The sequence below is a fragment of the Canis lupus genome, chromosome 12 (assembly GCF_003254725.2).
Source record: "Canis lupus dingo isolate Sandy chromosome 12, ASM325472v2, whole genome shotgun sequence".
In the NCBI taxonomy this organism is placed as follows: domain Eukaryota; kingdom Metazoa; phylum Chordata; class Mammalia; order Carnivora; family Canidae; genus Canis; species Canis lupus.
The window spans coordinates 61,309,838-61,598,195 of NC_064254.1; the positions used below are offsets into that span (position 1 = coordinate 61,309,838).

The 288,358-nt window shown below is 33.9% G+C and overlaps 2 long non-coding RNA genes across 3 annotated transcripts; one reads left to right on the plus strand and one right to left on the minus strand.

The window, feature by feature from the left end:
- Nucleotides 1-1,912: 1,912 nt before the first annotated feature.
- On the minus strand, nucleotides 1,913-181,713 carry LOC112658342 (uncharacterized). 2 transcript variants are annotated; one of them, XR_007401336.1, is made up of 5 exons: nucleotides 181,587-181,713; nucleotides 178,302-178,358; nucleotides 68,393-68,513; nucleotides 5,461-5,524; nucleotides 1,913-1,984 (listed from the first exon to the last, which is right to left on the minus strand). It is a non-coding gene; the product is annotated as an uncharacterized LOC112658342 (long non-coding RNA). The 2 variants fall into 2 exon arrangements; XR_007401335.1 differs by lacking the exons at nucleotides 178,302-178,358; nucleotides 181,587-181,713 and adding an exon at nucleotides 103,836-104,075.
- LOC112658555 (uncharacterized) lies at nucleotides 111,274-161,270 on the plus strand. The gene is made up of 3 exons (XR_003135786.3): nucleotides 111,274-111,347; nucleotides 115,545-115,612; nucleotides 161,200-161,270. It is a non-coding gene; the product is annotated as an uncharacterized LOC112658555 (long non-coding RNA).
- Nucleotides 181,714-288,358: the final 106,645 nt, after the last annotated feature.

Here is a 288,358-nt window from a genome sequence, read left to right on the forward strand (position 1 = left end):
TTGAGAAATTAGTAGATGCTTATTAGCACTTTCCTAAGCATACTGAATGTATTATTTTATTTAGTTCTCACAAAAACATTAAGAGGCAGATACTATGATTGTTCCTGTTTTTCAGAGGACAAAAGTGAAGCAAAAGATGTGACATACATAATTTTCCCAGAGCACACCATTTAGCTTAGTGTTCTCACTTTCCTCAGTCAGTAGCGATATACCAGAAGAGCTAGTATTGTATCCATGGTCATGCTGGCAAAAAAGCTCTTCTGACTTCACAGTAGGCTTTACACAGCATCACCAAACCCTAAGACCCTACAATATAGTCGATGTCAAAATAAACCCCAGTTTCCCCATCCTTCTTCCTTTGTTGTGCTGAATCTCAACCTTGGCTTTCTCCATGAAACAAATAACACTGTATGTAGATAATGGTGGTATATTCACCATCTTTTCACAAATAGGAATTCTTTATGTATCATATCAATTTAAAGCATGAATAGCACATGCAGTAAGTAATATCACTGCCTAGCATTCTTTCTTTCCCACGAAATGAAGCAGACAGTTGGATTGTGACAAAGGGTTTCAAGTATTACAAAATAGAATCTTTTTGTTTTGAATTTCTTTGATAAGGGGAGTTTCACCTAGGATTTTCTGAGGTTTAGCTTTTGTTTCTCCTACTTAAGGTAAGCCTTCCTGTTACCTGCATGTGATCCCTCTGACACCCAGCAATAACTTCTCATTATCACCACCGTCACAAAACTGAATTATATCCATTTTTTATGCTTCCCTTTCCCAGTGAATTTATATTTTGAAAAAATATATTAAAACTCTGTTGAGGCACCTGGCTAGCTCAGTGGTTGAGCACCTGACTTTGGCTCAGGTGGTGATCCCAAAGTCCCTGGATCCAGTCCTGCATTAGCCTCCCTGCAGAAGCCTGCTTCTCCCTCTATGTCTCTGCCTCTCTCTCTCTCATGAATAAATAAATAAAATAAATAAATGAAATGAAATGAAAAACATTTTTAAAAACTCTGTAGCCTAGGACAACATTTAATATTTGGTAAATGTACAACTTTGTTGATAAATTAAGTGTACAAATTTATCTATTTTGGTAGATTCTTCATTTATTCAGTTGCTTATTTAACATTTACTAAGTAGGGGATCCCTGGGTGGCACAGCGGTTTAGCGCCTCCCTTTGGCCCAGGGCGCGATCCTGGAGACCCGGGATCGAATCCCACGTCAGGCTCCCGGTGCATGAAGCCTGCTTCTCCCTCTGCCTGTGTCTCTGCCTCTCTCTCTCTCTCTCTCTATGTCTATAATAAATAAATAAATCTTAAAAAAAAATAAAAAAAAAAAAAACATTTACTAAGTAGCTAGTACCTTAGAAAGCAAACTGTGTGCTTGGAAATAAAGATGAATAGCTGGTTTAGGAAAGATGAATAAAACAGAAGAACTGTCCTCAACAAACAAACTATGGAAACTAACCAAATGCAGAGCACATAGTTATAAAAGTAATCGTTTAAATACATTTTTACATAAAACCTTCCATTTTTAAGGTGGCATTACATTTGTAGATATTTTAGGAAGTGGATGAATGTTTAAATACACTTGCCTTTACATAAAAAATTAAGTTCTCTGCATTCTTAGTTTTTCATAACAAATAAACTGTGTTTATATTTATATGAGCAAAGCATAAATAGCTTGGGGAATTGATTTTATACTTAAATTGTACTATATATTGATTTATAAGGGTAAGTGGTCTTCACTGGTCCATTAAGATTGATGACACTCATCAGTGTGTTGCTGGAATGAATATAAATTTATATTTTTCTTAATAATGAAAAATTACTTAATTTCCAATAGACATAACAAAATATTATGAATTAGGACATGCATACATATACAGACACATAATTTTTATAACCTTCGTTGTTTATTCTTTTTCATGTCTCAGTGTATAAGTACTAACTTCATTCTTTCAGTAACACGATGGAATCTGGAATGTATAAAATTAAGGAAATCATATGTAAAGCCCAAATATTTTATAAAATAGACTTAATAAACCCAATATTATATTGTTAATTTAACTTAAGGTAATATCTATTTAATTCCTCCAATTTACTTATCTCAGTGATAGATCTGAGAAATATTTTTTTCTGTCAGAGGAAATGTTTTCTACTCTCTTCTCTCTAGTTGAATGACCTTGACAAATCACTCAAATTCTGAATTTTTTAGTTCCCTAAAATCAAAAGGAAATTGCAATTACTTTTTTATTTCCTCACCAATATACTTAAGATAAAGCAAGTACATTCAAATGTATTATGGACATTTCCCAATATATTAATTTTTATGTTAACTGTATTACTGTTGTGGATTATCATGCAATGCAAAGATTGAGGCCTATTGAAAAGAGAGTTTAGAAGAGAGTTTGACTTAAATTTGTTTTTTTTTTTTTTTTTTTTACTGAAGTTTGATCAAGGAAAGTGTCGTTGGTGTCAGAGGGTGTTCTACTTTGGGGAAAGAAACATTTTTTACAGAGGCTTAGCAGTAGAAGTCCAGCTGGTGTCATGAATTGTTGGACAAAAACAGTTCTCAGAAAAAGAGGGAATCTTTCTTGGTGTTTAGGAGCCATTGGTTGGGCTATCTGTGTTTAGCAAGAGGGCTGGAAAGGAACAGTTGGAGGTGCTAAGTTCATAGAAGGATCATAGTGGAAAATGTAGTTCAGAGCGTATCACGTAGAACTTCCGTTAATACAATAAATAATCAGATATTTTTCGTAAACTCTATTTATCAATTAAAATGATGATTAGTAAAAGATTAATTAATACATATGATAAATTCAAGAGGTTGATTCTTGAATATGGATGGAGGAATGAGTTCTATGGGGACAGTGTTAAGTAAGAGAGAAACCATGAACAGCATTATGTATAGGGAAGATATGTACACACACACACAAGGGAATTCAGGATGAGTTATCCTTGTGGATGGACAAGTAGAAAAGTTGGGTAAAGTTGGATATTTGAAGAAAGAAAGGAGAGTCTGAGCATTCAAAATAAATATCATTTCATTTTTATAAATGTTAGTTTCAAAGTACATAATGCTATGCATTTACATTGCTCATGAAAGAGTTTTAAATATTTTAAAGTTTTAAATAGTTTTTCTTATTATTTCAATTTGCCTATATTTATATACACTAACTTTTAAACTGTGCAACATTGTACAATTAGATATATATTAAAAATGAACCTGGTTTTAAAAATATTCAGTCTTCCCTCTGTGTGTCATAGGGGTACTTAGGTATACAGTACAGCAATTTTTGACAGATAGGAAAAAATCATCAAATTATATTTTTTCACTCATAAAGGTAAATGATTTAGATATCTGCCATTTAAAATCAATGTTCAGTACTCTAAAAAACAAAGGCTAAACTACTTTGCATTTAAATGGCAAGCCATAACTCTCTTACAGGACAATGATGCAGTGGTAAAGGTCATTTTAAATAGATCTGATATTAAAAGTAAATAAACTCAAATATAGTACTTGACTAGAAAATAGATCTTTAAAATTAAAAGTGCCATAAAAATAGTCCAGCATGTATTATCCAACTAGAGTTTATAAAGCATCCAAAATTGTGCTCGCTTCGGCAGTACATGTACTATAAAGTGTCCAAAATTCAGGATACCAAACTTTTCAGGGGGAGAGGCAAGAGTTATATTTTGATAGTGTTTTATTTCAAAATTATCTAATATTTACAATCAACAATGGCTCAGAGAAGTGATTCCAAAAAATTATTTAAATATATTCTAAGTAGGAGATTCGGCTCCTCAATCAGAGCTCAGGGCAATCTGACTGCACGTAAAGTTTTCTATCAACTATAACAATTTACTATGTCCTTTAATTTTGATTTTAGTCTTTTAAATATTTATATGTGAGCCTCCTATTGAGAAATGGTTAAATTAATTAAAGCCAATGAGAAATGATTGCAAGCATACAATTTGAATACACCATTATTTACCTTTTTGAAAGCTGTTTCATTTAAATAATAATGAACAAAGAAAAATATATTTATATGGCTAACTAAAGTACAAACTTAGTAGTTAACACAAGTGAATGTAAAAAGCATACTTGTTTGTTTCTCATGATTTAAGATTTTGAAATAAGGAACAAAAGGCAAATAGGTGTTACAGAAAATCACAGAGACAAGATGAAAAGACAGAAGTTGGATATGTTCCAGCACGACTGCCAATCCATGTCCACATATCCCTTTAGTTGGGTATCAACTGAATGAACTAGTGTATTTATGGTTCTTAACACTGCTCTTCTCATATTAGACTCTCAATAAATCTCCCTATAGACATGTTTTTCCCTTTGGCAGGATATAAAACAAAAGGTTATGCACACTTAAATAAATTAAATGTAATATGCGGTGGCAAATAAATGGGCTTGAAAAATAGCTTAAATAATTTATATTAATATACATACCCGCTATTTTCTAAGATGCATTTTTATACAGTAACTTTAGGTACTGCAGATAGAAGAGTAGAACATAGTTACAAGCACCTATTTAATAATTTCTGTTCCATCCCAGGCTACTCTAAAATAAATAGGGTTGAGGAAATAGGGAAATTCTGATAAAAAGTCCGTTAAAAAGGAAGCATACATTTTCAGTGCTTGAAAATCAAATTCCTTAAAATTCAAGGCTAGCATAGTTTTTAAATGATATCATGCATATATCCTTGTCAAAAGTTCTTCCAAAATATAAGATGTGTTCTATTACCTTCTTCACTTGCAAAATTTATCTCGTAAATGAGTCTTCTTAGATCCATAGGCAAAGGATATTCATTTAAATGTGGCATTATATTGTATATTTTTCCAAAGATTTTATTATCTATCTGAGAGAGAGAGAGAAAGAGAGAGAGAGCAGGGGAAGGAGCAGAAGAAGAAAATATCCAGACTCCCGCTGAGAGCAGAACCCAGACGTGTATTTCAGTCCCTGGGCCCTGAGATCCCGCCCTGAATGGAAACCAATAATCAGACGCTTAACGTACTGAGCTACCCAGGTGCATCTATTGTATATTTAACTTTAATATTAATTTTCTATATCTAAAAAAAACACTTGGATGGTTTATTTTCAGATTAAACAAAAATATATAACAATAGTACTAAAATGTATAATTAATTAAATGCTTAGTGAATGTATGCCAGCCACCCCAAGTTATTTATTTTTTTATTACTTAATTTCATGCATACCATACCAATCAGAAATATCATCATTAACATTTCACTAATGGGAAAACTAACATATATGCAAGTGCTCTAGGCCACACAGTGAGAGCTATCCAAATTAAAATTCAAGCAGGACTTTTTGAACTCATTGTTCTTACACTATCCACAGATGTTTTTCAGCTAACATGTCAGATATTAAATCACATATGCCAGGCATAAATTTTATATTTAGGCAAATTCACTAACCTGGGCTTCCAGGCATCATCTGGGACTCAGAGTTGTAATCCTCTTGATACATCATGCCAGTTCTCTATTGGGGAATGTCAGATGATAAAATGACAGGACACCTTTTACACTCTGGCCAGCCTGTCATTTATTCTTTTCACACATACCACACTAGGTTTTGTTTACTTTAAAGATTTCTTTATTGAAAACTTGGGATAATTTCAGAGGGGAAAGATAATTTTTTCACTGACTTGTACTTTTCCATGTGTCCCAGGGGGAGTAGGTACTTAAACACCTGACACTCAAGATATTTGTTTTGTTTCATTTTTTTATATGATTTCTATATTCTCAAAGTTTAAAAAACAAGGTTCTGAATGACTATATGTAACTATTTAATAATCCATTTCAGGCATGGTTATGAGAACTGGGCTTTCTACACCTAGAATTGTGAGTAAAAACAGGTATACTCTAAAATCTCCCATCAAGTGTCCTAGGGTAAGTACAAATAAGAGAATGATGGGAACTTCTCAAAACTAGATGGTTTTTGTGACCCATTTCTGGAGAAATTTGAATACTGTACTTCAGCAGTAGAGAGTGGATTTGCTTTTTTGAAAGTTTTTCAGCAGCAGAGCACCCAGGACTCGAGTCATATAAGACTTTGAATAATGTAAACGGTTTTAATTAAAATGTGTTTAAATATATAAAACCACAGAATATGAATATATATCTTTATATGTTTATATAATGAAACATATTTATTAATGTAAAACAAGGAAAACCATAAAGTCAATGACATTGAAATTTGCAATATTGTCTTAAGGTAACAATTACCTTACTCATTTCCTTCCAAATGTCTGTTGGTACCCTCTATCACGTGTGATTAAATTCTTCCAACTTTTCTCTTTTTTGAATTACTATGAACTATTATGTTCCTCAGTGGCCATCAGTTAGCAAAGGTTTTCTTTTTGAGTCTACTTCTGTACTTTCTCATCAGTCTACACCCATTTACATATTTACATTGTGTTACTATAATGCTCTAAAAAATATGTAAATTTGGGCACTGAGGTAGCATGTATACACGTACAAGGTTTTCTTTTAGATAATCCCGAATGTATTTATGTATGTTTAAGTTAGAAAAATGAAAGCCTAAAATGGAATTATTATCATAGAAAACTTGTAAAATCCCAGTTTGGAGAAATGATAGAGAACACAGTCCCCCTGTTGTAATTCTTCAGCACAATACAGAATATAGCTTCTTAACTTTTTTAAACTTTGAACTGTAGAAAACAATATATATTTTCTGTAAATTTGATAATGCAAATAGTACTGTGGCAAACAAAACATTTTCAAACATCAGCTATTAATTAATCTTTCAGTAGAAAATAATTATTAATTTCAAAAACAATTCTCATATATATATCCTCCAAATATTTAGTGTTGACTCTATCATAATGCCTTTTACGCTTTGTTACTATCATATCTTGGCTTAGTCATATCTCTAACACCAAAATGTGTATTCTTCAAGGGCAAACACCATCAATGTGAAATAGTACCTAGCTTAATATCTGACACAGAGTTGACCTTAATTAAATATTTGTTGAAGAGTTAGTAGATAAACTTTTTGAAACAATACACATCAAAGCCTTGTAGAAGGGCTTACTATAAATTTTCTCTTTTTATTTTTATTTTTTTAAGATTTTATTTATTTATTCATGATAGATCCAGAGAGAGAGAGGCAGAGACAAAGGCAGAGGGAGAAGCAGGCTCCAAGCAGGGAGCGGGACATGGGACTTGAGCCCAGGAACCCAGGGTCAGGCCCTGGGCTGAAGGTGGCCCTAAACTGCTGAGCCACTTGGGCTGCCCTATTTTCTCTGCTTTTTAAATAAACATCTGATTTTTAATCTGTCTGTATTATAATCTCCTTTGCTCTGTAGTTGGTAAATTCCAACATAATAAATCCTTAGTTACCTATTTCATCTCTTAGTAGGTTAAAGAAATTAATACATAATGGTAGAAGGTTACTATTGCCATATATTTCCTTTTGAGCATTCTAGGCACTTCTTATTTTCTCCATTAGCACCATACTGGGAAAGGCACCAATATGTATTGAGCACAACTATTTAAACCTATTTGAACAGAGCACAAGTAGGACCCTTCCAAATGCTGGCTTTTTGAAATATATATTATTTATTTATTTATTTAAAGGGCAAGCAGGGGGAGGGACAGAGAGAGAGAGAGAGAGAGAGAATCTTAAGAAGACTTCACGCTAAGCACAAGATGGACACAGGGCTTGATTTCATGACCCTGAGAACATGACCTGAGCCAAAATCAAGAATTCGACACTTAACTGACTGAGCCACCCAGGCACCACCACCCCCCATGTTATTTTTAATGTCAATGTATTTTCTGCCTTCAGACATTTTACCCTTTGAGTATTCCCTATAATGCTTATGAGGTATAAAATATTAACCTAATTATTTTTCTTAAATATTAAACTTGAGAAAGCATTGAAAACATCTAAATCTTGTTAGGTCCCTATACTGTCTTCTTAAGTACTCTTTAGATGAGCTATGTTATGTTAACTAACTTTTAAAAATGTCTCTGGGGTTTCCAGAGTTCTCAAATAGTTAACCCATTCTTCTTAATATAATTTAAAGGAGAGATTAGACAAGGGAGAGATGCTCTACATTAACATGGACTGCTTTAATATTACTTAATAAAGGCTTGCAGCTATCTTTATGTAGTTAAATATATATGCACATACACATATGTACACACACAAACCTTGCTATGAAACATAGCTTTAAAAAAAAAAACATAGCTTTAAATTATGTTTAAATTATGTTCAGGCCCATATTGGGTTCCATGCTGGGTATGGAGCCTACTTAAAAAAAAAAAAAATAGATATGTATCCAGAATATATAAAATGCTCTCAAAACTCAATGAAAAAAACAACCCAACAACACCATGAAAATTGGCAAAAGATTTACATAGACATTTTACCAAAGAAATACAAAATGATTTTCCAATAATGTTCATGGTATAATAGTTGAAAATTAGAAAAAAATAAAATGTCCATAAACAAATAGCTTATCTACACAGTGAATACTATGCATCAATAAACATGAATGAACTATGGATACCCACAACAACATGGAATAATATCAAAAATGTTTAGAGAAAGAAATCATGTAAAAATGATTATAAATTGTATGATTCCACCTACATAAAGCTCTAGAAAATGCAGACTTATCTAAAGTGACGTGAAGTATATAAACACTACTTTGAACTAGGCAGAGATAGCAGTGAGAAATTACAAAGAGGTGTAAGGAAACTGTTGGGGGATGAATATTCTCATTTTGATTCCAGTAATGATTTTACAAATTATAAATATATCAAAATTTACGAAAATTTACACTCTCAATATGTGGGACATTTTATATGCTATTCATGCTTCAATAAGTTGTATAAAAAAGAACAATATACCACAATAAATCTGTTTTAAAAAATTAAAGTGAAGTAGTAAGGTAAAGGTGGAGAAGCTCTTTACAAAAAATTAATAACAGAAAATGTCTCTGTGGATACAGAACACTTAGAACATTTATACATTTATAATTGTAAATGGTAGGATTATGGATAAGTATTTGACATTTCTTTGAAAATTATTCATTCTCCTACTGTATGATACAATATTTAAACTTTCAGGTATTTACTGAATAGAAGGAAAATTTGTATCCCTACAAATGGGTTGAAAAATAGTTTACAACAGCCTTATTCATAGTAGCCAACACTAAAATAATTCCAATAACTAACTGCATAGAATGGAAATTGTGGTATAATATATAAATAATAGAATACTACTCAACAATTAAAAAAAAGAAAATGCAGATAAATACAAAGACATAATAAATTTCAAAAACCATTATATACAGTAAAAGAGGCCAGGACATTATATAAAATTCAGTAAAAGCAAAACTAATCCATGGGTTGGAATAGGGTATGCATTTTACCAGGATTTATGCAATTTTGAAAATTCAATGAATGAACCATTTAAGGTCAAGATATTTTACTTTATGTAAATTATACCTCTATATAAAATAAATATAACCATATATACTATGTAAGTTAACCATATAAATATAACTATATATATATAACTATATGTTAATTTCTCTTAATTTGTATATGATCAGTTAGAAGATTTTTATCAGGAAATTGGGCATATATTTTTTTCTGGCCACAAATCAACAAATATATTTACCTATACCCACCTCTCTGGAACATGGATCATGAAGCTATTTCCTGTTTCCTCTTCGTATGAGTCAACTCTTCCCCCCAAAACATACAGACACAAATATATCTATGTTCTCTTTCATGATGGCTATCTTAGTCCATTTTGGTTTCTGTAAAAAATGCCATGGACTAGATGGATTACACACAGTGGATTTTTTTTTTTTTTCCCTTTCTCACAGTTCTAGAGGTTAGGTCCAAGTCAAAGTAGACCTGGCAAATTCAGTGTCTGGTGAGAGCTCAATCCATGGTCCAAAATGGTTCAGAGCTTTCAGTCCTTTTGCCCTGTCCTCACAAGACGGAAAGGGCAAGGGATCTTTCTGGAGTGTCTTTCTTAAGAGCACTAATCCCATCCATGAGGGGTTCACCCTCATGACCTAATGACCTTCCAAAAGTGTCACCTCCAAATATTACCATATTAGGGGTAAGGTTTTTAATATATGAATTTTGAAGGAACACAAACCTTCAGTCTATAGTCATGGCTTTCTCTCATCCATAAAGGTATTACAATTTCTTATTGCTGTGACAGGAAGTTGGAGATTACTTCTTACTCATTATATTTTGCCTGAGACTTTTCAGTCTAAGCACTTTGCATTCTAAGATTCTAAGATTACAGATTGAATATCAAAATGTCAGCAAGGGACTCTGATTTAACTGTCTAATCCCTCCACAGAACTGAGCACTGAGGGACATCTAGGTGGTTCAGTGGTTGAGGATCTGCCTTCAGCTCAGGATGTGATCCCAGGATCTGGGATGGAGTCCCAAACCAGGCTCTCTGCTTCTCCCTCTGCCTGTCTCTCTCTCTCGCTCTCTTTGTGTCTCTCATGAATAAATAAATAAATCTTTAAAAAAAAAAACTGAGCACTGAGTTCAAATGAGAAAAATGTTACAGGAAGAAATGCAAAATCTTATTTTTCTCCCATAGTCATATGTTATTGTTTAGCCCAATCATTCCTGCATTCCAGAACTCATTCCTAAGACCCTACTCACTGCTAACCACATCTTCACATGAATTTCAATGTATTTTTGACTGATTATGATTTATTTCAAATTACTATGTCCAAAACTACCTTCATTCAAGCTCATAGAAAATCAGTAACCAATCATGCTTGGCATCTATCCATTTCTTCTTATCCTCACTGTCACCATTTGGGTTATATTTTTATTGATTTCACACCTACCAGACCTCTCTTGTTACCATCATCAAAGCATCATTCTCATATCACCACGGCTTGTAATCTGCCCTCTTCATATCCACAACTTTGTGATTCTGTAAAGATACCAATATTCTTCATCTCTTTTGGAATTTTACGCATTGTATTCTCTCTACCTAGAATGCTCTTTCCTTTTCTCATCGGTTAACTCCTACTTATTCAGTCTCATCTTAGATGTGAATTTCACTGTGCAGTTTTTCTGACACTCAAGAAGAAATGTACCTTTTCTGTGGTCTGTCTTATCCTTTTGAACTAATAACCATTATAACTCTTATCATATTGCACTTTAATTGAATATTTATTTACCTGTCTTTCCTACTAGGAACTTGAGGGTAGGTACTCCCATTTATTGTAGTATTTCTAATATATAAAAATAAACATAGTGTTTTATGAGTTTCAAGTGTTTCCTTTTTAGCAGGAATTAATGAATGAGAAAAAACTATTATAGAAATGAGGATAGAAATCAGAATTCTAAAAAAAAAAGAAAGAAAGAAATCAGAATTCTAGATTATTTATATCATATAGACTTCAATAAATATAATACCAAATATTAAGGTAAAGCATAACAGTATACTTTTCCTGATTATATTGCAAGGTAAATTAAGTATTTGCTTAATATATGTGTACTTTTAACTTTAATCATGTAGTTGTTATTGTAGAGATTTTTGATAATTTAAGAAACAAAATTCCATATTTCAAGTTATAGATTATTCTCTACTAAGGACTGATTGTTATAAAAACAATTTTTGAGGTGTTCTCTGTGATAACAAGAGACCAGATGGACCACTTGTGATGGACCGATTTACGTTACCATTGTCCAGGATATAGCGTGCAGCCCCTACCATAACTAAAAGAAGCATACAATCTAGGAACTCCATCATTATAAATTATCCATAAAGCTGACCATTTTTATTTATAGATTTATTGGCTGAATTTTTTAATGTCAACTAAATTACTATCAAATGTAAAACAGGATTTGATATAGTTGTTTATGATTCATCATTCAGGTTTTAGTCAGATTACTTTATAAAGATAACAAGGTAATTTCAGTACAAATTTAGCCAAAAGGCTAAAGCATGGTTTGCTTGTTTGTTTGTTTCTTAACTGTTATGACAAAATTCTGCCTTTGGTTTTGTCACCTAAGGCAAACCTTTCATTTCACATACTCACCATAAGGTTGATGGATGAACAGATGGATTGAGTACACTACTGGGTGTCCTATCAGCTGTTTGTGATTCTCTGAATGGTGATGGATGATAAAGTAATAGGAGCAAACATGCTTCATAAAAACAGAGATGTTGGAGCTGTGTGCATCATTGTCAAACAATGCCTTATTCTATATCTTTAGGAGTTTACTTTATGAAGTCCTATTGCAAATTCTTAGACTTTAGTATATTTGTAACTATATCATTTGCTCTCTTTTTTTTTTCTAATCAGGTATAGAGCAAAGCATCTCAGAATAACCTAAATGTCATATGGATGTATGCCAGCTATTTATTTAAATAGTTTTAAATGTCTGCATAGAACGTTGACATTGAATGACTTAATTATCTTAATTATTGATTTCAATCTTTAAAATATCACAGCAATCAGCAATAAGAAACTGAGACTACTTATTGCTCTTAATCTATTCACCTGTTATTAAGATGTTGATTAGGCAAAATGAATCATCAAAGAACTTTTAACTTTTGTTATACCCAAAATTAATAGTCCCATATCTCCCTCCATCATTATTTATATATAATTAATGCCAAGGAATGTCTTTGCTTTTAGACATAAAATGGCTGATAAGCAAACTTACAAAACCATTTCCAGGGACAATAAATACTTTCATAGTGTAGAATACACAAAATAATACTATTATGTGTTATATAATTAGAGGTCTTAGTTCCAATATTAGGTATTTCTATACTTTCTTCCAATGTATATCAGTTTTTCTTATATATCATTCCGTCATTCATGTTGAATGCATAATACTTAGGACAAGTATACTGTAAATACAACATTAGGAAAAGAAGATTGGTTTTTGAGTATCAAACTATAAAATCAGTATATGTTCTGTCAATAAACAGAAAAATTATCAAAAAGGAACAGAATTTGACTCTATTTAATTGAAGGGGTTAGCTCAATCAAAAAAAGAATGATATGGGGCACCTGAGTGCCACAGTGCATTGCATATCAGACTCTTGATTTTGGCTCAGGTCATGATTTCAAGGTCCTGGGAATGAACCCCTCAGCTGGGCTCCCCATTCAATGGGAAGTCTGTTGAGGATTCTCTTCCTCTGCCCCTCCCCCTGGTCACATTCTTTCTTTCTCTCTCTCTCTCTTCCTCTGTCTCTCTTTCTAAAACAAGTAAATAAATCTTTAAAAAAAGAAGAATGAGGCAAAGAGGGGATAGACAAATGAATCTCAGAAGGCAGGAACAACAGGGTCTATTACAGGAGTTTTCATGCAGAGGCTAAAATCTTCCTGGCCATGATTTTTGGATCTATTGACTAAAAATATCAGGAGTCTAGGTAGATATGAAAAATTCCCTTAAATATTTGGTCTGCCTCCAAGTTCATGCTTACCCAGAATTTGCTTCATGGTTGTAATCTGGCTTCCTTCCCACTCCATTGTCTTCATAGAATAAATTAACATGTTTTCCACACAGATACTGAGAAATATTGTTACTATTTTTATGAGTTTTATTTTTTTACTGTTAACTCAATATATTGGTGAAAACATACTTGCATTGTAGGAAATGGTAATTTTGACTGACTATATGCATATGGATATGATATAGATATAAATAGAGATAGAGAGATGCCAATATAATTTCTGTGGACTTGTATTCTACTACTCACTTGCTTTAATTTGGGATCAATGTGTTGGTAGCTCTGATTTTCCCAGGTACATTATATAAATTTGCCTGGAACTCATAGGAGACCTACCTGTCCTAACAATACTCCCCATTCATATGTTGGACCAGAAGATTTAAGCACTCTCAATGTCAGACTGTTAAAAAAATAATAAAATAATTGCTCAAACAAGTAAATAACTCTTGTTCTCTTCTATATATTTCCCATCACCAGCACCAAAGGTAGATACATTCATTTCTTGATCTTCCTAATTGGTTAATTTTGCAACGGTGATATGGTTAGTCTATTGCATACTAAGAAATAGCCTTGCTGTGTTCTGTCTCAATAGTCCTCTGAGGAAAGTTTCATCAACAAAGTTCTTTCCTCCAAAACAAAGGGACTTGATTATTTGCATGATCCATGGAGCAGTCTTACATACATATAGTTCTCTGCTTTTGTAATCTAGAAACAATTTTGTTGACGTGAAAAGAAGTTTACTTCCCTTATCATCATGGAAGGATACTGCCTTTGCTCTCTCCATTTTCTAATTTATTCTGGGAAGATCTCTTTGGTTAATCTCTGTTTTTGAAAGGCAGGACAACAGGTGATTGGGAGATGGGTAGGGTGGCAGCACCAGAAACACATATGAGCATCCAGAGGTCTCAACTCTGTGTGTGTGTGTGTGTGTGTGTGTGTGTGTGTGAGAGAGAGAGAGAGAGAGAGAGAGAGAGAGAGATAGAGAGAGAGAAAGAAAGATTCTGAAAAAATCTGAACAAATCAATTAGAAAGTATCTCTGGGAAACATGAAGGTGAGCTTGTACCAGTAAGCAGGCTAAGAATGATAGACTAAAGAGTTTGATTTTTATCATAAAATCAGAGAAAAGTCAGAGAAGCACTATAAGCAGTATAGCCCTGATAAGATTCACATCTTATGTTAACTGATATCAGCAAGGACAATTGATTGGAAAGGAGGATGGGGGGTGTGCAGGCTATGAGGTGATATTAAATAAAAAGTTTTTTGAGTAATACTTAGGTGACAGTAAGAACAATGAAAAAATGAAACTAAGCTATTTTTTCTCATTTCAAAATTTGATCTCATTCATTTTCAAATGAGAGGAAGGAGCGATATATATTGAACCCACTGAATATTCCCCAAGATGCAGCTTTCCTGTGTCCCAGTGTTTGTATCTCTGGGATATGCACTATTTGATAATTCCTTATGCTGCCTCTACACTGAATTAAACTATGCTTGCCCTTACTCTATACTTTATACTATACTTTGCAAAAAAAAAAAAAATCCTTTATGGAATAGTTAGAATCTGTTTTTGGTTTTCAATTTTAGATGGATAAAGCTAACCTCTTGGTCATGTATTCTGACTGTGTCCCAAAAGGCTTACCCTAGCATCTTCATTTTGAGGCCATCTGTAATTAATTGTAGTTGGTGCCGGACTATAGTGACTTTTGCACACTCAGATTAACAATACTTAATTGTTACTCAGCAACAGCCCACACATTTCCTAATGATTCCTACTTCTTACAGACCCCTCCCAACACCATTTATTCTAAATTCCATCTCTTTCTCCATCTGATCATACCTTCCTCAGCTGAGCAGTTTGCTATACTCCATGACTCTATTGAGTGTATGTGTGCGTGTGTGTTTGTGTGTGAACCGCTAGACACTAATGTGTAGATAACTGCACACAAAGTTCAGAAGCTAAAAAATATTTTTATAATAATAGAAGATATTATTTTCTATATTCATTATTTCACAAGTATACAGTGGAGTCTTCCATAGATAATATGGCAATTACTTGTGTGAGGCCAGATTTTCTCTTCGAATTTCAAACAAAACATATAGCAGCAAAGACAAAAATGAAAATTCATCTTTCTTCTCTCAAGCCAGACACTAAAGACAGTTCCCAAACTGTAAAGCAATGTAATTTTTCTCTTAAACTTTTTGAAAATATTGTTATTTCTCATAAAATATTTATGATAACTAATAGTGGGTTTTTGCAGTAATTTTAAATCACTTAGTATTTAAACTATTAACAAGCTTTACTATGTCAATAATTTCACAATATATACAAATATCTAATCATTATGCTATACACCTGAAACTAGCATTATATTAAATGTCAATTATGCCTAAATAAAAAATAAAGTCAACTAATTAGAAAAATATGTAATTTATAATATAGTAAACATTAATAGATATAATATTATGTAGATATAATATGCATAATCAAACTCTGTCTAGGTTCCTCAATAATTTTAAGAGGATCAAAGGGCTCTGCATCCAAAAAATTTGAGAACATTGGTCTGAAGATTAGTTAGAACCCTAAGAAAAAATTAATATCCTTGTCACAGACACTGGTATCTACATAATGGGATGTCCTAGGAATGAACTATTGTAAAATAAGACAAAGTTCAAACTTTCTCCATCAAATGTTATTGTATTAACCATGAAACATATCTTCTCTGCAGGATCTCAATACATTAATTATCTCAGAAAGCATCATAAGAATTGTTAGACAGAAAAGTGGGCCAATATGTGATTCTCATCATTCACATGGCATCTTCTAGATAAAAATTTTAACTGAGAAATCCTTAAATGCTGCCTTGTAACACCAGTCAATGGCTACTAGGAATTTTATATTGAGTTGGTATAAACCCCAATTTTAACAGATATATTTGTTAAGAACATATAGCAAAGAAGCTCTCAAGATAAAGATATCAAGAAAATATAAAGGTCATAAATCAGAAGTAAATGTTCTTTGCATGAGAACAAATATCCAAACCAGGTACATTAAAAAAATCTCTATCATGTACACTTACCACAATGAGCACTGGGAAATGTGTAAAATTGCTGAATCACTTCATTATGTGTCTAAAACTAATACAGCACTGTATGTTAATTATATTGGAATTTTTTAAAAATAATAAAAGTATGAAGCCTAACAGCAGACATAGTTTATCTAATATAGTCAAATTCATATAACTAAAAAAGTCCCTAACCACAGGACCCCCTTTTTTTATACCTTGACTCCCATAATTACCTTTGATTCAAAATCTAATTTCAAAATCTGCATTAAAATATCAGTACAACACTCAGTGTTCCCTCAGTTCCTTGACCATCCCAGCATCAGACATCTTGTCATAGCACTTAAGAAAGTATCCTCATTGGCATGCCCTAGGTTCATGTTATTATCTTTTCCACATTACTTCCAAAACATAATTTCAACTGTCCTAATAAGTGAATGAATTTTACATTAGGAGACTAATTACAAGAGTAGCTGACTGATTATCCTAAGTCCCCTTGATATTTTCCACACCCTCTCAAACATATCAACATAATGTCTCCTAATGACATGTTCAGTCTATCAGCCTTGTTTCTGTAGCAAATAATTTTTTCAAAAAGTTTTATCATCTGTTCATATTTTTGGTCCCTGAATCTTGTCTTGGGCTACTACTCAGCTAAATGTCACCCATTCTCAGTATTACTTTCTCTAAGAAATGTATCAATGATAGAGAACAAACTGATGGTTACCAGACAGGAGGTCAATGACGAGATGGTTAAAATAAGTGATGGGGATTAAACAGTAGTACACTTATCATGATGAGCGCTGTTGCTCAAGAATTGTTGAATCCCTATTTTATACACCCATCTCAACTTCTGAGCTCATCAACAGGTGCTGGAAGGTTTTTTACTCATCTTGGCGTATTTTTAAGCTCCCTTATTCACCATTTCCTTTTAGATTTCATTGGGCCATTTATCTCCTATTTCAGAGAGAAAGGGGGGTAAGTAACAGTAATTGCAACTTTGTTTTACTGCATTTTAAAACATTTCCTACAACCGCTTTCCTTCCTCTCTTTTCTTTCTTTCCCAGAGTATGAGGAGTCCTTTCTCGTTTATCCTCGTGATTTATTATATGTATATTTTTTCTTTAAACCATCAAAACATGTTTATTTTTACAAGTTTGTAAAAACTAAGACACACGCCAATAAAATGAATAGGCATGGCTACCAACCTAGAAACAACTGTATTTACATTTTTATCTATTTCTTTTCAGGGCTTACTAAAATACATGTTTTAACATTAAATTTAATTATGTTGGGATCCCTGGGTGGCGCAGCGGTTTGGCGCCTGCCTTTGGCCCAGGGCGCGATCCTGGAGACCCGGGATCGAATCCCACATCAGGCTCCCGGTGCATGGAGCCTGCTTCTCCCTCTGCCTATGTCTCTGCCTCTCTCTCTTTCTCTCTCTGTGACTATCATAAATAAATAAAAATTAAAAAAATTTTAATTATGTTATATATTTATAATGTTTTTAAAATTTAATTTTAAGTTTATTAAGTTTTTGCATCCTGTTATTATCATTTAAGATAACAATTTTAGATAACATTGCTCATTTATTATCATTTAAGATAACAATGCTCTAGAGACCATTCATTCTGGCTAGACTTGCTCCAATCATATATTCATTTATTTATTATGTTATTTAATCTTCACAAGAATGTTGTAGGGTAACTATTACAGTTGAGTGTCTTGTGGTTGAGAGAGGAAAGAGACTCAGAATTACTAAGTAGCTGAGCTAGTATTCAGATTTTTGTTCTCACTAATAATTTAGGGCTCTTCCACTGTACCATATATAACAAAAAACAAGGAGGGAAGTGAAAAACAAAACAAAACAAAATTAATGAGAGGACCATAAGCCAGGAGATCATGTGGAAGTAAAGATTAGAGCTGAGCTCAAGAAGCAATGTAGGACATCCATGATATGGAGTATGATATTGGAAAGAAAATGGAATATCAACAATTTAATATACCAAAGCTAATCCAGTGAAATAAATGTTATTTTTGTAGTACCTTATAGAATTGTGTGGTGTGTGTGTGTGTGTGTGTGTGTGTGTGTGTGTGTTCTATCATGTGGCAACAGCCAACTGCCATTCTGAGTCAATAACCAGACATACTTGATGCTATATCAAGTGACAATATATGAACAAGTAGCTAATAATTCTGACATAGAAACAACTTCATTCATCAATCTCTTTATACAAATGTTCCTAGTAATCTCTCTCTCCTTCTCTCCTTCCGAATCCTTGTCCTGGAATGTAACACTTTCTTTGCTCTCTTTTTTTGTGGGTTTGCATGTTTTTGATATATTTATAACATTAACTGTATATGCATATACATACATATTCCCATTTATCATAAAACTTCATAAGTTAAACATAAGCTTCAAGGTTTTAAAACTAGCTTTTGCAAAATTTAGTTTTGCTAAATACAAAGCATTCAGGCGGAAATTACAGCTTTTATTTTCTAAATCAAGAGTCCATGGTTTCAGGTACAAGATATCCACAGAACTTGAGCAGATGGTAGTTTGTAATTAATATGAATTTTAAAAGCTGAATGTTGATGTATAATAGCATTTGCTTTGCCTATTATTAGATATTGAATTTTACTCATGTACTGCTTTAAAAAAATTACTCTACACTCTGCCACTTTGACCTTACAGGAGATTAGGAAATGAGAAGTTATTGAGTGAGGAGATCCAACAAAATTACAATTACAGAAATCTCTGAATGCTGTATGTAATTGAATTTATCCACAAGCCAAAAATCAATGCAGTCATCCAGAAACACACCAAATGTGACATTTGCCTTTTTCTGCCTTATCAAGCCTAATTGATGTTGGAGGAAATAAATGAGAGAAATAGTTAGTCTTATAGTAGTAGTCTCTATGGATATATCAAATAACCATTCATAAGAGCTAAGGGTAATTCATATTTCTGAATGTCCATTCATGGCAGCAGTTGAGACCAACTCCTTTTGTATCTTAGCCTCCAGCTCCTACAATTTCTCCCTGCCTTTTAAAAAGGAGACATCTATTTAGTGGTTAGATATTGACATATAATGGTTTTTGAGATGTCTGCTTTGGGATTAAAAGCCAAAATGTGATAGTTAATGAAATAAAATAAGAGTTTTTATATAATTTTAAACATTGACATCTGTGTTATAGTAAAATAATATTATTTTTTGGAAGTCTGAGAATATCAGAGCTCACAACATCTCATTTCTTTGTTTTCTTGAAATAATATTTTTGCTCTTTTTGTCCACCCAAATAAAGTATCACTATTTACACATATATCCACACATGTATACATATTCATGCATTTCCACATTGGTCAATACTAAAAGGTCCAGTTCCTTCACTGTACCAGATGGATGGGGATGTCTCCTATCCACTACTTTAGCAATTATTTATTCACAGGACTTAGTTTTTAACCGCATAACCAGGAATGGTGCTACTCAAGGTGTGTTCTGTAGCCTGGTGGTGGTCTGCAACCTGTTATCAGAGGGCAAAAAATTAAGTGAGAAATTGAAAGTAAATATTTAGAAAATTATGTGACACTTTGACCGATATTTTATGTCTGTGAACTACATAAAAAATTGGGACAGGCATTTTTCATGCACTTTTTAATCTTTAATTTTCTATTAATTTTTAAATGTATTAAAATTGTTCTACATAAAAATTATTCTATATAGATTTTTTTCAAAAAGGACCATCATAATGATGTCTTAAAACACTTGTGTAGAAGGTTAGAGGTCAATAATCTTACTTGTTTTTATTGTCTGATAGTCAAAAATTTTAGAGAGATCTCCTATTTTCAATAATAATTTTCTAAAAATCTTAGAATCAAGTTAGGGTAGTCTTCCTGCTTTCATTACATTCTGTAAGTATCCATTATTACAATATGTTATAGTATATGTGTAAAATGTATGTATTAAATTTTATGTTTTAAAAAATTTAGAGGATAAAAATACCGAGAATCCTATCAAGAAAGGCAGATTCTTGGGCAGCCTGGGTGGCTCAGTGGGGGCAGCCCGGGTGGCTCAGCAGTGTAACGCTGCCTTCCGCCCAGGGCCTGATCTTCGAGACCCTGGATAGAGTATCACATTCGGCTCCCTAGGGAGCCTGCTTCTCCCTCTGCCTGTGTCTCTGCCTCTCTCTCTGTGTATCTCTCATGAATAAATAAATAACATCTTTTTTAAAAAAGGCAGATTCTCAATGCCTAAACTTGAAAATTTTGTTTTCCTCTTAAAAAAAAAAAACAACTCTAAATGATTCTAATTCAGAGTATAATCTGACCTATATTGCTTCTTTATACTTATATGCTTGCCACCTTAGATTCCTCACATGGATATAAATTACTGAAACAAAATCAATTGTATCTCTTTTATTGTTGTATTATTATATCCTGAATAAAAATTTACTTAAATAGTTACTCATCAACCAAAAAAATATGGAAAAATTTCATTTTCATCACTGATTATTTAGGTCCAGAAGTAATGGCTCAACACCTGAAAGGTGAACTATTTTCTATTTCTATTATATAAAATTTGATGTATCTGTGATTTGAACTATAATAGAGTGAATGAAATTATCTTTATTGAGACTCTGTAATGGTATATTTAATAGTTTGCAATGTAAATAATTAAGAATGATGGGATCCCTGGGTGGCGCAGCGGTTTGGCGCCTGCCTTTGGCCCAGGGCGCGATCCTGGAGACCCCGGATCGAATCCCACGTCAGGCTCCCGGTGCATGGAGCCTGCTTCTCCCTCTGCCTATGTCTCTGACTCTCTCTCTCTCTGTCTGTGTGACTATCATAAATAAATAAAAGTTAAAAAAATTAAGAAATAATTAAGAATGCAAAATAATAAATATATAATTACAAGCTTGATATGTTTCCTTATTATTATAGGTACACGTTTTTGTAAACTGAACCTAGAAACTATACAAAACTTTAAAGTTGGCAGGCTACTTTTTAACATGGAAACTGAGTTTATTATCGATGTAGATAATTTCTTTTGGTTACAAAGTAATTTGAGTGAATAATTTATTCACACAAATTTAAAGCAAGTACCAACATATTATTCTTTTTTTTTTTTTAGATTTTTTAAAATTTTTTATTTATTTATGATAGTCACAGAGAGAGAGAGAGAGAGAGAGGCAGAGACACAGGCAGAGGGAGAAGCAGGCTCCATGCACCAGGAGCCCGATGTGGGATTCGATCCCGGGTCTCCAGGATCACGCCCTGGGCCAAAGGCAGGCGCCAAACCGCTGCGCCACCCAGGGATCCCCCAACATATTATTCTTGAAGAAAACTGTGAAGTCACTTAAGTCTGAAGAAAGATATTCAAAAAGATTATGCTTTTTGGTTTGGTAGGATAAATGGTGTGGCCATTTGAGTTGTAGACATCCCTCTAAAAGCTCTGGTGTTTCTCTGGTAGAAAAGTTCCACAAAAAAATCTCTGTGTTGCTATAATAAGTCATCTATATATGATGACTTCCACATCATTATCTCTAGCTCAGACAAATACTATCAATTCCAAACTCTTCTATCCTGCTTCCTAGTTGGTACCACCTATTGATTGTTTAATTTTAGGGCAAACCTAAAAATGGATGAAGTGGAACTAACTGGTTTTATTACAAACCTGTTCTATTCTGTCTTCCACATCTCTGTAAATAGAACTATAAGTCACCTAGATATAAGGACCAAAAACCTAAGGCAGATCTTTGATTTTCTTTTTTCTTTTTCTTTACTAACCTATATTAAATACTTTGCAAGACAATTCAATCTCCAAAACATAGCTATCTGAAATCCACCCAATTCATATCCATTACCACCACTCCAGACCAAAGCAGAATTACTTCTAACCTGAATTACAGCCATTGCCTTCCGGATTTCCTTCTTTCACTTTTGCTTCCTGGCAACCCATCCTCTACTAAACACAAAAACATTTTTTTCCCAAAATACAAACAGATATTCTAGGAGATTTAATTAAAATATATCAGTGGATACCACTTAAAAACAGCATTCATGTCTGAACTATTTTCCATAATCTATAAGTCATTGCACCTCTGAGTCTTGAATGTTCGCTGACTACTTTCTTTCATGTTTCCTACTTATTTACTATAGTTCAGCTGTATCGTCTCAGTATCATCCCTGCAAATCACTTTATCTCAATTGATGAAAACCAATTCTTGGATTATTAACATTAACATCATGGGTACCCTCATCATGACTCCCAGATATCTCCATTTCCTGGTATTCCAACCCTTGTTTAATCCAATCCTTGAATGTGGGCTAGACCTAATGGCTCATTTCCATGAACAGAATATAGCAAAAGTGACATGATAGCCCTTTCACTCAGATTACAAAGATACTATGGCTTCTAATTTACACACTCTCCCCTACTCTTTCAATTGCTCCTCTGAAGGAAACCGGCTGTCATGTTGCACACTTCTATGGACATACCCACAACTATCTTTTCCAGGAAATAACCAGCAATGAACTGGTGTCTCTCCATATAGCTACATCTCATGATTACAGAAATCCCTCTTTACTCGTGCCTTAAGGGCTAGTAGTAGTGATGATTCTTGTTACTGGTGGGTCCCAGGGACCCTTCTCTATTTCTTTTTAGGTCTTCTACCCGGTCATACCTTCACAAGGTCTTTTTTTTTTTTTTTTTTTTTTTTTTTTTTTTTACTTATGCATGAGAGACACAGAGAGAGAGAGAGAGAGGCAGAGACAAAGCAGAGGGAGAAGCAGGCTCCATGCAGGGAGCCCGATGTGGGACTCGATCCCGGGCCTCCAGGATCAGGCCCTGGGCTGAAGGCGGCGCTAAACCGCTGAGCCACCAGGCTGCCCCCCTTCACAAGTTCTATGTTGAATGTTCTCAAATCATCCAGCATGAGTGTACTATGTGTTTTCTCTTGGGACTCAGATGCTCATAGGGAGGGATAAAAGCAGACCCCAACAATAAGTGATTGGCAATTTTGGTATATGGCCAATGCACACAGAGAAATATGACCAAAATAGAAAGACATGACACATCACAACTGATAATATAAAATTCAGTGATCAGTGTTCTTGATCACATATTTTAATTTCCACCTGAGGTGTATGCACAAACACACACACACACACACAGGCACAGAGTATCATGTAAGTTGGGAATGATTCCAGCTGCAATTAAAATATCTGTCAAATGGTAGCTTAAACCAAGAACATTTATCAATTTTACAAGTAAAGTGCAGAGGTAGGTAACCTTTGTTCATTTGTGTTTGTTTTTTAGCAACTCAATGATTTCAGTAAAACCCCAGGATGTTTCCAGCTTTATGAGCCACTATTCTTCAAATAGGGGTTTGTGTGTGTGTGTGTGTGTGTGTGTGTGTGTGTGTGTGTGTATTGATTGATTGATTGATTTATAATTTATTTTTGTTTTTTTATTATACCTGTTACTTAATAGTTATAAGTTATTTGCAGAAGTTCTGGGCATTACAAATATATTCAAAAACAAGAAGCAAGATAGGGCATTGAGGAATCAATGACAACAGGGGCCCTTAGAATTTGTATACTTCGCTCATATTTTATAAATACATATTTTTCAGGAAAATTAAGTCAAATGTTTCTCTTTCCCTTGCTAGAATCTTTCATAAGATCACCTTGAGTCACAAGGGAGAATATGAAGGCAAATAACCTGACAAAAGAGAGTGAAGTTAACATACTTATGATTCATCACTAGAACTAGGGAAAAGGTCCATCTGGGGTTCTCTGATCAAAGAACTTTCCCTACAATAACAACAAGTTCTAGAGGTTTTAAACAGGTAATAAAAAGAAAGAAGGCTATTGTTGGCCAACTAACATTTTCTGCAACAAGCGCTTGTCATAACATAGTATGATTACTTATTCATATTTCCTTAATTTTATTTGATAAATTATGTATTTCTAGTTCCAATGCTAGCAGTTTGCACATGGTTACTAAACAAACATTTATTGAGTTAAAGAACAAATAAACCCTGGCAGGCATGGTGACAAATGGAATTTATCTGAAATTTCTTGCTAATATCTAATTAGTAGGCCCGTTAATTGACTTTTAGGTGCTTAGAATCAAGAAGGACTGTAAGAAATCTAGTTCAACGTTCCATGCATTTAATCCAGAGAAGTGGTAATTCAGCTTCTATTTAAAAATTCATAATGGGAAGGATAATGCCCAATTCCATTTTGAAATAGTATTAATTATTAGAAAATTCCTATTGAACATTTGCTGGAACCAGCATTTGCTGGAACCGCAATGAATTCATATTTCTTCTTCCATCCCTGTTCAAAACTCAGTCTTGTCTTCAAATCATCTACATTTTTTCATTATATTGTTATTTCAGTTGCATTTCATCATCTAAAAGACTTCTTAAATTCTGGTGTTAAAAATTTTGAACAATATTTTAGATACAGGTGTTTCACCATTGACTATCATATTTTTCTTTTTGTCTGATAAAAAAGACTATCCTTATGCTATTTTTTGCAATTGAACTTTTACTTCATATCTATGCTATAATGCCTAAGGTATAACCATTTATTTATGGTGTTACAAGTACATGTTTGTTTTCCAATTGATATTACAAGATGTTTAAAGCCAGGAACCACTTCCTAATTTGTTTTATCTCCATGGCATCTCAAAGTTCTCTATGAAATAAAGAAGTGAAACATCTTAGTAGAAGGACAAGATTTGTTACCCCCAAATCAGTACATTCTTTGGCAAAATTTTCTCAATTTGTTTTAATTTTCCTTATCTTTAAAATGGAACTATTGAGGTGCCTAGGTGGCTCAGTTGGTTAAGTGTCCATCTCTTGATTTTGGCTCAGGTCATGATCCCAAGGTCATGAGATCCAGTCCCATGCTGGGCTCCATGCTCAGTGGAGTCTGCTGAAGATTGTCTCTTTCTGTCTCTGCCCTTCCCCCAACCCCTCACTCATTCTCTCTCTCTAAAAAATGGAACAATTAAGAATCTGATCTCAAAAGTTGTGTCAAAATAAGTTTTGATACCTTTTATACTTTTAAATTGATAATTATGCTTATCATAAAAATTAATAATATTGTATGCTATGGATGTTTGTAAAATATTTAATGATTTCACGTTAAGTTTCACATTATACATTAATATAGATATTTTTAACCTACACTACATATAGCTAAGTATTTGGGTTTAATTTTCAAAACTCCATGAACGTATTAAATTTACTGATACTAACCAAATTGGGAGGCAACTTGATCTTGTTGAAATTCATTCTTTCAATATCTTTTTTACTTTAGCTCTAACTCAACCAGCAGTTATTTTATTCTCATTTTGGTAATGCCTGATACAGCACAGGTACCAACAACATAACATGTTAATTCTTTTCAAAATTTTGAAATATATAATTTTGTGTCATAAAAGGTAAAGATCAAAATAAACATGCTGTAATCAGATTCTACATGTATCAAATAATTATATTGAAAAAAATATATAGGGATCCCTGGGTGGCGCAGCGGTTTGGCGCCTGCCTTTGGCCCAGGGCGCGATCCTGGAGACCCGGGATCGAATCCCACATCGGGCTCCCGGTGCATGGAGCCTGCTTCTCCCTCTGCCTGTGTCTCTGCCTCTCTCTCTCTGTGACTATCATAAAATATATATATATATATATATATATAAAGGCAACAGTAAGTTTGCTGAGGCAAAAATTATAGTGGGAAACAATGTCTCATATACCTGTTTTTCATAAATACAGTTTGCTCCAAAGTAATTTTGTTTCTTACTTATTATATAAAATAATTTTTACTTGCTTTTATAATTTTATGAGTTAGAATATGCTAGAAGCTACAAGTTTCAAGCTCTCCTTGTATTTTATGTCAGAGAAATGGTTATTCAGATCCAGTTTTAAGCGAGAGTAGGGCACAGAACCTCCAGTTAATATTTAAAAATTAATTTATTGTACGTAACCTGACTTTTAAATATTACTGGTTCTAATTCTGCCCTATAGAAATACTCTAAAATTATGCTCCTCTTTCTTCATAGAGTGTACACAAACACGTGTGTACATAAGCATACACATAAATATACTCATTTTTGTAATCCATCTCTGATACTGACTTGTACATAAAAAGTGGGTTTCTTTTTCTCTCCTTATCTTCCACCTAGTAAGCATGAAGAATAACTTGCTCTGTGAGAAGTTCTACAGATGTCTAGCTTCTTTTCCTGAAACTAATTTATCACGGATACAAAGCAGTAGGAAGTCTATCTAGTCTCCGACGTAAGCTATATTTCATACCTTTAATTTTCCAGGAAATAAAGCAATTCAACCAGAAATATACATTAAAGATATAAGCTTATATTGTTTTCTTGTATTTACTTCTTATATCTTTATTCACTTTGTTCTTCATTAGCACATACTATTATTTCAAATCAATATGAACAGAAAATCTGCCAAATAAAATATCAGTGCCTAGCTTGAAAGAAAAACACAGTATTATGCATCATATGCATGCACGTGTGCACGTGAGTGCACAAACACACACACACAGTTTATTCTAAACTCATATTTTCTGTGCTTTTATTCCCCTGCTTTTAATTTTATCTTTTTTTGGAAGGGGTCAAGAACATTCTAAGAGAAAGCAGTATATCCTATAAAAAAATAAGAAAACTAGAGAAATAAAAGGAGAATGAAAAATCCCATTGAGGATCATTATTTCAAGAAATAATGAAAACTAATTACCAAGAAATTCTCTAACCTAAGGGGGGAAAAAAAAGGCATCCAAAAGGCAACTGAGGGAAACACAATAAAAGTGGAAATTTCGAAGAGAAAAGATTTTCATGTGAAAGATTTTTAAATAGACAAAAAGGCTTTATAAAAGGAAACAACAAAACATGATGCTTGAAATAAGTGCTAGCAACTAGTAAATGATAATGACATTTCAAAATCCATCAGTGTGCAATTCATTTGAAGTGTGACACAATATAATAATATGTGAAGGGATTTTAGGGATTACTTTTATAGTCCATATTAAAGGAACAATTCCACTTAAAAAAGATATCAGTTTAATTTTCATATGAGGTGTTCTGGAGAACATTTTTCTTAGTCTCTAAGATCATATGTAAAAGATATAATCAGGTCTCCTTGCAAATGCTGCATTTTATATCAATTTTATCTGTTATTTCAAAAACTCCCAGAAATTTTAATAAAATGTAAGATCAGCCTTCTAGAAAGCATTCAACGGAAGTAGACTGAAAGACTTCTTGAGGCAAAAATCTGCCATATTACTATTTATAAATTTCATAATGCATTTGAACGAAATAACTGGAAAATTACTAACTTTAGAGATAAAATCCTATTCATACTGATTATATCTATTGCTGTCAAAACCCCAAATATTCTTACTTGAGAGAAATAATATGCTCATAAGTTCCTTATCTAAAATTTTGGAATATAAAGTTGTAATGTTGAGAAGTATAGTTTTAAGGAATCTGTAGCCGAAACTAGACAGGAAGATGGTGAACAAACTCAAATGATAACTTTCTAGAACCTGTGGGATTTCAAGTGGTTCCTAAAATCCACTCTTTCAGCTTTCTAAGATTAATAAGGCTGCAGGAGTATGAATCATCCTACACAGTTTTAGAATTTAGATACACCATTTTGGAAGATACAATTCAATCTACTACAACATGTAAATGGCATTTTGTAATGGTAAATTCTCATTACAAAGTAATGGATAACACTGGGCATGCCATTTACATGAACTCCATGTTTATTTAAAATGAAAAGTTACATTGAACATTCAAATTACATTGAATAAGGTAAAGATTATCTTTATAAATATATGCGCTAAATTTGTGCTTATTTGTGAGTAAATGGTTTCATTGTTAAGATATGCTGGTTAAAAAAAATAAAGTACCCAGGGAATAATTCCATATTTGTTTATACCTTGAATTGTTTTTAAATAGACTTCACTTTTTAGAGCAGTTTTAGATTCACAGCAAATTGAGCAGAAAGTACAAAGAATTCCTGTATACCTACTTGCCCCTTGGTTCTCCATTTTGCTTCCCTAATTAATTTGTCTATTCTTTTACCAATATCAGAATATCTTACTTCAGTTTTAAAGCAAGTCTTAAAGTCAAGTAGTCTCAGTCCTCCAATTTGCATCTCCATCAATATTGTATTAGCTATCCTGGGTCTTTTGTCTCTCCATATACCTAGTATCAGTTTCTCATTTTTGCAAAATAACTGTTGGAATTTTTACTGAGATTGCATTGATTCTATAGATCATGTTGAAACAAATTAATATCTTGAGAATGTAGAGTCTTTCTTTGTACCACCATGGAATATTTGCTTATTTAGTTCTTTGATTTCATTCATCACAGTGTTATAGCTTTCTGCATATTGATCTTGTGCATTTATTTTATTAGGTTTATATCTAAGTATTTCATTTATTTGGGTGCTAATCTAAATAACACTGTGGCTTTCATTTCAAATTCCATTTATTCATTGTGGCACATAGGAAATTTGTAAGTGAATTTTATGTATTAACCTTGTATCCAACAGGTATATTCAAAACATCTGTCCAAAATGGGCAAAATAACAATTGCACTACTAGGTATTTACTCAAAGGATACAAAAATACAGATTTTGAGGGGTAAATGCACTCCAATGTTTATAGCAGCATTATTAACAATACCCAAACTATGGAAAGGGCCCACTACTGAAATCAATATTACACTATATGTTAACTAACTAGAATCTAAATTAAAAAAAAAAATTAAAAACCCGGTAGAATACATGTTCTTTTCAAGTGCACATGGAACATTTTCCAAAATATATCTCATGTTAGACCACAAAACAAGCCTTAATAAATTCAAAAAAGCAGAAGGTATACTATGCATCTTTTCCAATCTAAGCTTTGAAACTAGAAATCAATCATAAGAAAAGATGTGGAAAGAATACAAATACATGGAAGTTAAATAACAGACTACAAAACAATGACTGTGTCAACTAATTAAAGAGGAAATATAACACATAGACACAAATGAAAAGGAAGACACAATAATTGAACATCTTTGGGATGTAGTAACAATTGTTCTAAGAGGAAAGTGTATAGCAATACAGACCTACCTCAAGAAGAATAATCACAAATAAACAAATATACTATATACCGAAAGGAGCTAGAAAAGAAAAGAAAAAAAAAAACACAAAACCCTAAACTGGTAAAATGAAGGAAATAATAAAGATTAGAGCAAACATAAGTGAAATAGATATTAAAATAAGCAGTAACAACAAAAACAACAAAACAATAGAACATATCAATGAAATCAGGAAATGGTTCTTTGAAAACGTCAACAAAATTGATAAACCTTTAGCCAGACTCATCACAACAACAACAAAAGAGATAGGACTCAAATAAACAACATCATAAATGATTCAGAAATAACAACTGACACCACACTAATGCAAAGAATGATAAAAGAATATTATAAAACATTATATGCCAATATATTGGACAACCTAGAAGAAATGGTTAAATCCCTAAAGCATATAACCTCTTAGAACTGTATCAGGAGGAAATGGAAAATTTAAACACACTGATTACCAGCAATGAAATTGAAGCAGAAAACAAAACAAAACAAAACAAAAAAACACAAACCTCTCTACGAACAAAAGCCCAGGACTAGATGACTTCACAGATGAATTCTAGCAAATAATTAAAGAGTTATACCTATTCTCAAACTATTCAAAAAATAGAAGAGGGGAAACTTCCAATGCATTCCTATGAGGCCTGAATCGCCCTAATATCAAACACAGAAAAAGACACAACAACAGAGAACTCTCTGATGAACATAGATGCAAAAAACCTAATAACAAAATATTAGCAAACTGAATCTAACAAAGTATTTAAAAAAATCATTCACCATGATCAAGTGGGATTTACTCCTAGGATACAAGGGTGGTTCAATATTTGCAAATCAATCAATGTGATGCATCATATCAACAAGAAGAAAAAAATATGATCATTTCAATAGATGCAGAAGAAGCATTCAGCAAAGTACAACAACCATTCATGATATAAAGCCCTCTGCAAAGTAGGTCTAGAGGGAACATACCTCAACATAATAAAGATCTTATATGAAAAACCCATAGCCAGCATCATACTCAGTGGTAAAAAAATTGAGAGCTTTCCCCTAAGGTCAGGAACAAGATAAGGATGTTCAGTCTCACCACTTATATCAACAGAGTACTGTAAGTCCTAGTCAAAGCAATCAGACAATCAAAAGAAATAAAAGCATCCAAATTGTTAAAGAAGAAGTTATACTTTCATTATTTGCAGATGACATCATAACATACTGGGAAAATCCTAAAGTTTCCACCAAAACACACTCAACCGCTAAATGAAATCAGTAAGGTCACAGAAAACAAAATCATTGTACAGCAATATGTTGCATTTACATTCAATAGTTATGAAGTAGCAGAAAGAGAAATTAATAAAACAGTCCCATTTATAACTGCACCAAAAATAGGGACAACTGGGTGGCTCAGCAGTTGAGTGCCTGCCTTCAGCTCAGGGAGTGATCCAGGGCTCCCAGGATCTCATCCTACACTGGGCTCCCCATGGAGGCCTGCTTCTACTTCTGCTTATCTCTCTCACTCTCCCTCATGATAAATAAATTCTTAAAAAAAAATTTGCACCAAAAATAATAAACCAAGGAATAAATTTAATCAGGAAGATAGATGAAAGACCTACACTCTGAAATTATAAAACAATGATAAAAGAAATTAAAGATGACAAAACCAATTGAAAAGATATTCCAGGGGATCCCTGGGTGGTGCAGCGGTTTGGCACCTGCCTTTGGCCCAGGGCGCGATCCTGGAGACCCGGGATCAAATCCCACGTCGGGCACCCGGTGCATGGAGTCTGCTTCTCCCTCTGCCTGTGTCTCTGCCTCTCTCTCTCTCTGTGTGACTATCATAAAAAAAAAAAAATTCCATGTTCATACATTAGGAAAATGTTCATAGATGAGGAAAACAAATATTGTTAAAATGTCCATACTACCCAAAGCAATCTACAGATGTAATGCAGTACCTATCAAAATACCATAAGCATTTCTCACACAACTATAAATATAATCCTAAAATCTGTATGGAATCACAAAACACTGTGAATAGTCAAAACAATCTTGAAGAAGAAAAACAAAACAAGAGCTATCACAATCCCAGACTTCAAGATATATGACAAAGCTATAGTAGTAATCAAAAGAGTATGGCACAGGCACAAAAAAAGACACATAGATCAACGAACAGAACAGAAAGTCCAGAAATAAACCCACAATTATATAGTCAGTTAATCTTCCACAAAGCAGGCAAGGATATCTAATGGAAAAAAGACACTCTCTTCAATAAATGGGGTTAGGAAAACTGGACAGCTCCATGGAAAGAAGAAAGAAAGAAAAAAAGAAGAAAAAGAAAGAAAGAAAGAAAGAAAGAAAGAAAGAAAGAAAGAAAGAAAGAGAAAGAAAGAAAAAGAAAGAAAGAAAGAAAGAAAGAAAAAGAAAGAAAGAGAGAAAGAAAGAAAGAAAGAAAGAAAGAAAGAAAGAAAGAAAGAGAAAGGAAGGAAGAAAGGAAGGAAGGAAGGAAGGAAGGAAGGAAGGAAGGAAGGAAGGAAGGAAGGAAGGAAGAAAGAAAGAAAGAAGAAAGAAAGAAAGAAAGAAAGAAAGAAAGAAAGAAAGAAAGAAAGAAAAAGGAAGGAAGGAAGGAAGGAAGGAAGAAGAAGAAGAAGAAGAAGAAGAAGAAGAAGAAGAAGAAAGGGAGGGAGAAGGAAGGAAGGAAGGAAGGAAGGAAGAGAAAGAAAGAGAGAGAAAGAAAGAAAGAAAGAAAGAAAGAAAGAAAGAAGAAAGAAGAAAAGAAAAGAAAGAAAGAAAGAAAGAAAGAGAGAGAGAGAGAGAGAAACTGTACTACTTTCTTAAACTATACCCAAAAATAAACTCAAAATGGATTAAGGACCTAAATGTGAAACCTAAAACCCAAAAATCCTAGAAGAGAGTACAGGCTATAACTTCTCTGACCTCGGCTATAGCAACATGTTTCTAGATATGTCTTCTGAGGTGAGGGAAACAAAAAGAAAAAATAACTATTGGAACTTCATCAAAATAAAAATCTTCTGCACAACAAAGGAAACAATCAATAAAATTAAAAGATTACACACTGAATGGGAGAAGATAAATGCAAATGACATATCCAATAAAGGGTTGTCAAAATATATTGTACAAAATATATAGACCTTAAGCCACTCAAAACCAAAAAACCCAAACAATACAATTAAAAAATGAGCAGAAGACATGAACAGACATTTTTACAGAGAAGATATACAGATGGCCAAAACACATATGATAAGATGCTCAACATCACTCATTATAAGGAAATGCAAATTAAATCCACAGTGAGATATCATCTTACACATGCCAGAATGGCTAAAATCAAAAACACAAGAAACGAGTGTTGGCAAAGATGTGGGGAAAAGAAACCTCTTGCACTGTTGGTGGGAAAGCAAACTGATACAGCCACTTTGGAAAACTGTATGGAGATTCCTCAAAAAAAAATAAAAAATAGAATTAACATATGATCCAATAATTCCACTACTGGGTATTTAGTCAAAGAATACAAAAACACTAATTCAAAAAGATACATGCACCCCTAGGCTTATTGCACCATCATTTATAATAGCCAAATCATGATGGCTTCCTTCCTTATCTGACTCAGGATCCTCCTGGGTCCGCAGCTCACTCACTCACTCCACACATTTGGTAGTGACCTGGTACATGTATGTTCCCAAACTCTGCCAGACCAAAGAAAGCTGTCTCCTCATCAAGGAATATTTGGTGCCATGCTAAGCCCTGTGGAGTGTATTAGAGGTATAAGGGCTCACAATCATTTGCATCTTCCTTGTCCTCCTCTCCAACTTCAGACAATGAGTCCTAACCTGTACAAAGTAGACTCCCAGGGAGTATACAGCAATAAGCAAGCCCCCTCCTGGGCTATCCTCAAAGATCTTGCAGTCCATTGAGGGACAAAGAGCAAGGTGATGCAACCATTTAGCAAAAGCAACTTATATGGGGTGGCCTTAACTGGGTTGATTAACCTCTGACTGGTCTTCACGGACAGAAGGACAATGAATAGTGCATACAGAACACTGGTAATCAGTCTAGATGGAGGGATAACTCATGTGTGGGCTAAGAGGCAAAGAGAGAGACCGGGAGAGCGAGAGAAAGAGATAGAGAATGAACGTACAAAGTAATGTAGGGTGAGCAGGGCAACTAGGACCTTTCCAAAAATGTCTAACTTGTCCAGAACACCAGTTCTCTGAAGGTCAAGTATGATTATTAACATGAAATATTTTTTTTATTTATAAAGATAAGTTGCACATCCCAAAAGAAATAAAGAGTATAAGACATTCAAGTACTGGCAATGTCAGGAAGTAGGCGAGGAGCATGGAAATCATTCTAGTGGGGCCATGTGAAAGCAGAGAAGTGTCCGTCAGCCTGCATCTGAGGTATGAGGAACCCAGCTCCTGCAAGGAAAGCAGGAAGAAATACACTGATTTCTTTGTCTCCCTATTCTTTAATCTCTGTGTGCTGCCTCCCATGGCTAAACTCAACCAGCATCCTCTTCCCAACAAGTTGGCTCAGGTGATTCATTCCAAAGCGGCAAAAAGCAGGGGAGGGAAAGGCTCGTGATGGATCTAGGGTGGGGGTAGGGGATAATTGGCACAATTATTCTACTGCTGGAGATTTTCAATTTACAAAAGTGGATGAGTGTCTGAAAAGTGATCCATGAACTGAAAATGCACTTAGGTATTAAATAGGAACACAAAACATAATTCAGAAAGATGTCATAGCATTTCAAAATGAAAAGGAAAAAAAAAGAAAAAAGAAAAAGAAAACATCCAATCCTAGGCAGTGCTGACACACACAGTAGCATTAGCCATAAAAGCTTTCATTTTATTTTCCAAAAATAATACTGATTTCTCAGGTAACCAGTAAAGTTCTTAATACAACCACCTCAAGGTAATGTTTTAAACTATGAAACAGAGAAATTTTGTAAATCAAGATATAGAAGGGAACAAAAATATAAATGCTTTTTTCCAACGTTAATGGAGTCCTCACAATAAAAACAGGAAGAAATCACAATATTGTATAAAATTATAAAATCACTATGAATTTAGTGGCAATCATTATGCTCTAAGATAAGAGATGTATATTATCCACACTTCTATCTGGAAAGACCATTCCACATTGTATATCAATGGTCCATAAAATATTAGAGCCATTATGATCACATAGATTGACATCCCTTGCTGTTCATTTCAAGAAAAGTGTTTAATGTACCACACTGAGTCAATGCTCATTGCATATACTATACACATTTATGTGGGAGAACAGCAAGGTAATTTCTTATCTTGAAATAATAATTCATATAACAGAAAAATCGATGTTTTGTTTAGTTAATGATTATGCTGTGGGTCATAAATTAACTAGGAAATATACTATCAGTCCCAATGATATTTCAACTTGTGTGTGCAACAAGGGAAGTCATTTGAATATGATAAAATAAAATTTTATGTGAATTCCAATAATACCTAGTCTTATTCTGAGAGGAAAAAAAATGGCCATCACTAATATGCATCCTCTTTTCTCATCAGTCTTGGGAAAAAAAAAAAAGTAAACAATGAATGCTTAAAATGAATTCTTGGATACTGAAGATACACATTTTTCAGCATTCTGAGCAAAAATGTGGTCTGCCTGTATACTGTTCTGCTGCTAACTACTTTTTTCCACCAGATTTTCTTAGAAGCTTAATGAGATTTGAAATGAGGAACGAGATAGAAAGATCTCTTCACGACATGAGTAATGTTACTAAAACCTATTTCTATGAGTTTCAGAGTTGCTTCAGTGGCATATCTCAATGATATTTTCATATATCCTTATTTGCCTAAGCCCTCACTGAAATATCAAATTTTCTTAATGTTGATAAGACAGCAAGGTAATCTTTTCAAAAGATTGAACTGAGTTCTGAATAGGTTGATAGCCAACCATTTTATTCTTTTTCAACATACCTTCTCTTATTGGTGAAAGAAACTGATAAATTACTAAGTATATTTTAAAATCATTCCAAATGCTGCAGCAGATTATGAAGAAATACTTTGTACAAGTTTGGGTCAAAGGAGTGGATTGGAAACAATAATTCTGTCAAGTAAAAATTCAAAATACCACCTTTTAGATAAAATTGATCACTTTTGTGTCTGTTGGAGACAAATAATAGTCTTCAAAAAGAAAACACAATATAATTTTTGGTCTTAAGTGTTACTTAAAGTGGTATTAAATATTGGACACATTCATTCCAATTCTGGATGCCATTTTCAATGACCTATAGTCATGGTGACATTTAGCAGAGAGACATTTTGGAGAAGAAACTGACAGTGGAATCTGACCACACTTCATGGTGTTTAGAAATCAACCTGAATTCATAACTTTGTTAAAATTTCTAAAATATGTATTTACTTATAAATTTATTATACATTAAAATATTAACAGAATTAGAAAAGATTGGTGATAACATATTTTTAAAAAACTTGGTGATGTGTAAAAGTGGTTAAAAGATAGACATATTTGAGAAATGCTGCTATAAAAAACATAACCTAGAATTTTAAATGCCATCACAAAGTATAGGTAGAAATTGGAGGAATCTTCTATCACATGGATTATTAGTTTGATTACTTGACCTATAAAGCATGTAAGTGTATAGAATCTAGATTAGCATATTTTAAAATGTGTTCCAAAAAAAAAAAAAAAAAAATTAAAAAAAAAAAAATAAAAAAATAAAATGTGTTCCAGAGAACTTTATATTGCTTATCCCATAGGTTTGGGAAATTTTGCATCACTTAAGTCTCAGGTGAAGAGTTAAGGTGCAAAGAACAAGACATGATAAATCTTTCAGTAAATAAACACCATAATTTCACTCGATCAAGAATTTTCCAAATACATACGATTTTTGCATTATATGCAATATTTCCTTTTATCAGAATTAGTGTTCATTGAAATTACCTTAGGAAAAAATGGTCTAGATTACCGATCTTCTTCTAATGCAATATAAAAGTGTATGATTTAGGGACATCTGGGTAGCTCAGTTGGTCAGGCATCTGACTCTTGGATTCAGCTCAGGTCATGATTTCATGGGTCGTGATATCAGGCCCCTTGTCGAGCTCCATGCTCAGGGAGGAGTCTGCTCAAGAATTATCTCCCTTTGTCCCTTCCCCGCCCCTCAAATAAATAAATAAATATTTTTAAAAGTGTATGATTTGAAACAAAATAGACTACATAAGTCATTCTTGTAGACAATATGGCAATAGCTGTTCGTTCATTAAATACTACCATTTGTTTGTCAATCTATTCATCTTCTTAATTCAACTCAGTAAAGAAGTTGGCATAATAAAACTAAACTATTAATTAGTGCATAACTATTCAGCATGTTTATTTTATAAAAAAAAATTGAAATATAATCTTTACCTTCCTTGTCATTGCTTCCTAAAGTACAATCACATTCCATCCTCTAGACTGTTAGAAATGCTTTCATAAGGGCAGAAAACATATTATTAAAAATATTATGCAAGTTGAAAAGAAAAATTTATTTCACCTTAATTATTTCCCCTCCCTATAATTAGCAGCTAATCTTATCCACACATAGCTAGAGGCTCAGAACCAGTAAATGCGTGACTGTTGGAATGATTGGGGAACTTTACTTTCCGATAATTACAAGATATAATTACTTTGAAGCTTTCAAAGACCTTTCAGTGATTAGGGAAGCTTTTCTAATTCAGTCATAACATTTGTATTACTAATAAACTAAGAAGTCCTACACTTTAATAGCTGACAAATTTGAAAGAAACACCAATTCTAAAAATGGTATTGCAGGCTTCAGGGGAAATCATTTAGGTATTGAAAAGCATTACATTTTTCAGAACTCAACTTCATAATTTTTCTTTTAAAACATATAATCAATTCAGATGTTGTAAGTCAATGTTACGAGCATCTTCTGGGGACACTAGAGCTAGGAACTAAAGAATAAGTATTAGGAAAACGTAAAATTTTAGAATAAAATGTTTTCTTTCTCAGCAGCGCTCAGGATCCCAAACAAACCAAAAGAGAGGAGTGTTAGGGAACTGACTGCTAGGGTAATTCACACAAGAGGCTGTCACTAAAGATTTGAATGCCTGAAGACGGTAGGAGCAATTTTAATTTTCTGTGTGACAGTGAATATGACAGGGAAATTGTTGCTGAATTGTAATCTAAATATAGGAAAAACTAGAAGTGAGACTCTTATGCTTGAAAGTTGAGGAAAAGTTAAGTAATTTGCTGAAATTTTAATTCTAGTCTGCTTTTCCCTATGACAAAGGGAAGTTTTGTTTGTTTCTTTAACTTTTCACTCTACTGGAATGCCTGGGCGGCTCCCCAGTTTAGTGCCTGCCTTCAGCCCAGGGCGAGATCCTGGAGTCCGGGGATAGAGTCCCACGTTGGGCTCCCTGCATGAAGCCTGCTTCTCTCTCTGCCTGTGTCTCTGTCTCTCTGTGTCTCTGTCTCTCTCTCTCTCTCATGAATAAATAAATAAAATCCTAAAAAAAAAAGTTTTCACTGTACTATGACTAACATGTAGCATATCAGTAACTGTGAGATGGGATATGCCATAGGAAAGGGAGACCTGTGGAAGAACAATTCAATTTAAGAAGCCAAAATACATGTTACTGTTCTTTCCCATTGAAGCATGAGATAAAAATTGTCATGTGTGTTTACATGTATAGTATGCTCACTTGTACAAGAACCTCAGCTAAATTGTATTGAAGAATTCTCCCGGAGAGATACTGGGACACTTAAAAGAAGGACTTATACAAAGATGTTAAAGGACTTCTCATGATAGCCTCAGATAAGAAGTTCTTTTATTATATTACTGAATATTGTATGCTCCATAATATCTCTGATTAGTACTATATTTTGATTAATTCAAACATATTTGTCTAAATCTGCATCAATGGCTATTGTAAGAGGAGAAATTAGTTTGAGGATTAGATATCTTCAAAAATCCTTAATAGAAAGATCTCTGGCCTTGAATTCTAAATCCTTGAGTTTCTGACCTCCTTTAACTCACTTAGGAGTCATAAAACTTATTATCAAAACATACCACCTGTACATCAAGCACTTTTCTAAGAAAGACATATGTTATCTCTATCCTTCATAAGAATTACCATTCTAGATACTATTCTCATTTCCTAGACAGTGACGTTGAGGTTCAAGAAGCTTAAGTAACTTTCCCAGGATCACAAAGTTAGTAAATGGCAGAAATAGGACTCAACCATATATTTAATTCTAAATGTTGCTTCTTTAAAATGAATCAATCCTTGACCTTCAGGTGCCTTAATTAAATTGTTTAAATTAGGTTGATTAATTTCTTAGCTAATTGTTTTAATACCTCTGATTTATAAGATTAAATTTCTTAATCCCTCTGAATTTTAATATCTTCATACAAAATTAAAAAGGAGGTAAGCCATGCCCTATATTCCTTATCCAGTTGTTGAATTAATTAAAAAAATAAAAGGTGAATATATTTTATAAGTCAAGTTGTTGAGCAAATATATAATTTGTTTCCTTCTAATCTCACCTAGTTTAAATAGAAATAATACTTGAATTTCATCAGTTCCCCCCAAAAATAAAACTGGGAATATGTAATAGTTTTATTGCCTAAAAGAAATCATAAGAATTATTGTATCATAAATTTGAAATGAAATAAGTGTTATTTACTATTCAATTAAAAAATACAAGATGATGTTCTTAAAGATAACTAATTTAGAATTTAATTATATTCAAAAATACTCCTAAAATTTAGAATAAAATGTTTTCTTTTTTAGCAGTGCTCAGTATCCCAAACAAACAAAAAGAGAGGAGTTTTAGGGAACTGACTGCTAGTATAATTCGTGCAAGAGGCTGACTTATTCATGAAGTAAACCATTACTTGACTTAAACCAATACTATCCTGAAATGTTGATTTTTAATAAAAGTCATTTCAATGAAAATCCATTACTGTATTCATAGGTAATGGTAAAATTCCATATTCTCACATCACTAGACATAGTCAAGCCTGTGCCCTCAGTACAAATAAGTGAAGCAATAACATAAAATAGCATCCAATTCTTTCTTCCACTTCATTATTGTAAAATTGACATTTATATTCTTGTTTTAATAATTCTATAAACTTTAAACTATAAAAACTTCTAAAATTTTACCCAATGGAAATATAGAAGCTATGGAGACTATTACCAAAATTTCTGTTTGAAGCAAAAATTAAAATAAGAGCAGTGGTTAGCAGAAGTTCAGTACAATGAGCCACTCTTTACACTTCTGAAATATGAGCTGTAATGTCCAATTACTTACATACAGAGCAAGGGCATGAGGTTGGCAATCACAGATATGATTTTAATCCTGTCTTTGTCATTTATTAGCTGGAAAATCTGGATTCTGAATAAATTTGGTACTTAACTCCTAGGTTTGCTGTGAGGAAAATGAGTATTCATAAGGAGCCTTGAGCACAGTTTCAGAAAGATATTAAGTACTAATAATGTATAAAATTTTTCAGGTCACTTAGAAAATATCCTAAATACAACTTATATTAATGGGAATTTTTTCTAAATTGCAAATTGTGATGTATAATCACAATTGTTTTATATTTTTATGAGATACTGGAAAATACATACATTGTATCTTATTGATATGTTAATAAGTATTGATAGAACATGTCCTCTTAATTTTTACATCAAATGAACAAATATAGCATTAAAAGTGTTAAGTTTCTGGACTTTTTTTAAAGATTTATTTATTTATTCATGAGAGACACAGATATAGAGAGAAAGGCAGAGACATAGGCAGCAGGAGAAGCAGGCTTCCCACAGGGAGCCCAATGTGGGACTCGATTCTGGGTCCTGGGAGCCAAAGGCAGATGCTCAACTGCAGAGCCACCCAGGCATCCTTGGACTTTGTTTTAATATAGCTTTGACATGTTACCCCACAGGCTAACCCTAAAAAGAATTGGGGATGATGGACTCACCTACCCAAGATTATTTTTCTCATCAAACACCAACTGTCTCATTCACTTTCAAGAAATTTCCTGAATCTCCTGTTCAATGTACATAGGTCTTTCAGAAAATATGTAAATCGGGTCAATATAATCAAATAAGGAATAATACTTTGATTTTGGATTTCATTCTAAGTAGACTGGGAAGCTATTGAAAGGCTTTAGGGAAAAGCACTGCACTATGTCATTTATGGTATAACAGTTTTAATCTGGCTGCCAAGTGGCTGGATTTTAGAGAGGCAACAGTAGAAGCAAGAGGAATAGTTCAAGGGCAAGTGTGGTAACAGGCAATAAATTAAAATGGTGGTACAGACTATTTGTAATACTATAGGTATTTACCTATACCTACCTCACCTACCTACCTATAGGTATAGGTATAGGTATAGGTATAGGTATAGGTATAGGTATAGGTAGTTTACTTTATGAGTATAGGTAGTCATGGGTAGGTAGATTTATATATAGTGAAGAATGAATAACCAGAAAGTGTAGCCTGAACATTCCTTGCAGGAAGCAAATATTGCCCTCACACATTAACTCAGAACACAAGAGGAAGAAAATGCAAGATTCAAATGCTGTCACTGCACTGATTAAAAACTTTCAGTGACTGACAATAACTCCCTAGGATAGCTGCAGAGACCCCGTGGCACTCCACCTAGATCTTCCTCCAGGAATGAAGGATTTATTTAGTCAGCTGCTCAGAGGGCTGCCAGAGACAGCTCTTAGCTGTCAGTTCTCTGCTAATGACAATGATCACATTCAAGGTCACGTCTTCCAGGGTAGCCTGAAGCTAAAGGCTGACCAATATGGGGGCTACAAAGGCATTGTCCCTCTCTCTAACTCATAATCATTTTGAAGGGCTATCTGACCTCTGCAATTGTCCCTGTGAGGTTGGTGGAGGCATTTATTGAGAGTACACTACAGCTCAACCACCAAATCTTGCTTCTTTCTCTTCCCTTCCATAAATCCTAATCCCAAGAGCACTTGTTAAGAAATGTTCTGCTCATTCAATGGCTTCAGTTTAGCTTCACAGCCTTACCTCCCACTTGCTTCATCCTCATCCTGCCAGGCTCACCTTGCTCCTTTCAGTGCTTCTATGGCTTTCTCTCCTGTTGAGGACTTTAAGGACTCTGATGCTTCCATTTAGATCACCTCTATCCAGTGCTTGTTTCTTCACATTTTAGCTCTCTTAGCTCAATTCTGGGTCACTTCTAGATTTTCCCCAAACCCTTCATGCTGAATTAAAGGCTTTGCTCTGATCTCTCCTAGTACTATTTAGAGATTAACTCTGTTACTACATATCTCCCTGAAAGAATATTCTTTTTCTTATTTATCATTCAACGGAGAATAAAACCTTTGAGGGAAGGGAATATCAATTTTCTTTTGGTTTCTCCAATGTGTTGCACACTGCTGCTCAAAATTGGTTTTTAATAAATACCTGCCAATTGAATAAGGTAAGGAAGAAGCTTATGACAGCATGAAATAATAAAGTTGAGAAAAGTGATTCAAAGACACTGGAGCTATCTTTCAGGTATTTTTCTGTCATTTTTGTGAAGTTTGTCAAACATTAATTCTAATAACAATAATAATGACAATAATAATAAATTGAGCCAAAAGGAATATTATTACTATCTAACACTAATAAAGCCCTGTCAGGATTTAAATGGGTTATAAGTCATTTAAATGGATTATAGCATTTTCTTCCAATACTGTTGCTGTGTTATCACTATCATCCTCAACCTTATTTTATAGATAAGAAAGACAAAGAAGTTAAGCAGTTTGTCCTGGGTTTCAAAGGAAAAGAAAGAGAAGTTAAATGTATCCACCTTTAAATTATGAACAGCTAAAGGAAGACATTTCCAAAATGCTGTTCATCTAATTTACTATATTTATAAAAGTAAGAAAATAAATTAGGGAAAAAAAATCAGGGACTAAGAAGCAGATTTTGTAGTAACTAGCTATTTTTTTTAAAAGACTCTCAGATTCTCATTTCCATATCTACAAAAATTCAAAACCACTAATAGAAATTGGCACAATTAAATGAGATTGACACTCATTTCTCTCTTTTACTCTCCTCTTTCTTTCCATGACATTTATCCTTTTCCTAAGGTTAATCTGGAAAAATATTTTGGTTTTGACACTAAAACAATAGGCAAATAACTAGTTGTATCCTTCAGTATAAATCATGTTCTTATTCTGATAATTGTCCATTAAAATTAAAAATAAGTTTAAATTCCATCTAAATTCATCTTGCAAAATACATGATTTTAAAATCTTTTTGTAAGCAATTAAAAAGCCATTATATCATTACAAAAACTCAAGTCTAAATAGAAGAATTAATATTTTTAAAAAAGAGAGAAAGAGTGAGAGAGTAAAAGAAATTAGAGTTGAGACAGCACAAATTCTTCTGTGTAATGAGCCTAAAAGATCAAAGAATCCTCTTTTTTCTTTTTTTTTCCCCTTACTGTCCAAAATAAAGAAAATTCACAGGAAAAGTTCAGTTGAAATGGCTCAGGTCATGGGGTACAATTAACTTGTGAGAAAAGTTTCATATTGACCTATTAGGGAAGAAACATCAAGGAGGCCATAAAAAACATCTAAAAATTGCTCTGGGACATATCTTCAAGCGGTTCATTATCACATTACCTAAAAATGTCACCACTGATAAATAACTTTTGAGATAGCTAGAACTTCTTAGCTAATATCCTCACCAGAACTGGTTCCAAAATTCACTTTTAAAGGAATGTTAGGCAGATGGTTATTCTCTTAGCCAACAATATTTTAGGAACACTGCTCTAGGATCTTTACCACTCTTGGTATCACAATTCTGATACTCAGTAAACCTCGTCTTACAAGGAGTGAGCAGTGATTGTTAGGATACATTCTAATTTAAAATTCTGTGTTATATCACTGGTCTATTAGGAAAGTAAGAAAAAAAACACTAAGATCACTTCAGTAAAAATAAGAATATATAGATTTAGAAAATAAAGGAAAATAATATAACTCCACAACCGTAATCTTGGACTAAGTACAGTTATGATTATTATAACTAAGCTTTTTGAAGAAAGATCTTATTTCTAAAGACTGTGATAATATGGTGAACAGGACATTCAGTTAAGACAAGTGCAAAACATTGACTCTATATTAGGAAATAACATTTTGCAAAAGCTTTCATAATTTTGCTTTTTAATTTCATTATTGATAGTATTGAATTTTCAGTTTTCAATGTTTGAGAAAATAGTTTTTTAAGACTTTAAAATTGTTATTTCATTCAGGTATGTAGGTAACAATTTTGTTTCTATTTAACTTCAAATTTTAAATAACCAGAAGGTTATATTGACAGGCATTAATATAAGATGATAACTAATTGTAATTTCAGTTTTAATTCCCTTGATGACTGGTTGAACATTTTTTCCTATATCTGTTGGTCACTTGTTTAGATTACTTCTCTCAAGAAATGTTTATTCATGTCCTTTGTCCATTTTTAACTTGGATTGCTTTTTTTTTGTTATTGTTGCTGTTAAGCTGTATGGATCCCTTATATATTTTGGATATTAACCCCCTACCTGATATATGGCTTACAAATATTTCATCTAGTCTATTAGTCTGGACAAAAATAGTCCTATTTGTCTATTTTTGTTTATATCAAATTCACTTTTGAATTCATATCCAAGAAATCACTGCCACGATCAATGTAATGAGCTTTTATTCTGTTTTCTTTCAGAAGTTTTACAGTTTTAGCCTATGTTTAAATCATTGCTCCATTTTGAGTTGTTTTTTTCTGTATGGTATAAGATGAGGTTGCAATTTTGTTCTTTTGCTATCAGATATCTAGTTTTCCCAACACTATTTGCTGAAGAAAAGACTATCCTTTCGCTGTGTTATGTTCTTGGCATTTTGTCAGAGATCAGTTGATCATACATGTATACGTTTACTTTTAGGCTTTCTATTCTGTTTCATTAGCCTATATGTGCATTTTTATGCTGGTATTATACTGTTTTAATTACTATCACTTTGTAAGATATTTTGAAGTCAGGACAAGGGATGCCTTCGACTTTGTTCTTGCTTAAGATTTCTTTGGTTATTTGGGACATTGTTGGATTCCTTATAAATATTAGGATTATTTTTCTACATTTGTAAAGAATATCTTGGGATTTTGATAGAGATTACATTGAATATGTAGAACACTGTGGGTAGAATGAACAGTTTAATAGTATTGAGTCTTCAAATCAATGAATAGATATCTTTTCCATTTGTGTCTTTATTTCTTTCATCAATGTTCTGAGATTTCAGTGTACAAGTCTTTCATTATCCTTGGTTATGTTAGTTCCTAATTATTTTATTCTTTTTTGATGGTATTGTATATGCAGTTGTTCTCTTCCTTTTCCTTTTCATTTCCTTTATGCTAGTGTATAGAAACACAATTGATTTTTGTATGTTGATTTTGTATTCCATAACTTTATTGAATTTACCAGTTCTACTAGTTTTCTTTGAGATGTCTTTAGAATCTCCTACATATTAAACCATGCTGTCTGCAAACAGATATAGCTTTACTTCTTCTTTTCTGATTTGGATGCTTGTTTGTTTATTTGTTTTGTTTTGTTTTGTTTTTTGTTGTTGTTGTTTTGCCTAATCTCTAGGTCTCTATGGCCAGGACTTCCAATAGTATTGGCAGGAGGAGACATCCTTGTCTTAGACTGATCTCAGAGGAAAAACTTTTAGTTTTTCTCTCTTAGGTATAATGTCATGAATGGCCTTTATTATGATGAGGTTTGTTCCTTCTATACTCATTATGTTGAGAGGTTTTATCATGAAAAGATGTTGTATTTTGTCAAATACTTTTTCAGTGTCTATTGAGATGATCATGTGATTCTTATCTTGTGTTCTGCTAACATGATGTATTAATTTGTGTATGTTGAAACTTTCTTGCATCCCTGGGATAAGTCCCACTTGGCCATGATGCATAATCCCTTTAATGTGCTGTTGAATTCATTTTGCTGAGAATTTTTGTATCTCTGTTTAACAGCAATATTGGCCTGCAATTTCCTTATATGTAGGGTCTTTATCTTTGGTATCAGGGTAATGATGGCTTCATAAAATAACTTTGGAATTATTCCCTCTTCTTCAATATTTTGGAAAAATTCAAGGATTGTGTTTAATTCCTCTTTAAATATTTGGTAGAACTGACCAGTGAAGATATTTGCTTCTTGTCTTTTCTTTGATGAGAGGTTTTTTATTATTGATTCAATCTCCTTATACATTATTGGTCTGTTCAGACTATTTATTCATGTCATTCTTGGTAGGTTTTATGCTTCTAGGAACTTATCCATTTCATCCAGGTTATCCAGTTTATTTGTATATAAGTGTTTATATTGTCTCCTATGATCCTTTTAATTTCCATAATATTGGTTGTAATGAATCCTCTATCATTCCTCATTATTTTTTGCATTCTTTTTTTTTTCTTAGTCTAGCTAAGAATTTGTCAGTTTTATCTTTTCAAGAAACCAACTCTTAATTTCAATGATGTTTTCTAATATCTATCATTAATATCTTTTTTCTCTATTATTTCCTCATTACACTTTGTACTTAGTTCTTCTTTTTCTAGTTCTTTGGGATACAAAGTCATTTATAAAAGAAAGGTAATATACTACAGATAAGAAAAATAAAAATGCAGAAGACCAAAGAGGGACTACCTTCAAAAAATATATAACCACCATGTTGAATATGATGATGCTAATTGTGAATATTTGCATAAGACATTTGTTGTGAAATGAGTATAGATAAATAAAATAAGTATTTATTATCTTGTCTCTGATTCTTTGCTTCATCTCAGTAACAAGAAACAGATCAGTTACAGTATTCTTTATCCATTTTTCCTCCTTTTTAGAATTGCTCTTCTTGGCAAACATTTCAGTAAGTTTTATGTATGAGAAAACCAAGTGAGTTTGAAATTTATAAAGGTTGTGAAGAGCTATATATCAACTAAACAGAATTTCTGTAAATATATTTTAAGGCAAATCTTATCAACCAAATGTCAGAATTATTCCACTGATATTCATACTACTGCCACATGCTCACTCTAGAAATGAGCAAGCTGTTCACCAGAGATTCAAACTATAAGCAGAAGTAGAAGAAATTTATTTGTTCTGTGTATTTTCTGATAAACAAAGCAATTGTCAGGTATTCTCTTGTTTCAACAAAGTGGATGGTACACATTTGATAATAGTACTGTTAGAGAAAGACAAATACCATATGATTTCACTCATATGTACAATTTAAGAAACAAAACCGATGAATATAGGGGAAAGAAAAAAAAAGAGAGGCAAACCAAGTAAACATTAATGCACAGAGAACAAATTGAGAGGTTGCTGGAGGGGAAGTGGGCTGGGGGGATGGGTTACATAGATAATGAGGACTAAGGAGGGCAATTGTGATGAGCACTAGGTGCTGTATGTAAGCGATGCATCACTAAATTCTATGCTTGAAACTAATATTACGCTATATGTTAACTAACTGAAATTTAAATAAAAAAAAACTTGAAAAAACAGTATTGTTAGAATAGCAAGAAGAAATTCCTGCAATAGAGTCACTTTTAAAGAAAGAAACATATTCACTGGAAATTTTCTTCTCTAACTCCTTTAGAATGCTGCTTTTCATCTTTTGCAAAACAGATTTGTACTGTAATATCACAAAGACATTCACAAGAGTAAGAGAGGGTAAAGTATTTAGAAGTCTAAAGACATCAAAAATCAAAATAATAGGACCCTAAAACAGACCTACTGAGGAATAGAACAAAACAGTTGCTTGATATTTCCAGGGTGAGTTTTGTTTTAGTATACATCTTAATATATGTTGATGAATTGGAGCTAAGTAACTGGATATGAAAGAATTTCATATCAAAGAAGGAAATGGCAAAATTTATTATTATTTTATTTTAAGTTGTATAAGTAATCATACAAGAAGCATCTAATGAGTAATTAGGATTTTAGGCTTTGCCATTTTTATGTCTGGTAATTAAAGGGGTTTTGATGAAATTCTGAAATGTAATCCAAACCAGAACATTAATGTTCTGAAGAAAATTTATTCCTAGGAATAAACTTTAAACTACTCTAAGTGAATATAATAATTTTGAATATTTTTTAAGTCTAATGGAATAAGAGTATTTGTGCTAATTTAGAGTAACCCATCCAGGTAGATGGATAATTATAAAATAAATTGTTTTTAATTTTATTAGGTGCATTAGGCTATTCACATTTATTGATATGATGGTATATTTGGTCACAATTCTATCATAATGTGTTTTTAAATTTTTATTTATTTATTTGACAGCGAGAGAGAGAGAAAGAGAGAAAGGAAGAGAGCATGGGCAGGGGGAGGGACAGAGGGAGAAGAAAAAAGAGAATCTCAAGTAGTCTTCCTGCTGAGCTCAGAGCCCTATGAGGGCTTGATCCCATGGCCCTGAGATCATGACCCAAGCCAAAATCAAGACTCAGACTCTGAACCAACTGAGCCTCTCAGGTGTACTTCTTTCATAATATTTTGTGGTTTTTTGTTATACATGCTATATTTCTTTCTCTACAGCTTAGGTTTGTAGTTATATACTAGATAAGCTTTCCCTAATGAATTATTATCTGTGATACAGCAGGTAAAACTCTAATATCATCTTATTTAACATAAAATTTCTATATTTATCTTCAAAACACTGACATAACCACTCATTAATGCAAAAATAGTTCTTACAACAACTGAAATTATGTATACACAATCTTTAACATCATCTATGTATACAACAAGGTACCTAGACATTGAGACTAAAATATTACTTTTTTAAAGATTTTATTTATTTATTCATGAGAGATATAGAGAGAGAGAGAAAGAGAGAAAGAGAGAGAGACAGGTAGAGGAAGAAGCCTTCCCTGCAAGAAGCCCCATGTGGCACTCGATCACACCCTGAGCTGAAGACAGATGCTCAACCGCTGAGCCACCCAGGCATCCCTATATTTTTATTAGAAATTTATTCATATTCTATTTTTACTATTTACTTTCTGGTGACAGATCTTAAGGTGTGCATTTTACATATTTATTCTCAGTTATTTTAATTTTCTAAACTCAAGTAAACATTAATGCAAAGAGCTGTTTGTTTTATTTATTTACTTTTTAAGATTTATGTATTTATTCATAGAGACAGAGAGAGAGAGAGAGAGAGGGAGAGAAAGAGAGGCAGAGACACAGGCCGAGGAAGAAGCCGACTCCATGCAGGGAGCCTGACGTGGGACTCGATACAGAGTCTCCAGAATCCGGGTCTCCAGGATCACACCCCGGGCTGCAGGCAGAGCTAAACCGCTGCGCCACCAGGGCTGCCCGAGCTGTTTGTTTTAAATTAAAATTGAGGATACCATGATTTCTTCTAAAAGATTGTTTGGGTGCCTGAGTGGCTCAGTTGGTTAGGTGACCAACTCTTAGTTTTGGCTTAGGTCATAGTCTCAGGGTTGTGCTCATTGTGGAGCCTATTAGAAATTGTCTCCTTCTCCCTCTCTTCTGTCCCTCCCACTTGTGTTCTCTCTCTAATAAATAAATAAAATATTTTAAAAATAAATAAGTAAAAAATAAAAGATAGTTCCTTTAGTTTATATTAGCTATATTTTAAACTTCTGATTTAAAAAATATACATACACGCCAAGGGATATTATCAGTCTATAAGTAATATTGGAATAGAGTAGGTAAATATTTTATCCTAATATATGATTATGAGCAACTTGGATCAGGTCTAAAAAAACTGCATGACGTCACTAGTAGTTCTTTATTGATATCCTCATATTTTGAACTCTTTAAAAGGCAACTGAAATTGCTCTAAATTACTAAACTTGTTTATTAGACTGGAAAAAAATATCTATTTTACCCCCAACTTTTATCCCAAAGCAAATGACAAAGTAATTTAATACTTTCATATGATCTTCCATAAAATTAAAGAACATTGGCAGCTAAGCCAAATCTTTCATATTAAGTTTAATTAGTTATTAAAATGAAATGATCAGCTTTGCCATAACTTCTTTAAATATAATATAGATCACAAAACTTATTAGCTAACTGAAATATAAAATAACTCTAAATTGCATACGGCATATGTTCCATGTATTAAATCCTAAATTTACCAACTACTTTAATGATATATGTGAGAAATCCTAAAATAATAAGTTTTTATCCAATTCATATTATAGAAAAAATTATGAACACAATTTACCATAAATTATTTATATTTTTCAATGTAACATTGTATTTGTTATTTCATGAGAAGCATTAATGAATTAGAACCAGACAGTATCATATTATCATTTAGTTAATTACTATCCAGCATCACCCCCCCAAATAGGGTTATCATTTTGAAATTAACTTCTAGAATTTTATTTTGAATTTTTATCAGTGTACAAGGCTATATTTTATAGACTCCTAAATATGCTCACTTATTAAGAGTTTCTACTTCTATCCTTGCTGAAACTAGTTATATATTCCCCATTATGTAGACAGAACACTTTATTCATCATATTATGAAATTCTGAATTGTAAAATAAATAAATAAAAGTATGTATCTTAAGTACTTATTTGAAAAATCACTCAAAACAAGAAAACAAGCCTAGAACCAAAAACCAATTTAGAATTATGCACACTTTTATGTTAACTTGGCTCTGAATGCTCTTTTCCAACTTCTATTCTAATTCAAATGCAGTAAGAAAAAAAAATGTCACTAATTCAAGGAAAGAAGTAGAAAACAGGATTATAAGAAATATTTCTGAGAGTATCTAAAGTAAATGATATAACTAAAGTTTTTTTTAAGAGCCTCCTTGAAAACCAATGAATCCAACACTCTAATCTTACTAATGAGGCAGCTGAGGTCCCAAAAGACTAAGTCAAAAATCAGAACCAGAACTAAAACTTGGATACTTACTCAAGTAATCTTTCAAATACTATGAACCATGTTTAATAATTGATTCAAACTTTTACTTCAACAGTAGCTACATAAGCCCCTTTTGTATATAAAGTACTCTACCAGCTGCTAGTCCTGTACAAGTAAAAAACTGAAATATTCCTATAAACATGAAACTTACTTTTATAAAATAATTAATACATTGTTCTCGTTTAAACAGTGAGTTTTAGTAAAAAGAAATAATGATTTGCATATTTAAGCTTACTATAAAAAATATCCCAGTATTAACTCCTCAACAGTACTCTCAGCTTTTCATAGATTTTAAGTGCTGAAGTTGATAAAGGTTTGGGGGGGTATAACTATCATAAAGATAAAACAAGGACATGAATTCATTATGAAGCCTGATAAATGATACTTCACACTTATATTGTTTAGGTGCTAATTGTGATGACCCAACAGAAGACCCAGATGCACTTAATTTACCAAAATTCTGAGTTTGTGAAAAATGATAAATGCCTATAATGACATTCTATTTCTGCCCAAACGAATATGGAAGCAATGAATCCCACTTCTTCTCTGACAGTACTTCATAGCATTGGGTAAAATATTTCAAAGACTAATAGCTTGTCAGGGAAAGCTCAAACTGATAAGAATTATCTGTAAAATTATATATCCCTATGTTTGAAATTATTTCATGCAAAAGTGTGAAGAACTGCAGAGGATGCATATAATATTTTAAATGAATATAGAAAGTGTCAATATTTCATTTAAAGCTTTCATGAAGAATGACGGTGGAAAGTTAAAATAGAACTCAAACTGAAGTAATGTTTTAAAGATTGCAAGCCCAGTGTAGCAGTTTGGAATCACCAACTGACAAACTGGCATGAAGAATCAAAGGAGATCTTACAGAAAGTATGACAACCTCGCAGATAGGTTAAATTAAAATCTATCAACATGTAAAAATGAAGGAAAGAGAAAGATTTTTCTTGACTCTAATGGACAGAGCCTGCTGGTGAATTTAGGAAAAATTAAAAATGTTGATATAAGCAGAAAAGTCTCAGAAACTGCTAGAGAACATTGACCCAGATTGCTTGGAATTTGAGAAATTTACTCAGACACTAGAATATTTCATAAGAATATAAAACATAATAATGTTAACTTTATCCACTCAACTTTACAGAAGCAGAAACAGACTTTCTGATTATTGTTCTTGTTTCATTCTTATACTCTCTTATTAGAAGTAAGAAATCCATGCATCTGGAGATTATGGAAATATAAGCATAAATGCTGGGTTAAGAAATGAGCTCAACAATCCCTAAATTCACAAGTTGTAAATGAAGTCTCTGAGATAATCCAAAGCAAAAGAGAACAATCATCCTACTTAATTATCCTCCAAAATGGCCTTATCAATGTTTTCTCCCCATTCACTTTTTCAACACTATGATTACTGCAAGCCCAAAGTTGATAGAGCAAATTATAATCCAAAATGCAATATCATTTGTCTTAGTTTGGTCTGTTGTAACAAAAGTAATATAAGCTATGTGACTTATACAATAGAAATTTGTTTTTAATAGTTTTGGAGACCAGGAAGTCCAAGGTCAAGGTGTCAACAGATCCAGCATCTGGTGAGGTCACTTTCCATGGTTTCCAAAGGATCATCTTCCTGTTATATTCTCACATGATGGAGACAGGGATAGACAAAGAGAGAGAGACAGGCAAAGACAGAGAGAAAGGGAGAGGAAGCTCTTTCCTATCTCTTCTTATAAGGGCATTAATCCTATGATAAAGGTTCCACCTGCATGACCTAATTATCTCCCAAAGGCCCCATCTCCAAACAGCATCACATTGGAGATTAAAATCTCAATATACGAATTTAGGGGCAGAGGAATGACACAGGCAATCAGTCCATAGCACTGATAAATGTACACAAGGTGCACGCTCAGTTTTGTGCTTTCTATGAAACTATCTTCTAAGAAAACATGCTTACCTGACTCACAGAACAAAAGCTTAAGAATTATTGAAGTTGGATTCATAACTAAAGCCATATTATAATATTCACACATTGAACCATTTGTTGCATGAATAATAAAGCCAGCATTTGGGAGCAGCAATTAGAGCTTATTTCCAAAACAAAATAAGGATAGATGATACATAGATAGATAGACAGATAGATAGATAGATAGATAGATGATAGATAGATACAGAGAAACAGAATCAGAAATAACATATATGAAGAGGCAAATACCTTCATGTTGCCTTAAATCTTTTATTAGGAATCACAGAATAAACCTGCAAATGAGACAATAGTGAAGAAATGTTTTATAATTAATGAAATCATCTGAAAACTGAAGAAACAAATTAGTGTGAATGTTGGAAGAATCTACAACAAATCAAATAAGTGAGGGGAAGAAATGGCTTGATTTCCTGTTCTGGCTATTAAGGAGCAATTTATAATAACCCACTTGCCAAAAGTATGTCTTAAAAGGCAGATGGATTTTTAAAAGGATGATTGGATTTCACTTAGAGATAAAAAGATCAGAAAGATTCTCACAATTTTACAAAAACAAAAAGCCAGGAAAACAGTAAGTTCACAACTTTATTCAAAACTATCCAGAAGTTGAGGTGGCAACACTACCAATCAATCATTGATCTATGGAAAGGCAGGCACCTGATGAGATACAGGATGTGAACATTCCTTACTTGTAACAGACAGACCTAGGCTCAGCTATGAAGACTTCAGATAGATAACTGGTGGAGGCTTGGAGTAGATCTTCCTTTTGTGTTGTCCTTTGATTAAGGATGCCTACAGAGACAACGGAGCACTCCTAGAGGTACCCATAATTCGTTTTTACCCAATATTGCTACCTGATGGTGGGGACAAGGGACATCTGTCTAATTAAACTGGTCTTATGCAGGCAGGCATTGTGTCTCTTAGTCTCAGAAGATTGGCTGATCCGGCCCTGTTCCTTCCAGTCCCCATATCTAGTTCTAGGCTCAGCACTTAACTCCTACTCTTTGTGGTAGTAGATGACTTTTTGTTCTTAATTCATCAGCTTTAATGGCTTTTCACCAGTGTCCTCGGCATTTTTGTTAGAAAATGTGGGGCCTTAAGATGTTAAACATAGATGGAGAGTTTGCAAACAAAAAGCCCCACAAAACAAAAGCCTTTATCTTTGAGAAAAGGGCAACAAAAACTTGGATTCTGATATCTCAGGTGTAAGTTCAGTGCTGCTGTAGAAAGAGAACAAAGAAATATCCTCTACTAAATGGGAAGCAGTAGGACTAAGTGCTAGGTCTAGTACTAAAGATGAGGAAGGAAAAAAATGCCATGGAAGTCTAAAACTCTGAAAATCAGGGACACAGTGCCTGCATAAGACTGTGGCTTAATCAGATTCATTTTAAACATTCAGGTAGCAAGTATAAGGTAAAAAGTTAACAGTATTTACTTCTGAGAGTGCTCCTTTTTCTTTATAGATAATCTCCAAAGAATATAATGTCAAAGAAAACCCTAAAGCTTATAGTGGAATAGATATTGAGAAAAAGCCTATGCCAAGCCAGGCCCACCTTAATCATAAATTATGCCTTGAGGACTATGCAGGCTGAGATATACTGAGGTTAATCATAGTGCACACCACCACCACTACCACCACACACAACCCAGAAATACTTCTGTGGAGATTAATTGAAAGTACGACACTAAAGATTGAGAAAAAGAAAAGATAGATACATTTTCAGGTATAAAAAATGTATTTATCTGAGCAGCCCAGGTGGCTCAGCAGTTTAGTGCCACCTTCAGCCCAGGGCCTGATCCTGGAGACCAAGGATCGGGTCCCATGTCAGGCTCCCTGCATGGAACCTGCTTCACCTTTGCCTGTGTCTCTGTCTCTTTCTCACTCTTTCTGTGTCTCTCATGAACAAATAAATAAAATATTAAAAAAAAATTATCTGTCTCTGTTTTTCCAAAAAGATACCCACTTTCATAAAAATACTATAAAACATATGGAAAAATGAAATAACAAAACTTAGCCAAGAGACATAATAAATAAATAAATAAATAAATAAATAAATAAATAAATAAATAAAAACAGATTTTTATTTAGATATGACACTTTCAGTTCAGCTCAGACATGTGAAGAATTTGGAAGTTGTCTCTTCCACTCTTATTGCAGGAGTATTGTGACAACTCTGAATTAAAAATTCCAGAGGACTGAGTCTAGAGGGGCCCTAACAATATTTTGAGATTTACCTTGAGAAGCTCAACCAGGTTCCCATACTAAATATCAGAGAAAAAATCCCCTTGGGTTTCCTACAGGAGGATGAAGAAGGAACCATTTAAAATATGCCAGAGAACTCTGTTCTTAACAAGACCTGCTTACAGATGAAACCAGGTAACCAGAGCCTAATGTACTGGAGAATTATCAAAGTCAGATTTACATGGGGAAGATGAAAACCCAACTTCAACTGGCTTTAGCCTTCCACATAGGGAAGGAAAATACCCACCCACTCTAGCCAAAATGTCCCATGCCTAAGAAGGGAAGAAAAAAAAATGAGAAACACTTATGAAATTCACTCCAAAGGTATAGGTTTATTAAAAGACTGAGACCTGATCAAAGGACTATTTCAGATCTCTTACCCTGTCCCCACACCTCAACACATTACTAAAGCTGTTCCTTTTACCTGATACATTATCTGGCTATCATGAAAACATTGCAAGGCATAAAAAAGCAAAAATCACTATTTTCAAATACAAAACAAGTATCATAACCAGATATGGCAGGCACATTGAAATTATCAAACAAGGAATTTAAAACAACTATGATTAATATCCTAAGGAGGACTGTAATGGGCTGTCATGGATAAAGTGATAGCATGTAAGAATAGATAGGCACGATAAACAGAAATCCTAAGGAAGATTTCCCCCCTAAAAAAAATGTTATAGATAAAGAAACACTATAATGGAAATGTAGAATGCTTTTGATGGACTTAATAGTAGATTGGACATGGATAAGGAAAGAATCTCTGAGCTATAGGACATATCAACAGAATCCTCAAAACTGAAAGTCAAAGAAAACAAAGACAGAAATAACTCAAACCCACCAGAATATTCAAGGACTGTGGGACAACATACATGTAATAGGAATACCAAAAGAAGAAAGAAAAGTACAGAAGAAATATTTGAAATGATCATGACTGAGAATTTTCCAAAGTTAATGTTGGACACAAAAACATAGATCCAGAAATCTCAGAGGATATCAAACAGAATAAAAGCTAAAACAAACCAACAACTATAGGTTGGCATATAATTTGCTAATTATAGAAAATAAAAGGCAAAAAAAAAAATTCCTGAAAGAAACAGGAGAAAAAATTTAACATATAGAAGAACAAAGGTAAGCATCACAACTAACTTCTCAATTATGCAAGCAAGAAGCAAGCAGAATGAAATATTTAAAGTTTTGAGAAAAAAATCCACCAACCTAGATTCTGTGCCCTGCAAAATTATCCATCAAAAGTAAAAGAGAAATAAAGACGTTCTCAAACAAAAATTGAGGCATTTGTTCACAGCAGATTTGCTACAAGAAATTTAAAATTCTCTAGAAAGAAGGAAAATTATATAGGAGAAACTTGGATCTACATAAACAAAAAGCATCAGTGAAGAGCATTTAAGAGAAGGTAAAATAGAAACTATACTTTTTTATTATTAACTGAACAATTGTTCAAATAAAAATATCAACAATGTCCTCTATTTATGTATGCTTCTGTACATATCTTATTTATAAGTAAGACAATAAATTAAAAGTATTAAGGTAGAAGCAATTCTGTTTGATGAATTATAATGAAATTGTAAATTATCCAAAGCCTTAAAAAGTTTCTAATAAAAGTTCATAAATTACATCTACATAAATATTTTCACAACATAAAAAATTATAATAAAGTACCCTCACAATAAATGCACTCTACTTTGAAAATAAATAGAATCATATTTATATACAAAAAAATCCATTTTAAGGTGATAGGATCTATTCTATTTATATTATATCTAAACAGTGATTTTGAGTGTTCACTGACTCTACAAATATTCATATTACCTTTTTAAAACATCTCCCTAAATTTTTCTTCATACCCACAGACTGCTGAAAAAATAATGTAATTCAACTCAACTTAAAAATATTCTTTCCAGAATATCTTAGATTTTATTATTGTATCAAAAAAATGAAATAATTTCCTAATTAGAAGTTAATAGTCATTTCATTCAGTGGGTGGGAAGAGTAACAGCAAATCTCATCTACTTCTACAGATAGGATAACATAAATATTTATTAAAAATATATTTGGAATCAATTTCTAGACTCATATATCTAATTGTAGATATCAGATGTAAGAGTGATATTTTCTTCATGTGGCTATGTTTACCTATGATGTACTGTCCTTTTTTTTTTTTTTTTTTTGGTCATAGAGAACTTACATAGTATTCTTTCCTGTTAAAAGCACGTTATCTAAAAGAGCCACAGAATGGAAGACAAGGTATGCAATGTTGCTGCAGATTGGGGAATCAGCTTATATTTCCCAGTAGAAAGAATTTAATGCCTATCAAAATATCTCTTTCTCTAGAAATCCTATCCTAAAAATATTAGCAAATAAACTCCATGTACTGTCTTGTTTTTTGTTTTGTTTTATATTCCCATATACACTTTTAAAAATTATCTTATCTAGGATCGCCTGTCTCCTAAAGCATTATGTTTTGTGCTTTGCAAATGTCTTTTACTTAAGAATAGAACTTTGTAGAGCAGTGGCCAACAGATGGGTAGAAACTAGGGAGCATCTGCCTTTGGCTCAGGGTGTGATCCAGGAATCCCAGGATCGAGTCCCACATGGGGCTCCCTGCATAGAGCCTGCTTCTCCCTCTGCCTATGTCTCTGCCTCTCTCTGTATCTCTCATGAATAAATAAATAACATCTTAAAAAAAAAAGAAATGTAAATGAATGAGAAGTGACATGATCCCTGTCCACAAAAACTTCAGTGCAGTGAAGATATTAATACAACTTAAAAGAGCCAAATATGATATAATATAATCACTGTTGTAAAGGACCAGTATACAAGGTACTGCACTGGAGGGGAGCTTCCAAACCTGTTAGTAATCAGGGTGGGCTTCACAGGGGAGGTGATATCCTGTTAGGACCTAAAGGAGAAAGAAGACATTACCAAGACAGTCTAGAGTGGGTGGTAAGGGCATCACTGTGAGGAAAAGAGTGTACTAAGACACTCTTCATCACGTACTAAGACATGAAACACCCTACAATGTTGAAGAATTGCAAGAGAATTTAACATGTGCAGAGTTTAAGGTTAGAATAGGTGTGGCCACTGCTGGTGGGAGGGTGAACTGGTGCAGCCATTCTGGAAAACTGTGTGGAGGTTCCTCAAAGAGTTAAAAATAGACCTGCCCTACGACCCAGCAATTGCACTTTTGGGGATTTACCCCAAAGATTCAGATGCAATGAAATGCCGGGACACCTGCACCCCGATGTTTATAGCAGCAATGTCCACAATAGCCAAACTGTGGAAGGAGCCTCGGTGTCCATCGAAAGATGAATGGATAAAGAAGATGTGGTTTATGTATACAATGGAATATTACTCAGCCATTAGAAACGACAAATACCCACCACTTGCTTCGACGTGGATGGAACTGGAGGGTATTATGCTGAGTGAAGTAAGTCAATCGGAGAAGGACAAACAGTGTATGTTCTCATTCATTTGGGGAATATAAATAATAGTGAAAGGGAATATAAGAGAAGGGAGAAGAAATATGTGGGAAATATCAGAAAGGGAGACAGAACATAAAGACTCCTAACTCTGAGAAACGAACTAGGGGTGGTGGAAGGGGAGGAGGGCGGGGGGTGGGGGTGAGTGGGTGATGGGCACTGAGGGGGACACTTGACGGGATGAGCACTGGGTGTTATTCTGTATCTTGGTAAATTGAACACCAGTAAAAAATTATTTAAAAAAAAAAAGAAAAAAAAAGAAACTCCACCTCTGTCGTAGACAGTGTTGGAAGGGATATCCAGAAAAATTCACTTTTCTTTATTATGTTTTTAAGATTATTGAATTAAGACACTAATTAGAGAATATTTGGAAATTAAAGAAAATCTTAAAATTCTAGCATAATCTTACTGCACAGCAATTGTCATGGTGAATTTTTAATTGTATATATATTTTTTAGATAATTTTGTCTACATTTATATATAACATGAAATTAAAAAGTCATTTTTTTCCAAAAAAAAAAAAAAGAAAGAAAGAATAGGTGTGGCCAGAGAAGAGAGTGGAGGAGGGGGCAGTCACCAGGCCATGGAGGACCTCATGAGTCACCCAAAGGAGTTTGCTTTTCATCTTGTAGATGTCAGAGTCATGGAACATTTCCAAGCAGGAAAAAGAACAAAACAAAACAAAACAAAAAAACAAAAATAAATCCCTTTCACAATTACTATTACTTTGGATTCTAATATTTACCATATGAAAGGATTTGTTACAGTTTGGGTCAATTACTTGATCTCTTCAAAAGGATACAACACCAAAATGGGACTTGAAAGAGAGAGAGAGAGAGAGAGAGAGAGAGAGAGAGAATAACTCTATGAAGTAAATACATACATTGTTTTAGGGTATTAGGGTTTTCAAGATAATCAATGGGAATAAACCCTTCAAATGTCTCACCTACCAAGAAAAAGAGACAGAAAAATATAGGATAAAACTTTTCCAATACTCTAGGGTAAAGACTAGAAGATTCCATTACTGTTCAGGTGGTACTTCTACTAACTGCACTGCTGATGGAAAATAGATAAAGGAGCACATCCTTTTAATGTTCTAGTATCTGAGGATGTATAGAATTGAATGATTCCAATCTGGTACATTGCTGAAAAGAACTGCTATCCTGATTATTTTTTCTGTACTAAACCCATAAATTATGTCAGCTGGTCCTAAATTAATATATCATCAACCCCAAATCAAACCTAACTCTAATGATAAAAAGCAGAAAATACCAAAACAATGAGAAAGGAGATTAATTACTATACATGTTGCCCACTTCTCTTTCTGAAGCCTGGCATTCCCAAGGATAAACGAACAGAAGAGATTCTGCATAACCTAACTCAAAGCTGGAAAGACACAGACATCAATTAAGATGCAATCAGGGATCCCTGGGTGGCACAGCGGTTTGGCGCCTGCCTTTGGCCCAGGGTGCGATCCTGGAGACCCGGGATCGAATCCCACGTCGGGCTCCCGGTGCATGGAGCCTGCTTCTCCCTTTGCCTGTGTCTCTGCCTCTCTCTTTCTCTCTCTGTGACTATCCTAAATAAAAAAAAAAAAAAAAGATGCAATAATATAATAGCTGAAGTTTCTCTCACATCCAGATAGCAAGATTAGTCTTTATAAAATCTTAAGAAAGCACTGAAAAATAAATCCTGAAACACAGGAAACCTCAGTTTTCTCCTTATTTTTGGTGACTGGCCCTAGCCAGATATAGGGGAGTTAATATAAAACAAAACTAAAAAATATTTTTTTAATTTTCTTTATTTATTCATGAGGGACACAGAGAGAGAGAGAGAGAGAGAGAGAGAGAGGCAGAAAGAGAAGCAGGCTCCATGCAGGGAGCCCGATGTGGGACTCAATCCTGAGATTCCAGGATCATGCCCTGAGCCAAAGGCAGATGCTCAACCGCTGAGTCACCCAGGAGTCCCCCAAAATAAAAATCTTAATAGTAGGGAACCCAGGTGGCTCAGCGGTTTAGCACTTCCTTCAGTTCAGGGCATGATCCTGGGGACCCGGAATCAGGTCCCACATCAGTTTCCCTGAATGGAGCCTGCTTCTCCCTCTGCCTGTGTCTCTGTCTCTCATGAATAAATAAATAAAATCTTTAAAAAAAATCTTAATAGTAAATATCTCCATTTCCATGTTGCCAACTCCTAACTGAACAAATAACAATAGCAGAAAATATCTAGAAAAAGCTTCACAGATAAAACAGGTAGAGGCTCCTACACACCAGAGAGAATCTCTTGAAAATGACATTTGTAGACACAGTGTGTTAAAAAAATGTGTGTGTATATGTATAGATGTGTGTATATATATATATATATATATATATATGTATATATCTGTTCTGTAAGACCTGTAGCTAATGAAAACAAATCAAGTAGATGGTCAATAAAAGAGCTGTCGGTAGAAAACAAGCACCAACACTCAAACTCTGAAGGGGAAATTTCCCCTATATAAAAAGGTTTGAACTTTTGGATAAATACGTTCTACAATATCCACTTTAAACTCTCACTTTTAAACTGATCTCATGGAGTCAAGGTACCTCTCAGGTGGAATTAATAATCCATTCTCTAGTTTGAACTTACAAGGACCAGAGAAAGGATTGAAAATTGAGATCAGCTAAGTATGCTTTAAATGTTAAGGACTAAGACCATTTACATCAACTTGACAATTAATTATTTCAGGATTTCAGTTTAGTTTAGTTTTGGCAGGAAGTGAAGCCTTTGGAGCAAAATGGACTACCACCACAACAAAAACTTCATTGTATCCTTAGAAATGTTTTCAAACCAATGCAAACAGTTTTTGTCTCAAAATACGAGATTGCTTACTTAAGCAAGAGCTCATTTTTCCAAGTTAAATTCTGTTTTTCAACATTCACTTTTAATTATTTTGCCAAACAATGTCCACAAAACCTAAATTATTTCACAAACTGGAGCCTGCTCCATGTCTGCATTTGCTCTTTTTTTGAATAATATATTTTAGTTGGAGATTTTCAAAATCATCTTAAGGGCCTGTTAAAACAAAAATTGTTGTTCTCAATCCTCAAATATCTGAGTTACTGTGTCTATGGTGGGACTAGAAAATTTGCATCCCTACAAGTTCCTTAGTGATGCTGCTATTCTGTGCTGGGGGCCACATTTTGGGAACTACTGCTTTATTATAAAGCCAATTTGGCTCAATGTTTTTCTATTCTTGCAGCCAAAAATCTCCTAAATGATCAGATTTAGAATTTCCGTTGTTGTAGAAGAAAGATTTTATTGAAGCAGAATTATAGTTTCTGAGGCAGTATAAATCCTAGTTGAGATTGATGTTTCCATAATGGTTATAGATAATATGTAATGCAATAAATAGAAAGTTTCATTTCAATTCACTCTCCCAAACCGATATATCCTACAAATTTAAACAGGTACTTGTGATTTGCAGCTTCCTCAGAGACAGAAATGGCTGTATCAAAGGCACAGATAAAATGAATAGTTTAAATATATACTAAAATAACTAAAAAAGAATGCAATTAACCATTTAGTCTAAAGCCATAGCATTAAGAAGCTAGTTACCCAAATATTCCAAAGTTCCATTTGGAAAACAGATCACTCTAAAATGTTTCCAAGAGTAATAAAAAAGAGTTAAGGTAGAGAAAATATAATGGTTATCAGAAAAATATTTACATGACAAGAATATGTTTTATTGAACATGTGATCATTTGATAACCTAAAGCAATGAAGAACGAGATGCATGCTGTGTCCATTCCATTACTGACAGAGAACTATGAATTTATGTTTCTTAAATCCATGCCATCAATATCTGCCCCAAGGCATACAAATATTTGACTCTTCTGACTACTCATTCTTCTTTGATAAAATAAGCAATGGGAAACAATGCCGCTCATATTCTGCTATGGTTTAGTTTTTGAATATGAAAATCAGAGGAGAGTGAATAGTGAATTGTCCAACTTCCTCACAGTAGGAATTTAAGCTAATAAGGGTTCCACAATTCTGAATAAAGTTTGAAGGGAATTATTGACCTCTTTAGAACAAATCTATGGGAGAATTTTAAATACACTTAATAGTTTTATAACTGCTGCTCTTCATATTTTATCTTTGATTTCCTCTTAAAATTAACCACTGAACTGCTTTCTTAACTATAGTTTCGTGTTTTCTAGAATTGCCTACAAAGGAACTCATACCAGGTAGCTTTTAGTATCTGTTTTTTTTCATTTAACATATTGCTTATGAGATTCAGGTTACATTGTTGGGATTTATTATTCCTGTGTATTGCTGAATAGTATTCTCTCTAACGTATATACCACAGATTCGTTATACAATAATATTTGCAAATTTGCAGCTATTTGAGTAAAACTGTACAGGTCTCTATGCAAATATACGTTCTCTTAGATAAAAAAAAACTATGAGTTGGACTGCTGGCTCATATGGTTAATTGTCTTATTGACTTCACCGAAAATGAAAAATTGATCTCTAAAACTACTATACTATCTTTAACTTCTGCCAGCAATAGGTAAAATTCTCATATCATCATCAATGCTTAATATAGTCAATCTTAATTTTAGCCATACTAATGAGTGTATGCTAGATTCTGAGATTTGGTTTTAATGAGCATTTTTAAAAAATATTTTATTTATTTATTCATGAGAAACAGAGAGAGAAAGAGGCAGAGACACAGGCAGAGGGAGAAGCAGGCTCCATGCAGGAGCCCGATGTGGGACTCGATTCTGGACTCCGGGATCACACCCGCAGTCAAAGGCAGTCACTCAAACGCCGAGCCACCCAGGCATCCCTTTTATGAGCATTTTTATGATAACTCATGATTTTGAACATCTTTTCATTAGCCTGTTTGCTATGTGTATTAATTCTTTGTTAAAATGTCCAAATTTTCTTCCCATTGGTTTTACAAATTGCTTTTCTTCTTTTTTTTTTTTTTAATTTCAATTCTAGTTGGTTAACATACAGTGCAATATCAGTTTCAGGAAGAGAATTCAGTGACTCATCACTTATGTACAACACCCAGTGCTCATCATTAGTGACCTCCCTAATACCCACCAACTCATCTATCTAGTCCATCTCCCACCCACCTCTCTCCATCAATACTCAGTTTTTCCGAATTGCTTATTTTCTTAATATTGTTTGAATAAGTCTATAAATATATTATGAATATAAGTCCTACATACTACCAGTCTAAGATATGCTTTTCCATTTTCAAAGAAATATCTAAGTAAATAATCACGTAAGTTCCATTAAAAAAATAAGTATCTACTGAATGCCAGTGATAAAGGTTGACAATGTAAGGACAAATGAGATAAGTATTAGCTACTGTCAGTATTTATAGTCTGGAGAGTGGGCACAGTATAATCTACGGGGATATTTTAATGTATAGCAAACAAGTGTTCTTTTAGAGATATGCTCCTTCAGTACTGAGGAGGGGAGTATAATCCAAGGTGTGCTGACTCAAAACAAGCAAAAAGGTTCCAGAAAGCTTAGTACAAGCAAGAACAGAAAGGGCATGCTACGGAAAACTGAGAGTATGAATAAGGCATATAGAATTTCAGAGGTAAGAGAGGCTTTAGTTAGATCTACGTAATCATGGGACTTGAATGTCATCCACTTGAACAGGACCATGTACAGAGCACTGTACATAGACATTGACTGGATTTAAACATGTGAGTTCTGTGGCCAGAGTTTTCTTGAGATAGCTCATATTGCAAGCATGAGCAAAATATAAATTAGGAACAAGATTGAAATCAGAGAAAACTCATGAAATTAGAGAAAGTATAGAGATGTTCACTGGCTGATAAGTACATAGGTCAGTATGGTTAGAAAGAAATACCTGAATCAAAACATATATGGGGATTCACATCGATATGACTTTCTGATTGACCAAGTGATAATACTGATACAGAGAAAGAGGCAAATAAAGAGGGAATTCTAGGAATTTTTGGGCTCTAATTTATGTTTTGGATGATTGTGATATTTCTCTTACTATATAGTAAGAGCAGCTTATGAGATCCAATCTCAATCTTTATTTGTGTTTCAGGAGGTATCTCTTACTTTTTTCTCCTTTCTGGGTACTTTTTTAAAAAAAATTTAAAAACCCTAGTTGGAATCTATACCCTGGACAATGATATATTCTCTCTGCTCATAACCTCATGTTTTTAACCATTCATTTGATTGCCAATCATATTTTCACTACCTTCAATATTGTTTTCTTTTATACTACTACTCTACAGTTCTCTGTGGGTCAGCTCACATTATTCTCCTTTCTAGCCGAATGACCCAAACTCCAAAACTCCAAAGCCTGAATTAGTTGAGAAGACATATACAAGAAATAAAAATGATTTGGTTTCTATCAATAGATATATGGATAGAGAAGTTGTGATGTGTGTATATTATACATACACACACACACACACACATATATATAGGAATATTACTTGGACATAAAAAAGAGTAAGAACTTGTCATTCATGACAACATGAATGGACCTAGAGAGAATTATATTAAGTAAAGTAACTCAGACAAAGACAAATACCATATCAAATACCATATTATGAATCTTAAAATCTTAAAAAAAATCTTAAAAAGAATCTTAAAAAAAAACCACACACACAAAATAAACAAAACAAAAAGAGAAATTTATAATACAGAGAACAAAACGGTAGTTGTCAGAAGGGAGGTTGATGGGGGATAGGCAAAGGAAGTCAAGAGGATTAAGAGGTAAAGTTCCAGTCATAAGAATGTTATAAGCATCCTTATATTCACAAAGATGAAAAGTACAGCAGAGGGAATATGGTCGGATGTAACTATACTTACTTTGGTGAACATACCGTAATTTATGCAGTTGTTGAATTGCTGTTGTACACTTGAAACTAATATAATATTGTATGTCAACTATACTTCAATTAAAAAAAAAAAAAAGAATGGGAATGCCTAGGTGGCTCAGTGGTTGAGTGCCTGCCTTCAGCCCAGGGCATGATCCTGGAGTCCTGGGATCGAGTCCCATATCGGGTTCCTTGCATGGAGCATGCTTCTCCCTCTGCCTGTGTCTCTGCCTCTCTCTCTCTGTGACTCTCATGAACAAATAAATGAAATCATTAAAAAAAAATGTATCAGTAAGAGTATTATCATCTTACCCCAATCCTTTACTACTTTTAACTTATGCTATACAATTTTACCAAATAATCCTATCAAAATAAAAATTAATATGGTCACACCATTTTCATTTTAGACATGTTTATTGACTTTTCTATGATAGTCTAAAAATCTGAGCTCCACTGACAAGGCTTGAAAAACCCCCCTATGGTCATTCTATTGTCACTCCTTTTACTCTACTGCAATTGGATCATTATGAGTCAATTCCTTGCACTATTCTTTCTACTTAGAATTTTGTCACTCTTACTTATCTTGAAAAACCTTTTTTCAACAACAACATACTCCTTAAAACTTTGCCGTATATGCCTACTGAATCAAGGCTAATTATAATCTTCTCTCATCTATTTGTTAAACAAGATTAAAAATACATAATAATTATATATACATATGTATGTATTCAAACTTTGCAATATTATATTGTTGTTTTCTACTTTGTTTAATTTACTGGGCTCCAAATAGCTGCAAAGCTTTTATTTTCTTGTCTACCACTACACTCGGCTCATAGAGTGCAAAATAACTATATGCCCACTTAACAAAACTGAAACATCAATTTTTATATGAGTAAGGATAAATATAACAATTAAAGACAAAAAGTATTTTTATTTGATCAAGAAATATTCTAGGTTTTCTAAATATTTTATTTATTTATTTATTTACTTATAAGAGACACAGAAAGAGAGAGAGAGAGAGAGGCAGAGACACAGGCAGAGAGAGAAACAGGCTCCATGCAGGGAGCCCGATGTGAGACTCGGTCCCAGGACTCCAGGATCACAACCTGAGTCAAAGGCAGACTCTCAACTGCTGAGCCATCCAGGCATCCCAAGAAATATTCTGTTAAAATAAAACTCATCATTATAGGAATTGACTGTAACCCAGAAATATACTCAGTATTAAAACATGCTACATTACTAATATGATTTTAAATATATATCATATTCAGTTAATCAGTCTTATTAGAATCTGCTTTCAAAAATTCTGTTTTGCTACTAATAAAAATATATATCAATTATACTATCACAAAATTAGCCGTTAAGTGGGATGAATGATGGCCCAAAAGCTATGTCCATATCCTAATCTCCAAAATGTATAAACATTACCTTATTTAATAAAAGAGGATTGACAGATTTAATTCATTTAAGGATCTTGAGAGGGGAGATCATCCTGGATTATCTGGAGGGCCCTAAATTCAATAGTAAGTGTCTTTTAAGAAATGTCACATGTCCTATAAAGGACACAAAGAGAAGAGAAGGAAGCAATGTGACCAGAGTCAGAGATCGGAGTGATGCAGCTACAAGCCCAGGAATGCTGATAGTCCCCAGAAGCTGGAAAAGGCAATGAATAAAATCAATATCTCCCAGTGGGATTGCAGACTGTTAACATCTTCAGATTTTTGGCCTCCAGAACTGAGAGGATGAATGTGTGTGTGCGCATGTGTGTCTGTGCTTTTTTCTCCAGCCATACAATTTGAAGTAATATGTTACAGCAGCCATCATAAAAAACTAATATAATAGTAATTAGATTTATAAAACTGATTTACAGACAATATGAATGATAAAACTCTATAAGAACTTAAGAGTTCTCCTTTTAAATACACAGATTATAATAGTTTTCTTTAACAAATCAGAAATAATTGCATGTGTTCTATGCTGCTAAAAAGTTGAAGTAAGGTAGTCGAATCAATGTTATTTTGTAATGAGTAAATACTAGATAAATCATTAAAATAAAATAAAATAAGCCTCCTTTAATATTGAAGATTTTACTTTTCATGAAAAATGCTGTTTCTCAAAGAAATATTTAAGCAAGTAATAGTGAGAATTGCATTTGGAATTTATAGAATAAGAGAAATCAATATGAGCAGTCATATAATGAGATCCTTATTTGATATTGATGTGTTTTCATTTCCTCTTACATGTTGCAAGTGTTAATCCAGGCATCCTTTCCTGCTTTCAATGCCACTACTACATCAACTTGTCACCTAAATAACTGTAATTAAGCATTCTCTCTAGTTGCTGATTACAGTATGCTGATGAACATTCCCACTGGATTTAACAGCCTCTTTCCCAACATCTACAGTAATCATCACATATTATAATGTCTTTTTTTGCTGAAGACTTCTTAAATAATCTAAAATTTAAATTGAACAAGTCTTTGATTATTGCAATCTAAAGTTCAACAGGCGCTTAATCAGAAAGGTGTAAGTATCATATCATTGACATCTACTAAGCAATAGGATAATATATATCCAGGGAAATAAGCACTTAAACTCTTTGGTCATTGATCCATGTAGTTTTAAAAATTAACATCAGCATATAACCCGGAAAAATTTTTTCCTAAAAAGCAGCAGGCTAACAAGAGGTGATATTTTTGAACTTAGCATTTATAACATCCAAATGATTCATTTCTAGGGACTTTAACATGCATATAGTTAATGTGCAGAACACTAAAATTTGAATCAAGTAAAAATTCAATCATCACATATTAAAGTTATTATTCGTTAAGTCATTATTTATAGGTATGAAAATGACATAATTATTCAAACCCAAATCTCTAAGATATGTGTAGATTTTATCATGACTGTCCTCAGACCTAGGCAAGAGGACCTACCCCATGAGCCCTATCCATGATTGATAAGGTTAGTATAATCACACACTCACACACACTCACACATGCACACGTTCTCTATAAGACGGATATGTACCTCTGTCACTTGGGATCCAGAGTAGAGACAGCTAGCATGACTCCAGCTTCAAACATCAGTTCTTATGACTCACACACCCATCTTCATAGAAATGCCCTTCCACATCTCTTGCCCTGTGGACCTGAAACAAAAGGGAGCTGAGTCCTAATGCTATAATGATTTGGGATTTTCTTCTGCCAAAAGAAAGCATGAACATTTATCTATCAGGTGAAAGCAAGAATTTAAGTTAAATAAATGTACAGTAATACGTGAATTATGCATGTCATCGTCATCATTTTATTTACTTAATCCATATTTCTGGCTCATTATTTCTTTGAGCTGCTCCACAAGAACATGGTTCAATACACATAACAAACTATATCAAGCAAACTTTAGAGTAACTGATTGGATCAATTTAAAATTACTGCAAATATAAAATCTCTATATATTTTTTGAATATTAAGTGAAATTCACTACTGTTTATTACAAAATAATTGTATTTTAGCATATATATAATGGGCCACTATTTGAGAACCATACGGATTAGATAACCGCCTTTACTTAATTAACAAAATACAATATGCCCTGCTTTCATATTCCTGGCAACTTATTTTTTGAAATATTCATATGTATATTGGTAGGTGTTTGGGAAAGGTAGAGGAGAATAAAAGAAATAAATAAAACAAATAAATGTTTAAATATTCAGCAAGAAAGAACAATTAGTCAATCTATGACACAATTCTAATGTGAATAGCATTTATTTATTACCTTGAGCAAATCCATATACCTTGACCTTAATAGGAGTTAGCAAGATGCATTAGCATTTTGGTCCATGAAGCAAAATAATACCTCATTGTAAATAATCCAGCACATTTCCATTTTCACTTGTATTCTTTGAATCTAATTATTACATTTAAAGCCACCATTCTAAAAATGATCATCTAAAAATATTTTTTGCTGTAGGTTTATATCTAATTCAAAAACTATGCATACTTTTTATTATTCATTATTCTGATTATTATCTTACAAAAATATGAACTATGACCTGAGCCTAAGGCAGATGCTTAAACAACTGAGCCACCCAAATACGCCTGAAATATGATTTTTTAAATGAAACTTTATGTACTATACAATACCTGCTTCTAACACAGTATATTCTTTTCTTAAAACCAACATAAAACTCCATCAGCCCAATTCAATTTTCAGAAGCTTTACATTGTGTGTTAATTATTTCACCTCTCATTCAAACATTTAGCAACCCCTTTGTCTGAAAATAATTCTATAATTTGAATTTATTTGAAACACTTAGTTTTATAAGAATAGTTATCTATATATTTAGAAAAATGTAACATGGAAAAATTATTTCTAATAAAATATAAATTCTTCTGTACCATGTCACAGTTTCTCTTTGCAAAGGTAATCACTATCCAGACCCTTCTAAAATTATGCATGTATCTCAAATATCTCATACTGTGTATCTATTATTCATACAAGTAGTAAGCAAATTCAATACATTATTCCACATCTTGCTCTTATCGATAATAAGTATTATATAGTTTGGAAATTTTTCCTTCATGCCTCTTACAATGATTTTATTTTTACTATCAGCATATCATTTCTTTATATTGATATAACAAAATTTATCTAACCAGTACCATGAACATGTAATTAAATATTTTTTCTGGTATTCAAACTACATTGCAATGAACATCTTAAGATGTATGACAGCATACTTTGCAAGTACATACAAACTGCATATTTCTAGCAATTAAATTGTGTATTAAAGAACATATATTCTTTTTTTTTTTAATTTTATTTATTTATGATAGGCACACAGTGAGAGAGAGAGAGGCAGAGACACAGACAGAGGGAGAAGCAGGCTCCATGTACTGGGAGCCCGACGTGGGATTCGATCCCGCATCTCCAAGATCGCGCCCTGGGCCAAAGGCAGGCGCTAAACCACTGCGCCACCCAGGGATCCCAAGAACATATATTCTTAAGTTTGATTGAGATATATTACTAAATTTACCTTCATGAAGCACTGCAACAACTTAGATTTTCATAAAAAAAAAATAACTGAATTTAAATGAACCTTGAGGTAATATGAATCCATTATTCTCTATCCTATCCATGTTAACTTCTCTGTGCATTGATTAAATACACTACTCATTTTGTATTGGATTTTCTCATCATTTAAAAATATTTTATCCAAATCTTACAAATAATGGAATAGAGGGAATGCATCCAGGATTATTCTGAGGCCAGCATTACACTGATACCAAAGCAGGATGAAAACAATACAAGAACACAAAGTCTACTTTGTCCAGTGTAAGTATTGCTACTCTGGCTTTCTTCTAACATCCGTTTGCATGATAAATGTTTCCCCATTCCCTCACTTTGAATCTAAAGGTATCTTTAGGTCTATATTGAATCTCTTGTAGGCAACATATAGATGGATATTGTTTTTTTTTAATCCATTCTGACACCTTTTGATTGGAGCATTTACTTAATCCATTTACATTCAAAGTAATTATTGATATGTATGTGTTTATAACTATTTTTTTTTTACTGATTTTGTTATTGTTTCTGGAGATATTCACTGGTCCTTTTTCGTCTTTGCATTTTTTTTGTCTCCCCTTTGCACTCAAAGAGTCTCCTTTATTCTGTATGTTGGCAAATTGAACAACAATAAAAAATAAATTTATTATTAAAAAAATAAATAAAAACTTTAAAAGTCAAAAAAATATTTCTTGCATTGCTGGTTTGGTGGTCATGAACTCCTTTCGTTTTTGGTTTGCCTGGGAAATTCTTTATTTATCCTTCTATTTTGAATTATATCCTTGCTGGATAGAGTATTTTTGGATTCAGATTTTTCCCATTCAATACTTTGAATAGGACATGCTACTCCCTTCTGGTTTGCCAAATTTCTGTTGAGAAACCTCCAGCTAGCTATATGGGTTTTCCAAAAAGTCATGCACTTCTTATGTCTTGCTGCTTTTAAGGTTTTTTTATTTTGCTAATTTGCCAAGATATTTTGCTAATTTAATTACAATATGTCTTGGTGTTGGACTGCTTTTGATGGGGGTTGATATTGATGGAAGTTCTCTGTGCCTCCCAGATCTGGATATCTGTTTCTCTCCCAGATTAGGGAAGTTTTCTGATAGTATTTCTTAAAATAAATTGTCCCTTTTCTCTCTCTTGTTTTGGGACTCCTACAATATGAATCTTATTACATTTGATGGAGCCACTGAGTTCTCTAAGTCTATTCTCATGTTGCTTAATTCTTCTCTTTTGTTCAGCTTCATTATTTTCCATTATTTTGTCTTCTAGGTTACTAATTTGTTCCTCTGTTTATTCCAGCCTCCTGTTCATTGCATTAAACCTGTTTCCAATCTCTTTTATTGCATTCTTCATCTCTGATTCATTCTTTTTAACCCTTTTATCTCTGGTGGTAAAAGTCTCACTGATGTCTTCTATTCGTTTCTCTGATGGTAAGAGTCTCACTGATGTCTTCTTTTCTCAAGCCCAATGAATATTGTTTTGATTGTTGTTTTGATGTAGTTTTAAATTCTCCATCAGGCATGCTACTTATATCTGTTTTTCTTAGATCTCTGGCTAGGGCCTTATCTTGTTTCATTTGGGATAAATTCCTCTGTCTTGGCATTTTGTTGTTATTATTTTTTTTTTTTAATGTTTGTTAGAATTCATCAATGAAATCACATAGACTTGGCCTTTTCTGTGTTGGGAAATTTTTGATTCCTAATTCAAATTTCATTCTTGTTACTGTTCTAAGAAGATTTTCTATATTTTGGATTCCAGATTCATGATCCAATCATGGTATCTTTATGTTTTTATGAATTACTTGTTTCTGTTCCCTAAGGTTATCTGATTTGTTATTCTTAGTACATAACTGTTTATAGTAATGTTACTAGATTATGTATTTCTGTGGTATATATTGTATTGCTTTCTCTTCCATTTCTCATTTTAGTTTTTGAGCCTTCCCTCTCTCTCTCTTTTTTTTTTTTTTTTTTTTTAGTTAATATAGTTAAAGCATTGCCAATTCTGTGGGGTTTTTTTGTTTGTTTGTTTGTTTGTTTTTTTTTGTTTTTTTTTTTGTTTTTGAAAAACTGGTCCTTACTTTCAAAGTTATGCTATTAATTATTCTGGTCTCTATTCTATTTATTTCCGATTTTTCCTTGTTATTCCCATCCTCTACTAAATTTCAGCTAAGTTTCTTCTTTTTCTAGTTTTTTGTGGTGTAGTAACTAATTTGAACTGCTGTTTCTTAATATAAACATTTATAGCATAAATTTCACTCTATCATCTGCTTTTGCTGCATCCCATATGTTTTGGAATATTGTGTTTTATTTTTCTTTTGTTTTAAGACATATTTTGACTTACTGTTTGATTTCTTATTTGGCCCATTGCTTGTACAGTAGTGTGTTGTGTAATATTTACATATTAAATATTTAATATTTATATTGTAGATTTCCTAGCTTTTATTTATTGTTGATCTTTAGTTTTGTACCACTGTGGTTGGAGATTATGCTTGGTATGATTTCAGTCTTCTTAAATTTTTAGTATTCATTATGCTTCTTTCAATGCATTTCAAACAGGGACTTCTGTGTGTGCTGGAGGAAAATGTATATTCTACTTTTCTTGGAGGGAATGTTTTATATGTATCTTTTAGATCATGTATTGTGAAATATGCTTCAAGTAAAAAATGTTCTTGTTGATTTCTTAGCTGAATAATGAAATTTGTTGAAAATTTAAAAAATAAGATAAAGTTAAAAGAATTTTAAATACAAATATTTTACTATGCAATAGACTCTTATGCAGCCATCAAAAAGGATGAGATCTAGCCACTTGCAAATCATGGATGAACCTAGAGAGTACTATGCTAAGTAAAGTAAGTCACAGTAAGACAAATACTTTATGATTTTACTCATATGTGGAATCTAAATGACAAAACAAATGAATACACAAACCAAAAAAGCAGAATAAGACCTTTAAATACAGAGAACAAATTGATGGTTGTTTGAAGGAAAGGTGGTAGGCAGATGAGCAAAATGGGTGAAGGGGAGTGGTAGATACAGGCAACCAATTATGGAATGAGTAAGTCACAAGAATAAAAAGTCCATCATAGGGAATATAGTTATGGTAGCTGCATTTCTGGTGAGCATAGCATAACGTATAGACATGTTGAATCACTATGTTGTACAGCTGAAACTAATGTAATGTTATGTGTCATATATGCAAATTAAAATAAAATAAGTATGTTTGAATCCTCTTCAAGCCCCTTTAAAATTTTCATAATCTACAAAAATGATGGCTGGAACTTGATATTAATTTTGGATACATCTTATCTAGGGAGAGCCTTGGAGTAGGCTCATATCTCACAAGAGAGAAAATCCACTTTGATTATGTGCTCATTTTTATAAAGCATGTATGAAACATTTATCTTCCTCACAGACTTTAAAATTTTGATAATTCCGGGATCCCTGGGTGGCGCAGCGGTTTGGCGCCTGCCTTTGGCCCAGGGCGCGATCCTGTAGATCCGGGATCGAATCCCACGTCAGGCTCCCGGTACATGGAGCCTGCTTCTCCCTCTGCCTGTGTCTCTGCCTCTCTCTCTCTCTGTGACTATCATAAATAAATAAAAATGTAAAAAAAAAAAATTAAAATTTTGATAATTCCTTCAATGTAAACTGATGTTCTATTCCTAAACTTTCTATTAGGACCCAGAGAGCACATAGGTTTTACCTTTCATAGGTCTGCCCACATGGGTGACTGTGGGGTTGGAAGGGACTCAACTCATTTCAGCCCTTTAATTTCCCATAATACAACAGAAAAGAGCAGTAGCAGAAGAAATCAATCCTAACTTATCCCCTGTCGAATATCAGCAAACACAATGTCACAAAACCAATGTGAAGAAATGAAGAATAGATTTTCTACTGACATTTGTAAAGTGTTTGTGTCAAAGTATTTTTCTAATATAGAAAAGGTTAGATTTTAACAAATTAAAGCACATATTTCTTTTAAACAGTTATGTTGGTCATTTGGATTAATTTTAGCTTTTTTCTTATGAAAATGTTTTACTCAATGGGATCAGATGCAATATTTTAATTACTCACCATTAACACACGCATTACTCTATAATAAGCATGTGGAAAATTTGTAAGAACATATTTGTCAGATTATAAATTTATCTACTATAATTAAAAATAGAATCATGTCTCAAATTTTTAGTTTCTGTCAACTATGTATTGCTAGTTTCCCTTGCTTATTAAAAATGATATACTTCATTCTATCCTCACAGCTGTTATAGATGTTTCCACATTTAATATGCAATTTAAATAATTGTAAATGATATAATTAACATAAGAGATTATATTATTTGAAAATATAAATGATAATATATTTATAATATTAACATTTTAATCAACAATTACACCAAAATAATTGCTTTTCAACACTTTTAATTCTACTAGTATTTATTGAGGACGTAATATCAATGACCGTCTCAGTAGAAAAGAGTACATATAATTCTTAGTTACAGGAACTAGAGATTCTTGGAAATAAGTGGCTGATTGCAGAGCTAGGGCACATATAGTATAAATAGTGACCCTGGAATATCTTGTGCAGAAACTAGGAAAATGCTCTAAGAATTATGGGGCAGGTCAAAAAGTGATAGGAACTGACTTAATCTGGAAAATTTTGAGTACTAAAGAAATAATATTGCTTGAAGGATTGTACATCATTAAATAGCAAGAATTAAGGAGTTCATACAAAAAAAATGCAGAAACAACGAGACAAAGATTCTACATGTCAGTAGAATGTCAACTAGTAAAATGGAGAAATGACTGAATAAGAAAAGCATTCGATGCTTCATGCAAGAATAGAAATAATTTTTTTGATGTAAAATTATCCCTCAACTTATTTGGCACATATTTTGTGGGGAACAGGACATTGTCACCACACACACACACACACGCACACACACACACACATTTATAATTAACTTTAAAGCATGGATTCCTTGCAGACAACATGTTTAACCAAATAATTAAAACTAGTATCATGAGCAACATGGGACATAGTCATTGAGTACCTCTTGATACACATTGTATGACAGAGAAGCAGACTGCATCACTTCTGTGGTATTGCTGCCCAAATCTGTATCTAGTCTAACCATGGAACATAATATGAGGAATATAAAAATAAAGTAACTATCATGTACTCTTTCAAAATATCCAAGACAAAAAAAGGGAAGATTGAGGAACATTTCCATATTTAAGAAGTTAACTAAAGAGGTATGACACTTACATGCAACCCGTGATCTTGGATTTAATCTAGCACAGGAAGTGAATGAGATCTCTTTGGATGTTAGTACTTTATCAGTGTTAATTTTCTGATTTTGATAGGTATTATTTAGGGAGTATTGTTTTCAGGAACTAAACAGGAAGCATTTTAAGGGTTATCATAGACTGTGTCTGATTTCTTATATCTTTCAGAAAAATATAAAGAAGTATGGAGAGAAAATAAGACAGAGATCAAAAGACACAGAAACCAGTAGAATACTGAAAATTAGGAAGTCTGTTTGTAGGGCATACAGGAATTTTTTTAAACTGCCTCACAAATTTTCTGTAAGTATAACATAATTTCCAAAGTCAAAGTGTGATAAGGAGCAATAAAGTCACATGGAGGATTTTCATATCTCACTGCAGAACTCCTGAATCAGAATGTGCATTTTTAATAAGGTCTTCAGGTGATTTTTATACATATTAGTATTTGGGAAACACTTCCTTAAACATTACTTGGGTGGGGAAATAGGGCATAAAAATCAATTTTATTTGTGAGTTTTTAGATTTAATAATGATATTATGGAGACATTTAAAAAGAGGCTTTTCTTTAGGAGATTTTGCCAAAATATTTACTGATAAAATGCCATAGTGTTTGAAATTTGCTTTGAAATATTATGTGGTAAGGATGAAGTTGATAAGGGCATAGTTTAAATTCAGCCTGTGGTGATAATTGTTACACCGGGATGAGAGTACATTGATTTCACTAGGCTAGTGTTTTTTTGTTTTTTGTTTGTTTGTTTTTGGATATGGTTGGACTCTTACAAAATAAAAAGTATAAACAAACAAAACATATCTTGATAATAAAGAACATTAGTGAAAAATAAGAGGAAATGATTAATTTCCTTAATAGGGCATCTAAAAACAATGTCCAGAGAAGACAAATTCATTATTATTTAACATTTTTTATATGATTTCCTTCTGTATATTTCATATTTTCTTTTTCCAATTAAAGACATTACCATCATAATAAAATTAGATTCTTGCAATAAGTAAGACTATACAGCGGACTAAACAAAAACAAATTAATATTGCTTCATTTTAAACTAGTAAATTGTTCTATAACAAATGTTCCAATCTATGTTTCATTAGTAAAATGACAACAAGTACTATCATGGGAAAAGAGAAAAATGTTAGAGGCAAATGTATAATTTAAAACGTAATTTCACTAGGTTAGGTGACAGATAATGATGGCTTGAAAGTCGGTCACTTCCCCCCAATTTTAACCATACTGGATTTTTCTTTTATTTTTTTTTTGAAGGTTTTATTTATTTTAATTTGGGGGATAGGGGGGGATGGAGCTCTTTTTTATTATTTACATTGTATTTTTTTATAGATTTATTTTTTATTGGTGTTCAATTTGTCAACATACAAATTGACAAATTGACAGTGCTCATCCCGTCAACTTCTTTTTGGTAATTATATTTACAAAAATGTATATAAATATGGTATCCAACTACTGTTAAGCTGGGTAAAGTCTCTCTCCCACCTAGATCCTGTTTCCTCAAGTGGGAAAGGTCAATAATAACAGTAATACATAAATATACACTATATTTATTTATATATATACACTATATTTATATATATACACTATATATATGTATATATATATGTATATATATACACTATATATACACTATATATATTTATATATATACACTATATTTATTTGAGGTTAAAGTAAATAACTGACACGAGAAAAGTAAATTTGAAAATTTTAAAATGATATGTAAATAAATTACCTCATTATTTAGTCATTATTTTTCATACCGGATTCATGTATTTTGCAGCATTTTAAAATGATTTATTCAATAACTGCACTCTCTGTACATTGTTCTCTGAGAGTTGTAAGTAAAAAGGAAAACATATAGCAGGTACTTATTATCCACGCTTACTTGATATCTAGAACTACATTAATTAATACAAATGTTGCCTGTCACTAAAAAATGACCAAATTATAGGGATGCCTGGGTGGTTCAGTGGTTGAGCATCTGCCTTTGGCTCAGGTCTTGATCCTGGAGTCCCTGGATTGAGTCTCACATCGGGCTCCCTGCATGGAGCCTGCTTCTCCCTCTGCCTGTCTCTGCCTCTCTCTGTGTGTCCCAATGAATAAATATAAAAAATAATAAAAATAAAAAGTGACCAAATAACCAATGGCTTAAGGAAACTAGAATTTTATTCCTGTATCACATAACACAACAAACAGAAGACCAAATGTGATATAGTGATTATATGGTTGGAGGCCCAGAGTTCTCTTCTCTTTTGCTAAGCTACTCTTTAACTATAGGTTCCATCATCATCTAAGATGAACAACTTCTGTTCTCACTTCAATATCCCACCCAATAGGACAATAGGAAGTACTAAAAAAAAAAAAAAAAAAAAAAAAAAAAAAGTAAAGCACAATTATTCTCCTTAAAAGCAATACTAAAAAATCACATATATATATATATATATCAGGTTTTTTTATTTTAATATTGCTGATCAGAAAGTAGTCATATGATCCTATCTAGCTACAAGAAAAGCTGGAAAATATAATTTTTCTTCTGGATAGTCATAGCTAAAATTCGAGCACTTGGTTACCAAATGCAGACATAAAAAATTAATTATTTTAATTGAATATTTCTGTGGGTATTTTAGAATTTCTATCCTAAATATTTTAATTTTAAAAAAGAACCCAATTGTTTATGGGTTCAGCTATATAAAGGTTGAAACACAAAACTTAATATATATAGGGGAAGTTACTGAATATGTAACCACATTGTTTTCATTTTATGGATAAAGAATAGTTGGAAAACACAGAGATTACTCTGTGTCTCTTCCCCAGAGGAACAGGATAGGTCATTAAAAGCTAATAATAAAAGGAAGTTCTTTTTTAGTTTCTAGTTTAATTTGCTTTCTAAAAAGCCAATTTTTATATATTAGAAGAATCACAGTTGTGATTTTTGTCATATGTTTATATCTAATAAAGTTTTAAGACAAACATTGCTAAAATACATTTGAGGAATTTCAGGCATAAGTACAAACCTCATTTGAGTTATATTCTTTATTTCATTGGAAAAACTTTGGTTGGATTGAGTCCTACATAGGGATCTGTGCTCAGTGGGAGTATGCTTGAGGATTCTCTCCCTCTCCCTTTGACTCTCCCCCACTTGCACCCTCTCTCTCAAATTAATTGATTAACTTAAAAAAAAACAAGAAATAACTATTTCATTTACCATTATTTCTTCCTCATGTACTATCCTAAGTACATGGAATTAAAATTATATAGGTATCTCCCAGGGGAATTACATGTAGAAGCAAGTGTTCTAAGAAATTGGGATAACACATAGAATGCAGTATTTTTCAGATTTCTCATGGGAAAATGGTAGATACTATTTGATTTGCTCCAATTAGGAGGCAGCCATACTGTATTTGTTATGACCAGAATCAAAGTTCTATTAGCAATGTATAAAGCATGGTATTGTCATGAACAGGGAAAGTTAAGGAAAATCTGTTTCCCAGGAAAACAATTAAAAGAGGTTGGATAAAAGCAAAATAAAAATAAAAACGCTCTCTGTGCATGTGTTGCTTAGTTGGCTAATGAGAAAATCAGGGTAAAATGAAAAAGCAGAACCAGCTTTACTTGGGAGTAAAGCAAGAATTGAGTGGATAATATCTGGGAAAATTCTATAACCCCTACTCATTATTTTTGGACTTACATTGGGCAGAAGAGAAAAGAGGTAAGATCGAGGATCTATCTGGTTTGCAAAGCACTTATGGGTGGATCTCCAAATACCATCATATTCCCTATGAGTATGCATGAGAAATATCTGTGCTGTATGGAAAGACTCAACAACAAAAAAAATCCATCTGGTCTTGACATCAAGTACTAGGGAGAAAATAACAGCAAGAATGATGTCCTCTGAAGTTTGTAAGCAGAAACTAATTGACAGTTTCCAGACTGATTCATTTTCCCCCATGGTCTCAAAAATTCTAGCAGATAATATATTTTGAAGTGATCCTGTATTTGAAATGCTCCAGTTACCCAAAAGAGCATAATTTCAACCCCAATCTCTCAACTATGGAATTGATCCCCAGTGTTTATCTCACTAAGTATTTAAGCAGGTTAGCTAGCTTCTGTGTGCCTTAGTTTCCTCATCTATAAAATGAAAATAATAAGTTCCTGTCTTATACAGATTTTATGGAGATTGAACAATTTATATCCTTTTTTTTTAAAAAAAGAAGATTTTTAAAAGATTTTTTTAAAAAAAGATTTAAAAAAAGAATGAGTGTGTGCTCACAAAAGGGGGAGGAGCAGAAGGAGAAAGAGAATCTCCCGGAGACTTCCTGCTAAAATTGAGTCAGATGTTCAACTGATTGAACCACACAGGCATCCCTGAAGAATTTATATCTTTTTTTTTTTTACAATTTTATTTATTTATTCATGAGAGACATAGAGAGAGAGAGGCAGAAACACAGGCAGAGGGATAAGCAGGCTCCATGCAGGGAGACCTATGTGGGACCCGATCTGGGTCTTCAGGATCAGGCCCTGGAATGAAGGTGGCACTAAACTGCTGAGCCATTCGGGCTGCCCAAATTTATATCTTAAAAAAAAAAAAAATGTGAAAGAGGTCAGAAATAGAGACGTCACTCAATAAATATTATTTACTATAATTATTATTATCATTATTAATATTGAAGTCGATATTTTAAAAATATAGATACACACAAACTTGCTGGGTCAAAATCTGGTTTGTGGCATGACTATTTCCACTCCTTAAAAATTTCATAGGTAGTTCTAATGTTCATCATATTTGAAAAAATATTTTAATCTTCAATGGCTCAAATCATATTTAAGTATTTCTGTCATACTAAAATTGATGTTTTTTTTTTTTTTACATCCTAATAATCTTCTTCATGGTAAGGAAGCTTCATTTCATTCCATTATTAACATGACTTTTACACAAAGGAGATATGTTTAAGATGTTAAAACTATATGATTTTTCTCCTTCAGATAAATGGATGCATTAATAATTTTCTTAAATTTGGGGGTGCCTGAGTGGCTCAGTCAGTTAAGTATCTGCCTTCAGCTAAGGTCAGGATTCCAGGATCCTGGGATTAAGCCTCAGGCTCTCTGCTCAGTGGGAGGCCTGCTTCTTCCTCTCCCTCTGCCACTCTCCCTGCTTGTGCTCTCTCAGTTTCACTCACTCTCTCACACTCTCTCTCAAATAAATAAATAAAAATTTTAAAAAAATAAAAATAATTTTCTGAAGTTTTGACTGTCTTCCTGACCTAAAATAATTTTAACCTGATTTTACTGTGTTCAAATGTTAATGCACAATTTGTGTTAGTAAATTTATCATTTCTATTGATCTCAAGTCTATAAAGTTGTTTGCAAACATTTTTTTGAAGAATACTAGTTCAAAAAAAAATGTCAATAGCTGTTCTCCAAAAAATTGATTATATGATTAAATATATTTTGAAAAATGTAGCTGAAATGAATTTAAATAACTCTCCTTATTACTGACATTTACAGTTAATTCATTAATCTGGATTGGAAATACTCAAAGAACAGTTATATTAGAGAATGCTTCTAAGATTTCTTTTATGGAGGACAGTGTAATATCTTCACTTTCCAGAGTTCTTACACTTTTTAGAAGTTTAGTTATTTCTAGGGTCATTTAATTTTGTTTTGACAGGGAAAAAAGGCAAACTAGGGCTGAAATCATCAACTAAGTATTGAATCATAGTTTGAAAATTAACTAAAACCCTGGCAAATATATAGAAAACAAACACCTCAGTATTTACAGACGTGTGATCACTTTTTCCAAAAATGTTATTTGATATATTTTAGATTTATTGGTGTTCCTGAATTAAAACTATCTATAAAATATAGGAGGCCAAATTTTAACAACCATTAATAATTAGTCTTTTCATTGTTGCTCGAGATGTTTTCATGAATATATGTGATATATATATACATATATATGCTTTTGAACAATTAACTATATTTCATAATCCTAAATATAAAAGTTCACATTCCATTTGTCAGTAAGCTAAGAACAGTGCATTTCATTTTATATCTTCCCATAAGGTTTGGCACATATGTTCTCATAGGATAACAAAACACCTAAATATTTTAGAACTTGCCTGATTAATGCTGAATATATATATTATAGATATAGTATATATATGTACATATATATACACATGCATAGTATATATATATAGTTAGTATATATATATACTAATTAAAAGTTATATAAAAAGTTATATATATATACAATAAAAAAGGTTAGTGTATATATAACATTTTGTTACTGTGTATATATATATAGTATATATATATAGTTAGTGTTTTATATATATACACTAAAAAAAGTGTATATATATATATAGTTAGTAAATATATATACTACTTTTAGTTAGTATATATATAGATGTGTGTATATATATAATATAATATATATATATACACTAACTTTTCAAAGTCAGTGACTAAAGTAATGAAATGATCTAGATTTAATTTTCACTTAATATAGAAAAGGATTGGATATCAGCCCGTATTCAGATTTATTAAGATTCAAAAATGCTGTCACAGCTCATGTGTACATGGAACATTAGTCATTCATTTTGTTAATCTAACATAATATGGAGTATAATTTATCAGGACATCAAAATAATAGCTGTTACTCCATTTTTTCACTTCCATAAGGACATGCACAATAGACTCCGCAGCTATACATGCACTCTATTAGGGCTAATTGAAAATAGATGGTACAATTAACCTGCTTCTTAGTAAAAAGCATTAACACTTAATGTAAAAGTCTAATCACAATAAAAAGAGGCTCACAGTGGAAGGAAATGTGGTGAATAATTCAAAATCATCTGATTTTCTCTTACAAAGTAAATTAAAGAAAGAAAAAGTTAATATAACAACACCCAAAGCAACAATTAAATCATTTGCATTTCTAATCTTTGCTTTCTTTCTCAGATATATTCCTTTTCAGAAGACTCTATAGAGGATTTCACACAATGATTCCAGGTATTTAGATGCAACCTAGTAGAACTGAGCAGGTGGTCATGGAACAAGTTGGCTGTAGAGGTGATCTAGTGGCGATCTCGTACAACACAAGGTATGAAAATTAACAGGCAAACTCTCCTGTAGTAGGAAAAGCTGTCTTGATTACTTTGTCTTTACAAATTCCATGAAACATACAATTTCTTGATGATATGCTAGGACTATAGCTCAATAAGCTCTTTAAATATATCAAAAATATTTTTTTTCACTTTAAAAAAGTCATCCATAAATGGTGATCATTTCAAATTCTATCACTTTTAATTGTCTTACAAGGAATTTCCTTTTGTTTTGTTTTTTGTTTTTTGTTTTTTTGGTTTTTTGCTTCTCCCCCTGCCCATGTCTCTGCTGTCTTATAAGGTTCTTAAATGCATTTGAACTTCTTTTAATATATCTCATAATGTAAAATAAAGTTTTTAAATGCAAGTTTAAAGTATATACTGAGAGTATTAACTATCTCTCTTGTGTTCTATACTTAGGACAAACTTCATTAGTCAGTCTTTAACGGGGAACCTGGGTGGCTCAGTCAGTTGAGTGTTTGACTTGAATTCAGCTCATGGTCCTGAGAGATCAAGCTGTTCCCTCCCTCAGAGGGGAGTCGGCTTCTCTCCCTGTCTCACTCTCTATGTCCCCCTCACTTTCTCCCAAATAAATAAATAAAATTTTAAAAAATCAGTCTTTATTTCATGGTAAGTCTAGTTTCAGTTTTTGAATATTTTATTATAACATTCTTGAGGCCACCACTATCAATTCCTAAGAATTGCTATTAAAAAAGATAATCATTTGACAAACCCAAAAGAGAGTTTAGAGTTTTCTTTGCTTAGGGCTGAAATAAATTAATAAATATTAATATTTAATGAAATTATATCAAATTAATTATACAAAAATTAATTTTAAAAGAGGATCCACGTAAATTATTGTAGGAGAATTATTTTGTGATAGAAAAACAATGCCACTTATTTCAATATTTCAGGGAATTTTTTCTAAGAGAAGAGAAATTCCAAATGTTATTTGAATTGAAGATGGGTGGATATAAATGTTATATTAAATGATAGATATAAATGTTATATTAAATGATACTTTCTATTTTTGGAAAGAATATCCTAAATTATGATGACATGAATAAGTTTTCCTCAGAAGACAGGATGAAATAGAAGTGAAGGCTAAGTTTGGATAGAGAACTAAAAGTCATCAAGGGTCATGAGAATATTGGCATAATCTATAGTATGTAATGAACATACACCGAAGTCTAAAACAATCGGCTCTAATAGATTAAGTTATAAGAGAATCAGAAAAAAAAGCTCTTCAGAGGTAGAATGTTAACTTATTTCCATTATTTCCTCTCCTCAGTGGCAGGTGAAACTGTTCTGACCTCAACGAGAAATCCATGTAAATATACTGGTAGGATATTCTAAGTTGTAGCTATGTACTGATTTCTAAGGAACACGTTTAACAGGATATGCCTATGCTGGTGTTATTTTTATTTGTTTGTTTTTGTAAATAGACTGTTATTGTAGATTTATAAACCTCAGATATGCTGAAGAATGCAGGCATAGACTCCAGACACTGTGCAAGTAGATTGGCCTGCATCCTGAACCCAAAACATGTCCTGGTGGAAAAAAAGCAGGGAATTTAGGGAGCTGCATGCGATACATATGGGGCATCCAAGATGTGGAGGTGACATCGAATATATGGTTACTGCTTCTCTCTTGGAGTCTTGGTTGATCACCAATAAAAGCTCATGCCAGGTAAGATTTCTACTATGTGTATATCCATATTACTATTCAGGTCTTTGAATTTGCCCAGGATCACATTAAACATTTGGGGTGTTAGCTTTTATAAGAGGCAGAATCTCAGTAGCAATTGACTTAGCAATTATAACAGACAAACTTAAATTTTATTCTGAATAACTATAAAAAGCTATATGCTTGAACACCCTGGAGATTTACAATGGATATTGTTAGAATCTCAAAGAAGCACTGTGTGGATATCAGAGGGAGGGAGTTTATAATTCCTCTTAAAACAGTGAATCTCAAACTTACCTGACTGAAGAAAATTCATTGGTACAAATATGGAAAGAATTTTAAAATAAAGAAGAAAAATCATGATGGTCACAATAAATTGAGAAAAAGTGATAAAACTCTCTCTCTCTCTCTCTCTGTATATATATATATATATATATATATATATATATATATATGACAAAAATCTTAGTCAATTATGGAAATCACTTAATATAATAAAATGTATTGAGAAAATACAACAAAAATCATACCTAATAGTGAAATCTTAAAATATTTCCTCCTAAAATAATAAAAAGCAACACAAATGTCCACTATCATGAATTTTACTAGAAGTCCTAGATAGAACACGAATATAATAAGAGTAATCGAACCTATAAGTACTAGAGAAAAATGAAAAAGCACTATTATCCACAAATTACATGATTACATATGTAGAAAATTCTTTTTAAGTTGCACTAAAATATTAAAAATAATCAGTGCAAATTAGTTATTTTGTTGGGTACAAGGCCAATATAGAAAGTCAATTACTAACAGTAAACAGAAAAATAAGTTTTTACACAAATTCCACTTAAAACAGCAAATAATGTGACATCAAGTTAAAAAAGCTTAAGAAAATTGCTTTCCATAGAAAACAATGAAACTGGATTAAGAAAAAATAAAGACAACTTTTAATAATCAAAGGGATTTATGGCAATCAATAAGTAGAAAATGAAACATTGTAATGATGCTATATTTCCCCAAGTGTTTCTATGCATTCAGTGCAGCCCCCAATAAAAATCTCAATGGGAATTTTGTGCAAATTTATGAATTAATTCTGAACTATGTCTGTAGGGGTGCCTGGATTGCTCAGTTAAGAATCCAACTCTTGGACTTGACTCAGGTCAAGATCTGAGGGTTGTGAGAGATGCAGGTAGGGATCTGAGCTCAACACAAAGTCTACTTGTCCCTCTCCCTCTGCTCCTCCCTGCCTCCTGTTTGCACGCTTGCCTGCACATGTGTTCTCTCTCTCAAATAAATACGTACACAAAATCTTTAAAATATGTCTGTAAATGCAAGAAACCAAGACTATCTAAGACAATTGAAAAGAAAACCATATAGATTTATTCTATTAGATAGTAAATCTAATATTAGCGCTAGGATATTCATAGACTGATGGAACAGAGGAGACTTCAGAACCAGATGTATGCACTGAGGATCATAGTAACAAACAGGTTAGTAGGAAAATGTCCTTTTTAATAACAATGCTGGTCCAACTGGCTATCCCTACAGAAGAAAGAAATACCAAGTATCAGCAAGGATGTATGCAAGTAAGAATTTTTATTTAATGCTTTTGGAATTGTAACCTTGCAGAGTCACTTTGAAAAATAGTTGGCAATACCTACCAAGTTTAGCATACACATACATAATGCTCCAGTAATTCCATTCTGAGGTATATGCCCATCAGAAATGCATTTTGTATGTGCATGTAAAAGCATGCACAAGAATGTCCTTGTCAGCACTATTCATAATAACCCCAACTGGAAACAACCCCAAACGTCTGTCTACATAAATGGATAAATTCTTTTGGTATTGCCATACAATTAAATATCATAAAGTAATTTAAATAAACAAACTATAGCCAAACACAAACAACACAAATTTTCCAATCATAGGGTCAAGTGAACAAATCCAGACAGAAAAGGAAAAAATCAGATCATATGATTTCATTTAAAACAACACAGCAGCTACAAGCATTACAAGTTGGGATAACATTTACTTTTAAAGACAAGGAAAGGTGTTGACTGGAAAAGTACGTGGGGTGGAGCTCTGAGCTGTTATTAAGGCCTTACTGTTTTGAGTGATGATTATATGATTGGGTTTTCTTTGTTAGAAACCACCAAATTATGTGTTTATGCCTTATGTACTTTTCTACATGTAATATTTCAATTTTAAAATCTATATTTGACAATTCTGTCCCAAAACATCATGCCCACAAACTGTCTCTCTCCTCAATTCTTCCGTTAAAAAAATATCTCAAGCAGTGTAAACTCTATATCAAAGTTTAAAAACACTTTTAAGAGTTCTCATACAGTGACATCACACTTCATGGTATAATTTTATAATCAGAAATATGCTATCAAATGTGCTACAGCCAATTACAGAGCTTTCTGTCCCATTTTCCTTTCAGAAATAATATGCAAATGATAAGGGAAATGAGTTTTTGAAAAATACAGACTTAAAGTAAAAACATGACAGAAATATTGCATCTTTTACAATACTTCAAGATGGACACCAGATGGAGGAGGTGTTAACTGCCTTGACAAAGCAGCAGCAGTACAAACATAACTGGCTACAGATGGAGGTACCTATGAAAGACAATCCATTTCATTCTCCAGAAAGTTGTCTCTGTTCAAGTATCGGCAGGCTAGGTACTCTAAACAGCAGACTAAGACATAATTCTATAATAGGAAAGCTTTTAGAATCATAGAACCCCTTTTTCATGCTTGTAGAAGTGATGGATTTATTCTCTGGGATGGGTGACACCAGACTCAGCTGAGAATAGGATAAGGTTCTGGTCTGAGAAAAGAAGGATTCATTGGAAAAGCTCATTCAGAATTACACCTTCCCGCACCACTGAACACCACCAGTCACTATGATAGGCAGAATTAAGTTGATCCTCAGTGCCACACGCCCATATGTAATCTCCTTCCCTCCAGTAGGAACAGACCTGTGAATATAAACTCCCATGATTACATTATAAAGGTGAAAGGAATTTTGCAGATGTAAATAGGGGTCCTAATCAGCTGATATGGAATTAATCAAAAGAAGTTATCCAGCATAGGCCTGAGTTTATTAGATGGATTTTTTAAAAGGGGGCTTAGTCTTTCCCTGCAGTTCTGTGATATTCTCCTACTGGCTTGGAAGCCTAACAGCCCTGGTTTGAGTAGCCCATGGAAAAGGGCAGCCCCTAGGAGATGAGGTCTCAGATCTCTCACTGCAAGGAAATGGATTCCAGCAGCCAACATAATGAACCTGGAAAAGAATTTCAAGCTCCATATGAGAACTCAACCTGACCAATATCTAGAATGCAGCCCTGGGGATCCCTGGGTGGCGCAGTGGTTTGGCGCCTGCCTTTGGCCCAGGGCGCGATCCTGGAGACCCGGGATCGAATCCCACGTCGGGCTCCCGATGCATGGAGCCTGCTTCTCCCTCTGCCTGTGTCTCTGCCTCTCTCTCTCTCTCTCTCTCTGTGTGACTATCATAAATAAATGAAAAAAAAAATTAAAAAAAAAGAATAGAATGCAGCCCTGAATATTATGAATAGAGGATCCAGCATAGCTATCCCCAGACTTCTGAGCCACAGGAACTGAGATGGTGGTATGTTTTGTTTAAACCACTAAAGTTGTGCTAAATTTTTATGCAGAAATAGAAAAAAAAAATCTCTTAGGCAGGGAACTGAATAAATCATTCTCTAGATGAAGAAAAGTGCCCCAGAAAAATCAAGGCAATACTAAACTTTGAAAATCCATAATGAAACAGCTACCTCACTGAACAACTGACCCACGGTGATGTCCGATTGTGGGCATCCCGTCTATGTGCACAAAGCATCCTATTTTCTAAAGCTCCATTCCATAATATACATGGACAGACATTAAAAATAATCAAGCTATACCTGATCTGGAGGACCGAGTCTCACGAGCTAAGTTTTAAAGAAAAAAGAAATGCCCTTTAAATTGTAAAAACTGAACTGAAAAAAATAAGACTGTTTGGGAAGATTAACAATAACTTAAAAAAAGTAATAACAATTAAGCACATTTGAAAGCAAATTCCAGAGGAAGATAAAACAACTGGTATACTAGTTAGCTAAACAAATTGGCTGAACATATAACAGGGTGAGAGAATTGTAATTTTGCTATATTAATTGACTCTGTTTTGAACCCTCTCTATAAAAGTGTAATAATAGAATACCAAGTATTGATTAATAAAAATAGAACAGCAAGTATTGATGTAATAAAAATTTAAAAGAATATATTCAGAGGACCAGACACTCATTTACTCTAGCAACATTTCTTATATCAAAACTCAATAAATCAAGAGCTCTCAGAAGTAGTATACTATTTGGAATAGCAAAATATAGAACCAAGAAATGTTAAAGTTTGTAAAGGGCTGTGCTGAGGACCCATTGTAGAGTTGGGAAGGGAAAGAATAAAGCATTGTTGTTATTAATATCTTTTTATTTAGCACTATTGGTTTTTGAAAATATCACTTTGATGAAAATAAAAATTAGATTTAAGATATCTAATGGTGTGGGTACAATGTCTTTGTCTAAGGTAAATTATGTGCTTTCCTCAATGTTACTACTCATTATAGCACACTAAGTGATCCCTGAAGGACTGAAAGAGTTAATGTACCCTTCTAAGGGTCTGAAGACAAGTAAAGACTGTCACTAGGGAGCCACTGGCCCATTAGGCAAAAGGAGAGATTAACAAGTAAATTGTCCAAAAATCAAAAGGAGAAAAAGAGGAAGAGTTTATGTGTTCTTAGTGAGACTAATAAAATTATTTGATGAGCTGAAGAGGTAACTAACTATACTTGTTAGATATGAAAAATCTTATTTGGAAATTCTGATTTCTACCACAAAGAGAGATGCAAGATGTCTAACCTAAACAGTATTGGGATTTTCCTGAGCTATTAAATAGCCTTTTATTATCTCTGTTGAAACTTGTAAAAAGTTATAAGGTAAAGACCTTTTGGGCCAAATTAGATTGAAAAACAAAGAAAACCATAGATAGGAGAAGATATATTCAATTAGTGCTTATTTCATATGATAATCAACATTAAATGTTAAATTTAAAGTTTATAGGCAATCTCATTATGTTAATTTAATTAAAGATACCGGGAACTATGTTTAAAATCAATGACATTTCAAAAAGAAAAGATATATATATATATACTTTTTTATTATTTGAAAGTAACATATAGAACAGAAAACAAAAAATTATGTTCTGTGTTTCCTTGAAATATCAGAAGACTAATTTTCAATACTCCATTTTCTGAAAATAAGATATGTCTTACACAGACTAGGTTTTTATTTTGTCTCCTTACCTAATTTGCTTTAAGACTTTAAAGTCATATAATCTTCTTTCTCATTTAAAATATTCATCCATTAGGCAAATAGGAGAGAGAAAAACTAACTAGTTTTGACAATGGGATCTTAGCACTCAAAGTCTTCTTAGATGGGGTGGGTAGGGATGGAGGAGGTGACGGCACTGCTCAAACAAGGTGTGTTGGCACCTCCCAACCCTACTCAACCTTGAAACCAAAGTTTACTAGATAAAAATGTACATACTAGACAAGCCTAATGGATTAGATTTTTAGATAACACAGCTGATTTCTTGCTAAAATGTTCAAGATAATATATCAAGTCCTGTCAAGCTCTAACCAATTTCTCTTCTCTGTAAAATTTAAATTTAAAGAACTTAAGCTAAGAGTTATCTTTTCTTTTTTATAATGTGCTATTTTATTTCCTTGTATAAAAAGAAGCTGACATCTACAAGCCAGGAAAGGGGCTCTCACCAGACATGGATCAACTAGTACCTTATTCTTGGACTTCTCAGCCTCCAGAACAGTGACAAATAATTTCTGTTATTCAAGCCACTGGGTCTATCACATTTTGTTATAGCATCTGAAGCTAAGATAGCACCCTACATGATTATTTAATTTAATGTCCAAGTCTGGCTTGAACTTCCTAGCAAATAGCATAGTGGTTCAGTTTCATAAACTGTATTTTCTGTTGTCAAAGAAAAATTGCACCAATTGCAGTTAAACAGGCAAGGGAAACTTTATTCAGAATCATTGCATTAGGGAGAGAAATTGAACTCAAACTGTTGAAACAAATGCAGGAGGATTTTTATGTGTTGGGTTGAGACAGTAGAGACAGTAGACAAGTACTGGAGTATGTCAATGAGGAGGTCTGTCAATGTGTTTAGATCATTATATTTGTTAACTGGCACTGAATAAAATTAGTTCTATTAACTAACTAATAAATTAGTTCCCTACCCTCCTCAGAGACTGAGAGACAAGGGCACTATATTTCTTAATGATTTCAAACATCTGGCATTTCAAAGAGATGTCTCCCAAATTTTTTGAGAAAGACATTCTTGGATTGTAAAACTGAAAGAAGAAGCCCCCTACATATCAAAGAGCAGAGACACAATTTGTGACTACAAGTTTTCGAAAGTAAATGCTTTAAGAAATGGGAAGTCAGGAGGCTACAGTGAAAAAATCTTGTCTAAAGTTTAGTCAAGTTGAGGGGAACTTTAAGCCTATCTTGGTCATTGTGAACAATATTAACACAATGATTCTTAATAAAAAAGAAAATTTATAGCAATATAACTTATGTTGAATTTAAATTTATAGCAACCTTTCTTTCTTTTTCTTTCTTTCTTTCTTTCTTTCTTTCTTTCTTTCTTTCTTTCTTTCTTTCTTTCTTCTTCTTTCTTTCTTCTTTTTCTTTCTTTCTTCTATTTCTTTCTTTCTTTCTTTCTTTCTTTTCTTTCTTTCTTTCTTTTCTTTCTTTTCTTCTTTCTTTCTTTCTTTCTTTCTTTCTTTCTTTCTTCTTTCTTCTTCTTTCTTTCTTTCTTTCTTTCTTTCTTTCTTTCTTTCTTCCTTCCTTCCTTTCTTTCTTTCTTCCTTTCCTTTCCTTTCCTTTCCTTTCCTTTCCTTTCCTTTCCTTTCCTGTCCTGTCCTTTCCTTTCCTTTCCTTTCCTTTCCTTTCCTTCTTTCAAAAGGGAGAGAGAAGTTGGGGGGGCAGAGGGAAAGAAAGAATCTTAAGCAGGCTCCACGCCCAGTACAGAGCCCCAAGTGGGGCTTCATCTCACAACCCTGAGATCATGACCTGACCCTAAATCAAGAGTCTCAACCACCAACTAAGCCACCCAGGAGCCCCAGAAATATCCACTCAAAGACAAAACAAAACAAACAAAACAAAACAAAACAAAACAAAAAAACTTGCATAGATTTCAATAAGAATCAATGTCAACCACAAAAAGGATATATTTATATTTATGTCAGAATTTTATGTGAATAAGAAAATCATTAATTAATATAACCTTTATCCTACAATATTAAACATTTGCAGTCTTTAGTGAGAGAATTATGAATTTCCAAAAAAAGATTTAAAACTACTAAAGTTAGTAAGAAAGAAATGTAATACTCTTTTGATTTGGTGAATCATTCATTGAAACAGGATAACAGAATGATGCCACCACATCATTTCATTGTCGCTTAGTCTCCATCTCTAAGCCATGTTAATATAAGGAAAGAGCTATCCAGCTCCAAAGCCTCTGGTTTCCTATTTATCATCCATAAATTAGAGTCAATTATAATGTATCTAGAAATATCTTAAAACTGTTGATATGTGGTACTTTCTTACTATTTAAAAATAAATATTCTGATCTGGCACCGTTACTTTAAATTAGCAGAGCGTGGATAATATCCTAAGCAATTTTGTGTACAGAATTACTTTTCTGATCTTCATAGTAACATTTAAGATGAACAGGGCATGTATCACTGTATCCACTTCACTGTCACACATGTGGGATTCAGAGGAATAAAAGATTACTTTTAGTGATGTACTAACCTTGAAGAGGCAGGATAAGAAAAAAATAAAACTACAGTACCTAAAACAAAAGCTACCCAGATAGACGGAAAAAAGATGATGGATATAAAAGTCTCTTGTCTGTTTGGTCAGTAAAACTCAATAAATAGGATTTTATATCATTCTTTTTATTACTTGTTTTTAAAGAATACTTAAATCATCCAAAAACTTAGGGCAGACAAGAGATGACTGAATTAGGCAATGTTTGTAAATATTCTCATTTGTACCAGAAATGTTCTGCAACCAAGAGACTGACTAACTTGTCCTAGTCCACCACTGAATAGGTTTAATATTTATATATATCAACTAATGTATAAATAAAACAGTAGATATAAAATAAGCACAGAACACTCAAAGACCTGTGGTTATAAATAAAAATGAGAATTTCTAATTGTAAGTGATTGGGAAATTATTAATAAAGGTATTAGCAAAGGATTCAGACCATTTAGGCTAAGTTAGATCTCACTAGGCAGACATGAATTAATGGCATTTCATGTACCATAAGTATAGATATAGACACGGGAAAAGTAAAGGTTTATTGGAGAAGATGAAAATAAGACAAGGATATCATGTATTCTTGAATATATATATGGATAAATAAATTTAAGTAGGGGAAAAACACGATATATATGTGTATATATATATGTGTGTGTATATATATATATACATGATATATATGTGTATATATATGTATATCACAATCTAGAAGATGCCATAATAATTATATAGTTGATTGGATTTATAGACTAGGGAGGAAAGGAAAATAAGAACACCTAATATAGAGAAGGTGTTTTGAGGAAAATGCAAAAAATATAGTAAAAGAAAGAAAATCTGATTTCCAAGATAAAGTACTCAAGATTAAGTAAAGCATGGATTTTTGGTCAAATACAAATGTCTTTGTTCCAGAACCCAAACAAGTTCTTAATAAATTACCTTATTCACATTTATTTTCATTTTTTTAATTTTTTTTTTTTTATTTATGATAGTCACAGAGAGAGAGAGAGAGAGGAAGAGAGACATAGGCAGAGGGAGAAGCAGGCTCCATGCACTGGGAGCCCAATGTGGGATTCGATCCCGGGTCTCCAGGATCACGCCCTGGGCCAAAGGCAGTCGCCAAACCGCTGCGCCACCCAGGCATCCCTCATTATATATATTTTAAAATTGTTACATTTATGTCACATATCTTGTGAGCCATACAAATTTATCTTAAATTCCTTGTTGAAACTAATTATAATATGCAAGGGAGGAAAAAGAAATCCACACCAAAATTCACTGACTTCTGAAATTCACTGAAATAAAAAAGGCATATAGTAAAGATATTCTACAAATTTAACATATAATTAAAAGAGGCAGTAACTAAAAATGTGAAATAGTCTTCCTTCTAAAACTGACTATTGCATAGCTATTTGGCTTGGAACAATTCATTTGCTTTTTGTTAATTTTGAAGAGTTTAAAAGAGCACAGAGAATTTCAGTATACTTTTGCCCATCTTTTGCTAATGTTAACATCTAAAATTATGATAAAAATTATCAAACCAAAAAAAAAAATGGCACAATACCACTAAATTACAGAATTTATTCCAATTTCAGGTGTTGTTTTGTTTACTAAGATCCTGTATTCTGCTTAGAGAATTATAATGTGAATGGGATTTTTAATTGTTTTCATTTTACTTTTCAGTACTTTAAAGATTTCTCAGTCATATTATGGCTTGCATAATTTCTGTCTTTGTTCCTCTGTTTGTAATGTGTCTTTCTGTCCTCAAGACTTTTCTTTGCCTTTTGTTCTCAGAAATTTCTATTTGATATACCTAGGTTTTGTTTATTTGTTTCATTATGTATTTATTCTGGTTGATGCTTTCTATTTTAATTTGATATGCTTTAGGATTTGTCAATAGATTTAGAAAATTCTCAGCCATTATTTCTGCAAATACTTCATCTGTCTTGTTTCTTCTTTTTCTGGATTCTAATTGTACATTTCTTGACAAATGACAGTCTTGGGTGCACTGTTTTTTTTAACTTTTTTCTAAGTTTGCTGATTTCTTCTGGCCTATCTTTAAGTTCACTAATTCATTCCTCAGTTGTATTTAATCTATTGATGAGCAAGCCAACCCGAAGTATTTTTTTTTCTCTATGCCTGATTATTCACTTGTTGTCTTCCCATTTCATTCTTTTCTATAATTTCCAACTCACTGCTGAAATTATTCACATGATCTTTCATACTGTTCATCATTTTCTTTAAAATCTTTAATATTTTAAATTTAAATTCTCCTTCTACTAGTTCCAATAGATGTGTCATATCAGACTTTGGTTCTGATAACTCATTTGTCTGTTGAAAATGTGTTATTTTTGTCTTACTTTTTGTGTGCCTTATAATTTTGCTGTTGTTGAAGACTAGATATATTGAGTGGAACAGTCAGTGCTTTGGTATCTAGTGTTTAGCCTGGAAATGTGAACATCTTTCCTTCCACTATGTCTTTATTTATTTATTTAAAGATTTTATTAATTTATTCATGAGAGACACAGAGAGAGAGAGGTAGAGACTTAGACAGAGGGAGAAGTAGGCTCCCCTCAGGGAGTCTGATGTGGGATTCAATCCATAACCTGGGGATCATACCCTTAAGCCCAAGGCAGAGACTCAACCATTGAGCCACTCAGGTGACCCCCATCCTCACTATGTCTTTAGTACAAGGATTTGAGTTAATCTAGTTAGGAGTTAAACTGGGTTTCAGGATTTTTTTTAATATTCAGTGCACCACAGTTTTCTCATGCTTCTAGCAATACATTGTGTAACATTAGGGACCTGATATTGTGTAGGTTTTCATTTGTTTTTATTGTTGTTTTCATCCTTTTTATGTTCCAACCTTGGCTTTAGGTCTTTTTATTTCCTCAAGAGAAGTTTTCTTTACATCTCTTATTCCTTCCCTGCAATTCTCTTAATATTATTTTCCTCTTATTTGTTACTCAAACTAGTTAGTCTAAGGGAGAAGGGGAAAGCATTACAGATATTTTCTCTGCTGTTACTATTTATTACTTTCCTGAGGAGACTCAATCTTTGGAAGGTGCCCTGTTCCCATGTCTCCCTGTGTGGCTTCCTCAGCATTCCTGTCCCTCTCCCTGCTATAGTTCTAGGTCTAGCACATGTTCCTGCCCCTACCTTAGGTACAGGGTTATTTTCTGTTTTCTTCTACATGTTCCAATAGGCTTTCACCAGTAAGTGTGACAGTGTCATTTTGACATTCCCTGATAGATCAAAATTTGTTCCACAAGTAAGACTGGAGAGAGAAGTATCCCTGCGGAGTTTCATGCCCCTCCCCTGGTGGCTGCATTCCTACTCCCATAAATCCACACTACACATAAACATTTGCTTAAAAATTTTACTAACATTCCCCAGAGAGCACAGACTCCAATATTTGCAGCATTCTGGGCTTTATAATCTCCTGCAGTGCACAACTGACCTACAGTAACTCATTAACCATTCTTTCTCAATTCTTCTACTGGCCTCTGATTGCGTCTATTCTAGGGTTCCCAGGTAAGGTTATGCTTGCTTCTCTTCTTTGTGGGACTAAGTTTCTCTTTAGGTTTTAGGCCAGTTGGTTACCCTGTCACTTCTGCTTTTGAGTCTAGAAATTTCTTGAATTCATAATTTATCTAGTGCTTCTTATTCCTTGTTAGTGGAAGAGAAACAGAATTCACTAGTTCAGAGGACTGAGGATAGTAAAGCATAATCAAGGCAGAGCTCTAGTCCCAAAATATTGTACTAATAGTAAGGAATTAATTTTAACATATTTACAAAATACATATGATAAAGTTAAAACCTTTGGTTGTTATTAAACAATGTTTAAATGAATATCTCCAAGAAATTAATTAATCAATATAATAGTTATAATTAATGAACTGCTGTGTCTTTTAGTCAGAGTAAAAGATAATTTTATTTATGCATCTCATTCTTTGTGTTTAGGGATTTTTGACATATGCTTTATGGTACATTTAATCACATCTTTATTTGAAATATAACTGACTATATCACCACAATTAAGAGTTCTGGAAATATGTGAGAAATTAAAATTAAGACTAGTTAAATAAAAAGGAAATATTCTAGGTCCAACAGAGAGGAATTTATTCCTCTGCTCATTTTAACTGTACTTAATAATTCATTAATAAAAAAAATTTGTCAAAGAAGATACAGAATATTTAAATCTACTTTACCTTTAAGCATTACACATGAATATCTATAGTGGTTATGGTTTCCTACATTTTCTCTTTAAACTTCGATTGAAAAGTATTTTATAAAGAAAAAGAAAGCTCAAAATTCTAACCCCACCACAGTGACATAAGCTCTAATGATTAGCAATATTTTCCTTCAATCTATGATCTTATAAATACCAGTTGTAGAGAAATTCAAATGTCATTATTTGCAACAAAGTCTCTAAGATTATGCACTTTCTAATGCACATTAAGATGAAATAACTTTTATGTAAATATAACAGGTTTTTCATTTCTGATGATTACCTATAAAACAGGATTTTAATTGAATTGTCTAGCTACAAATCAATTGTTTTATTGATGAGGTAATAATATTAAAGAATAAAAATATAATTAAATAAAACATAACATGTGTCATTAAAAGATGTATAAATCACCTTTCTTGATTTTATATTAGATAAATTAAGAACATATTTCGTATGGCTTCCATTTAATTTTATAACATTTTTGGGCTTATTTTTATTTATTTATTTATTTTTTTTATTTATGATAGTCACACACAGAGAGAGAGAGAGGCAGAGACATAGGCAGAGGGAGAAGCAGGTTCCATGCACCAGGAGCCTGACGTGGGATTCGATCCCGGGTCTCCAGTATCGCGCCCTGGGCCAAAGGCAGGCGCCAAACCGCTGCGCCACCCAGGGATCCCCATTTTTGGGTTTAGACTTAAATTCTTTTTTTTTTTTTTAATTTTTTAGACTTAAATTCATAGGATTCACAAATTCTAACATCCTGTTATCATTTAAACATGACACAAATACATCATAAAAAGGAGAACATAAATTAACATTTATTATTAACTGCATTTCAAAATACACATGATTTCAACCCATTTACATTTAAATAACTCTGAAATTAATTCTACTTGTTTTAAAACTTTTTCTCAGAAGCATACTCTATACAAAATAAAATATTGCTATTACATAATCTTTTCTATAGACATTTTAGATTCCATGTTATAAAGACAAGGAAATTTTTTTAATGATTAGCATATTAGAAGTATTTATCACTAGATATAAATTTTTAATAAAACATTGTCCAGCATATACTGGAATGGTCCTTTAATCTATTAAGATATGATAATGTAAACCATTCTCAATTTCTTAGGCTTATCCTAGGCAGGATTTTTTTTTCCTGTGATACATCAGAGTACATTATATATTCCTTTTAGTAGTGACATTTTAGCATTTTAGGAGCTTCAAATAATACTAAAAGAGGTGGACAATGCTTCATTTACTCAGGAAATTTGAATTAAAAATATGTTTTTCAAGTTGATTAAAAAACAGTTGGTGCTAATTAAAGAAATGCTTTCACTTGGATCTTTTTAAGTCCATGCAACAGAATAAATTAAAGAAATAATCTATGATTCTGTGAAATACTAATTATTGCAAAAAACAAAGCAAATAAAAGAAGCTGATACAAAAACACACACAGCTATGTTCCTGATGAAAATAACCATGTTGTTCAGAAAGGTTAATATGTACTTTGTTTTCAAATATAAATATTTATTGATAATATTATTTGAAATTATTTCCAAATAATGAATAAATAAATAATATTACTTGAAAATAATAATTAATATTACAAAAGTCCTTCAAGAGGGCATTCATATTCTAGTCTGAATTGAAACATTATAAAATTCCAACTATTTTCTGTTAATAAATGCATATTTAACAAATACAGTTTCAATAACACATAGTATGACAAACTTTTAAACAGAACTGAAGTCTATCACAGGTTGTACTCTAAAATAATTACAGTTTGAATTTTTACTTAGCTTACATCAAGTTTTTTTTTTAAGTTTTTGTTTAAATTCCAGTCAGTTAACATCCGTGTAACATTAATTTCAAGTGTGCAATATACTGATTCAACACTTCATGCATCACCTTGTGCTCATCACAGAAGTGCCCTCCTTATTCCTCATCACCTATTTTACAGATTTCCCCACCCACCTCCCTTCTGGTAACTATCAGTTTATTATCTATACTTAAGAGTCTCTTTCTTGGTTCATTTCTCCTCTTTTTTTCACCTTTTCTCCCTTGTTGTGTTTCTTAAATTCTACATGAGTGAAATCATATGGTATTTGTCTTTCTCTGACTGATCTATTTCACTTAGCATAATCCTCTCCAGCTCCATCCACCTCTTTGCAAATGGCAAGATTTTATTCTTTTTTTATGGCTGAGTAATATTCCATTGTGTGTGTGTACTGCCTCTTCTTTATCCAGTCATCAGTTAATGGACATTTGGGCTCTTTCCATAATTTGGCTATTGTTGATAACGCTTCTATAAACATTGGAGTGCATGTATCCCTTCAAATCAGTATTTTTGTATGCTTTGTGTAAATAACTACATAGTGCAATTACTGGATTGTTGAGTAGTTGTATTTTTAACTTTCTGATGAACCTCTGTGTTTTCCAGAGTGGCTGCACTGGTTTGAATTTCTACCAATCATGTGATAAGGTTCCTCTTTCTCTGCATCCTCACCAACATCTGTTGTTTCCTACGTTGATTTTAGCCATTCTGACAACTGTGAGGTGATATCTCATTGTAGTTCTGATTTGTATTTCCCTGATGATCCGTGATGCTGAACATCTCTTCATGTGTCTGTTTAATCATCTAATGTCTTTGGAAAAATGTCTATTCATATCTTCTGCCCATTTTTTAACTGGATTATTTGGTTTGTGGATTTTGAGTTTTATAAGTTCTTTATATGTTTTAGATACTAACCCCTTATCAGATACGTCATTTGCCAATACCCTCTCCCATTCCAAAGGTTGCCTTTTAGCTTTGTTGATTGTTTCCTTCTCTGTGCAGAAGCTTTTTATTTTGATGAAGTCCCAGTAATTCATTTTTGCTTTTGTTTCCCCTGCCTCGAGAGACATATCTAGTAGGAAGTTGTTATGGTCAATGTCAAAGAGGTTACTGCCTGTGTTCTCCTCTAGGATTATGATGGTTCCCTGTCTCACATTTAGGTCATACAACCATTTTGAATTTCTTCTTGTATATTGTGTAAGAAAGTGGTCCAGTTTCATTCTTGTGCATGTCACTGTCCAGTTTTCCCAACACCATTTGTTGAAGGGACTCTCTTTTTCCCATTGCATATTTCCTGCTTCGTAGAAGATTAATTAACCATATAGTTGTGGGTTCATTTCTGGATTTTCTATTCCTACATTCATATATTATTAATAATAACAGTGTTGCATTATGCTGCTTTGGCTTTTAGCTATATACCACATTTTATTATTTTAAGTAATAATAAACCCATTACTTGGGTTAATTTGATGCTTATATGTATTCAAATAACCTGATTTTGTACAAATAAAAGCCATAGGAACCCAAAAAATTAGATAGCTATAAATAATGTTTTGAGTTTCCTTTATTGTTCTGCTTTAAAATGCTAGGTTTCTCAGGGGCTGGCCCTAGGAACTCTTCTCTCCCACCATATACTCTTACTAAGCAATATCATCACTTCTCAGACTTAAATATTATCTTTATGTAGATGCTTTCCAAATTCATATCCTCAAATAAAACCTTTCCCCTGAACTCAAAACTTGAATATCCAAATGACTACTTGCTATCTCCAATCAGATGTGTCTCATAGTTCAGATCACAAGTATAACATATATAAAACAGAAATCATTTTTTTAGCAACCTGTTTCCCACTTCATGTCTCCCCAGAAAGTTAAATATTATCACTCCATTCCAACAAGAAATCTATTTTTTAAAAGATTTTATTTATCTACTTACAAGAGACACAGAGAGAGAGAGAGAGATTGAGAGAGAGGCAGAGACACAGGCAGAGGGAGAAGCAGGCTCCATGCAGGGAGCCTAATGTGGGACTCGATCCCGGGTCTCCAGGATCACGCCCTGGGCTGAAGGCGCTAAACCGCTGAGTCACCTGGGCTCCCCAAGAAATCCAAATCCAACTGTTATCCACAAGTCCTCATATTATCTAATCATATATTCATCAGAATAAACAGTAATGTTTTGCTCATGGAATTTAAATAAATGTATCGCAGTTTTATGTCAGATAGTGGAGGGAGGGGAGAGATGAAGTCTTACTTTATATGTCTTCAGAGAAAAGAATCAATGGTTGGAAATTATGGTGGCTTGGGTTTTGGCTCATTGGAAAGAAAATCTACATAAGTCAGCAATGTTAAATATAGTGTTTTTGTCCTGATTCTATTTTAAAGTATAATTTAAGTTCTACCTCCTTTTTCTCTTCATTACTGCTTGCCCACTTCATGCAGGACTTTAAGCATGGATCATTACACAAAATAACCTCTCTCCCAACCTCCACATTTGCTCCCCTCTGGTCCAGTATTAGACAGTAATAAAATGAACTTTCTCCAATCTCAATCAAGTCACATCACTCTCTACTAATTAAACATTTTCAGTGGCTTCTCATTGCACTTATACTTAAAATCAAATCACACTTCTTAATATGGCTCATTATAGGATCTTATCACTGCATATTTTCACAAACCTCATTTTGCCCACTCTCAACCACTCTTATCAGAAATCACGTTGAACGTCATTAAATATTTTGGGCACAGGAAGAAATATGTCAGGGATATGTTCTGTACTCTTTTTTTTATATGACTAGTTCCAACTGTTTCTTCAGCTGCAGCTTAAATGTCATTTTCTTAAGATCTCCCATGATCAACTAATGAAAATCTATTTTCTCAGTCTCTTTTTCTCATCATGGGAGTGGTTATAACTTGCAGGTTTTTTTCAGTCATATGATGCCTGTTCTACATTCTTACTTCCACCCCTGGAAGGTGAGGTTTTTAGTAGAGAACTAGTGATATCAGTTCACCTTCGTATCCCTAGCACCTAGAGTGGGCCCTGCCTATTAGGTCCATGGTAAATATTTGTGGTTGAATATATCCAGGCAGAAGTTTTAAATATGCAGCCAAATATATGAGGAAGTTTAGGAGAGTTTCCTGTCAGACATTACATTTAGTGAAATAGTTTTACACAGATACACACACACACACACACACACACACACACAGTACTAGAAGGAGGAAAACATCATATCAGCTAATATATCACATCAGTAATCAGGATGATTCATTAGTGTTATGTAAATGGATCCCAGAAAAGGTCATATAAAAGGTTTTATATTAGGTGTGCTAAATTAATTTTCGTATTGTTTCTTTGAGACATCTAACAGATTCAATTTTGATTTTCTAGAAATCCCTAGTAAGGGAACTGTCTTAAGCATAGTCAGGATAGCTGTTACATAGAGAAGATTAATCTACCTTTTGCCCCAGGTGCCTCAGGTCATCAACAATTTCTCTATGCTACCTCCATCAGATTTCAATTTTTCACTATTTCCATATGCTGACTTTCCTTCTTATGGAGGAAAATACTTTGGTTTCTAGAGACTGGACTCTACGAGTGAAGTGCAGTCCCTTTAACAATAGTACATTTAATATTAGTCCTGTTTTCTAAACAGCCCTTTCTCTTGCAAGTACAAAGGTAATTTGAGGTGAAAGTAGGAAAACCATTTGGACAGGATGGATATATAAATGATTAATTCATTACACAGACCTAGTGACACCTAAAAATTCCTTATTTATTTATAGTAAAGTTTTTTTTTTTTCCTTCTTATCACCTTATCACCTCCTTTTGTCCCACCTTACAATACAGCTTCCATGAAAGGACATATCCCTAGAAAGGTAACCAGAGTTGCCCATGGTTTGAAAGGTAGCACTTGTAGGATGATTGAAACAGTGAGAAATTACACAAAAGCAAAGATATTCTGATATATGTGTGTACAGTTAGGTTGACGGACATCTATGTGTGTAGAATTATTTTCACTTCTCATGCATACAAAAAACTTGAACCAAACTTATAATTAAAACACAAGTGGGACAGTAAATGATAAAACACAGAACACATAACATTAAAAAAGAAAGAGAAGGAAAGGAAAAAAGTACTTCCTAAAATATTGGATGATAAACAATAATACATATAACCGCTTATGGAAAGGGAAATACAGTTGAACTTGACCAAAAATATTCATCAGAATAAAACATATATTCTCTATGCCATGATCATTTAAAAAGGAAGTTAGTCTTAATTTATGTGTCTCCAAAGAACAGGATCAATGACTGGAAGTTATAGGGAGGCAGAGTTTAGTTCATTTGGATGAAGCCCTACATAAATCATTGAACAAAAACAGATGAGTGGATACACAAAGTACAGGGTTTACCATAACTAGAAGAATTTGGGCCTGAAAAGGATATTGTCTTCTTGACATGAAGAAGGAATTTCTACATTGGGAGAAATATTAGAATAGGTGATGTTTTCAGTGTTTAATTTCTCTGATTCTTAGCTTACTATTCAGTTTTCTTAGTAAATACTTTTCTTTCCCAAAAGAATATATATTCTATATCAATAAATTCCTACACTTAGGCTAAGCTGTTTTTCTTTAACTTTTATGTAGAATAATAAAGCACAACATACTGCATACCATTAACCTAGGAACATTAGAGATATCTTCGGTGAATAGTAAAACAGTCTTGATTATCATTTTCAGCGCAGATTGTATGATTTCACCGTCAAGGAATCAAATACTAAATTAACTTAAAACAAAGCAATAAGCAAAAGAAAACCTCATGCAAAGGAAAGATTTTAAGTGTTTGTAACAGGAAGTAATTTGCCTACAAGGTATTGTCTCCTAACTCAGTTAAGACAGAAAATACCTTATTTTTAAAAATACATCTCTCCTTTCATTATATTTTTAGGTAGATTGAGTTTTCCCAATAATACTTTATAACCTTTCACCAAGATAGTTTTCACCCAGTATTTATATACCATTCATGAGTACTTTTAGTTTGTATGCTTCAGGAGGAAAAAAAAATCAAGCACATGCCTAACCATGTATAAGAATCAAAATCCAGGGTTGTTTTTAAAAAGCAAAGATATGTGTTTTTATTAAGTTACAAAAACAATCTTAAATAACTGGATGCAATTAAAGAAATCAGAGGATATCTAAAGCAGACAATGTTCAGTCTAGCTTTTTTTCCCTAAGAGGAACTAAAGCACATTTATTAATTATAATTCTCTAATCTATTGTGAAACATTATTAGGGGAAATATTTAAATTATCACATTTGGTTAGCCTGAATCTTCAGTACTTATAACACTGTTCTTCTAATATATGTTGATGGTCAACTTGGAGGTGAGTGCTCAATCTTCGAGACTGCAAAGGAATTTCTAGCGGAATTCAGGATCCCCACGCAATCACATCACTGCGAAGATCTCCTGGGTCAAAATCCTTTCATGGAAAGAAGTTTAGTATGTCCCCCTTGTCATTTCTGCCTATGCTCCAGGGAAACTGGACATTTTTCAGGCCACAGAAATGCCAAATTCCAAGTTATTGATGTCTCGGAATTTTGAGGCAAACATCACACTGTGACCAAAAATAGCTACCAGCATTCACAGGGAACACAGCTATTTATTTACCTATCAAGATCCAAGGCAAGTCACTTTTTTGATAAAACTTATCCTGACATCTGGCTCAATAGAATTTCCCTTCTCTGTTAGCAGCAAGTTTTTTAAGAGGCTAAGGTTGAGTGATTGATGCAAAACACCAAGAGACACATGCACACCAGAGACTCATGCAAAGTTTCTTTAATGAGGGTAAAGGTTTTTACTCATTTACCCACAGGCGCCCACACAGAGAGGGAAGCATAGTTGTTTATCTGATTAGGATGCAATCTTCCTTTGCCTACAAATCTCTACGGAGAGGTTAAAATAGAAATTGTCTCACTTCAGGCAAGAATCATTACGGGGCCTTCAGAATCTCCCTGTGCCACTCTCAGAGGCATGTTTATCTTCCTGATTTATTTGAAATGTTTAGAAAACTCTTTGCCACGTGCCTACCTTCTCAACTGGCTGCACGCTGTTATAACCCCAAATATTTAGTGAGACCTGTTGAGCTGATGGGCAATTTCCCAGGAATAACATGCCTTTAACGAACTCAGGTCTCAGTCTCTCCTGAATTCTATCGCTGGAGTATCTTCCTGTTCTGTCTCACCTAGGGAGTTTATTGGATTTGTTTATTCATGTATCTGTCTCTCCCACTAATGTCCATTAATGTCCATCCCTCAGAGGCAAGATAGGATCTTTTATGTCTTTTAACATCGGTATCTATAAAAATGACCAGCACATAAATATTATTATGTTGGTTGCACTAAGCCACAAAAACATATCATTTACTTCTCCTTGCATTATTATCAGACTCCTATGTGTTTGAAGAAATACATAATGTATTTCTACCTTGTAACAGTCTGAAAAAAATAAATAAAAGTGTTCTTTACATATTATTTGACCCTGGTGATCACTCATCTTTACTTACAACTCTTTATTCTCTTATTTTTAAAAGAATTTGTGAATTCCCTTGTTTTCCAATTTTCTTTTTTTTTTATTTTTTTAAATGTTTTTTTTTAATTTTTTATTTATTTATGATAGTCATACAGAGAGAAAGAGAGAGAGGCAGAGACACAGGCAGAGGGAGAAGCAGGCTCCATGCACCGGGAGCCCGATGTGGGATTCGTTCCCGGGTCTCCAGGATCGCGCCCTGGGCCAAAGGCAGGCGCCAAACCGCTGCGCCACCCAGGGATCCCCGTTTTCCAATTTTCTATAGCTTGCCCTTCTCTTATCATTCTATAAATATACTTTCCTCTCTTCTCTTTCCATGCATTTTCCCTCAGCAAAAACTCAAGAAGCCACTCTATGGCTTCTTTAATTACTCTGACAGATGATTCACTAATTTTCAGATTTAGTCTCTATTTCTTTTTCATACTTTTGTCCTAAACTTAAGAACTATCAAGCATTAACCTCTACATCTCCTTACATCATCTGAAATTCAATGATCTAGAATCATATTCTCCTACAACAATTTCTCTATTTCTATTAATAAAATTATAATTGTCTCAGTCACCCACATATCCACACTTAAAACCATATTACTTTTTTTCATTATAACTACATACCAGCAGTTTTGTCTTGTCTTTGTTTTTTCATATTGTACAAAAATCTCTCTTCCTACTACTGGTATTTTAAGCTACTAGCTTTTGTGGTAAATTGTTTTATGGTCACTCAAACTATGGAATGGTATCCTAGGTAAAAGAACACCTTGTATCTGTGGTCTGGGGCCAAGATAATTGCACTGGTTTTGTTTTTTTGTTTGTTTGTTTGTTTGTTTGTTTGCTTGTTTGTTTTTATTTTTGTTTGTTTGTTTGCATGACAGCTTGGGCTCCAAAAAAAAAAAAAAAAAAAAAAAGTGTGCCTACAAACAAGGTGAAAACTACATCACCTTTACAACCTAGCCTCAAAAAACAGCAATATTTATTCTACATTCTCTTGGTTATAAATAAGTAACAAGGCTATTCAGATTTAAGAAGACAGGACATAAATCTACATGTTGATAGGAAAACTACAAAGGTCACATTGTAAAAAAAAGCATGTGTCATCAGAGAATCTGTTTTTATTATCAATGAAAAACACATATTGCCATAGCCTACTTGTTGGCCACAATTCATATCATTTCTATATTCAAAATACACTCCTTCTTTCCTCTAAAACCATCAAAATCTCAACTCTTCACAATGTGAGCTCTAAAAGTATGTGCCCAAAGTGAAGATACTTCATGACCTCTACCACGTCAAAAAGTGGAAGAGACTCATCAATGGTAGTTCCTCCAGTAAAGTAAAAAAACAAGATATGTACTAGTCTTACAGCCAACATGCAATGGTATGACAAGCATAGAATAACCATAGATATTCCGTATTAGATGGCCTGGGCTGCCATAACAGAATGCCATAGATTGGGATGACTAAAGCAACAAAAATTTATTTTCTCACATTATGGGAGGCTGGAAATCCAAGATCAAGGTGCCAGAAGTGTTGGTTTTGGTGAGGCCTCTCTTCCTGGCGTATAAGATGGCCACCTTCTCTCCATGTCCTCACATGGCCCTTTTTATGTGCATACACACCTTTGGTGTCTCTTATTCATCTGACAAGGACATCAGTTCTATAGGATTAAGGTCTCATCTTTTTTTATTTTTTTTTTATTTTTATTTTTTTTTATGATAGGCACACAGTGAGAGAGAGAGAGGCAGAGACACAGGCAGAGGGAGAAGCAGGCTCCATGCACTGGGAGCCCGACGTGGGATTCGATCCCGGGTCTCCAGGATCGCGCCCTGGGCCAAAGGCAGGTGCCAAACCGCTGCGCCACCCAGGGATCCCAAGGTCTCATCTTTAAGGCCCTTATTTGACTTTAATTACCTCCTTAAGACCCTATCTCCAAGTATAGTCAGATAAAGGATTAGGGTTTCAAGATAGGAGTTTTATGGGGACAGAATTCAGTCCATAATACACTTGTATTTGTAATTCACTAGTCACTAATCCATAGCAGTTCCAAAAATCCAACAAGAATAATGTTCCTAATTCCCTGTTTAAGGCTTATCTGTGCTTTAGCAGAGTTTTCCATGTCTCCTGATTCTGTCTTTTGGGATCTTTCTTCCATAGTCTGTGTAAACCCCCCCCTTTTTTTTTTCTTTTTTAAAGATTTTATTTATTTATTCATGAGAGACACAGAGAGAGAGAGACACAGGCAGAGGGAGAAGCAGGCTCTGTGCAGGGAGCCCGATGTGGGACTAGATCTTGGGTCTCCAGGATGGGGCCCTGGGCAGAAGGCCACGCTAAACCACTGAGCCACTGGGGCTGCCCAAGAAGACGATCTTCTATCTTAGATTTATTAAGGTATAAGCAGAGCCTCTTCATTTTAAGATTTATTAAAAAAACAAAAACTTAAAATTCATAAATATAATTGCTATAAAGTATTCCAAAATGAATTGTTTCAATAGAAAGTTAATTCAGATATTTTCAAGTTGTAATCTAAAATTCCAGATGTATTCAGTTGAAACCCCAAAGCAGATAGTACTAATTTTGCCATTCTCCTTTTTTTTAAAAAAAATTATCTATTAATTTGAGAGAGAGAGAGAGAGAGAGAGCATGGGAGGAGGTGGGAGGGTAATGGAGGGGCAGAAGAACAAGCAGACTCCCCACCAAGTGCAGAGCCTGATGCGAGGCTCCATCCCAGGACCCTGGGATCATGACCTGAGCCTAGGTCAGAGGCTTAACCAACTGAGCCACCCAGGAACCCCATAATTTTGTCATTCTTATTTGAATAATCAGATAATGATATAAAGTCCTTTTTTTTTTCCACGTAACAAGAATCAGCTAACCAATACTATGGATAAGGATGTTAACACTCATCTAATTGGAAAACCAAGTAATCATTTCTCCAGGGTAACTTAACCAACAGACCTTAATAATTAAGGTTTTAAGAGATTAAAGAAACTTAAGAAACTAAAACTAATTATATTCACACTTAAAACTAGGTGACAATAGTCACAATTACATGAAATTTGCTACTTTTCTAAGTCTGAATATTTCCTTTCAACCAAAAATGTCACACATGCAACACATCATCCAGATAGCATGAAAGTAAACAAACATAGCATGAAAGTAAACAAAACAATGATTTCTGAGAAAAAAAAATAAATCTTGTGTCCCAAAACTGAAATAACACATTTTCAGAGCTCTTAAATTCATATCCGTGGGCAGCCCAGGTGGCTCAGAGGTTTAGCGCAGCCTAGAGCCCAGGGTGTGATCCTGGAGACCAGGGATCCAGTCCCACATCAGGCTCCCTGCATGGAGCCTGCTTTTCCATCTGCCTGTGTCTCCAATCCCTCTCTCTCTCTCTCTCTCTCTCTCATAAATAAAAAAAATAAAAATCTTTAAAAAAATTCATATCCTTAAAGTAAGTCAGTAAAACCTAAATCCATAGATGTACAGAAGATCTCTGCTTTCAAAATTATCATAATTTCTTAATCTACCAACTCAATCAATTTTGCTGGAACGGAAGTAGACTTTTAATTAGCCCTTCATTACTGACTATCAGCAATAAAGATATTGAGTCATTATAGTATTCTTTTGTTTTTCTTTTTCTTTCCTTTTCTTCTAGCCTAAATGGGATATAATTGACATATTAACATTGTTTAAGCTTAAAGTATACAACTTTTATTTGTTACATATTGCACAATGATTTTGACCACAGCTTTAACTAACACCTCCACCACATCACACACTTACTATTACTTTTTTGTGGTGAGAAGATTTAAACCCTTTTACTCCCTCTTCTGGCTTGGTGATCCTCACTGTCTCTCAATGTCCCTAGGTAACTATCTTTTTATCCTATACCATAACACAGGAAAGCCACCTGATTCTTATGGGTATGACTATTCCCAGCTGTCTGTATATCATATTAAATCCTGTCTAATTTAAATAAAACCCAGGTGTAATATATGCCACAATAATATATGCTGATGTATATCATCATTATTCTAGCCATATAAGAAATAATCTGGATTTTTAAAACATTTTGTTTAAACTTTATTGAGGAGACATCCTTGAAGTAAAATTTTGAATTGAACTTCTAAAAATGAGTAATATGAAATAATATGAATATAAAAATGAGATTAGCATGTAGATAATCAATTTATGAAAATGTCTCATTGAGACAGATCCTTGCTTTTTGTTTATTATATATTTATATGAAGCATAGCAATGTATCAGAAGCTTTACTTAATAAAATTGAATATATGCTTTTCAGATTATATTTATATTATAATGGAAATTGAGGACATTTTGTTCTGAGTATGGCTTAAGATAATTTTTTATACACAGAAGTACATACTCGGCCAAAAAGAGAAAGGTACTGTACCTTCAGATAACATAGGTAAATTGATGCATTATACAAACTCTGCACATCATTTATACATGTCCAAATGTAATAGCATAAAATGCATCATCATAAATCATTTCCTTTCATTATTTAAAGTATAGTAAGGTCACCTCCAAGTTAAGACAATATTAGCCATTTTATTCATTATGGGATGAAAAATAAAACAAGTTATCTTTTTTAGGACTGCAAGTACATTTGCCTTTTGAATTTTGTTTCTTCTCCCTCTCTTTTATGATATTTGATGTTGGTTTTACCAGGGAAACAAAGCCCATGATAATGTGAAACATAAATTTCCTGAGCTAAATGGAGTCCATTAAGTGAAACACTGAATGCAAAGCTGTTAGATAAGGAATGGCAGGTTACCATAAATTAAGCAATAGCCGTTCAGGAGAGTGTGACAGTAGAATTTTAAAAATCTCAGTGACTCATTTATCAACTACTAAGAATATATCCTGTTTACAAAGATAAAATGTTAAATAAAGAATGTGAAAAAAAAAACTCTTCATAAAATCATTCTTCCTATTTTTGACAATCCATAAGAATACACTATAATGAGATGGCTGTTAAGTCCATACTGCCTGCTGACAGTATGACTGTACAAGGCCCAGGGAGTATGAATTTTTTAAATTTATTTTACATGATTTTAATCTATTTATTAATCATTTTGAAGGCCTTGGGTTTGTGAGAAGCCAAGGAGATTTTTTTGTGTGCTAATATTGAAAAAGAGAGTCTAATTCTCACTTATTGGTGACAAAAAAGGGATATATGGAGATGATAAATAGGCAGAAAGATAGATAACCACTTCATACTTTCTTTTATACCAAACATGGCATTTGTATGTACCCTGAAAAGTATGTGCAATGAGAATATGAAGGGAGTGAAAACATACATTTAAAGATACTCATGAGTGACAATGGAAGGGAAATTCCTACACCACTAATGACGTTGATATTAGTGATTAACTTCCCCACGAGATGTGTTTGCTTCTCCAAACAAAATTAACCCTCAAAAAGGAAAGGAATTATAGGAATTATAGGATTGGACAAGGGGCTAAATAAAGACTACTCATAAATGCTCTTTTCAAAATTCCTATTACAACTGATAACTAGTCCCTTTTCCTATGTGAAGGATTGTAAACTCCTAATAGCTAGAGCTGTTGTTTCCATTATTTGACAATTATGGTCAAAAGCACTTCACCAGTACCCTAATCTATTTTGCTCACTAGTTTTGGCACTTGACATCTATTTAATGAGCATAAGCTCATTGGCAAAATTAATATTTTAGGTAACTTTATAAAGAAAGAGATTTATCATAGTTTTTATCTCACACAAATAGGACATGACATGACTGTAAGTTAGTAGCTATAATCATTTCATATCATTAGCTGATAAACTCGCCAATGGATCTCTAGTTAGGTAACAAATAACTTAAACTATACTTCAATTTCATATTCATCAGAACTTTTTCTTACTGTATGTAGACTTCTACCAAATTAGAAAGTATTAACAGCTGTAACTCACTGGATTTGATATTTCATAATTTTATCAGAGAATTTCAAAAAGAATGGACTCAGATAAGTGAAAGAGAATTCTCACAGAAATATCCATTGCTTGGAAAAGTGCATATCACACCAAAATCCAGAAAGTCAACTGTTTTAACCCAGGACAAAATGTCATGGGACTGTAACATATATTTTTAAATAATTATTACTGTTCTGTATTATCTTAACTGATTCCCCCAGACAGAAGACCCTGAGAGAAGGATTAAGCACATGTCATGACTATGGGGTGCAGAGAAACAATGAAAAAGGTAAGATAGTCAGTGATAAAGAAAGTACAGGCCAACAAGGGGAGCATTAAAACCGCTATTGCAGTGAGTGACTAAAGCTTAAAGTCTCAGAGAAAAATCTTGGAAATGGTATAAAATGCATGCTTCAAAATTATATAGGGGCAAGGGAACTGGAGTAAGTACAACTTTAGATTTATCAGCCAATAATAATTTTTTTTCAGTTTTAAAATGTTTTATTTCACAGGTTGCAAAAATATGTTTATATGTACAAGACACAAAGTAAATAGAAAGGCAGCTCTCAATCACAAATGGATGAGGCAGTAGTCATTCAAACTCTACTGTGGAAGCCTATTTAAGGCACACACCTCATAAATAATTTTAACTATGCAGTCCAAGTTCTGGGGTTTATATCAGATCTGCAAAATAGGACACTGTGGTCAAATTTTAAGATTGGTAAAGTCAATTTGAAGCTACTCATATACAGAGTACAGGTTTCACTATTACAAAGAGAAGATGTTAACTAACAAAATAATAGACCTCAAAGATCTCTTTGTCCCCATGCTCATACATTTGTAATATAATTTTCTGTTTTGTAGCTACTCCTCAAATTCTAGTCATTATGCATTGAGTTCCCTATGCATCTCACCTATATCCTTTATCTCAGCCTTCTCATACTTTCCCATTCTGTTCTTTCTGGAAATAACCAGCACAACAACTCCAGCAGTAACTGCTAGTGTCACAACCACAATGACAGTGATAACACCAACTTATAGACCCTGCATTGAAAATTCAGGTGGTTTTTCATCAACATAGTAAATTGCAGTTCGACCAGGATCCAGATCCAATTGTTCCCCATCTACTCTCAGGTCCATTTTACTGGAATGGAACAAGGATTCATCTTTAACAGCTTTTTCAAAATAATAAGCCACGTCAGCTATGTCTACATAGAGTTGCCTCCAAAGAAACGTTAAATTCTAGCCAATTCTAACCAGGTGTGCTGATGGACAAAGCATAATCTGGTAACCCAGGGTGACATTCTGACCCTGATGTAAATGTTGACCACCAGAAGTCAAGCTGACAGACACCAAAATGTAAGCAAATCTTATAGTGCATTGGAGGAACACTGAGAGTGTTTACTGTATTTCTCCTTGCCTGAAGAATTCACATTACACATCAACATGACAATGTGTTTACTATAAGCATCTATAAAGTTCTTCTTACCTACAGATTTTTTGTAACCGTTTTCAAATTAGTTTTATATTTCAATCATTAACTTGGAAAACACTGATCAACCTCTGTAATTTAGAGATAAATTACACAAAGCAATGTTACACACAAATGGAGTCCAAGGAAATGACCTGAAAATACATTAACAAAACATATTTCATTGTATTAACTGATTTTTATTTTCCATTTTAGTATGTTTACTGAGATTCTAATTTCTTTTTTTTAAGATTTTATTTATTTATTCATGAGAGATACACAGAGAGAGAGGCAGAGACACAGCCAGAGAGAGAAGCAGGCTCCATGCAGGAAGCCCGATGCAGGACTCGATCCGGGGACTCCAGGATCATGACCTAAACCAAAGGCAGACGCTTAACCACAGAGCCACCCGGGCGTCCCCTGAGCATCTAATTTCTTGTGCCACTGATGAAAAGTATACAAGAGTTCTATATTATTTTTGGCCACTTCTTTGGAAGTTTAAATTTAAATAGTTATTTTTTTTAATGTTTAAGGAGATTGTTTTGAGATGTGGAATGGCAAAAGTAATAAATATATAGAGTTAATGCTACATAATTGATTATCATAATCATATTTCATATATGTCACATGGATATGCCATTACTTAACTCTCTTTTAAGTTGATAAATGTTTGACACGGACAGACTTTTCAGGAAACACAACTATTTGTGTAAGCTTCAATGTGAAAAACACTACTCTATCAAATACAGTACACAAAGCAGGCTGTGAGGCATCTTTAAGGTGAAATTGTAGCAGAAGAAATGAGATACTCTGTATTTGCTACTTTTCCAGAACTTAAAACAAACAAAAATCTTGACAAACCAAAGAGTAGATATGAACTATTTATAACAGCTGTTATTAATTACTTTCTTCCCTAATGACTGAAAAAGCAGAGGTGATAGTTAAATGGCAGAAATGTCATAATTCATGCAGATGGAATTATATCCTCACAGAACTACTTGTTAGTAAGTAGAAATTAATCTATCATTAAGAGGACAGTACAAAATCTTATTTGTATAGAACCTTTAGGTTGGAAGAACCTCTTTTGGCTGGGGCTGGTGTACTGTTGTCCCTAAATCTCATTCACTGTTGATTCCAGGATGCCATGGCCCAACTTCTCTCTCACCATTGGACTCTCATGGAGCATTCAAGGGAACAAACCAAAACATTCTGGGTTTTTACCTACAAGGCTTACAAATGTCTCAGCTAAAAATCTCTCTCTTGTCATGCATTCCTGCATATATAAGAATGGCTAAAGCTTTTAATATGAAACACCAAAAAATTAAAAAAGAAAGAAAGAAAGAAAGAAAGAAAGAAAGAAAGAAAGAAAGAAAGAAAAACTAAAATAACACTGTTAACTTCAAAATATAACAAAGCTCCTTCATGACATTAAAGTGATCTCTAAAACATTTTCCCTTGTGAATCACCATAGGATGAAAGAGACATCATATAGATATGTGTGAGAATGAAATGTCATGGTAGGTGCCCTATAATTTATATATTGCTTGAAAACTTAAGGACACCTGATTAAATCTATTTATATAATTTACAATATAATAAATAAAATGAGATTACCTAACTTTTCCTTATTTAATATAGACATGTCAATGTGTTTATATGCTGAATTATATGATCAAGCTCTTGCAAGCTATGTCTTTGACTAGTGCTCTTATTTTTATTCTGTCATAATACATTTTCTAAATAAGGCATTATGTTTATAGTAGTTGAATATATGAGTCAATAAATAGCTCTTGAAGGAGACAGAATGCCAAAACAAAGCAGATATGTTTGATAACCACCAAACCATCTGTTTGTAGTACATATCAATATGATGGACATTATTACCACCAGCCTAAATTTTCACACAACAAAGGAATCCACAGTTCAATGTAGTCTCTGCAGAAGTTCTACTCTTTTTAATCAGTTTGATATTTTGTCAATGAACAAGTAAAGCATATTACCGAAAAGCTCAATATAAAACTATTTCCTATTGCAAATCGGGACTAGGGAATCAATTATGTAATATCTAATGTTAGAAAACTTTCCTTATTTTAATAAGTGTATCTGTTACATTAGGTAGCTTTCCTTTTGATTTCTTTTGTCATATTTCAAAATTTCACTTGTGAACATTTGAGTGACAATTTATGCCTTAAAAACAGGTTAGTATTTTTATTGTCATTAGTCACCAAATGTACAGAAGCCACTACACAGTATATACTGAGAAACCAAATTGTTTGTTAGCCTACTGAGGGATCTCAATAGTAAACATGAATTATGTAAGAAAGAAACTATCTGAAGCATATATAGCCACAGACAATAAAGGGCAGTTTCATCTATTAGAGTCTTAAACTTTCACAGAAAATCAGTGTTCAATCTCAATTTTTTTCTTTTTTTTCTTTTAAAGATTTTATTTATTTATTCATGACACAGAGAGACACAGAGAGAGAGAGGCAGAGACACAGGCAGAGGGAGAAGCAGGCTACATGCAGGGAGCCTGACGTGGGACTTGATCCCGGGTCTCCAGGATCACACCTCGGGCCGAAGGCAGGCTCCCAACTGCTAAGCCACCCAGGGATCCCCCTCAACTTTTTCTTTTAAAGAACTAACATTCCAGTTTAGAGACAGAAATATACTCTATATGTTTCATTCTTTCTTTTATGGAACTATTTTTAAAGAAAATGTTTTTAAAAGCTAAAGGAAAATGAAAAGATGGAGTAGGACTTTCTCAGGTTAATACTATTACTAAGTGGTATTAAATAAGAATGTTTTGAACTATTTTATAATATTGCTCTTCTGTGTCCTGAGTGGAATATAAAATTTGTCTTTCATAAATCACTTCAATATAGAGAAAATGCAAATACACAAATAATGGTGCCACTTACTAATCATGTTCAAGTTACTCCTTTTAATCATATGAATTTCTGTATGTTTACCTGAAAAACAGAGATGTCAGTATTGACTTTGTCTCCATTACAGATGTATTTTAAACTTCAAGCAAAAGCACAACTATCAAAAATCTCTGAAGTTTAACCCAGCTTAAAAATGTAAGGAAGAAACTTAATTACAAATGTATTATGTGACAGAAATTCTGTTAAGATCCTTCTTATTACTTACTATTGGCTTGGCACTTTCTGTGTTATGTAAAGTACCATCTTGTTTCAGAGTATGGACTTTTGAATCAGATCAGAATCTCTTCAGTCTATTCATGACCAGCTGAGTCATCTTCAGCATTTATATATTATCTTAAAGCCATGGTTTCTTTATTTATACAATGAAGATAATGTTATCCATCTCATCGGTTTATAAGTAAAAGTAATCATTGTTATCATTTGTATGTATTAGGCCTTTGTCTTACAGCCTTGACATTTGGAATCACAGCCCTGTCTTATGGATAAATATAGGACAAAAACTAATTTGGAGGAGGCTGCGAGAAAGTAGGAGACCTAAAGCTAAATCCCAGGTGTGTCTGATGCCAAAGTTTCTGTGCAATTCATTAGATTTGGCCATGGAAACATTCTTTGAACAAAGTTTAAAGAGAAGCTAAATGTATTCCATTTTATGATGGAACAGCTCTGGTTGAAGGTGATGCTTCTGGGGTTTATAGAAAAGATACTCACACAGCTTCACTCTCTCTACCTCTGGCCCTTCCCTGCCACAGTGGCAGTTAGCAGGGCTCTGCAGAGCCCATGAGCCCAGTGGACCAGCCTGACAGCCATTCTATTTTATCACAGTGTTTTATAATGATGTGCAATGAATAGACCAAAGGGACCATACTATAGAAAGTTCCCTTAATGTATACAATTTTGAAAATTATTCCTATAATCTGAAAAAAAGAACTGCTACTAAAGCAGCATCAGAAATCCCACGAACCACAGTTGATCGAAACAAGAACATTATACCATTTGTGGGTACCCTCGAGCTTCTGTGCAGTGAAAAAGAGGCTGGAGAATTGAGCCATCTGTACATTAGCTCTATCCACTGTCTTTTTTGTCTCCTAAAATGAATTTGAGTCACTTCTGGAAGGAATGATAGATGTAGACGTTGTAGATGCAGATACATAGCTCGCATGATGCTTATCGCAGGTTAGTGATCATTATAAATACTGCTTCAGTAAGCTCATTTAGCAAAGTAGATTTAGCGGATGGACGGTAGAAACCAAAATGATAAGAAAATGAAATTCAGGACAAGCCTGTGAAAATGAGGACAATGAGCACAGACTTTACTGGCTGAGAGTCTGGCTCTAGCAGTAAGGAGAAGCCTCTGAAGGAGAAATAGTTACATGGTTTTTCTTTCCTTTTCCTCTTAATGTAACACATTGGGGTCTGGGTTTTTGAGACTAAGAATCAAACATGAGTGATAAAGTAGCTCCCTAGAAGACACAGGAACAGCTAAGATAAAATAAAGTCAGGTGGATGGCTTAGATTTCACTAGTGGAGGGGCAAATACTCCTCCATCTTAGGGAAAGCAGGAAATATCCATGAGATGAGTGTAGATAAATTTATAATGAGAGATGTTAGGAAATGCAGGAAGCTCACATCTATTTGTTTTTATATTAAATTTTGAAGTAAGAAACAAGATCATTGGGCACCTGGGTGGCTCTGTGGTTGAGCATCTGCCTTTGGCTCAGGTCGTGATGCCAGGGTCCTGGGATCGAGTCCAGCATCAGGCTCCCCGTGTGGAGCCTGCTTCTCCCTCTGCCTAAGTCTCTGCCTCTCTCTCTGTGTGTGTCTCTCATCAATAAATAAATAAGATAAAAAAGAAAGAAAAACAAACAAACAAACAAACAAACAAACAAGATCTGCCATGGATAATGGGGGAGAGGGGTGTTTAAAGGTAAAGGGGACCTTAGGAGCTCAGTGAAACTTTTTAATAGCCACCAAAGGGAATATTGAAGGTGCTGACTATTGACCTATAATAGAATTGCCAAAAAAGTATTGAACTGGCAGCTGATAATGGGAACCATGAATTTCTAATGGCTCTTAGCAATTTTTGGTTGTGATTTTTCTTCAGTAGCACTCAGGAGTGTGGGTACAGAAACAGAGAACATCAGATGGTAACTAGACTTAACTGTGGTGATTATTTCACAATACATACAAACATTGAATCAATATGTTGTACACCTGAAACTGGTGTTATATGTCAATTATACCTCAAATATAAAATAAATTCAGAGAAAGTGTACAAACTTATTCTTCCAGTGATCTTTTTCTAAAATGCCCCCCCCCCCAAAAAAAAAAAACAGGTGGAACAGATTTTTTAAAAAAGATTTGTGAAATAAAGATGATTCTAGGAAGTTTTTGCACCCTGGGTTTAGCACAGTATTTTCTCAGTGAACAGAAGAAATATCCATTTCATAGTGCGTGTAGTAAACTATTTAAATGACGTATAATGAAGATATTTGTAACAGGCCACTGGCAAACTGCATTCAGCACAGTTGTCTTCCATTGAATGGAAGACATTCCATAATTCACATAGTGAAGTATTTAACAAGACTTGTAATAAAGATATTTTTACAGGCTTAAAAAAACAAACAGAGAATGTGATTATGAGATTAATTTATTACTAGCCTTGGGCTACATGGCTCCAGGAAAAGGCAAAGTGAACAGAGCAGTTGAACCTACAAGGAAGAAAGGATGTAAACACTGAAGAATCTTAGTTAAAGAAGGCTTAAAAATGAGGAAAGAACTAATTTCAAGAATTGATGAAGAATAATAGAATAATAATGATGATATGAATAGTATAATTAATGTGAATAGCTAAGAATTAATTTGTAATCTTTGTGTGCCAGAAACTGTTCTTATTGTTCTTATTTAATCATAAAGCTGGTGTCATTATTAACTCATTTTACAAATGAAATAACTCAAACACAAAGAATTAAGTAAGCAGCCCAAGAACACTCAAATAACAAGTGGTTAAAACAAGCTAAAAAGACTGAATGTCAAAATGCCTTTGGAAATATGGTGAACTAGGAATCCATGAGTAAGAGGATGAAAAAATATGATGCCAATTACCAGGTATAGCGTTAGAGTTTAAGATTTCAAAATTAGAGCATTTCAATGAACAAGATACATGTATGACCAAGTGATTGTGTTGGTAAAATAGAAAATGTTAATACATTAGAGGCTTAATAATTACTATCTGGAATCCTAAAATTACAAAATAATTTGCAGTAACTGCTAGGAAAATGATTGTTTTTAAAAATCTCTCTCTTAAAAATTTTTAAAAAAATAATAATAATTAAAAAAAATAAAAATCTCTCTCTTTTCCCTCATCTCTCAGTTCAAGCCAGATATTTGGGAGTTTTTTCCCTTTCATTTGTTTGACTTTCTAATAGAGCTCTTTATAAAAAACGTTATGAGAAGAACATTATCTGCATTTATCTTCACTGTAAGGAATGTGTGTGGAGCATTACTACTTAGGTCTTATAAGAACAAAGTTCACAGTGGGAATGTCAAGAAATTGTGAGGGATAGGTGGAAGAAGGTATGTTCATATGAGCTAAAGCTTGGAATTTATATGCAAAAAGATGATAAGTCACATATTAAAGTCTTCAAAATGTAGGTCAATGACCAGGAGGTAGACGTCAGTAGTCAAGTAGTACAATGAATGGTAAATAAGACAAAGGGTTGGAAGCAACGATGAGGTAGTCTGAGAACGCTATCTACATCCAAGAATTTACTACCCAGTGGCCACACACTGAGCAGCCCCAGGGAAGCAGTACCCACACAGAAACACCAGAATTTGGTCAAGGCAAGGAAGTAGAAAATATTTGGAAGAAAATATTCTTCCAAAAACTGAGGATATGAGGTAGTATGGTTTATTGTTTTTATTTTTTTTAAAAGTTTTTTTATTTATTTATGATAGTCACACAGAGAGAGAGAGAGAGAGAGAGAGGGGCGCAGAGACATAGGCAGAGGGAGAAGCAGGCTCCATGCACCGGGAGCCCGACGTGGGATTTGATCCCAGGTCTCCAGGATCGCGCTCTGGGCCAAAGGCAGGCGCTAAACCGCTGCGCCACCCAGGGATCCCGGTAGTATGGTTTAATGACTGGATATGATGTCTTCTGAGTACTCAGTGAAAGTGAAGATGGCATGTGAATAATGTGAAATAGAGCTGACTAAAAAAACATAATTGGAGAATCTCATCCAAATATAGATATAATGATCTGTGTATTTATATTATTTTTTCCCCAAGAGTGTTTCTTTCCCAGTGGGAGTGAGAAAGAAGGCAGACGGGGAAAAAAAAAAAAAAAAGGTTTCACTTTTTGGAGGTGACCAAGCTTGACAGGAATGAAATATATAAAATTAACCATTCCAATGTTTGTATTTTTAATGATAAAATGTTCTTTTGATTAGAATCACTGGAGCCTCTGAGTATCGATTGGGTCACATCTAATTATTCCAAACACCCTCATGCTGTAGGAATGCCTGAAATGAAGTCAGGGCATCAGTTCTTAGGAGGTACTAACTACTGCCCTAGTGCAGTAACTAGAGATTTGAAAGATACCAAACATTGTACTGAAATCTGTGCGCTGGAACATTTTCCATGTATTCTTAAAAATGCCACATATACTGTGATTAATCATGACAGTAATGATCAAATCTGTACTACAGAATTGTTAGAATGAATTTAGTGATTTAGCTAGACTCAGTGAATGATGGAAAATTTTAGCCTGTCATATGTATAAGTGACAAAGTACAAATCATTTTGTTAAACAAAAACCAACAACAGTGTCATTACTATTATGTGCTTAACACCTGAGTTGCCCAGGCACAGGTTTCTTTTCATTAAATGTTTCCTTTCATTAAACAAAAATTATTATGTCATTGATATTTTCAAGGGCCACAATTAAGAATCAGATTTGGTTATACAACAAATGAATCCTTGGCCACCTATGTCTCATCCTGGCTATAAAGGGTTGGCATAATTATAGAGCACAGAGGCACTCCTGGCTTTTAATATTTATATGACTTGTCAGCTATGTGATGATCATAGGCTCCAAAACTTCCCTAAATTACACAAATAATATTAATATCTATTTCATAGTAGGTATTATAATAAAATGATAAATGTAAAATGTCTAACACAGCATCTGGTACATTGTGAGCTCACCAAAAATGTGCTATTTGATATCATTATTAATGCTATTATTCTAGTTTACTACAGGTCTGGCTACAAAAGCACCAGAAGACATGCGACAGGACTCCCTGTGAACTCAATTTGATTTTAGATATTGTTAGATGGATATGAATGCCCTGGTTGAAAAAAGTAATAAGGCCAGTATTTCAGAATACACTGAAAGAAAATTCTAGGAGCTGTTTGAATATGATATTATATTCTATCAGAATAATTTTTTTCTCTGCTAAAAATGCTGTGTAGGGCTCTTTGACTATGTAATTTTAAAAAGTGGAAAGGCTTTATCATTATTACTAAAAAATATAACGAAAATTGATCTTCTGTTTCTTCATACAGTATTCTACAATACAATAATGAAGGGTTAGAGTAAATTCCAATAAAGGCAAAATTAGGCCTAGAGAAAAGATTTTTCATGGTTGGTAATAGAATCATCATTATTAGAGGTTATAGAGTCAAATCATATGATACGGATTCAAAAGCAGCTGCTTAATTAATTACTCTACACAAGCCATGTAATTGCAACCTAAAGCAATTTCATAAAGGGTGAAATCGTTAAAACTGAATATTAATTATACTATAAAATATTAGTATATCAGGAATTCTAGATAGATTGCATAAGTTGCATAATGATGAGAGAAATGTGAAAATATTTATGTAAAGTATTATATCTATTTTTTCTTACTTGATGCTTAGAGGATGACAGAAATACTCCCTCTAGAGAAAGAATTATTCAGTTTCTTCTATTATCATCTCCTAGAATCCCACTTCCCATTAATACATTTAGCAGAAAAAAAATGACTTTTTAAAAAAATACTTATTATTTGAGAGAGAGAGTGCATGCAAGAGCAGGAGATCATGAGTGGGCGGGGGGGCAGAGAAAGATGGAGAGAGAATCCTCAAGCAGACTCCCCGCTGAGCATGGAGCCCCATATGGAGCCCCATCCCAGGATCCTGAGATCATGACCTGATCCAAAACCAACAGTCAGATGCTTAACCAACTAAGCCACCCAGTTGTCCCAAAACAGAATGACTCTTGAAGGTATTACCAAATAAATGTATAAAAAAGAGTAATAGCGATTTGAAAGAGAGATTGACAGAGAAAGTAAAATGGGAGAATGCAAGCTCTCTAGATCCAGAACATCAATTTTAGGTAATCCCCTTTCATGGAGTCCTTCAAAAATATATATATTTTAAATTCTATTCCTATGTTCCAATATTTTTCTAGTTATGAGTTATAGAATAATAAATGAAACAGAGTTCTTGATTTCGTGAAGCTTCCTTTCTAGTGTGAAAGACTAAAAATAAATCAACGCATAAAAATATATCAAAAGATGATTTTAGTATCTGATAATCCCCAGTATCAAATAGAAAGCTAGAGACAGGGCTACATAGACACGTAAAAATAACCTTCATTTGAGGATGAAACATCCTTCAAATATGACACTTATGGTTCAGAAAATAATGCAACACATATCAGATGACAGACACTTTAGATTTATGTCATTTGCCTCATTTATGATAAGGCATTCAATTTGTATAGAAACCTTCTGTAAATTAAGAGTAGTTTCTCAAAAGAAAAAAAAGTTATTTACTAATATATAAATGTGTGTCCTAAATCCTACAGGTTCCTCCTGTATTTGTCCTTCAAAAAAAAAATATACTATGGAACCCATATAGCTTCCCGACCTGATTGGATATTCTTGCTTAAGAGTCAAAGACAGGAATTTTTTTTTTTTAAGATTTTGTCTATTAATTCCTGAGAGACAAAGAGAGAGGCAGAGACATAGGGCAGAGGGAGAAGCAGGCTCCCTGAAGGAAGCCCTATGTGGGACTCGATTCCAGAACCCCGGGATCATGACCTGAGCCAAAGGCAGATGCTCAACCACTGAGCCACCCAAAGACCAGAATTGCAAATGCAACCTGAACAGCATGTAAAGCCTTCTTGAAAGGGCCTAACTGCAAACAGGCAGACTTTGAGGTCAGTTAGTAAAAATGTCCCAGAAATACACACAAACATGTTATATTTTGCATCCAAACTCCACAGGGAACCTACCAAAATCCACCAAAAAGGCATACTTCTCTGATTGCTAGTAGATATCAAGAAAATTGACTTGTTTTTCACATGATATTTATTACTGCATTTAAAGAGCCTCAGATTTGCTCTTCAGAGCTTGACAACATATCCCCAAAGTCTCCCAGATTTTAATCTCTTATCCTATCAATATATCTGAGGGGCATGATACTTCGAGTAGGACAAAACAATCATCTTACCTGCAGACTAAACGGAAGCATGAAATCAGAGAGCTTGATAAACCTCCTAAATGAGAGAGAGAGAAAGCATATTCCTGTGCTGCCCAGAGCAGGCAAGTACCTATTTTTGATATTCTGTATTTTTAAATAAACAAACAAACATCTTCCAGGCAAATTTTCTTTTCCTTCCCCCTTTGTTTGGAAGGGAAAAGTTGTTTCTGCTTGTGGGGAAAATTCTTTGTCTTTCTTCCAATTCTGAATGATAACATTGCTGAGTAAAATGTTTTTGGCCAGAAGTTTTTTGCTTGTTTCTCGTCTATTTTTCTTTCAGCACTTTGAATGTACTCTGCTATGTGTTCTGCTACTCCCTTTCAGAGAACAAAGTTTCTACTAAAAAATCTGCTGATAGTCTTATGGGAGAGTTCTCATCTAACAAGCTGGTTGCTTGTTTTTCTTTTTTAAAGATTTTATTTATTTATTCATGAGAGACACAGAGAGAGGCAGAGACATAGGCAGAGGGAGAAGGAGGCTCCCTGTGGGGAGCCTGATGTGGGACTCGATCAGGACTCGGGATCATGCCCTGATCCAAAGGTAGAAGCTCAACTGCTGAGTCACCCAGGTGTCCCCAGGCAATTTTTTCTTGCTGCTTTTAAGATTCTCTCCTTGTCTTTAACTTTTGACATTTTAATTATAACGGTCTTGGTGTGAGGTTCATTAGGTTCATCATATTTGGAACTCTCTGGGCTTCCTGGATCTGGATATATGTTTCCTTCCCTAGGTTAGCAGGTTTTAGCCATTGTTTCTTCAAATAATATTTCTCCCCTTTTCTCTCTCTCTTGTCTGGGAGGCCTGTCATGTGAATGTTAGTCCATCTGATGTTTTCCCTAAAGTCCCTTAAGCTATCTTCATTTTTTTTAATTCTTTTTTTCTTTCTGCTGCTTTGATTGGGTGAGTTCCACAGCTTCACCATCAACTTCACTGATCCTTTCTCCTTCACCTAATCTGATAATGAATTATTGTCATGAATTTTTCAGTTCAATTATTCCATTCTTCACTCCATGATTTATATTTGGTACTTTATGTTTTCTATCTCTTCTTTCTAGTTCTCACTGTGTTAATCCATTCTTCTCTCCAGTTCAGTAAGCATATTTTTGACCTTTACTTTGAACTCTCCATTAACTAAGCTTTTATTCCTGGATTTTTATCTTGCTCTTTTTTTGGAACATATTCCTGGATTTCTTCATTTGTTTGACTGTCTCTGCTGGTTTATTTTTTTTTTAAGATTTATTTAATTATTTTATATATAGAGAGAGCATGTGAGCAAGCATGAGGAGGTGGGAGGGGCAGAGGCTGAGGCAGACACAGAACCCAGAAACTTAAGCAGACTCTGTGCTGAACGTGGAGCCTGACTTGGGGCTCGATCTCATGACCCTGAGATCATGACCTGAGCTGACATCAAGAGTCAGATGTTTAATTGACTGTGCCCCTAAGTTTTTTTTATAAGAGATGAAAAAAACACCTCTCTCAGTCTTGAGGGAGTGGCTTCTTTTAGAAGATAAGCATTTTTTTAAGACTCTGTCCCAGTTCTTTATTATCTCTCAAAACTCTATTCATGTCCCAGCAGCCTATTATTTTTTTCATATTTTCATAATTTTCATAGCTCTCAATAGTTGAGGATGTGCCAAGACCTATCAGGGTCTCTATGGGGAGGATCCCAATACTTAGGATCAAGCTGATTGGAAGCCAGACCCTTAGGCAGAAGCTTTCCAAAGTATGCAAAATATATAATCCTGTGGGACCTGAAGCATAAACTCTGCTGGCCACCAGAACCAGATGATCTGGTGATGTCCCCTGTTGGGCAGTTGCAAAAATTGGGGCCCCAGACAACTGTATAAGCTCTTCTCTGGGAGATACTGGTGAGCTGGAGTAAAGCAGAGAGATCACCAAGATGTCATCTACAGCCTATGTTCCTTGAGGAGCATATGTTCCTCCATACGCCACTAGATGTGTGTCAAATCTGAAGCCAACCCCCCTCAAGCCGAAGCACTAGGAAAAGCAAAGAATCTTTTACTCATGAGGAGATGGGCCTCAGTCTGTTGTCTCTTCAGTGCCATTGGGGTACAAGCCCACCAACAATTGTCTCCAACTGCCACAGTCCTGGGGAACCCAGGAATTGAGGCCCTTTATGTCACCAGAGCCAGAAGATCAAAGGGCATCCCCTGAGGAGCAGCTGCAAAAATCAGAGCACCAGATGAAAAATCCAGGACACCAGACACATATAGAGTTCCCCTCTAGGAAAGACTAGTGCTCTGTAATGCAGCAGAGGAGAGGTGAAGATACTATCTGCCCTTGAAGTCTCAGGCAAGGATTACAGTCAGCCCCTCAAAGTGTATTTAATTAGCAATTTGTACTTCAGGCTGCAGCCATGATGATTATCTGATAGGTTCCCTTCACAGAAAGCTCCTGGGTCAGTTGGCTTTTGCTGTGCCCTAGGGTAATATCTGTTTAATAAATCTTTCTTTTGTGGGACACAAAGGTATAAGCTCCTCTGGCCAACAAACAAGGCAATGTAGAGGTGTCCTTGGCAGCAGCCACAAAAGTTGGGGTGCCAGATAGGGGTATGAGCTCCTTTCTGAGTGATACCAATTATTACAGTCTGATGGCACCATGAACACAAGCTAGTCTAGCCTTCAACACCAACCAGTCAAAAGGTGTCCCCTGGACAGCAGCACCTTCTAGGGCACAAGATGAGCTTGCTTCTAAGAGATACTAGTGCTCTGAAGCACACAAAAGCAGAGCACAAATAAGCCAACCATCAGAAAGAGAAATCAAGTAAACAATCCCATTTATAATTGCATCAAAAATAATAAAATACTTAGGAATTAATTTAACCAAAGAGATAAAAGACTTGGACTCTAAAAGCTGTAAGGTACTGATTAAAGTAATTGAAAATGACGCAAATAAATGGAAACATATTCTGTGCTTAGAAGAATCGATATTATTAAAATGTCATATTGCCCAAAGCAATGTACAGATTCACTGCAATCCCTATCAAAAACTCAATGGCATTTTTTTACATAAATTACAAATTACAAAATTTGTGTGGAACCACAAAAGACCCCAAATAGCCAAAGCAATCATGAGGAAAAAAAGAACAAAGCTAGAGGCATCATGCTCCCTGATTTCAAACTACACTACAAAGACATAGTAATTAAAACAGTATGATATTGGCTTTAAAAAAAGACACATAGATCAACAGAACAAAGTAAATAGCCCAGAAATAAACCTGCAATTAATGGTCAATTAATTTGTGACAAAAAAGCCAACAATATACAATGGGAAAAATGATCTCTTTAATAAATGGTGTTGGCAAAACTGGATATCTACATGCAAAAGAATGAAACTCAATCATGATCTCTATACCATACACAAAAGTTAACTCAGAATGGATTAAAAACAAATATAAGACCTGAAACCATAAAACTCCTAAAAGAAACATACATTATATGCTCTCATTCATTTGGGGAATATAAAAAATAGTGAAAGGGAATAAAGGGGAAAGGAGAAAAAATGAGTGGGAAATATCAGAAAGGGAGACAGAACATGAAAGACTCCTAACTCTGGGAAACAAACCGGGGGTGGTGGAAGGGGAGGTGGGCGGGGGGTGGGGGAGACTGGGTGACGGGCACTGAGGGGTGCACTTGACGGGATGAGCACTGGGTGTTATTCTATATGTTGACAAATTGAACACCAATAAAAAATAGATTTATTAAAAATTAATAAATAAAACTGTCTTAATTGTTTAAAAAATAAATAAATAAATAAAAGAAACATAGGTGGTAAGCTCCTTGACACAGGTCTTGGTGCTTATTTTTTAAATCTGACACCAAAGCAAAAAGCAACAAATGTGAAAATAAACAAATGGGACTACATCAAACTAAAAAGCTTCTGTACAACAAAGGAAACCATCAACAAATTGAAAGGCAATCTACTGAATGGAAGAAAGTATATGCAAATCATATCTAATAAGAGGCTAATATCCAAAACATAGAAAGAACTCAAGTACAACATCCAAGTCAATAGTAAAAAATAACCCCAAATAATCCCATTAAATAATTTGCAGATCTGAACAGACATTTTTCCAAAGACAATATACAGATGGCCAACAGGTGCATGAAAAGATGCTCAACATCAATAATCATCAGAGAAATGCAAATCAAAGCCACAATGAGATATCATCTCACACTTATTAGAATAGCTGTTATCAAAAAGACAAGAAACGAGTGTTGGCAAGGATATGGAGAAAAGAGAACCACTGTGCACTGCCGGTGGCAACGTAAATTGGTGCAGCCACTATGGAAAACAGTATGGAGGCTCTTCAAACTATTAAAAATAGAATTAGCGTATGACCCAGCAATTTCACTTCTGAGCATTTATTAAAGAAGAAAAAAACACGAGCTCAACAAGATATATGTTCCTCCATGTTCACTCTAGCATTATCGTAGCCAAGATATGGAAACAGCCTAAGTGTCTACCAATGGATAAATGGATAAAGAAACTATGGTGTACACATATTCAAGGGATACCATTCAGGTGTAAAGAAGGAAGCTTCATCATTTGAGGGCATCAGACTAAATGAAATAAATCAGACAGAGAAAGACAAACACCATATAATCTCTCTTTTATACGTGGAACCTAAGAAAATTGAAACTGAAACTAACAAGCTCATAGATACAGAGAACAGATTGATGGTTGTTAGGGGTGAGGGGTGGGAAAGGTGGTAGTAAGAAAAAAGTTAATAAATAAATAGCTATATAGCTGGTGCCATGTGCTGTTGATTAATTATAAAGAAAACTCATCTCAAACAGCAGCTGTAATCACTAACTAAACAACATGAAGCCTATATTGGGAATAAGACAAGCTTCCTTTAGACCTTTTATCTCCAATATCAGGTTAAGCACAAGGATTAAGATACCCCTTTCACAGACACTGCTGCCTCCGTTATCATATATCCAGAGAGAGTAATAGTAATAGTAATCATCTATGTACAATACCTCCAGCTTCGCCACCGGGGATCTGCTCTGAATCTACTGAGACTAATTTAAATAACCCCTTTAATCTGTTCATGTTAATATCAGAGAAATGCCCAGAATTCTAAGTCATTTCTCATCTTCTGCTCACTAATGTCCATAGGCCCTGTAAATTCCTACTGAGCCTCTTATCTACAATTCCTGAAATCCTTGCACCCCCTCTTCAATTTCTTAAACACTTAAAGTAGACTTCTCTTGAGCCCCATCATTTTGCCTTTACCCTTTAACTTCTAGAGCACTGAAAATTAAAGCTACATCATCATCATCATCATCATCACCATCATCACCAAACTCTTTTCTAAATATTCCCTTACTTTCTTGCTATAAAGGGAACCTAATTCTTCCCTGAGGACTCTGATTGCTCTGCAGGAGTAACTGTGTATTTCTCTCACTACTCTCAGGCCTCCACATGTCAGCAGGAATTGTAGGTGTCCTCCTTAATTCTCACTGCTGTTTCCATAGAATTCTCCCTCCTTTATCCCTAAATTCCCCAGTTTTAAATCTCATGCCACCACACTAGAACATCAGATTACTGCTTCATATATACACCTTCATTACTGCTGTCATATATGTACCTCCAACACGTTAATCCTGATTCCTCAATGACTTTATCTCCTGCTCACCAACCCTATATTCTATGTGATTCCTGTTTAAATTCTTCATTATTTCAAAACACACCTACATGGTCTTCCCAATGACCTTGACCTCTCAGGCTCTTGAACCTCTTCCCCAAACTGATCTGGTCTTTCTATGTCAGCTGCTTATTTCCACAGAGGTATCTGAGACTGTGCCATTGTGAAGAACTGTAAACACTCCATAATCTTATTTTCCGAGCATCTAAGCTCCAAGTTTGGCATTAAGATGACCCCCAATTCATAATCCTAATATTTTGTCACTGTCTCTTTTCCATTTCATGGTCTTTCTTCCCTTTCTACTAATCTTAAATTACATGGTGCTGTGGGCTGAACTGTGTTCTCCTCAAAATCCATATTCTGAAGCCCAAACCCCCAGCATCCCCAAATGTGGCTTTGGAGACAGGGCCTATTAAAGAGGGCCTATTAAAGAGGTAATTAAGGTTAAATGAGACCATATGTGTGGGCTCTAATCCAATTTATCTGTTGTCCTTCTAAGATGAGGAAATCTGGACACACATAGAGACACCAGTGGTGGTGGGGCGGGGGGGGGGCGGAGTGTGCAGAGGAACAATCATATGGGGACATAGCAAAAAGTTGGCCATCTACAAGCCAAGGAGAGAGGCCTCAGGAAAAATCAAAGTTGCCAACCCCTTGATCTTGGACTTCTAGCTTCCAGAGCTACAAGGAAATAAATCTGTATTGTTTAAGGCACCTGGTCTGTGGTATTCATTAATGGCAGCCCTAGCAAACTATGATTTTGGCACTGAGAAATAGAGTGCTGTTGTAACCAATGCCTGAAAATATGGAAGCAGCCTTGGAATGGGTACAAGCTAGATAAATTTGAGTTGCATGTTAGAAAAAGCCCAGGAGCCTCTAAGGTGGCTCTGCTGGCTAAACATCCAACTCTTGATTTTGGCTCCAGTCACGATCTCACAGTCATTGAATCAAGCCCCAAATTGGCTCAATGTTCAGTGGGAAGTCTGCATGAGATTCTCTCTCTCCCTCTCCCTCTGTTTCCCCTCTCACTCACATGCATGTACTCTCTCTGTCTCAAAATAAATAAATAAAATCTTTAAAAAGAGAGAAAGAGAGACAGAGAGCGAGAGAGAGAGCATGAGCAGAGTGAGGGGCAGAGGGAGAAGCAGACTCCTCCCAGCTGAGCAGGGAGTCTGATGTAGGTCCCCAGTCCCAGGACTCCAGGATCATGACCTGAGCCAAAGGCAGCTGCTTAATCAATTGAGCCACCCAGGCTTGTCTAAATAAATAAAATATTTTTAAAAAGAAAAGAAAAGGAAAGGAGAAAAGAAAAGAAAGAAAAGGAAAGAAAAGGAAAAGAAAAGAAAAGAAGAAAAGAAAGAAAAGAAAGGAAAGAAATGAAAAGAAAGAAAAGAAAAGAAAGAAAAAAGAAAAGAAAAAAGAAAAGAAAGAAGAAAAGAAAAGACAAGAAAGAAAGAAAGAAAAGAAAAGAAAAAAGAAAAGAAAGAAAAGAAAAAAGAAAAGAAAAAAGAAAAGAAAAGAAAAGAAAAAAAGAGAAAAGAAAAGAAAAGAAAAGAAAGAAAAGAAAAGAAAAGAAAAGAAAAGAAAAGAAAAGAAAAGAAAAGAAAGAAAAGAAAAGAAAAATCCCAGATGGCCTTGAAGAGACTGTGGCAGACACACGGACATTAGAGGTGATTCTACCAAAACTGAAATGGAAATATCGAAGGTGTTACTGAAAACTAGAGGAAGGTGATCCTTGCTACAAAGTGACAAAACTTAAAGAACTTGTCTAAATTGTGAGAGAGGCCTCAGAAGAACCCAAACCTGAAAAGACCTTGGTCTTGGACTTCTGGCCTCTAAAACTGTGTGTGGGGGGGGAAATTCCTATTGTTTAAGCCATCCAGTCTGTGGTATTTTGTTATGGCAGCCGTAGGAGACTAATACATATGGTAATGCATTAAAAATACTCTCATGCATTTTCTTCTCCATCCCTCACATTTTACCATATTTGCTTTGCAAAACCAGAATTCTAGTTACATCCAATGTCTGTCTATCCTACATATGTAACATAGAATTGAGTAAGTCTGGAGAGAGGGAAAAAAAAAACATATTATGGTTCATATTATGAACCACTGGTTCATATATGAACCAATATACTACTATTATGTAGTTCATATTAGAACTACATTGACCAATCTTGTTTTAAAATTAAAACCAAAGATGTCAATTGGGCCCTGAATTACATAGCAACTATCCTATGCTTTCCTAATACATTGATTTTTCTATTCACATGAGATTATTTCACATATTCTCTTCTTATCTCAAAGTTCTAATACTTAAATACCTTCACTCCAAGATTAAAACTTTTCTTATTTTACTAAGAATTTGAAACAATTGAACATAATTTCCACCATCTTCCTTCCCTATATCTTCTCACCTACCAGCATCTACACCTTAATATGCTATTTTCTTACCTGCTATGAAACATCTCTGCTTGGATCAGAAGATAATCCATGCATTTATTTTTAATATTTTTATAATTCTGTTGATTTTTGCATCTTGGAATAGTAGTTTATACAGCAATTTTAAGTTTCCAGAAAAATATGCAGAAATTACAGAAGTTTTTATAGACACTATCTCCCCACATATTCTCCTATTACTAACATTTTTTCATTAGTACCCACTAATAATGCATTTGTTACTACTGATGAAACTCTGTCAATACACAATTATTAACTAAAGTCCACAGTTGACATTAGCATTCACTCTTTTGTTGTGTACAGTTTTTGACAAATGCATAATGTCCTATATGCAGTATTCTACATACATCTTGTTTCCTTCTGAGTTTTTGCAAATATTAATAAAGTTGCTGTAAACATTCTTTGCAGGTTTTGTGTGTATATAAATTTGCACTTCATTGGGTAAAAATCTAGGAGTGAGATTGCTGATCGTATAATAAACTTATGCTTAGCTTTGTAGAAACTGCCAGAGCATCTTCCAAAGTGGGTATATCACTTGGTATTCCCACCAGCAAAAACTGGGAGTTCTTATTATTCAATATTCTCACAATTATTCGGTTTGTCAGTGTTTTAGATTTTTGCTATTCTAGCAGGTGTGCAGTAATATCTCTTCGCTGATTTAATTTGCAATTCCCTGTGACATATGACGTTGAACATCTTTTCACCCGCTTATTTGTCAACTGCATATCTTCTTTGGTGAGTTGTCTGCTCTAATTTTTATCCCCTCATTTTTAAATTAGATCTTATTTGGTCTCAGCAACTCATCAACATTATTCCAATATCTCCTACAATTCCTTTCTTTCTTTTTTTTTTCTCTCTACATAAATATTTCCATCAGCAAAAAAAAAAAAAAATATTTTTTCCATCTTAAAAAGACAGCTTATCTTGATCCACAAATCCCTCATCTTGTCCAAACTTACAATAATCAAGGTTTTAACCTATCATTTCATAGAGCTACCATTTAGGTTCCATGTACTGGAATGCCTGGGTGGCTGTTAGTTAAGTGTCTGATGCTTGATTTCAGCTCAGGTCATGATCTCAGGATGGTGAGATGAAGCCCCACATTGTGCTCTGCACTCAGCGCAGGGTCTGCTTGTCCCTCTCCCTCTGCTCCTCCCCCTATCCCAATAAATAAATAAATAAATAAATAAATAAATAAATAAATAAATTAATAAATTTCTTAGAGAACTTCATGTACTATATCAACTAGTTGATTTGCCTCCTTGATCTATCAATATATATCATTTTACATAACTGATATGCTATGTAAAAAAAAGAAAGAAAAAGGAAACTCCTTGCTGATAAATTTTTTTCACTTGCTTCCAAAATGATAAATGCAGGCCTACCTCATCAATTGCTCCTTTTATCTCTCCTTTGTAATTTTACCAATCTTTTTTTTTTATGTTAGAATGCATCATGGCTCAGTTCTTGGTTGCCATTTTTTTTCTCTCCATCTGTATCACATTCTTCAGTGAATGCATTATCCTCATGCTATAGAATACCATCTATTTGCTGATGACTACCACATTTCCATATCTGGTCAGATTCCCTTCTGAAATTCCACACTCATAAATGTAACTGTCATTTTAATATCACCTCATGGATTTAATACATATTTCAAAACTAGCATGCCCATCATTGATGACCCGATTTTTCCTTTCCAACTGCCCACCACAAAACAAAACAAAACAAAACAAAAAACTACCCACCAGCAGCTCGGGTGGCTCAGTAGTTTAGTGCTGCCTTCAGCCCAGGGCGTGATCATGGAGACCTGGGATTGAGTCCCACGTCAGGCTCCCTGAATGGAGCCTGCTTCTCCCTCTGCCTGTGTCTCTGCCTCTCTCTCTCTCTGTCTCTGTGTCTCTTATGAGTAATTAAATAAAATCTTAAAAAAAAAATGCCCATCACAATCTTCATCCTGTAAGTAGAAGATAAATTTGTCTTCTCATTGTTCAAGGTAAAGACAAACAGATGTTCTGGGATTAAAACATATACTAAAAGTAATTAAATTATATACTTAAAAATATTTTTAACCAAAATTATTTATATTGGTGAACCTATACAATCATTATATTATAAATGTATTTTTAAGAATAATTATTTTTATTTTTTTAAGATTTTATTTTTCAAGAGAGACAGAGACATAGGCAGAGGGAGAAGCAGGCGCCTCAGAGGAAGCCAGATGTGGGACTCGATCCCTGGACCCAGGATCACATCCTGAGCCAAAGGCAGACGTTCAACTGCTGAGCCACCCAGGTGTCCCTAAAATAATTTCTTAAATAAAAATGATATGAATCTAAAAATATGACTGAGTATATCATAATGGAAAAATACCACAGCTAATATAATTGCTCTTCCACTTTGTTCCAGTTTGTTCCAACATATAATGCATAAATATGCTCCTCCAGCTTACATCTATAATGCCATGTCTTCCTGGTTCTGTACCATCATTGTGTGTGTGAGAAGACATCTTGTTTTTTTCAGTGGACACACTGCTAAACATGATAAGAAATACATCTGATGTTTGTCTCTATCAGTACCTTGTCTTCTCTGTCAGAAAACCTGGGCTTCACCTGCATGCCAGGTGTCAGGATAGGACTCTGCATCCTCTCCCATTATATGGAAATGAGTGTGTTTAAGTGTGAAAGAAGAATCCATTGTACATTTGGAAACCAAAAGAATTATTAATAATTTGCTAGCCTATGTCCTCCTTTTTCTCTGTAGCTGAACTACAGTTTCCAGTCTCCTTGCAGTTAGATATGACCACATAACTGAGATCTGAGCAATGTAATGCATATGGAAATAACGTGTACTACCTGCAGGCCTGGCTTATAACACCCCCCCCCCAGATATATTCCAGAGGACCATGGTGTTTTGAGGTCATGTATTAAAAATGGTAAATCTATAACCTAGAAAGATCCTGAATCTATGACTTACAGATAGAGTCAACCACTAGCCATAAATATCCATTTGGGACTACAATTCAGTGTGAATTTTTAAATTTATACAGAAAATACTTGATGTTAGAAGTCAGGATAGTGCTTTTATAGGGGAGTTAATGATTAGGAAAGACTCAGGTGGGGCTTCTGTGGTGCTAGCAGTGGTTTGCTTCTTGATATATATGCTAGCTATCTTCAATTGTTTAAATTCACCAGCTATGGTTTTTTTATGATTTGTACATTTCTATGTATATTTCAACAGTATTTAAAATATTAGAAGTATTAGTGTGAGTTTATAGTGTATTTATTTATTTATTTATTTATTTTATTTTATTTATTTTAGAGAGAGAGAGAAAGAGCTTGACCAGGAGGAGCAGAAGGAGAGAGGGAGAGAGAGAGAGAGAGAGAAAGAGAGAGAAAGAGAGAGAATCCAAAGCAGGTTCTACCCCCAGCACAGAGCTAGAGGCTGGGGTTGGATCTCATGACATGGAGATCATGATCTGACTCAAACCAAGAGTCAGACACTTAACTGACTGAGCCACCCAGGCACTCCTGCATTTTATGTTTTAAAAATATTTCAAAAAAATATATATCTACCTCTGTCCACTGATAAGTTTTTTTTTTTAATTTATCAACAAAGAAGCAATGATAACCCCTAGATTCCACTAAATAGAATGAGAGTTCCTTGGAAGAATGGTGATTTCAGATCTGAGCATTATATGTACCAGTGAAAGTTGGGGAAGTGTTTTCATAGAGGATGGCAAGTAAGGCAAAACAGACAAAAAAAAAAAAAAAAAAAAAAAAAACTACTACTACAGTTACATCAAAAGACCAAGAAATCAAATCAAAGGGGTTCCCACTGACTGCAGACAGTAATATTTGAGTATCAAAAAGAATAATACCTAGTATACTGAAACACATTAATTAGATTTAACATTTTTAGTTCACAATTCTAAAAACAAAGTAACCAACTGGACACTGTTGGAGGATCTAGGGAAAATAGCTAATTGTTTTTAAAATTAAGAAATAAAATAATCAAGTATTTATCAATCTCTTCTTTTAAAAACTGTACAAATGGGGATCCTCAGATGGCTCAGTGGTTTAGCTCCTGCCTTCGACCCACGGCGTGATTCCTGGGAGTGAGTCCCACATCAGGCTCCCTGTGAGGAGCCCGCTTCTCCCTCTGCCTGTGTCTCTACCATTCTCTCTGTGTCTCTCATGAATAAACAAACAAAATCTTTAAAAATAAAAAAATAAAAACTGTACAACTGCCTAGCCAAATAGGAGATGGGATAAATTTCTCATTATAGCAATACTTCAGCTAATAAATAAAAAAAAAAGAAAGGACCAAATTAGAATAATAAAAATATATAGGGCCTAATAAGATAATACACATAGACAACAACTGTTATTAATGTCAACAACTGTGAATAAGACAAAGCTAGAAACAGCAAACCACATATGGCTCTTGATGGAAGAGCACAAAACCTCCTATGAAATCCTCTTGCCCCTCAAAATTGAACCAGTCCAATGAATCTTTTAAAATCAAATATCAATTCAATGAAAATAGAGGGTTAGAATAATACACTAAACTACATAATGATGATTCAATCAAAAAAACCTGTGAAAGATTCATCCAACAAATACAACTACTTCTTACAGATTAATAGTGGAGATTTCTTTAATAAAGTATTAAAAAAAACAGTAAAAGCTACAGTGGGGCCCATTAGATTTTTAAATGACTTAACAGAATATCAACCAATTACTATGTATTTATACCTTATTCTAATACTGAAATTTTAAATCATTTGTGTAAAATGTTATGACATTTGTGATATAAACATCAATCTACACTTAATTTTTAAAATAATAGGGAATTACTAGATGTAGTAATACTACCAGATTTATGTTTTTAAGAAAATAAAGAGAATCCTGTCTTACAAAGTCACATCTGAAATATTAATAAAATTATTTTTATTAATATAAAATAAAATTTTATATTATATAAATTTTATATATTTATTATTTTATTAATATAAAATAAAATGGTATACTGTCTGACATACACTATAAAATTAAATGGTTAGAAGAGACAATAATGAATGGATGACAATAAAATAATGTTTCTATTAGGCCTCTGTAATACTATCTGATCTGTGGATGTTCAAAATTCTCCAAAATTAAGTGATGAGAAAACTGTCACGATAATAGACATAATCTGATGCCATCTTATGTTCTAAAAAATATAAGCCATATAGATATATGCTTGAATATGAACAGAAGAATTCTGAAAGCATATATAAGATGCTGACAACAACAGTCCCTTCTGGAGAGGAGGACCGTTGGGGAAATTGCAGGAGACTTTAAACAAGATGTTTGGTTATTACATTATGATAACTTGTTTTGTTTTATAAGTAAAGAAATATTCCATGGCAAAAAAAAATTTTCTAAACTGTTGAAAGTCAATATATATATATATTGCAGAGGGTTTGTAAAACGTAGGCTATGCATCATATCTTCTAAAACAAAACAAACAAAAATTAAGAGAATAAAAGAAAAATACAGGAAGTTTGTCTTTGGATATCAAAATTTGTGGTAATTTTATTTTTATTTTTCCTTTTTCTATACATTCTAAATTATCTACAAAGGTTTTATATAAATCTTGTATTATGAAAAATACTTTTTAAACATCACTATGTAATACACCTACTCTTTAAAAAAAAAATTGCAAACCAATCTTTCCCTCAACTCCCCACAGTTGACTCTCCTAATCCTTATTATCCCATCTCCTCATTTTTCCATACCACTTATTACTTTCTTATACACAAATTCCTTATATTTATATGATGGCTTCTTATCTTTCTTCACCATTTTGTTTTATACATCTCTGAAAACTGTAATTTGTACATATATGCCAAATTTATGTTGTTGAATTAATAAAAATATGTTGTCACTTTCCAGAATCTGTTTGTCTTCTGAATTAAAAAAAAAAAAAAAAATAGGGATGCCTGGGTAGCTTATGTATGCCTTCAGCTCAGGTCATGATCCCAGGGTCAGTCTTCCTGCTCAGTGTGGACTCTGCTTGTCCCTCTCCCTCTGCCTCTCCTCCCACTTGTGCTCACTCTCCCTCTTTCTCTCTCTCAAATAAATAAAATCTTTGTTATTAAGATTAATTTATTTATTCATGAGAGACGCAGAGAAAGAGAGAGGCAGAGACACATATAGAGGGAGAAGCAGGCTCCTCACAGGGAACCTGATGTGGGATTCAATCCCCGGACCAGGATTACGCCCTGAGCCCAAGGCATATGCTCTACTGCTGAGCCACCCAGGCATCCCAAATAAAAAAAATCTTTAAAAAACTTAATTTTAAAAAAAAATTTAAAAATTGAAATAAAAAAAGATAACAGACTGAAAGTATGATTAGATCATACTGCTGCATCTTCAAGTCTTTGATGATGTGCGTGCTTTCTGTTTTTTTCTCGGACACATATTATTGCATTGAGTTTACCAAGTTGGAAGCCCCGGGAAGCTCTAGGGTTTTCAATCCATCCTACCTTAATATCCTTTATTATAGAGGTAAGGGAGCCCAGGAACATGAGAAAGAGCTAATACGGTCTTGCTTTATTCTCTATTTTATTTTTTTAAAAGATTTTTTACTTGTTTATTTGAGAGAGAGAGAGAGAGAGAGAGAGAGAGAGAGAGAGATTAAGCTGGGGAGAGGGGCAAAAGGAGAGGGAGAAGCAGATTCCATGCTGAGCAAGGAGCCTGATGCAAGGCACCATCCTAGGATCCTGAGATCTGGAAATCATGACCAGAGATTATGTCCTGAGCGCGTAAGACCAACCTACTGAGCCACCCAGGCGCCCCTATTTTATTTTGTTTTTAATTACTATTTCTGTTCTTCTCTTTGATTGCTCCGCTGTGGATTTTAGTTACCTTCTTTGGGCCCTGATACCATGCTAACTTTAAAAGTCAATTCCCAAAAAAATAAAAAATAAAATAAAAGTCACTTCCCCTAGCAGTCTCAAGTGCATTCCTTGAACTCGACGATTCTGGACGAGCTACTTTCCTAAAACCAGCCTACACACAATGCCTCACTTTTTAAATTACCAGATAACTCATGAAACAGGTAATGTCAGATCTCTTGAGCTTCTCCTACATCAGTATCTGCAGAATATCCCTTTTGGGCTTTTTCACTAGGTTTTTCCCTCCAGCACCATCAAACAGTCTAGTCGATTTCCTCATCCTCCATTCCATACTGAACCTTCTCTTCCTTCCCTCCCTAAAAATCAGTGTTTTCTGAGACATGCTTTACACTGAAAACAAAACTCTACTCTTACTTTACACCCATTGTCACACACACAAAAAACCCATCCCGAAATAAAAAAAAACAAAGCAAAACAAAAAAAAAAAACCACTGTAACCAACTACAATTCATGTTTGTTTACACTTGGAAATAATCTTTTCAATTGATGGGGGTTGGAGATAGGACTTTTTTTTTCCGGATGGCTATGACTCTCTTCCCTGATTGTAACCATATAAAATTATTGTTATATTCTTTCTGACTCTTGAATGAGGTATTTAGTGGGATGGGATAAATGAACATGACCTATAGTTAGTCTTCAGCATGACTAAGTTACTTAGAGTTACAGGATCTTCTATATCCAAGAAGTTCCTTTTTTCATACCATTGACTCAAGTTGCAGAGTTCATAAAAAGGGCTGAACATAAAGAGAATTACTGATGAAATATTTTGTACAAGTCCCAAGAGAAGTCATTATTTTTAGGAAAAACTTTTCAATATATGTACTATAACTTATCAATAGACTTGATTTTGCAGACAAGTTAACACATACTGTGTATATTATATACATAGTAAATAGAATAAATATATTGTAAGATTTGTTTTTCACCTGTCCTATTAAGTTCCAAAAATACTAAAGAATAGATAGTTATAGATAAGCCTCTATAGTCTCCAGATATTGCAGATAGAAATCTAATTTTTTACATATTTAAACATTAAAATCTGACTTAAAAACCATTTGGAATCATAAGATGTTACAGGTACAAAACTTTAATGATATTAACATGTGTGGTTTAAGATTATTAGTGTTCACATAGTTCAGACATATTCGTAAAGTTAGGTTTGCCTCAGAAAAGGATGATTTTTCTTTTGTTGACAGTACTGCTGTCTCATTTAGAAATATTTTCACCCAGTATAGGATGCATATAGTCACTGGTCATATTAATACTAAGACAGAGTATGGACTCCAGTGCCATGACTTTTCAATATCATGTTCCCCGTAATGGTCATAGTTTTATTTATCAGATTAGCTTCAGACTTTGTAATTTCTGAAGAGGTATTAATATAATTTTTACCAACATAATTCAATAACTAATAAAATATTTTAATAGACACAATTTAAAATGTAAATAAGAGTCAGTCCTACGTATTGATACCTCTGAGGACAAGAATTAGCATGCAGCCGCTGTGCTCTATTATATACATCAGTGGGAAAGACAAAACATATACACTTAGAGCAGCATAAAAGATACAACTTATTATCATGTAAATTGAGTAGAAACCATGGTCAGAGAAAGTTGGGGCAAAAGATTTAAGCACTCTGTGCACCTGTTACACTGGCTTTATCCTACAAATCTATTTTGATCAGCAAAGGAAAATCTCTAATAGCAGAACCACTGATGCACACATATTTGGTAGTTATCCTTGTTGGTTCCTAAACTGGCCCAGTACAAAAAGGCCAAAGGGATGCAGAAGAAAGAGGCAGACCACTCCAGATTGGCAGGTGGCAGGTTTAATAAGAGAATTTACTTACAAGGCCTATCTTGCACAGCCACAAGGTGAGTAGATCTTGAAACCTACCCACCAGAATCTTCAAAGTTTAAACAGAGGTCTTAACTGGATTCAGCAACGTATTAGGTGCACATGGTCTCAACAACACATTGATTGCTCTGTCAAGGTTGTGTCCTTGAAAATGGCTCCCACTGTGGGAACAGTAGGCAGGACATACATTCCAAGGACAGGGATAGGGTAAGAAGTCTCCTATTGCCAAGGTCCAAACTGTGTATCAACCAGTGGTCATGGCCAGACAATGACTTCCTCCAAAAACCCATATAAGATTTGTATAACACCATAAGTAAAAGAAAATAGCTAATATAGAAAAAAATATATGGGTTAATGATTTATCTTTCTGGTGACTGAAGGGTTGGAGAAAGGATTTGAAATGCTTATACATGCAGATATATACAGAGTTTCCATATTTTAACACATATTTAGGCAAAATGAGAAGGAACAATATGTAACATGACTTGTGCTTACACATCCACCCACAGCTAAAAGCAAATACAAGAAGAAGAAGAAATGAAATTTAGGCATTAAAGGTAAGATAGACTTGAACCAGTACAGATCTTATGTAAGATCCGAGAAGAAAATAAAGTATATTTGCTAAACTTTATTCTAAAACTCATTCACTATTGTTCACATTTTTCTTTTCCAATACAAATTCCAGATGAGCTTCAAGAGTCAAGCTCTACAGCGTGACTCTGACTGCGCTAGTCCTTCCTTTCTGCGGTTTTGCTGGCCATAGTTTCAGTTACTCGCAGTCAACTGCGATTCAGAGACAAATAATTGATCTTATGAGATGATCCTCCTTCTGACACACCATCAGAAGGTCAAAGGTAGTCTGACACTACATCACAATGCCTGAGTCATTCCATTCTATCTCAACCCACAACCATTTTATCATGGTTCATCACAAGAAGGGGAAGTACAGTACAACAAGATAATCTAACAGGAACCATATTCACATTACAATATATTGCTGTGACTGTTCTATTTTATTATTTTCATCAATTGCTTACTGTGCTTCATCTATAGATTAAACTTTATCACAGGTGTGCATATATAAAGAAAAAAAAAAACAGTATACACAGGGTTCAATACCATCCAGTAGAGATCTTGGAACATACCACCTCTGGTTAAGTGGTGACTCATATAGTCTTTTAAACAAAAAACAATTAATTGTTCAGCTTAGCAAAGTAAGCCATGCATTTTAGCACACCAGGAATGTTGCCATTTTAAAAAGGTAGGAAACAAGTGGATTTATTATCAATGCTTTCAGCTTCTACTTCAGAAGACTAAAGTGTGCTATAAAAGTTTCTGATCTGATTTTAGAAAATATTTCAAATCCACTGAGATTCTCCATTCTCCACATCTCTGGAACATGATTATTTGAGAACATCTGTACTTTCACAAGACTGCCTGCTTCTGTGTTGAGACATAAAAACAGAAGAAAATTGAGCAAGCCAGTTCATGTGGTTCACATCGAGAAAACAAACAAGGGAAAAAAATAATTTTAGAGCACTAGTTACTCAGTTGAAAGATACAAATTGTCAAAGAAGTTAAAATTTTGCTGAGAACTTATATTTAGCAGTCTCAACTAGATTTCTCATTACATATCACACAATTGTGGTTTTAAACACAATCTAAAGTATCTTAGGGATTATACTCTTAATACAACATGTATTAATATTAGGTATAAAATATACATATCCTTATCATAAGCATTTTCTATAATAGAAGATTTAAGGAAGAAGAGAAAAATACTCTTAGTCATCTCAATTATATTTTGATGCATTAAGCAACAATTTATAGCCTAAAAACCTCTATATAAAAAGATGCTATAAAATATCATATTGTTTCTTCAGAACAATTTAATTGAAATATGAGCTATAATTCTCCATTATCTGAAATATTCCCTTTTGTTTTTCTTCTTCCTCATGCTTTATATAAATTCTGTAAGAAATAATTACTTTGATTTTAAAAGAGATATTTCATTTAATGCATGCTATTTTTAAAGCACAGATATTAATTTATGATTTTTATTGGTTTTGGTTTAAATAGAACCTAGAGGGCAAATAGCAACCTCAACCATCCAAGATCTAAAAACTTCATAATGAAGAGAAGGGAAGCAAACTTAAAATGTCTGACACAATTAAAAAAAAAAAAATGCTTCAACAATCCTTTTGCACTTCAGTTACCATGACAAGATCTGGGCTGGTTCTGAGTTGTTACTAAATTTGTCCCAAGTCCAAGATGGGGTCATCTGTTCTCTATTTTTAACTTTCTAAAGTTTAGTTTTGCTTAACATTTAAAAAGTGGGGAGGAAACCCACTATGACCTAGATCTATTGATCATATAGTCCTCTTCTCACTGATTTCCTTCTTGCCCTCTTTTTCCAACTAAAATCCCAGGTTTAACTGTTTTTAGCTTTTTACTGAATTGTAACATGCACACTGGAATATACATGCCATATCTATGCAGCTTGATGAATTATTGCCAAGTGAATGTTCTCATGTAACACCCATGTACCCATGCGACCATGTAACATGATTTATCACTTGATCCTTCACTGGCCTTCTCTTCCTTCATTGTGTTACTTTGGCATAAACACTGTCCTGCTTAAATCCAATTTTCCCTCTACTCTGCGTGTGCTTCTGTAAAGGTAAATGAGTCTCGAAAAAAATCTGCAACCATGTGGACCATTATCACATCGAATTCAAGAAGGGCCTTGATGTTGATTACTTTGAGCTACTCTCTAACTTTCTAGACCAGGGTCTTCCATGTAGACCACATACTGCCTCTTTGATTCTTTGTGAACCATATGGTCTTTGTCATGACTGCTCAAATAAGTCAGAGGCATGGCTGTGTGCCAATATAATTTCATTTACAAAAACAGGCAACAGTCTGAATCTGGCCCATGGCCTGCACTTTGCCAACTCCTGTTCTAGACTATTATGTAAAATCTTCTCTTCTTTCCTCTAACAGGCCATTCTGATTCTTAAATGATGACCTTGATTCTTAATCCAATTAGAAAACTGAAGCAACCTTTAAAAAGTGTATTATCTCCCTCCATTAAGTCTAGACTTTCCCAGCATCTAGACACATGTTTTCTCTATCCTTACTATAGGTAAATTTTCCATACTCCTACCTAAAGCCAACATTTTCAATTATGCAATAGATCCTATGTCTTATCATCTGCTGAAAACAGCTGAAGCAATCTTTCTCCCAACTCATCTATTTTTCTCTTTATACTGGGTCATATCTGTTAACTGCAAAAAACAAAACCAAAAACAAACAAAAAATCACACTTAACATCCACATCCTCTTCCCTTTTACATACTTTGACCAGGTTTTCTATACTGCCTGAATCCAGTACCTCCTCTCTGCTTGCTCTTTAACAAACACTCTAAGCAGGCTTTTGCTCTCACCAGTCTTCCGAAACTGCCCTTTTAAGGGCCACTGATACTACTCTCATTGCAAAATTCAATGATCAATTCTCAGTACTGATTTTTCAGAAGCATGTGGCATAATTGACCTCTTCATCGCCCCACACTGTTTCTTCACTTGACTTTCAGGACACTTCATCATCCTGGTTTGTTTGGTTTTTTTCTCCTATTATTGCTCATTCTTGATCTCCTTTATTGGTTAATTTTAGTGTGAAAACATTCATAATATGGGAGGGCTTAGTGCTCAGTCCTTGAATTTTTCTCTCTATCAGGCCTCACTCCCATGGTTTGTGGTTTTTACATACTATCCATATGATAATACTGCAAATTATGTTGATTTAATATTTTTTTAATTTATTTATTCATGATAGTCACACACAGAGAGAGAGAAAGAGGCAGAGACACAGGCAGAGGGAGAAGCAGGCTCCATGCACCGGGAGCCCGATGTGGGATTCGATCCCGGGTCTCCAGGATCGCGCCCTGGGCCAAAGGCAGGCGCCAAACCACTGCGCCACCCAGGGATCCCCAATTATGTTGATTTATAGCCAGGGCCTATTTCAACTTCAGAACCATATGTTGAACTACCTCCATAATAAGGTCAGTTTACATTTAAGTGGTATCAAAATATCGTGCTATTATCCAACTTAACATGACTAAACCTAAATCTCAGTGCTTGCTCTCTCTGCTCTACCTCCTGTTAATGTAACTCTATTTGTCTAATTGCTCAGACCAAAGCGTATTGTCATCCTTGCCTTCTTTTTTTCACGTCCCACATAAAATCCACCTGAAAATTCTACTGATCTTCAAAATACATACAGAACCCAAGTACTTCTCCTGAACTACACTGCTAATACTTTGCTTCAATCCAACAGAAGATCTCTTCCAGATTTTTGCAAAAACTTTTTTTTTTTTTTGCTAACATTTATTTTGATAGTCTGACTTGGATGCATCTGTGAAGTAAGAGCCCTGTGAACTGGTGACTGTCTTAAGTATATCCCATGTGTTATACAAGCCAGTGCATGTACCTTCCGCGTTGTTCCTGTTTTCAATGGCTTCGAAATTAAGATGACCCAAAATATTTTGTCCCTGAAGTAGGCCATCTAAATCATGACAGGAATAAAACCCCAGTAAGCAGCAGACCGTCCTGGAGCTGCTGAAGCCTCTGGAATGGCCTCATGCTCAACTACCCGAGGGCTGGCCCAAGCGGCAGGCAGTGTAGTGAGGACCAACCGTAGCACCAACCAAGCGCTGAAATTCAAAAAGGAAAGGAAATGAGCATGCTCCATATGTGGACTTTCCAGTAGGAGTCCTCAGCGCTATTCCAAAATCCCTTTAATTGATCTGTGCTTCCACCTTTAGACCCACATACTCTACTCTCAGTCTATCTAACAAAGTAACTATTTTAACATCTATGTAGATCATACTATTCTTTTGTGCAAAAAACTTAGCAAAGTCTCAAAGAGAACATATTTACAATGACCTGAGAACATCAACAGTCCCAGTTTCCTTACTAAAGCCACCTTCTACTACTCTCCTTCCACAGTACACATGTTACACATGACCTTCTTGAGTTCCCTTAACATACATTCATGTTCCAGCCTCAAGGATTTTGCACTGGCTTCTTGCTCTGTTTAGAAATATCTTCCTTCAGGTGTGTGTATATCTTGCTCTCTTACCTCTTCCTTTTACCTCTCTTACCTTTGCTCATCTGACATCTTTCTTTTGGAGGTCTCTCTCCTGACTGCCGTAGTTAACATTGCAAAGCAGTACTCTTACCCATCCCATGCTCTTTAATTTGTTTTTTATTGTGAGAATTATGTTAGCCCTTGTCTCCTTTTAACTTACTATATAAGTCAAAAATTTATTATATTCAGTGGCTGTCTAAACTCAATAGAATGCAGGAATTTTTAAAATGTTAATTTCTATAACTAAAATACTAGGTAGCACATAAACGCGTACAAAAATATATGTTTTTTGTTGGAAACTGGATAAGAAAAATAAATATTTGGGTGAGTAAAAAGAAAAATAGGAAGACTATCAATATATGAGTTTAATTTCTGAAATCTTTCACTGAAAAGTTAACAAAAGTGCTTTGGGAGAAATAAGAAGTCAAATTACGTTTAACGTGATCGCAGCTTTAATAATTTCATCAAAATATTTTGTTACCCCTTAAACAGGTTTATTTTAGTGGAATAAGTAGAGCTTCCTGGAAGCTTAATTTTTTTTAGTTTCATCACCATACGCCACGGTATCAACTCAATTAATTCCTTAGTAATCAGGAGACTCTAGAAGGATTTCACATAAATACAATTATTCTGGTGGCTTAATCTGTAGGTAAAATTATGTATCTATTCAGAAATTTAATAGAGCATCATTTTCATAGTCTTGTCCAATAGCCATTCCTCTTACTTCTATGTTTTTCCTTCTCCTACCTCTATTTTCACTCCTAGAAACACATTAAAATTCAAAAACACAATTGTGCTTTATTCACATATACTACATATACATGTATAGATTAAATTGAAAATCAAAGAGGCAGAAAACCTCCACTGCATTTAATTTTAAGAATTTGATGAATGATGATATACAAAGTAAAGCAGTTAATTTATCTTTATGGTGGTAATTTCTTCAAGAAAGCATATATATATATATATATATATATATATATATGGCCTGCACTTTGCCAACTCCTGTTCTAGACTATTATGTAAAATAATATATGTATAAGATAAATATAAGATATATATATCTTAAGGTTTTTTTTTTAAGATTTTATTTATTCATGAAAGACACACACACACACAGAGAGACAGAGACACAGGCAGAGGGAGAGGGAGAAACAGGCTCCATGCAGGGAGCCCCACGTGGGACTCGATCCCAGGTCTCCAGGATCACGCCCAGGGCCGAAGGCAGGCGCTAAACCGCTGAGCCACCCAAGGATTCCCATATCTTAAGTTTTTTAAAAGAAATGTACCCTAGCTTCAAAGATGGATCAAAATTAAGATGTTAGGAAATCTACATGTTTGCAGATATTCACATATTTGAGCTAGAGTGGAATAAACACAAATATTACCAGGATGTTTGATCAGATGCTTCACTTTGCATGTACACAGTTTAATGTTGATATTTCCAACTCTGAATGAGTATTGCTTCTGGCCCCAGTTACAGTGTCCATATGGACATGCAAAAGTATGAATCAGTCATTAATTTCTATTTTTAAGACCCAATATGGATTTAGCTAATAATATGAGTGGAATGTTTGACCTCCTGAACATATACTTTGAACTTGACTATTCAGCTTGAAAGTTTAAAGTCAGATTTTTCTGTAACTATCAGAGATTCTGACAAATAGAAACTTAGGCTTGATATTCAAATATGTAAATATTAACTATGAATGACCATTCTTCCTTAATAAATGCTAAATATATTTTCTCTTCATTGGTGTTTTCATTATGAAAATAATACAAAGAAATATTCTCATTGAAAAGTTTAATCATTCAGAAATATGTAAAGTAAAACATGAAAATCCTTTTCAGATAAAGCCCATGTTACTTCTTTTCCTCAGAGGCAATAGTTTCTCAATAGTTTGGTGTATCTAGTTCTTTTCCTCTACATTGGCATATATATGTATGTATATATTTTTTTACTCAACATACATATATATATACATATATATGTATAATTAAATTGAGCTCATATTGAAGGTATTATTCTGCAATTAAGAGGGGTTTTCTTTCCTTCATCTACTAACATTTCAGATTTTTGTTCAAGACATTCTTAGGAATCTAGAATGTTCCATAAACAAGAGTATATTTTGAAACTGGGCCTTATTACCTGATAAATAGTTTTACTCCTTTGAATTTCTTGTTTTTTTTTTCTTTCTTTTTCTTTCTTTCTTTCTTTCTTTCTTTCTTTCTTTCTTTCTTTCTTTCTTTTCTTTTCTTTTCTCTTTTTTTTTTTTATAAAGAGAGAGAGATTGCATGTGTGCAGATATATAGGAGAAGGGCAAAGGGAGAGAGAATTTTTTTTTTTTAAGGTTTTATTCATTTATTTGAGAGAGAAAGAGAAAGCCAGCACAAGCAGAGGGAGGACCAGAGGGAGAGGGAAAAACAGGTTCCCCACTAAGCAAGGAACCCAACTCTCAGGGCTAGATCCCAGGACCCCAGTATCATGACCTGAGCTGAAGGCAGACACTTAACCAGATGAACCATCCAGGCACCCTGAGAGAGAGAATCTTAAGCAGTCTGATGTTAGGCTTTAGTCTCATAACCCTGAGATCATGACCTGAGCCAAAATCAAGAGTCAGATGCTTAATTGACTAAGCCACCTCACTCCTTTGAATTTCTGAAACAAATATCATACAAAGCTTTTAGAAAAGTTTAAGGTACAAATGGAATATAATTTCCTTTCAGATGGGACTTTGAACATTACTCATTTCTTTTCTCTTTTATTTTTTTATTATTTTAAGTAAATTGTTAACCACGTGAATAATCTATATTTTATTACATTTCCTAATGAGCAAATTTAAAATATACATGAACAACTAAAGATAACTCTTTAAAGAGTTCTTTTCATATTACAAAATATTTTTCTATAATTTACCTCAGTAAGTTAAACATTATGATAATTATGAATTTGCTATTATTACTATGTTACAGGTAAGAAAATTTAGTCTCAAGAGGTTCAGTGAGTTTTTCAAAATTACATAAGTAAAAGGTGTGATGCCTTGGTGGCTCAGCATTTGAGCATCTGCCTTTGGCTCAGGACGTGATCCCGGAGTCCTGGAATCAAGTCCCACATCTGGCTCCCTGCATGGACCCTGCTTCTCTCTCTGCCTAGGACTCTGTCTCTGTCTCTGTCCCTCTGTCTCTCTTGAATAAATAAATAAAGTCTTAAAAAAAAAGTAAAAGGTGAAATCTAAAATTCAAGATACACATCTTGAGACTCCGAGAGAGAATGAAAATTTGACCTTTTCTTCTTCAAATTTGTTCTGGATTTTTCACATTTGTTTTTTAAATAATAAATATTGAGTGATTTTTTTAATACTCTAGCATTAAGTATAATACTTCTACTTCCAAACACATTAGAAGTTGAATTTATCAAACATTTTAAATGAAATATATTGATGTTGATGATATAAGAATATTTTCTATAAATGCATTTATTTATCATTTAAAATGAGAAGATTTAAGTTTTGGCTATATATAATTTTAAAAAGCATTTGAAAAGAGTTGAAAATGTGAGTCTTTGTTTTATTTCAGTTGAAAAAATATTAGGTGATACATACTGAACACTCGCTCTACACAGACATTATATTAATATTTCTACAATTACAGTATTTATACTAACAGCAGTCCTGTGATGATGACGTATATTCTTTTTTGTACAAGAAAGGTATAGACTTAAGTTTAAAAATCTATGCAAGGTAATATAATTAGTAAATAGTAAATCCACAATTCAAACCTCTGCTGTCTATTTTTAATGTGTTCTTAACCTCAAAATTACTACACTCTGAATTATCCCAAAGTTTAAATAGAAAAAAAAATTGTGTATTTTCAAGTCCCTTTGAAGAGATCTCAATAAAATCCAACCTCATTAAGTTTATTCCCTATAGAGATATTCTTCAGAATGCTGAAAGAAATGTTGCTTTTACCTTTATTTTTTTAACTATATGGATTTTGGCATTCAGGTCCATGTTAAGGGGTTAGAATATAAATTTTATGCCTGTAAAATTTTCCATTTTGTTAATGTCTTTTATGTGGCAAATTCCTCTTGTTCTTTATTATGGTCTATGAGTATAATGAGTGGCTAATGATATCCAATATTCTGAATCATTTTATGTATATACACCATATGCATGCAAATTTGATTTGCCTAATACTCAGATCTTTAATTTGCATTTTCATAGAACTAGTTGAGTATTATGAGGTAAAATTATATTGACTGGTTTCAATATCTTAGAATGTTAAATTATCATTATATGGGAAATGTTCAAAGGCATTAATTATAAATGAATCATGAAAAATATTCTCAAGGCACACATCTTGAGTTATAATGTGATAATAGCTACATGTCCTAAAGATTTATTTTAGAGTTATGGTACATACCCAATGCTTTGATTAAAAAAATTAAACCGAGTGATTTCAAAAGGAACATATTCATTTTTTCTTACTTGAGATACCAATGTGAATATGTTTCTGTATATCTAAACTGGTACAGTTTAGATACAAATGGCATAGGTATATAATGGCATAACATTCCAGAGACACCAAGTGCATACCAATAAAAATACATTAGATTTTGGGGGCATCTGGGTGACTCAGTCAGTTAAGCTGCCTTCTGCTCGGGTCATGATCTCAGAGTCCTGGGATGTGGCCCTGCATTGGGCTCCCTGTCCAGTGGGGAGTCTGTTTGTGCCCTCTCAAATAAATAATATCTTTTAAAAAATTAAATGTTTATTCAACAAAAATATATTGTAATGTTTACTGCCATAAACTTTGTAAAAATACTAATATAGGCCCTGATCAGAATCATTAGAAACCATGCATGTTCTAGCATGAGACTTGCCCATTATCTTCTGGTTAAAAACTGACAGTATTTTCAAATGAAAAGGCTGAATCAGGTAATGGAGCTGAAACTAGCTAGAAGTATGGAAGCATTCTAGTACTAAACCAAAGTCTAGCTTACTGTGCCTAGGTTTCTGATTTGAGGAATCCAGGCAAAAGAAATATATTGAACAAATATCCTGACACATTAAAAAGCATGGTGAGGGTGGAAGTATAGGTGCAATTTGTTTTATTTTTTCAGTCTTTCTCAATCCTACTTGAAATTTAAAGAATTTAACATAGAATTACCATGTGACCTAGAGATTCCACTTAAAGCTATATACTCAAAAGAACGGAAAATAGGTGTTCAAAGAAATTACTTGTACATCAATGTTCACAGCAGCACTATTCACAACAGCAGAAGGTAGGAAGCAACTCGAGCATCCACAAACAGATGAATGAACAAAATGTGATATGTACATACAATGATATATTATTGAGACTTAAACAAGATGAAAATTCTGCACATGCTCCATGAAGGAACTTTGAAGACATTGTGCTTAGTGAAGTAAGCCAGTCACAAAAGGACAAATACTGTCTTATACCCAGTATAATACCCATATAATTATGAGGTACCCAGAGTAGTGAAATTCATAGAAAAACCATGTAAAATGGTGATTACCAGGGGCTGAGGGAAGGGGAGAATCATGAATTAGTGTTTAAGGGATATGGAGTTTCAGTTTCAGAAGATAAGTTCTGGAGATTAATGGTGATTATTGTTGCACAACAGGCCATTGAACTGTGTACTTAAAAATTGTTAAAATGGTAAATTTTATTTATGTATATTTTACAATTTGTAAAAATAGAAAAATGAATACTTTTTTGCCATAAAGTAATAGAGTGACATTAAATACCACTAAGACTTTCAATTAGATTGAACACTCAATATTTAGAGGGACTGAGTTATAAATTAGTTCTTTTCAGAATAAGTCTGAGAAGTTGGATCATTTAAAGAGGCCCAAAAGTTTCAGCCCTGCATTCAGCAACAGCAAATGATCTTGGCTTCCAGAAATAGCTGCTTCTGTTACATAAAGTTCTGTCCCTGATCTTACTCTATGGTTGGAGCCTGGAGAAGATATTATCACCTGTAATTTTTAGTAATCTTTGCCATTTTCCTCAGGTGCATGTTCTATTTTTTGTTTATTTTCTCTTACTGAATCTACGTCAGATACTTAAATTTAATGACTAAAGATTGTAGTATCACTGTAAGTTTGTGATGAGTATTTAACAAGCATGTTGTAGAAGTATGAATGGTACTTAAAAAATGCTCAATATATTCTTTTTAATGAATTGCTAACTCACCATTTCTAGAAGGGGGCTAAAATCCATATTGTCCAAAGGTCAATGTGTATATCTTGTGTTGGAGTATCTTTGGGGGATAGGAAAGGGAGTGTTGTTGCTTATCCAATTTCTACTTCTACGGTAAAAAGTTATTTATTAAAATCATCTATAAATTATTATTTAGAAGTTATGACATCTTAATACACGTATAACAATAATTTATTGCTCACTAGAAATGAACCACTGCACACTGAGAGTGTAGTGTCATGTCACACTCCCTTCATGCAAAATATTTCCAAAAGAAAAGATCACACATTCTCCTCCTGCTCATTAGGCTCCAATCTCACTGTTCTTAAAGGCTTTCACATGGCATTTCCTCCCCCTAGTGCCCTCTATGCACAAATTCTCACATAGCTACTTTCTTACTCTTTAGGTAGGCTTAAATGGCAGTGCATTAGGTATGTTTCCTCTAAATGCCCAATCTGGATATTAGCATCCTTTTCACTGACTTTAGAAAACTTACAACAACCTGGAATTTATCTTATTAATTCATTTATCTATATCACCCTTTGGGCTGTAAAGTTTTTAGGAGTAATGGCCCCTGTGCAATAGTATATCCTTAGTACTTAGTACACTATCTTCCACGGAGAAGGCATGTGACAAATATTACAAACTAATTATTTAATTAAATGCCAGTAAACACTCAAAATTAATTAGGGGAAGATAAAGTGTGCTCATTTTGAGGTTTTATTACCCCAGTATACACTGCATGTTGTAAGGGTATATATTTGAATTTTAGTCTGAGAAGGAGAAAAATAGTAGAGTGGCCTGCATAATTTCCAAGTTCCCTTTGAATACTGTATATTTTGTTTTGTTAGTTTTTTTTTAAAGAAAAGTCTTAGATTTTAAATAAATAGTAGAAAGACTACATTTAACTTACATAAATGTTACAAAATCTAGGCTTAGTAGTTTGTGAAGGATGCTTATAAATTATTGGCCTACTTTTGTCATTCTAGTACCAAAATTGAATTATTTTCCAACTTTTGAAATCTATATTAAAACTGTATTTTCCTTCTCTACTAAAAAGGCTCATAATGAGCACATTCCATTTGCACTGCAGATGCAGTCAATGATATTTGCTCTTTTTTTCTTTTTAAAAGCTGTATTAATTCCCTTGGAATAAAGTCTATAGTACGACTTAATATTAGAAAACCCAAATAAGACAAAGTTCCTGTTCCATTTGCTATTGTTAAAGTCAGGGAAGAAAATTATTTAAAATATGAATTCATCATTTAAGAATGGCAGGTGGAAACGGAGGTCAGTACCTACATATTTTTTACTCATGTCTGACAACCCTTAACAACTAAAAAATATAAGATATTTCCTTTTGGAAGAATAACAGTCAAGATAATTTTTTTAAAGATTGTGAAAAGAGAATTTAAAATAGCTTTGGAAGTAATTTTAAGTATAATATTTCTTATTATACTTAAGTATAATGTATAAGTATTAAGTGTAATGTTAAAGTATAATGTTTTCTTGACATGGAACTGAATTTCTCAACTTTTACAAGCAAATTCTTTCTTGAATCCTCAACATTAAGAAGCGTGATAATTGAGCTACTAAACAGGACAAAACATGCAGCATTACTTTACGTATTTCTTTGCCAAAAGCAGTATTTTATAAAAGAATATTTAAGTATTATAATTAAATTTTACAAACAAGTTGTCATTCAGAATTTAACATCTAGTCTATTCTGTCTCCAAAACTATACTTTTCAAATAGAATATTTTATTTTCCTCTATTTGTCCCAATACATAAAATTAAATGCTAAGTACTTGATCTGTGCATTTCAGTCTAGTTGTACTAGTAAACAGAGATAAAGTAACCAGTATAAGAGTCCAGTAGGTATACAGCCCAGTGTCCTTAACCCTTTGATTGATATTTGCAAATATTTCTTTTCATATTACAAATTGTCAATGTTTCAAACAGTGAAACAGAGTTTTTCTTTCTTTCTTTTTGTATACTTGGTTTTCATTATATAATATGTGCTTCTGATTTAAAGAACAGATTGAAACATAAAAGAATTTATAAAATATAAACAGTATATAAAAGTGTATATAAAACAGAAAATATATGATCAATTATTTCCTTCATTGTCCCCCTACCAAACAACCTTGAATTTAGGGCATACTAATTCAGACATTATATTAAGCCCAACTTTAGCTAAAAAGAACTAAATTGCTTATATATTTATCAGCTACTTTCATGAATACTTTTGAACCTTTTATTGTAATATAAATAACCTATAAACACAAAGAAAGGACTTCTAAAAATAGTTCAAAGTTATTCATTAAAATACACAGGCAATTTGGGAATGCTTGCTACATCTCTATGGAGAGTTACTTGTTCTGATAGTAGAAGAGAGCAAAGGGCCTCATAATAAGTACAAAGTTGCTGAAGTAGCCTAGGTTCAATGAATATTCAAAACTGACCTACCCAATCTCTCTTCCTAGGTTCAATGAATATTCAAAACTGACCTACCCAATCTCTCTTCTAAACAAGGTCCACTATACTAAGGAGAAAGTACTAGAAGGAACTAGAGTGGGGAAGAGGGAGAAAAAGGAGAACTCAGAAAGCAAGATGCCGTATTTTAAAATACTACACAAAAACAATAGAAAAGTGGGTTTCTGTGATGTAGTAAAAATGATCTGAACCAAACATCTTTTAAAAATGAGTGAGAAAAAGAAGTATTAGTGCCAAATCTCATGCAATGTTTCCATGGGAAAAAAGAGATTACAAAGCATAATGATCACAGCGAGATATGTCTTCTCAAGCACATCAAAACTCTAATATTTCCAAACAAATTTCAAAATAAATTGAAAGACATCAAGAAAATGATACCAGGTATGAATTAACAAAACATATCATATCAGAAGGAGGAAGACATTCAGAGATGATGTGACATACTCATACAATAATTTGAAATAAAAGAGAAAATCATTTCACACATGAAGACTAAATGAGAAGAACCAAAAAAAGCAACTCAACAAAGAATGTTTTAAGAGAAAAAGATAGGAAAGAAAAATATTTTTAAATTAATATTTACAAAAGAGATTTGTAAATACATTTTGAATGAATATAGTTTAATTTTGAGAATATTTACCCAGAACAAGCAACAAAATACAACCAAACAACAACAAAAGCAAACGGAAAACTGAAACCCAAAAAAAACTTTGAGCATCTGACACAAGGGTATGTGACTTACTAAGGAAACAAAATTACATCATTAGATAACATGTTGCTACCACAGGGCACCTGGGTAGCACAGTTGGTTAAGCATCCAGCTCAGGTCAGAGGTGTGAGATTGAGCCTTGCATAGAGGCTCTGCACTCAGCTAGGGACTCCGCCTAAGATTCTCTTTCCTTTTCCTTGTACTCTCATGTGTTCTCTCTCTCTCTCTCTCTCTCAAATAAATAAGTAAATCTTTAAAAAAAAGTGATATAAAGTTTTAAAAAAGTAGGCATGTACTTTTGGGTGATACAATCATAATGAAAAGCAGAGTGCCTGGATGGCTCAGTCAGTTGAGTGTCTGCCTTCAGCCCAGGTCATGATTCCAGGGTCCTGGAATCAAGCCCCACATTGAGCCCTGCTCAGTGGGGAGCCTGCTTCTCCCTCTTCTTCTGCCTCTAACCCTGCTCATGCTAGCTCTCTTTCTCTCACTCTCTCTCTCAAATAAATAAATATTTTTAAAAAAAATCACAATGAAAAGCAAAAGAGTGATTATAAAAGTCAGAATAGTAGGTGCTTTGAGGGGAGAAGAGCCACGGTTAATACAGAAAAATGGAACTTTATTGACTTGGGTCGTGGTTTTAAGATTATTTGATTTATAATGGTTTATTAATCTCTGTATATCTGCCAAGGAATTGGTCCTTTTCATGATTATCAAATTTGTGGGCATAGAGTTGTTTATGGTACATATTTATTGTTCTTCTAAGGTCCATGAGATCTGTAGCGCTGTCCTCTCATTTCTGTTATTAGTAATTTGTGTTTTCCTTCTTTTTTTTTCTTACTTAGCCTTCCTGTTTAAAAAATCATATTCCAGGGGAGCCTGGGTGTCTCAGCTAGTTAAGCGTCTGACTCTTGGTTTCAGGCTGGGTCATGATTTCATGGTCATGGGATAGAGCCCAGCATTGGGCTCCACATCCAATGTGGAGTCTGCTTATCCTGCTCCCTCTGTTCCTTTCCCTGCTCGTGCTTGTACTTTCTCTCTTTCTCTCTTTCTCTCTCTCTTACTCTCTCTCTCTCTCCTTCTCTCTCTCTCTCTAAAATAAATAATATATTTTTGCTCTCTCTAAAATAAATAGGTGCATCTTGGTGTCTCAGTTGGTTAAGCATTGCCTTTGGATCAGGTCATGATTCCAGGTTCCTTGGATCCAGCTCTGTATCAGGCTCTCTGCTCAGTGGGGAGTCTGCTTCACTCTCTCCCTCCACTACTCCCCCTGCTTGTGCTCTTTCAAATAAATAAATAAAATCTTTCAAACTAAAATAAAATAAATAAAATATTTTTTTAAAATATAATTAAAAAATCCACAATGCAACATCCTTGTTGATGGTATTTTGTCACCCACTTCCTTCTCATTCACAAAAAAGGAGGAATAGGAAAGTGCTTTCCTTTCCTTATTAAGGGACTTGCCCATAAAAAAAAAAAAGGGGGACTTGCCCAAAAATATGGTCTACAATTACAAAGCACATGCTTTGAATCTATTTTTTTCATGCCAAATCATGATGTCATTTACTACCATATAACTTCCTTCCATGATTTGGGATGTTAGGTAATTTTATCTGAGAGATTTAAATGTTTTTTTAGGAACACATGAACTTAGTCAATGGCTCATTCATTCATTCATTCACTTTGTCATAAATAATAATTGAGCAATCTGAACAATGCACTATGCTTTCTGTAATACAGTAATTAATACATCATTCCCAAGCAACCTATATAACAGTAAATAAATAGAAAATTAAATATACTTTATTACTTCACTACAGGCAACTTCACTATCATAAAACAAAACAAAACAATACGAAACAAAAAACAGTTTCTGTCCACTTTGTTGATGGAGGCATCAGGGTTAAAAAATACGTGAAAAATAGTATCAATCTCATGATTTTTCCTAAGTAAGGAGTTGGTTTTGTTCAGTTAATCAAATTTGACATTATTAATCCTCTAATTCAGAAGCTGGGTCTAGTCATTTAAGGTATAACTTTGCTTAAAATGCAGGTTAAACAAATTCTAACTGATGGGATAATGCATCCTTTGACCAGATTTTGCTGTCTTGTCTCATATTCCCTCTCCTTCACTGCTGCTCTCCAGAGTTGGTACTAATTTTGTTCTTCAACTTATACCACCTAATTTCCACTTGAGGGCCTGTGCTCTTTCTCTTCTCTCTGTCAGGAACTCTATTTTCCATATTGACCATTTGGTTTCAAGTCAAAAACTGTACTCTCTAAAAATTCTCCTTGTAAACCTTACCTAAAGCACTCTCTGTTCTTGTCCCTAAGCCACTCTCTATCCCAATGTTAAACAATTATTCCTATGTCAAATTTCTATTTATTTAATATTTTTACCTATTTAACAAGTATTCTAAACATCATGACAGCTCCATGAAGGCAGGTGCCAAATCTCTTATCACTGTAACTGGCACTAGAGCAGTTTCCAGCTCACAGACAAAATTCAATATGTATTTCTTGCATGACTATACTGCAGTGAGAAAAAAAAAAGCACACTGTGTAAAGCAAATAATTTTGATATATTCTCTTATTAATTTACATGTAATATCTGATTAAGAGGGTTTCATCTCTCTTTTCTTTACGTGCCTATTTCTCTAACTGGGGTTTTATTTTATTTTTATTCTATTAGTCTTTCTAGCCTTATTCTCATAGCCATCACCTCAAAGTTTTATATAATTTATTTGCACTCTAAACACATTTATATTCATGTAATCTTTTATGTTCAAGCTGTTACTCAAAAGCTGGTAATTCCTGAAAGTATGTTTTACACTTGATTTTAGCCAAAAGGCCGAGAAGCAATCTGAAAGTATATTTTAATGAGCCACTCATATTAGCACCTCTATAATCTTTGCCATTGTGATGATGGCAAACCACTGATATTTGCATATACTATAAGTGGGAAATAATCTGTATAGATACATCTTGTTTTTCCAGAATTGAGTAGACATTTTATGTAATCAACATGGTTAATTATCTCCCTTAGAAGTTCACAATATTGGGTCAAGGACTGGGTACAGTTTGCCAATAGCTACTACCCCCAGGCCTTGTCTGCATCTCTACTCCCATAGAATATTGATTCTCTAGGTAATTATTTTTAAATGAATTCATATCAACTTAGAACTTCTTGGGGACTTAAATACTTAGAAACTAATTTATATATATATATATATATATATATATATATATATATATATATAGTATATGTATTCACCAAAATTCAGTTTAAGAGACCTCTTCCTACCCATCACAGCATCAGAGTGGTGTTCTCAAAGACTAATGAAATTATATTAGTTAATCACCTATTTTAACCTCCCATGTCTTCCCATTTAATTGACAATAAAATCTAAACTCCAAAAACCTAGTCTCTGCACACTGAACCAAGAGAAAGAGCTAGAAACACAAGTCCATCCTTTTCTTAGGCCCCCAAAGCCTTTCTAAACTAGTACTGAGAATCTCTGAAACCTAAAAAAAAAGAGGGGAGTGGGAAACAAGACAAAAAACAAAATTTGGGAATTTATTTCAAACCTTGGCTAGGAATGTTTTGAAAATACTGGTATAATGAAATGAACAGTGGGATGTGAGTCAATACATTTCAATTCTAGTCTTGTAGAGGGCCTAATTTATTATCTGTATGGCATTAGGCAAGTTACTTTATTTTTCCGGGGCCAAATTTGTTCATGTGTAAAATGAAAGTTTGTCTCTGGAGCTCTTTCTAGCATTGCAATAGCTAAAAATGTATTATCATGGAAAATTATCTTTTAGAACTAAAGTATTCACAGTAGGAAAGCCTTAGGGTATCTATGGGCTAGGATGCTGTAGCAGCTGAAAAGAGTTTAGTAACAGCATTAAATGTGAGAACTGTCCATAAACTGCAAACAATATTAGGGAAAGAATAACACCATGTGAAAAAATTTCAACAATGTCTTCCCTTTATTAGCCAATGAAATTAGTTGCCTTGAACAAAACAGATTCTTTCACCTTCCATAAGAAGGTGGACTGATGATATTACCTATATGGAGTCAATGGTTGAGCATCTGCCTTTGGCTTAGGTCGTGATCCCAGGATCCGGATCCAGTTAGGCATAGGGCTTCCTGCAAGGAGCCTGCTTCTCCCTCTGCCTATGTCTCTACCTTTCTCTTAGTCTGTGTCTCTCATGAATAAATAAATAAATCTTAAAAAAAAAAACCCTGATCTTTCTACAGATAAAATTTTTCCTGAGTTTTGATAAATGCATAGATGAACTACTATGCTAATGTTCTTTATATCTATCATATGCTTTGGTGGACTTCAAAGATATAGAAAAACTGGAAATATCATAAGGAATGGGAAAACTACAAAAGTACAATATACTTAGAGGTTGAATAAAATGAAGTGGTCTCTGTGATCATGTAACCTTATCTTGCCATCCTAAAAATAAATGATTCAGATTAATTAAGAAAAATTGAGTTTGTGAGAGAGATGTTTTTTCATCACCCACTGAGAATTACTGCACTAAGCTGCCATTTACCAGAGGGATCATAATTCTCAGGAGTAGAACATTTTAAATAGTATTATTAGGCTATAGAAGAAATTTCCTTTTATGGAAGGAATTAGAAGTCACCTTCTAATGCTAAATGATTATTATATTATTTTGGGGAAAAAAAGTTTGGCTATCTGATAAAACAATTTCACAAGCTAAAAAGTAGGTTGAAGGAAAGTCATGCATATATAAGAATATTTTTGAATAATAAGGAATAGGAAGAGATGGTAAAAAAAAAAAAAAGCTGTAGGAGATGGCTCATAATGGAATAAACACAATTATCCTTTCCAAGTAAATATGTTGCTCAGAATATGACAAAGAAACAATCTGAAATTGGTTTGCAAAATAAAGATGTACCCTAAGCATGAAGCTCATATCATGTTAATTATGCTTTAGCCATTTAAACATAAAATAAAGCTAGTAGGAGGTAAAAATATTACAAAATTATCTGCTTTCCATTTGCCCCCCACCCCAACATGCCTTGTTGGAAGTGTGGATTAGAACACAAAAGATAACTTGTAGTTGTTTACTACTTTCTTCCGTTCTGTTGAAATTTCCCAAGGTCAACATCACCTTGCCTGCTTATGATCAATGATGGTAATTGTGAAACTATGCACGTAGACAATGCCCAATAAATTAGCTGATGATGATAATTTTCACTCTCTTGTAACCTAGATTTATTTTCCTTCTCTAAGATAAAAATGAGTTCAATATCTCAAGCTGCTTAGATACCACATTATATTTCAACTATTCTTCCTACATTCTAATATTTTACCATATAGCTTATTTGTAAAATAGATTGCTCTTCTACACTATTTTATGAACCTGATTCACTTTTCAGTTATCCTGTCTCTTCTATTGTCCAGCTTAAAAATAAATGATTCTAAGTTTTTTATTTTTCATTAGTCTTTAAATTTTACTTGCTTGTGTATGAAGAACACAGTGATGGGATTAATATTCCAATTATTTGGTGTGAAGGGGATTTATTGTGCATGTGTGCATGTATGTGTGCAAATTTGTTTTGCATACTCTAAAATAGATACATCTCCTTCTTCTATATAATTTGAAATAATTATCAAAAGAAAATCAACTGCAAGATCACTGCCTAAGTGGTTCAGAAAGTCAAAGGAAAAAATGATTAGGGTACTTTTACAGAGGTTGTTTATTGTTAGCAAATAGCAATCTTGATTTGCTCTTGTCAGCAATAGCAAAAAGAAAGAAAATACAGGGCCCAATATCAATTATTACAGAAGGAATTTTCAGTTGAAGAACCACCTAGTGGAAACAAGAATAATTTAATGTGAAGTCCACAGAGTAAAAATGTTTCTCATAAACCAGTTATGAAAGACACGACATGCAGATTGTGTAAAACTGTACTTTAGAGAGGTTCCACATAGAGAAACTTATTTTCAATTATCCAATATCTTTACAGAAGTTTGCCACTGTTTAGTAGACTGCCACTCTTAAATTTTCATATGTAGATTCTTTGCTGAATACCTTGACAGTTCTGTAACTTACTACCTTTAATGCCTTGATAAGAACAATATAATACTGGGGATGAACCATGACCTTTGCATAAAAGGGTGGCATCCTTTTATCATATGATCTTATACCCAACTGACTTAAAACATGTCAAAGTAAAAGGGATTTGGCAGTTGTTAAAGTTCTGTTAATATATTCATAAAAAAATGAGTGAATTATTATTCCATTTACTCCCCAAATGATTATTTAATTCCCACAGGTACTGGGGGTTATTTTAATATTGTAAGTATATACTTGTTAGATTTCAGGAAATTAACTATAGTATGGTAGCACTTTATTGAACAATGCAAAATTTCTTTTATAAAAAGTAATCTTGATCATTTTATATATTAGTATATATTAGTTTCTATTTGGAATTTTAAGAATTCCTTTAGTTATTCCATTGTATATGTCAGAAATAAATGGTTTAAATTCATTGTTGATTTGTGTGTGCGCATTTGTGTATCTTTTGTCACCTTGGTTTCTATTGTTGAGTTTCTATGGATATTTATATTAAAATTAGCATGATCTTTTCTTTTTTTCTTTTTTCCCCCCATTTTAGTGTCACATCAACGCAGCCCTAGTCAATCAAGATGAAATAGCTGATAGAATAAACCCACTCGGTTGATACAGGCAAGCAACTGAATATGGTTTCTACTCCATAGTTTGATATATTACATACTTAAAATGACAGCTTAAAGGCCTATTAAAAAAGAATTTATTCTTGGGGGATGGCTCGGTGGCCAGGAGTTGAGTGTCTTCTTTCGGCCCAGGATGTGATCCTGGAGTCCCAGGATCGAGTCCCACATTGGGCTCCCTGCATGGAACCTGCTTCTCCCTCTGCCTGTGTCTCTGTCTCTCTTTCACGAATAAATAAATAAATAAATCTTAAAAAAAAAAAAGAATTTATTCTTGGGATATGTATACTTAAAGGGCATTTTGTGAAATTCAGATAATTTTTGAATACTTTTATTATAAGACAGTGTTTCTTACAGAGAAATCAAAGAGAGGTAAGCAAAAGAAAAAGAAGTAACAAACAAAAGTCTGAATTTTTACCGCACATCACCAAAAATCATAGGTGTATTGAAATTTTGTGTGTGAATTATAACATAGCATGTGTTTATAATTTTCTTTTTTAAAATATACTTGAGAACACCTCTAGGCCAACAAATAAATTTCTGCAACAGAACTTCTAATAGTTTTATAGCCTTTCATTGTTTAACATCTCAGATACTCTAGTAAATTCTTATTTTGATAGAATTTTGTACTCAGAAAAACTACAAGAATAGCGTAAGGAATTCCCTTATACGCTTTACCCATATTAGCAATTATTCAATTTTTCAAATTTTTCTTTATTTTTCTTTCTCTGCTCCCTTACTCTTCCTGTCCATTTCTTTCCCTCTTCCCCACTATACATTAGCATATTTATATGTGCATATATATATACAAATTATTACATTTTGCTGAACTACTAGAGAATAAGTTAAAGAACCTTTGTCCCTAAAAGTATCTAGTATATTCATTTCCTAAGAATAAACATATTATCTTTCATAAACTAATGCAGTTTTGAAAATCAGACATACTTCAATAATACAACATTACTGTCTAAGTCATAGTCCATATTTAATGGCATCAACTGTTCGAATAATTTCTTTTAAGGCTATCTTTCCCTGAATCAGGATCAAATTCAGGACCAACACTCAATTTAGCTGTCATAGCTTTTTAGTTTCCTTTTTTCTGGAGCATATTCTCACCATTCTCTTGTTTCTTTTCATTGACACTTTTTGAGAATTAAGAAAAGTTAATTTATAGAATGTCCTTCAACTTCAATTTGCCTGCGCTTGTGATTAAATTTAGACTTTTATTATTGACAGGAATAATGCAGAAATGATGTGTATATTTATGTGCATTTTAAAGATGGTACTTGATGTCATTTGTTCCAATATTGGTGAAGATAGAGTTGGTGCCTTTTTTTCAGTGGTATCCTCCAGGTTTATCCACAATAAAGTTATATTTTACATTTTTAATTAATAAGTAATTTAGGAAGAGATCTTGTAAATATTGAGCTGTTTAGAAAACCTTCATCCATGTGTTTTAGCATCCATATTTTACATGTTTATTAGTTGATAAACTACTGTAAGAAAAAGCTTTTCATAAACTTCAGTTTTATAATAATAAACATACTTCCCATGATAGATTTTCTGGAAATAAACCTAGTGGTTGTTATTTCATAAATATTTTCTCTTAAATTCACAACATTCAAATTGAAATATAGTTGAAAATTGTAATAGAGAAACATATCTATACCTCAAAATAAAATGTATCATGAATCTAAAAATGATATTAGGCATAGCCTAAGTAAAAGTCTCAATAAATTTAGCAATGACATTCCTTTAATTCTTCTTCTAAATGGTTCTTTGGGAAGCCGGAATGGCTCAGTCGTTTAAATGTCTGACTATGGATTTCAATTCAGGTCATGATCTCAGTGTTGTGAGATGAAGCCCCGGGTCAGGCTTCATACTGAGCTAGGAACTTGCTCAAGATTCTCTCTCTCCCACTGTCTCTCTGCTGCCAACTTTCCTCTAAATAAATAAATAAATAAATAAATAAATAAATAAATAAGTTATTTGATTGTTAGGTAACAAAATCTCTATAGTACCTTCACAGGTCTAAAAAAATTGAAAAAAAAAAAAAAAAAGAAAACCCACAGCCTGTGGTATAAGAAGTATTTCTGTTTCATAGAAATTCTTAGATACACAGTGAATGTTTAATAAGTACTCTAATTAAAAAAAAACTTGTCCATTTCCCTGTTTATTTGCATCAAGATGGCTTACAGCCATATTTTTATATTTTATATTATTTTAATTCCAGTGTAGTCAACATACAGTGCTAGATTGATTTGTAAGAGATCTTCATATATTTAAAACATCACACGTTAAATTCCTATTTGTTTTTCATCTGTTTCAGACTTTTCTATTGTGTTTCACCAATTTGTCAATTCCTATGCCAGTAAGTATCTACTTTAATTCCTAAACTTGTATATTTTAATATTTGGATTAAAAGTCTTTTATTCAAAGTTGAAGCAAATAATAACCAAGGGGCATAAACAAAATTATGCTACACTTTTAAGAGCTTCTGAGACTCAAACATATGCAAATTAAAAACCTTCACTCTTTTCATGCTTCACTTAAAGCTAAATCTTTCCACCAAAACCATCAGTTATATTTCAGCACGATAACTGAAAAGATAATCCAACTGCTTATTGAATATGCTATATAGGTATAACATCTAATACTGAAACATTAGAAATTTTAGAGATGACATAGTGCTATATAAAGTTTTCTTCCCCCAGGTCAGTGTTGGCTCTAGAATCCATCGAAGTTTGAGAACACATTTTGTTTGCAAGTAAAGGCCATATGGACAGACTATAATGCACAGAAGCTGAGAGTCATCATCGGTAGATTTCATCTAAATCATAAAAAACACAAACAAAATGCATTCTGAATGATAATCTCTATTATTATTATTCACTGTCATTTACTCTAAGAGTTCATCTTTGGCAGGAACTATAACACCTATCTACAAGCAAATTGCATCCCACTACCTGACCATAAGTCCTATGTCAAGCATCTAGTTACAGATGGATGAAGCTGTAACAATCAACCGTGAAGGTATTATCCATTGACAACAGCAGAATGTGTATAAGCCTCACAATTAGAACATCTGTTATTCTATTTTCCAAATATTCTTGGTGTTTTCTTAGATTTATTCATTTATTTTAGAGAGAGTACAAGAGCCCACAAGCAGAGGGAGGGGCAAAAGGAGAAGGAGAGAAGCAGACTCCCCTTTGAGTGCATAGCCCAACGTGGAGCTTGATCCTGGACTCTGAGATCATGATCTCAGCTAAAACCAAGAGTCAAATACCTCATTGACTGAGCCACCTGGGTGCCAAATATTCTTGAATTGAAGTAAAGAAAATGGTAACTCTTCTCTGGCCATTGTAACTGCAAATTATCTAGCTTGCATGTACCAACACAGAGTATCTTAGAAATAAGTCTCCTAATCTTCCCATTTGCTTATCCTAGTGTTTATTTATTCTTGTTGTTCCACAGATGTTAGTTATGTTAGCAAAGGTTATTGTTGAATCTTAGCGTTTTTAACTTGTTTTTCTTTTGACATTCTGTTCATGCAGAAAAATCAACATGGAGTTCAAACTTCACTTTGGCACTTACTTTGGCAAGAGATTTATTTTCTCTGAGCCTCAAATTTGTTATAAGAAAAATACAAATATACAAAGTTGTTGTGAAGATTAACTGAAGTAACACATGACAGGTGCCTGGAATAGTGGTTGGCATATGCCGAGTGCACCAAAATGTTGGCATCTGATGCAGTTCTCATTTTATATGTATTATTTTGTTTTGAGATAGGACAAAGCCAATTTTTTTTCCAAAAAAAAAAAAAAAAAGTCATTGACCCATTCCAAACCCATTCCCTGATGCTAAACAGAGCTCAAATAGCTGAGAATTCCTAAGCAGGTGTCCTGAGCTCTTTAGGGTATAGTAGGTTGCCTAAAGTTTTTATTCTCTTGGCTTACAGTGATCTTAAAAAAAAAAAAAATTAAAGTGGCAGAAAATACTAGGTCAACATTATTTATTTAGTTCTATTGATATTTTAAAAGACTAATTGTTTATTTTGTCACATTTCATTATGTAAATTTATCACATTTCACTAAAAGTAACAAGAACCATAAGAATGGAGTAGAACCAGGAGCTGCTAGATAGTATATTCAGGAAAATAGGTAGAGACCCATTTCTACCCAAATCTCACTTTCTTTAAAACATAGCTTGAACAAGAAACTAAGGATAGAAAAAGAGACAGGAATAGAAACATCTACCTACCTATCTTGCTGGCAACCAAAGACACATCACTTATTTAATTTATTTGCCTTAGAATGTATATGCTTTATAAATTTATATGCTTTAGAAACTTTCAGCTTCCCACTAGAATGAGCATAGGGCTCAACATGCAAGGTGGCTCAGTCTTATTCCCTCCAGCGTCTTATGTCAGCTATTATTGGAGTCACTCAGGTGTGGACAAGGATTACTGAACTGTTGATAGAGCTCTGCCATCTAATTATTGTTTGCCCTCCACTTGTCTTTTTTGGGAGCTGATTGTTAGACCAAGCAGTTGCTATCCATGGTCCATTAGAGCTCAAAATGCCCTAATTGTTGATTTAGCTAAGTCATGGGTTATGGGAAATAGATAGGCTCTGGCTGAGGATCTACTTATTGATTGCTTTTGTGGGACTTTAAATTTTCATTTTTATTTAGACAATTAAAGGAGGTAAAAGAGATCGGATTAATATTTTTGAGTAAGACTGCATACCTGTCTAGTTGATGAGGTTATAATCGAATGCAAAAACAGGTACGGTCCTGACTGAGGAGTTTACAGTTCTGTTGAGGAGAAACACGAGAAAAAATCATTGGAAAAAGAAACTACAACCCAGATATGTCCTTCAAGAAAGCGGCACTTGGTGTTATGAAACTTTATAATGAAAATATTCCCTTGTAGCAGACTAAATTTCCATGAGGAGGACTTATTTGAGCTGGAATCTGAAGGATGAACACAAGTTCAGGAGGTGAGGAGGGGACACGGGGGCGGGGGGGAATGTGTCACATGGAGAGAGAACAAACAACAGGTGAAAGGCCCTGATATGGAAAGGAGCTTAACACCTTACCATGTACTAAGAGGAAGCCCACTGTGGCTTGGAGTAGGGTAGGTTAAGATGTGAGAAGAGAGGTCATCGGGCCAGGCTGTCATTCACAGTCACCCATGCATCTTCTCATTCATCCAATGAGTCTATATAGTGCACTAAGTAGGTGCACTGTAAACACTGGGACTAGAGCAGTGGACATGACCGGAAATGTCTCAGAGCAAGACAGCGTCAGGTGATACAAACTACTTTTCAGAGAGTAAAATCAGGCTGAAATGATGTATCCATCCCCTGAATGTTCGAGGGGAAAAAAAAAAAAAAAAAAAGCTTTCCTGAAGAAGTGATATTTCATGGGGGGGAAAAGTAAGAAAGAGCTATTCTTCGTGAGAACAAGGGGAAGAGCATTTCACGCAGAGAAACAGCTTGCGACTGACCTTAGGAAAGTAACAAGCTTCAGTTACAAAGAACAGAGGAAAGACCAATGTGACTAAAGCATAATGAGCAAGAGAAAAAGTGAACTGATGTGACACTGGAGAAAGAGGCAGGAGCTAGATCACACAGGGATTTATAGACTGGGGTAAAGAACTTAGTTATTTTCTCAAAGCGAGAGAAAGTCTTTGAAGAGTGTGCGCTGATGGTAGGAGTGGCAGTAGGAAGAGGGCATAGGTAGGTAGATCACCTACTTTTATTTTTAGAACATCAGCCTGACTTCTGGATATAAAATCAATCCTGTAGAGGCAAGATCAGAAGATTAGTTATCAGGATGTTAAATCATTCGAGCCAGGGAATGAAGATTGTTTAGATTATAGTTTAGACGAACACAAGGAGATTGATCTCAGGTTGATAGGTATTCAAGAGGATGTACTGACACATCTGGCTAAAATGAAGGAAGAAAGAAGGATGATCCCAATTTTTTGTCTTGAAATGTAGCATGGATGTTAGGGCTTTTGATTGAGACGTGGAAAATAAAAGAGAACCTTTGAAGAAAACATCTGAAGTTCAATAGTTCTGTTTCGGACAGTTAAGTTTGAAATGCCCCCTAGACATTCAAGTACAGATGTCAGATACATATTTTGAGGAAACACATCTAAATTTCTAGGGAAAGGTCAGGGCTGAACATATAATCTTGATGGTCGAAAGCATAAATGGTATAAGATGAGAGGCCCTGATGTGAAATGGAGATATTTAAGGTGAGAGGACTCAGAATCAGGCCCAGGGAGAGACCTAGGTCAAATTTAAGCTTCAGATGCTGGAAATAAGATCACACCTCCCTTAAGCTTTTCACTTGAATTATTTAAGGTTAAGCAGAGTATCCACGTGCAGTTTTCCTCAGCTTACTTGTTTTCATTACTGAGTGTGAACACAGAGTGTAGACATCTACAATTCCCACCCCTCAAACGTCAGTCTGAATACCCTTTTCAGCCTTGAATCAGCCAGGAAAAAAAATATGATTATGGCTTTTTTGGTCCTATTATACATTCACCATTAAAGGCTCCCGATATCCAGATAATCTGCTTCTCCCATACACACTAATCTACATGAAGCTCTGAACATCTCCTGTTCTACATCCTTATTACATTCTTCACATTCAGAAATTCTACAAATAACTGGGTGATGAACATTAAGGAGGGCATGTGATGCAATGAGCACTGGGTTTGATATAAGACTAATGTATCATTGGCCTCTACCTCTGAAACCAATAATACATTATATATTAATTAATTGAAGTTAAATTTGAAAATTTATAAAGGTTTTATTTATTTATTTATGAGAGACACAGGGAGAGAGGCAGAGACATAGAGGGAGAAGCAGGCTCTCTGCAGAGAGCCCGATATGGGACTTGATTTGGGGGCTCTGGGATCACACCCTGAGCCAAAGGCAGATGCTCAATCACTGCACCACTGAGGCATCCTTAAATTAAAAAAAAAAAAAAATTAAATCCTATGCCCTACGGAATTCAAAGACCATCAGCAGCAAAATATTCTATTTTTTCAATATCTTGTTTAAGCATTTCTATTATTTTACTGTACCAGAAAAAAAAAAAAAAAAAAAAAAAAACAGTTGGCTTCTCCCTGTGGACACTATCTCCCTTGCAGTCCTCTAGAGTGTTAGAAAGTATTGTCATTGTCAGGCTGGGAAGTGTGGTAGTGGTCCTTTTGTCCTTCTTTGCTTTCTTTATAGAATCTATAATCTCTCTAAAATACTCCATTTGAATAACACATCCATAGATTATGTCACCTGCTGCTCTTCATAGGACATTGTCATTTTCAGGTCCCAGTTACCCAACCTGTGTGTAGCAAAGAGGTCTGTTCTTGGCTCACTGTCCATTCTTTCCATGCTATTCAAGTCATAATTCTAGGTGATTCCAGTATACATGTACTTGAACCCCCAGGCTCCTTGTTTCCGTAATTGACATTACAATGATCGTGCCCTCAACTTGGCCTTAGCCACACACTCACATCTTATCCTGGGACTTACCATTATCAATGAAGGCAACCTACATAATAACAATTATGTGCATTTCACTCTTTGGTCATCACTTTTTTTTTTTTCTGAGTGCAGTTGACATGCAATGTTACATTAGTTTCTGGTATACAACCCAGTTATTTGACAAGTCTATGCATTATGTGATTGTCACCATAAATGTAGCTACCATCTTTCCAGTTACATCACATCATATCATTGACTGTATTCCATATGCTGTGCCTTTCATTTCTATGACTTATTCATTCCATCATTCCATTACTAGAAGCCTGTGTCTCCCTTTCCCCTTCTCATATTTTGCCCAAACCTCTCCCACTCTCTCCCTTCTGACAATCATCACTTTTTTCTCTGTGTTTATAGTTCTGATTCTGCTTTCTGTCCATTTATTATTACTTTTTTTAGATTCCACCTATGTGCAGAATCTTATGGTATTTATCTTTCTCAGTCTGGTGCATTTCACTTAGCTTAATACCTTCTAGGTCTATCTATGTTGTCATGAATGGCATAATCTCCTTTTTATGGCTATGTAATATTCCTGTGTATGTATGTGCGTGTGTACATCTTCCTCATCCATTTGCCTATTGAAGGACACTTAGGTTTCTTCCATATCTTGGTTATTGTAAATAATGTTGCAATAAACATACAGGTGCATATATGTTCTTGAATTAGTGGTTCTATTTTCTTTGGATCATATTTGGTATTTTTATTTTTTTAGGAACCTTCATGCTGTTTTCCACAATGACTATAACAATTTGTATTCCCACTTGATCTGTTCAACTACATTCTCTATTACTCCACATCTTCAATCTATTTATCCTACTAATTTTCTCCTGTCACTCGGATCTTTGCATTTTCTCCCTGCTCCTAAACTAGCTCATATGCCATTGTTAATTATAATCCCTTTTGCATACATATTCGACTTCTTGGCTTATCTCTAATTTTATTGTACTCACCTAGTAAAATCGTAAATCTGTTTAACCCAACTTTCTTAATCCAATCTAATCTAACTTTCAGCCTTTTCTATACCCCAAATTGGTGCTATGAATAAGAAAGAAGAATATTCTATTACACGGATTGCTTCACTATATATTTATAATGATAACTCTAAAATAGTCACCAATGTTTCCTGGTAATCCTATCATACTTCCCTACATGCATTTGTTCTCCTGCCACCCAAGACACAATTTCAGAGTTTCTATTCTCTCCTCAAGTTTCAGTACCATGTGTTCCACCTACATTATTAACACATGGCCTTGATTTTTACTTTCCCCAAAAAAGCAGAAACAACCTGAAAAGAACCTCCACACATTCATAACCACACATCTACCCAGCTATCACCATCCACATTCAGTCTGCTTTCCATACTGATATGTAAACACAATGTTTGCTCATGTTTACTGACTGTATATATGTTCTTAGCTGATCATTATTAACACATGGCCTTGATTTTTACTTTCCCCAAAAAAGCAGAAACAACCTGAAAAGAACCTCCACACATTCATAACCACACATCTACCCAGCTATCACCATCCACATTCAGTCTGCTTTCCATACTGATATGTAAACACAATGTTTGCTCATGTTTACTGACTGTATATATGTTCTTAGCTGATCTGTGCCACTTCAGCAATTATCCTTTTTCCTACATTGTAATTTTTACCTTTCTACTAAATTGTTCTCATTAAATATAATGTTATTCATTTAAAAAACTGTTGATTTTACTGCCCTAACCAAATACCATGTCATTTCTTTTTTCTCCTTTGCAACAAAACTCTTCTCTCTACAAATTCCTTTTCTCCTATCCTAAACAAATTCACACGAATCAGGCTGCCTTCCACAATATCCCACCTCTACTGTTCCTATTGATGTCATCAATAATGGCTACATAACTAAGCATGAATTTAAGTTTTTGGTCAGAGTTGATCATGGTTGATTTGTGCATATTAATTCATGTATATACACATCATAAATATTTCTAGCTGTAGTTATCTGTATTTATGTTAAACTAATCCTAAATTCATAGTAATATTCCCAACTCTAATCCATTACTAAATGGATCATTCTAGGTTCCTTCCTGTGCTTATTTATGAATTCCCATTTCAACAGTGGAAAACCTGGCTTCTTAACTCAATTTTTCATTGAGTTAATGCTTGCTCTCTCTGTTAAATGAATAAATATCATACATACATACATACATACTAAAAGGTGTGACACTGTTTCAAATTGGTTGCAGTATATATTTCTAGCAATATTCATAGTGTTAAGACATACCCTCACGTGAAACAACTTTATCAACTGGAGTACAGTAATGTACAACTTCCTTATTCTTATAGATTCTGCTCAGTCCCAAAGTTTCTTAAGTCAGCATCATTCTCTCCTCCATTCTCAGTGAGGTAATATCATATATTTTTAGTATAGTTAGATCGCTTTATCATACTTCATAGGTTCATTCCATCCTAGGATCTCTTGACCTCCAAATTGATCCATTAAAATTTCCATACATTAAATCTTTCTTTTTTTAAAAGATTTATTTATTTATTTATTTATTTATTTATTTATTTATTTATTTATTATAGATGGAGAGAGAGAGAGAGGCAGAGACACAGGAGGGAGAAGCAGGCTCCATGCAGAGAGCCCGATGTGGGACTCGATTCTGGGATTCCAGGATCGCACCCTGGGCCAAAGGCAGGTGCTAAACTGCTGAGCCACCCAGGGATCCCAAGATTAAATTTTTCTTATATGAAGATCTGTGGATTTTCACAATGAATCTTGTCATATATGCACCATGACATCATCATACAAAATATTTCAACACCCAAAACTATTCACTATGCTTCATATGTCCAACTATCACCTCTTCTTAAAACCCTGACAGCCACTGATGTTTTTACTATATCTATAATTTTGCCTTTCCCATATTTCATATTATTAGAATTATGCAATTTGCAGCCCTTTCACATTGACTTATTTTATTTAGCAATACGCATTTATGTTTCATCTATGTATTTGCATATCTTGATAGTCATTTCTTTTAATCACTGAATAATATTCCCATGTATGGAGGTACCAGATATATGTACCCATCTTGGATGCTTCTAGTTTTTGATGATGATAAATCAAGGTGCTACAAACTTTCATGTGTAGGTTTTAGTGTGGACAAAATTTTTCAAATCAATTGGATAAATAAGTATGTAGGAGAACAATTGCTACATTGTATAGTAGCACTGTGTTTAAAAGGTGCAACACTGGGGTGACTGGGTGGCTCAATTCGTTAAGTAGCATCTGTTTTTGGCTCAGGTCATGATCCCAGGGTCTTGGGATTGAGTCCTGAGTCTAGCCCCCTGTTCAAAAGGGAGTATATCTTTCCCTCTCCCTCTCCCTCTGCTGGCTCATCCTGCTTATGATCTCTTGCTCTCTCTGTTAAATGAATAAATATCATACATACATACATACATACTAAAAGGTGTGACACTGTTTCAAATTGGTTGTACCATTTTGGATTCCCAGAGGCAATAGATAGGAGCTCTACATTCTCATCAACAATTGGTATTATTAGATTTTTGCATTTTATCCATCTTAATTTGTGTGTAATTGTATCTATTTTTTTAATTTGCAATTCTTCACTGAGAAATGATGTTGAACAAGTTTTTAAATTTTATCTAATTATTTTATATAACATATAGGGTTTTTGATACACTATGAAATTTGTAAATGTGTTTATTTTTCTCATGGAGCTTATCTGCTATTCCCATGGAGTTTATGTGCTATAATATAAGCCCTACATAGTTTTCACATATTTAATTCACTGAAATATCATAAGCACAACCTTAACATGCATTTCTTAATAAATGACTACAGAATGAAAAAATTCTGAAGTGCATTGAATGAAGGGGAATAATGTATATTAGTGAGGAACTGCAACCAATGAGGTACAATAAAAATAAGATACATCTCTGTTATTATAGAAGGAAGAGAAAAAGTAAACAATTATTTCGGCAGCAGAAGAGGTCAATAGGACAAAGCCAATGATTAGTCCATTAGATCTGAAAGTTGACATGCCATTAGAAACTGTAGTAAGTTTCTCAATGGACATGTGGGGATGAAAGCATTGTGTTTTTGTTTTGTTTTGTTTTTTGTTTTTTTGTTAAGTAATGTTTAAAGAATAAACAAGTAGGAAAGTAGAGTTTGAGACAGAACAAAAACAATTCATTGAAGGATTTTGCTTCTATGGTGAAGAGTACAGTAAATGGGAACAATAAAGGCTCAAGAAAAGATATTTTACCACACATAACAAATGCTAAGCATGCTCCTCAGCTGATAAGAATAACCAGTATAATAGAAATATGTGGCATAAGAAAGAAGAAAATTATAGGAGTAAGTATATAGGAAGGTAAAAATACAGAACAAAAAATGGAGGCATTTTGCTTTCACAAGTGTAAGGGTATTTTATACATTATAAAAAGAGGAAAAGAAGAAAAAGGAAAAAAAATGTGTAGAGACAGATGTAGAGAGTGGAAGATTTGTAAAAAAACAAAAAGATTTGTGGTGGAATATGAGAGAAACTCCTTTCTACATTCATTAACTATTTTACAGAAAGAACATCAACTTATAGTGAGAAATGAAGGTGACAGTGGCATACAGGTAAGTATAAGACTGAAAAGAGAGAGGACAGTAAAGATAACTAGCTGTTTTTGAAGAATGGGAAAGTAAGCACATAGGACAAAGGTAGTAATATTGTCAAGTAATATCAAATTTCCAACTGGAATTTATGATTGTGAACTTTAAGTATTGAAAGTCAGTGTAATCACAGAGAGATGCAGCTGTGGTTTTGGCACAAAACTGGATTTGGCCACTTAAGGACATTAGTAATCTGTAAAGACTGAGGCAGAGAGGAGTACATCAATCAAGGTTACATTTTAGGAAAATGGTAATATAATGACTGGTATGCAATTGTTATGAGAAAAAATGTATGAGGATATAACAAGAATCTAATGTGTATAAGAGATAATGACAATATAAGGGACATGATGACTGGCGAAAACATAAGAGTCGATAGATAAGATGTCTTCATTTAGTTGTGTAATTTCTGCATTGGATTTCCCTAGAGAAAATCAAGTAGTAGGATAGGAGTTGACAGGTATTTTGAAAGGAGAGAAATTATTAGTGTTTCAATCATGGTTATAGATGGCTGAGGAGTAGTAGAATAAATGATTATTGTAGCTCTGGTATAGGAACTAAGAGACAAAACTGTAGCTATTTCCATTGTCAATATTGGTGACAGGATTCAAGTGAAAAGGAGAAGAGTCAGGCAAGTGCTAAAATGATTAAATAATCAATGAAGGGGTGTGACTGAAGTTATGTAGTTGACAGCAACAGAGATGAAAAAGTCTAATTGTATGAACTCTGAAGGGGACTGGGCATTTTGAAGAGGAAGAGCAGGTTGGAAACAATACTAGGAAGCAAGAAAAACATATACAATGAAATAAATACAGTTCCATTCTAGCTGCCTACCTGTCCATGGTATGGTCACTTAGGTGTCCAGGAGGACCAGGGACTTGAGATTTTGCCTGCTTGTAGCACCTCCAGATGAGGTGTTGTGCCACCTGGAGTAGCAGGCTTGGCATAGACCGTCTGATGGATAGCTTGGTAATCTTAGGAGTGGCATCAGGAGAAAGATACAAAAATAATCCTTATTGGGCCACCTGGGTGGTTCAGACAGTTAAGCAGCTGACTCTTGGTTTTGGCTCAGGTCATAGTCTTGAGATTGAGCCCTCTGTGAGGCTCCAAATAGTGTGGAGTCTGCTTCAGATTCTTTCTCTCTTTCCCTTCCCCTCTGCCCCCTTTTCTGCTTGGGCACATGTGTTCTCTCTCTCTCTCAAAATAAATAAATAAATAAAATCTTAAAAAGAAGAAGATCCTTGTCTTCTCTAGAAAAATGATGTGAAACTTAGCCATTTCGGGAGTTTATCTTCATCAAAAAACAACTAGCAACAGTTGAATAATTTGAAACAGAGAAGGGGACATGAAAAGAATTAAATTAAAACAAAACTTAAATCACCCTAGCTGATATGTTAGTTATTTATGGGAAAACAGAGTTATTGCAGATAAATCAATTAGAAGGCTCCTGCTAAACTCTGAGGAGAGACGGCAGTCAACTAGAACAGTGTGATGCTATTGGAGAAAGGAAGTAGATCTCTACTAACCATAGATTCAGAAGGAATTGAGCCATATGTTCTTAAATTTGAAAAATTTCAGGAACTTTCCCAGAGGATTAAAATAAAGTTATACATCTTTATGCATATAGTATAACTATATATACAATCATAAATGCAATGTATATATATATATAACATTTTAATATATCAAAATATTATTTGAGTAAATTTCATAACAACAAGGTACTCAGTATACTTGCCTTTCATTTAGGGCAATAGTTGCAATAGGTACTATCCTATTTCTCTCATTCATTCTTGAGATCAGACAAGATCGGGCGCGTTCATGGTGGTATGGCCGTAGACGCATTCATTCTCTTTAAGAATTATTTAGTAGTACTGATTTTTTTCTTTTTATTTCAAAATAAAATAATTCATAAACTTGGATTTATAAACTTTTCTTATATGGAATCATAATTTTATGTTAAGTCATCTTATTTCATGATGCTGTATATAAATAGCCATTTAAACTACTACTTACATGGGCACTAAGGAGGGCACTTGATGGGATGAGCACTGGGTGTTATATGTTGGCAAATTGAATTTAAATAAAAATAAGTAAAGGCTAAAAAAAAAACCCCACTAATTAAACCAGATCAGATTAATTCTGCTTCTGCACTATTTAAAACTGTACCTTATTGGGGATCCCTGGGTGGCTCAGCGGTTTAGCACCTGCCTTCAGCCCACGGCGTGATCCTGGAGTCTCAGGATCGAATCCCACATTGGGCTCCCTGCATGGAGCCTGCTTCTCCTTCTGCCTGTGTCTCTGCCTCTCTTTCTCTCTCTCTCTCTCTCTCTGCCTCTCATGAATAAATAAATAAAATCTTTTTAAAAACTGTACCTTATTGTATAAAACTTGCATCATTGAAATTTTCACAAGTTTTGATCATTTAATTTCTTTCATAATGCTTAAATTAATTAAAGGTAAAGTCTACTTCTGTAGATCATATGAAAGAACTGTACATTTACCTCATGATATCTTAAAGATATTTTGTTGTTATTAATGAGTTTTCAAAAAGGAGCAAAACTCATTTTGTTAATCTATTTCCTTTTTGAGATGTATACATACGAATTATTTTTCTTCATATATCATAGTAACACATCAGGAAACAAAGGCCTCACAATAATTTTGAAATATATAAAGAGATTCAATTGTAAATGAAGAAAATATTGGTAATTCAATTCAAGTTCTCAACAATTCCTATCTGAAAAAATATGCCTAGTGTAAGACCCTTTATCATCAGAAAGTCATGATTATTGTTAAAATAGAAATAGAGTGCTATCAAGATGTTTATGTCTTTGTGATCTAAATTACAAGAAAGCCACCAGCATTATGAGATATCTTCCTCAGAATTAAAAATATTTAGTGAATAAATTTCTTTCCCAGTTTTGTTCCCACAAGGGCAAATATGAGGACAATTTTGATTAACAATGGCAAAAAGCCCATCAGACAAAAGGACCAATCGAAATTGCCAAAGCAATAAAGAAAAGTAAAATAAGACAGTGTTTCTTTACAGAGACTACTTAAGTGAATTACTAAGGCATGCCCTGTCTATGCTACACAGACACAATATGCAAAAAATTTCCATGGAAAATTCTTATTATGAAATACTATATAGGCTTTTAAAACTCCGTTGTGAAAGATACAAATATTTCTATATAAATTGATAAGTGAGAAAAAGCAAATTTCAGGAAAGAATATGTAGTATAATATTAAAAAAATAAAGACAGGGTTATATACAACATACTGTATGTCAGTATCATTTACCACAATTTACTACCTCAGCTCCAGAGCCACCAATCATTGACCTCATTGTCACAACAGAGCTGGCTGTTGTAAATATCTTTCCATTGCCAATAGATGTGCGGGAGAGATGCTGCAGGATGAAAGGGAATCTTGCTGATTCTTCTGTGTTTTTTTCTGTTTTCTCCTGTGAGACCCAGTAGCCAACACCCCGTAGGACCCTCAGTGGTACTCATCTTCTAGTAGTATATAAGTCTTGGTCTGCCATCTGGGGACCAGCTCAATCCCAAAATAACCCAACATACTTCTTTACCATTGAGCAGACTGAAGCCTTGCCTTCTCCAATGGAGTCTGAACTCCATCCTAAAAAGGGTGGCAGAGGAGGGGGGCACTTTCAAGTTTATGTCTTCTTTGGTTATCTTCCATCAGCTTTAATCTCTTCTTTAGAGTTCTTTTTTGTGCCCTCTTTGAAGCTAATCTCCTATAAATATTTAATTAATCTTTATAGTAAGCCTTCTCTATTCAGATTACTGTGTAGTTTCTCTTTCCTGACTGGGCCATTGTACACACACACACACACACACACAGGATTAGAAACTTATATTTGAAATAATTAGCAGTGATTATTTCTGGATGCTTGGCTTTTGGGTACTCTTTATTTTCTTCTGTATATTTTCTCTAGTGTCTAAATTCCCTACAATAAATACATATTGCTTTTGAAATCTGAAAATATACAACACATTTAAGTAGGCATTAGTAAATTCTCCTAAGCTAAGAAAATAAAAATATATCCAGCATATTTAATCAATATTGGTAATCTAAATTTTTTTTAAAAAAGCTTAAATTGGGAGATTTTTTTATATCATCTCAGTTTTATACTATATCCTCTAAAAGGCTTAAAATGAAGTTAGGAAGGAGTAAACACAATGAAATGAATTCAACGAAAAATGTCAGACACTTATGATATCGCAATTGTTATTATAAACTAATTGCTGTTGCAGACAAGAAAAAAGAAGTGGAATTACTTTTACAAACTTGTCCTAGATAAAAATTGCTCTATTCAGTGCCCTTTAAATGGGAAGTGACAGAGGATAAACCGACCAGACAGTACAGTGGATGCATTATCAGTGTGCTGACATGGCCTCCTTTGCCTGTTCTCTCTGATTTAATGTCATCAGACACAAGGTGATTTAGAACATTCTTAGTAATAATGGAGAGGCTGAAAGCAGATGTGTAGATATTTTTAATGCCTTTTTCCTCCCCTTAGGTTTGTTCTTTAGTTAGGGTTATACTGTGGACACAATGAGTATGTTGCTAAATATAATGAAAATGAATATCAAAAGCAGATTGCATTGACAGGGAAAAAAAATCTTTTTATTCTTTCAAAAATGAATTATCATCCAGTAAAAGTAAAAAGAAATATGCATGTGTGGATTTTTTTTTCTATCAGAATTTTAAATATTTACAACTTCTAAAGTACTGCTGAAATAAAAGAATAATGACTAACTTACCAGAGGATGAGGCAACTCATAGTCCAGTTTTCAGTAAGATGGTTTAAAACAGTGGTGCTAAAAAAAAAAAAAATTAAAAAAAAATAAATAAAACAGTGGTGCTTAGGAAAAATATGGAATTTTATTAATTCATATCTTTCTTTTATGGTATGCAGACAAACAAATAACTGTTCTAAACTCTAGAAATTATTAAAAGATTCTTTTAAGTAACCTTAGGTCATCTGTTTTCCTGTAAGTCAATGTTTTTCTCAATTACTATAATCAGATTTTAAAATTTTACCTAAAATTTCTTAAGATTTGTATGCATGGCAAGTTATCACATCTAAATATTTATTTAAATTTACTTTTATAACAGCATATATTATCACACAGCTCTATCAATCTATGTCCTTTTCTTTCTTACCTGTGCAAACTCAGATTATCATTAAACATACTGAATCATACTTGATCATCCACAGGTTTATGAAGGAGACGTGTAATTGTCAACAAAATTGGCTCTTTGAGGGCAATGGTAATGTATTACTTGTTTTTTTTTTTTTTTTTTTTTTTTTTTTTTTTTTATTTATTTATGATAGTCACAGAGAGAGAGAGAGAGGCAGAGACACAGGCAGAGGGAGAAGCAGGCTCCATGCCCCGGGAGCCTGATGTGGGATTCGATCCCGGGTCTCCAGGATCGCGCCCTGGGCCAAAGGCAGGCGCCAAACCGCTGCGCCACCCAGGGATCCCAATGTATTACTTGTTTATCCATGTTGCCCAAGGACTTCTGACATACAAGTTTGCCTTTGGCTGTACCACAGCCCCACCACATACATGGCACCTTCACTTGCAAACCAGCAATCCCACCAACTTGAAACACACATGAACTTCATTTTTTTTTAATTTTATTATCCTTGAATAGCCAGGTCAGGTACAACTCCAGCAGGACCTGAACTAGTCCTGGACAATACTGGAAGGGCATAAAGTGTCCTGTTGCCTTTTTCTGGTGTGGCCTCAAATTAATCTTTCACTCTTAGCCTGGTATCCTGAATCCCTGAAGCCAGAGCAAGTATGCTTCTTGATTTCCTCATCCTCTTGGGATGTTTGCCTTTTAAATTCTTTATCATATTGCTTACTAGTGGCTGGACCTGTCAACTTATCAGAGAGAGTCCGATTGGGATAGAATTCTTCCTTCAGCTGCAATTATTTAAGCTCCACTTGACTCCTTCCAACATCCTAAAACACCCATCCTCCAAAGGGGAGAGGTGCCTGCAGCTATCTTAGATAGACTCTTCATTTTGCAGCTTACATTCCATTTTATTATTTTCAGATAATCATTATCAAAGACCTTTTTCATACACTGACACTTCAGCCTTTTACTGCTCAACTTGCTGTATTTCCTTTTCTCCTTTTTTGAGAGAAGTCCAAAATGACAGGGTCCGAATGATCTTTTACATCTATGGTTTTGTACCTGCTTACATATGCTCATAAAATCCAATTTAATTTTATTTTATTTTTATTTTATTTTTTTTATTTTTTTTTATTTTTTTTTAATTTTAGTTATTTTACTTCGAAAACTTGAAATCTCCATCATTATACCTCTTCTATCAATTATCTCTAAATCATTACTTCTGCTTTGATCAGTTACCCTTTATGATTCACAATTTATGGCTCATTTATTCATGCTGAAGCCTAAAACTTTCTTCCTTGGCAACTTTTCTTATCCCTGGATGGTCTTTGATGGTCTGCAATACATACTTAGTCACATGTGTGGTAAACACTGTTAAATTCTCAACCTAAGGTTAAGGCACTGTTTCTCAAATGTGGCTACACATTAGAAACAGAAATGGAACACAATTTCTGTGCATGAGCCACACGTCAAGAGATTGTAATTTAATCTGAGGTGGAGCCCAGGTATAGGTGATTTTAACACTGCATTTGCCCATCTTCAGCCAACCCTTCCCAAAAGATGATTCAAATGTGTAGTCAAGGAAGAAAGCTACCTGGCTAGATCATGTCAGACAGAGATAAAGTATAAGTATAATTTCTTCTTAGGGACCATATAACATAAAGAGATCCAACAAAGAAATACAAAACAATTTGAGCACAATTAAATGTAAATTGTTTTGAACTTCATGTAAAGTCCAGAAGATAGAAAAATTAAAATGACAAGTATTTTCAGAAAAAGAAATAAGAGTAACCAGTGAAGGCTTCATAGAATATCCATAACTTAAGTTGGATGTTGTGAATTTGGGTATAATTCAGAGAAGGGTGAAGAAGATATTAAAGATTAGGGGGAAAGCAGTGACAAATGACAAAAGTACTATGTCATACTTAATTTAATGTTAGAGGAAAGAAGTAGATCTGTTTGACTAGAGTATGTGTGTTTGAAAATTATGAGAAAGAGTATATAAGGTGGCAAATTCACAGAGGAGTCTATCTGCCTTCTTGTCCCATTCTGACAATTCCTAATGAAACAAACATTAGGTAGCCTACAGATTAAAATAATATGAAAGCTGATATCTAACTCTGCCATTGGAAGATATCTATGAAATGATCAACTATCCATACACATAGGGACATAGTTTCGTTAACATAGAAAACTAGGAATAAAAAAAAAAAACTTAAAAAAAGGAATATTGTCATCTATATGACAGAAACATCAAATATTTGGTTGTTAGAATGCCCACAGGGCCAGATTAGAAGAGACAACAGAATAAACTCTCAATTTTTTTCCATTCCTGTGAAAGAATGCCTGAGAAATAAAAGAAGGTCACCTTCATAAAATCATAATCTGAACCATCATTTGGAAATGTGAATACAGTCCTGTGATACGCAGGATAAGAAGTTGCAACCAGCAAGTTGTGTTGGGAAGATTTTTTTTCATTAAGTGACTACCATAAACATAAAGCCTGCAGGGTAAGGTTTCCTTTGAGAGCAGATAACTACAGAACAAATTTCTAAGTCATAGAAACTTACCCCAACCTCCACCCCTGCTCATTCAGTCAGGCTTACCATCCTACAAGCAAATTATTAGAACATCTACTATCTCAGAGCATGCAAGAGGCAATTTGAGATTTAAGTGCAAACTTTGTTTCCTGAAAGAGTAACTTAGGCAGTTTAATTTGACTTTAAAATTCAGTTTGCTTAGCTGTAAATCAGAATCACTAGAAAAGCATCTACCTTATGAGTTGTATATGTTGTATAGCATAAGTAAAATGATGCAATTAAAGCAATTAGCTCTTTTTGTTTCCTAGAAGGTAGAGGTATAGTCACAAGAAACACAGATATAGTGAAAAAGCATCCTACCAGAGTGAACTTCCATAAGATAGAGAAAGTCAGTGATGCATGTCTTATTCCCAGAGGAGACCACCAAGACTGGAAATGCCCCGTGGCCAGTAATCTGTACCTCTGAACTTCTGAAAATCAGAACCTGAAAAAAGCAAATCCTAGATCATTAAATATTTTCCTGGAGTAGGTCCCCAAGAAAGGAGCTCCTTACAGAATCACAGTAACTACCAGTCTAAAAAATATATGTATTTACTACAATCTAAAATATTTTAGAACATCACAATGAAAGTGTTGATAAGATACTAAAACTTGAGAAAGTCGAAGGTAGTTCACTTAGAACTCAAAAGGGACATAAAAGCTTATAAGTACAGATAGAAAATATGATAGGCATGGATTTATAGCCAGGCTATACAATTTACTTAAGAAAGGATTCCCAAAAAGAAATTCTATATCAGACATAATAACTGAATTAATAAACAGAACTAATAATAAATAGAAGAAGTAATAGAATAGAAATAATAATTATGAAATAAAAATAATATAGCAATACATATTTAGGTAGATTAAGCACACATATATTTCAAAAACTGGAAAGTAAATGCCAAACTCAGTGACAAGTTTTTATGCTGTTGGGTAAGACTGAGCACTAAAAAAGATACTAGTGAATTTTATTATAAGGTATTTAGCACTATTTCATTTTTAAAACTATTTGTATAAAATACTGTGGAATGTAATAAAATTGATTTAAAATATAATTACCAACAAAATAAAATATTATAGAAACTGTGCAAAAATTCTGAAAAAAAAAGGCAATTATGCAATATGGAAAGGAACAAAGAATTCGCTTGGGAGATGTATTCAAGGAAAAGAAGGGTAAAAAAAAAAAGAAGTGATACTTGTCTTATAAGCTTTAGAAAATCTAATATAAATTATACAAGATTCTTTGCAAGAGACTGGGAGGGAAAAGGATGATTCATTCAGAGAAATGAAGATAATGATACCTGAAGTAATACATAAGAAAACTAAAATAGCATCATTTAATTCATATTAGAAGCAGATAGAGCATTGCAATAAATACAGACACGGAGCTCCATAACAGCTGTGGCAAACTTACACAAAATTCAGAGGGGAATGAAAAATGCTATTAACTACTGTCAGGAAGCAGTTAAAGCTTCTGGTCTGGGATTATGTCACTTCTTTTATGAGTGATGCCCCAGGGAAGGAAGTTAGCAGATAACCTGCTGTAATCTTTGTGTCAAATGGACCTCTGGGAAAATAAACTAATGCTATTTACCAGGAGGAAGAAACCTTTATCTCTGAATTGCCCTTAACATGATCTTCCTAAGAATTCCCTATAGTAAATAGTACTCAGGATCTATGAGTATGTTTCCCTGCGGAGATGCACAACTCCCAGGTTAAAAATGGAGATGATTCAAAATGGAAATGCTCCCACTGTGGGAGATAATACTATGATCCTTACCTGTGAATCTTCTATTACTGTGAAATTGAGGTGCACATCCAATATAGGAAGACAGGCTCTGAGAAGCTACCCTTGATGTCCCACAACTCTGCTTGAGCTTTTTGATATCTCATATCCTTGACAGTAGTTATTAAAGCTTAATGTTGGGTGAGATCCCTGATCCATGTGAGTCTGATTTTATAATAATATCTGTGTGTTAGCTCAGCTATGAATGACCTAAAATAAAGAAAGGTAGTTGAACTTCAAGGTAGTTGAACTTCAAGATGATAACTGAACAGATTGGCAGAAAATATATATTTCACAACACTTCTGAAAATAAAGAAAAGCTGGAATCTACAAAGAAAAACCTTCCTTGTGTTCCAGTATATATGTTTATATCCATTTACCCATTTCCATGTCTACACACAACAGTAAATGCGCGTGCATGCACACACACACACACACACACACACTCAAACCTGCAAACCTGATATAGAAATGATAAAGATACAGATATAGATATAGGGATATAGATAGACAGAGTATCTCACATGTTATAGATGAGAAAACTAAGCTCAAATGCTCTGATTACTTGTACTAGGATTGCTTCATTTGAACTGAAAATGTAATCTGTGCTTCCAATTTAAATTCTTGGATTGAAAGCCATAAATCTTCAGGATTTGGGCAACAGTTCGGTTCCATCCCATTCTAACAAGGGTAATTTTATATTTCTCTTTATTTATTTATTGAGAATTATTTATTGAGAAGATTCAGTTATGGCAACCTCTAATTTTCACTTTCCATTTCCATTGGTTGACCTATAGGATCTAAGTAATTTAGGGTCTTGATTCATTATTTATTAATTCTGGACATGAAGAATAAAACAAATGAAGATTCAAACCACCCTTGATTCTTAAGTTTTTTAAAGAGTAAATTACAAATATGATAAACTATCAAAGGTTTTTTGTTTGGTTGGTTGTTGTTTTTTGTTTTGTTTTGTTTTTTTAGGATAATATTGTAAAGAGAATACTACCCTTTGTACCCAGGACAAAGGGAACCTATGCAGGTAAACCTATTGCCCTTCATGCTTCCTCACAGTCAAATATAGAATTTGGGTGATTATGGTTTTATGTTAGAAGAAGAAAAACTTAGATATGGCAAATTTTGGCTTATAGATATATGAAGATTCCCAGACTACACAAAACATCTTGTAATAACTAATAAATTATAAAATTCTGTCCACATGATGTCTTCTTTATTACTTTAGGACTCCAAAAGCACTACAATCACTTGGAGAATAGGTCCTAGCAACCTAAACAACTAACTAACTTGTCAAAAGCCATAACAGTATTAATTATAGAAGCCACCAAATATATTACAGGTTTCATTTTAAGTAAAAGGAAAATGAAGCACATAGGAATTAAATGATTTGCTATAATACATAGAAATGAAGATGTGGGGGCACCTGGGTAGATCAGTTGGTTAAGCATCTGACTCTTGATTTCGCTTCAGGTCATGATCTCAGGGTTGTGAGATGGTGCCCGGCATCAGGCACCAGGCTGAGCTTGGAGGCTTCATAAGATTCTCTCTCTCCCTCTTCCTCTGCCCTTTCTCCACCCATCTGCTTGTGTGCTATCTCTCATTCTCACTCAAAAAGAAAAGAAAAAAGAAAAGAAAAAAAATTATTTATTTTTAAAAGGATAACTTTTTTTAAGATTTTATACTTTTATTCATGAGAGACACACACAGAGAGAGGCAGAGACATAGGCAGAGGGAGAAGCAGGCTCCATGCAGGGACCCCAATGTGGGACTCAATCCCAGGACTCCAGGATCAGTCCCTCGGCCAAAGGCAGACACTTAACCTCTGAGCCACCCAGGCATCCCAAGAAAAAATTTTAAAAAAAGAAACAGAAAAGAAAAGAAGAGGAGAGGAGAGGAGAGAGAGGAGAGGAGAGGAGAGGAGAGGAGAGGAGAGGAGAGGAGAGGAGAGGAGAGGAGAGGAGAGGAGAGGAGAGGAGAGGAGAGGAGAGGAGAGGAGAGGAGAGAAAGAAGAGAGGAGAGGAGAGGAGAGGAGAGGAGAGGAGAGGAGAGGAGAGGAGAGGAGAGGAGAGGAGAGGAAAGAAACAAAGATGTGATTTCAACCAGAAATATTTGAATCAAAAGTCCTTTCTTTACATATCTTCCCACATCTTTCCCCACAATACTTTCTCCTTTACTTAGTGAGTTACATTATGAGATGTCTTGGGGAAGAAAAGTAAGCACAAAACTGTGCTAATTGGGGCAAAATCTGCAATTTCACAATTGTTATCATTGCTTTCATGGGTATATGCAAGTTTTAATGAGTAAATCAATCCGAGAGACTGATTCCCAGTCCAAAATACCTTGTATGAACGTATTACTGTTAATATAGATATGTTAAGTGATTTGCTAGATTTCAAATTGATATAAGCCAAATATTCTATTCTATTAACAAATCCTTAGTGGGAACTTTCTGTCATATGCTAGCTATTAGGTAAGTTTCTTAGATTCTGCTCTCTCAAGTCTAACAAACCATGTGAATCCAGAAAAGAAATCCTGGGATCTTCATTCACTGGGCTGTTACTTGTTGTGTATGTTTACTACTTCCATATGTAGTAGAGAATTGATCCTATTACATACATTAAAATATAACTATAAAATAGAGATTAATTAATTCTTCAGTTACTTGCTTTTTTTGTGGCACTGCAAAAAGTTCACAGAGATGTTGATTTTCCTGGTTGGAATATATCACCCACTTTGCATGGCCAGTTCTTAATTTTTCAAGTCTTAGCCTAAATATCAATTCCTCTGTGATATTTATCATTGTAAATATCACTTCTCATTAGATATCAAAACCTCTTGCTATCAAGTCACATAACACTCTGTGTTCCTTTACAACATTTATCACAGTGTAATTATTTAGTTTTTGTGTGTGTGTTTATGTATTCAATTCCTATTTCTTCCAATTGACAAGTCATCCATGGAAGCAAGAACTTTATCTTTCCTGTTAACAGCTATTGTCTGAAACATCTCTTAGCCTGGAACAAAATACTCCTTTGTTTATATTTGCTGAAGAATCGAATAATTTGCAATAATTCTGAAACACAGCCTTGAACCATATGTACTGAGAAGCGAGTAAGTGGGTTGTTTCTAGTTTCCTCTTCATGATCGAAATTTATTTCAGCTTTGCCACTTACATTTCATGCATGATTCAATTTAATGACTCAAACACGCTTATAAGGGAAATACCACTCTTTTTTTGAGTTGAGCATACTGAAGAATATATATCCAATAGTTGCATACACAAAGTTCAGATTTCACCAAGGTTACGCAAGGGCTCCCTTTGAATATAAAGGATGTATCTGTACCTCAAAAATATGTCCTTTGTTGAGCATATCAGTTATCATTCAGTAAAATGCTCTAAATTGCTAGGCCTTCAATGTTCCAACTAGGAAAGCCTGATCTTTGTACATGAGCATGTGCACACGCACTCACACACATGCACACACACACACATGCACATGCACATTTCTAACATAGAGTTGTCATTGTCTTTTGAATGCTTATTTATAGGAAATAAAATATTCCAGAAAGAACATTTTATTTCCTGTAAATCTCAGACAAAAAACAATTTTTACTAGCTTATACTAGTTTAAAGTCAGTTAAACTAACATATTCAGCCACAAAAATGAAACATCTCTGGTCCTTCTGAAGCTCACAACTGATTATCTATCTCTCTACTCCAAAATGACAATTTCAACTCATGCAGATTGTGACAAATGTTCTGATCTAGGCACAACAATTTATATATCTTATTTAACAATTTATGTTAATATGCTATTTAAAAAAAAACATGCTAAAAATTATAATGGGAACAATAGACTGTTTCTTCTTGTTCTGTTTCCTCCTTCTTTCCTCCCCTCCCTCCCTCTCTCCTTTCTTCCTTCTTCTTTTCCAGTTAAGAAGAGGTAATAGAATTTAAGACTGGGATGATCTGTTATGTCATATTATAGAAAGTCACAAATAGCATTGAGGAGCTTAAATATTACTGAAATTTAATAAATATTTCTTAAATGCCATGTATTGGACACTATTCTGTACATTCAATGATAAATAAGTTCTGGTCCATGTCTTCCTAGAACATATCCTCAAACATAGTAGTAAGCAGATGAATAAATTATGAGTTAACTGTAGCAGTAATACAAAAAAATGCAGCAGTAAATTTTGTCTGAGAGGATGGAGGGTAAAAGAACACTTTACAAAATGATTGACCCCTGACATTAGTTTAAAGGATAACCAAGGTTTGGATGCCTGGGTGGCTCAGCAGTTTAGAGCCTGCCTTCTGCCCAGGGTGTGATCCCGGAGTCCCAGGATCAAGTCCCACATCAGGCTCCCTGCATGGAGCCTGCTTCTCCCTCTGCCTGTGTCTCTGCCTCTCTCTCTCTCTCTCTCTCTCTCTCTCTCTCTCTCTGCGTGCGTGTCTCATGAATAAATAAATAAAATCTTAAAAAAAAAAAGGATAACCAAGGTTTAACAGCAGAAAGAGAGTAGGAAGATAATTCCAGAAGAAATAACATGATAACAACATGAGATGACTTGAAGATTAATTGTCATTGTCTTGGCTACAAGTAATGTGGAAATAGAGGTTTCTTGTTGCAGTTTTGTTTTAAGAAACTTAATGAAATGTAAAATGAACTTGGCTAGGATGTTCCTGAGTCTTAGTGACTAAAAGGCAAGTACTTGAGTTGTTTTTATATATATATATATATATATATATATATATATATATATATATATAATTTTATTAATTTGAGAGAGAGCAAGCAAGCACAAGCAGGGGAGAGGAGCAGAGGGAGAAGCAGGAAGCCCGATGCAGGGCTCATCCCAGGACCCCAAGATCATGACCTGAGCCGAAGGCAGATACCCAACCATTTGAGCCATCCAGGTGCCTCAAGTACTTGAATTCTGACAAAGAAAAGGGAAACAATAATATAACCCCCATATCAAAATGTCTACTATGATTTATGCATCATTTGAAACATTTCACAATTATTAACTCATTCAGTTCTCATAACAACTTTTTGTCACCCCTATTTACTGACTAGGAGACTAAAGCCCAGAGAGAATAAGTGATATGCACAATAGCATACGAGTAAGCACTGGAGAATGGGTACTAGAGTCCCAAGTATTCTGGCTCCAGAGCTTGTGCTCTAATATATGGATACAGGCCTTAGAAAAGGCAAAATTCTAAAAATAAAATAAGGAGTTCTGTTTTGAATATGTTGATTTTGAGATGCCATTAGGGTAAATCCATGTGGGACTGTTAACTTATTTGAGATTTTGTGTCTGAAATGAGGAAGACATTTAAGGCCTAATAACATAGACTTTGAAGTCATCAAATGAAGATGTTAGCGGATATGCCCTAAAGAATTCATGCAATCTAAGATAAATTCAAAATGTTAGAGCACTGAGAAATACCTTCTTTTAAGGAGACATCAGTGAAGGAGAGTTAATGAAAAAGGGTCGTAGAGCTAGAAAAATATGCAGAGTACATGGTCATGAATGAGAAGGTAAGTGTTAAAAAGAGTGCAGTTTGTCACAGTTTAATTAAAACCTTCATAAACTTTTTATACATAGACTATATATCATAGATCCCTAAACATTTAAATAAAATTTTATCATGTTTTCTGACTGTACATTAATGGATGTTGCAAATGAAATGCTGACCTTCATCCCTTCAGTAATAATAATGGGTGGGTTTGTAACAATGGTTAATAGCTCTTACCTCAATGTTTCATTTGTCCTTTTATTTAATATTATTAAACTTTATGAACTCTTGCAAAAATGAAGTAATTAATCTTTATAACATCCTCTGTAGGTAGTTAGATAGCTTCATTATGATAAAAGGAAGAGAGAACATATATTGGTTAAATGAATATTGCAGTATCAGCACCATAGCATTTCTGATAATCTTTTCAACCCACAAGGATAATTATGTTTTTCTTTTTATAGTCTCCTTTAAATATCTGAATGATCCACATATTCTTACTCTTATTTATTCTCTTTGCAGTATTCTGAATGTTGTAAGAAAAATCTACAGTTAGTATAAAAGACATTTCTATTCTTTTAATAATTTAAATTGGATTTAATAACTTGATAACTTAATTCTTCATTTAAAATCTTTCTATTTTGGGGCACCCAAGTGGCTCAGTGGTTGAGCATCTGTCTTTGGCTCAGGTCATGATCCCGCAATCCTGGGATGGAGTCCCACATCAGGCTCCCCATAGGGAGCCTGCTTCTCCCTCTGGCTGTGTCTCTGCCTCTCTCTGTGTTTCTCATGAATAAATAAATAAAATCCAAAAACAAAATAAAATAAGATGAATATATTTCCTCATAACTTATATTTTATCCTTATATAAAATGCAGAACTTTATAAAACATGTACATACAATAGGATTTGTAAAAAATATTTTAAAACGGATTTTAAAATAATCTATGCGTGCCTCTTATTTTTATTTTATGTGTTGCAACATCTACTTTATTAACTTTAGAACTCCAAACCAAATTTAAAGGAAGATGAGCTATAATACTGAGATTCTTAATCTGCAATTTTGCTCTTGATTGCTGTTTTCTAATATAAGGAAAATTATTAAATTTCTTCTAGTTGTATCTGCCTATTGTTTAAAATTGAAAAAAAATATTTCATTTTTTATCAAATTCAATTTTTGAACTTTTGTTTATTCACAAATCCATGTGTTTGTACTGCATTTCCCAAATACCATCATTAGCCATTCTCTCCAGATAATTAAAGGCTGATATGCATAATAAGCCAGCCGCCTTTGAATATATAGAAACTCTAAATTATCATTCCTCATCTTATCTCTAAGAATATTGTATATGCCTTTGGCAAACGACTTAGTAAAATATAGATACACATTGCTTGTACAACTTTCACATCTGTAAGCATAGTAACCTTATCAGAAAAGCAGATAAGATTAGACTGAGTGGTCTTTTTCTTGTGTCCATATTGGCTTCAACCCAAGACTATTTTTGGGTGATTATGACCTGCCTATTTATAGCTCTTCCTTTGGTTTCTTAAAATTCATATTGCGCTTACATTTTACAACTATACATTTGTAGCTTATGTTAAAGAACGGATGTTTCCTCTCAAAAATATATAGAATTACTGGGGCACCTGTGTGGTTCAGGTGGTTAAGCATTTGACTCTCGATGTCAGCTCAGGTCTTAATCTCAAGGTTGTGAGGTCAAGCCCTGCACTGGGCTCCACACTGGGCAGGGAGCCTACTTAAAAAAACAAAAACAAAAACAATAGGTAGAATTAATATTTTCCTTCTCTCCTATCAACATAGGAGACAGTTGTTTTCTTCTTTCACAGATTTAGTAGAAGGGGCTCAAAAGGAGACCATTTAGGGAGCTGTTATGTGTCCCCCAGAGTCTGAAGCCATAATTGCCTGAGTCTGACTCAAGCCTGGGAGACAGTGACCTTTTGCCTGAGACAGCCTATCCAAGAGAAGGAGATGCATTGGGAGCACACTGCAATTCCTCGATGGCAAGGGTGAGAGGACACCCACTTAAAGTCATCTTATAAACCCCCACACACACTTATTGGGGAGAACTCTGGGGTTCCAAAAGAGAAAGCTTATGTGAGCAGATCTGAAAAAGTACAAACAAAAATAGGTTTGTGGTATTCAACCTCACAATTTGCAGCTCTTGGAATCTGAGAGCTGGCATTATAAGCCTCCCAGCCCATACCACAAGTATTGCTTATGAATATTCCCTGGAAAAGTCTCTAAAAAATCATGAAAAGTATTCTTCAACAGACTGAACTTTAAACATCTTCCAAGCACTGGCGCCTAAACATGACAGCAATGGTCAAACACGTGGGCATATGTCTTTCTCTTACTCTTCTTCTCTCCTCCCAAGCACCAATCCTAAACAGGATGGAAACCAAAGTAAGCTAGAGGAGAAGAAATACAAAAGCATGGTGGAGAAATAGAGCCGAAGTCTTCCACAATCCCTTACAGCATCACAGCCTTCCTAGAGTAAATTGGGAAGAGCGGAAAAAGATGCGACTTATAACAAACATGTTTCGCATGTTGATAATTACCCTGGACAGTAAGAGTATTCTCAGGTAGAAAGTGTCTGGAGGATTTTCTATTATCCAAGAGTGATGAGAAAAGCTATGGTAATTACCTAACATTCTAGTCAAGGGGAAAGAAAAGAGTTCTTCACAGAGCAGTTTTAAAGAGAGAGTGGGAAAAGTAATAGCATTTTGTTGTTGTTTGAACTTTATTGAGTACAGCTCAGATCATTAAAATAATTCATTTTTTAAAAAAAATTTTTCCCCTTTATTATTTGAAGTGGGCCAAATAATGAGTAGAGTAGTAAGTCAGAGGCCTTGGTAAAGAGTCATAAGAAATCCAAGTTCATGTCTGCAGTTTGTGTCTGCAAATGTCTAGGCATCAGAAATCTACATGATCACAAATAATTTAAGAACCTATAGGTCAGATAAAAAGGAGTCTATGATCAAGTATACCGTGGTATCCCTGTTACTGATTAGAATTAACTGTAGACCATATCCAAACACTGATGGAAACGTACATACAAGGTACTATGACTCAGGCGATTATCAGTCCCATCCTGAGTGTCAAAGTCATCAGAACTTAGCACTACTGATCACCAACCCAACAGGCATGTAAGGAGCAAGAAACACTGGTGAAGGGCAAGGGCACCCCCATCTAGGAGAAGAAACCTGAACTTTGAAGGCTCATCTTATCTAACAGGAAAAGACCTCAGTAACATGGACTTATTTCCTGCAGTCAAAGTATCTCTCTCTCTCTCTCTCTCTCTCTCTCTCTCTCATTCACACACACGCACACACACTTCTAAAGCATCACATTGTCTAAATTGGAAAACAAAGAAATCCATTGTGATTATCATGTAAAAAATATGTAGCGAGAGTTTGACCATGTTTTTTCACATCATAATGGCATTTTAGTTGTTAGGCAAGGATCTGTGCCTAATGCACTGATTGCTTTTGATTCCTTATCTAGTACCTGCTTGCGACAAGCATTCACCATAGGATGTTGTTTTGTAAATGTAACATGATGCAGGAGTTTGTTAAGAGGAGGGCCTAGAAAATTTGGTGAGAATGAAAGGGGTGGGATGGTGTCCGATTTGCTTGGACTTCCCTTGAGGTTATTTGATTTCAAGATGACAGCCAAGCCCTGAAGGTCAAATTTTCTTGAGCAACATAAAACATCGATGATTGCTGAAGGTGAGGCATAATTCCCATGAGGTATTGTAAAACTCTAAGCACAAGAAAAGCTGTCATGTTCCCAGTCTAAAGAACTGTACAGGATGGGAGCAGTGGCAGTTCTCTTTCTGCATGGGATCCAAGAAGCTAAAGCAAGAGTGATGGAGGCTATTTACAGACTGGATGGTGATAAAAGCCTGGACCTCCATTTAATACTTCCAAAATAATTGGCAAACCACTGAGGGGAGCTGATTTTCTTCTTGATAGAGAAGTTCATAATTTGAATATCAAATAAAGTCTTTGAACAGAAAGTAAAGCTCTGGGGGAAACCCTAGATGGGCTCTGTTATTATCTAATCTCTTTCACTTGTACTTCTTTGGGGGACAAGATACTCTGGTTTTCCAACAAATCTCTTCATTTGCTTATGTTAATTCAGGTTAGATATGTTACTCAAAGCCAAAGAATTTCTACTTCAGACAAGAATTCTTCCCTCTTCCATGTATTCAACCAATACATTCAGATAGACTGAATAGAACAATTTTTATCCTTCATTTATTGATTCATATAAAAACATCATCTTTATTAAAATCAATATAATAGTACCTCCTATAAATATGTTTCTCTGCCTCCACTGTACAGGAAAATATTTATACCCAGCAGAAATATTCTTCTTTTCTTTCTTTTCTTTTCTTTTCTTTTCTTTTCTTTTCTTTTCTTTTCTTTCTTTCTTTTCTTTTCTTTTCTCTTTTCTTTTCCTTTACAGAGAGGGTATGTGTGAATATATCAGGCATACTAAAACTTTCCAGATTATTGAAAGTTTAAATAATATGTAAAAATTAATTCAGATATATTGTTATAAATGAAAGCAAATTAAGATTCTAACTCAGGAGTTTTAATGAGGAGTGCTATGATTCTTGCTCTACCAACATATTTCATAATATTTATCCTTTCTGTCTGCTCCAGAGAGAAAGTCATACCCATCTTCTTACTTCCCTCTCTAGAGTTTTCAGTTTCCTCTCTGTGCCCGCCCCCCCCCCTCCCTCAAATAAAGCACATCAGCAACCTCGGTCAAGTCACCCTTGATTCTCCAGCACATTCCAAGGCAGAATTTGTGTCCTAAGCTACATGCCGTCCTAGAGATTTTCCGTTTTTTCCCAAGGGTGTGAAGAGGTTATGGCTAAATACACAGGTTAAAGTCGACATGTTTTGCTTTTTAAATAATGCTCACAATGCACCTTTATCATTATTATGCCAATCACAGTAAACTATACAACCATTTTTTTAAGGATAAAATATGCTCCAGCACAATATGATCTAGTGCATGGGCCCCAAGAATGTTGCTCTATATTTTCTAATGATAACAGTACATCAGGTTTCTTTTAAGCTGGTTGAACATTTGTTACTAAGAAAGCCAGTTGTTAAATCCTAACATGAGATAGATGTTTTCTGGAACAGCTCTATTGTATCTATGAAGCTTTTATTTGGAGATCAACACCTTAGGAATGAATTATTGATATCAATATTATTATTGATATGAAACTGTATTAATTCCTGTTTTTTTTTTTTTTTTTTTTTTTTTAATTCAGAGTGCTCAGGGATCTAACAATGGCTCTCCTGCTTCACTTCAAAAGTCACAGAGACGTGAGTCTAGATGCAGCTCACCAGTTTCTAAAAGCAAGATTCCGGCATCTGAATTATTTCTGGCAAGAAATATAAAGGTTCCTCTCTGTGTCTCCTGCAAACTCCCAGGCAAACGCGTGCATAATTATAAACTCCCAATAGAAGAGGATTGGTTAATTTTATCCTCAAGCTATAGTCTAAAAGAAAATTCTATTCTGTAGCAGCTGTTAGGACTTTTGAAAGTATATAAAGTCATCCTTATTCTTAGTGCAGCTGGGATGGATTCAGGCTCTGCCCTCAGCCTTGCAAATCCAAAACTTATCCAGGGTTGGTCAGGAAAAGATTCTGCATCTTTTTGAGAATTCTGTGTAAGAAGTTAATTCAAAACAGAAATCATACACACTTAAGAATATGTAAAGTAAACATATACTGCTCAAATTTTACTTAAGCATCCTGTATTGTGTATCTTACTGCTTTCTGTATGCAATTGAGTTTATAATTGACCACTATATATGGCATCCAGTGACCATGATTCCCCCCACGATTTTATTTTATGTTTTCAGCACCATCTCCAGCTCAAAATTTCATCGAAGAGACAGCTCAGTCTGTGAGAGAGTCTGCATAAACAACAACTACCAAGATCATCAGTTCTCCGCTATACTATGAACGCTTTTTTTTTCTATGAACACTTTTTAAAGCGATTTATTAATGCAGTGTTTTCAGTCTCTCAGTATTGAAAATACAAGGAGATTTGGTTTTTGTTTTGTTTCATCTTAATTTCTAATCTCTATTAAAAGTAAACTATCAGAAATATTAAAAGGACAAAAACATAAGGTCACCTTTTTTTTTTTTACCAAAAATTACTCCATCAAATTGTATTCATTTTTTTACATGCTCACTTTCAATTCTTATATTTGTTGCAAACCAATCGCACTTTTTAGATGAATATAGGTCCTCAGATCACGCTAGTGAACAGTACTCTAACAAAGAATGCTTAGAGGTAAACTAAGGGAGATGAGAACCACTTCTCCCATGTATAACATTGAAGAACTATAATGTCACGTATTCAGAATACCATAAAAAATTGGTATGTAATATTTTATTTTACTAGACAGTCTTCTCTCATTTCCTTAGATCCACTGGAGCTTATTATATATGGGAAATGTAAATCATTTTACATCAAATTTAGTCCCTATTTTTGGGATTAAGTACATTAAAACCAAGTTTATTCTATGAGATTTTATTTACTCACATAATGCTATATTATGTATGGCTTTGCTTCACTTGCTCTCTCTGCCTGGAGTCCCTTTTCTTCAATTCCCACTGCAAATTTAAAACTGGAAAACCCTATATAAAATCCAGTTCTATGCTGAGGTCTTCATGAAACCGCCCCAGATTCCAATAGCTGGAAATGGTCTTTTTCTGCTTCCAAAACTCTGTACCCAGTCCTCTTTCATGGCATGCAACTCAGAGTCATGTCATGTGTATATTTTCCCTTCTAAAAACATGTGCTACCTTCAAGAGAAGTCTGTATCTTATTCAGGTACCTATTTATTATATTTTTTTCCTCTCAACTTCTTAATTCTTTTGATTCTCAACTTTCAACATATTTATTGTATGAATTATTGTTTTTAATCTCTGTGCTGAAATAAACCATGAATTTTGTGACATCAAGAACCTCATCTAACTTCCTTAGCACTCTGTCTCCAGCAAATTTAATAGGAATACAATGTATGTCAAGACTCATTCTAGGCCATTTAATTCAATAATTCAATGAGGAAGTATTACTATTGTCCTCATTTACTGATGAGAAAAGTAAAGCACCATTTTAAATAACTTAAGGTATGATGGTTACATTACTAATTAAGAGGCTGAGAATGACTAATACTTTAGTAGTACATTTTCAGAGAATGTAATATTTATCAACCTTGTATCTTATTTACTTCTAATGACAGGCATATAATAGATGATAAATACATATTTATGAATAAATAAATCATTTCAAAGAAAGCTACCTATTACTTGTTACCTTCTCATTAAGGTAACTTGTGTTTCCAAAGACATGGACTTTTTATTTTTAAGATTTTATTTATTTATTCATGAGAGACAGAGAGAAAGAGAGACCAAGAGAGAGACAGGCAGAAACACAGGCAGAGGGAGAGGCAGGCTCCATGCAGGGAGGTTGATGTGGGGTTCAATCACGGGCCTCCAGGATCACACCCTGGGCTGAAAGCAGGCACTAAACTGTTGAGCCACCCAGGGATCCCTGGACTTTTTTCAAAACACAAATTAAAATATGATATTTTCTAAAAAATTCAGTATTATTAAATTTTCAGAAAAGCAAATTGACTATTGCTAATTAACATATCTTTAATATATTTTTTAAGCAACAATCTGTGGATCATAAAGAAACAAATAGTTTAAAAAAGCTGCTTATCAATTTATAGTAAAGTATTACCAGTATAATAAGGTTGTATAGATAGACTTTTGTTGGCTATTTCATTGAATAGATCAGTTAAACTGACATTATGGAAAATTCAGCTAAGCAAAACTTTTTAAAAAAGATTTCATTTATTTATCTGACACAGAAAGAGAGAGAGAGAGAGAGAGAGAAAGGAGTGCACAATCAGGGGAGTGGGAGAGGGAGAAGCAGACTCCCCGCTGAGCAGGAAGCCTGATGCAGGACTCAATTCCAGGACCTGGGGATCATGACTTGAGCCAAGGGCAGATGTTTAACTGACTGAGCCACTCAGGTGCCCCAAAACTCTTGAAAAATAATAACTAGAGGATCCCTGGGTGGCTCAACGGTTTAGCACCTGCCTTTGACCCAGGGCCTGATCCTGGAGACCCAGGATCGAGTCCCGCATCAGGCTCCCTGCATGGAGCCTGCTTCTCCCTCTGTCTGTGTCTCTGCATCTCTCTCTCTCTCTCTCTCTCTCTCTGTCTCTCATGAATAAATAAAATCTTTTAAAAAAAGAAAAATAGTAAATATAAGAGAACAAGATATAGTTTAAGAACCCTTAACATTGTATGATAATTCATATGATAGAAAGGTAATTTAATAAGTTGTTTATGAGTAGAGTAGCACTTAATGATGGCTTTAAAAATAAGTTATATAAAGAATCTATACTTTAATGCAGTACATCATTTGGTATCTCTGAAAGAGGAAACAGAATATTTTATTAATAAGTGGGAGTCAATTGCTATCAATAGCCTTAAGGAAAAATATATTTTTCCCCAGTAGCAATTAACCATGAGTAATAGAAAGTTTGCCCAGATGTTGTTCAAAAAAAGGTACAGTGTTCCCAGAAAGAATAATGAAGTTGAAATCCAGAGATGCTCATTGCCATTTCAGATTCAGATTGAAGATTTATGCTCTGGGGTCATTTATATATTTCCAGAGAGAAAGGCAAGAGAGTCAAGAACAATTGAAATGGATGCGATATTATCATTAATATGAGTGAGATTAATGTTGAAAAGATCATCAGCAGTTTCTTCCCCTGTTCAGAATGGCACAGATTGGATTTTACTCAGGAAAGTGAAGGGCAAACAGGACAAAAATAATGGCTATTTAGGAGAAAAAAAAGGGAGGCAATAGATCAAGCCATCCAATATAAGTGCAATCTCACATGAGACAAAACATGACTGGGTAAATTGTGAAGATAATATTTGTAAAATTCTATAGCTTTTCTCTTAAGGGTTATCAAGAATACACACACAAACACAAAAGGCAAACAGGAAATGCTGAACATTCTATTTTCCTCTCTTTAGTTTCTCTATAGAATATTTATCCAAAATTGGAAAACATAACTGGGAAATTAAACAATAAAACTTGATCTTGAAAATTAGGCAATTATTGTTTCATTTTTATTGACTTATAATGAGACAGCTTTTAATATTGTTCTTCAGAGTCTGATTTGCGTGAAAGAAAGGCACTGCCAAATGCAGACTGTTGTCCAAATTTCACATGACTCTTCTCGTTGAGGAAAAGTGGTGGAATCTGGTGGCTTCCTCAGGCCCTCAATGTATCATAAAGATGAATTTAATAAGCTGAAGTATATCTAATTCTCTATGCAGAAAACAACTTGGTAATGTGTTTTATAGGAAAGTTTGACTAAAAACCTATCAGTTTAGTAACAGCATTATATGTTTTATTTGCAAGACTTCATCTTTGTTTTCAGATAAAAAACTTCAGACTACAATGAAATTAGTAGCCTTTATGACTGTAGGATCCGAGAAGGTGCTCTTTTCTTCATACCTTCTGGCATTGTTGTCTCCTTGAACTCCATAGAAGTGCTTGTGAAATAGAATTATAGTCCTCTAACTTGGAGACAGCTAGTCGTAAATTATCAGATCGTTATTAGCAAAGTCAGTCTGGATCAACCCATGTCATAGGAGATGGAATAGTTTTCAAGATGCTGGACAAGAAAGAATGTCAGAGAATATGAAAAATAATTTGTTTACTGGTCTTTTAACTAAGCACAATTGGGTAGTAATCAACAAGTCTAACCTATCAATTACTTTTCAGGATTTATTATAAAAGATATAGCAAATGAACAGGAAGTTGTCCTTTCAGGTGGATTAAGTAAGGTCAGCAACTTTATAATAATAATGAAACACATTACTATTGATCAATTAAAAGGCTGCTCAGTAATTATTCTAATAAGATAGCTTGTAAAAACAGAAGCTCATAAATATAATTCAATTATTCACTGGAAATAAATCATTCAAAAATCAGAAGCTATAAAAAAAGTATTCCAAATGAAATTCTTTCAAATTTTGTGAGAGAAAAATGGGTATACATGTTAAATTAAGCAATATTAAATAAATGTATTCTCAAAATGAGATATATAATTTACAAACAACAAATGGACAAATGACCAGCATAATGGATTAGAATGAGCACTAAATCTTCAATTGGCAAATAGGTTCCAATTGTATAATACTTCATTGCATGAGACTTTTGCAATATTTTTCAAAGTAAACATGGATACAGTTAGTACTAAAATTACTAAAAAGGAATGTAAAAACAAAAGATTAAAATATATTATCTCAAAATACAAAATAACGTATCAAAGGAATAGCTAAACTGAAAAATTTGCATAATTTTGATGAGGGTCATGAAAAACAATGAATTTGTGAAATAAGCAAGCATTTGGATCTCTTAAGGATTAAATAACACAGCTGCTGTATGGATTAGGGAGTATATTTTGTAATTATTTTAAGATTATGGTTATTATTACTCTTTTTAAATGCTCTGAGATTTTTATATTGATGCAAATTCTTAAACTTTAGTCTGTCCACAGTGCCATCATATAATTTGGTTCTTGGATCAAGGCAATGTGATTTTACTTTTTGGGAGCTGCTAATTTATATTCTTCCAGAGAATAAGCAAACAAAAATCCAAGAAATACATGGCAAGTCTAGTAACAATAGTAAAGACAATTTTCTGCAACATTTTGTTAATTCATTATTCATCAAAAATTTTTTCTAATGCATCTAAAACTCAGGTACTAGGTTATTTGCTTGGGATATAATTATAAACAAACCAGGGTCCCTGGGTGGCTCAGTCAGCTCAGGTCACGATCACAAAGTCCTGGGATAGAGCCCTAGGTTGGGCTCCCTCCTCAGCAGGGAGTCTACTTCTCCCTCCCCTTCTACCCCTCCCCCTGCTCGCTCTCTCTCAAACAAATAAATATACTCTTTTTTTTTTTTTTTAATAAATATAATCTTAGGGGATCCCTGGGTGGTGCAGCGGTTTGGCGCCTGCCTTTGGCCCAGGGCGCGATCCTGGAGACCTGGGATCGAATCCGACGTCGGGCTCCCTGCATGGAGTCTGCTTCTCCCTCTGCCTGTGTCTCTGCCTCTCTCTCTCTCTCTCTCTCTTTGTGACTATCATAAATAAATAAAAATTTAAAAATGAATAAATAAATAAATATAATCTTAAAAAGAAAAACTAGACACAAAGCATGGTCCTATGGCACATAACTAAATGTTGTACTAGTGTGGTAATGAGGATAGTCCAAATGATGAGTTATACATGAGGAATTACAGAAAATAAGAGTGGAAATATGATGAGTAAATGACTGAGCTCTTATTACATAATGAAGTTGAGACTGGTCACATGGATTTAAAGAAATCTAAAAGTACTGTGAAGGAACTGACATCATATACTTCAAATAACAGAATTACTTTTAATAAAATTATGTGATCTTCATTTTTATTAATATGTTACAACAAATTAAGTAATGTGGATAAAACAGGAAAATTGTTATCAGCTGTTTGCATCATTATAGGCCAGGGATGACAGCTAATCCTCTATGGTCTAGGAATTTATAATGGGCATTTCCACATTATTCAGTACTCATTCCCACACTGATGGAGTTAATAAGTAACAAATAACAATAGACAGTGAACTTTGGAGCCAAGTCCAAATAGCAAATAATGCTAATAATATAAATAAAAAATAAACATCAATATAAATTGAATCAAAACAGTGAAGTTTAAGTACTATACCGACTCAATATAAAACCTACAGTGTTTATTTTCTAAATCAGTGTTCTTTAAATAAAAGACTTATAAATGTGGGATGTATATCAGGATTTTCAAAGGAGTGGGTGTGTGGGAGGGAGTTTTAAGCAAATCACCTTATGGATTTTCAACTTACAAATGTGTTCCTTTCTAAAACTGGTCTGCTTGAAAATGTGCCAACAACTGGAGCTATCAGGCTAACATTTTTCCATTTCACTTTTCACAAGCTGCTTTCTCCCACATCCACAAAACGATGAAGTTACTCAAATACTCCTGAATCATATTTAAGGTTGATGCGTTGCCTCAGAGTGTGAAAACATCCGGATGCTTATCAGAGGAATATTTTAAAAATTTTAACTTTTCCATCTCCCTCTTATCAAAGAATGAGTGACATCTAAGGATGAGTCATTTGAGAGAAAAACAAACAGAACATCCTAAGAAACAGTGAAAATTGAGAGGTCTCCATGCTTCATCTTTTTATCTTGCAGTTCAGGGGTTAGAGGTGAGGGTATGATTGAAATGCATATTAACATACTAATATGCTTTTCTTTTTTTTTTAAGATTTATTTATTTATTCATGAGAGACATAGAGAGAGAGGCAGAGACATAGGCAGAGGGAGAAGCTGGCTCTTTGTGGGAGCCGGATACGGGACTCGATTCCGGATCCCAGGATCACGACCAGATCCAAAGGCAGCCGCTCAACAGCTGAGCCACCCAGGCATCCCTAACATGCTAATTTGAATTGAAAAACAAAGTCAGACTTTTATTCCTAATGGAATGATTTGGCTGATAGATCTGACAATAAGGACTGTTCTTCTCTGGTTATTTCCATAAACTAAATGATCTAAATTATTTCCATTTTCAAAGTTATGACAAAAATATTATTAAAGCAGGTTTTATGATAAACAGATTTTTAAAGTACTACATTGGTCATGCTCTCTTATAATTTACAGTATTTCAATTATTCAGCCTTTTCTATGAATATCAGATAAAACAAGGTGATTCTAAATAAGAGACTTGGAAACATAATTACCATTCATTTTATTAAATAGTACATAGACTATGCATATATATCTGTGTATATACATATATTTTTCATTTCAGAAAAACATAAAAAAACATATTTTTTTCCTATGAAGAATATAATACAATCCACTGTTATAAGGTATTGTTTCTAAAAAGAAGAAATATACCTAAAAAACACTGAGAGGATAAAGGAAATAAGGTCAGGAAAGTAGTAGACTGTATTTTTTAACTATATAGTATTGTAACACCTTTTCTTAATGTTGTTAAATTTATCCAGTATCTTCATTATATTATTTATAACAAGTTATTTTTGTGTTTTTGGATTTTTTCTCTTTAAAATATTCTCAGAGTCCTTGGCTTATGTTTTGTTTTGGACTCCATATTACCTGGGTCCACTTTATATATATCTATATTATATTCCTTGGTTTGACACAGAGGTTTTTCATTGCAATTCTTTGAACTTAGTGAGGTTTTTTTTTTTTTTGAGTTTTCATTTTGAAAGCTGTTTCAGTTATATATTACTATGTTAAAAAACAAACAAACTACCACAAAGTTTAAGGCTTAAAACAACAGCCTAAATAAATAAATAAATAAATAAATAAATAAATAAATAAATAAATAAAACAGCCATTCTAAATTACCTTCCAGATTCTGTTGGTCATGAAGTGGGGCAGAATTGAGTTGAGCAATTCTGTTCCTTAAGGCAGGGACTAAGATCATTCATTGGTATTCAACAGACAGATGGGCTGGTCTAAACAATCCAAGAGAGCATCACCCACAGGCCTGGAGATGCATAGCAGGCTGTGCTTGTCTGGCTTGCTGCCTATGCCTAGCATCCTGTCTTAGGATAAAAAGGCTTTGTACATGGCAGCTGACTTTCCCCCAAGGTTACCGTCCTGAGTAGACCAGCTGGGAGCTGTATGGCTTTTTATTTTATTTTTAAAAAAATTTTTGTATGGCCTTTTGTGACCTAACCTCTGAAGTAATATAGCACTAAACCTGCCATACTCTATTGTTTGAAGCATTTGCAAAATCCCCCAGTTTTGAGAAGAGATTTAGACCTTATAAATCAATGGGAAGAATCTAGAATGCCTTTTAAAAAACAATATTGTTTTGGTAAAAAATTATATGCAGATCAGCAATCTTTCTAATTCAGTTTCTTTTTCCTGTTCAAATTGAATGCAATTAGAATTGATAGAAACTCTTAATTACTGTGTATTGTCACAATTGTATAAAATTATTTCATCCAAATATCTGAATTTTTGTTGGCATATGAACATAGGGAAATGTCTAGAATTACTTTATCCAAAAAAGAAGATATACTCTGTCTGATAAACCTAATGCTCTGAAATAAAATAAAATCCACCAATATCTTCTTAGTTCACCTATTAGGCTGCCGGCATACATCTACACCTATTAGGTGTTCACCTATTAGGCCTGTGAGGTGCCACAGGCCATACAAAAACAGAAAAGCAATCTTTTTTTTCTGTACATTACTTTCATGTAACAGGTGTATCCTAACCTAAACTCCTATCTAAAAATACTGAACTATAAATATGGGTTTATGGAGAAGGAATAATAGACAGGTTCCCTCTTATGATTTTAAGATCACTTAAAATTGTGGGCTTGTGTTCATTTGTTTTAGGCAACAGAACCTTTTACCCTCAAATCAGAAAGAAAAGTTGAAACAGTGAATATTGAAAGAGGAAAATAATTGTTTTATAATAATTTTCACTCTTACTGAACCATTTTTGGGAAAGATTTTAAAGTATCTGAGGCAGAAGCTTCCTACAGAGAAGAAAAAAAATATAGAAAGGAGAGTAGAATCTCAGACAGCTTTTGGGAACTCATAATTTTGCCTGGAGCATTGAACAAGAAAACATGTAATGAGTTGCTAATTTTATGTTTCAGGCAAAAGTTACAAAAGGAGCTTTTGAAAAGAAATCAATGTGAATCAAATCATCAGGGAAAAATTAGCTCTTTTACATAAACACCTCCCAGCATTGCCTCAAAAATTAGAAGACAGGTCAAGATCAACAAAATTGTTTGATTTATGTAAAAAGGAAAATCTCTAAAAAATACACATCTCAAAAACTATAGGTAAGAACAATAAAATTTTTTCATGTATGTCCTATTATAGAATAGGATAATTTATAGGATTAGATTAGATAATCTATAGGATTAGAACAGGATAAATATGAAATATTTTTCATGTTTATATATATCTTAATAGTTTGTGTCTTGCAAGTAAGAAAAACCTGAGATGATCAATTATGACTGCATTTTCTAGATGTCAGATAAATATTCTAAGTAGTGTATATTTTAATATTTTGATTAAGAAGCTAAAGTATTATTCATTATTCAACCCTTGTCATTTATTTCTTGAGAAAATAACTAATGCAAACTGAAGAGAGAGACAAATCCTTTATAAAATCATAAAACATTTTTAAAGGTTACGTAATAAATTATTAATTTTAACCTCTAGGCCAATTTCTTATCCTAAATGTATACACATCAAAATATTACTGAAATGCAGAATCCCAACTATAGCCCAGCTCCCTGTTTTATGGGACATACATTACATGCAGGCATAGTTGCCCACAATGTAATGCAGATGTCTGAATTTAATCAAAATCTGGTCCTATAATGTACATCAGTTTATACAAAACGCTTGCATACCTGTTTATGTCATATGAATCTATATTATGTCATAAATGTATATGAATGACTGTATTTGGTTTATTCTTTGGAAGAGAAGTTATAAAGCAGAGCCAAGCATCAACTGTCATTTATTCACTTCTCTGCTAATTTTTACTTTTTCAAAAGAGATTAGTATAAGCATTAATTATATTTGCATTTAGAAAAAAACATGACTTTAAAATATTCATATTCTCTGATCCATCCCATTTCCTTATTGGATTTATTCTAAAACACAAATTCATTTAAAGATTTTCATTCATGTATTATATTTCATAGTGTGAAGCTTAACTCCAATAATCATTGAATTGTTAAATTAGTGTTATACCTATTAAAATGCCTAAGGAATACTTTAAAACATGACAAAAATCTCTAGAATATAATGCTAAATAAACATAATATAAAAAAATAAATAAAATAAAATAAAACATAATAATACAAACATATAAAATGATGCTCTTTCAAATGAATTTAGTCATTTTTCCCCACATATATCTCCTGAGCAGTTTATGTTGTCGTGGTTGTAGGACATGCCTCTATGAACCAAAGAAAGATTTCTGACTTTGTGGAACTTATATTTTAGCAGGTAGAAAAACGTAAGTAATAGAAATATGTAAATTATGTATTATGTTAGAAAGTCATAATGCAGTGGGGTAAAAAGAAATAAGTAGAATAGGAATGGGGCACTGAAAAGGCTGCAGATTTAAGTAAATGTTATCATTATAGCCCACAATAAGAAGGTGAGAGTATGGGACACCTGGGTGGCTCAGTGGTTGAGCATCTGCCTTTGGCTCAGGGAGAGATCCTGGAGTCCTGAGATCAAGTCCCACACTGGGCTCCCTGTGTGGAGCCTTGCTTCTCCCTCTGCCTATGTCTCTGCATCTCTCTCTCTCTCTCTCTCTGTGTCTCTCATGAATAAAATCTTAAAAAAAAAATAGATGATGAGATTGAGATTAAAACAAAGCCTTGATTAGGTGAGTATGTGAAGTGGTTTACTGGGAAAAGTTTTAGGGGAGGAGGCAGTAGCCACAGTAAACATATGCTTGTCTGGCTTGTTTGAGGAGTAATTAGTGAAGCCAATGTGACCAGTACAGGGCAAGGATATCAGTAGAAAAAGATGAGACAGAAAGCCAGCAGAGCACCAGATACTTATCAGTCTTTGATCTCGGGTAACATGGCTTCTACTTTAAGATGAGACCATTTGCAGAGGCTGGAACTGAGAAGTGACTGTGATCTTAGCTTTTGAACTTGGACGGGCTACATTGGGTGATTCTTTTACTGGTCTTGAATGGCTCCATCATGAGTGTGCAGTCAGCTCCTGTTTCGTGGCAGAGGTGGTGGCATTATTCAGCTTAAGTGGCTTATTTGTATTCCTCATGTCTTCTAATTCTCCAGCAGGCTGTCATGTTTGTTCACGTGTCACCCTATGGTCCTAACAAGCAGGAAGAGGAAGGCTCAAGGCCTCTTAAAGCATAGGATCAGAACTCACATAACTTCATCTTCTACCATATTCTGTTGGTCAAATCACATTAGTCACAATGCCAATCCACATTCAAGAGGTGACTCCACCTTTTGTTGAGCTAGGAACCAAACTGTGACAATATTTGTAATCTAACATTCTGTCCTCTGACCAGGCTATTTACAATCTTCCCACAAGCAAAGTATGCTCACACTTATTTCAAGACCCTGGAAGTCTGACTCAATAATTGCATCAGGCTTGAAATGCAGGCTCTTGTGATCTAAATTAGATACAGATGCAGCTTTGTCTCCTCTTTATCCAGAAACATATATATGTATGTGTATATATATAATATATATATAAGTATACATGTATACATACACACAGAGATATATATTCCACACATCTAAATACAATGCTGAGACAAGGAAAGATAACCACAATAGATATTCCATTAATTTTACCAGATTTAAGTTGGAAGTTCAGTTGTGAAAGAGTGAGTCAATGGGATACCTGGGTGCCTGCCTTGGGCCCAGAGAGTGATCCTGGAGTCCCGGGATCGAGTCCCACGTCAGGCTTCCTGCATGGAGCCTGCTTCTCCCTCTATCTGTGTCTCTGCCTCTCTCTCTCTCTCTCTCTCATGAATAAATAAATAAAATTTTAAAAAAAGAGTGAGTCAAAGTTGGATATGTATAAATATTTATATAGGTGAATTCTGGGGGGAAGACATGGAGATTTGGGCCAAGGGAACACCATGTGGAAAGTACTAAGGTGAGAGTTTAAGGTGCTGAAGTCATATAAGGGAAAAATGGCAAGAAATCAAAGAAAGTACTAGATTACTGAATAAGAAGATCTTGAAAAGAGGAACCTGGGTTGCTCAGTGGTTGAGCATCTGCCTTTGACTTGGGTCATGATCCCTGCACTGGAGCCTGCTTCTCCCTCTGCCTCCTCTGTCTACATCTCTGCCTCCCTCTATGCATCCTCACAAATAAATAAATAAAATCTTAAAAACATTTTTTTTGAAAAGAAGTTGTATGGAAAGTTGTTATGAGGTATAGATCATAAAAATGACATAAAGAGAGTTGTGTTTAAAGACATTAATTAGGGTCAGAGAGCAAAAATCCGTGAAGATATGCAAGTCAAGAGACAGCAAAATCATTATGAAGGCTTTTTAATACTTAACATAAATTAAGATTTAGATGATTAACCTAAAGAAAGTGGTGATAAGAATGGAGTACAAGTGGATATAATCAAAGGCTCAAAGACATATTAGGTGGAAGACTGACATAAATTGGTGATTGATTAAACATGAATGAGGTTGAATATGCAGAATTCTCTCTTTCCAATTTTTAGGTTGAATCAAATTAAAAGCATTGTTCATTGAGGTAGGAATACATGGCAAAGAATCTTTTGGGAGACCAGTGACAAATTTAATATTGGATATGTTGAGCCTTAAGATGCCTGGAAGAGACTTAGAGACATGTGTCTAGGATATACTCAAATACTTAAATCAGTAAAGACATTGGGGCTATAGTCAGGCTATCTCCAGTTTAGACACAATATCTGGAGCCAGAAAATCACATGCATTTAATGGGCAGAATGTGGAGAGAGAGGGAAAAAAATAAATTTTGAAGATTGCTGATATTTAAAGGATTGGGAAAGGACAAAAAGAATAATAATGGCAGCTGTAAACAAGCTATCACAACTGATGAAGTTGTTGCCATGCATCACACTACTGGAAAATAGGGATACAAGCTGGTCTGGCCCATGCTTTTTACAAACCATCATGTGGATTTTCATAAGTTGTGTCCTTTACAAAATAAGAAAATGGAAGAAAGCCTTATTACCATGTGTATACCCCAGAACACTCATCCTTTTTTCCTTTACTCTCAAACATTTAAAATACTGAAGAAAACAGTATAGGGCATTAATCTTGCCCAAGACCATATAAAAATAATACAACTGCTAAGAGTCGCTCATCTACAAAAGATTTTTGTTACTAATTATCTGACAACCTAAATAGTCCTAAAATTTTGTACTTAATATTAGATATTAATAAAATAGTTTCTAGTGTGGGCCTGTCCCCAACTCCTCTGACTTCTGGTTGAATTTCTAGTAAAGAGCCTGGACATAAAGCTCTAGTATTTGAAAAAAGTTGTAGATAAAAAGCAAGCAAGTAGATATTTTTTAGTCCAGTGAGCTTATTTTCAAGAGCCTTGTGAATATATACTAAAGTCGGCTTTTATATTTCAATAAGCTCTTTAATTTTCTTAATTTGATTGTGTTAAAACAATCTTTTCTTGGTTCTTTACCCAAACCAAAAACAACTGATCTTCCCACTTCGGGAAGTGATCAAGATGATATAGTGGCCAATGATGTACATTTTTGGACTTAATTTTTACAGCTGTGATTGGAATTTTCTTGTAAAAAGGAACATTATCTTACAGACTATATTTCTCCCAGTTCAGTCAACAAACTCAGTGTTGTAGCATGGCCATCTGCAGTCTGACTAGGGCTGCTAGCTCTTACCAAAGAGATTTCCACACCTGAAGAATTCGAAATACCGTTGCTGGGGACTTAACCCTAGAAATTTGGATTAATTGCTCAATGGTTGTGTTATATGCAACAGTATTTTTTCAAAAAATCTCCAGGTGATCCTAAGGGCAGCCACAATTGAACACCAACATCTTATCTGATCCACAGTAAATTTTAGATAATTTTACTTACTATCTTTATTTTTTAAAAGGAAATATTTGATAGTAAGTTATATAAAATACTTATTTTATGCTGCCCCTATAAATTTCTTAACAAAATAATCTGATTTCTTTAGACACGGCCTTTGAAAAAAGTCTGAACAACTGTGAAATAGCAAATTATTTCAATCAAGGGTACTTTGGAATAATTAATCCTTCAAAGAGATTTTCAAACTATTTTAATAATGTCTAATTTTACTTTTAAAACTGATCAGACACTCACTGAAATGAAACTATGAATGTCACCCCAGGCTATAGTCCCTTTGTGAAATTAAAGATCCAAACATTAGCTGAGAACAGTGGTAAGAAGTGACACCTTCAATAATCACTCAAATTCAACAGATATCCTAAGCTTTGGTGAAGCAAAATGTTTGTCAGGATGTTTGCCATAATTTTTTTTTCTTTTTTTTTTTTTTTTTACTTCAAAGTATATAGAACAGAAGTCTTTTAGTATTGACATATCAGAAAACAGATGAGAGACCTGAAACTGACCACTTGGCCTGTCTGAAGGTATTTTAAAGAAAAGTCCTCTGAAACTAAAGGTGCCAATTTAGCACATGTTTATAAAAGAAACATTTCCTACCAAGTTTCCACATCTTTTGTGGCATCCGTAAAATTCACAAGGAACAGGTATCAGACAAGTGACAAGTGGACCTTCTAAACACAAAATTTAATTGTGTAAAAGACATCTACTCTATTTTCACAACATTTACTATAAAAAGAAAGAGAAGCAAACCTTGTCTCAGAACCCTTCCCCTGATTAGAATTTATGTAGAGTTCCCTAGGTTTTTCATATCACTTTGTCCATATGACACCATCAAAGCACTAGAATATAAGAGCTTTGAGGTGAGGGATGACATTTTATTTTAATTTCTGTCTCACCTGGACTCAGTCTAAAACAAATGCTAAAACCTATTACTTACCTAGTAAGTAAACAGAAAAACATTTCTTGGTATCCACTATGTTAATAATAAAAGAGATGAATTGATACTTTTAAAAAGTAATGTTTGAGGTTATTTTAACTGTAGGTGGATCAAAAATATTATAAATAAAATTAGTTGACTTACTCCAAGAGAGTATAATGACAAATGACAACAATCATGCTGGAATTCAACATCAACAACAAATAATTAAACATTGAATGAACTTGACAGAAGACCTTTAAAATGTTGCCAAACTCTATTTGGATAAACTGAATGTTTACACCAAGCCTAATGATTTCATCAGTCTTAATTATAATTGTGGTTTAGTAAAAGACTCACATCCACTAAAAGCAATGAAGACTGTGTCAAATGTTTGAAGAGAAACAATTAACCACTGCCCAAATGGTTATTGTTTTGAAAATAATCAGAAACTGGGGAAAATGATGGTAATTGCAAGAGAAAGTCTATTGTCTGTGAGATACCACAGTGATTCTCTTACACAGCAGTTCTGTGTGATGAATTCCTACAATGTATGCCCTGCTTCTGCCTCTTTCCATGAAATTCTATGCAATTTAAAAAATACATTCTGTAGTATTTCAAAATAACATTTGAAAGAGGCAACTGTCATTTAAATATTAATGCCATTTTGCTTCAAATATGTGAGAAAATTCGAACACAGTTCGTTATAAAAAAGTTTAAGTGTTTGCATACAAGTTTCTTATATCAATATTAGTAGAAAATAATATCTAGCTTTAGCATTAGGAAACTATGTAAAACTGATGAACCTTTTGAATATTGATCATGGATTATTTGATTATCTTCAAAATATAATGCAAGCATTATAATATTTGTAGAGATCTATAAATGATATAACATCATTGGGTCTATAATACTTTGTGTTTTGCATTAATTAGCATTTCCTATAAGCATTTCCATCTTTTGAGATGGAGCACACAATTAACATTTTAAATATACACAGCATCCCATTATGTTAATTTTGTATATTTTGCATAGAAATAATATTTTTGTTGGATATTTAGTTCATTTACAGCTTTTTTAAAAGTGATATTGAAACCATAAGTGCTATGCCTAATTTACTTTAAAATTTCTTCTTGAGGAATACTTTTTAGGGAGAATATTCCTACAGGGAAAATGTAGTTTTAAAGTATGTAGATTGTTCTGTTGATTCAATTTTTGTAAAATATAGCTCTAGAAATAATAGCATACCAAATTTGAAATATCATAAGAAACATATATGAATTGTAAGAACCCAAAAAGTCAATATATGGTGTTTACTTTCATTTGTTTTGTTAGCATAATAGGAATATAACTGTACCTAAAAATTGTTGTAATTTGCATCTCCTTAATTGCTACCGAAACTATACTTTTCTCTATAAAGTGCTATGCTGCCTATGATTCTTTATGGAATAAATATCATAAATTGTGGGTACTAAACACAGATTTAGATTGCTACATAGATTTGGTAATAATTTTATTACTTGATCCTTATATTTTATGGGTATTTAGGAGTCTAGGCATCTAAATTACCCCCAAAATTCTCATTTCGAATAATACATAAAAATGAGCTTCTACATATAATGATGTTAGAAAACAGAGAAGAATCCCCCTAAAGAAGCAGAAATCTTTGAGCAATTTTGATAATATGTACTATACATAGGATTAAAAAATATGAACTTCTCCAGTCTCAATGTAAGCAAATAATCTACATTCACAACAAATAGTATCTCACAGTAGCTAACTGTAAATACAGAGCATTAGACCAGTTAATACAGACACATCCAAATTTAGGAGGTAAGGGGATAAAACTACTTGCTTAAAAAAGTATACCCCTCCCTCCAAAAAAAATATAATATACCCATTATATTTATATATATAAAAAATATAATATACCCATTATATTTATATATATATATAAAATATAATACCCATTATAGCGTAAGAATCAGACAAATGGGATTCAACACAATACCATTCTGTTATCGCAGATGCAGTGCAAAATAAGAAGCTAGAGTCAAGGGAAATATATATGTAATAGTTATTTTCTTAAAGATTTTATATAGTTATTTTGAGAGGGGGCTTGGGATGGGGGAGAGGGAGAGGGAGAAGCAGACTCCCTTCTGGGCAGGGAGCCAGAAGCAGGGCTCCATTCCAGGACCCTGAGATTGTGACCTGAAGACAGACACTTAACTCACTGAGTCACCCAGGAGCCCTCATAATAGTTATTTTTAAAGAACAGAGAACAGGCAGCAGAAAGCTGTTCTTTGAGAAAAGAGAAACAAATGAGGTGAGCCCTATAATTTCACCCACTTTAGGCCTAAAGAAACATCCTGGACTGTAGTGAAGAGGAAAACTCTTGCAAAGCGCAGCAGTCTTACTGAGTTGAGATGATTGAGACGGGAGCTAAAGGAGATCAGGTATATGCAATTCTCATAGCAGAGTACAGGAGAGAAGGTTGTTATAGAAGGTTGTTATAAACTGCAGACATTTGTATAGGGTTTCCACTAAATCAGTTAATGAATAGTAAGCGAAGCATACACAAAGCGAAACTCCATGCAGCTGAGCAAAGTACAATTGAGCTGTAAGATTAAGAATTAGAAGAGCTCATCCAGAGCTGGAGCATTTTCAGTTTCTTTAAACCACACCATAGAATGATTTGGGATAGCCTGGTTAGCAGACAGAGAACCCAAAAGAAATACTGTGTAATAGTGAGGCTAATTAATATTAGACCTGCTCAACAAAACTTAAGAAAAGGATCAAGATACTCAACAACAACCAGCTGAAAGCAAAAAAAAAGAAAAAAAGTTAAACATTCTTTGAAGAAAGAAAACAAAACCCAGCACTTAATAATGTGAAATTCTTAATGTCCAGATGCCAAATTAATAGACATGCGAAGAAGCAAGAGACATTTAATCAATAATTACAAAGAAAATCAGTATAGAGAAAAAGACCATGACATTTTTAAAAAGCATGGAATTAGCAAATAAGAACTGTTAATATAGTAATTAAATAAAACATGTTTTGAAGAAAATCATTAATTTGGAGAGTATACAAATGAAAAATATGAAAAAGGATGAAATATCTAAAGCCAAAAAACACAATATCAACAATTTTTTTAATAGACTGAAAAAAAATAAACAGAACCCTGTGACTAATGGGACAAAAGCAAATTGGTCTAATTACATGTGTAATTCAAATTTTGGTAGAGGAATACAAATAAGTTTTTATATATACATATATATGTTTTTATATATTATCTGTTAATGCATTAATCAATATATGTAATTAATTACACAAAGATATATTTATACATATTTAACTATTACATATATAATATATATTTTATTCATATATATTTTTAACTATTGCCCCAAAGTTTTCCATTCTTTAAAAGTAGAACCTACAGATACAAAAGAACTCCCAATAGTATAAACAAATATGATTGAATGTTTAAACATTTCCCTGTCAATAAATGAAAAAACAGGGAAGCAGAAAATTAGTAAGGTTACAATGCTTGAAAAACACCATCCAGCAAATTGACTTAATTGGTTTATAGAACACTCCCACAACCAAGAGCAGAATACATATTCTTTTCAAGTGTATATGGGATAATCACAAGGAAAGATCATATATTGGGCCATTAAACATGCCTCAATAGGGGATCCCTGGGTAGCTCAGTCATTTAGCGCCTGCCTTTGGCCCAAGGCGCCATCCTGGAGTCCCGGGATCAGGTCCTACATCGGGCTCCCTGCATGGAGCCTGCCTGTGTCTCTGCCTCTCTCTCCCCTATGTCTATCGTGAATAAATAAATAAAATCTTTTTAAAAAAGTCTCAATAAATATAAAAGTCTGAAATCTAAATCAATGATCTAAGTTCAATATAAATTTAATATCTGAGTCTGGTTCTATGGATTATTTTGTCTCTTTAGGTTTGCTGTTTTTTTATTTTTGCTTCTTTCTTCTGTCAAGTAATTGTGGGTTTCTTGTTGCTCTTGTTGTTCTTGCTGTTGAAAGCCAGGCATCTTGTGTAGGAAAGAAGAGAGACTGAAGTAATGGCATTCGTGCCTAGAAATCAGAATTTTTCTTTTGCTAAGGCTTTAGTATGAGAAGATTGAGTTAACACAGATGTGAGTAAATGAGGTTGTGCCTTTTGCAATTGTTATGGTGACTCCTAGGGAACACACAGGCCTCAAAATCTACACGTATTACTTTGTAGTTAGGATGGGACCATTATGTGGGATGGGGAAAAGGATGTTCCATTTTCTCACTAACTTGTACAGTATCTAACATCTGTCCTAGATAAGCAAATGCTACATCCCACATAACTGCCTCCTGTTTCCTATGATTTCAGGTTATTAGTCGCACTAAACACTGAGCTTTTGGATAAGTTCAAGGAAAGTTGTAATTTTCTAGTTTAGCTATTTTGATGATTTTAGAAGTGTGGGAAAAAACACTCATTACAGCTTTCTGCATTCTTTGCAGAACATTCAGTTATTTTATTTGCATTGTTCTTGAAATTAAAGATATCAAATATCTTTTCATGTACTTATCTGTGTTATGCCTTCCCTGTGAGGTGTGTAGTCAAATATTTTGTCTTATTATTGTGCCACAGGAGTTCATTATGTATTTTGGATGCATGTGCTTTGTCAGATATATATTTTGCAACATTTTTCTACCAATGTATGGTTTGACCCTTTGTTTACTGAATTTTATCTTATGACATGGGCTCCTTGGAGTTTATTCTTAGTGTTCATTTGGTGTCCCTGTAAACTGCAAATTTCTGTTTTTCATTAAATTTAGGTAATTTGGGGTCATTATTCTTTCAAAAAATTTTTTTGCCTCATTTTCTTTCTTCTTCTAATTCAATTATACATATTTTATATCAATTAACATCTTCTTTTTTAAGGGTTTTGTTTATTTGAGAGAGAGAGAGAGAAAGAGAGAGCACTAATGCACATAGAGGGAGAGGGAGAGAGAGAAGCCAACTACCCGTTGAGTAGGGACCCTGACATAGGGCTCCATCTCAGGATCCAAGGATCATGACCTGAGCATTAAGGCAGATACTTAATGGAATGAGCCACCCAGGTGCCCCAACTAACACGTTTTTAAGTTTTAGCACCTTTTGAATTACCTCAGGAATATGAAAACTAAGGGAAGACAGTTAGTGATAAACCATGTATCCTTTAGAAGTATAAGCTTTGTTTTCTCATCCTGAGACTTTTATTTAATAATTTATACTGGGATATACCCTATCCAGGTATGTATTCTTCCCATACCAATTGGCTTTGGCTCTTTTCTCAAATTTAGTTCAGTTTTCTGTAATGTGACAAACTTTACAAGCCTTTTCCATCTCTCTTCAGATTTTCTAAAGGTATCTATGGTTTTTTTAATTTTTGTTTTTGAAATGTGTTTCATGACTTCTGTTTGCCTTCCTACCCATTAATGTTAAGGAGAATCCTTATGATTTTGTTAATACGACTCATTTCCCTAGAAAATTTTGGGAAAGATTACAAAAGCCTCGGATTTCTGGTCTCTCAATACTGGTTTCAGATAGATTGCCTGTTTTCAAAGTTATGACAGGAAATTAAAGTTCTTTCGAAATTTAAATTTTTTTTTCGAAGTTGTTGAAAATAACTTCCAACCATTTCTGTATTCCATTAGGGCATTTTTCCAACCATTTTCTTTTTTTTTTTTAAGGAATTTTTAAAAAGATTTTATTTATTTATTCATGAGAGACAGAGAGGGAGAAAAGAGACACAGGCAGAGGGAGAAGCAGGCTCCATGCAGGGAGCCCACCAACCATTTTCCTTTACATTTCATTAGAAGTTCCTGATATTCAGGTTTGCTCTTTCATATTTTCCAAGAAATCCAGAACACCAATATTATTTTAAACACTTTAATATTCTTAGAGTAGTTCTAATGAATTTATGTCACTTTTGTAATTCAAAAACTGAACTAAAAAGCTAAACTTTTTTTATATCTGTAGGCTTTTGCACCTATTAGAAAAATAGAAAGTGTCCAGTGAACAATGGAATTTTGAAGAGTAAACAGAAAAGTCAATTAAAAATATAAATGGACAAAAATATATATATTTATATAAATGTACAATTATATATGGAAATAGGTTCACTATCATTTGTTATCAACTATACAATATAAATAATATATTTAATAAATATATTCAAGTGAGATATTAAGTTTTACCTCTTAGATTTCTAAAAATTAAAAAAATATAAAGATACAAACCAAAACATAAAAATCATCATATAATAGTTGATATCCTTTTCTTATGGGAATTGGTTACATACACTAAATGCCTCAAAAGTATGTCAAATTTAAAAATATGTAAGATTAATAATTAATTCTAATTATGTACAAGAATATTACAAATATGTATATGATCAAAGACATGTTAAAAAATGTGTGGTACAGTATCATTTATAATAACATCCTACCAAAAAAATTAAGAATAATAATAACATCCTACCAGGAAACTATCTAAATGCACAAATGTAAGTTGGTAAATAATTATGAAAACTCTATTAAAATGGAATATCATATAAATCATATTTGAGATATATTTTATGTAATAAAAGTAATTATGTCGATATATGAAAAAGCATGCTATACATTATATGGATTTTCTTTTATCAAGGAGACCACATACATTAAAATATGTAAATCATACACTTGCAATTAACCTAACCTTAACTGTATATAGAAATATAGAAAATAGAAGTAATTTTAGCTTATATTTTGTGGGTGTGCATGTCTGTGTATCTCTCTAATTTTCAAAAACTGCATTAAGCATGTATTATTTTTATAAGTCATCTATAAGTGTAAAAATTATTTAAAATATTTTTTGTAAGTCATCTATAAGTATAAAAATTATTTAAAATATTTTTATATCCAGATTTAAAAATCCCTAAATATAACACCTGTGTTTGGAATGTGAGAGGAAGAGCATAACCAGAAGAGAAAACACAGCTAAAGCTATTGAGAAGTTAAGGATACATTTCAGGAACATTATTATTGTGAATATTGCAAATCAGAGAAGAAAACTGGAACTTTCAAAGAGAGGCTAACAGTCGACAGCAACAAGGTATATAGAAAAGTTAAGAAAACAGAGTACTCAATACCTCTATTAAGTTCTTAAATTGCCTTCTTAAATACTAAAAGCAATATTAATAGAGTGGTAGCACTATTAGAGACTTTAGTTCTGTCAGAGAATCTATTTCCTGTATCTTTTAAAGTATTATTTATTTAGAGTCCTATGACTTAGAGCACCTCCAATGCGATGCATATTTTCCTCCATGCATTCAATGCAGAGTTTGGCCATTGAGTTTACTTCAGGCACTGAAATGTGAGTAAAAATAAAGCAAGCTGTTTTATATTTCCACCAATTCTCTTGCGCTGTTTCCCAAGAAACTAGGATGTCCCAACATGAAGATGCTCTTAAGACTGCATACACCTCAGGAGGGGCTCCTGGGTGGCTAAGTCAGTTAAGCATCTGACTCTTGGTTTAGACTCAGGTCATGGTCTCAAGGTCATGAGATTGAGCCTCAAAGCAAGCCCCAGAGGGAGCCCCATGGCCAATCTCCCAGAAGCCCTTTGACAAGTCCAAAACAAGCCCTACCTGGAGCCCTGCTTCAGGCTCTGTGAAGTGTCTGCTTGGGATTCTCTCTCCCTCTCCTTCTGCCCCTCCTGCTCATGCTCTCTCCCTGACTCTCTCCAAAATAAATAGATACATCTTAAAAAAAAAAAAAAAAAAGGCCTGGATACTGAAAATAGTTATAACAATAATAAAACCTTAATCATGGAGCAGGAGCTAGATGCTAACTACCTCTTTTAGCTAGAAGCTAAAAGAGAAGAACAAGTTAGATCTGAGGTAATAAAAAGATGCATTAGTAATAAAAGACCAAAATCAATTAACTAAAACATGGACAAAGATAAAAGAAAATCAGTAGAATCAAAATTCTTACTTTGAGAAGATCAATAAAAATTATAAGCCTTTAGCCAATAAATCAGAAAAAAAGAAATAATTTAACAATATCAGTAATGAGAGAGGAAACTTGTTACAAAGCCTATTGAGATATACATATATATTTTTTAATTTTCTATGTCTTCTTGGTCAATTTTCTAATTTCTGTTATTCAATATTGCAATATTACCTAAATTGCAATATTTATTGGCATAAAATTATAGCTTACCCCATTATTATGTATTTAACCTGAGTCAAATTTGTAGATTTGTCTCTACTTTTGTTTTCAACATCATTTATTTGTTTTTGTTATCTTCCTATTTCTTTATTCTTAGTAAATCTAGTTAGAGGTTTATCAATTTAATCAACCTTCTCCATGAACAAATGATCTTCTCCATGAACTTTCAAATTTGCTAATTTTTTCTAACATTTATTTCTGTCCTGTTTCATCTCCTGCTTCTGTTCTGTGGTAGGCAGTTTCTAAAATAGCTCCCAAATATCTCTGCATGTGTTATCCACATCCTTGTGTGATCTTATCCTCTTTATTATGTACTATAGTTAATGACACACACCCAACAGAATAAAGTAATAGGATATTACTTCAGAAGTTAGAATAATAAAGGACTAACTTCAGTCTTGCTACCATGTATGCATTCTCTCTCCCACTCTTTCTTCCTCTCTTAATTCTCACCCCGATTCTCTGCCAGTGAGAAATGAAGGATGTAAGTCTGAAACTCGAATTCTACCAAACACCTCATGAAGAATGCATCGAACTTTCAGATGAGACCACAGCCCCAGCTGACAGCTCAATTGAAACCTTGTTCAAGACCTAAGACAGAGGCACTCAACTAAGCCACATTCAGAGTCCTGTCCCACTGAAATTGTTAGATAATGTATGTTCATTGTTTTAAACTACTAAATTTGAGATGTGCTATGCAGCAATAAATAACTAATACAAATTTGCATATCTGGAAGGATACCTAAATGATGTTGGGTAGAGTTCAGCTTCTAGTTTCTACTCAGAGTACAGAATGCTGTAAAGAGCCTAACTCCCACTTTTACAATAAGGGAAATATATAAACTTGTGGTGGTTAGCTTTATGTGTCACCTGGACTGTGCTAGGTTGATAGGTGGTAAAACAATATTTATGGGTGTGTCTATGAGGATGTTAGCATTTAAATTGATAGATTGAGTAAAGAAGATAGCACTCAATATAGGTGGGCATCATCCAATTCATTGAGACCCTGGATATAACAAAAGGCAAAAGAAGAGTGAATTTGCTCTTTGCTTCAGCTGGAACATCAAAATTCTCCTGCCCATAAATAACAGTGCTCCTGGTTCTCAGGCCTTCAGACTTGGACTGATTTACACCACTAGCTTTCCTGGTTCTCCAGCTTGTAGCTAGCAAGCCATAGGACTTCCTGGCTTCCATAATCTCATAATCCAATTCCTATAAGAAATCTCTTCAAAAAAAAGAAAAAAGAAAAAAAAAGAAATCTCTTCATGTATATACATATGTATGTATATGAATATACATGTGTATATATAGCTTCATCCTATTGGTTATAGTTCTCTGGAGGACCCTAATACAAAACAGCAAATGGACAACTTTTATCAAACTTATCAAAGAGCTGAGGTCCAGGGTAAACAATTCACCAGATTTCTGAATAAAGACAGGTGTCTGCAGGAAGAACCAGGACTTGAGCATTTGCTTACCTGGGACAAATGTAGACAGCTATCATATATTCCAAAATGAAGTCTCAACTAGTAATTAACAACTGATCTCTAAAAGGCCAACTATTGGCTAATATGAGAATGTTAAGTCCCTGTAGGTGGAAGACATATGAGATTCACACATTTCCCCTCCAGGAACGCCACTAGGTTTTCACGGGGAAGCTATGTGAAAATCAGGAAAGTGAGGCACCTAGGTGGCTCAGCCAGGTAAGCATCTGCCTTTGGCTTAGGTTATGGGTCCTGGGATGGAGCCCAGCATCAGGCTCATTGCTCAATGGGAGTCGTATCTCCCTTCTCCCTTTGCCACTCCTGCCTCACTCATGTTTTCACACACCCTGCGCTCTTTCTTAAATAAATAAATAAATAAATAAATAAATAAATAGATAGATAGATAGATAGATAAATAAATAAATAAATCTTAAAAAAAGAAAATCGATAAACTTTCCTAGTAATGTTGGCTGTAGGAAGAAAACAGCAGACACTGCTAAAACTACCTAGAATCTCCAATACACTTTTTTTCTGTAAGGGGAAGGGCAAGAAAAACTATAGCCTGGGATTACTAATGGAACCCCAACACTTCTGGGGAAATGGCACCCTACATGTACTGAAACTCCACCAAGACTCACTTTCCCCATATCTCATAAGGGAAAATGCCTTGATGTACAGGAATAAAGGCAGGCAGGGAAACCAATGCACTTGAGGGAATGGGGAAATATCTACTGGAGCTGGAGACAGAATACAGGAAAAATACAAATCTATACTTAGGGCTGAGGCAGGTAAAAATGATAGGTCCACTATTATAACCAGATGAGGATATAAAGGTGATCCAGACTTGTGAAGGCCAGGATCCCAAGACCCAGGAACACAGTACCTACTCAAGAGTAAGACTGAATCAGAACAGCAAGCAAAGCCCCCCGTTCACTTACCGCCAAGATGCTAGTAAGCAACAAGTAAAACTTAACAGTAGGATACAACTGTAAAGCTGTTTTCTGGGAAATCGTGCCAGTGAAAGATCCAAAGCAAAGCAGAGAACTGACATTAAGAACAACCCCCTGGAGGGTAGCCCGGGTGGCTCAGTTGTTTAGCGCCGCCTTCAGCCCAGGGAGTGATCCTGGAGACCCAGGATCGAGTGCCACATCAGGCTCCCTGCATGGAGCCTGCTTCTCCCTCTGCCTGTGTCTCTGCCTCTCTCTCTCTTTCTGTGTCTCTCATGAATAAATAAATAAAATCTTAAAAAAAAAAAAATCTGGAAACTTTGCCCTCACCGTAAATAAGAGATATGACCAGAAAGACTTGCATGTCTGATATACTGAAGGTGATCACAGCAACAAACTTCAAACCCAGCTCAACAATCCTTAATTAGATCAACATTAACCACCATAATAAAGGCAGCAGAAAGAAAGGAGTGCCCATCTATGAGCATAAACATTATTTATCTCAGTTTCTGCTGTCCTATATAAATCCAGGTTATAGGAAAAATAATACATCCTTTCTTCTTTCTAATGGAGTTCAAGATTTCTCTTTATGACTGGTTTTCACCAATATGATTATAATATGTGTATTATATGTTGGTGAGGATTGTATCATATTCACTCTTTTGGGGTCTCACTGACCTTCTTAGATCAGTGGCTTACAGTTTTCTTCAAATTTGGAAATATTTTAACTATTATTTCTTCAGATATTTTTTTACCGGACTCCTTTACTTCTTTCAATTCAATAACATCTATGCCACATTACTCGGTATATTCCAACAGGTCTCTGAGTTTCTTTTCATTTCTTTTTCAGTTTTCTTTTCTCCTCATGTTTTAGTTTAGATAATTTATATTGCAACATCTTTATTGTCATTTCTTACGTCATCTTCTATCTTCTGTTAAACCCATAAAATGAGTTTTTCATTTCAGATTATGTTTTTCTGGCTCTGTCATTCCCATTTAATTCCCTCTATACTTTCTATTTCCTTCCTCACTATTTTCATTGTCCTTTAATCATTGAGTACATTTTCAGAAACTGCTTTGAAGTTATTTTATGGTAATTTTGTCATCTCTTTTTTTCCCTATGATTTGATGTTTCTCTTGACTATGAGTCACATCTTCCTGCTTCTTTTGTATGTCTGGCACTTTTTGATTTGATACTGAACATGGGGTATATTAAATTATTGATTGGATTTTGTTGTCATCATTAAAGATTGAAAAGTATGTTTTGTTAGGCATTTCAGTGGCTTGCAGATCAATTTGATTCAGTAGAGGAATATTTTTTACCATTGTTAGAGTTGACTACTCTAAAGCACTTTTGAGGTTTCTCCTGAATTAATAATGTGGTCAATAATGTCTTTCCACTCTAAGTTAAAACACATGGATCTCTCAGCCCTGTGTGAGCCCTGGAACTTTTCAGCTGACAGCTCTCGATAGCTGTTTTTCCCTACTATATGTGGTGGGTTTTTTTTTTTGTTTTGTTTTCGTTTTTGTTTTTTTTTTGCCTCACTTTGTACTATTTCACCACATACACTTTCAGATTATTGTTTATCCAAATATTCAAGCTAAACCCTTTGTGGATTTACAGAACCTTTGTGTAACTTCCTCCTTTCTGATATTCTTTCCCACAAATTTCAGTAGTAGATCTCCAATCTCAATCTCCTTTAATTAGTACTATAGTATTGTTATTTTGCTTGTTTTACCCTCTCTGACCCCTAGTCTGAAAAATGCCTTAAGGAAAATTATAAGGATAATTTATGCCATTTAATTCCTTCTCTTAGGAAAGGCAGACATGTGCTGTTTCAAGTTTAATATGTGGAAATAATTTTGGTCAGCTTTCTAGTTTTTAATTTTCAGAAGGTAAATCCGGTACCAACTATCATTGGAAGTAGAAATTCCTCCATTGAATTTTTAATTTCTATATTACTTTCTATTTCTAAACAGTCAACTGTGTTAAAACTATTGTTATTTTTTGTTCCTTTTTCTCCGTAGAGATTTTCAAGTTTATTTTCTTTTTTTTCAAATGTGCTGATCCATGTTAGTTTATAATCTGTGATAATATCCACATGACATTTTTATGAATTAATAAATTGTGAATGGATAACTATGAATTGATAAAGTATGCTTCGTGTTTATAGTAATTTATATCCATGCAGTATTAGTAACTTCTGTGTCCTGCTCATTTAACTTAGAGCATAATTTCTGAAAATTTCTGTGCCCTAAAATGTAGGTGCCATTTTCCAGACAGGATTTGTGTTTGTGGCTAATAAAGATATAAGGGATTAGCTCAGGACCACTCTAAAATAAATTCAAGGCTTGAGGTTTTATTGACCAATAGCTGATGTGAATTCCCTACACAAGCTGGGAGGTATACCCCTAGAGGGATTTTTTTTAACTCCTACAAAACTCAACACCAAGGCAATTTTCTTTTATATAAAATATTGCATGTATGTAGGAAAAATTAGATTTATTTCTAGATCACCTTACATACCAAATTGCATCTGGTTTTTGTTCTTTCCATATCCCTTGAGACCACACAAAATATTCTCAAGTTTTACAGACTTTGCAAATATGTTCAGGGTTAAAGCTACTTCAACTCTGATTTCTTCTGTAGTTCCCTGCCTTCACTGACATTTTTGTCTGATATTAGGTCACCAACTGGTATTCAGAGCCTTTTAGAATATTAAAAAAAAAAAAAAAACTTAGCTTTTTTTCTGAGAAGGGCTAGTCCAGTTTCCTAAATCCTTATCTAATATCATAAACTGAAGTATTACCTCATTCTCTAAAGATATATTCAGGAAATGTAACATATATGAAAAAAATTAAACCTCAAACCCTGAGTAATAGGTGAGCAGATTCCCTTTGATATAGATGTGCAACAAGATATAGATAAATTGTTAGAAAATATTTACCATGGTCCCAATAAATTCAGAGTATGGCATCCACTATAAGAAACTGTTGAAATGTGGAAGGACATGAAGAAAACCCTAATTTAGATATTTAAAGAACCTGTGAAGACATTTGATAGACGATATCTCCAAGGACATTAGTTCCCAGATGAAAACACTATGTAGAGGATATAAGAATGAAAAAAGTTACTTTAAAAACATAGAGGAAATGCTCAAATAATAAGCCTATAAGTAAAAAGGCATTTCTGAAAGAGTATATTGACTTGGATGAAGCAAATTATTTAAAGCATTTTTTAAAATCCTGATGTAAGGGAAAATTGATCTTAAAACTTAAATGATGCATTATGTTTCTGAAAATAATTGAAAATCAAATTACAACTATGAATGACCTGGTGAGAATTTTTTTTTTTGTGAGAATTTTTTAGATATTATTTATTCATTTTAGAGAGAGAGAACACAAACAGGCAGAAGCAGAAAGCACCAAGCAGACTTGGTGCTAGGCCCAACCCAGGACTCGATCCCACAACCCCGAGAAGATGATCTGAGCCATAATCAAGAGTCTGACACTTAACCAATTGCCCCAACCGGGTGAGATCTTAAAATATTTTTAAAAAAGTACAATTATCCAAGAAAACAATTAGAGTGTTAACAATAAAATGAGAATCTAATTCACCTCAGCCTTCTCTAATATCTTAAATATTTATAAAAATAGTAAATCATTAAATAGGTTTAAGAAAAATGTTAGGATTCAATCACATAGAAGTTAAATATGTATAATTCCAAAGTGCAAACACACACACACTTTGAAATAATATACACAGTAATTTCATTTCTGGAATGTGAAAACAATGGAAAGTGAGGCATCTTGAGATCAAAATGAACTAAAGAAACAAATCTTTTTTTAAATAAATTACTTGAGGCTTAAAAGTCAAATCTAACATTTGGCAAATAATTGATATAATAAATATTTGGGGATGAACTTTCAAAGTTAATTATTTTATGTATAATCTTAAAATCCACTTAAATAATATTCAATATTGTTAATGAAAGTAAATACTTTTACCTTCATAGAGATTTTTAACTTTTATAGAAAAAGTCTGAAGGATACTAAAAAGAAATAGGGAAGGAAAAGAGGGAAAAAGAGAGCAAATAAATGAAAAAGACACAGAAACGATTAATTAAATACTATATTTATAACCTCAATGCAGATTAACAAGAATTAGTGAAGCTATTTAAAGAGTAGAATGCCTAAACCTATATTTACAAAAATGACATTGAAAGAAATAACTTCTTGTCATTGTTATAGTTATTAAGTATAATTTTTAAATTGCATTTTTAAAACTTTAGGATAAAACTGAAAATAATTAACAAGAATACTTCTAAAGTCTAATCATGGTAGAAAATAATTGAAAACAAAAAATATGCGTATGGAATAAAATGCAGAACCAGAAATAAATTGCATGTATGAAACACCATAGAAAATTACAGAAACAATAAATAATATAAAATATATGTCAAAATGTGAAAAGATAAATCTTTCTTTTAAAGGCCAACTACCACATAGTATAGAATAATAATTCATAGTAATACTTTATTAAAAAGAATCTGAACAAAAAACAAAATTTCAAAGAAAAACTAAAACTACATAACAAGTAAAGATATACTAAGCAAAGGTTAAAAAAACTAATGTGGTAAAAAATAAGTATCAGAATAGAGGAGAAAGCAAATAAAAGGTAATGGGATTAAAAAACAGTAGTTTTATATTGATGAAAAAATACAAATCCGCAAAAGCCTGCAACAATCATGAACTTTTTGCTGACAAATCACATTTTTTAAAATGTGTAAAGTAAAATGTATAAAGTAAAATCATTACAAATGAAAAGAGAAACTGATAAAAACACAATTGTTATCAGAGAGTTTAGCACACCATTATAGATCTGTGGCAGTTCAAGCAATTCTAAAGTATGAAGTATATAATTTTAGAACCATATAATAAACGTTAGAATAATTCTGTTTCATTCTCAATAGATGCTCTCTGAGGAGTTGGTTTTGCAACTGCCATACTAAGCATGAAAAAGAAGCACAGAGGTGAAGCTTCTGGCATGAATGCCTATAGTTTTTGTTTCCCCCAGAGCTTTGGTCCTCACTGGGCAGATGATCAATCCTGCAAAATTATGCTGTGATAGACAGTACTTAGAGTTCTTGATCAACTAACAATTTCCACTTTTCAGAATTATCTCTGGAAATGGCAAGCCCACCAGTGGCTCAAACACTGCTACATGACCTACCACCTATCTGTAATAGCTGTTTTATCCCTGGAATTCAAACTCAGAACGAAAGTTCTACTAATTCTCATTCGTCAGATATGTGAAGCCAGATGTAATGACTTTTGTATGTCCCTAACCCTGACTGTTTAGTAGGGCAACTCAGCATTCTTGAAATAACCTCTACCTGTGAATCTGTATAGTGGTTATAGCATTGGCTCTGAAGTCAAAGTCCTGGGTTCATATTTTTCTTTTACCACTTAATAGTTGTATATGTCACACACACACACACACACACACACACACACTCCTACACATTAAAAGTGATCCTCTGATGAGGCACCTGGGTGGCTCAGTTGTTTAAGTGTCTGCCTTCAGCTCAGATCAGGATTCCAGAGTCCCAGGATCCAACCCCACATCAGATTCTCTGATCAGTGGGGAGCCTACTTCTACCTCTGTTCCTCACCTTGCTTGCTGGCTCACTCTCTCTCTCTCAAATAAAGAAAATCTTTAAAAATAAAATAAAAGTGATCCTCTGGGAACTTGGTTAAAATTGTTATGTGTTAATTTACTTCATTTTAAAAATTATTAAGCAAGGGTATATAACTGAATGTATTGCTTCTGTTTTTTTTCCAACTTGGTTACTACATCTATTCTTTAGGAAATTTGAGTTAACGTAAATGAATAAATGTATGCATGTGTGCAAGCACATGGGTGAGAACTTGGTACCATTTGGTAAGTGAGTAAATTTTGAAAGGAATAAAATTTGAAAATCCATATGGTTTAAGGTTAGGTTGACCTCACTTCCTATTCCAGGCATATAAGTGAACTAACCCAATCAATCGTGCTTAAATCTCTTACAAGAAAAATGTATTTCTCATTCAAGCAAATGGGCGCTTTTCAGAAATTCTTTTCTCTCCTTGGACTATTTCTTTGGCTTTCAGGTAACAAATACTCTCATGCTTTTCCATTCTTTTTGTGAAAGCAGAGGGAGAGGGAGAAAATCTTAAGCAGACTATGCTGTGCATAGATCCTGACCAGTGGGCTCAATCTCACAACCCTGAGATCATGATCTGAGCCAAAATCAAGAGTTGGATGCTTAGCCACTGTGCCACCCAGGTGCCCCTTTTTGTGCCCATTTTTAAATTTTTGGCGTCCTCAAGTTTCTGTTGTCATGGATTTTCTTAGCACATTGCCTGATAAATTTCCTTCAGTTCCTTGGATTCAACTGTCAGTAATATGCTTACCTATTCCAGTCATCTCCCTCAAGTCTCAGTACCTACTTTATTGCTTCCATTTATTGTTCGATAGAATACTGAACTCCATATGTCTGAAACTGACTTCATGATCTCGCCTCAGAGCTTTTTATCATGCTTGTTTTATTATCTTAATGAAGTACATCCCAATCCACTTTACTGCAAGTCAAAACTAATGGGAGAACCCACATCTAATCAATCACCAAATTCAGTTGATATGATTCTATCCCTTCTAGATTTATTTATTCACTCAGTATCTCTTTACCCATCCTCTTAGGTCACAAGACCCAGTCTCTGGATTTCTGTATCTCCCTACCTAATTATTGCCTTTATTACATTGAAGCCAGAATGATACCACTAAAATGAATATTCACGTTTAACTTTATAGTGGACATGGGCTTATTTTTATATGTATTCATTATATTAGTTGTTTAATTGAGGTATAATCCAAAATGTAATTTACCACTTGACTAAAGTGTACATTTCAATGACTTTAATACATTTGCAATGCAAATCATCATCACCACCTCATTCCAGACCATTTTCATCCTCCTAAAAAGGAAATTCCATCACTACTATTAAGCAGTCATTCTCTATTCTCTCATTCACCAGTTCTAGCCACCAACAATCTGCAAATCATAGATCCGCAGATCTGTCTCTATGGATTTGTGTACTCTGGACAATTCACATAAACGGAATCATCAAATATGTGGCTTACTTTAGTTAGTATGATGGCTTCAAGTTTCATCCATGATTTAGCATGTATCAGTACTTTATTCCCTCTTACAGCCGAATGATACGCTGCCATATGGATATAGTACATTTTGTTTATATATTCATTAGTAGATGAATATTTGAGGTGTTCCACATTTTAGCTGTTATGAATAATGTTCTATGAACATTGATGTCCAAGTATCTATTCAGAAACTGGTGTCTAATTAATCGGGGTATATATCTAAGAATGAAATTTTGGCTCATATATTAATTCCACACGAAGCTTTTTGAGGAACTGCCAAACTGTTTTCTAGAGCAGTTGTATCATTCAACAATCTCACCAGCAATCTATGACAGCTCCAATTTCTCCACATCAACATCATTTGTATTTTCCTTTCTTCTACAGCTCTCCTAGTGGGCCTGAAGCAGTATCTCTTTGTCGTTTTGGTTGGCACTTCCCTAATAGCTAATGATGTTAAGCATCTTTTCATGTGTGAATTGGCCAACTGTATGTCTTATTTGGAGAAATGTCTATTTAAATCTTTTGTCTAATTTTCAATTGGATTGTTCGCTTTTTGTTGTTGAGTTGTAAGCATTTTTATATGTTTAGCAGACCTTTATCAAATATAAGATTTACAGATATTTTGTCACATTCTGTAGGTTATCTCTTCACTTGATTGTTATTGTCCTTTGATGCACAAGTGTTTAATTTTAAAGGAGTCCAAGTTATCTATTTTTTCTTTTATACCTTGTGCTTTTAGTATTGTATTTAAGAATTCATTGCCAGGTTAAAATTCATAAAGCTGTATCCCTCTGAGTTTCCTTATAAGTTTTAGAATGTTAGGTACTAAATTAAAGTATTTGGTACACCTTGAGGCAATTTTTGTATACGGTATGAGGGAAAGATCCAACTTCATTATTTTGCCTGTGGTGATCCCATTGTCCCAGCACCATTTGTTCAAGAGATTATTCTATGTTGAATGATCTTGGGACTCTTATTGAAAGTCAATTGTCCATAGGTGCATTGTTTTTTTTCTGGATTCTCAATTATATTCTATTATTCTATGGGCCTACCAATATGCCAGTATCACACTGTTTTGATTCCTTCAGCTGTATATCAAGTTTTAAAATTTGGAAATGTGTGACCTCCAACTTTGGTTTTCTCTTTCAGGAGTTTTTGGGCTATTTGGCATTCTTAAAATTCCATATTACTTTTAGGATCAGGTTGGGTTTTATTTTTTTTTAAGATTTTATTTACTCATTCATTCATTCATTCATTCATTCATTCATTCATTTGAGAAAGAGAGAAAGTTGTGAGCAGGGGGAGGAAGAGGATAGGATAAACACTCTCAAGCAAACTACATGCCCAGCATGGAGCTCGACACAGGACTCAGTCCAAAGACCCCTGAAACCATGAACTGAGACAAAACCAAGAGTCTGAGCTCAACTGACTAAGCCCCCAGGCACCCCTCAGCTTGCTTATTTTTGAAAATTAAAAAGAAAAGGTACTTGAAAATTTGATAGAGGATACACCAAATCCATAAATAATGTGAGGGATTATTGTCATCCTAATTGCCTTCCAATTCATTAATAAAAAAGGTCTTTACTTATTTAGATCTTTTAAAACCTCTTTCAACAATGTTTTATATTCTTTAGTGCGTAAGTCATACATCATTGCTCTTTTCCATTAAAGTCTGTAGTTTTAAAAGGCAACACATCAATAACTAGAATTTGTGGAGCAACAATTTATAATTCATCATTTCTAGTAAACTGAAGTCACTGAATTGGTGAACTGGCCTCCATGGTTTCTAATGAAAAAATTAGCTCTTCATCTCTTAGAGGATCTCTCATACATGATGAGTCATTTCTTTCTTGTTACTTCGAGGATTCTCTGTCTCTGGCTTTCAACAGTTTTATTATAATGTGTTTCAGTGTTATGTCTGAGTTTATCTGACCTGGGACTCATTGAAATTCTCAAATATGTAAATTCATCTATTCATCAAATATGCAAAGTTTTATCATATTTTTTTCAAATATTCCTTGTCTCTCCTCTGGGTTCCCTCATTATACTTATCTAGGTACACTTGATGTTGTCTCACAGGTTTCTTAGGCCTTGTTTATTTTTCATAATTATTTTTTCTTTCTGCTTTTTAGACTGGATAATTTCAATTGTTCTATCTTGGAGTTCACTGATTTTTTTCTGTCAGATTAAATTTGTTGCTGAATCCCTCTAATGATTTTTTCATTTCAGTTGTTATACTTCTCAACTCCAGAATTTCTTTCATTTTATGAATTAAATCATATGGTATTTGTCTTTCTTTGGCTGACTTATTTCACTTAATATAATACATTCTAGCTCCAACTACATTATTGCAAATGACAAGATTTCTTTCCTTTAATGGCTGAGTAATATTCCAGTGTGTGTCTGTGTGTGTGTGTGTGTGTGTGTGTGTGTGTGACCTCATCTTTATTCTCTCATAAGTTGATGGACATTTGGGCTCTTTCAGTAGTTTGGCTATTATTGATAATCCTGTTATAAACTTTGCAGTGCATGTATCCCTTCAAATCAGTATTTTTGTATCCTTTGGGAAAATACCTAATAGTGCAATTGCTGGATTGTAGGGTAGTTCTATTTTTAACTTGAGGAAACTCCATACTGTTTTTTCCAGAGTGGCTATCCGAGTTTGATTTCCCACCAAGAGAATAATTCTGTTGAAAGAGGATTCCCTTTTCTCTGCATTCTTGCTAAGACCTGTTGTTTCCTGTGTTGTTAATTTTGGCCATTCTGAACAAGTATGAGGTGGTATCTCATTGTAGTTTTGATTTGTCTTTCCCTGATAATGAGAGATATCAAGCATCTTTTCATGTGTCTCTTAGCCATGTGTGTATGTCTTCTTTGGAAAAACGTTTCTTAACTGGATTATTTGGGGGTTTTTTGTGTGTTAAGTGTGATAAGTTCTTTATAGATTTAGGACATTAACCCTTTATAGATATGTCATTTGCAAATCTTTTCTATTCCAAAGGTTGTCTTATAATTTTGTTGATCACTTCCTTCTCTGTGCAGAATCTTTTTATCTTGATTAAGTTCTAATAGGCCATTTTTGCTTTTGTTTACTTTGCCTCCAGTAAGTGTCTAGTAAGAAGTTGTTATGGCAGATGTCAAAGAAGTTGCTGCTTGTGTTCTCCAGATTTTGATGATTTCCTGTCTCACATTTAGGTCTTTCATCCATTTTGAATTTAATAAATACTATAATCTTTTAAAAATGTGTGAAGAACAGGCGTTCCTGGGTGGCTCTGTTGGTTAAGCATCTAACTCTTGGTTTCAGCTCAAGTCATAATCTCAGGGTCATGAAAGTGAGCCTGTGTTGAGCTCCATGCTAGGCATGGAGCTTGCTTAACATTCTCTCTTTCCCTTTCCCTCTCCCCTCCCACCCTGCTTGGCTCATGCTCATACTTTCTTTCTCTCTCCCCTCTCTCTCTCAAAAAAATTTAAAAAATCAAAAAAAATTAAATATATGAATAAGGGGATCCCTGGGTGGCTCAGTAGTTTAGCGGCTGCCTTTGGCCCAGGGTGTGATCCTGGAGTTCTGGGATCAAGTCCCATGTCTGGCTCCCTGCATGGAGCCTGCTTCTGCCTCTGCCTGTGTCTCTGCCTCTCTCTCTGTGTGTGTGTCTCTCATGAATAAATAAATAAAATCTTAAAAAAATAAATAAAATAAAATAAAATGTGAATAAAAAATAAAGAGGAGAGTTTAAAGTTAAAGTCTAGTCAAATTGTCTGTGGAGTTATGTCAGTCCAGGACACATACTTACAGAAGGTGGGAATAAGTGTTTAGCAGCTTCATAACAATTTGACATTACTACAGACTTATTTTTATATCTTGTAGATGTATTGATCTTCGAATGGTTTGAATTTTTTTTTTTAAGATTATGTATTTAGTTGAAAGAGAGTGAGTGAGAGAGAACAGAGAGCACAAGTCAAAGAGAGAGGCAGAGGGAGAGAGAAGCAGCCTCCCCTGCTGAACAGGAGCCTGACATGGGGCTCAATCCCAGGACCCTCTGATCATGACCTCAGCAGATGCAACTATGCCCCCCCAGGTACCCTTAAGTTTTTTGCTAGAAGTAGGTTGTGAAATATTAGTTTAGAGTAAAATGAAAGTCTCACTCCTAGCCACTGACGACAAAGGGATGCAGTGCAGTTCAATGCTTCTTGGAAACTCCATGTATCCATTCAAATCTTTTCAGTCCCACTAGTAATTACTAATAATGCACAGGTATGTACAATAAGAGCAGCCTCTCTATCAAGGCTGTCCCCTTCTAATTTACAGAAGTTATTAGGCATGAGCTCCTGCAGGAATCAAATACATTTTGAGCAAAAAATAAAAAGACAGGAACATAAAATAAAAAGACTAGACAGGGCAGGGCTGAGTGGGTACTAAGCTGAAGTGTTAGAAGAAGTAAGAGACATTTGTTTGAGACTTGGAAAATGAAAGTATAACTAAGGTAATGCTGTGATGAAGGGCAGTTACAAAGAAGGAAAGAGGCAGAGGAAGCTGAGCTGATGCATTTCTCCATTCTGTGTTTGGGGCTGTCACAAATCCCTAACCCAAGATCTGAACTCAAAATTACATTTTTAGATATCCTTGCGTCATCATTATCAAACTCTATCCAGTTACTAATGAACAGATAGAAAACCTCAGTGAACTTTGCTGAAAAGTTCAGCAAATGGAAGTCTTCACCGCAAAGAAAAAAAAAAAAAAATCCTCTGTTCCGCTTTTTGTTCTATTTGAGTCTAGCTTAAGTCATACTCTCATTTGTGGGAGGAAAAGAGGGTTGAAATAAAATATTTCAGGGAAGAAGAGCTGATATTTCTGTTCTTAAGCTAACAGTGGTCTGGTGCAAGTACTGAGTACAAATATGACAATGTGGCATTGAGCAAGACAAAGACAAGTGGCTAACAAGTGATGCATTAATTTTGTAACTAATACATTCCCATGGAAGCAGCTACCACCAGATTATTAGTTACGTGATATAAAGCCATCTAACTTTAGGTAGATAAGGCTCTCTGCTAAGATAAAAATTTGGAAAGCCTGCAGACAGCCAGTTTCCTCATCTCATGTTCTAAATGAGCACCATGAAGTATTCTGGAAGAATGAGGGAATCAAACATGAATTAAGAACATAGGCAAGTTTGTTTTGTTATGTAATTCAAATGCTAGAGTAGTATCTCGATTTAGGACCTTGTTCAGTTGAAAGAGTCAATTTTTTATTAAAGAGGTGCGAAAGTCACCTGTAGTTTCTGATGAATAGGATTTCAGAAAACAAATCTTTAAAATTACTAGATGTAACTTGCTAGTAATTAAATTACCAAGTGTCAATGTTTGCAAAACTTTTACATTTTTAATTTTTTAGATTTGCCAAAAAAACATTCTATTGAAACAACTGAAAAGCTATATAATTTATAAAACTAATTCTATAACATGAAGTTTTGAAGAACAATAAATATGTCTATTGGTATTCATCAATTTCTTCTGACTACAAATACTGTTACTATTAATCAAGTTTTTATTGTTTATCTTTAAAAAAACAAATTTAATCCTTTTTAAAAAGGGTAAATGTATACATTTTCACGTAAAATACTTCTTCTGCATTAATAAAACCACAACTTGCTGGAAGTGACAAAATGTTTAAAAAAAATACTGAATTTCCCAGTGAAGTAAAAAATGGCCATTTGATGATAAATCTTAGTCCTGGCCATTAACACTAATAGAAATTATAGGGAGAGACTTTTAGGCAAGTGCCTTAAAAATGACTTGACCCAGGTCACAAATAATTTTGTATCTCTTTCTCCTCTTCTTTCTTCCTACCTAGAAACTATACATGATGGTTAGAACTGCACTGGCCATTTCAAAGCAGGATGGTAAACTGAGAATATGAATAGGGATTAAAAGATGGTAGAGAGGAAAATTAGGACCCTGAGGCAATGATGATGTTTATGGAGCCACTACCGAAGCCCTGAACTGATAAATTATAAATTTCTTTCATGAGAAAGATACAATTATGTTATTTAAGCCATTTCTGAAAATAACTTGTAGCCAAACAAAATCCAGATATACAGTTAAGTTCAACAATTGGGTATAGCTATAAATATTTTAATTAAAAAATTAAGTCTATATAAGTATTTATTTCAACTTATTTCTTATTAACTTACATTTATTGAGCACTTAATAAATTATTCTAGATACCAGGGATTCAACAGTGACTAAAACACAAAAGTTCAGGTGTTATTAAGTGGTATGGTGGAAAAATATGATGATGGGAGGAAGGAAGGTGATGGCTTGGAGATATACTTCTATTTTAAGTTAGGAAGTTTTTTTTTAATAAGGTGACAATTGAGCAGAGACTTAAAGTAGGAGACATAGTGAGCTACTCAGACAGATAAAGTGTTCTAGATGTGCAGAAATCCAGGGCTCCATGAAACTTACAGAATTCAAGACGTGAATCTAAGTAAAAGAAAGTTATTCAAGTAGTATGGTATATTCTTAGATAAGCTCTTCTCTACCTTTAATATAATATAATATATATATATATATACACACTATCCAGAATCCTGCGTTTCCAGTCAACTCTTCGGGGAATGATGGTCATTGTCCACCAAAAGTCAGCATGGGCTTAGGTGAAGTTATTGACCCCACTCTTTTCTTTCTTGTATTCAGTCTTTGCAATGTAATTTTGCAGTTCCTTTCACAAAAAGGATGGAATATATTTCTCTGCCCCTTCATTTGCATACAGTCATATCAACTCCATTTGGATAATAAAGTGAGGTAGAGCTGACTGTGTGTCCATACTGAGCTTAGACCTTAAGAATCTTGATGTGTTTTTGCTTCCCCCTTAACTGTGTCATTGCCTGTGATGAGAGACATAAGGAATTCTTCCCAGCCTAGCATAGATCGCTGATTTCTAACTAACCCACAGATGTTTAACTAGGGAAAGCCTAGTTAAAACTATCAGAACTGCCCAGCCCAATATACCAGCCTACCAGCAACAGACCCACAGCCACATGAGCCTTAATTAGTTAGAATTCAGTTACTGAGTTTTATTCAGCAATAGCTTATCTGTACAATGCACACATTTAAAGGAAATTGCCATGGGGAATTTTAAACATTAAATCGCTATTTATTTTGGAAGGCTACTGATTGTTTAATGTATATTTATGATCTACTCAGAAGTGTGAAATATGATCAATCAAGTGTTATCTAATCACAAGGTCTATTTTGGTTGTTCATCTTTACAATCAAACTTATTAAATACATTTAGGCAGGCTATGACTTCTATCATATTTTTAAAACAAAGTACTTTTTTGTGCAAGAAAGATACTGATAGTTTTTTGATAGAAAATAATAGTTTAAGATGTACCCTTATGAGCTATGATCATCTTAAAATGTGAAAGCAAGAGTATGCTAATTTCAGACTACCCATCCGTAGCAATGAATCAATTCAAATTTCTATCTTGATCTTTGTGTAGTATCTTACTTTTATTTAGCCAAAGGATGAAATACAACAATCCTGAAGATTAAGAAGTTGTAGTGAATGAAAATTATCGGTGTCTGTGGAAACAAAGGAATATATATATTCATATATTTATTTATATATCTATACCTCTTTCCCATGTTCTCTGAAAATCCCTAAGGAAACAAACTGAGAGTTGCTAGAGGGAAGGTTAGTGGGGGGGATGGGTTACAGGGTAATGGGCATAAAGGAAGGCGCTTGATGTAATGAACACTGTGTATTATATGCAATTGGTGAATCACTAAATCCTACCCCTGAAACTAATCATACAGTATATGCTAACTAAATTGAATTTAAAGAAAGCCCTAGAAATATATACAACCAAGTGACAACACAGTTTATCTGAGATATTCTCCACTTGAAGGAATAGGGATCCTTGCAAAATGGATAAGAAATTGCACAAAGGAGAGAAACATAATTAAAGGACAACAGGATCCAGCTTCCAAGGGCTCTCATTGGCCAAATCTGGGAGCACATTGTGAAAATGTAAACATCAAAATAAGTAAGAGAGCAATAGGATATTCGTGGCATTAGATAAGAATCTTTCATTTGAACATCAAAATAAGGAAAAGAGCAACAGGATATTGACTAAATCAAGAATCTTTCATTGCTTATTTAAATGCAGTGTCTGCTGTCTTTGTCTAATGCATAATTCCTAGGCTCCTTTGAATTAATAAGTAATTTGAAGGGAGAAGATTATAATTCATTTATTTTTTTCTGTCCCTAAAATTAATTACAAAGGGTTAATAGGAAGTGTACAGCATTTTATTCCAAAATATTATTTTACTTGTAATTATTTTAATGTACAAACAATCTCAGATTTGGCCACTGGGAACCCATTCAAGTTGGATTATTTTCATATGGAATTTATGCAGGAAATTGGCTTATGCAATTGCAAGGACTGACTAAGCAGTCCCTCAAAGGCCATGTTTCAGTGTTGAAGGCTACAGCTTGAAACTGATAGGGCACAGATGATGAGATCACAAGCAGGATTGGACACCAAGAATAGAAGCTAGAACTTCATGATGATGGATTAAACCCATATCCATTCTAAATGTCTCTGTCTTCAGTGACAAGGATATTCTGCAAATGCTGGTGTTTGATCAAGGAGCTAAACACCCATTTCTGTCCCAGGAGTCAGAGACACTAAGGAGAAATTCAGGGAAAGGTGGAGCAATTGTGGGCCCAAATACTGCTCAATGTCAACAAGGTTTGTTGGCAGATTGGTGACAACCTGTGTCAGCTACAAAACGTCATTTTTCTTTCCATTACCATCAAAATCTCATATGAATCTTCCTTGTGGCCCATCCTAATCAGAAATGTATAAGGAAGAAAAATTTGGCAGAAGTTCCTTCTGAAATAACCATAGCTCTGGAGCCAGAATATATCATAGGAAAGACTGTATCATGAGAATTCACATTAATAGTCAGTAGGGGAAACACTGAGCTCTGAATCCTGGAAGCTCTGCCCCCTGCATAGAAATATCTACCTAGAGGCCCAAGATACCCTACTAATTACCATAAATAGCAATAAAAGAATATGAACTAACCTATGCAAAGATAGCATAAAAAACAAAATTAGCCATATGAAGTACAGCCGACAAAAAAGACATCCAGAAAAATATGGCACCGTGGAATGAAAACTGTAACACCCTAACCTCCTCACCATGTGAGAGCACAATGAAAAGTAGGCATTCTGCAACCCAGAAGAGAAACCTCACCAGAATGTAACCATGTTGGCCCCCTGACCTTTGGAACTCCAGCCTCCAAAACCAGGAGAAATAAATTTCAGTTGTTTGTAAGCCACCCATTCTGTGGTATTTTGTTATAGCAGCTAAAATGACTATGATAGGTGCTAATATTAATAGCCAGATGTTTGAGGAGAGGAAACATCTTTGCATTGCTTCAAAGTACCTCCTTCAGTTATTATTTCCAAAGGGAAAAAGAGTAACTTCACTAGGGAGAAACTTGGCGATACTATCTTAACTGACCAAAATTAACATCATCAGTAAGAAGACTATCAATACCATGTCTTTTCAGATATAATACACAAAGAAGGATATATTTCAGTAGTATTTTTGCCAAAATACATACCTTGATCTAATCATAAGTATATAAACAGACAATCCATGATAAAAGAAATGTACATGGAATGTTAACCTACAGCAAAATGCTTAACCTTACTCATAATATTGGAAATGCAAGTAAAACTACAATTAGACCAGCAATAATAGACTAAGAAATAGGACTGACTTTCAAACTCCAATTAAATAGAAATAATTATAAGACAATGCAGAACTATGGGGTTAAAATTCAGGAAATGAGGAAAACTCAGCAGTTACACCCAGTCAGTGTAAACATATTTTTCTCAAATGCGTCTACCAATTCTTTAAAAGAAAAAAAAAAGTATTCATGATCTGATAGGAAGGAGGAGGCTCACACACACACAAAAAAAACTATGCTTTGAGAAGGAAACATACAAAGTTATAGACTCAGGAAAAAAAAAATGTGAATTGGAAATGGACCTGAACACACAGGATGAGAAGTCTAGTGTTGTATGATCTAAATCCCCAGTATGATTAAACTCTTTTAGATCTATTAATTCCTGTCTCCTAATATACTTTTCAATACCATATCATCATCCTAAGCCTCAAGTCCCTTCTAACTTACAAATATAATTCTTTGGAACCCATCAAAAAAGAATGAGTTCTGGGATCCCTGGGTGGCTCAGCGGTTTAGCACCTGCCTTTGGCCCAGGGCGTGATCCTGGAGTCTCGGGATTGAGTCCCACATGGGGCTCCCTGCATGGAGCCTGCTTCTCCCTCTGCCTGTCTCTCTGTCTCTGTCTCTGTCTCTCTCTCTCTCATGAATAAATAAATAGAAATCTTAAAATAAAAAAAAAAAGAATGAGTTCTAAGACAAGATGACATGTTAAAAAAAAATCAAGAGGAACAGACCCAAGAGTTACTTACCATCCATGAATTTAACATTAACTGTGTTGTGTGCAAGGAAACAGAAGACTGGTAATTTTCAAGAGAATAAGAACAAATGGGAATGGTAGAAAAATGATAATAAACTAGTAATTGATATTGTGCTAACAATATTTTATGGTTAGGTATGCTGCAGTTATTCTAAATATTAGCTCCACCCAGACTTTGCACTGGTTTTCCCTTTGCACTGCATCTCAGAGTCTGTGTCCTATATATCCCACAACTGTATTCCAATGTTACTTTTACCAAGACTTGTCATTCCAATGAGGGTGGTGGGAGGCCAAAACAGGTGTACATTTTCTGTGTCAGTGAGTCTCGGGAGTATGGCTTTCAGTGTCCCTCTCTTTCCTCACCTGTAGTTCTGGGCCCAGCATGTATTATTCCCCCTCTTCCAGGGATAAATTTAATTTTTAAAACTCCTATTGCCTCAGCTGCAATGGATTTTCATCAGTCAGAGTTGAAGTCATTAACAGCTCTGTCTCTCAACGGTTGATAGAACACCCAGAAAAAAGAAATGAGTAAAGATGAAGAACTGAACAGCCCCATAAGGCAATCTGACCTAATTGGAATAGACAAAGCACTCTCAGCAACAACAAAAGACTTGTTTTCAAGTCAAGTTCAAGTTCAAGTATGCATGGAATATTTACCAACATAAAACTCAAGTAGGTCCTAAGAAAGCCTCAACCAATTTCAAATGATTGGAATCATGTAGAGAACCAGAGAACCAGGTAAACTGCAAATAAATTTTAAAAGTGTATCTACTCAAATAAGATTCACAATTTTGAAAACATTACTTACAAGATTTTTATATGAAGAAACTAAAATCCAATAAGTCTCCTGATTTTAACACAGATGTTTATTATGTGAAAGATCATCCTCTACATATATGATAACATGGATGACATACCATAATGCAAAAGAGTTATTTTTTTTGTTCTTGCCATCTAAAACAAGTCATTATACACATTCCTCACTCCGAACTATTGAACACTTTAATAAAATAAAAATAATAACCCTAGTTGGATACATTGCAAAATGAGCCAACCTTTTCTATTTGGCAGTCATAACTAGTTCAGTTGTTGGTCCACTACCCCATGCTATAATACTAATGTGCTATGAAGTCAGTCAAAAGTATATTATTCATGGCAAAATATGTGTATTGCATCAAACCTATTATTGACAATGTCATTTTATTATGCAAGAGAAAAAATATTACAGATCAATCAAGAAGACAATTAATTTTACTCTGAAGTCAAATTCCCTATTTTAAAGAAAAAAAGATCATTAACTCCAGCCCTTTTCATAAGATTGAATAGGCAGTAGATAATATTTTCCAAATCCACATAAAAAATCATTTTATTTGAGTTAAGGTTGTAGGGAATTTGTATGACTTTGGGATATCTTTATGTAACCAGAAAGAGCTCCATACCTGAGTGTCAAAAAAAATATATATTTTTAATCCTTACTTTATTTCTACTTCACATAAAGCAATACAAAGACTTTTTGATAGCTGTATTTCCAAGAAAATAATATTTGGCAAAGATTGCCAAAGATATACTTGTAAATAAAAGTCTTCACTCATTTGAAAATGTAGCATCTAAACTTAACTCCCTAGAACATTAGTTCTTTCTTATATAGTCAGAAATCAGGACAACCTATTAAAAAAAACAAAAACTCTGTGGTATACATTTCTAATGCTTGTTTTATTGAACTGGCTGTCACAGCAGGACTTTTTAATAAAAATTTTAGCATTTTTTTCTCTTTGGTGAAGAATGTATTAGCAGTAATCTAACAGTCAGAAACAGCAGCAGTGACTTTCTAATCAATAGGCAAATAGATTCCCTTCCTGCAACCCCATCTGCCTGATTTTGAACCAATATATAATAGAGATGGAATTGCTCTTTTTTTTTATTTTCAGAGGATTTACAACTTATTGACACCTATTTTGGAAGTTATACCAATTATTTAAAAAATATTTTTAGGCTATGCAATGTAATGGGAAGAGCAAGAGGTCTAAGGCATTCTAACACTTCTAGGGTAAGATCATAAGTTATATTAATTCCCTCATTCCCAACCTCCTTAGTAAAATTGTTATTATAGAGTTATTAGAGTCAAATGAAATATAGTAAGTCTCCCAGCATATTGCCTGCTAAATATCGGGTAATAAATAAGTAGTAGTTTCCTTACCTTATTTTATTCTGGGTTATAATGCAGAATATTAAGGTAGGAGGAGCATTAGCATATTCTATTTTTCAAATAATATGTGACTACCCAGTCTAATTCAGCATAGCCAATACTTATCCAGTCTTTAAACACACACACACACACACACACACACACACACACACACACACACACACCTTTAGCTCTTACTGTATGCCAGGCACTGTTCATGGGATATTGGTGAACAGTATTAAAAAGAAAATAGTGCTCTCATAGAACTTACCATCTAGCACAACAAAGAAGCAATGAACAATAGACAAAATAAGTAAGTTAATTGTAGGGTATGAAAGGACATCCCCTGGGCTATGAGAAACAGAAAAATAGGAAAAGATATGGGTGCTTCAGAATGATAGGTAACATTTGAAAGCACAATTAGAGTAGGCCCATTGAGAAATGACAGTAGAGCTATAAATTGAAAGTGGTGAGGAATTAGTCAAATAAGTATGTAAGGGAAGAACTTTCTAGGCAGAAGAGGTAGTCCAAAAGCCCTAAAGCAGAAGTATGACTGGTATATGCCCAAAGCCAGTGTGGTGGAAAGAGCTTCATTAAATACATGTGCCATATGAAACAGGAATGCCAAAGGGGAAGAAGAGTAGGATACTAAAATATATAAAGCTCTCATAGGCCATGGCAAGAAAGTTAATGTGTTCTCTTAGTGAAGTGGGAAGCCACCGTGGGGTTTTGTGAAGAAGAGTGTTGTGATCAGATTCATAGATATTTTAAATAGGTTTATGCCTGGGCTGCTTTGATAAGAACAGGAACTAAGAGGAGAGGTAGCAGGGAACCCATGAAGGAGGCTATTTTATTAACCCAGGTAACAGAAGATGGGGACTCAGGCTAGGCTGGTGTATGAGTGTTGACAGAGTTTGGAAGCTAACCACCATGGGAAATGTAACAGGTAAAGGAAATACAACCATTGCTTCAAAATCTTTGAATCCAGTTTCTTAATTTCATTGCCCCACTAAAATACATTCATTTGAACCATATACATGTGTCATTTTTATAGATAAAATGGTGAAATTTCTAAAATTTCTTAATTTCCTAGCTCATGAATTCCATTAGGGTGGGGATTTTAACTGATTTTGTTCTCTGCTATCCTCTGGGCCTAAAAACAAAGCCTGACTTTAATAGCAGCTTGATAAACATTTGTTTAACAAATGAATGGGTTTAGTTTTTTAAATGAGCTTAATACAAAATCAAATTTTGTTATAGTAATTAATTCATTTTTTCATTTATTCTTCATTTATTACATATCTCCAGGCACTAGAGCCCCTACTTTCAAGGAGCTAACTTTCTGTGTGATAGAAATGAAAAATACAAGTTATCGATACAACTGTTATACATGAATTATCAGAGAAGCTCTCATATGGGGTTATCATACAGTATTTTGAAAATACAGAGGGAATTGGTTAACTGCCCAGGAGGGCAATATATATTTGACAAAAAAAAATGATATTTGGGTTGGGTTTTGACATATGAATATTATTTCAAGAGGCAAAGAATCAGATAAATCAGTATATTGCCATGGTCTTACTCTTATTTCTGGAAATATTTCATACCATTCATTATTTTTATTAAAAAAGTAATTATATAAGCAATGCCATAATCTAAATCTAAATGAAAACACAACTTCATCGTTTGCAGAACTAGTCTACGTGGTGCAAAATTTACTAATTAAAACATTAAGAATTTCTTTCTTTAGCAAATGTATTCCCTTCTGAAGGGAATACCCAAAGAAAAAAATGGATAGAAAGAGCTCTCTTGATTTTGATGCCAAAATTCCTGGAGTTTATATTCAGATAACTATTTGCAGTTTGAGTACCTTAGTACAATTTTTGCAAAGGAATGTTGCAGGCTAATACACGTCATGACAAGTCTGAAATTAGACAGAAATTGGTTAACATAATTCTTTCAGGGAAGAAGGTGTCGATCTCTATAAAAGGAGGTCAGAAAGAACAAGATAGGAAATGGAGAGGAAGCAGTGGAAATAGGGTTACTCAGAAAGATTTTGGACCTGTCCTGTAAATCTAGAATATTTCAAGTTCCATCTTGCATCTGTACTTGAGCTCCCAGTATTTTTTTCTCTCTTTCTTAACTGAGTACCCTTCTAGAAAGTCTTTATATTTGATTTTAAATATATTGACCTGGCTGTCAAAGATTCCTGATAAAAAGCTTTGAGTTGTAAGAAAAGCACACCTGTGCAAAACATGTGCTTGCTTACTATCCTATGCTTGCTGAATGGATGATGCCATTCATCTCTATAGTTGTTATAAAACCAAACAAGTACCATGTGTGAGTGGGGAAAATCTCTGGGTGCTGACAAAAGGAAAATTCCTTAAGACAAATAAGGTAGCCATTTCATGATACTTGACTCAGTACAGAAGTGTTCTTAGAAATAGATTGTAGTCAGCTATGTTGCATTTGCTTACTAAAGAGGACATAACAAACATCATAAAGATATAACGATGCAATCTAATCATACATGAATCTAACTTACCCATGAGGGCAGGAACAAGGCCCACACCAACATGTGGGCAACAGAAGTCTTTAGAACAAAATGAACACAGGAAGAAAATAGTGTCAGATGGGGCACCTGGCTGGCTCAGTCAGTAGAGCATGTGACTCTTGATCTCAGGGTCTTGAATTAAGGTCTGTGGGGCTTAAAAAAATAATGTCAGATAATTATAAAGCCTCCTTTATCTGCTTACTGTGATTTCTATTTCTGTGTTTGCAGGGGAGTTCTACTCAGAGGAGCTTGTAGAGAGGTCAGGTGTCTAATGAAGCTGGCACGAATACTTGGGTATCTTTCCTAAGATAACAAAAAGAGGGACAAGAGAAAACAGATTTAACTTTTCTTCCCCAATTCCAATCTTAGGCTTGAATCCTTGAGAACTTCACCCTTAGACAATTTCCTTAGCGACAAGCACAAAAAATTGGTAAGTTTGCTTATCAGGATAGTAGCAAACTTCCCTTTCTACACATGATACCTCTTCAAGTTCTTTCACAAATCATAAAACTCATTGTCTGCTAGAGAGAAGGCAATTACAATAAATTCAACAAAGCATGCCTGCAGAGGTTGGGTAAACACTACTGTTGATAGTTAGCTATATCCTCCTGACCAAACCTTTTCCTCTGTTTGCCAATGTACCATTCTGTACTTTAAATTCCTTTAGAATGAAATTTGATCTATCCTTTTGCCTTCATCTTCTTGGGGCCCAAGATGATTGGTAGTATGCAGCAGGTGAGATGTATAATAATATGTGAGAAAGTATTAAGTTATTTAATAAACAGGATCATCACTTGAAAAATAAATAAAATCATACTTTATATTATTTAAAAAAGCACTATTTCTGTTTAACTAGATAGGTAACATATGGGTAGGTAGACAGATGAAAGATAGATAGACAAATAGATGAGATAGAATGTATGTGTATATAATGAAAATCTAAATCTTCTACTGAAAAAACTTGGAAAATATTTATGATATTTATTTAATATTAGGAGAGAGAATGTCTACATGAAATGAAAGCAAAACAGGCCCTTTAGAAATAATAGATATGACTGTCTTATAAACTATATTTCTACATATCGAAAAACACCACAAACAAAATTTAAAGCAAGTATAATGCATAAAATATAATAGATACACATCACAGATGAAGGATTAATATCCTTAATAAATAAAAGAAATTACTGCAAATCAAGAGGATCAAATTTCCACCCAAGATTAAGTATTTAGCCTTTTAACTAACATTCTCCTCACAAAGTTCTAATGAAAATAAAGAAGAAAAATTAAAAACCAAATCAAGATCAAAAGAGAGAATGGTCCAATCAGCTGAATGAAAACTAGGAGATACAGAGCAAATGTTATCTTTTTTGTTTTGTTTTGTTTTCCTTTTTCCCCAGATTTACTGAAGTATAATTTACAAATGTAAACTGTATATATTTAATGTGTACTATGCAATTTTGTATTATACATTGTAAAATGATTATCACAATCAAGCTAATTAACATACTCACCATCGCACAGGATGATCATTTTTTGTGTATGGGAAAAACGCTTAAGATCTATTCTCTTGGCAAATTTCAAGTATACAACATGGTACTATTAACTATGGTCACCATGCTGTTTATTAGATCAACAGAACTTGTTCATTGTACATAAGTGAAACTTTGTAGCCATTGACTAACATACCTTCATTTACCCTATACCTGGCCTTGGACATCCACCATTCTCCTCTTCTATGAATTTTACTTTTTAAGATTCCACGTATCAAGTAACACTCTGCAATTATTTGTCTTTCTGGGCTGGCTTGCTTTACTTAGCATAACATCCTTCAGTTGTATCTCTGTAGTTTCAAATGACAGAATTTCCTTCTTCTTAAGGCTGAATGATATCACATTGTGTATATACACACCATATCTTCTTTACGCATCAAGCCATCAACAGACATTTAAGTTGTTTCCATGTTTGGGCTATTGTGAATGATGCTGCAGTAAACGTGGGAGTGCAGATATTTCTTCAAACTCCTGTCTTCATTTCTTTCAGATACATACAAGATGGAATTGCTAGATCATTTGATAGTTGTATTTTTAATTTTTTGAGGAACCTCCATATTGGTTTCCATGACTACCCTAATTTCAGTAGTTTCTTTTTTATTGAAAAATCCCGATTTCAATAATTTCTAATTGAAGGAAAAGTTAGGCAAAGCTCAGAAACCCCTACTACTGTGACAACGGAGGGGAAATAAAAATAATCAAATAGACAAATGTTACCAATAAAGATGTGGAAGAAACTCCACACCCAGAGGAAACAGGGTCCTAATAATAAATCCTTCAGATGTATTGTTGAAAGTCTTCAGTTGGGGCACCTGGGTGGCTCAGTGGTTAATTGTCTGCCTTCTACTCAGGTCATGATCCCAGGATCTTGGGATGGAGTCCCACGTCAGGCTCCCTGCAGGGAGCCTGCTTCTCCCTCTGCCTCCTCTGTCTCTCTCACGAAAAATTAATAAAATATTTTTTTAAAAAAAAGAAAGTCTTCAGTATTTCCAGATCAAAAGAGCCCACTAATTTTAGACAAGAACACTGAAAGAAGAAATAAAATCAGAAGTATCCTGGTTCAACTTTTGAACTGAAATGATGAAAATTTTGAAGGTTTTCAGAGAGAAAAATCAAGTATTGTATGAAGCGAAGAGTTTCACTACCAAGAGAATTCTCAGTGCCAAATATCAGAGAACCATGGAGTAATTTCTAAACATTCTGAAGGAAGATAATTTTAAACATAGAAATTATACTCAGTCAAATTATCATTTAATTGACTATGCATGTACACATTCAGGTATAGATTTAATTAAAGTAATTTATCTTTGAGATCTATTACTTTGGCTTTTTAAAAAGATGAGTAAGCTGTATAAACATAAGATCAAATGAAAGATCATTCAAGATACAGATTAATATGAGGCAAGTAGGAGAATTTTTTAAAATATCATAGACAAATGATACCAATAACTTTGGAAACTTTGACAATATATGTCAATACCTAAGAACATAAAAATAAGCAAACTTCACCCAAGTAGAAAAGGAAAACTTTCATGGGCTAGTATCTATATGATAAATTGCAAATGTGATCAAAGTTCTATCCAGCCAAAAGTGCCAGATTTTATGCCAAACACCAGAATTTTCAAAAAGTGATAACCCATACCCTTAAGTCTAAGGAGTAATTTTAGGAAGTAGTATTGATTTGAATAACTTCTTTGAGGAGAGAAAAAATAAAGAAATTATGCATTAAACGAACACCTTTATTATAAGTGGCATGTTGATTTAAGAATCCTGAAATGTAGGTCAAAAAATGGCAATTCCTTTTATCTTTTTAACCCACCCAAAGCCTAGGAAAGAGATGGAAAACTTCAATATTTTATATGCACTTTCATATTTTGATACCAAAGATAGACAATAAATTAGCATACACACACACCAAAAAACACCCAACAACTAGTCTTTATTAAAATATTTGAAAAGATTCAATAAACATTTACTAATCTGAAAGAATGTTATAATGATGAAGTTGAACAATATTGCAGACATGAACATAAGACATACAATATAGTAAGAACCTGACATAACAGGTTCATAACACAGTAAGAAAGAGCCCCTAAAATTCAATCATACAAAACACTGAGCTACATTATTTCAAGCAACTGAAATGTTCAGGAAGAGCCTGCCTTGTCACTATCCAAAGAGTTCAAGAATCCTATCACATGACCCAGGTTCCTTGTTAGTAGCAGCTACAATTGGTAGTTGTTAGGTTAAATACCAAATGGGGTGATTCTAGGTTTTTTAGCTAACTGGACCACAAAATTACTGGAAAACACACCCATTATTCTCCCTACTTTCAAAGTCTGAGTTACTTCCTGTGTCTCTGTCCAGTTTCATTCTCTCCTCCATTCATTTCTTGCCTACCCTGAAAAGATGAAACAGTTGGCTTATTCCCAATTAAGAATGAAGCTAAACAGGGGATGGATACTAACTGCCAATTGTTTTACATCCAAATCTGATCATTGGGCATATTACCCAATGATCAATGAAATTGTAAAATTGTAAAATTATATTCAAATATATACCAAAATATCCTATCTGTAGAAGATAGCTATGTAGATCATAAGGAGAAAGCTATCTGGGTAGAGGGCTGAATAGAGAAAGAGAGTGAAGGAAGGAGACAGAAGGATGAAAAGCAGTTGCTTGCTAGTGAGTGCATTTGTTAAGTACATGAGTGGTTTTCTCTTGGGAAAGAACTAAAGTGGCAACTTTCCTTTTTTTTATAATTTGTTATTCTTTATGTTGTCTTCCTCAAAATGAACCCATACTTTTCAGATTCAAAAGCAAAACCAGTAAATATTTATAAATTAACAAGAATAAGTGGAAGAAAAATGTTTAAATTCCTTCAAAAAGTAAGTTACACTGTTCACATTTATGTCTTTTTCTTTTATTAACCATAAATCCTTGTGTATCTCCAAGGTGATATATATACATGCTTATATTTTAAGTGGCACATTTCTTTTATTGAAAGCACATATTATAAAATGAATAAATATATTTTTCAATCTGTATAAGTAAGGTAATAGACATAGAGAAAAACACAGGTAAGCCTGATGGTTCCAGGCAAAGTGGGAATTGTGCAAAGAACTGGAAGGACTGATTAGTGTGGAATATGAGATATAATACTCAATTATAAAAAGGACCTGGGGATCCCTGGGTGGCGCAGCAGTTTAGCGCCTGCCTTTGGCCCAGGGCGCGATCCTGGAGACCCGGGATCGAATCCCACATCGGGCTCCCGGTGCATGGAGCCTGCTTCTCCCTCTGCCTGTGTCTCTGCCTCTCTCTCTCTGTGACTATCATACATAAATAAATTAAAAAATAAATAAATAATAAATAATAATAAATAAATAAATAAATAAATAAAAAATAAAAAGGACCTAAGAATGTGCTGTAGGATAAAATTTTTACCAATATTTCAGAAGGAGAATTTGTTTAATTGACTTGATTCTCCATCTTCTGAAAATACAAGTCTCTGAATTGTCCTGCTGTTTAACAATGTATCCAATTGAAACCACAATTAATAAAAAAATGAAGATGGGACATCCTGTAACCAAGAATTGATGAATATAAGGATCAAAAGAATAAACCATCAGGTATGGAGTTGAAAGTAATAAAGTAGAAGTAAGAAAACTGCACATCTGTGCTGTGCATAAGCCAGATCCTCCTGAGTACTCAGTGTTGCCTTTGGATTATCACTAGATAGTTACTGCAGGTAACTAGAAGCAGTCCTATGGCAGAATTGTATGTTAGGGATTTACTGACACCATAACTGAGGCAATATTCCCCCTATTATTTGACTTCTAGTTAAGGAAAACACACACACACACACACACACACACACACACACACACAAGACACTGCAAAATTCTTGCCTAACTAGCATGAGCTTATAGGGGACTATTTATCCATGTTGGGATAAAGAGTTCCAAAGAATTAGGCTCCATGCTTCCTCTTAGATCCAACCTTTACCACTCAAAGCTGAGGTGCAGTGTTTGTGTGTGTGCATGTGTGAGTAAATTTTGGATTACAGACATTTTTACAATGATTTTTCACAACACCTTCTTGCTCAGAGGGTAGGTATGTGTGCATTTTCTTTTATCTTTATTTAATTTGAGGGCAATTTGTATTCTTGCTTAAGGTTTTGTCATGAAGTTGTGGCATATAGACTTAATAAAGATGAACCTATAATGACATATCAGAATCACCCAAAGTCCATTATTTACTTAAAGGTTCACTCTTGGTTTTTCTTTTTTTTTTTTTTTTTTTCATTCTTGGTTTCTAAATTCTATAGGTTTGAACACATGCATAAAAACATATGCCCATCACTTTAATATACAGAATATTCTTTGCTGCCCTAAAAATTCTCTGTGCTCTGCTATACATCCCTCTGCCATCTGCCACCCCTGGCAACTACTGATTTTACTGTCTCCTGAGTTTTGACTTTTCATTTTATATATATTTTTTAAAGTTAAAAGGAAACCAATTTTTAAATGCCAGTTGTAAATACTTATGTGATGACTAGCATAGAGTAAATGCTATAAACTGATTGCAACTCTAAAGAAAAATGCACACATTGTGAATAAACACAAACTTGAGTAAATAACATATCAAGTCACTACCAATCTATGAAAGGTAAAAATATACATACCGAAATAATGTAGAATACTCATAAAATATAATTAATTATGGTTAAAAGCATGCTTTTGTACAAACTTTTAAATTTCATGGTTTTCTAAGATTATAGAAAAGTTTTAAGTAAAAGAAGAATAGAGAAACCATACCTAACTTGGGAAAAACATATCTTGTGGAGGTTGCATTTGAACTGTGTCTGAATGAAGCCCAGGAGATTTTACTAGACACCGTCCCTACTGCCCAGTGAATGATGAATATATATATTGCTGCTTGGCTAAATGAATGGATCAAAGAAATATATCACACACCCAATCATAGTCACATAATGGCACAAAGAAAAAAAGCTATTGGTAAGGAACATGGATAAGTAGGCAAAGCTGGTTACATCTACAGCAACTAGTCCAACGCAATGAACATGATGAGCTCACTTCCGAAATCCAAATTTACTGTGTCTGTCTCATAAACGTAAGATATAAAAGATATTACAGAAAAAGTATAACACATTATTCTTGCTATTCAATTATGCATTAAACCAAACACATACATGCAACTTTTAAATGAAAATTAAGTAACAATACTAGATAAAATAGATTCAAATTAAGAGTAAGTGCTAAGAAAATGGCTTAAAGACAATAAATATTCTGAGTTAACTAGAGGACATATCACACTAAAGTCTAAAATGGTTTGAGAAAATCACTAATTTTTCTACAGTGGAGGGAAGGGGGGGTCTCAGAATTAAAGTGTGCTGAGAATAGAAAGGAAAACAAAAGGGAAGTAAATTTTCTGATTATCTTAAAGTCTAAATGCATCATTCAAAAGATATGACAATCAGCACAATACAAAAAAATAAAAGGAATTCAGGGAAATAAGCAAACTTAAGTAGATAGAGTAGTCCACTGGATATTCCATCTACCTCCAAGAATAATTCATTTGTGTACTAGAAGAAAATCAACCATATGCATTGAAAGCAAGGAATCATATGACAAGTTCTAGAATTTAAGTTTAAGAATCTTGAGATACTTTATAAAACCATAAAAATAGGAAGCTCTTTTTTTTTTTTTTTTTTGGCCATAAGCTATGTACTTTAATTTGCTTAAAAAAATGTTAAGATGAAAAGCAAAATGGGTATTATTCTGCTGCCAACCTCCTTCCTGCCACTCAACCAAGCCAATCAATTTTGGATGCTTAACTGAGACCTGCCTTCATGGTTTTTCTTAAAGCCATAAACATTTCCTACATCCAGTCTTTCCATGAATGGAGGTACCACAAAGACTCTCATATAGAAATATCTTTTTAGAGCACCTGGGTGGCTCAATGATTGAGCATCTGCCTTTGGCTCAGGTCGTGATCCCAGGGTCCTGGGATCAAATCCCACATGGGGCTCCCCACAGGGTGCCTGCTTCTCCCTCTGCTTATATCTCTGCCTCTCTTTCTGTGTCTCTCATGAAAATAAATAAAAGCCTTAAGAGAAAGAAAGAGAAAAAAAGAAAGAACGAAAGGAAGAAAGATCTTTTTAAATGATGATTCCAATATAAAGCTTTGAACTTCAATTTGCCACAAAACTTTATTGCATGCTAGTTACATGATCCAATATTTTCTTCCATACTTTCTTTACAATTTTAGCAATACTGAAAATTAAGCAAATTTTCTAGCATTGTGATGTCCCTTAAGAGGAACACTTATGGAATATTAACATATAGGTCTCGTATCTCCATCTTCACTGCTAAATAAGAGTAAATGTTTAACACTCCATAATTTAATGTTAATCACTGGTGAAAATACATTAAACTGTTAAAATATTTTCTTAATTTGTTTGAATAAAAATATTTAAAACACAAAACATACTGATTTTACTGTGGCACATAGATTTGCAAAGTAAAATTTTATTCATAGAAATTTAACCCATTAAAATAATAGTTGGCTCTGTTTGTCATTTTATTTAATTTTTTTCCAACTTGTGTTTTACATAAAATTTCTTTGAATGACTATTAGTAGAGTATGCATTCTTGCTAGAGTAACATGCCCCTGACTCTCCATTGATGTGGACAGAAAACACGTATTCCTAAGTTTTCAATGCATATGCATATTCTAAGACGAAACAGAATTATTCACAGTATGAAGAAAAAAAAAACTTTTCTCTAGTGCCTACTAAACACTTCAAAGGAGTCTGCAGAGGTTCCAATGGGATCTCATCTTCCTTGTTTGAATTATTTTAGAAGTGAGAACTACGAACATAACCTTGCATGAGTGAGAGAAATAATGCACATTTTTATTTTCAGAATTGTACATGTAGTCTGTCTTCCTTACCTTTTCTATTCTTTTGCCAGCTCAAAATCAACACAAGATGTATCCCAAACATTGTATCAGCAAATATTCTCTCCTTGGAAACCAAGAAAGCTTAATACAATAGGAAGAATGTTGGAACCAAGAGTAGGAAACGTTGTTCCACTCTGAACTAGGTTAAGGATACTTATCTTGGCTTCTCTCTTCTTTAATTTACTCATGTAGAAATTGAGAAATAAAGGCATGTGTCCTGTGTTTTTTTAAGGACTGCTGTGAGAATCATGTAAGAGAATATTTGAGGGGAAAGTTGTAAAGTCCAAGTTGCTGAAGAAATTTAAAATATCTAAAAATAAAAAAAAAAAAATCTAAAAATCACTAATAGTGGGGGGAAAATAGTAAACTGCTATCTCCTGGTCATGTGGTAACATAATTGATTCTAACAAGCCTCATCCTTCAGGTGAATCCTCAATACTTACTAATTGTATTCTCTCTCTCCCTTTTTAAAGAAATTCAGCAGCCTATGCTATTATACAAACTAAATTGCCACGCCAGTTCAGAACTTTTTAAAAATTCACGAGCCTTTCAAATCTCACACAGAAATTAGGTTTGGACTTCAGGCCTGAGACTTATTACTCAATATTTATTGAGATAGACATGTGATTTAAACTAAAATGAAGATAGAAAATGCAATCATTATCCATCTATTTGGCATATCTATGAAAAGTTATTATGACATTTTATTATACTTTTTCATTACACTATTTTCTATGTTAATAGAAACTTTATAATGTTGGAGGCATATAAAAAAATCCTTAAGCATATAGCATACATGGAATCAATCCTCTAAGTCAGTATATTTTATAACTCCTATTTATGTTATAGTACAGAATTACCCATGAAAACTGAAAAGTCAAGACAAATGATCACCATTTAAGGAGAATAGAGGCAATAATCACACCTCTCTTATCAATTTGATTGTTTAGTTAACAGGTTATCAATCAGGTGAGGATCAACTCAGAACCAAAGCCCTCCTTCTAGGTTGAGATAAAGAAGTCACCCTTGAGGCAGAGCCAACTAAAGTCCCTTTGATCTCTCAGGACTGCCATACTTGCTTTTGATGTCAGAAAACATTTTTTTCTAAAGACAAAGCCTTTTATTTCACAATTTAAGTTATGGCTCAAAATGCAAAGATTTCATTTTTCCCTAAAAAATACTTTGTGAATAAATTTAAGTAAATTTAGCAATAAATTCAAAACTTTAAAAATAAAACAGCGAGAGTATTTCTAATTTGTGCTGTTGGAACAAGACTACAGCTTTTTTAGGTGAACATTTAATGTGTACAAGTGATGCTGACAAATGTATTTCTTCCTTAAAAGTTAATTTTCATGGTAATGGATTTTTAAATAGGTGACTAATGTTTTTGACAAGCCTGAAATTTCTGGAAATGTTCTCTCATTCATTGGAACAAAATGATTTCACATGAATCTCTGGGTCATGATATTCCAAAGTCTTCAGAAAAAAAGTCATAGAGCAAGTTTTCCAACTGCTATTTTTAGATGGGGTAAGTATGTTTAAGATATACTTAACTAGCTGTGTTCTGTGTTCTACAGAATGAGTAAAATACCATTTGTGAATTTAACTCTTAAAGGATTTTAATAGTTTACAAAATCTTGTACTTGTTTCAAAAATCCATTTCAAAATACAATGTTTATGTATCCCTATTTTTTAAGAAGAGCTACATAATAATCAAGTATTAGAGAGCATAGGTATTTTGCAAGTTTGAAAATGGGTTTATCGTTTCAGTCACCTGAAATAATGAAGCTTTACATACTTTCATAAGTCTATAGTAGAAAAATAGCAGCCGTTAAAACTTTTAAAATAAATAGAGGTTAGGTAGTGACATACACATATGTATACAAATATTAGGCTACAGATTTAATATTTATTTTGCATAAGGAAAAAAATAAATACATAAGCTTTCCATCTTTAAAATACATGATTTGGGGTCTTTTTATTGCATCAAACAAAGCAGCTTAAGCTTAGCCTTTGTGTTGCCAAATATAAAAAAATTACATACATATGTTTGTTTATCAGCTGCCTCTAAAATAAAGAACAAAGCTCTGAATTTGGCCTCTAAGACAATCAGAAGCATTTCTATTTTTTTCTAATTTCTCTTGAATAATATGTAAATCTCACCAAATTAGATTTTTAAGCAGGTGAAATTTAGCATTGTCTATCTAACTCCAGGGATAGGTATAGATCTTCCTCAACTTAGGATGGGGTTACGTCCCAGTAAACCCATCATAAGTTGAAAATATCATAAGTAAAAAAATGCATCTAACACCTAACCTACCAGATATAGCTTAGCCTAGCCTACCTTAAACATGCTTAGAACACTTACATTAGCCTATAGTTGGGAAAACCATCTAACAAAGTCTATTTTATAATAAAATGTTGAATACCTCATGTAATCTATTGACTCTATATACTAAAAGTGAAACACAGAATGGCTGCATGGGTACAAAATGATTGTAAGTATATTGTTTGTTTATCTTCCCGATCCTGTGCTAAGGGCTGTAACTTGCCACCATCATCCAGCATCACAATAAAGCATCATACCCCATATCCTACTGATTTTTTAGATTTCTACAGAATGCATAATGCTTTTGCACCACTGTAAAGTTGAAAAATCATTAAGTCAAACCATTTTAGGTTGAGACCATCTGCACTGAGATTTGTTGATTTTAATGATTTTCTTTTTCATTTGACCATGAATACTACACTGCCTTTTATGGGAACTGTAACATATAGCCAACATAAAATTAGTATTTTCCCATAAGGAATCACTGAAAGAATCTCATTGCATGGGTTTTATCCCACACGGCTAGATAAATGAATAAATGGCAAAGTTTCCTTGATGTGGGGCAGGATACCAAAGTGCTTATGACATGACATCAATCTGCCAGTTTCTCAAAAGATGAAACACCTATTTTTGTGTTTGAAAATACTCAGAGTCATGTGTTTAGCATCTGTATGGTCTGCTGTTATTACTCTCATCTTTACTGACAGTCACTGCAAATCTTTCATCCATGCCACACTCAAGTTTCCTTCTCTTTACCACTAGATTTCTGGTTTAAGTTAGCCAATATGACTATTCTTTTCAATACATATACTTCTTTTTCCTAAAATTTACATTTTCTTGTATCAAATACAATGCATAATTTCAATTTCACTCTATCCGCTTTTTGTTGTAGGTACATTAGTGGCTTCCCTTTCTTAAAAGTATATACTCTTATGAACAACAATAAACCCAGCACAACTTATCCCTTCTTCCTCCTGTCCCTGTTACGCACCTTCTCCTTCTCATCTTTCTCAGTTCGCCCCCTCTCCCTCTGCTCCACACTTCTATTAGGACTACAGCATACTTGGCACTTGCCAACTTCTCTACACGGGGCTGCCTAAGCATTTTACATATTTTCTTATCTTTTGGTAAATAGTCTTCTTCTAACCAATTTAAAAATGAAGGAACTTAGATCTGGTTAATTAAGTTTTCCTTAATCAGTAAGCTCTTTGTTGTAAACTATATTTCATTCCATAATCCATACCCAACTACCTAAACTTATGTAACAGCATCTGATTTTTAGGTCTTTTCATGATTTTGTCACCAAGACAAAATTAATAGGAAGCAAGAAATATCTCATTTTTATCAGGTTGCCATAACCAAAAGCACATAAAGAGAATTCCATCTTTTTTGTACTTCAATCATTTCTGTAGCATGAATTATGGAAATTCTTGCTTTAACTGACATAAACTTTCTTTTTGTTTTTTATTATTGATTCCAAACTTTACAACACATCTTTTCAGTCTTCTTTCCAAGGCACCCAGCCATCAACGACATAAACAATCCTCATATCCAGAAACACCATACAAAGTTGAAACATGAATGCAAATATCCATGATAGGATCTTGCTCATTTTGTTGCACACCTCTTTGATATAGATCAGCAAGTTTATGGTCTAGTATTATTACTACTTTACTGTGTTATTTTAAAAGCATAATCTTCTAGAGAGTTCTTGCTTACTTTGGTTGGAACACTGTCTACTGAAGACTAGGCTAAGCATAATTTAAGAGAACACAAATAAAGTAATAGCTTATTCCCTTATTGGAATATAATAAGTAAAATTCTAATTTAAAATGTATAAAGTTCACTAAAATTCACCCAAAAAATATGTTATGAAGTGACAGTTGGCTGTATTAAAGATAAATGTAAGAGCAGTAAAATTAACATAAAAATGCAAATTTGAAGCCAACGTACCTATACTTCTCTTTCAAAAGATTTTCATTTATTTGCATTCTCTACAGTACCAATTGATATCCTAAATATCAATAGTTTTTGACCAAAATAGCACATTTTTCAGATACTTTCTGATATTTTACCATCATATTTTCTTCAAGGATCATTCACAAAGATTTTTATCATTTACCTTCATATGCTTGAAGTAGAGGCAGATAAAATTATCATTAAAAGATAATTTAGGGATCCCTGGGTGGCACAGCTGTTTGGTGTCTGCCTTTGACCCAGGGCACGATCCTGGAGACCCGGGATCGAATCCCACATCAGGCTCCCGGTGCATGGAGCCTGCTTCTCCCTCTGCCTGTGTCTCTGCCTCTCTCTCTCTCTCTCTCTCTCTCTCTCTGTGACTATCATAAATAAATAAAAATTAAAAAATTAAAAAAAAGATAATTTAAATTTAAAGAAATTATATCCTTTCCTAGTGTTTCAAAGTAGTAGAAGCAAGAATAGAAGCTGTTGTGCTGAATTTGTAAGAAGATGCCCTAAACTGGTAAATCAGTGATGGATAATTTCACAAAATTATTGCAAATTTTTGAGTGGCTCACAATTTCTCTTGCCATCTTCAGTCGTGTCAATATAGTTCTTTTATTTGCCTTGCAATTTAAATGTGCAAATTTTGATGAGAAATTTTCCACAAATATAGTTCTATAACCACAATCAAAATTGTGATCAAGTGCTGATTCTGTATGTAAGCAGGCATGACAAGCTATGGATCCTCAAAAAAATTATAAAATGCATGTTTTATATCTAAGATATAAAATTGTTTAATGTAATTCATGCATGTTCCTTCCCAGGGCTTAGATCTGTTATTTGATCTTTAACTTATTGGAATGGATCAAACTGGGACAAATATGAAAAACAAAGAAAAATAACTTATTTTTCATGATTGTATGTAGTGTATTTTAATAAATTTCACAATATTTTTAGTTAAGATTTTTTCATGATTTTGTCACTAAAATTAGCAAACTGTAAAGATTAAATATCTACATCTTTGCATACAGGCACATTTATTTTCTTAGAGTAAATATTTAGTGGTGGAATTGATACAGAAAATGTTTGAGAATATCCCAAATATTCCTTTCCAAACCTTAAGATGCTTACATAAATGTTTTCAGGATTAATTTTCTTGACTTTTAACCAGGAAGCTCAAGTCATATGATTATAGTGGCCAATTAAGTGTTAATATTTAAGGTGGGCTAATACATTGCAGGGACACAACAAACAAAAAAGTGTATACACTACAAAGACCAATCAGGTGTATTTCAGGTCATGTGGGCCAGTAGCCTAATGGCTTCTATGGAAGACAGTCTGAAAGTAAAGACATAGCACTGAGTTATGTCCCCTTATCCAGTTTAAAAGTCCCTTTAGTGACATCAGGGAACTAACGTTACATTATTCTAGCAGATTCAAATTCTTGGGCCAGACACATACACACCACAAAATCTTAGGCAGCCTTGTAAAACTAAAAGTGGCTTGAAACACACTTTTATTCTTTCACATGACAAAAATCCAGAAAGTGGTAAATCTGGGGTTAACTCAGATGCTCATCAATATCAGGAATGGAGATCAGCTGTTCTGAACGACTCTTGATTTCCCCAATGTTTGCAAGAGGAATGTCACTACTCCAAGCAGTATTTTCCCAAAAGGGAGGACTTTCTTTAAATCTCTTATCAGTTCTCTAGCAGAATACCCTGACTTCTCAATAAGCTGAACTGGATCAGAGGTCCAGCTCTAAACTACTCTCTAAAAAAAGAAGAGAATTATATCTCTAAAAAAGAAGAAAGGGATTTATATGGTTGATTAAGGAAAAAAATCCTAGAATTTGTGGTGGGACCCACCTTTCCTTAGCACATCCATGTCAATTCCTTAACAAAAGTAGGTTCTATTAACCGGAAATGGCAGAAATCTCTGTTGGAGACACAAGAGAACTAACCAATCTCCCTCAATAAGCCCATCTTATTTACAAGCTTTTTCCTCCAAATTTCTTCAGTATTTTCCCCTATTTTTATGCAAACTTACATCTCCTGGCAAATAGTTCTTGTAAAACCTCTCATATATTTCCATTTCTATTAACTAGGAATAGCTATCCTCCTTGTAAAGCAACCTAAATTGACCTACTTTCTAAACCCCAAAGCACCAACAGTTCAAGAACATTTATAAATGATGTCAAACCCAGGGTTTAGCTGGTTTAGCTAGGTTTACCTAGCCCACAGCTAGGTAAGGAGGCAGCATCTAAAAGTAATAAGATCTAGACAAGATCATACTCACAAATAGAAGGATCCTTGAAACTCACTATCAAACCACCTTGATGTTTTGAGCCATACCAGAATACCAGAAATCTGAATCAAACAAGAACTTCCCAATATAGTCTCCTACATGTATGTCCAGAAGAAACTAACCTATAGTACTAGGGAGATTCTAGGGCTGAGCAAATTCTTAAAAATAAACAAAACCAACAACACAAAAAAAGATACCATAGAGCTACCATTTTTTCCCCAAATCACCAGAGTAGTGAATATGCTGGCACTAGATTTATTCTCAAATGAGGAGTCAAGTCTTACTGAGGGAACAATTTTATGTCTATATTAATAATTTAAAGATATCACCTAACGTCATATTATATTATTTCCTTAGTCTAGAAAAGGAGAAGAGGCAAAAAGTCCTAGATTCAACACAAAGTCACATTGTTGGCTGAAGACTGGTCATATCTAAAAACTCCTTATACCAGATACAGTAGAATAGACAGCATTTTACGTGATAGTGAAATAAATGATATTGTAATTCCCTTGACATTTTTCACATTTTCTCTTATGAGTTACATCAAAAAGAAAGCTAACTTTGGGATTTTTCTTCATTAAACTTTAGAAAGTACAACTATGTAGAAATCACATTGTCCTTGCACTGGTAGCACCTAGGTGCAAGACTTAATTTTTTTTAAAGATTTTATTTATTTATTTGACAGAGAGAGAGAGAGAGAGAGAGAACAAACAGTGGGGGGAGTGGGGGGTAGAAGGCAGGGGGGGGAGGGCAAGCCCTTTGCTGAGCAAGGAGCTCAACAGGGGGCTCAATCTCAAGACATTGGGATCATGACTTGAGCTGAACAGACACCTAACTGAATAAGCCACCAGGCACCCCTAGATGGAAGATTTAATAATGATATAAGTGATAGTCCCTATGAGATAATTCCATATTTTGAGCTATTGATCATTACCTAAGTTTAGCCCATATTGTTTTTCACTTCAGTGGAAAGTATATCAAGTTTATTTACTTATTTTTAAAGACTTTATCTATTTATTCATGAGAGACACAGAGAGAAAGAGAGGCAGAGACACAAGCAGAGGGAGAAGCAGGCTCCATGAAGGAAGCCCAGTGCAAGACTTGATCCCGGGACTCCGGGATCACTCCCTGAACCACAGGCAGATGCTCAACCACTAAGCCAACCAGGGGTCATGTATATCACGTTTAAAAATGCCAGTTTATGAGTGTGTTAAAAGTTTGACAAAAGCATTATTTGAATTAAAAAGATAATAATGATTATTTCAAAATCAATTTTTGATAAAACTTCTTACTTGCTATATTCTCAATAATTTTTTCTTCAACCTGAAATCATGCTTAAGGAATTGGCAGATTGACATGCTTTGTAGATCAAATGACATGTACTGACAAAATAGCAAGGAGATACACATTTCAGAGCCCAGAATTATTGAAATTTATAAAAAAAAATCATATTCATATTTAGGATGAGGAGGAGCTATTTCATAAAGCTACATGTCACTAAGAATGTGATTAAGCATTAATATCGAGGGAAGACAGAAAGAAGGGAGGGCACCAATTCAGGGAAAATAAAAAAAGGTGAATTCTAATGAAAGGGGAACATTAGGTAGGAATCAGTCACTTGCCTTATAAAAATGTGCATTTCAAGTGAAGAAAAATCTAGTACTGTGTATTATTCTAACATGACATTTCTCAGTTGGAGTTTAATGGAAGATCTTTTTTTATATAAAAACACTTCAATTCTACAAAGTAATTTACTAATAAAAGAATTCAAATGAGAAAAATTTAGTTTGGAGGCAATATTTTTAACTAAGAAAGCAAAAATACAAGTAGTTGATAGATTGGAGATAAAGAATTTTTTTGGAAAAATATTATTCTTCCTCTCCTTAAAAAATCTCTTAAGTATCATTTGCTAGAATATTACATGACATTTTATATATCTGGAAAATTGACATAGATGGTACATATGATTTATTAGAATAAAATATACATGTTACAGTGTGAAAACAGACTCTTGTATACAAAAGTGTAGCTGCTGACAGTGAGGTAAAGGTGTGGACAACCTAGTAGGGAGACTCTTCATATTGAAAACACACAGAAATTAATGTATATTTAAGAAAAGTAATTCATATTCAGTACTCATGGTCACCATTAGGCACCAGGTGACTGAAGGAAGAGAGTATGCATAAATTTCTATTTCATGTGCCTTAACCTCAAGAAAAGCTATACATATAAGGGAACTTGAACAATTGATAACCTGGAATTAAATATAAAATAAATGGCTTATTATGTAAGTATTTGGAATGAGAGTATTTCTCAACTGATCCACAGAATACTCAACTAGCCCTGTCTTACACTGAATACACGGATATTAAACACAACTGTGAAATTTGCCATCTCCCACTTCATTCTTAAAGCTCATGACTCAAATTAACACGCTACATTTCTTGATCTCAAAACGCATATATTAATCAAGCCTGTTTCATTTTAACAGAATATTTTCCAAATTGATTTGATCATGGAACACCTAACGTCTGTAAACATGTTGTATAAATGCTTCTTATTGCCTACACATTTTAGGAGATGCCCCTAGAGAAGTTGAGAAGAGAAAAACTCTTAGATTCATTTTAGTTAGGTATCATTGTGGAGATGGAAATTCAGCTGAGCGTTGAGGAAGCAAGGATTTTTTGTTGTTGTTGTTATGTTTATATAAAGTAAAGGCAAATTAGGAGAACGTTAGAGGCAGATAGAAAAGAAAGCTAACGTTTCAATCTGGAGTTTCAAAGACACCTTAGAGCTCATTCCAACAATGAAATCACTCTTCAGATTCCAATCCTCTCCTTGGACACTTCTAGTAGCTGGGGAATCTCTATTTTGTTCTGCGAGCAACACTGAGCTTGTTGTCATATGCCTGCAAACAAAACCAAAGGGACATAACTAATTATTTCCCCCCTCTGACAGAACCTCCCTTGTGCCCGTTGGCTATAATACTAACTCTTTGGATTTGTAAACCAAATCTGCTCAAATTTTTAAATAGCTTTCCATTATCACATTTTTATACACTTTCACCTATCTTCCTTGTTACTACATTCCTTGGTGTTTTGACCCCCTGGTGAGTAGAATGGAGTAAACTTCTCTGGAGGAATCCAAAATCTAATGTTCATAAATCTATGACTCTATTGAGGAAAATAAACTGATATAAGTTATATTTTAATTCTCTAACCTTCATCCATTGATAACAGTGCATGTAATAGCGGGCCGTTTGTCAAGGTGGAGAATGTAAATGAGGATGTTTCTTAAAGTGAGAATAGTAAGGACAAACCAGGAACAGATGTGACCCAGAGTTATCAACTTAAAAAGAGAACCATGAAACAGTCATCCAATATCTCAGACTGTCATCTAGACCAAAGGTAATTGATAGACATACCTACTACTATTCTATTTCTTGTTGTAATTTACAGATCATCTCACTAGGCAACAACATAGGCATAGTAGTACAAGACTTATGGATTGTGATAACCTATGGCTAGGGTCATCATGAAACATCACCTTCTAAATTATTTGGATCTAAGAATGAATATTCAATTATCTAGGAGGTAAATCATATGCCAGAGTCATTGCCTCCTATAATTTTATTTAGACATTAATCAATAGGTCAATTTAGAGATGATAAATTAACCTGATGTACAGGAAGCAAATGTTTCCAAATCATCATGTGAACTAAGGGCCTTGATACAAAGTGATCTAGTTGCTATGACAAAAATACGTTTTATCAATAAAGACTTGACCATGATAGGATTATCTTATTACTGATGAAGGGAGACTTTAATTTTCATATTGACTATTTTTTAGGACATTACTATGCTGTTCAGATGCTGACACAGATGAAGAAGATATCCATAGCTACCATGATCTATGGTTACTGAGTGATGGGTGACTCATAAGATAATAGACAACTTTATGGCGTTCAAATCAAGTTTTTAATCCAAGATGATTTTTCAAACTTCTTTTTCATATTATGTGTCTTTACTGATACGAAGTTACCCAGAGGTTCAAATCACAAAGCACTATTAAACCTAAAGCCAAATTCTCTAGAGTGTATGATACTGAAGAGGAATTAGAGAAATTGGGCATAGATATACTTAATCAAGACATAGGCACTAGATCTAAATGAAAATAAGAATCTAAATGAAAATAAGAATATAATTTGCTAAGAGTCGGGAGGTTTGCTTTATCTGATCTCAGATTTGGGCTGGGGTCCCCGGCTCTCAGGGGCTTCCCCTGGAAGGTGATATACAAGTCTATATGTCTTAATCCTCCAAATCAGCAACCTTTCCTACCTAACAAAATCCAAACTCTAGCACCTCTTTCTGCCCTGTAATACCAGCTGACACCTCCCCAAAAAATGACAGACAATGTGAGGAAGGTTTTCTGGTCTCAGCAGATATTTTGTGTTCCCATCTCTCTGATGCCCTGTCAGAGGCAGTGTCCACTCTCCAAGTCCTGTAGCCAAAATGGCTTCCTTCAACTGGTGTCTTTTTTTTTTTTTTTTTTTTTTTTTTTTTGGTGTCTTAATGGAACTCAAGTCTCTTTGTCAGGGATGATGAAAGCCTGATTGAAGTTGTAATGTACTCTTGCCTTTATACATATTTTTAGGTTAAATTTATTCCCAAGCAGCCTCATTTACCCCATGTCAGAAATTGCCCTCATAGCTTCAAAATCAAGTTATTTGAACATCTAGGGTGGGAATAAAAATATTTAGATTCTTTAAAATTGAAGTCAAATTAAAATAGCTTTAAAAAGGATCTTTAAGATGCAACATGGCCTGTCAAGATTCTACTGACCATGGTGCACTTGGGTGGCTCAGTCACGTAAGCATCTAACTCTTGATTTCAGCTCAGGGCTTGACCTCAGCACCTTAAGTTCAAGCCCCACATTGGGCTCCATGCTAGGCCTGGATTCTACTTAAAGCAAAGCAAAACAAAACAAAACAAAACAAACCACAGAATTCTATTGGCCATTTCATTTTTCCTAAGCTGTTGCAAGAAAAAAAAAATGGTGAACTAGAGAGCCATTATCAAAGGGACAGCTAACTGTCATTGCTTCTATGATGAAAAACAGCTTTGGATAAATTTTGTAATTGACCTAGCTTAAGATTTCTGTTTACACAAGACTTTTTGATAGTTTGGCTTCAAGTAGCAACAGAAAGATCTCCCTCTGGGTTTTCCCAAGGCTGGAAATAACGTAGAAAAATTTTTGTTTCTTCAAAAAAAAGTGCAATTTTTTTGGAAGGTTAAAAAAATATGTGTTCATCCTCGTGAACTTGATTCTTCATGGATAATCCTATTTAAGAAAACTTCAAATCCTTTCATACTTTGTTGGCGTTTTTTTTGGAGGGAGAATCGTGTGGATCATCTTTTATTCATAGACTGTATACTTGATTGCAATCCCAGGCAAAAAGATAACCCAACCTATCCATTGTTGCTTAAAAAACAGTCTTCTGGTGTCTTCTGGTGTCTTCTGATGTACTTCTGCATTATTAAGACAAACTGTCAACATTTGTGACTACTTTCGGAAATCAATGTAAATACTTGTTTTCCCCTTTGCACTTCCTGTAAGAGTTCTGAAACTTACTGACATCCATGTGATGCATTGCTAAAATGTGATGTATTGCATCTCCTGAAGTTTGAATAATTACCAAGATTTCAAACTTAAGTTTGAAATTACTCCATAAAAATATAATAATGCATGTACAAAATTAAATAAATTATCCTCACACTTCTTTCTAAAATATTCAAAAATGGCTTGCTCATCTGTCCCCACCTCACTTATTATACTTGATGCTTCCAAATATTAATTATAATTCATTTTCAGAACCTTTTGAATGCCCCAATATCTTCTGTTCTTTGGAGAAATTTTTCTGAAGACTGGCTAGGAGATATGTAGAATCCCCATGTATTTCCTGCAGTTCATGATAAGAACACCAAATACTATTAAGAACATATCCATTGCATTTACCGGCATGCTTGAGTGTGAAGTCTCTGGGTTCCAACACTCTAACAGCTCAGGTTTGTTTGACATACTGGCTACATCAAGTCAGTACAAGGTTAACTGCATTTCAGGCTAACTATCAGCAGTTCAGTCCATGTCCTAGATTTTTTGTGGGGGCAGAGAAGGGTACTCATGCTGTCTTGTTTCTTTTTTCCTGAAACTATTTTTACCCTCTTTTCCTCTAGTTCCTCAGCTTTTATATTTGACTGTTTCTATGAGGGCATGATCTCTGGCACCTGGTCCACTGAACAAATAGAGTTTTTTTTTTTTTTTTCCAATGAAGTACACATTTTATTATTAATGATGGTACATAAGTATTTGTTGATAATGAATCTGAGGCTTTTACCTTGAAGGTCCTATGGGATAATATATACTTAGAGATGTAGTATTGAGGCAGAGTTACCAGAATATATCCCTTTTCCTTTAACGTGTCTGATCTTTCCTATGTATTTTCTTTATGAAGTGTGTCCTCAGAAAATAAAAGAGCAGAGAGAGTTTGGGTCAAGAGAAGCTAAGAAACTACCGGAGTTATTCATACAGATTAACATTGCAAATTAGAAATAAATATGAGACAATCTCCATTTTTGATCTTTTACATACACTAGAGGATACATGTGGAATCTTTAAGCTTCACCCAAGTTCCACTTTGCTTAGCTTAAGAAATGACCTTCAGTGAAAAGAGCCTAATGAAATATTCTTCCTTTTGCTTCATATTCATTCATCCCAGGAATGTACTGGTTATCAACAGAATTATGTAACATCAGTCATAAGTAAATTTTTATGTGCTTTTATTTTCTAAATAAATAAATTTGTATTTGCAATTTATTTATTTCATGTAATTTATTGTCTCTACCACAAAATATACTGTCACACCAATTTCTGGAATAAACATACATCACATTAAACTATTGATCCTCACTCACCCTTCTTAGTGTTTACTTTTTTATTTAGTTTGGAAAATTCTAACAACTAAAGAAATGATATTACTTTGTAATAAATTTGGGGTGTTCCTAAATAGTTCATACTGTTCAGCGGCATTGTCTTTATGATAGACAAATAGATAATTAGAAAAACTGGAAAGTCTGACACAAATGTCATAGAGAATATATTTAACACCAGCATCTTTAGATATAAATATTCGTCAACTCACTTGCTTATCAGATACTAGCTGTACAACTTTAGGCAATTTGTTTTTTTACCCCTGCTTTTCCCTATCTGTATTACAAATGGCTAAGTCCTGGGGTGCTTGGGTGGCTCAGTCAATTAAGTATCTGACTTGATCTCAGCTCAGATCTTGATTTCAGAGTCATGAGTTCAAGCCTCATGCGGGGGCTTTAAAAAAAAAAAAAAATTCCTAGGGATCTATATTTTAAATAAGATTTTCAGTACTTCCTATGCAGCTGAATTTGGTCCATAAACAGGTACTGGAAACTATTACTCAAAACCAACCCTGTTTCACCACATTTTTATATAAAGTTATCTATTGATTATAAAATTAAATATTAAATAATAAATCAATGAATAAAGTTATAAGGAGAAAAATCCTAAATAAAAACAAACACCTAAAAATAGTAAAACATGTTAATCTGCTTTTGGGGTATAGCTTTATTCTCTTGGGATTTTTTTATTTTTTGTCTTCACATCTGTATCTTATTTTCCTTATTATTAATTAATTTATTTATTTCCTTATTTTTTTATGATGATGCCTATTTTTTTGGCATGGGGACATATATTTAATACACAAAATAATTGTACTAAGCTTTCTCTCATACATCCTCATATAAGGGAAATGCAGAATAAGATTAGAGGAATGTCCCAGAGATTTCACTCAGATGCATCAGTGTTAATGAACAGTGTCTTCTATAGCATTGAAAAAGAATGTCTGATACTTCTCACTTCTGTAATATGGTAATGTGGAAAACTAGATATCCTAGCAACAGAAATAAAACATCTAAAACAAAATAAAATGTATGTTAAAACAAATGCATTTGAAATTAGTGATGAAATGATAAGGAATTTAGAGAAATCCCTCAAAGGAGAGAGGCTGAGGGAAGTAGGGAGAGGAAGAAAAAAAGGAAGGACAAGGAGGAGGAAAAAGAAATGAGAGTATTAAAACAAACAGGTAATTAGCTTTTGGAGAAATTGACAATCCAGAAATCTGCGTTATGGACTTTTAGTTTTAAAATCTATATGGTGAGGAACTGATTCAGGGACTCACACACAAAGCTGTGACTACTGAAAGATGATCCAGATTAAAAGTGGATTTCCACTTCCATAGTGGAGATAAGGTCGCTTTTGTGTCTCTTCCTTGGTGAGGGTGGGGGTAGAAGTGGCACTGTCCTCAGAGTTTTTAAGACTAAGCAAGACTGGATACCAGCTGTGATTCAAAAATACACATGCTGTTTAAAAATAATAAATTTCAATCTTTTAAAAAGATTCTTGGAAGATGTCATAGGAAAATACCAAAAGATAAATGATAAAGCAGGAAAAATATTAAGCAGTAATAATAAATATGGAGGGAATATAATAAATAAAGTCTTTTAAAAAGTACAAGGCAGAAAGACTAAAGTAGTATGAAATAAAAATGTGCAAAAATATGAGTAAAGAATTCTCAAAGTTATGATATAAAATAGTTCTTAAATATATGGAAAATATATTTGATTCCCCTCAAAATAAAATACAAATATTCCACCAAAATACTGAACCATTATATATCACCTACAAAACTGGAAAAAATTAAAAGGTTGTCAACACTTCTGTTCATGGAGTTGTGAAAAAATAGGAACTCTTAAAATGCAGATAGAAATACACAATGGTGCTGGATAGTGAAGAAGTTCATAATATTACAAACCTGTATATTCATTTGCCCTTTGACAGAGCAATCCCATTTCTATAAGCTTATCCTTAAGTTACACCTTAAATAACTAAAACTACAGGTGTAAAAGTTTATTAACTATGAGATTAGTTGCAATTACAAAATATTGGAAATAATCTGAATACACATTCATACGAGATTAGTTGAGAAACCTATGGTATTTAATGTGATGTAGTACCACAAAACTAAAAGAATGAGATGGTTATTTTGAACATATAGGAAGTGATTTCTAGAATTATATTGTTAGTGAAAAAAAGCAAAATAAAAAAAAATCCACTTACATGTAAGGAAAAAGTAAGGGGAATGAATTTATGTATCTGTATACCTATCTACATACACATGTGTTTATCATAAAAGAAATTCAAGGTAAATCTACAAAGATGGAAAAAAATCTAAAATGCAATACAAACAGACACAAATGAATCTAACTTTATTTCAAATACATTACAAAACCACATAGTAAGTAAGGGTATAATTTTAATTATGTTCTACATCTTAACAGTTAAATATGCATATTATTATTATTATTCTATGTATCTATCATTGATGATATGCATATTAATTTGGATATGTGAAATGTTTCATGAACTAAAGAATAGTTCACAATAGTATCAAGAATAGTATCACAAAGACGCTAGTAAGTATATTTTAATAATGTAAGTTATGTAATCATATAGCATCCATTCAAATCCTGTTATCTTGTGCAAATTCCTTAACGTTCTGTGCCTCAGTTCTTTATCTATGAGTTTATAAAAGTATCTATGAAATAATGCCACTGTAAAGATTAAACAGTTATTAGACATAAACCGCTTAGAACAGTATCAAGCACATAATTAGAGATCAATAGACATTAACTGGTAATACTAGCATAGAAGCCACTTCTCTAGGACCCAGAGTCCAGGACCATCAATTTGTATCTAAATCCTAGAGAGAGCGGAAGGCAGTATTTTAGTAACTATATTCCATAATAGCAGTAACAGTGATTCTCAAATGAGGATACACATCAGCATCACTGTTGGTCTCTTTAAGATTACAAATAAATAAAACACAGAGACTCTACATCATCAAAAACATTTTGAATAAAAGTTTTAGACGTGAGGCTCATCCCTACATAAGTTCAAAAATGTGTTATCGATAAGCATTCCATATTAAGAACTGCAGTGATAGGAATTTTGATGGAGTATTATAGCTAAAAGGCAGTAATTCTAAGTCTATCACTTCAGACAGAGAATTGAGCCCCAGTTTTTCTTCCATGAAATTAGATTAATGATTCCTTACAAGGAATTCCTTACAAGCAGGGTTGGTGGACAATGAATGGAGATAATATATAGAAAATACCTAGTTCATTGTTAGTACTCAATGAATAACAGCTATTATATTCTACAAGAACTCTGAAAAACAACATAAAAAGAAGAAATGGTGTATTTATAGAAGATCATAGATAATGTAATTTAGTATCATATTTAATAAGATCTGTAATTTGGGTAGAATTTTAAGCTTTATTTTAAGGCCGTTGGACCAAATCCTATAAAATACAAAAATACCACCTATTTTCACAAAGGTAATTGAAGGTCTTAGCACAATTTCAAATAATGGATTTATGCTGCTGACTTGCACACATAAATGAGTGCCCTTGTGAATTGAAAGATATTCAAGCATGTTTATCATAGTCAGAGTCTGCCACTGCATACTGATCAACACCCCTCACTCATTAACATACAGGATCTTTGCATGAGCTTTCATTTGCATGCTCTTCTAAAAGCTCCTTTTTCCCCTCACTATTCAAACAGCCAAGACCTTTGTAATCAACAAGAAAATTAGAAGCAGGTGGGAGCTTATTTTTAATGATGTTGAGACCAAATTGTTTTACTTAAATCCGAACTTTTTTTCCTTCCAATCCTTTTTAATGCCCGGCAAATATTAATTATGTGAAGTTAGACAGCAACTCTGACTTTCTCATTGTCTCTGATCAAGCTCTGTAACTAACCCTTTGCTTTTATATTTAATTAATATGATGAAAACATTTCTCATTTATCAGAATTTTACATTTTCCTGGAGCCCCCATATAAACATGATAACATTGGGATTTAGCTAATGTCCTGGCAATCTTTACAAATTTACCTAGATTATAATAAATGAAACTGATGGAGGACATTTCCTACAGGCTTGTAATTATTTATTTTAATGAGTGCATATTAGTGGATGGGAAATAAAGTTTCAAGATTAAAAATGGCAAGTATTGGCCTTGTTTTCTCTTTTGCTTTAGAATATTTTTAGTTGTATTTACTCAAAAGAAACTCATTTCCTTAAAGTGTCTTCAGAGAAGCACCAATGAATTTTTATTTTAGCTTTAGCTTTTAGATATTGCAAGTGTATAATGAAGTTATAAAGACTGTCAATTGCAGTCATATCTAGATCATCCACAAATAAATGGTGTGCTTTGTGAACCCAAATTCAGTATCAGGCCAGGTTCTCTACACTATTTAACATAGGTCTACCTACTACCCAAGAAAAATTGTTCAAAGAAACCAAAATTTTCTCAAAATGCATCATCCAAATCTCTTGAAATAGAGTTCTGGATATGCCACAGCTTCCTTTTGTTAATTTAAAGCAATTTCGTGTTCATTATACTTTATATCTCACAATCTATTCAGCAATCTCTCCATTATGATTACCACTTAAATTTTAAAACTTTATTATTACCCTACAGCAAATTAAATATTTATTTTACCTGAGTGTAAAATAGAATACAGTTTTTTTGGGGGAAAAAACTATCAAATATTTTACCTTTCATTTAAAATAATCTAAAATGACCTATCCTTAATGGGTTTCCAGTATTTTTTAAGACCATTTTAACTATTAATGATTTGTCAAAAGGACTGATTCTTTTCAGCTGTTCACCTATTATTCAAATTGTTTTAAATATTAATATCTACATATATATTTAAAAGTATTACACAAAGACTTATTGGTAATAAAGTCTTAAAAACAATCAAGTAGAAGCTTGCTTAACAACAAATTGGCTTTTCAAGAAAAAATGAAATCCACAAATTTTGTTTGTCTTTATTTTTTATTAGACATTTGTATATTGGATAACTACCAAATAATCTGAAATAGCTTAAAATGAAAGACATTAAAATATGATTTTTAACTGCAAAGAAAATCAAGACCACAGGAAAAAGTTAAGAAAATCTGACTACCAAAAGGGCTACTCTATATTTTTCACAGAGTTCCAAATATAACTATGAGCCTTATGACACCCAGAGAAAAAATGAAAGGAATATAATAAACAGCATAGCTCTCATACTGGAAAAACTAAACAAATGTGAAAACTAAAATTAGAATCTATATTTAAAATAATCAGCATCTAAACACTATAACATTAAACTCGAAATTCAGCTGAAGATTTCAATGCACGTTTAAGTTCAAAGTTTTCTATGTCAGTAAAGCTTGTAGGAATGCCATATACTGCTAATGTCATATAGTGTCATATACTAGTATTTTGGAAATGTCAAGGGAGACAAAATATAAACGAAATAGTGATAAACCTAAGTGGAAAGAAAGGTTTAACTACTCTTTCTATGGTTTTTCTTTATCTTTATGGCCTGAGGGATGCTTGAGGATTTGACATTTAATTAATTGTCTCTGCAATATTAACTCAAATAATATGGATGGACATGATATCAGATCCAAAATAACTAAGAACTCAAAGACTATATAAAAAGACAACTACCTGTGCTTTACTGTTGAGGATGTTTACTGAGAAATAAGATGTAAATAAAATTGAGACCCAGCATCAGCGGAGAATAGTAGACTTACTGTAATGATCATTTTGCAATATATACAAATCTCAAAATATTATGTTGAAAACCTGAAACTAATGTAATGTTGTAAGTCAAATTGCATCTCAATAAAAAAAAAAAAATGCTCAATTAAAACCACACACACACACACACACACACACACAAAAAACAGAAAAAGACTGGAAGACAAACATAAGAACAATAAACAAGGGCAATAAATAGGAAACAGTAACAAATATAACAGATGTTAATCCAATTATACTAATAAGCCCTTTGAGCATCGATGGTCGAAATGCACCAACTAAAAGAGTTGTCAGAGTGGATCAAAAAACAAGACACAGGGATCCCTGGGTGGCGCAGCGGTTTAGCACCTGCCTTTGGCCCAGGGCGCGATCCTGGAGACCTGGGATCGAATCCCACGTTGGGCTCCCGGTGCATGGTGCCTGCTTCTCCCTCTGCCTGTGTCTCTGCCTCTCTCTCTCTCTCTTCTCTCTCTCTCTCTGTGTGTGTGTGTGTGTGACTATCATAAATAAATAAAAATTAAAAAAAAAAAAAAAAAACAAGACACAGGAGTGCTTAGGTGGTGCAGTTGGTTAAGTGCCCGACTTGGTTTTGCCTCAGGTGGTAATCTCAGGGTCATCAGATCAAGCCCCACATCAGGCTTCATACTCAGTGTGGAGTCTGCTTAAGACTCTCTCTCCCTCTGCCCTTCCCCCTTGCTCTCTCTCACTCTCTCTCTCTAAAATAAATAAATAATTAAAAAAAAATCAAGACATATATATGTTGTCTATAAGAAACCCACTATAAATTTATAGACACATATGGATTAAAAGTAAATTGATAGAAAAAAATAAACCATGGTAACACTAATCAAAAAAAAGGCTGGAGTAGCTGTTATTAATATCAGACAGGGCAAACTTCAAAGCAAGTTATCAGGGATTAAGAAGGACATAGTAATAAAGGACTCAATTCTCCATGAATGACTAACAATCCTTAATGTGTATGTGCTTAACAATAGAGCTATGTGAGGCGAACTATGGGAGGCAAAAAACTAATAGAATTGCAAAGAGAAATAGATGAATCCGCTGCCATAGCTGGAGATTTTAACACCCCTCTATCAGAAATGGGCAGGTCCAGCAAACAGAAAATCTGTAAAGACATAATTAAACTCAGCAACCCTATCAATCAACTGGAATATTATTGACATCTATAGACAACTTTATCCAGAACAAACACACACTCTTCTTAAGCTCACATGGAACATTCACCAAGATAGAGCACATTCTAGGCCATTGAAACATCTTAACAAATTTAAAAGGATAGAAATCATATAATGCCTATTCTCAGATCACAATGGAATTAAACTAAATATTAATAGCAGGGGAAAAAAGACTGGAAAAAAATCACAGTGAAGAAATAACACACTTCTAAGTAACACATGGGTTAAAGAAACTAGACCCCTACCCTCCCAAGGAGACTGAGAAAAAGAGGCCTTATCTCTCTTGATACATACCTTTCAAAGGGATGGCTCCTAGGTCTTTTGTAAAGAATTAGGTTGTAGAAGATACACCTCAAAGGGATAACAAAGGATTTACACCTGCAAGTTTTCTGAATTAATGCTTCTAACAAGAGAGAGGTCAAGGGCTTTTAGTCAGATGTGACTGGAATGAACAGTAAATTCTTTCACCTGTGTTGAGCTTTCCCAGGCAGGCATTTTAAAGGGTCTGGTGTTGTCCTAGGATAGGACCTTGAGCTGATAGGAACTATGCTAATGTTTGTTCCAAGCTCTTGATAGTGTGTGGGGCAGGGTGAATGAAATTGCTTCTGCTACCAGTCAGCAGTTCTTAAGGGAGCTTCTCCCTCTCCCTCTGCCCCCTACTCATGCTTGCTCTGTTTCTCTCAAATAAATAAATAAAATCTTAATTAATTAATTAATTAATTAATTTAAAAAAGGTCAAGGTTGAGGTCTCCATGAGAAGAGGGCTCACTAGAGAGAAGTTTGGTCAAGGAAGGAGTCTTTGTCACCATATGTAAAGGTTAGAACTAATTCTTTTTTTTCATAAATAGATCCTTGTTCTGGGAATTACACTAATAACACATTGTTTATAGCATAGCTAGCTTCTACTTTGCTAGGAAAATTCTTGTGTTCTAAAAGGTTATATTACAGTATATTACAATATTTCAACTTAATAGTATGCATGTACTTTTTTTATAGGAAGGAAAAATGTTAAATTAAAGGTAACATTATACTAGCTTAAGTTTATCTTTTCACACCTTATTCAATATCAAATTATCTGTATGTGATATTCAATGCTAAAAATAATTTTAATTAGGTTATATTTAACACACTAAAGCTACTATTTGAATGAGTCACATTTGGTGTTTTATTTTTTATGTTATCTTAACAAAAATTAAAATTAAAATGCATGCATACTGAGCACTATAAAAATTCCAAATAGAGTACGCGCACACATAACAAAACTAATGTGTTTTGTAGTGGGAGGAAGATTACCCCATTATAAGCATACACTTTTAGAAAAATAAATAGGTACACAGTTACAGCCAACAGTAAATGCTTAATGGAAGTTTGCACCATTTTCTAACTCTCCCATAAGGCTTGTTTAGGAGTATCCTTAAAAAGAGAACAACATAGCAAACACTGATGAAACATTAAACTACATAATAATCCTGTTAAGCAATATGTAACAAGAAAACCACCTTCCAAATTTTGTTTTCTAAGGCATAATTGCACACCTCATGCTAACAAATTAAGAAGCAAACAAGTCTATTCACATTTAAATAAGTGTTGAGGCTCTGCATGTCAGGCACTTCCCTATGAAAGCCTCCTAGGTTTGCAACTGCCTATATCAACCCGTGTATGTTTAGGTTAAACTATAGCAGGTAAGTATGACAGGAGACCAATGCACAAATGTTTATATTTGCATTGTAAGACATTCTACAGCTATGATAATGATTCAAGATATACAGACAGAAGGTCTGCTTTTTTTTTTAAAGTCTTCAATTAGGCAACTTATATTATAGTGGGCCTCAAAACTTACAAAGAAAGAAAATGAACATGGGGCCCAACATGAATACAGAGAGATAATATTTGCAAAGTACATATCTAATAAAAGACATACTGAGACTTTACAAAGAACTCCTACAATTTAATAATAAAAAAAGATGACACAATAAAAATGGGCAAAAGATGTGAACATTTACAAAAGAAGATATATTAATAGGTAACACATGAAAAGATACTCAACATCATTAGTCATCAAAGGAAATACAAATTAAAACCAAAATGGGACAGCATTCCATATCTCCTAAGATGGCTACAATAAACAAGGCAGACAATATCAAATGATGACAAGCATGTGGAGTAATGGCACTACTCATAATTTGTTGGTAGGCACGTAAAATGGTGTGGGCCCATTGGAAAACAGTCTGGCAGTTATCAAACAGTTAAACATAAAACTACCATACAACCCTAGCAATTCCACTCCTAGTAAGTGTCCAGGATAAATAAAAACACATGCCCACACAAAGATTCGCACACAAACTAGGTTTTATGTAAGGTTTATAGCACCAGCCATAATAGCCAAAACCACAACCTAATTGTGGATGAACTAGTTACAGTAGGAACTATAAATAGGCATGAGCCCTCTTACAGGGGAAGGGTGTGAAAATGCTATAAGATGGATTTAGAGTAATAGGTGCCCTACTTGGTGAAGTTACTGAAAGTCATTAAAATGGATAAATCTTGATAACCTGGGTGGCTCAGTGATTGAGCATCAGCCTTCGGCTCAGGGTGTGATTCCAGGGTCCTGGGATTGGGTCCTACAACAGGATCCCTGCAGGGAGCCTGCTTCTCCCTCTGCCTATGTCTCTGCCTCTCTGTGTGTGTCTCCCATGAATAAATAAATAAAATCTTTTAAAAATAATAAAAAATAAATAAATAAAATGGATGAATCTTCTATATATGTAAAACATACCTCAGTAAAGTTGTTGAAAATAATTGTTTTTTTCTATCTACCTAGATTTTGAATTCAGATATGAGATAAATATAATGAGACATGTATTAAAAAGTTTTTTGAATAAAAATATACACAAAGGTTTTGTTCTAACAGTGAATAAGTCTGATCTGACAATCTGCCTTACTAGTTTGACAAGAGTGGCTTTTTTTTTTTTTTTTTTTTTTTTTTTTTTTGAGAGAGAGAGAGAATGGGGAAGGGCCAGAAGGAGAGGCGGAGAGAATCTTATTAAGCAGGCTCCTTGCCCAGCGAAGAACCCAACGCAGGGCTCCATCTCATGACCCTGAGATCATGTAGGACCTGAGCTAAAATCAAGCGTTGAATGCTTAACCCACTGAACCACCCTGGTGCCTGAAGAGTGGCATTTCAGATTAGGTTATACAAAAAGTATATTTCATAAATTGAATGGGCAAATCTGAAGTTTTAATAAAAACCCTGATGAAAACATAAGGTATGAATGCAAAATACAAATGTTTTCCAATCCCTTCTGTGTAAAAGAAGGTGCCTCTAAATGAAAGTATAGTAAGTAAAATTAGTATTTTATTAAGCCCTAGAAAATTATTGGTTATACTTTCTAGATATAGAGAAAATAATAGACTCAAATGCATTTGTAATAAAACTCTCCAACTATTTTAGTATTTTTAAATCTAAATACTAAATCTGTTCACAAAAATAAATGGGAAACTATTCAAATTACTGGTGTCAAAACACTAAAAACATTTTACATATGATAATTTGGGGGATATAGCTCAGAAGGAGTTCAAAGTCTTGACATTATTACACCAAAATTATCCTATTATTACCCATCTATTTTATGTGAACAAGGCTATTCTGTTCTTATAACTATTGTCATATAAAATAGGCATATAAGAGATGCAAATACCCACCTCAGAAATATATGAACCCATGCATATACAAACTAATTGGAAAAAGCCCTTATTCTTGCTAGGAAGAGAACCAAGACAGGCAATCTAGACAGAGACCTTTTGCAGTGAGTCAAATATTAGATAATAAATTGACTATACAAAGTTAATTACTAGATTTTAAATCAAAAGGAGACAGAGAAAAAGAGAGAAGGAAACAATTATGAGCATTTAAGTCTAAAAGCTAAGGAAGAAGAGAGTGGTACAAATAGTGGGAATGAAGAGTTGAACACCAGAGTTCCTTATCAGAGAGCCATAATTTCACACTACATCAGGTTAATTTTCAGACCTGTGTGGCAACATGCTATAAATAAAAATCAAAGACTCACCAAACAAGATGTAAAAGAAGGAATAGAAGCAGGAATCTTCTACATATGACAGTTTAAAATATAATTGTAGATGGACTTTCCAGCCCATGACATTAAGAAAAACAGAAGACAATGATTAAGTTCAGGTGAACAGATCCAAAAAGGAATGGCCATAAAAAGAGAGGTCAGAGCATAAAATAATAGATTGATATCGGAACAATGAGAAACATAAATATGAATATATATCCAAATTAGATGAAACTGAATATATTGTGCTCAAAGCAAATGGTACCTTAATTTATGATAATATCTCACAATGTATTTTTTTGTTTATCAGAAACTTCATAATTATTTTGGCATACATAATTAGTATAATGTGCAAAGTTAAGCACAAGTAGTGAAACTTCTTAGATGTATGACTTTAGGCAAATTTCTTAATTTATACAAACTCAGTTTCATAGTGTCACCATGAACATTAACTGAAATAAAGAATAAATAAAGCTTTTCCCACTGAATCTGGTATATAATATATTCTCCATAAATTTTGGCTGTTTGATAGTGTTTAGTATTTGCATAGTTCAATTGTTTGGGGTATAGAGCCAAATCTTGCATGGAACTGAAAATTGTACATAAACATTTTCACTAGTATTCTAAAATCTAAACTTGCTTTAAATACACAAAGGAACCAAATTCAGAGTGGGCAAGGAGTGTCTTGAGGTCTGAGTCAAACATTTCCACTTGTTCTGTGAGAGCATCACAGAGCTAACATGCTATCATGGTGGGCCTAGTTTTCATTGTAGTCAATTCAAACTTCACTTGACTGGTTAGCCTGTGACAAAAAATAAAAGAGAGGAAATTATATCTACTTATGAGATTATTTTTGAGAATAAAATGTTAAAGACAATGTATTGGCAGCATCTAGAACAGTGAAAGCAACTAGAGCAAACCCAATAAATGGTTATTCTTATTAGAGTCCAAATGGTTGCCATTACTAGACATGCTCTCTCACTCCACTGTTTGTCTTCCACATGTCCTAGACATCTATAATTCGCACTTTCTAACACACTGGTACTATAAAAAAGGAATTTTAAAGTTCCTTGCTTGCCTTTCAAATGCTCTTTCAGAAGCTTGTGCCACTGACATTAGCAAAGTGCTAAATGGGAGAACTTCTTTTAGAAAGACTGGCCTGTAGGTGACCACCTAAACAGTGCTATAAGATAAAGCAAGTTCATAGCATAGAATGAATTATTATTTGTCAAAAAAAAAGACATTTCCTAGATATATGACAGGATTTTTACCTCTATACTTCATTTTGTGCTCAGATATTGAACTGGCAGTAACATCCTTGATCCATTACTCACTTAGAGCCCTCTATACATAGGGAGCTCTAATTCCTGTTTCCCGATTCTCCCCATGCTACTGAAGAACTGTGATGTACTTAGTGCCAAAGAACACCACCATGTCTTTCCCTGGATGTCCAGACCAACAATAGTGATCCTCAGACAATTCTTATGAATTGTTTTATGTAAATTGATCATTCATATCTGCATGTGTACCTCCTTCCTACCCATACACCACACACACACACACACACACACACACACACACATACACACACACCCTAACCACATACCCTAACTACCATGAGTTAAATAGGAAATGTGACGTGCTTTTACGTTGGCTGGATTATAGTGTATATTTACACTTTGTAACTCACCTTAAAATTAACAACCCAGAAGTATATTTATCATTCTATGTCCTTCTGAAGTAGATAACAACCAGGAGAGAACTGTGACACTTATTCACTGTCAATATTTTCAAGTATTGCTTAGCACTGAAGGACTACAGTATTTTTAAGTCAAAGGAAAGCCCCTATGACATAAGAAAAGTGGGTATTAGCTTTAAAGACAATATATATGTGCCAAATCCTGGCTTTATCACTTACTATTTTTGTAAACCTGAATAAAGTAAATTTACTTATTCAGAGAGTTTTGGGGACATACTGAAGGGCAATAGTACATTAGGGTTTTTGGTTTGGATGAGTAGTTATAGGCAATTTCTTGTACACATTTTTCTATATTTAATGCAAGTTTCTATAATGCAAGTATACTAACTCTTAGAGCTTATAAGTAAAATAAAGAAGCATTTAAGTATTAAATGTATGCCAAATGCACAATGACTACAAGAGCAGTCATAAAGAATTTAATTAGTCCCATCCCACTGATAATATTTCAAATAGATCCACATGATTAACTCATACCTAATGTCATAAACAAAGTTATGTATACAAGATCAAACCATCTAACAAATATGTTCACCCAATAAAAATTGTAATCAAATATGTTTCAGATATTTATAGGAAAAACAATCTGATACATAATTAAATTAGATATGCGGGCAGCATAATAACTAATATAAACTTCTTTTTACTGAATGTTTTTCTATATGACATCTGTCCTAAAAGTTAATGTATTTAATCCCTGAGGCAAGGTAACCAGGAAGTACTATCCTCATTCCCACAGTACAGATGGGAAAAAGCAAGTAAACAATCAATCAATCATATAAACAAACAAGCCTCAGAGCACATAAAGTTTAAATAAGTTGATTAAGATGGCTAACACTGGGAGATAGAATCATTCAGCCACTCTTAAGTACTAATTGGAAAATCTACACAGAGGACATGTAGATCTCAACCATCACAGGAGTATCGCACAGACGGTCTCCAGCTCTAAAACCTCAAATAAAAAGTCTTGGGTGTGTGAGGATGTATGTATTTATATTATGATTTAGTTCTTGTGTGTATATATATGTAAATAAATGAAAAAATATATATATATACACACACATACACACACACATATATATACACACACATATATAAGTCAAATTGATAGTTCCTAGTAAATACCGTAATCATAAGATAACAGTGGCTGAAGTCACCACCAGCAATGAATCTGAAAGAGTCCAATTTATTTTATTTTATTTTTTACAGTGACTTAACAACATGAAAATCCAGTAAGAGTTATTTCAGACTCTTTTCAGATCAAGATGGTGGTATCTAATCTGCCTGACTTGTCCCTTACCCTATCCCTATTTTCTGATTGAAAAATGTAATGAAGCTATAGAAACAAATGTAAAAGTTCAAACTCCCTTGAACTAGCAATGTCTTCCTGTGGACTCCAGTGTATATGAATGGTTGTGAGAGAGACTCATCAGAATCATCAGTCCCGGGCATGATGAACACTACCAATGATTTCTACCCTCCTCAGCTGTACACTTTCACTTAGGTTCATGTTAGACCTACTGCACAGATGAGCTGCTTTGTGGGGTGATCAGAGCTGTTTCAAGATCCTCTTCCTAATTAGTTACCTTTTCATCTATGACAACTCTGGGATTTTAGTTCTTAGTACTGTTACAGATTAAGCAGCCACATCAGACAGAAAAATGTATGTCCATACTGAAAGGTGAGCTAAATAATTAGGAAGGGCTAGAGAATGGAAGGGCATTGGGTGCTGTGAACTTGAGGAGATTTGCACACCTTCTGATGACAGAACCAGCACAGCTTGCATCAAATTTTGCAGAGATACATTCACCTCAGCATAATCAGAGAACTAGACAGCAAGAACAGAAACACTGTCCTCAGCCTTGTAGATTCACTCTGTGCACATCAGTGGGCATCAGCATAACATCTGAGAAAAAAAACTCAAAAAGATATGAAGAGTAAGGGGCAGAAGGAAAACACAGCGGCACTGCTCCTAGGGGAAGCATAAGGCCTGGGTTGACCTCCTCTCATTAAAAGATAAATAAAAAGAGAAATAAATAGCATGGGGCCCTTGGGAAAAAAAAAAATCTGAAAACAAAAGCGGGAGATAATGCATTAGAAATACAGAAGAAGAACATATTTTGGTCAAAGATTTAGCAACAAAAACAATAGAAAGCATATGATATGTTTTTGCAATAAATGTAAAAATAGGGCATGGAATCCAAAGGCTCCTGGTTAGCAGCCTGTAATCTCTCTTTAAAATTCCCAGAAAAACAAATAACAAAATACAATATTAAAAAGTGTAACTGGCAAGTTATAGTTAGACTTACTATGGATGAAATCCCCCAAGGCATTACTGGTAATTATAAGGGAATTGAAGCTAAATGAACCACAAAATATTTTTACTTAGGTTGCAGTACAAGGTTTATTCCAGCTTTGCCTCATGATATGGAGACAGTCAAAACAACCTGTATAAGACACAAAGGCGGTGTTTTGTTTAGAGGATGATAATAAGACCAAAAGGAAACAAAGTAATCGGAAAAATAAAACAGTAATGGAAAAGAGCCATGTAAGATCATCCTGTGAAATGGTATCATTTCCATTATTTAAATTATTAATTAGCCCCATCCTCTAACTGTACTTTCTAAGACATGATGGTATCTGAATGCATGAGGGATTGGTCTTTTTCATGATAATTAAAAAGTAGTTCAGCAGATAAGAAACTAATAATTATAAACAATAAGAATGTACTAATTTTCTAAGAAGAAACAGCTTACAAAATATGCTTTTTAAGAGCTCTTTATCATGCTAAGATATTAATAAAATTTCCATTTTCTTAATTGTAATGGCATTTTTAATCAATATGAAATGGAGGGCACAAAGCATAGTGATTTTCCTCTGGTATATTTACTTTGTTTTTTTTTTTTTTTAATTAGGAGATTCATTGGTCAGAAAATCCTCTTTATGAAATGCAATGTTAAAATATCCACCCCCAAAATATCCACCCCATAGCACATTTAGATAGCAAATAAGTGACAGCTCATTTTCAACTTGATTTGTTGAGATATTCCTCTCATCTCTGAAAGACACAAATACTTTCTAACTGAGGAGACTTCTAGCTAACTTATAAGTAAGTAGGGCACAGTCCAATGTTTAAGAGTTGAGCAATAAAAATAAATATTGCAATTGGTGTTTTATAACTTTCATCTTTTTGTCCAGATGAGCAGACTTTCCTTCATTTTCTACAAGTAAATCGTTGTTTTGAAATTCCTTAAAGATCTGTTCAACTTCTACATAGCTACATCCCAGGATTGACAACCTGTCTGCGCAAGAAACTCCTCCAGGGGCAAGGACTGCTGACAATCACCTTTTGAGACCCCAGTGGTCCCCTAAATCCATTTGACCCCACATCGTTGTTACCCTTGCCGAGAACATCCTTAATATTCTTGCCATCCCAAATGTATGAGCCCATCAAATGATAGCGTCTCCTTGGGATGACATCCAAACCCTTCAGCATTATGGACTGGCTCATGTGAAGTTATCTCAGCAGTTTTTTGTTTTTGTTTTTTTAAATCATACTCTAGATAGCAGCCACACCAAATTATATTTATTTGTTATATTTGCCTTCTCTTACTTTCCAGGTTTCACAGGTGTTTTTATAGCAGAACAATCAACTAAAAACCTGTCTTATCCTGGCTAACCTCTATTTATTCTGTAGGTCTCACTTAAATGTTACATCTCCTAGGAAATCACTCAGAAACTCCATAGTCTGAGCTTGGTATACCTCTCCTGTGAGTTTCTGTATTCTTCCCCTAGAATCTCACTTATCAAACACACTATATGGTACAATACATTTCTATCTCCCTGTTAGATTTTAACTGTACCTCATGTGTCATTGTGCAGCCATTATCTATCAGAGGACTAGGCATCTGGTAAGCACACTTGTCATAGAAGGAAAGAAAAGGGAAGGAAAAGAGGAAGAGAACAGGCAAGAGAAAATTGTAGTTTAAAAACTTTGGGCATTTTCTATTTCAAATACTGTGTATTAAAAACTAAAGAAATGGGGATCCCTGGGTGGCGCAGCGGTTTGGCGCCTGCCTTTGGCCCAGGGCGCGATCCTGGAGACCCGGGATCAAATCCCACATCGGGCTCCCGGTGCATGGAGCCTGCTTCTCCCTCTGCCTGTGTCTCTGCCTCTCTCTCTCTCTCTCTCTCTCTGTGACTATCATAAATAAATTTAAAAAAATTAAAAAAAAAAACTAAAGAAATTATTTTGCTTTATTTTCAAAGCATTGAAACAAATTGAGTCATATTTTACCTCTGCCATGAGGTTGCTCTAAAACAGAGAGGGAATAAATATTTTACTCACATGAGAACTTCCCCATTTCTGTGAGCTAGGCACCAAAATAGGAAATAGTATAATTACCTTCTTTTTTACCATGACTACTTTCTATGAACTTTAATGTATAAGCATCCACCCTGATTTCTGGGTCCTTCAAATCTGAATTACCATTATTTTGTTTATTCAATAAATATTTCTTAAGTGCTTATTGTATGTTTGCTACCTTCTGTAGCAAACAGTAAGTCATTTGATTCTCAAAGTAATCATATAAGGCACATATTCCTATTATCACCGTTTTGACATATGAGTAAACCATGACATATGAGTAAACCATGCATAACATGAGTAAACGACAATTATGTAATTGTCACTCCCAGGCAGCCCGACAGTACAGCCAGTGCTTGTAATCTCCAACACTATTCTAAAGCAGTTATCTGTTTTATCAAAATCTTAAGTTTCTGTGATTCACAGCTTCTTTCTCCCTTTCCTGTCTCTTTTCCCCTCCCTCCATCCCTAACCCACTCTCTTTCTCTATCTTCACAGTATGTCATGTGTGTAAAAGTCTTTGCTAGATATAGCAATATGTTAAACATGGAGGTTGTTCTCATGACTATTCAAAAGCTCTGTGAGAAAGAGATTCATTTAGAAAACAAAGTCACTAAATTCAATATATTGAGCCCCTACTATGATCCCTACATATTTATTTCAGGTGCTGAAACTAAACTATAGCAAAAGGCAGGGTCTAGTAGTTGTCTGAAAGATGTAAAATAAACCTGTTTAATGCAAAAGAGAGTAACTCCTGGGATTTGCTGAAACAAATTTGAGGGCCGTAGCATTTGAGATGGTTTTTAGCTACACCCACCCATCTACACCTTGCTTTCTCAGCTAACCCACATTGCATGAAACCATACACCATTTTGAATGGTCTCCCATATCATATCTGAACTATAGCAGGTGCACAAACAGCCTCTGTCCTCACATTTAAACAACCCACCCTACCACTCCTAGGCAGTCACACATTCATGTCCGAGGGATCTTACCTCCGAGATCATGAGTTTCCTCGGGAGAGAAAATGGAGCCTCTGTTCTCTCAGATCCCACGTTTACAATGGGTTACCTACTAAGAGAAAGAACCCTTGCCAGTTGGTTGTGTGGTTTGTGAGGAGCGAGGCAGCAAAATAATCACATCTCACTCGCTTGGTTTACTCTCCCATGTCTCCCAATAACACAGCATCACAGTTCTTATGTGTGTGAAGGGGAAGGGAGGAAAGTTGAGAAAGCAGACTGTCAAAAGTAACTATTTCTCTGGCTATCAATAAAAGCTTTGGGCCTTTTGATTATTTCTTAATTCATTATAAAAGAAACAAACAGAAACACACCCATAAATACAAACCAAGCTGACAGTTGCCAGAGTGGAGAGAGATTGGAGAATAAACAAAATGGGTGAAGGGGAGGGGAAGACACAGGCTTCCAGTTAGGGAATGAATAAGTCATGGGAATTAAAGGCACAGCATAAGGAATAGAGTCAATGATACAGTCAGTCATAATGATGAAAGGGGGACAGATGGTAGCTACATCTGTGATGAGCATAGCATAACATATAAACTTGTCAAATCACTAAGTTGTACACCTGAAACTAATGTAATATTGTGTGTCAACTATACTCAAATAAAATACTTTTAATTTGGGCCTTATACCTAAAGCCTAGGCTCTTCATTTTAGAAGTAAACGATTTCTCCAACACTGATAGCCTCTCCCTATAATTAATGATGGTCTGAGTTTGGGCGGTTGACGGGTGTGAGGGAAGGAGTAGAAAATTTTGGTTGAAAAAAAATGTTTTTGGTTGATATCTCAAATGATAACTACATGCTATTTCTTCAATATGACCATGTAACATAAAAGAAAACTCCCTGGGGATCCCTGGGTGGCTCAGTGGTTTAGTGCCTGCCTTCGGCCCTGGAGTCCTAGGATCAAGTCCCACATCGGGTTTCCTGCATGGAGCCTGCTTCTCCCTCTGCTTGTGTCTCTGCCTCCCTCTCTCTCTGTGTCTCTCATGAATAAATAAATAAAATCTTAAAAAAAAAAAAAAAAGAAAACTCCCCAAATAAATATTTACCTGCCAGCCCCATTGTTGATTATCTTGTCTCTATTCACTTAGACTATATTGTCTGAATAAGTATACTGAATTGATCATTAACAATGTAGACTATTTTAGGCTTTGGTATTAAAGTATATCTATCCTTCTAAGCAAAATATGATAGTTAAGCCCAACTTTTCTAAAAGTTTCTTGAAGAAAAATTATATAATGAGAAATTACCCTTGGGTTTGGATTCATCACTCTGTGGGAATTGGAACAAAGGGAATCACCCACTCTGACACAAACAGGGAGTCAGAAAGAAAGAACCGTGAGATGCAAACTCCCAGTGTGTGTATTGGGCTGTTGCAAGGAACACCTTACTTGGTTATGCTGTCTGAAGACCAGTCAATGCAGTATCCCCCCAACCCAAACTTAATTTCACTGCCTATAATCAGGAGGCTGCCAATTGGACTTTTAAATCCTTTTTTGAAAGAAATATGTAGTCCTGACATTATCCTTCCTCGAAGCCAGGGAAAAGGAGAAAGAAAATGGGGACAGAGAGCTTTGACACAAAAAATTAAAAACAAAAAAAATCTTTTGTTTACCTTGCCATTAAAGAGTACCCTTTTCTTTAAGACCCTGATGTTAAATCTCGCATCTCCATTTGCCCTGCCAATGATTAAGGGAGTGTGGGTGCTCACCCAGAGACATATCCATCAGCGCACAAGTCAAAGTGATTGAAAAATATGTACTAAAATAAAAACACCAATAATAGTTGTACTACCTCAAAGAAAAATCGACTACTCACATCATTTATGGAGTAGATCGGCATTTGAGAGGCTATGCACTCACTTTATCACATAAACAAATAAAAGAAAAATGAAAACAAAGCACAGTACAGAATAATATATACTAAATTTCTAATTGCTTTCCTGTCGCCTATTTGTTTATAATGTGCTGAGTACATTGACAGGATAATAACCGAAGAGCATGACAAATGTTTGAAATGCATACGACGGCTTCAGATCCATTGCCAGCATAAAGTAATCACTCCATGAGTCAGCCAGTGTTTCCAGTTTTAATTGACGCAATAGATTTGCAATTATGGGCTTCTCTTCTGAGTTAGCCTTTTGTTTTTATTAAAGAAGGAATATCCACCAAAATTTTTTGCATTAAGTAGGTATCACTTTCTAAATCAGTTCTTCAATGTGTTTATTCTGATAAACCTAAACCTCTCTGACACGTTTTCTGTCTTAGAAAATGTATTCTTGCCTGTAGCAGAAGGCAGTTGCTGCATGCTGTGCATCTTGGAAATGTAGCTCAGACAGGAAGAGTAAGGAGAGACAAAGCTGGGTAACATGGTTCTACGGCCAATCTACCCTCATACCACTCAATCCTGGGGCTGATTTTTCTGTGCTATAGCTTGAAGTCATAGAAAATTCTTTCTCAACTGCCATTCAAACTGCAGAACAGCTGTGGCAGGACCCCCATGGCTCTCTGAAGACATGTGCAACCTCAGAGGCATTTGGTAGGAGCTTTTCTCCCCTCCAAATATCCACAGAAACCATTGGTATAAAGTATCAAAAAGGCAGATTGTTTTGCCTTCTTAGTTTATAAGGAGGATGTTAAGGTCTACTCTTTTTCCTTTGATTATGGTAGAAAGGAGAACTGTTATAGAAACATCAAAAATATACTAAACAGGCTTCCAAGCCAATATAGCAGATTGGATACGTATTTTTAACAAGTAACTCCAACGCACTGAAATAAAATCCAGAACTTTAATACGTAATAAAATTAAGCTGAACGGAAAATAAGCATAAACTAAAGGAAAAATGAAAGGAGAAAATAAAGCAAATCAATAACTGCAGGTAGAAAAAAAGGAACTAGAGAAGAACACACAAAAAAGTTTTTAAGCAAATTCCTATGTGGGTGAAACCAAGAAAAAAGGAAGGGAGAAATGTTTAAAGCAGTATCACTCAACTGTAAGGGAACTCAAAATCAGGAACAAGAGAGCTGCTTTCTTAAAATTTGAGCACTGAGTCTTATATATGCAGAGGGAATACAGATCTCATGAGTGGTCCTAGGACTACAGGAAGAGATTAGCTCTTTCATTTTTAAGGTGTTGGGAAATAAACAGAAACTGAAACTTTCTTGAAAAGGAGACAATGGCCATGTGGTAACCCATTCTTAAGTCCATAAATATTCTTAAGTCCCGAGGGCAGACTAGGCAACTGTCAACTTCTGGGCAAAGTCTCTCACCTGGAAGACTGAAGTAGAGACTGAGCAGGTAAGACAAGAGAAAGAACTGAAGGACTAAAACACAATAGTAAAGGGAGAATGAGAGTAACGTGTGAGTGAAAATAGTATTATGGTACACTGTCCAGCCTCTAAGGGACCGTCTATGTGCAGGACACCCCCAGATCTGGTTAGTCAGAGAAGTCTTGAACTCCAACACAGGGCCCAGGAACGAGATAACTAGTTTGAAGACGTACAGAAATCCTGATCCCTTCGCTCATCCCACCACAAAAATGTATACATTTATTTCAGATTCCTGATAGTAAGGAATTTAGAGAAGATGACAGTTTATATTTGCATTCATGCAAGTTTATATTTATCTAAATGTCAATCCAATACAATCAAATATCAATGCAATACATATGTATGTACATATAAATGCATATATGAACACACAATTTTTATTTTTGTTTAGAAGGGAGTGGACTTTTAGACAGAATGAGTGTCTTGAGTAATGGCATAAAGGCAAGATGACGCAGCAGGTTAACATAATTTCTTACTGAAATTTACAAGAGAGTGACAGTAGTGACTTAGTAAAGAAATCAATATTAAATTAACTTTCCAAAAGAATACAATTTTTTCCCCACATGAACACACACATACAAATCTGATATGCTTTCCAGGAAGTCATTTATTTTCCCCAAGCGGGTTTTAGAAACAATTGATGGACAAATGGACAATCAAGGGAAGAATAATTTTGAAGACAGACAGGAGAAAATTTGCACCAAGTTTGTTGGTTGGGGAAAAATAAAAAACTAACTCTGACTACATTTTTAACACACTCCTGAATAGATATATTCTAGCAATGATGAAAGTCGAGTGGCATACAGGTCATCTATCATATCAAGAAAAAATTTTAGAGGGGCACCAGGACGGCTCAGAGAATTGGATGTCTGCCTTTGGCTCAGGTGGTGATCTCAGGGTTCTGGGATCAAGCCCTGCATCAGGTTCCCAGCTCAGCAATGAGTCTGCTTCTCCCTCTCCCTCTGCCTCCGCCTTTCCCCCCAGGTGGTGCTCTCTCTCTCTCTCTCTCTCTCTCAATCACCTCTTTCTCTCAAATAAACAAAATCTTTTTTTTTAAAAAAAAAGAAAAAATTAGAGAAAATGTTATTTAAAGTTATCCTTTGTCCCAAATAGACCCTATTTTATAATACCTGTGTTTTCAGTTCAAATTATTAGTTTTTACATTAATAATAATCATAGTTAGCATGTATTGAGTGCTGATAATTTGCCAGGCATTATTTTCAGTACTTTTCAAGGGCTCTTTATTTAATACAGTACTCTCACGAGGTGAATATAATTATTCCTTCCATTTTGCAAATAAAGACACTGAGTCAGAAAGAAGTTATGAAATTTGTACAAGGTCATACAGCTAATTAGTAGCTAAGCTAGGCTTCCAATAATCAGTTTGGCTCAATACCCATGCTCCTTACTATAAGATTTCTAAATATTCTGTACTCATAAGTTTATTAATATTTTGCAGTTTATTTCCAATTATTCCTCTTATATTCATTTTGTCTCCCCCCCTAGTTTACATAGCCTCAAGAGACTACTTCAGAGGTTCTATGCATAATAAATTGTCAGAGTCCATCCATATATAAACTTTCATATGTGAAAAGTCTTCTATTTTTCTGACACGGTAGATATAATTTGGTTAAGTATAGCATCCCAAGTTTCAAATATTTAGAAATTTCACATAATTTTCTGTTACCTCTTTCAAGATGGTACGGTCAAAAATGTTAGAGGTTAGAAGTTATGGTAAATCTTGTTTTTGTGTGTGTGTGTGTGTGTGTGTGTGTGTATGTGTGAAGGTCTGATATTTCCTCTAAAGAATGCTTTTGGGGGGATCCCTGGGTGGGGCAGCGGTTTGGCGCCTGCCTTTGGCCCAGGGCGTGATCTTGGAGACCCGGGATCAAATCCCACATCAGGCTCCCGGTGCATGGAGCCTGCTTCTCCCTCTGCCTATGACTCTGCCTCTCTCTCTCTCTCTCTCTGTGACTATCATAAATAAATAAATTAAAAAAAAAAAAGAATGCTTTTGGGTTTTCTCTATCTTTTTAGTATCTTGTAATTTCACTACATCATTTGTGTGTGCATCTGCATGTGCACACATGTGTTTTACCCTCATATTCTTCCTCAGTTCCACTAGATGGATTTTAAGGATTCTGTACCCATTCTCTAGGCCTCTTCAGTCTGTGCTTTGAAACATACTTTCCGCGATCTGGAAATATTCTTCAGTGTAATCATGCCGGTATCGTATTCATTCCTTCTCTTATTCCTGATTGGTTTTTGGC